Below are 288,358 nucleotides of genomic sequence, written 5' to 3'. Positions count from 1 at the left end.
ACTTTATATGTGCAGGGTCTATTCTGGGTCCACATTACAATATCCAGATCATGTGATGTGATAAATCAACAATGCGATTCGTCGTTGAACCCACTAACACCCGCCCTCCACACACACACACACACACACACAGCAATATACCCCCCCCGCCCACAAAAAAAAGCCAAAACAAAACAAAAAAAACAAAAACAGAGCTCTTATGTAACTGTTGTTGTTACGAGAATACCCAGAAAAACAAACTTTGCCTACGACAGTGTCTGCTGGAGATAACAAGGGCATCTATTGAGAATTAATCCTTGGTTGAGATTTAAACAGCATACAGATTCCAGAGGAAACCAAAGACTTTGGCATAATCCGCAGGTGTTACAGGGATATTATATTCTGACATAAACTCTTCATGAGTAAAAAGAAGACCATCCCTATTGAACAACTGATTTACCAATACAATATTATTGTGAAACCAATATTCCAAAAAAAAGAGATTTGTGTTTGAATAAGATGTCCTTGTTAGTCCATATAAAGTAGTTATGAGGTGAAAAATTATGTTTGTAGATGAGACACCATGATAAGAAAGCCTGGCATTTCAGCAGGCAGCTCTGCCCTACCGATCTCAGAACAGCACGCACTGACAATTAAAGGTAATGTACCTACTCATATGTCTATAGGGATTACGGCAATAGGCGAATTTGCCAAAATGTCGAACTATCCCTTTAAGCAAATGATGCATAAAACTCCAGCATTGCTAGGGGATGCAACTATGTCATGGTGGGTGTATTGATCAAGACCCAAGGAAGCGCAGCGTCAAATGTAAAGTTGCTTAGATAAGTTGTTCTCGAGGATGCTACAAACAGCAATATCAAAGACCAACCAATCCGCCTGTAACAAACAGGTATGTTCTGTGCGGGCACTGCACTAGTCTTAAAGGGCCAGTGTGTAATATTTGGCATGGTTTATTGTCAATCTGAATCTGAATCTGAATCTTCTACCCATTAATATGTTTATATAAGTGTATAATGGCTATAAAATAAAATTTGTTTGGTTGTCGTAGCCTTATAATTATGCTTTTTATATGTATATATATATATATACATATATATAAATATATATAGCAAGGGTCTTGCTTTAGAGAGGTCGCCATCTTGCACCGCCATGTATATACGGCAGACCGAGCAGACAATCCAGCCAGCCAGAGTATAAATGAACCAACAAAGACAGCCGAAGGAAGGAAGAAGGAGGAGGATTTATAAAGTTATAAAGTTTGCGAATGGACCACACTTACCACGCAACAGGAGAGAATGAACCCGACCCGTCATCTGCAAGGAAAAGAAGACGCAACTTCACTCCTTGTAATGCACTCTCTGCAGCGCTTTTCCTCCTGATGATATATCTCCCCAGTGATGGTAGCAGTAGCACCGAATCCCATTCTGCATTCAGTCTCTCTTCTCGCCCACTCAGGATCAAACACATGGAGTTCCTCATCTGTATGCTCCGGCTCAAACAGGTATGGCTCTGGGTCTGTGTCCGCTACAAGAAACTCTCCAAAATCATGTTCAAAGTCGTCCATTGCAGCTACTATAATCCGGAGATGTCGCTAGGCTAAATAAACAGCTGAGCTCTGTTTACAGGCTACGCTGTCAGTCAGTGTGCGGGCTGGAGATTGAGCAGAGAGGGGAGGGGGGTCCCCACTCAGTATGGTAAACGAGTATGTGTGTATGAAGTGTGTCACGCTAGAAGAATCAGAGCTTGGGAGTCTTTTACCCCCTGGAGTGTTACCGGAGTTTTTGGAGTGCTCAAATAAATGGGCCTTTTTCCTGAACGCTCCTCTGGTCTCCTGCTCGTGAGGGATTCATTACAATATCGTAACATGGTTAAGATTTCTAAATAAATATTCACCTCATCGCTAGATAGACCTACTCCTGAAAAACTTGTGCGCAAGGCTTTTTGTCCCTACAAGGCCACCATCATTTACCCGGCGGGAGGGGTGAGCGAGTGAGCCCTGCAATCTAGAATTTGACCGCTGATGTCACTGTTTTCAACCCATTTTACACACTGGCCCTTTAAGAAATACATCAACATCGGAAGACAATGCACTTCATGATTTTTGTCAGATGCCAGAATCCAGTACTACACTGTGGTGGAGGATGTGGAAGTTGGTTGACTTTCATGCGAGAGACTGGACTTTGTGTCCTGTTACAGACCTGCAATTAAGTTTAAGTCATTTTTATTAACTTTCACTACAACTGTTCCCTTGCCTCAACAAGGTGTTTTAGTTCCTAACCCTAATCATACCTTAACCTCCTTTATTTGCCATAACTATGATGATTCTATAGTTGTCATGCACAGATATTGTAGGAGTAGAGAATTCCATTCTTGCTCAAACATAATGCCTCAGGTCCTTTATGTGACATAACAGCTAAATGTTGATGTTTGTTGCCTGGGCATATAAATTTACCATTGAAAATTGTTGCAGTGTGGACAGTGCATGGTGGCTGTATTTGCTTTGGATGACTGAAATAGGACTAGTACTACTTCTTGTTATAATCCCTGAATAACCTGGAAAGTAGAATGATGAGGGGAAATAATTTGTGTTTTGCTCCCAGATCCCATGACCACTTGTTATGGATGATAGACATTCTGTATTTCTGAAAGCCAAGAGGAATTGCACAGAAAGCCCTGCATTTATGGAGTGGTATTCTAAATTAAATATATTGATAAATGGCTGTCACACAGTGTGGTAGGTCAAAGTCAATGGATTGTACATGAGCAAAGCTGACTGTGGTAGGTTGACTGTAAACACGCAAAAGAGGTTTTGCCTTTTCAGCGTAACAGTGTGGTAGGTCATGTGGGACTGAGGGCAGCAGAAAAGGACCACACAGACTCCCAAAGCACTGCTGATCACAATGTTATGACAAGGCATGGATCCATAAGTCAAAAGCTTTTCTTTAAGTCTCATTTCACACCTGCTACTGTAGATCAACACCATTAATTGTTTCATTCATTGTACAGAATGTGATAGGGATAGACAATACTGAAAAAGTGGCAATATTATTATTTTTAGGGAAACAAACTGCCATCCAAGAATAAGCTGAATAATTTCACTGAGCACGTATGCTTTTTTTTAAAACTTTTGTAGCTCTGTTTGTAAAGAATTAATGAAAAGCATTGTCCTTGGTTTGTGTGTAGCCAGAACAGGTAATGTCAGTCAGTCCAACACCTTGGTCCAGACTAAAATATCTCAACAAATATGAAATGCTTTGTCATGATTTTTTTGTAGACATTCATGTTCCCTAGATGATGATGATATTTGATTTTTGATATATGATATTTTTCTCCATATGCCACAATGAGGTTGACATTTGTGTTTCTGAATGACATACCTCAACAATTATCCAGTGGTTTGGTATGAAATTCTGCTCAAAACTTCATGTCCCTGGCTTTCATTATGAATTTTAATACAGTAATGTTGGTGATAATCAGGTCAAAGTTTTGATTTGTCTAATACTTTGGTTTGGTTTTGGTCAAAGCTCACTCTGAACAAAAAGCACAAAGTAAAGAACCTTGGTGTTATCTTTGACTATGACCTGTGTTTTGAACCCCAGTTAAGAAACATTGCCAAAAAATGCATTTTTCCATCTTAGAGATATTACCCGTATGCACCCTCTTTTGCTTACTGTATGAATTGTGCTATATAAATAAACTTATTATATGTGTGTTTAGTGCTGATTAGCACATGTTAGCATCTTAACACAATGAACTGAGATGGTGAATGTGGGAATGTTAGCATTGTCAATTTCTGAAACAAAAACTAATCACAACAGCAAAAATCTGTGAAACACAGAGAACATGTGAACTACATAGCCTACCATAAGATGAAAAATCAGTTGTAGAACTTTAATAATTCATAGAATGTATCATGGTGGGCCTAATATCCTTTGCAGTGTATAAGTACTCGATGTCATTGCTGAGATGGTATACTGTATCATTTGGCTGTAGTATGTACTGCCTTGACTGTAACTTGTTTGGGTCCCAGGTGAAGAATTAACTTGCATTAATGTCAGTTCCAAACCCAAATGGCAGTGAAACTTTTGAGGTTTCTAAAAGTAGATCTTTGTACTTTAGTGGAGCCAGCTTTGTGGTATCTAGGTCTCATCCTGCCCCACAGGTCCAAATGGATATAACAAAGAATTCAATAAACAGTACTGCTGGGTGACCAGTGTGGTAGTTGCTAAGAACAGACCACACAGAGGATGAACCCGCTGATAAATTACAGGTACTTACTGTGACGAGCTGCGGATTTTCAAGTCACAGGCGGTCTCAGGCTATGCCACCCTTTTAGTGCGCATCTGTGTGCAGTGGCCCTGTGTGATATTTTTGGTTGTGTGACTCACCCTCAACACTACAGCAGAACTGGGTGCTCTGGCTTGACTGTTAATTACATAAATAGTCCTGTTTCAGCCACAACTTTGTGCCTGATGATGGATACAGGCATCAGGACCTTTCTACGGTGGAAAATAATATGCTGTGTATGAGGCAGTATGTACCAAAACAGTGTTTACTGCTTTTTAAGGGAGCTGTTTGCTGTTTGTCTCATTCATTACATTGATGATTCAGTGTCTGAGCCAGGGTTGTCTGGCTCACGGCTCTCAACATAGAGGTCGCAAAGCTGGCTAACAGCTAATGGTGCTAATGGCACAAACTGTGCTAACAGCAGTAACAGTGCTGACAGAGCTGATAGTGTTAACCTGGAGGGGATCCAGAGGGTGGGCGTCACACTTCCATGATGAAGCCGACCCGCCGTCATAGGTGAGGACCATAGACTGTATATGTTGATGTTTTGGGACGTCATGTCAAATAACATCTCTTACATGCATTGTGTCTTTTCAAAATACACTTTCTTTTTCACAGGAACTGTACAGTTTCCGTGGTTAGAATAAAATAAAACATGATGGTTTGGCTCAACATTCATATAATAAGCGAACACTGTGCTCCTGCGTGAAAGTCAGGTGTTTGTTGGACCCATCCACCTCCACCCATCACGCCCGCCCTATAGGGACTTTCCAGCTCCTTAGATTACCTTGTTTTCTGGCTCCATTTCAAAATGTCATAAACTGATGCTGCCTGGCAGCATATCATACTGCTGTGAAAGGATAGCTTTTCTTGTCAGTGTCAGAAATCACTGACCAAGTGGCAGTATTTGACAACTTTTGAGGTGAGAATGGGTTGGCGCAGTAGTACACCTGCCCAAAAAGCACACCAACTGGCACACACAGCTGTCAATCATGATGTGAATCAACCTATTTACAGCAGCAAATAACTAATTAAAATCAAAACTAAATAGAAACATGAACTCTTGAACATGAATCAATATGATAAGAACTACCTAAAATGACAAAAACCAAATATTCATTTAACGTTTGATCATTTAGTCTCGCTAACACAGCCTGTACTGCAACTAGCCACCAGGTGGTGATTGAGATATTTTGGCATCACTTCTGTCATGTTGTACATCATTGTATACAGTCTATGGTTGGAATGGCGTCAGCATTGACCACGGTATGAGTGCAGTGCAAGGGGTTGGACATTAACTAGCCAGTGGGATACACACACAGGGACTCAAATGCCCTGGTGGCCACCACAACAACCCTCAAAGAACCTCACAATACAAACACACATACGAATGGCGTCATTATCTGCCCAGGATGCCATTACTCCATCATATCTTTACATAACAAATAGTGGTTTGCTGCTATATCAATGCTCAGAATGTTGGATCCAGCTCCTTTAAATCCATATGATTTATTGATTCAGTCAGGAAAAAGTTTTTGAATGTAAAATATCTTTATTCGACCTTCTCAAAATGTGTTTCAATAACAGAAATTGTCATCATGGTGAGTTTGAATACTATTCACAAATAGGAATTAATTAGACATTATAATTTTCAAAATCAAAATCAGCATGTCATCATAATTCATGAAAAGCAACAAGCCTCTTTCAGACTCTGTCCACTTGTCCACGATCAAGCAACTTTATAAATAGACTTTTATACATTTTTGGGTGTTGACATTTCAACAAGCAGTCATCCATTAGTGAGTCAAAATTGAATCTGAGATGTTAAGTCGGATGTGACAGAACAACAATCATCATACATCATACCAAAAAATACATAGAAAGTAAACCATAACAGAAAGGAAAGATTCTGTAGTTAACACATAAAACAAAGACCTCATCAGAAGTACTTGACAAATATCAGTATATCATTCTTTTGTTATACAAAACAAAAACATATTCCTTTTTTTTCATGTTAAAACATGATAGTTGATGGTATTTTGGCAACATCTGCATTTCAGGAGTTAACAGAAAGTCAACTATTATCATAACATAAGTCACTGGACAGTATTCGTCTTTGCCCCCGACCCGTCCCACCCCCAACATTATGTCTTTATACATGATATTGCATGATAAAAACCATGATGAAATCATTGACATGTCAATGACATATACATAGTCAACAAACACTTTGTTTGCTGCTAGAGATTGGAAATGACTTCTCATCGACTCTGTGTCCTTTTTATTAGCTATCATTCTTTTTCACGTCTTTATATGATTCAACATTGAGGTGAATTCAGCTTTGGAGTCCAATCAAACTGAAAGTAAAGGAAAATTAAGTGCTGTTTTTTTTTTTATTTCTACATATAAAAATGTTTCCCAGAATCAAGTTAAATAACTGGGAAAAAAAATATTCTTAATTATTTTAGTTTGGATTGTTCCGACTTGAAACTGAATTGACCTCAAATCCGCAGTAAAACCCATCTAGCTTCAGAGCTCAGTCCCAGTATGTAGTCTTTAGTAGAAAAAAACTACAGTGTCACTACTTGTTTTGCTGGTTCTGCACCACATCTGAATTAAATCAAGAGTTCTTAGAGGCACCTGGAGTGGTACAAATATGTGCTCATCAGGGTTAAGGTATTGTCAGTTCCTTGTTAAGGTATTTTTCAGTTCATCGTCAAGTCCTCAGGAACGGAGTACCCGGAGAGGAGACCAGACCAATGATCACACAGGTAATGATGCTTGGAAGCCTGACGTGACCTCTTTAGGCCTCAGGGCTTGTTTTCTTTGTTATTTCCTTTTTTTTCTCGTAGATTTGTCATAAAATATGTCCTGGGCCCGTAAAAGAATTCCCAAATGAGAGATGCACACTATAGATGTCTAAATCACAATACATACTATATGAGAGACATTACCGCCATTTATACCATTAGATATAAAAAAAATCACCATGCTGATATCTCAGCAAGTGCACTGATTTTCTCAAATGATCATGTACATATCAAAACATATTTCTTGCAATACCAAATGGATGAGGTCTGTAGATACCGTTTTAATTGTTTCTTTTTTTTTTCTTTTTTTTTCAAATGCTTGCACGGTTAATTCAAGGTTAAAGTGAAAGAAACTTTTCTTGAATGAGGGCCCACCACTCCTACCCTAAGATGGTTGATAGATGTAGGCTAAGGTCTGTGCAGAGCCTGCATGGACAGCATCATTAGATTCAGCATAAGGGCTGTTTTCATATTGTCTTAAAGGCCCAGCTTGGAAAACCAGAGTACTAGTACTACTGTACCAAAATGTTTAAAACTGAAACTTTACTAACAAGGGGTGCTGCAGGGTAATGCGTCATTTAGCCGATGACCATATCACAAGAGCATCCACTAAAAATGCTTTAGCCCGACTTGTTTGTGTTTGTTGATCATTTCCATTAATGAGCCTTTAATACAGTACTGTGTACAGCTTCCTGAGAGTTAGCTAGCTACCGTTCTGAAAAACACACTACACATCTAGCTATCTGCTCATTATATGTATACAGAGTAGGGATGCACCGATAACCAATACCCTACTGAGCCAATATCTGGCGGAAATGAGATACCTTACTGTATATTAACCCATAACATGTGTTTTACGTGTAAAGTCAAATTCTCACGATGTTGTAACAACTTTATTGTTTTGTAAAAGTGTTGTCTGATATTTTAGGATGAATACTCGTGTTAAAAGTGCATCCCTAACAAAATGCAACATGGATTACACCTAAATATAATGTAGTAAAATCAATTTCCATTGTGACGTTGCCCGTTAGATAAACTGCAGCTGTCTCACAGATCACCTTGTGTGGTTGAATTGCTCGGTGAAATGGATTCAATTACTTCTCAGGGTTTATAGTATGATCGTGTGCGCCCCCCTCCCATCCCCCAGCAACTGGGCAAAGCATGCCAATTTCTCATATGAAAACAATTAAGTGTGTGCTTTTATTACACAACTAATTTCATTCTCATGACGTCTCAACCCGGGTTCAGTTACAGTATGTCAGCCTGAAGTGCTGCTCTGAGAGGGATAAGAGCCCCATGGTCCTCTGGATTACAGCAGCCTACACTACAGTAATGTGCAACTGCAGCTTGTCACATTAGAATCTTACTGATATCGTGACAATCAGTGTCACTGATGCAGACATATCCGGTGGCTACAGCCTACAGAGGCCGTAACTGGGCTCATGGGTACAATGGTGAGTCACAGACCTCATTCTGGCAGCGCCATTAAACTGAGTACAGAATGCCTTTGCAGGTATTTTCATATTTATGGAGCAGGTGCCAATTTTTTTGTTCAAAGTAGCACATGATCGAATGATTTAAACCAGGAACCCAACACCACAGTATCTCCCTGGTAATCACATGAGTTGTCCTATTAGGTGTGTCAAGCCAATCACTTCTGGGTTGTCTTGTTTGGAACGTCTTGTACAAATTACAACTTTTATGTTGCTGGTGTAGCAGTGATATCTGTGTCAAATGTGTCAGCAAATAATTAATGCCACAGACGTTTTGATCACAACCAATGACACTGGTGGCTTTGTCTAGAGTGCTACATCAAGGTACATTGTTGTTGGAGCAACAATGATCTGGTTGGTATCAGTGTCATGTCACAATGCTACATAAAAAAATACTCGTCTTTATATATATATATATATCTATATATATATATATATATATAGATATATATATATATATATTCTGACATTATTTATTATTTTGTGTTATTATTTTATTACTGTAACGCATGGTGGTTATTTTATAAGTTGATTCCAGTATTAATAGACTTAGTGGGCCTCATGCAAGAATCATCAATCAAAATCAAAAACTGCAGTTCCTCTAATGGCCACTTGGGGCTGGCACCAAAAGTGAGTCAATCCCCATAGACCCCCATGTAAAAATGTCCAACTTTACAGCAGAAATAAACATGTTTACAGCCTGGTACAGATAAAGAGTTATAGCTTATTTCCCCATTCAGAACAACTGCAGGGGTTGTACTTTCATATAACTCACCCATTAAATGTTATTAAGGCTTAAAGCTTCAGATAATTAAGGGCATGGCCACTTTGAGTGACAGGTGGGTGCCATCCGTTGACAACTTGCCTCTGTGGCAACAACGTTTCTCAAGTAATGTGACCATGGCATAACCCGAGATTCACAGAGTAAAGGCTTAAGGTAGCTGGTACTACTTCAGAGTGTTCTCAGTTCATGAAAAAAAATTGTAACATTTTGGTTGCCTTAAAAAAATTGTTCAGCATTTGGTTACTTAAAGGTTCTCTAAGGAGTTGGATATTATGTTTTTCCTGTAAACACGTTTTATTTTTTAAAGTTTAAGCTTGTTTTTCACTGGGAAAAATAAGCATTAGCATTAGTATTAGTATTATCACAGTTATCCATAGATGTAAATAGCCATAGCTGTAAGTGCTAACTTAGCTAGCAGCTAGCATTAGGGTTATCGCCATCCTCTAGTCCAAATATGGTTACTTCTGTCTCCAAAACAACATGGAGACGACCAAAATGCCAAACTCGAGCCTTCAAAACAGGAGTCCACAAACTATTTTAGACAGTCTATGGTTTGGACCTGTTGTACCAGTCATGAACAGTTAGGCTACCCTACGTTTCCTCACAGGGAGGAAAAAATGAATGAATTTCAAGTTCAAATTCATTACCGAAATCAGCTGAAAGTAAAATAAATATTCTGTTTAGCTTGCCAGTTTAATGAGAGGATGGACAACTTTATATCTTCCTTTTTGTTTTTTCTTGATTTATGATTCTTTGACACATTTTTACATGGCACCTTCTACAGTTCTGTAGTAGCTCACTCTGTTAGCTGCCACAGGGTCTTTTACGAAGGTCCACGTCCAGAGGAGCATCCTCTGTTGCACACATCGTTGTGACATCTTCTATTATATAATAATCTTCTTATAAAATCTCTTGTCACATTGCCTTGATTGCCTCCCTCCAAGTCAGTGACTGCTTTTCTTTAGCAAGCCGTTATTTTCGCAGCTAACTTTATGCCAAACCATTCTCACATTCTGAAATCTTTTTACTCTTTGGTAACATTTTTGATAGGGTTGAGTTCTCTGATGAAACGAACATCCGAAATGGAGTATCATCTGAGTATATATACCAATATCAGTATTTGTGATGAAGGAAAATTCTAAAATTACTCTTGTGATCAAAAATAATGTGAAGCTCAGTTCTGAGGCTGTTCGGGAAACTGATTTTTCTTTTTTTTTTTATATATATATATATATATATAAATACAAGAACTTCTGGGCCCGTATTCACGAAGATCCTCAGAGTCCTCTCAGAGAGCTCCTAACTTAGCCTAATCATAGAACTTAGACTATATTAAGAAATGTGTAATCGTGAAAATAATTTTATGCCATGATGATGAAACTCAGCAAAATTAAATTAATTGTTACACAGCTTCAAAATGTTTCAACGTACCTCATTCACATGCCGATTATTATATTTACAATAATGTTTACTTGCCATGCTGGTAATTTTAGTACTTAATCTATTTGATATTAATGGTGGACACAGACTCAGCTGTCAGCAATTACTGTGATTGCTGGCCTCCTTGTAAAAAGCGGTTTGATTTGGCAGAATGACCAAAACAACGAATGAAATGGAGAAAAAAAAGAACGAGAAAGCCGAACTGGACAGAAGAGCAGTGCCTGCTGTTGGCACAGCTCATGGAGGAGAACAAAGGAGTTTTAAGAGGGAAATTCGGTCCCGGGATCACGGCACAAGGGAAGAGGCAAACTTGGGAGAGCATTGCCCGACAAATCAATGCGTTGTTCACTCTCCTTTCACGCATAAGCGATGAGTGTGAGAAGCGCTGGTACGTGCTGCAATCCAAAGCGGGCATTATTGCGTTACTACGCTGGGTGGGAAAAGTAAGCTCATCCCTGATGAGGTCAACCACAAACATTATCCCTGCATAATCAAGCCGGTAACGTCTTATTAAATCACTGTCGTTCAATATACGGAGAATATCTCTCCTTCCTCTCTGTCTTTCTGCCATCTTCTCTGTTTAAGACACTCTTAGGCTTCTTAAAAGTCCTCCCCCCTCCTCTTAACTGTTTTTAACCTTAGGAGCTCTCTTAAGGCCTAAGATGCTTTGTGAATAACTCGTATCTTACCAAGGGAAAATTCTAAGAAAAATCTTAGAATTCGAGGAATTCTGAGATTTTTCTTAGAATGACGTCACTAAGAGCTACTTTTAGTCTTAGGATTCTTTGTGAATACGGGCCCTGATCAACTCCTATTAATTTCATGGGTCTAACAAACACTGACTTTCACCCGAGAGAGTGGTGTTCGCGTCCCATTTAATACTAAAGCCAAACCCTGTTCTTTTTTCCTAAACCTCCTGCCTAAACCCAACCATGTGCTTTTGTTGCCTAAACATTATGTAGACTGTATGTAAATGTTAAATTTCCTGTGAAAACCGAAGCGTATCTTGAAAGAAGAGAACTCGACATGGTGTCACAGAATGTCAACAACCAATGCACCCAGGGTACCTTGCACGGCGTACATGGACGTGGAAAGTCCACGACCAAGCACGTCAATAAGTAACGAGGTCGCAGTGAGAATGTGTTGCAAGCATGCACCTCCATATGAACAGGTGACGCTCATCAGGTTGAAATTTAGTTTGCTGAATCCGATGTGGAACACTCATATGACAAACTTCTAACAAACTTGTTAAATTGTTCTTGCATGAGACCCAATATACACTGTAGTTTAATTTGGCTACTTTTAAGCTACTTTATCAGGGGGGTGTGGTGGTGCTTTTGGAGGACTAGTATTTCTAAAATCCTAGCTACGGCCCTGCCTGTGCTGACATAAAACATTTTACATGGTTTCAAGGATTAAATGGTGGGACACCAAGTCACAGTATATTCTGCTGACTAATACCCATGTTACAGAGGCAGCATTTTGAGGCAATTTAGTACTCTTTAAGGACTTTTGTCTTCACTTTGGGGGTTATTTGATGTGATTTTGTTCCACTTATGATTCCTATGACTACAAGCATTGTTGCTTATTCAAAGAGGCAAATAAGTGACATCACCTTAAGACAATGCAGCACTTGGGGCTTCCCTCTGAGAGAAGGCCGACTCATACAGCCATATTCACACAGTCTTAAGACATCTGTAGAGTAAACTGATCACTGTATGCTGGAACCACAATCTGGAGTAAACTGCACACTGGTGAAAAGGTGTTACAAAGGAGAGAACTCAGACGGAAAAAAAAAGTGATTTCTAAGTCTGACTTGGACAGCTGCAATTCAGTTCAGCAATTAAACCTTTCACTATATATTATAGGGTGAGATACTACAGTAAAAGGCTTGTTTTGAGGCCGTGTTAAAGCAGGGGAGGCGTCTGTTTTTTTCTGTGTCAAAAAACTGTCATAGACAATCAGTTGGATTCACAGTCCCCTGCTTTTCTGTGGAATATCCAGCTAAGATATCAATTTTATTCCCATCTGTGTAATCCCACCAAATCAGTAGTGAGGAGTCATATAAACACAATGGATTTGCACATACTCCGATGCTCTTCTGGCACAAGGAACACTGAAACCAAGGGTAGAAATACTATACTCAAATGCATTAGAGTCAGATGAGGTTTTGTTGTCGGCTGTTTTTGTCAGCAGTAATGTTATTTACATTGTTAAGTATGTACAGTAGAGAATCTCCCAGAGATGTTAGGTTCTGTAAAGCTGCAATGGGGTACTCCTTTAAAACTCCTCACTTTTGAAAGTCCTTAGATGAAGAGCCATATACTGTAAGTCAGTGTTGAAGTGTTCTGAATGTTTAATAATGGACTTGCTGTTGTATTGCGAGTCTCGACTCTGTCATTGTACCAGGAGTATCGATAATCTGCTTTCCGAAGCTATGAATGCACACAACACACAAACTCAAAGTCATTAAATAGCAAGGTTTGAAATAAATCATCGTGAAATCATAGATGGAATTTATGGTTCTTCATCTTAAGGATTGAGTTTCACACACAAATCAAGACTTTAAATACAGTAAATCTTTTTTTTTTCATCATAAAGGTATTCGTTGAGAAAGTCGAGTGTTAAATGCACTGTACAACCTTGTATACTTTTTTTTTTCAAAATATAGTTTATCCCAGTGTGTTTTGTTGTTTTTTTTTATCTTACAGAATCCTGTACACTTGGTGTCTGCATTAAGATTGGATGATATCCTGATCATTGGAGAGAAGAGAAGAAGAGAGCAGAGGGGGAGAAGAGAGGAGAGGAAAGGAAACAGACAGAGAAGAGAAGAGAAGAGGAGAGAAGTTGTCCAGTGCCATTGTTGCCCTCAGTGAAGACGCTGCACTCCGTACCTTGGCTCTCTTCTGTCCCGCACCTCAATCTGAAGAAAAAAACACAGGGGATTCTTATTATACTGATCTAGAGACTCAGAAATGAAACATCATGAATGAACATATAGGTAAGACTTACAGGAAAAATCCACCAATGTTACACATTATAGGGCTGTACTACTCAGTGAAAACAGCAATATAAGGTTTTCTGTGGCTCTCGTCTCAGAAAATATCCCAAGTGATGTCATCCTGACATTACAAGGGTTATCTTAGCTGTAGGATCTGGTGTATTTGGAACATGACCTACACTACAGACTATCTCAACCTTTAGTGCATCACTTTTGACCTTTCTTCTTTAATTATGTGTCTTGCAAGTCCCTCAAAAGGAAATGTAATAGTTAATCTATGAAGCAGTGGCTCCAAAAGTGACCCAACAGCACCCTGAGGGGCCTTGAGGATAGGTGAAGGTTGCCACAAGATTTGTTTCAGTTTTTTCCACTGTACATCTTAATGACATTTAATCTCATCTAACAACATGGTGATATTTACATTCACAAACTTTTAATATTACATTTTCATACATTTAAAAAAGAAAGAAATAGGCCACATCAAAATCATGATATAGAAAATGCTGGGTAACATATGATTATGGTGCAGCTAGGACGTGGTGGTTAGCCATTGTTAAGATCATCCCTTTTGTGTTGAGAAGTGGTGGTGACATAAGGGTTGGTTCAGATGAAAAATGGGATCTTAGGCAATGTAATGGGTGGTATAACCATGAGGTCAGAGTACATAATTACAGTGGGTCTAGAACATTTTTGCATAACAGAGCATCAAAGGGGCAAAGCCTAGGCTACTACCAAAAGTCTAAGCTAGATTTTAACATTGGTGGGGACACATAGGCAGTAAGAGGTCTGGGGATCCTCCATGATTTTGACAATAAAAACTTCATTTCCTGCATTCAGGTGAATTTTAATGCACTGTGTTCAGCATGTTTTCGTTTGGGAAAGTAACCTTTTTAGACATGCATGTGACACCTTTTTAAGTCGGTGACACATTAATTCATTTTAATTAATTTATAAACCACTGGGACTGGTTGCACGAAACACCTTATTTTTTTCTCCCTAAGTATGACACTTAAGGCTTAATTTCACCTTAGCTGAGGGACTTACACAGTTGCACAGAATCCCTGAAAAGGTTTCCTTAGTTAATAGAAAAAAGTTAACTCAGTTATGGTGTTGAAAGAGGGTTTTTTTTTTTTTAGTTTCCATGGAGACTGTTTGTTTGCCTGGACTCAGGCTTGTGATGCCTGGTATCATCTCACAAATTTGGCTTATAGTTATGGCAGAAGAAAAGAAGACAAGAATACCATACTGGTCAGAGAAGTACAGGATTATACTTCTGGAGGAATACAATCATAGAAAGCACAGACCACAAAGTAAATTTGATCCAAATACCAGAAAAAAAAGAAAACAATTGTAGGAAGAAATTACAACAAACATTAATTTTGTCAAATCTATACTGTAAACTCAAAAGCATATCCACCTGGTTCTCCTGGTTACAGAACACTCTTCTTCACATTTATCACCATAAACTCCGTCATGCTGCAGTTAAGATGGAATCAGAGGTACCTTAAGTTTTTTTTTAATTCTGCCGTGGTTGCTCAGGTCTTTGTGCAACGGTCTAGGGAATCCTTAAATATATCACCAAGACAAGGAGAAAAGCATATACACTCAAGTGAACACTTCAAGGAAACCTTAAAGAGAAGACTTAAGAGTGTTTTGTGCAACTGATTTTATCTTGAGGAAACCTTAAATGAGACTTAAAAGCAAATCTTAACTTAAGGTGTTTTGTGCAACCAGCCCCTAGATTTTAATAATAGCTCATATGTGTTGTCATGTTCACAGTGAGAGAATGAAAAGCACATTTGTTGCTTCTACATTTACAGTGGATTATATGTTTTCTTATTATGCAAATAAACCTTTCTAGAAGGGTCCCCATTTGTTGGTTACCATTTAATGATGAAAGCTATTTTTTTGAGAATTTTAGCAAATTATGCTTTTGATAACGATGAGGCCAAAAAAACATTTCAAAACTGATGGGGACGTGTGCCCAGTGTAAATGACATTTACACTGGTTGTTATAGTAACACAATGTGCTAAGTCCAACTGTGCTGAAAACTTTTTTTTTTGTAGATAGTGTAAGCTGGCTTTTTTTTCACCTCATTTGCACGAATAACTATGAAATACAACAATGCCAGGCAGGTTTCAGAGACAATGGTAGACAAAACAAAGACACTGAATACTTCAGGCTGTTGTCATGCACTGTTCATACATATATCTAAGAAAAGTTATGCACCAGAACTCGTATAGTTCACTAGTCATGAGCCAGTAATTTGCATATAACCCATGTAATTGTGAAAACTACAATAAATGCGCTGATAGGATTAAAGAAGGAAGCAGTATGAGGAGCCTAAGTCCACATGAGGGGGTAGTTTATTGTGGTAGATGGGTCAAACGACATAGGATTCTCCCCCCCAGGAAACTGGTGTTTGTGTCCTGTGTGATACCAATTTAACTTTGAGTTATTTCAAGGTATGTTGTCACCATGTTTCCTTGCCTAAACCTAACCTTCCTAACTCATAGTATGTAAATTTAAGTACGTAACATGGCTACACCAGTCGATGATTCTTTTCCTACACCTAACCTACACAACTTTACATTAAGAATGTAACTTTAAGTTAAGTAAGTAAAGTGACGACACCATTCTTTTGGCGCTAATTCTTAAGACATCATATGAACTGTTGTATGAGGATATGTTGAATACTTTAACTGACTGGTATAGACGAAAAATAGAATTCATGCATAAAGTCATTTGTGGGTGTTTATTTTATTTTTATTTTGTAAAACTTAAACTAAATTTAATTTTAAACTGAGAGAAATAAATGTAATTTTAATTAATCTTAATTTTGATTTAATGTTTAGTTTTAATTCATTATTTATCTGCACAGCAATGTAAAACATCTAACTCTGAGTAAGCCTTAATTATTTCATAACTGATTATAGATCATTACATCATATGTTAATTATGCGGGGTGCATATGGATGCCATAAAAAGAATAAATCACAGATATTACTGTCTCTCAGCAATAAATGACCATCCAGTCGGCTGGGTTCACAATCTGTGGGACTGTTGATGAATACCAGCAGGACACCCTCCTTGACCACCACTTTGCTTGGTGAAAAGTTAATGAAGCTTCACACAGGCACATGTGAATGTTTTCCTCAAATATAATGCACACGAAAAGTATAAAGGAAAAGTCAACTTACCCTTGACACAGCAAAATCTGCAAGGACAAAAGAGAACAAAAGTGTTGGCATAGACACAATGAAGCAAGAGCAGAAAAAGTGCATATTTGTGTAAAACAGGAATCTGCTTATGTAAGTATAAGTTAAGCATTTAGGTCATCACTTAGTGGTGAAAAAGAACATTCATATCTGACCTATGTCCAGCCAAAGTCCACATAATTCAGTCATTTCATTTCTTTTTCACAGGTGATTTATTTTTTCATGACAACATATGTAGAAATCCAGTAAACTTTCTTACTGATCTAATCCTGAGTTACTTTTCCCCTTTGTTACTTACATGAGCAACACATGCTTTCATGCAATGTCCATAGGGTGTCACACAGTTTTGTTTTATCCGTTAATATAAAGAAGCTAAAGGGACATTCATTTCTATGACAGAAACGTGAGCAAAGCATTAGGTGCATTAAATGTGTAAAATCGCTGAGACTATCAATGAGGTTAATCAGATAAGAACAGAAAGACACGCCCCCGCTCTGGAATATCTCCAGTTACCATGGAAACCATCATGGAGATAGACCGTCGGAGAACCGAGACATCTTATGTCACTTTTCTCTCTCTCTTTATCTCCCCGTCTCTTCCTCACACTCCTCCTCTCTCCTTTACTCCATCCCGCTCTCTATCTGTCTGTATATCTCTCAGTCTACTATGTCTTATGTCACACATCTCTCTCTATCTCTTTCACCCTCGCTCTGTTTCTCTTTGTGTTGTTGCACATTGAGCTCATGGAGTCAAATCAAACATAAACCTTATGTAAGGAGACTTTTTATTGTTTTGCATTGTCTCTTGCCCCTCCACTACCTTCTTCTTCCATCCCTTTCCTCCTCTCCCTCTCTTTTCATACGGCTGAAACAATTGCAATTCAAGTGTCCTGATGCAACATCATGCAAACTGTCAGAAACCCTCTGGAGGACGTTCTCCCACTCTTGAATACAGCACTGCAAGCAATTTGGCTGGAGTTACTGAGGTCAGGTTGGAGTGGAGTCATTTTTCAACTGGGCAAATCTTGTTCATGTTAATGGCCTCACAGTTAAAGCCTAAAAATAAAAGCTGGAGGAAGGTTGACTGTCTAATCTACCTTTAGGGACATTGTGTTACTGTATAACACACTGTGCTCTCCTGTTTTATTTTCTGTTTCATTTATATTCTTATTCAGGTTTATGATTATGTGTTTTTACAGACTATGAATTGGGTAAAAGCAGCTCATAGATAGTAGTGCAAAAAGTTGTTATCTTTTGATTGATCATATTAGATCTATTCTTTCAGTTTCATCATATATCCATCAGAACAACAACAACAGCCATGAAAAGTGACATCCAGGCTTTCTGTGCAGGGGGCTGTGAGTGATACTCTGTATCTCAAGAGTTTGGAAGGTGGTGTCTTTAGAGCCGTAAAAAGTGTTGTTGTGTGCTCTAGTATCATGAGTTCTTTCTAATTAAAGCCATAGTTGGTAATCCTGTTCAGAAACACTTCTTGTTATACTGGGTGAAATGGTCCTTCCATCCTGAGAGTAGTCAATACATAATGTGTTCAGAAAAAGGAACGAAAAAAATCCTGTGGCAGCTGCAGGCCTGTAAAAACTCTGACCAATCCCTGCCATTCGGTGCGAATGGAAAGAACCAATCTGATGCCTTCATGTCTCGTCCTGCCCGAGCCCATCTCCGTCCCTCCCTCCCTCCTCCCTGCATGCACTCATCACATGTCACCGTTGCCAGAAATATTCAGCACACTCCTCAGCAGTAATACCGAGTTAGCAGGAGTTTGCTGCACAATGGCAGAGAAAATGCAGCCAAAAGTACCACTTCCAGGGTTACTTGTAACAGCTCGCCCCGCTAAACAGGCTGAGAAAGGAAAGTCGGAGGCAGAAAAGGCTGCGACGACAAAGGCTTTGGATAAAGTGAGAGGACAAACCAGACATCAACAGCAGTCCAGCTTTTGAACGGTGGAGACAACTGAGGTAGCTGAAGGGCCTGAAAAGTGATGCGGAGGTTGCTGTCTTTCTGTTGGACAGGTAATTATTTGTTTGCTTTGGGGGGATTTGTTATTTTTACTCGGCTCTCTGCTCTGCTGACTGCAGGATGCGCGTTCAGGCATGTCTGGGCTGTGGCTTTGGACGGAGCACTGACAGGAGGGGGAGCAGGGGGTGGAGCTTAGAGGAGGTGCCGCTTTCAAATCTTGCTAGCTCTTCAACATTACCAACTATGGCTTTAATGTGAAGGAAATTGCCCTCTCTAAAGAAGTGACGGACTCGATGTGAGGAATCGATTTTCGTTAATGCCTGCAGCATGGAGAGAAGACCCAAGCGTTCTCTGCCAGCCTTCAGAATGCACAGACTTTTATACCAAACTGAAGCTCTGACCCCAGTTTGCACCCACCAGCTGCACTCGTAAAGAAGAATGCCCCCCCATATAACAGGTTTATCAATACAGGAAACCTCCCCCTACCAAATGAAAGGTCATGGGTTCAAGATTTAGAGAAGTGCCCCCCCAATAAAGATTCCTGAATAATCCCCACATTAGCCAGTGGTTTTGCCTGGCCTAGCTCTCCATCCCTGTCCACAGCCATGTGCTCTGCTCTCACCTGCTACCTCAAACCCTCCAGTACATGTTGTTTTTAGACTTTTTTTGCAAGTCCTGAGGCCCTAACTGTGAAGCAGGATTTAGAGTTAGCGAGATAACTTCTGGGTTAACTCTGGGTTTTAAGTACTATGAAGCTGGTTCTCTTTTTCCTGGAATAAATCACTATGGCAACTTACGCTGAACAGCTAACCTGCTCCAGAGCAGGTTATGTTTAGGATGTAAGATCACAGCCTGTCACCATCCCGACCTCTGACCAATTACTGAAGAAAAAAGAGGACCCTATACCATATATTGTTATAGGTCAGTAGAATCACTTCACGGTTTCAGGGCTATGGACAAACTATAAGGAAAAGATATGAATAAGCCTATCTATCTATCTATCTATCTATCTATCTATCTATCTATCTATCTATCTATCTATCTATCTCCTGGGAACTGGCTTCAGGCCTCAGGTTACCTGACAGCCTCACCCATCTGTTCCAGCTTTCCTCATCAGCCCTGCAGCTGTTCCCTGTGGCCTTCCTCACCTACCTCCTCACCTGTACTTCCTTCCTTTGTCCACTTCCTTTGTTTCCTTATAAGATCTCCATAGTTGTAATGTGGTTTTCCGTTATTTGTTACCTGTCTGCCAGATTCCTGCCTGCTGGACCTGCTGCCCAGGTTGGACTCTTGCTGCTTTTCTATCAGCAAGAACCTATATATATACCCTCACTTCCATAAAAACACATTGAGATATTCCAGCCGTCTCGACTCTGCATTTGGGTCCTTCCTTTGTTGCCACTCTCCCCCATTCCCAAGACACCCTGTTCTAAGCTTCAAACATTACCATAGCCGGCCAGGGTACTCTATCTTCCAACTTGTCAAATACAGCCGCTTGGTCAGTGGCCCTGCCTATAGGTTTACAACTAACTATATATTTACATGACAAGTAAATGTTGCCCAAATCCATTGTTTTGCTCTCTTTGCTCTAATGTAACACTAATATAATTTTTCATAGTGTAGACAATCTGATCCAATCCAATCAGATCAGGGCCACTTTCATGCAGGGTCTTAAATCCACTACATATCCAATAACTGGGCATGAGATCCCTATGGGAACAGTCATATCGGAATTCATTTGTATTTTTTACCTCCATGGTTTTTCCACGTCATAATTCACCCAGGTTTATTGTTACACTAACGGCTGGACATGTCCCGAACTATTGCTAAAAAAGTACTTGCTTTTGTCACAACAAAAATTGCTAGATATATCCCTAACCCTCGTAAAAACAAATCTCTGCCGGTCTGCTGCTGTCTACTGCTTGGCAGCCATCTGGCCTAGATGTCATGCCATCCATCATCCCCTCCTCCTTATGAGAAACTCAGCTCATATAGGCCTACATGTAATCTGAGCTACATATGAAACAATCAAATGCAGCATATCCCTGGTTTTGCAGAAACATACGATGCCGACATGTTATTATGGCAACTAGGTTGATCTCCTGCATGGCTCATCTGCTGGTGATGATGCTGATTTTTCCTTCACTAACCTTTGTTGTCTGTCTGCAAATCATCAAGATAGAAATCTGTCTGCCGGTTGCCCAGGACGAAGGCCAGGAAGGAGAGGATGAGGGCGTCCAGGATGCCCATGATGGCCAGCATATAGGCCCAGCGTACAGAGCAATCACCCAGGGAATATTTCCCCGTCTGCTCCCCGCACATGTCCCGGATCACCTCGGCGTCCCATCCGTCGGGGAAGATCATGCAACCCAGCACCAGGCACACTCCTGCAGGAGGTCACAGAAGAGGAGAGAAGCAAGGTTAAAGTCAGAATTGCGATTGGGAGCATGAGCTAATATTGTAACTGACAACTTCGGACCACCGTTTTTATTGTCTCTCTTGCATGACATAAATAGTTTTCCAATCATCACTAAAGTGCATATGAATTTTCACCAGATTATGCAATTTGCAAATATGCTATTTGCTCAGTTGGAGAATAAAAGTGGTGCAGTGTCAATCCAGTGCACTCAAGCAGGACTACACCTATGCCAATCAGTGTTTCACAGGTATGATGAAGAACGGAGACATCATCTTTCATAGCAGGTTGCAGTGTCACAAATTTAGTGGCTTTCTCACTAGATTTGGTGACTTTTGAGAGTTTAGTGCCTCTAGTGTCTTTTTTTAGTTTCTTTTTGGGCAGTGCTCTCATGTGGCTGTGTCTCTCTGGACTGACTGTGTTCAGTCTGGGGAAGGCAGCAGAGCTATCAGACAACCAATCATCAGCCAGACAAAAACATGAATAAGCTGTGAATGTGTGTACATAACCACCAATCAATGATTACCATTGTTTGTCCCAGTAACTTCTCCTTTGTTTTTGATGTAAATTATTTAACTTGACTACCTTGATTTAACTTATTTTTTCCCCAAAAATACACAGAGTTTTTAAGAGTTTATAGAAAAATATTGAGTAACAGAGTATATAAAATAAATAAAAGATAGAGGTAGATTAGGTTCTTATTGATGAGATGAGCATATCTTGAAAATGTAGTCAGTTAAATTTAGTATGAGTCTTTTTTTAGTTTCTGTATACATTATGAAAAAACATGAATTATGACATCACAGATATGCTAATTAGCATACAAGGTTATACAACAACATCTACTGACTTTTCGATCAGGCTTTAGCTACTTTCCTTTGGGAATAGGGAGAAACTAAACTGACTCACTGAGTGCACCTACCCAGTTGACCTGATTTGCTCTAAGACTCATCCCTACTCTGCCTCTGATTGGCTATACTGTTCCAGGTGTTTGCTAAACACTAACGTTAGCCTTGCTAAGATGCTAACTGGTGCTACAAACTAGAAAGGCTCAGGAACAGAGCAACTCAACCTGGCAGCTCATGTTTTTGTTCCCATGCTCCGAAGATAGGCTACCCAGTCCAAACAACAGTAAGTCTTTACAATTTTTATAAACTATTTTATCATTACATTCACTTCTGATAATCTATTAAGCTATAAATCAACTGTGTAATTTCAAATATTGGTCATTTTCAATATGTTTTTGGAGTTGAGAAGCTCCACAAACTAGTATGACAGCATGCTAGCACCTGCAGGGGTTGCTAGCTAGCTTTCTCAAGAGACCCATAGACGCACCTGCAGATTAGCATTAACTTACTTCCAGTATCCTGGGAACAAAAATGTAACCACCATGGCTAAGTCGCTCTCCTCCCAGGTCTGTCTACCTCTTACCATTAACATTAGCGTTTGGTGTAACGGCATGTTAGTGCCTGAAGCATTTGAGCACCTGCAGGGGTTGCTTGCTAGCCAGCTGTGCTGTTACACAGGCAGCTGTAAGCTGACTGGAGCTTTCTCAAGAGACTGTTTTTGTGGACGCACACACTGGGTTCGCATTAACTTTATTCCAATATCCAGGGGGGGAAACAGTAAGCTACCATGGCTATTTCGCTCTCTCCTAGACCTGTCTACATCTTAGCATCAACATTAGCATTTAGAAAACACCTGGAAGAACATAGCCAATCAGTTACAGAGTAGGAGTCTTCCTGCAAGGCATACTGGGTAGGCATGCCCAGTGAGTCAGTTTAGTCTCTACCATTGGAAATGTTGGAAACAATATCAATATATTTCCTTAATGATTTAAGTGAACATCTCCTAGTAACCACAAGCACAGCTTCTGTGTCAAATAGTAATGATCCAGGTAGGATATCACTTGCTACACACTGATTAGGGGAAAAATGCGTATGAATTCCAACATCTCTTCAGGTGTTGAGGGGTTAACAGTGAGACAGTAGAAAGATGGAATACATGCACTGTATAGATTATTCCCCTGAAGATAATTGCATATGCGACAGAATTTAAAACATACAGATCACAGCAGAACCTGCATGCACTCACACCCATAAACACACATACCTGCAGACACATACTGTACAGTACAAAGCCCTCTAGGGAAATGCTTACATGCAATTCCAACACTGCAACAAAAAATGGTAATCTATACTTTACACCTTTGCTCATTCATCAAAGTGAGCATCACTGGGGAGCTGATTGTGCCGTATTCCTTGCTCACCAGCACTGTTTAAATAGCATTCAGCCTGCGCCTGAGGGGATGTAAGTAAAGCAGCGGGCTCCACTGGGAGATAGGGAACATACATGGCAGACGTCACATTGGATCTTCATTGCAGACCAGACATGTCTTTTCCACGGGCAACATCACTTGTGATACACATGAAAAGTCAGACAGATTTGGCTGAGTTGGTGATTATTACGCTTCAGTCCAATAAATGTTCAAAAGATTCAATGTCTGGAACTCCATTGGTGAGCATTTGTAAATATGTTAAGTGCCATGTGTGTCATATGTGTACTTTAGGATGCTGGGCAGCAACCAAAAACAGAAGCTGCCGTGTGGAATGAGGCGTACACTAACACAGAGGGATCACTGACTGAATTGTGAAACAGAGGATTATAGCATCGGGGTTTTTAGTAAATTCTGCTGCTAAACATATGAAGCTGAATGTTTCCGGGTGGCATCCAAGCCTCAGAGGTCAACAAGTTTAGACATAGTACTGATACATTACTCCTGAGTCCTCTATGTTGTTCATACCAAGATTTTAAAAAACATTGTCATTAGTCGATGCAAAGTCCAACTGAAATGACAGAGGATAAGATACATCTGAAATGCTCTTTTAGAGTGGGTGGGCCTGTGGATGTGTTTGCTTGATAGTTGAGCCTGCAGGCACACTGAGACACAATATAAACCAACTCATGCTGGTAACTGAAGCTTACAAGCTAAGGACAAGCACCATTTTGTATGACATTTACAGACGTTTTTAGGGGTTCAGTTAACTAAATAACTATCACTCCTGCAAACTGATTTTAGCAGCACGCTTTTTTGACTAAAAGTGTTCTTTTGGTAGTTTGTTCAGCATGTCAGGGGGCAGCACCTAGTGCTGGAGAGTGTCAAGGATCTGGACCTCTAAATATATCGAACTTTAAAGTTTTTAGCTTTCCCAGTATTAGCAACAATGTGCCGCTGGAGATTCGTATGGCCTAACCATCTCAGTGGTGAGCAAATACATCTACAGGAAAACATGTACAGTCTCCACCTGCACTGCTTAAAGCAAGCTAAAGGGAGGGAAGATTAGTACACTGTTTAAGATTGCAGTGCTTTAATTCCGATTGCTGGCAGTTAACTTGTTTAACATATAAACACAGAGTAGGTGCGGGAAAGTGTTAGACTGTGATGCAGCAACTATGCCCTGGAAGCAGTAAATACCCAGTCAGTTCTCATTCCCAGGTTGTCAAATACCAACCCTTTTTACACCCCTCGGCATCTGATAGCGATGCACAGGGCACCCTTGAGCGTATCTATGTAATGCACAACTGAAACACATGGTTAATGTGAAATAGTCATGGGTAGGTATGCAAAAAGACTACCTAGTACGGTTTAGAACTGGGTTAAAATAAGTATGTTATGTATCGTAACATGACATAAATGTCGTAAGATGACATTTGTGTCATATGAGTGATGTCAATGCATGAAGTCCGTATAAAAATTATACAACATTACACTAAAACAATGGTGACTTTTGGTTTCACTGGGGATGCAGGTACTTAAGGTGCGTTGCGTTGCATTAAAACAACATTGACTTTTGATTTGACGAGACACAAAGAGCAGTCTCATGGGTGAAAGTCCAGTGTTGTTGACCCATCTGGCTCCCCTCCCTCCTGCCCTATGAGGATTGTCTCTCTCTTTATACTATGTCAGTTGCTCTCAGTGTCAAGTATTGCTAAGAATGTTTTTTACATTGGAGTTAGCTGAAAGCCCTGTGCATCTCATAAAGATGCCAAAGGGGACCTTTGGTGTCCATATCACACACAGAGGGGCGTGACAAAGCATTGGTAACTACCAATGAAGTGTAATTGCTCTGGGTGTTTGTTTGTGGGGGGTTTTTGCAAGCACTGGCAGGACAACACATTTGTCCACTTTTGTACATGAGGAGACATTAATGTGAGTTCAAACTCTGTGACTCTGTGTGTTGTTGTTTCATCAGCATTGAAAAACAGGTACTACACGTAAATCTAAGTGAAGTTATTTGCTTGGCTATGTGCAAGGCCTGTCTCCTAGATATACGATCATATACAACTAATTTGAAACAGCAAATACTGAGCAGATTGTTTTCTATTAACCTTCTGAAGAAATGTTGCTAATTAATGTACCTGGCAAATGATACTGAACATATCCACAAAATGTTAAACTGCAAAACATTCAGTTGTTTCTCTGCCAAATTAGGCACATTGACTTGTGAATACAGGATTATTTTCATTTTTTTTTTTTATCTTTTTACTAACATTTAAGCAAAATTACGATCTTTCCCTAACTTTAACCAAAGTACTTTTGTTGCCCAAACCTAAGACAGGAGTTTGAATGTGAACCCGACGTTCTAGTGCCAAGATCTTGCACTTTGTACACCCACCAACCTCCCCAACCACCTCTTTCTAAAGCCTGTGTGGTACAACATAAATGTAGTGTTTAGAAACATTGTCTGCAAACATAATGCAGGCAGTGATTACATTGCCATAACAACATAATTAGGAAAGCAGTTCAGGAACATACAATGTAATTTCTAGGAGACAGGGATGCAGGGGGTGAATGTTGTATGACAAAGGTCCTGGGCAAGAAATTCCATTTTTATTTAATATTACAGGTCTGGACGCCTCAATCTTTTTATTTATTTATTTTTCTGAAAAGAGAACACAGGTCTTTTAAAGAGCAGGCCTATGTGCTGTGGCAGAAAATAAACGTGCAATTTTAATTTTATCTGGCCTTTAAAAAGAACAAATTTCAACAAAGTGCAGAACGGCAGGAAAATGTTTTGCTTGTGGGGTCTGAACGTGAAGGATCTGAGTGTATTAAAGTGAAGTCCATTAGTCATATGCCCTGTCACATTAGTGATTCCCTCTGAAGACCCCGTGTTTCACCCACTATCCATCCATCATGAGAAAACGGTGGGCGGTGAACTCATGGCAACAGATAAGGGAGGATATCAGATTACTCACCACCTCTCAGTGTAAAGCAGAACACCATGCAAATATGAGGAGTCTTATTTCAGGCTGGGACGTACACCATTTGAAAATGTGACCGCTCCTCTGACAAAATGATTGCAAGCGTAATGAGAGAATGTAATGAGAAAGAATATAATGACGATAATACAGTAAGTAATGAGAGAATAGACGAGCAATGGAAGCAATCATCGTGGGAAATCATCATGTTATTAGCTTCTTTTATGACCTTTATACAAGATATTAACATAGATGAGAGATGATAAAATCATTAAGCAAGTCATGAGTGTCAGGTAACATGTATTATGGATTTTTGATGAATGTTCCCCCATCTGGCATGAAACTCATCCAAAGTTATTGAATGTGGGCTCTGTGAAAATGTGCATGCACAAGAATCCTGATGTGCAAAATACTCATTAACCAATCATTTTCCTTTGTAGTAAATGTTAAAACTCCTGTTTGGTTTTGTTTTTTTAACAATACACTATATGTGGTTGATGAACACCTATTTGTTCACTGGCCCAAAGCACATGAGGAGTTATCATGTGTTTGTGCTGTGAGCGAATGAAATTACATTTTCTGAATCAAATCACATTTTGGCATGAAATTAAACCTGACTATGAGGTATCATTTCATGTGATGGATAATAATCAGGTTTAATTTTTGTTGCTCTGGCCATTCGATTGCTTGAGACTTACAAAATTGCACTCAACAAAGTCATTGCTGAGATCTTGGCTCTGATTCAGAGCTGAAAATACGACAATAGAATACATTTGGGTATGAAAAAGAAAAAACACATTCTGTGGGTCCACAAAATCAGTCTCCCATTCATTGTCTATTGAGCAGCTCCAGACTTGATACTTGATGACCTCATAAGTTTGAGACTTACTTCTGGTTTCTGGCATTAAGAGAGTGTAGCTTATGTTCACAAACATTTGAATGAATTTTCCTTGGACATAGAAATAACGTATTTGAATTCTTAATTTAGGTAGTCTTCCCCTCTAACGCCAGATTTCCACTGGATGCGTGTATGTTGCGGAACGGCAGCGCTGGTTATCCGCTGTGTGCTCCGCCGTCCGTCAATACCCACCGGCTGCGTTTGCTGTGAGTTGTGGTGCAGCTCCGCCGCAAGACATCTCAGTGCACTGTCATGATTAATATCTCCTCGTCCATGGTGTTCACGGGGTGAAATGACATCTGAAAACCTCTGACCTGTTGACTTCAGGCCTGCCTCTGCCCATTATGTAGTTTTTAAGGTGTAGTGCAGGGAAATATGATACGCCGTGAACACTGTGTATTTTATTTTGAAAATTAACCGGATGTTTTATTGTGTTTCTGTGCACGACTTCCTGCCCCGCACAATCTGCTCTGTGCTGAATTGCTGCATTGTGCTCCGGCGTCCAGCAAAAATAGAAGTCCTGCGTATCTGTTGCGGAGGGCTCCGGAGTGCCGGAGCTGAGACGGAGCCAGAACACAGCACAGCCGCAACCAGTGGAAACACACACATTGACTAGAATGGAATCCTATCGGCACACAACCAACACGCATCTGGTGGAAATTGGCCTTACGGCTGTTTCTTCCTGCTATCTCAGAACATTCATTTTTTCCCCCCCACTGTTACGAACTCTTCTCACAACAGGAGATTAGATCAGTTAATCAATATGTCTGACATGCAAAGCAATGTTGAGATTTGGAAAGTGTGTAAGTCATCTTTCATGCAAACCCTACTGTTACTCATAACACACTTCTTTCCATAGATCCATTTACATGTGTCTTTAAAGAACTGAAATTCCAGAGTCAGAAGGAAAACATGCAATATCGTATTTTGTACATTCACAAAACATGAAGAAAATATTTTTTCCTTTGCCATTACAAACCCACATCCTGACCGGTTATACAATAGCAACCCGGTCTCACTCCGAAGTCATCGAACACAGGCGCTTGGTCAATGACTTCTGGCATGAGACACAGATGAAAAAAGCCATTCTTTCATGCCGGCATGGTAACGTGGCCGATAGCCGTTATTGTTCAACAGCGCCCAGTGGCTTCAGGGGAAATGCTATCGGACTGCAGCGTAACTTAAGGGGGTGAAAGTCCAAGTAGGGCGGACGGGAGGGGTAGTGGATGGGTCCTACAACCACCTACTTTCACCCAGGAGGCTGGTGTTTGCTTCCCGTAAGACTGTAAGCCAAACCCTGTTCTTTTTCCCTAAACCCAACTCATGCTTTTGTTGCCTAAACCCAACCATGATCTTGTGTTGGCTAAATGTAACCACGTGCATTTGTTGTAGAAGGAAAAAGCAGTGTTGTACCAAGGTAGTGCATTTATTTTGAAAGAGACTGTGTGTAAACAAGACATTTTCTGTGAAAACAGAATCGTATTTCGAAATCAGACAATGCATATAACAGGCTGAAGTTGACACAGCGTCCCAGCACGTCAACAACCAACACACCCAGGGTACCTTGCACAGCATATGCCAGTGTGGAAAGTCCATGACCAAATGTCGATATGTGACGTGGTCGGAGTGAAAATGTGTTGACCATGGACTGTATATTAGAGATGGACAACATAAAAGCTTCCTGAATGCGAAGGCAAGCTGGCACCCTCCATGTTAGTGGATGAGACGTAGGCCACACTAAAATCTCCAAGTACTGTACATGTCAAATAAAACTTTTCCCAAAGATGGTTTCTGTCATTTTAGGTAGGTCTTATGATGCTGATGTTTCAAGTGTCAAGTGTGGTTTTAACTAGTAATTTAATGTAAAAATGCTGCTGCTTGCGATTGGTCGGATAGGTGGATGGGTGGGAACTCAATACCGGCAGAGATCTTCAGTGCAGACTCTGGCTCTAAATGATATCACCAGGATGTATCCAGGATATTTTGGCTTCATTTTTGCACACTGGGGGTAAGTTAAGATGTGTTGTCCATCTTTGTATACACTCTATGGATTATACCAAGTTTACACTACCCAATATTAGCCAGATTTTCCACTCACCAACACTTTTTGGAGATCGCCCCAGATCAGACGCAAATCAGTGCTTGCTCCCCTTAGCACCCAGCAAGCCAAATGACGTCTGGTTAACGTCGTGTTGGCGTCATTTGGTGACGTTCCGGACTAGTCTAAAACACGGCCAAATAGGCAATGTTTTAGACATCATTTCCAGGACATCCTCACCAAGATGTCACCAAGACGTACAATTTATGTCATCGAGAGGATGTCTTGGTGACCACGTCCTGGAAATGACGTCCAAATGTCCCCCTATAGAGGAAATCGTCTTGTCGTTTACAAATACTTAGGGGTAGAAAACCAGCAGAGTTTAGCACTATATATATAGCTCACATATTTCACGTCACTATATCACCGTTTAGACTAATCTGATGTTTGTAAAGTCTATAAACACAATGATTGAACAAACATTACTATTTCTGTGTGCACGTTTTGTAATTAATAACATGGTTATTGTAGATTAGCTGGGCTAACCGTTAGCTGTTAGCTGTCTGTTAGTGTCTGTAATGACTCATTAACTCAATGAACGGTCCGTGAAAAAAATATTTTTTCCAGTGGATGTCTTAGTTACAACATGATTGTGCTAACTGGAGTAGTTTCATGTCGTATCCGACGATGAGAGGCTTTTAACAGATGACGTCCTGATGTTAGCTTTGCTGCTGCTGTTAGCTGTCAGCTGCAGCCACTGATGCTTTCTAGACATTGTGATTTCCCAAAACTGAATAAATACCACACATAGCAACACACATAGCTCAATCATGTTGTAACTAAGACATCCGCTGGAAAAAATAAATATATAATATAAATAAATTAATTAATACATATATATATATAATAGAGATAGGGTGATAGTCTCTGATGTGACTGGTCATGATATGACTCGATCACGACCCCACTGGGCTTTCTCGGACTTCTACTGGTCCATCCGTGCGCAAGTAATTGGTTGTGATAGGGTCATATTCTGGGCCTGATCGGACTAGTTGTGATTTGACGTAATCACGACCCAATCAGGCTCTCTTGGACACATCCAGGTCCGTCCGTGTTTGCTGGGCAATGATTGCTAGGTGTGAATTTTCAGACAAGTGAGATATTCGCCAATGCGTCACAGATGTCCTAGAGATTAGGTCAGATATCTGGACCTGTCTGCACGTCCAAATCCTGTAGCATGAAATTTGTTGTTGTTGTTGTTGTTGTTGACAGCAGCTAAGACCTACAGCCAATGAATGGGCAAGATACATAGTGAGAAACCTGTAGGTGCCATTAGATCTAAAGGTACAGGTCAACAATATAGAGTTTTCACTTGGCTGATTCAAACAATTTTGTTCAGTTAAATGCATCATAGTCACTGACTGTGTTATTTATTAATTTTTCCTTAGTCTAAGTGATCAATACATATGACAGTAAGTGGACACGTGATCATTCAAATGCACCAAAGTACATCAATATACCAATAAGCAAATGTATTGACATAAATAAAGCTGTGACGTTATTGATTGATTCAGACTGTCTTCAGTTCAGTGGCTGGCTCACATGGTTGCTAGCTTAACCTGTCACATTCGGTTTAGTACAAAACAAGACTACTAATATAAGCAATGTCTATTTGTAATTTTTTTCTGTGGCTTTAACTATTATTTTTAGGGAGCACTTAAACAGGCAGCAACAACAGCACTCTCAGACATCAGTGAAAGGAGCTCCACTGCTAAATCTACCAATTCAGTGTGGTTGGTTCAGTTTGTAGGTTCGTGGTAAACTATACATGTATGATACACACATGTACTGAACACATCCAGTCGACTTTTCTGAAACATAGTCTTGTATTAACAGAGATTCAACAATTCATTCATACCAAGAGTATATATGTAGCATATAGTAGAAAACCCCTATCTTTGTGTACTGCAGGGCAGTATGACAGTAATGACCATTTGACATGCTCTCCCTGTGCCCTCTCCTCTATCTGCCCTTCTTCTCCATCCTCAACTCAAGCATTTAAGTGGGCACAAGAGGGCTAAAAATAACCCCCACCTTCCTACAACCCAAGAAAAGCCCTTTGAAGTTGTTGGGGTTTTTCCTCTTCCTTCCTCCCCTCCGCTCTCTCAAGACACTGCATTCTGAGCTTGGAGGGGAGGAACTTCAAAGGAGCCAAGAGGAGGGATCGAACAGAGAGGGAGGATGGGAGGCAGCGAAGAGACACGGAGAGAGCTGAAGAATGAAAGGGAAAAACGAGCTGTACGAAGAAGGAGAAAGAAAGCAAGATGGCTACTGCTGCTCCACTCCATTATGTCATCTTTCTCATCTCAGTTCATCACTCCCTGTCATTTCTTTTCATCGCAGCGTTCACAGCCCGTCAGCTGTTAGAAACAAGGCATCAAAGCAGATCAAACTAATGAAAACATTTGGACATACGCCGCCAGGACACGTTTGTGATCCAACTAGGTAAAATTACTGTGAACCAATTTATTTATAGTGCCCTAAAGTTATTTATAGACTTATTACATAACAGTTTTGTCAGACTTTCTTATCTACATGTCCACACAAATCTTTTTCTTCATTCTAGACAAACAGCCAAAAATGATTACATAAGGGCTCTAAAAATACCATCAGCGTGCTATATATAAGTGTGAAGTATTTTCGATGGGAGCAGATCCAGGCCCCACAGTATTCCTCCTGAGCAGCTCAACTCAGTGTGAGCTGTGTACACGAAGACTGTGACGTCATCCGACACTGTGTCATGTGCTATGACTAAGTTACTTTATGAGAGGATTCAGTCTGTGCACCGTAGTGCAATAACAAACACACACTCACACATCGACACACCACTTCCTCTCAAATGCAGACTGATGCATCAAATATCCAATCATGAGAGACAAGCATCTGTATTGTCACCCCAATGCTGCTGCTGTTCATGCCAGTGTGAAAAACGGTTTACTAAGGCAAAAATAAAGTGGTGACATCATCATTGTTTTTTTTGTTTTTTTTAACGGAGTCATAAACTGTGTCCAGAATCACTATGACAAAAATTCATGCAATGGACTCTGCATTTGACCAGAAATCCCACAATAGTTGATGAACAGGTGCAGTCTGTTCTCATGCACAGTACATAGTCCTACTAAAACTAATGCACCAGAATTCATATATAACCCACACAATCATGAGGCAGTAATTTGCGAATAACCCATGTAATTGGTAGGCTGAGATCACGTCAATAATATGCTGGAGGGAACAAAGAGGAAAGCAGTATAAAGAGGGAAAATTCATATACAGAGGCAGGTTGAGGTAGTGGATGGGTCAGACATACACAGGAGGCTAGTGTTCAGAACCGTGAAACTAAATAAAGTTGTCACCATGTTTCTTTTCCTATACCTCACCTATATGTAACTATTTTTACTAAACCTCACCCATGTAATTTTATGTTGAGTGTATAACTTTATGATGAATACATAACATAATGATGCCGAACTATGTTTCTTTCCTAAACCTAACCTACGAAACTTTACGTTAAGTGCATAACTTTATGTTCGGTGCATTATGTGATGATGCCTGACTGTTTCTGATGTAAGCCTAACCAATGTAACTTTATGTTAAGTACATAACTTTATATAAAGTACACGTGTTGATGCCCAACTGTTTCTTTCCTAAACCTAGCCTACATAACTTTACATTAAGTACATAAAGTAATGATGTCCTACCGTTTCTTTCCTAAACCTAGCCTACATAACTTTACATTAAGTACATAAAGTAATGATGTCCTACCGTTTCTTTCCTAAACCTAACCTATGGAACTATACATTAAGTAGGTAATTTGATGATGCCTAACTGTTTCTTTCCTAAACCTAATCTGTGTAACTTTATGTTAAGTATGTAACTTTACGTTAAGTACATAACGTTCCTATGCTTAACCTACGTAACCACTTTTACTAAACCTAACTTATGTAACTTTATGTTAAGTATGTAACTTTGCATTAAGCATGTAATGTGATGATGCCCAATTATGTTTCTTTCCTAAACCTAACTTACGTAACTTTACTTGCCCAAATGTGACCTATGTCACTTTACGTTAAGTATGTAACTTTATGTTTCGTGCATAACATGAAGCTGCTCAACTATGTTTCTTCCCTAAACCTAACCTAAATAACTTCACTTACCCAAACCTAACCTACATAACATTACATTAAGTATGTAACTTTACGATAAGTACGTAATTTGATGATGCCTAAATGTTTCTTTCCAAAACCTAACCAACGTAACTTTATTTTTTTGTACCAGTTTTGGCAGAGAGACACAAAGACGAACACCATCATCATGTCGATAGTGCCGTCAGATCAGACAATCACTATGTATTGCTCTGGAGGGCAGTTGCAAACAACGCATTTGTTGTTCAGTTTGGAGGACTGGTAATATTAGACGCCATTCGGTACTGCTGATACGACGCTGTCGCAGCAAAACCAGTGAGAGTGCTGAATTGGGCAATGGTGATGGTTTAAACCATGTTTAGGTTCGTTTCACCTGCGAGTTTCCTGATAATGTAGCATTAAAGGTTCAGTGTAAGGTTTATAAAGATTTACTGTAGCAGTGAGGGTTGCACATTGAAACCACATTGAAACTTGTCCTAGTTAGAATTCTTTTACTGTCATTGTTCAGGAGGTTTCAAATATATATATGTGTGTATATATATATATTTGAAATATATATATATATATATATATATATATATAAAAAGTTTGGACACACCTTCTCATTCAATGCGTTTTCTTTATTTTCATGACTATTTACATTGTAGATTCTCACTGAAGGCATCAAAACTATGAATGAACACATGTGGAGTTATGTACTTAACAAAAAAAGGTGAAATAACTGAAAACATGTTTTATATTCTAGTTTCTTCAAAATAGCCACCCTTTGCTCTGATTACTGCTTTGCACACTCTTGGCATTCTCTCCATGAGCTTCAAGAGGTAGTCACCTGAAATGGTTTCCACTTCACAGGTGTGCCTTATCAGGGTTAATTAGTGGAATTTCTTGCTTTATCAATGGGGTTGGGACCATCAGTTGTGTTGTGCAGAAGTCAGGTTAATACACAGCCGACAGCCCTATTGGACAACTATTAAAATTCATATTATGGCAAGAACCAATCAGCTAACTAAAGAAAAACGAGTGGCCATCATTACTTTAAGAAATGAAGGTCAGTCAGTCCGGAAAATTGCAAAAACTTTAAATGTGTCCCCAAGTGGAGTCGCAAAAACCATCAAGCGCTACAACGAAACTGGCACACATGAGGACCGACCCAGGAAAGGAAGACCAAGAGTCACCTCTGCTTCTGAGGATAAGTTCATCCGAGTCACCAGCCTCAGAAATCGCAAGTTAACAGCAGCTCAGATCAGAGACCAGATGAATGCCACACAGAGTTCTAGCAGCAGACCCATCTCTAGAACAACTGTTAAGAGGAGACTGCGCGAATCAGGCCTTCATGGTCAAATAGCTGCTAGGAAACCACTGCTAAGGAGAGGCAACAAGCAGAAGAGATTTGTTTGGGCCAAGAAACACAAGGAATGGACATTAGACCAGTGGAAATCTGTGCTTTGGCCTGATGAGTCCAAATTTGAGATCTTTGGTTCCAACCGTGTCTTTGTGAGACGCAGAAAAGGTGAACGGATGGATTCCACATGCCTGGTTCCCACTGTGAAGCATGGAGGAGGAGGTGTGATGGTGTGGGGGTGTTTTGCTGGTGACACTGTTGGGGATTTATTCAAAATTGAAGGCACACTGAACCAGCATGGCTACCACAGCATCCTGCAGCGACATGCCATCCCATCCGGTTTGCGTTTAGTTGGACGATCATTTATTTTTCAACAGGACAATGACCCCAAACACACCTCCAGGCTGTGTAAGGGCTATTTGACCAAGAAGGAGAGTGATGGAGTGCTGCGGCAGATGACCTGGCCTCCACAGTCACTGGACCTGAACCCAATCGAGATGGTTTGGGGTGAGCTGGACCGCAGAGTGAAGGCAAAGGGGCCAACAAGTGCTAAACACCTCTGGGAACTCCTTCAAGACTGTTGGAAAACCATTTCAGGTGACTACCTCTTGAAGCTCATGGAGAGAATGCCAAGAGTGTGCAAAGCAGTAATCAGAGCAAAGGGTGGCTATTTTGAAGAAACTAGAATATAAAACATGTTTTCAGTTATTTCACCTTTTTTTGTTAAGTACATAACTCCACATGTGTTCATTCATAGTTTTGATGCCTTCAGTGAGAATCTACAATGTAAATAGTCAGAAAATAAAGAAAACGCATTGAATGAGAAGGTGTGTCCAAACTTTTGGCCTGTACTGTACATATATATATATATATATATATATATATTTACACACATGGTGTTATATTATAACTCCTTAACAACAAGGTACTGTTGGCTTCCTTGTGGAAGCAGTTTGAAGTCCAACACAGAGCAGCGGAGTGGAAAGGTGTGAACATGACTTCATTAAGAGATCACCATGTCCAGTCTATAATGTAATAAAGCTGTCTGAGGTCTGCCCTTCCCTCTGCTACTGTGTCTAGACCTTGGCCTGCTGTCCTCCATCTATCTAATGGACGGCCTCCTCGCTGATATACAGAGCTTTTATTGGAGTTGGGATCAAGCCTGTTGTGTGTGTGTGTGTGTGTGTGAGTGAGGGTGTGTGAGTGAGGGTGTGTATATTGCTGAGGGGACACTTTACAAGATGTTGCTGCCACCAGGGTTCACTGGCCCACTTGGCATGAAGCTTTCACTCTTTTTTCCCTCTTTCATTCCATCTTTGAACTCTTTCACTCCTACTATCTACTGTAAATCATCCCTGTGGGTTTTTTGTTACATATTTGTCATTTATCGATTACAGCGGATTAATGTAACATCTCGTTTTATATTCATGAGTGTACAAATTATACCAAATTGCTGACCTTACCTACTTTGTTAAAGGTAATGCCTCTACCAAAATCATTTCTGGGGTGTTAAAACCCAGCATCCCCTTCTCCCCTTGCTTTTTCTCTTCCTTTATCTTTCCCTCACTCATCCCCATGTCCTTCAGCAGCTGAGGAGGAAGTTGCTGGCACAAGTCCCAAATCTGGAAAGAGATTGGCAGGCGTACAGAGTCTCCACATATCCATATAATGTGTCATCTCACAAGTTCAAGCATCGTTTTTCATTGAGCCACGTGAAGCAGTTTTGTGATATACTGAGGGATCACTGAGCGGCAATTCATTGCTCTGGCAATTCATCTAGGTCACAATTAGAGGAGGAGTATCACTATGAACCATCTCTGATACTGAAACTACATTTTATTTAACTGTACCACAGTGGATCATATAGTTACAGCATTGAAAATAAAATATCTACAGCGACATTCTGGAAACAATGTTCAAGTTTTCCTGGATAATCAACTCAATCACCAGAATAAATGTCGGCCACATGGTTTACCACAAACCATGGATACGTTATGCTTAAACATTATTATTAATTAGGTAGCAGATACATTCAAACTTTAATGTTTGTTTGTGTTTCAACAAGGCTGTGGTTAACGTATGGTTGGGTTTAGTCACAAAACACTTCAGAAAAGATCATGTTTTGTCTTAAAGCACCTGGATATGGTGGCACAATCCTGGCTGAAAACACAACGATGTCTCTGAAATAATGTTTTCATGTCACTATCCCAACAGGAAATGTAGTGATGTCTTGGTATAAAAAAACCAGCCACTTTTGGTGACACTATCCCTGAAAGAAACACTGATGTTTGGGTTAAAAACAACCGCTTTCCCTGTAGAAACTCAGTGTTGGGTTGCTAAAAAACACACCCACATTTGGTGGCAAAAAAGCCACTGAGAATACAGCAATGACTCGCTAAAAAGCAACCAAACAGTGGCCAGCATTTGTCTGCAGCTTGGCAAGCATCAGGTGTCATGCCGTCATCCCCTCCACCACCCAAGAAAAAATTCAGCTTATACACCACATCACCCTAGAAGCATTCATATATGTATAACATATCGTTGACATATTGATGTCATACTGTTACCCACGGCAACAACAAGCATGGCTGAAAGAGAAATTATTACAGACTCCACGGAGGTTCCAAAAAGAAGAGCAGCTTCAGTAGTGTGGAATAAACTGTGGCGTCCTGAATTTTTTACGAACTCTTGTAGTGACTTACCGCTCAGAGGGAACTCATTCAGTGGCTCCTCCGGCAGCAGCACAGCCTATCTCCCTCTCCTCTCTCACCATGCTGACACGGGCATCGTGAAGTGATTTTGTCATAAACTTTTGGTAATGTAAACCTATGTGAGGCTTGTGGCTTGACAGAAAACTACATATATGTGAATGTGCGACAGTTATTATAGCAGGACAGTTACAGCGAATATTTGAAGGCAAACTGTAAAACTATATCACTTTTTTTGTTGCAATTCTATTTTTCTTAAATGAATAATAAAATATTATGTTTACTAACTTGTCATACTGTCAAGAATATCATTATCGCAAAAACACTGTTAAATACTGTGATATCATTTTAGGGCCATATCCCCCAACCCTAACGAGGACACACTGACAGGTTCTAGCCCCACAGAATCAATCAAGAAAACAAATTTGCCGGCATGCCCAGTCACTGCAGATTGCTTTACAAAAAACATCAGTAAAACACCACAAATATCAACATAAATAGCTATTTCACTTGATTACCTCATTAAAAGAAAAATGCATTCAAATGGCTCCTGGTCAGTGGAACAAAAGGAGGGAACCACTGAATTAATGGCTCCGCACACTACATGCACGAGTGAAAAACACCCTGATCATAATGTGATCATGATGAAACCCTCGGCTGCAAATCATCATTGTCATCTTCAAAAGAATAAAGCTTGTTTAACAGTCTCCAAGCCTAATATGAAACCTCATACACTGAAAGAGAATGAACAATATATATCCCTTTGAAATATGTTATTCAGTAAAGATAGCATATTAATGAGAAGCATGGATGATGCATGGAAGAGAAATTTCCCCTCATACTTATACATCTTATCAACATGCTTTAGGGGCTTTCTCTCTCCTTCTACTGCTTTCTTTCTCTCTCTTGCACACACACACTGTGACAATGCTGAGAAGGGTCAAAGGAATCCATTATTCAGCTGTCAGGATATTTTTAGAAACACCCTGGTGACTTTGGAATTATTTATTAAGCGCTTGATAATTAAAACATGTACGTTTGGTTGGGAAAAGCCGGCCAGAAATCTCGGAGAGAGAGGGAGCGAGAAAAAGAGAGGGAGAGGCAGGGATATCCCTCGGGGAACCTCTTCTTTCTGTCTCTCTCTCTGTAGTTCTATATTTAACTCTACCAATGCAGCATCTATTTAGCTCCTGCTGGAAACACATGCATGTGGGCGCATTTATCGACATACCGCACTGCCACACATATGAAGCTGCACACATGGACAAAAACAGGAAAACACACAGTCTTTACGCATTTACTAGTGCAGAAAAAAACCATAAACACACCACAGTGGCTCCAGAGAGGAGAGAGAAAACACTCTCATTAATAATTCAACTCTCACACCATCATATACGCGTTTACTCGCTGTCTTACATGCTCACGTGAACAGACGCATGTGTGGCCACGCACACACTTGGGCTAATACACACTCGCACATTGGAGCAGAAGCTCACACAAGCTCATTCACTCGCTGGGTTTCACTCACTCTCATTCTGTCTCTCACACACATGCTCTCTTTTAATGGCTCTGCCGCTTCCCTGTTGCAGTAAGAAATACTCTATACTTCACACTGCCTGTGAGAACAAAAATGCCTCAAGAAAGTATGGTCTGTGTGTGCATGTTTGAAAAAGTGAAAGAATAGACAATGACAAGATTTGTAATTTTTCACACCATGTTTGTCATTTTCAGAAATAAGACGTTCATAAGGTTTATTTTGGAAGGTATAAACACATTTGGATGGCTATAATAAAGTTGCAGCTGATGATTATAAGACCTTGTTAAATGGTTAATAAGTACTGTGTAGTGCATCTAGAAAAACTGCAACTTTAAAATGGCAACCTGAATGTTTATAGAAGCACTACACAGTATTTACTAACCATTAAATAAGGTATTGTAATAATCAGGTACAACCTATGTTTACAGATGATTTACAAACCTAATATTATATATCAACAAATACTTTATATATTATATAAATATTAAACTGTTTAAATACCACAAGTTATAAGATTACTAATGGTTAGCAACCATTATTTAATATCATCTAATTGTTTGTTAATAGTAAAATAACTATAAACTTGGCATGTCAGTGTAGTGCAGTGAGAATATTTTAGATTGGTTACACATGTCTGTCTATTGGTTAATTTTGCTACTGTTCAGTTTGCTGCACTGTGCACCAACCATCTCTGGTAGGGGCTATGTGTCAGTGCTGGGGATTTGGGGATTCCTGCTGGTAAGAACCTGGTCTCATTTCAAAGTCGTCAAATACTGGCACTTGGGCAGTGACTTCCACGGCAGACACCTACAACAAAAGCCATCCTTTCATGTCAGCATGATATGCAGCTGAGCACCGTCAGTGTTTAACAGCTGGACAACAACGTAACTTCAGGGGGCAAAAAGGTTGAGTAGGGTGGGAGGGGTGGTGGATCATTAAAACAATCACAGACTTTTGCCCTGCAGGTCGGTGTTCACTTCCCTGTTAGTAAAGCCAAACCCTGCTATTTTTTTTGTTTGTAAACCAAACTATTTGTTTTTGTTGCCTGAACTTAACCATGTGCGAATGGGAACTGCCCATTAGTTCGACAGCCCATTGGTCCAACATCCCATTGTTCCCACCATATTAAACCCATTGTTCTGAAGTCCGTTCCGAAATCATCATGATGCCCTGTGGTTAAGGTCTGGTTAGGTTTAGGCAGAAAAACCACTTGGTTCGGGTCAGGAAAAGATCATGGTGTGGGTTAAAATGAAAAAGAAAGTGACAAACACATAAGCTGTGAGCCTGCTCCGCCTCAAGCCGGTCGCGGCGCACCATACGCCCGCCGCGAGCCGTTCAGCATCGCGGACAGTCGGACTAATGGGATGTCGAACCAATGGGCTGTCGAACCAATGACATGGACCCTGTGCGAATGTTGTTGAAGGAAAAAAAAAAGTTGATTCTCAGTGTTGTACCAATGTTGTGCATTTATTTTGAAAGAGCCTGTCTGCTAACTACATTTCCTGTAACAAAATGGAAGTGTATTTTGAAAAGACACAATGCATGTAACAGGCAGAAGTTGACACAGTGTCTCAGAATGTCAACACCAGACACACCCAGGCAGCCAGAATGTGTTGCCAGTAACGCTGTCCGGTACCAACAGCGTTGCTCCAGAAACATTGTGCCCACCCTCCAGTTTCCCCCATGTCACCCTAGTGAGTACAGAGCTTAATTTTGAGCTGCAAACCCCCTTTAGCATTGTTAACTGTGTTATCACTGTGAGCACTGTTTGCACAGTTGGCAGTGTCAACAAGGCTAATGGTGCTAAAATAGTTACAAATGCTAAAGGGGTTTTGTCTCTGGAGCAATGCCTTCCTAGCACTGGGATGATGCTACCAGCAATAATCGCAGAATGAGCAGCACAGCTAGCTGGCTCCCACCCAACCCGAGTGGTGCACAATGCAGACCGGCTGAGGCAAACATTCGGTAACCAGTGTAGACCAAAGGTGGGCAGTGAACATTATGTTTCCATATGTTGACGTGGCTAGACAGCTGTTTGTCAACAAAGGCAAAAACAAAAAACAAACAAAACAAAAATTTCACCACCTCTAAATGTATATTGCTTCAAAATGTGGTGCTAAATCTTGCTGAGTCAATGGGGCGCCAGACTGAAAGGAAAGGCCTCTTGTATTTCACATCACTTTTTTTTTTTCTTAAAAAAGCCCTAACATTAGTTAAAGTTTAATTTACTATCTATTTACCATTTCTCAATGATAGTTATATTAAAGTGTTACTGTGATGTCCTATTTTGTTGTTTGGTCTGCAAACTAAACAACAGAGCTCTAGGCAATTAGCTGGCCATGAAGTTTTGGAATATTTATGAATGGAATAATACACCTGCCCAGCATGCATTGGAATCCAGTTCATATTGGACCATTTCACACTTCAGCATTTTTATCCAGTGCCAACATTCTGTGCCCATGCAGGAAGTAGTGTGCTCTGTATCACAACCCAACTCAAAGGCTGTGACAAAGCAGGGAGACAACACAAGCTGGCTGCTACAAGAAGTAATTTATTTACAAAGAACATAAGCCAACGTGTAGAAATCAGTCCAATGGTAATGTAGAGCATGTATGGTGTGGCAGTGAATGTGGGTAACCAAACACAAGAGAGACGAAGCAAATGTGTCTTTGTGCCTAGATAGAAACAAACTACAACATGTTGGAGGTATTTGTAGAGCAGAGCATACCAGGCCCAGGCGTATCTCATACAGCTAATGACTATTTAGCACCTGCAAAACACAACTACAAAAAGAGACAAGGAAACCAATATTGTCAATGTCGCTGGTGAGGGTCTGTTGCCCAAGTCTTTGTGGAGTGTCAGACACATTGGCAATAGTTAGCTCTTAGTGGTGGCTATTTGGCCAGTTCAGCATGTTAAATCAGCTGTGGAGCCTGTTGATGAAAGATATCCCTCTGATTGGTAGTTAAGCTCAGTGCACGGGAAGAGAAGCTGTTTGTAATTGTTTGTGTTATTGTTCAGTAGCGCTGGGTAAATATCCTTAGGTCTTTCAACATTGTGCTGTGTTGTTCATGAGATAACTGGCTAACTAGCATCTTCAATCTGTCCTGCTGGTCTTCTGACTTTCCCTTTTTGAATGATAGATACAGACTGCCGCCACCTGCTGTTATGGAGGGTTATTCCCTCTAACGCAGGTGCAGAACGTCCGTCCTAGCTGGCTGTTGGCTGTAGTCTTTGTAGGTGTTTAGGTGACCCAACAGTCACCAGTAGTTCTTTGATGTTGGTTTGGTGTGTCTGGGTCTCTATGTAGTGAGGTGGAAGGTAAGGGTGTGAAGGTCAGGGACATGGATAGGCGTGTGACTGGAGGACACTGGAGTTTGCATCCTGTGACAGACCTACAATTAATGTAATGATTGATGAATTAATAATGATTTTTCCTGGACCTCAACCACCTTAACCATATATCTGAAGATCATTTCAAGGTGTCGTTTGGTTCCCTAGCAAACAACAACATTGTTCTACTATGACTTCTGGTCCAGTCACTACTGCATAAACGGCATAAGAGATGCTGAGCTTCAGTCCTCCTGAGCTGACATACAGACTGTGGGAAATGGCAAAGTCAGTTTTAACGACTTGCTGGTAGGTTGTTCGCTTCGACAAGGTACAAACTTGATGTCAGAAATAAAAGTCTACCATTTCCCTAAAGAAACTAACAGCAGTTAATAAGTGAAAGGAATGGACACCGCTGGGAAACTGCAGGGTCTATAACACTCTTTTCATTACTAATACATGTCGCACTTTTTTGGAAAATAAAAATGACCAGACAGACACACAGCACACACAAGCACAACTGCTCAACTGAAGGCTTGAATAAACCACTGATGTTGGGGAACGATCATTAGCTTGAACCAGCTTACTTACAGGAAATGTAATGAGTGCTAGAGACATCAGGGTTTTCTGATGGTGTCCACTTCTTTGTTTTAACCGCTGCAATCCACACTTTGCACTGGTTTGTTTCTTTCGGGAAGCAGTAGACTTTTATTTTTGTCATCAAGTTTGTACCGGCCATGTTGAAGAGAACAACTTTCTATTGAGCAGCAGGGTCCTGAAACTAATTTTCCAATTTCCTAAAGTGTGTAGGCTATTGCAGCTCAAGAGGACTAAAGTTCAACATTTCCTGTGCTGTCTTTGTGCAGTAGCAGCTGGACTGGAAGTTCAAGTGGAACAACAATGTCATTTCCTAGCAACAGAGAGATGGTCTATATCTGCAGACACAGTAGGCAGTGAGAGTTTTCAAAATGTTGGCAAAAAAGGCATAATTTGGGTTTTGCAGAATCTTCCTGCTGCTATACTTAGTCAGAATACTAAGTCAAAATGGCATGTTGGTGTGCACACCAATCAATCAATCAGTCAATCAATCAATCAATTTATTTGTCACATGAAATCACAAGAACATGATGTCAGTGAAATAAGCACCTCAAGAGTACCTGCATCTACGACCCTCTCACAATGCAAACCGTAAGCATGTACAGTAAGTTTCACTCCTCAAGAAGAGGAGAGGGTGCAGCTAAGTGTCAGCTGATTTTTAGTTTGGCATTTCTTGGAGACAGAGCTGCTCTGGGGGCATCAAGCCTATATAGTATCTAGCAATGTGGCGTATGGATGTGAATGTTAATGTAAATGTGCTCTGAATATGATAAGTTTACATTTTTTCCACTAGAGTTTTGCTCTTCTCTCTGGCTTGTGTCAGTCATGAACAAAGTGTGGATTCCCAGATGAGGAATGATCATCTACTTAAGGCGACACAAAATAGTTATCAATAATCATGAATTCATGATGCATTCCTAGTAACAGCTCAGCACGAAAATAATCTTATGTCACTTGATGCAACAGAAATATAGTAATAGGTAATAATAAGAGCACTATAAGGCATGATTAGTTATATTAAGTGTTATTTAACAGGTGATTCAGAGTTAATCACAGACATTAAGCAAAGTGTTACTATGCTGCTGATTCACAGATATGTTGCCGCTTACTAACTAGGAATCGGTTCCTAAAGGTTCCGTATGTGACAGTAATAGCATTAATAGCGCAGCAAACCACTGTTTGCTATGTAAAATATAGTGGAGTAATGGTTTCCTGAGCAGAGCATGAAGTCATGCTACCTCTACGTGTGTTTTAATACGAGCTTCTGTGTGGTTTGTTGTGGTAAGCTGGTCTGGCCACACATGCACATTAGTGCATGTGTGTATCCCACTGGCTAGCTCATCGCCGCTGCTCTGCACTGTGCTCATACATTACCACTCATATTGGGTGATTGTCGCGGAAGCGTAGCACCCATACTCTGGTTCCCCCTGGTTAACACTGTTAGCTTTGTCAGCACTGTTGCCTTTGTTTAGCACTGCTTTTGGAGTTAGCACCGATAGCTTTTAGCCATGGTTCTTATAGTTTGCTGTGCTGGATTGACACCTCATGGCATACAACATTATCTTTAATGTATCATGTCAAATAATAACGTGTAGGAGGGAATTTCTGATATTTTCTATCATATAAATATAATAAATATAGGGACGAAAATCCGTGCGTCCTGTCCAGTCTCAGATAACAGGGAAACGATTTGTCTGTAGTCTGCAGCAGCCACATATGAACAGAGAAGGCAGAATATTTATTAAAACACCCATGTCAGGATTACCACACCCTGCCCCATGTCACTGGCCTTTACTAAAAGCTTAGGACCAAGAAGAGAGGCCATGCAAAGCAATAATCCACACAATAATCTGCCAAACGGCAACAACGTCAATATCCCTACAGTGTCAAGGAGTGTGCGCGTAACAGTTTAGACAAGATTTTACTCTGTAAAACTAACAACAAAAACTACTATCCTCACTGTCAGCAATTAGGAATCAGTTTATCCCCTGCTCTAAGATTTACAGAGCAGTTTGCAACCAAATATCCACCACACTAAACTAGTTTCAAACACTGAAACACACACACACACACACACACACACACACACACACACACACACACACACACACACACACACACACACAGTGTCTCAGTGACCCCTGGTTCAACTTCAAGATGCTAAATTGTTCAGTTACCTCAAACAACAAAATACTACAGCTTCATGTCCAGTTGTAGATGTTACATACTTACAAACCTGCCAATGACTTTGAAGAACACACGACATGCAAAAAGCTTGGCGGTCTTAAAGCTTCGATGCCTGATTTTTTTTTTTCTGAATTACCAAATCCACCTAGGATGGCAAAATGAAGGTCAGGGGGCCTTTCTTGGGATACCAGACAGACAGCAATGTAGGAACATCACAATGCCACCAGAGTAGATGGGTGCATAGCCCATTGCATGATTTGTTTTTTAAAAAATATATAGTTTATGCTTTCAGAATACAATCATAAAATTTGTCAAAAAGATAAATAAAATCTATGGGAAAAAAGGAAAGTAGTGTAGCTTGGTAACAGCTAATCAAACTGCATAACAGGCTATTTGCCACAGGGCAATAACATTAATTCATTCATTAATTCATTTTCCGTAACAGCTTATCCTCTTGAGGGTCGCGGGGGGCTGGAGCCTATCCCAGCTGACATTGGGTGAGAGGCAGGGTACACCCTGGACAGGTCACCAGACCATCACAGGGCTGACACATAGAGACAAACAACCATTCACACTCACATTCACACCTATGAGCAATTTAGAGTCACCAATTAACCTGCATGTCTTTGGACTGTGGGAGGAAGCTGGAGTACCTGGAGAAAACCGACGCTGACACGGGGAGAACATGCAAACTCCACACAGAAGAGCTCCCCCCACCCTGGGTTTGAACCAGGGACCCTCTTGCTGTGAGGCGACAGTGCTAACCACTGCTCCACTGTGTCGTCAATAACTATAAAAATAACATAACTTCCATGATGTTACCGTTTGGTTTGTGGACTCCTGTTTTTGAAGCCTTGGTTTTGGCATTTCGGCCATTGCCATGTTGGTCTTTGGAACCAGAAGTGACAATTTTTGAAAGAAAGGTTGAAGCTGTGGTGGAGTGAGCGGTAGATCTAAATCAGAAGCCGAGGACACTATGGGCAGAGAGCATGTCACTCAAAGCAACCCGCCCTTAAATATGCGTAACTTTAAGCCCTAATAAAATGTGAAGAGGTGAAAATTAAAGCCTTGAACAGTTGTCATGAATGTTGAAATTGGCTACAGAGAACAAAATTGTTTTTTGCACTAGGCTGTAATATTGGGTGTTTCAAAATAGGGGTCTATGTGGACAGACTTCTGGCTTCTGGAACCAGCCTCAAGTGGCCGTTCAAAGAACTGCAGTTTTTGGTGCTTCTGTGTTGGCTTCATTTCTCAGCCCTAGAGGTTGCACTAATCAATATTTTTATATTGGCTAATGATTAAATTACTATGTTGGCTATAATATGAAAAGTGTCGCTCAAAACACGAATATTTTGCCTGCAGTACACCTAAGTACATCTATAAGTGCTACAGAACCTTGATGCCTCTTTTAGCTTTTTAACTGGTCTTGTGACCCACAACTCTGCTCTTATCAAGCCTGTTTGCTGTAAAAACTCTAATGAACCTATAGTAACAACCTGCCCTGCACCAAACAACAGACAAATTAAACAACCAGTTGCTTAACATAACAGAACATTTATCAGAAAAGAGCCAGATATTCTCCTCAGAGATTGGTAGAGACCAAAAACAGAGCTAAAAGAGGGTGAATATTAGACATACATTTGTCAGGTGGCCAAAAACATGATTACCAGTAAACGCTAATTTTGCTTTGTGTATGTTGTATGTTTGCTTACATGTTAACTGCACCAACTTTATAAGGTGATGTGTCCTCAGCTTGTTCTGCAACCACTTAGTGGCCCAAAAATAAATTACAGAACATTTTTATAATATGATGTAAAACATACTATCACATCCTTTTAGCAGTAGATGGTTTTTCATTCATGCTTTCTATTCCTGCAACACTATCTCCATCTTTTTTCTATCTTGCTCTCACACACACACACACACACACACACACACACACACACTGAGACCGAACAGTCACTGACAGGTCGTTTCTCCCAGGACAGCTCCTCCCCTGTGCCACGGCCCATGTCCTGCTTAGTTCTGTTTAATATTGCAACAGACAGGGAAAGACGTGGAGGAGAGATGGAGGCATGAGCTAATGGAGGACAAAGAGAGTCATCAAGCTGGCCTATGGGCTACTGAGCTTTCCTTTGGTACCTCATTTGTCTCTGCTGGAGGGATGGAAGAAAATGATACAAAGTGAAGACAGGATAGATAGGAGAATAAGAGGGCAGAGGAGAACATAAAGAAACAAGACAGACTTCTATGTGGGAAGGTAGAAATTCATTTTCTCGCACTAAATTCATCTTTGTTCAGAAAAGGTGAATTAAAACTAAAGCTCTAGCAGTTTTCCCAGGAGCCTTTTCCACTGAATTAATCTAAATCCAAGCAAAGGTGCGAGCAGCGAAGCTCCTCGCAGACCTCGGGTGCTTTTGGGAAATCTAGCCCTCCTCTTGTTCTTTTCATGTGTGGAAAAACTGCTGCTTAGTCTAGATTCTGAGTGTAAAATGAGCCCATTAGTCTCTTTCCCATCGAGGTGTGACATAACTTGGGGACAATAGGAGGGTCACCTGTTAGCAGGCTGCCACTTTTAGCCACATTTGATTTGTCCCTTAGCCCACTGGCCCCATTACTGTCAACTACCAAATGTACATTTAACATTTGTTTGTCCACTTTTTAACCTACTTATTTAAACTGTTCATCATTTCATTGGTAGCTATGGTTGCTGCTTTGTCCCTGTTGTCCTGGGGCCTGCATCAGAAACCAAGTTTAACTTTGTCTGTCACTCTTTGAGCTACCTGGCTTCGCTGAGCCTAACATCGGTGATCCTGGCTAGCTAGTGTCATCAAGCTGTTTATCATCTGGGTCAGAAAATATACAAATTATTACAAGGACCATTCTCCAGACTCTCTCCTGGAAGGCATCCATAGTGTTGCTTTCATTTATACACACACACACACACACACACACACACACACACACACACACACAAAAGACAGAAATCAAAAAAATGATAAAGGACACCATGAGACAGAAGTTCAAACCCTCCTCAGTTAGTGAGCCAGCTTTGTGACACCAGAAAACCTGAGTTAAGACCATAAGGGGATAACCCACAAATCTTGCCTCGTGATACAGGCCCCTGCTGCAGGGTTTCGCAATCAATTCCCCTTGAATTTCTAACAGCAATGCAGGAGCAGTGCAGCATGCGTGTATGCATTTCTGCTGGTGCTTTAGTTTTCTTTTGCAGACTCTACCTTGGCTTGGGTTTGCTTCGCTGGTGTCCCACAGCTACCCAGGTCGGTCAGTATTGTGGCTTTTAGGCCTTTTGGTAAATACAGTCAGTATTTACCGCCAGGAGTTATGACTGGCATCTTAAAGTCCTTTTTCAAGTGCATTAACCTTATTGGCCAACTTTGGCCCATTTTCAGTGTGTACAAGCCAAGACACACTGTGTCACTCTGCTCTGCCAAGAGGTCGGCATCCCTGTGTTTTGGCATTGGTTCCATTTTTTTCTTCTCATCTTTTATTTGACCTTTACTAAACCAATAAGTCCCATTAGTTCACCACAGAAATGATTTTTTGGCGTGATTGTTGCAGCGTCTCTCCAACTGGAGAAACCACTCACTGAGAATTCTGTGGCCCGGTCTCCTAAAGAAAATGTTGGCATTGTACATTTCTGCAAAGCACTGCATGTTCCATGCATATCAAATCAATGTTTCCAAAGTGATATAGTGTATGAACTGTCATCTAGCGGTGAAGGGGATGGTGGATGGCGTGACACCTAGGGCAGACGCCTGCCAAGCTGCAGACCACTGTTTCAGACCATCAGACAACAAAACTGGTTGTGTTTTAGTGAGTTACTGTTGTGTTTCCATGCAGTTTTTCTTTACCAAGAGAGATTTTAAGCCATAACATGAAGTTTTTCTCACCATAACCAAGTGTTGTTTGTGCTTAAACCTAACCAAAGGGTTGTTGAAATGTAAAGTTTCAGTGCATCCACCGCATAACAATATCACATGTAATGCATCCATGGTTTGCAGAAACATACAATGCCATAATTTTCCCGCGATTGGGTTGAACTCTAGCACGTAGCTCCGACAGTAAGATCCTCGTCCTATGTGGATGTTCAGACATCACCTTCTTGTTGCAGTAGCATGCAAGCAGACCATCATGATCAGGATGCAAACTGCTCCCTAATTGACACTTTTGGTCCATTTAGCCAAATCTAGGTCGCCATCGGTTCAAATTGGCCCTTACTGTATCTGCTTCGGTATGTGTTACTATGCAGTGCCAGGAGACCTGCTGCTACACCCAGCAGGGCAGAGTGGATGATTAAATGATCATCTCCAAGGTGGTGAGCAGCATCAGGCTGTCTGCCAACCAAGCCCATTAGACAACTTACCTCCGCCACGCATCGTACGCATCCACTGGAAGGACAGCAAAACCTTGTGAAGTCTCACAAACTCTGACATGCACTCGCAAATCAGAGGAAATGTGGATGTAAATTGGTAAATTAAAGTGGTGTATCTTATTAGACTCAGGACTGAGCTATGTGGGGTGCCAAAATATCCAAATTAAAAAGACATGCTGTTATTTTTCTGCAGTGTTACTTTTGAAGAAAAGAAGACTGAGAATGAGATTAAGTTATATAGTTGCTAGATGTTTCCCATGCTAGATGTTTTTTTTCTTTGCTTACAGAGATTTTGTTGAACACCTTGACAATCTGGAATCCAAATGTGACTTTCTGTGATTTTAAATGATCTATATCTATATCTATATGTGAACCATAGATAAACTGTCGTGCGGAGATGGACCTCCAACCTTTATAGCCAGATGATGAGTGGGGTGATGGGGATGAAAGAGTATTGATAACTGAAAGGAGCTGACATGATTCAATTAAGTTGTCACATTCACTGTAATTTCATGGATCAATGCAACATTCCTCATCACATATGCTTCATCCTCATTTTCATCATCATGTTTATTTTTTTCCTCCAATTCATCAGTGGGAGAGGCAGTGCTGCAGTGGTGAGGTTCAAGACTACTCGACTACTACTTCTTTCTTCTACTTTATGCTTCCACTCTTCTACATTTCATTGTGCTTTTGAATCTGAGAAGTAACTAGCTGGCACATAAATGTAGGCAAATTATAGAGCGATACATTTGAACATAAAAATGATATGATAAAGTTATGAAATACAACTCACTGTTTTCTTTTTTGTTTGTTTTGTTTTTGTGTGTGGGTGGCAGTAGCTTGGTCCATGTGGATGGTTGGGTCACCGCTTCAAGTCCAGCATGGACCAAGTATAAAGTGTGGAATGGGCTGGTGGACACTGCTGAGGTGCCCTTGAGCAAGATACCAAACCCATAATTGCTAGGGAAGTGTCTCACCGTGAACTGCAAACTGCATGTCTATGGTTACTGGGTGTGTATTCCCGGCCTGTGTGTGTGTGTGTGTGTGTGGATTAACATGGAGTGAAAAAATTTGAATATCCCCTCAGGGATTAATAAAGAAATTCCTTTTCTTCTAGTTGGGGGCTTTCCTTACTCCTTACTCCCCCATGCCGGGGGCCTGACCCTGATTTGAGAATCACTGGAGTAAACAACCTATGTGCATATAAAGTAGCTAATCAACCACCTACAATAGTCAAATGCCGCTTACACACTGATGTAGCAGCATTTACAATTCAACAATGCCATTACGTTTGATACTTTAAGCACATTGTGATGATATACTTCTGTACTTTGACTGAAGGAGGATAGGAAATTCGGGATTTTCATTTGTAACAGGGAGGCATTTACTTAAAGGGACAGTTCACCCCCATATCTAAGGCGTATTTTTCCTCTTAACTGTAGTACTTGTCAATCTAGATTGTTTTGGCGTGAGTTGCTGTGAGCAGTTTCATGTAGGAACTGTTTTCTATTTTCTTTCTACCAAACTACACCTGCCAACCGTATCACTGCCCAGAAGGAAGCGTGCATCTACTCATGGATGAGAGGCTCGTGCTTGTGAGAGCATGAGATGTAAACAGTAATGGCGTCCTCTTCCGCTGTAACGTTAGCCAGCTCAGTGGTGCTAGGTGAGCTGGCAGCAGATGCACACGCCCTTCCGTGTAGTGATACAGTTCACAGGTGTAGTTCAGTGAAGAAAATAGTTCCTACAAGAAACTACCCACAACGAAGTCTGTGGATTTTCTTGAGTAACCAGGTCATAATTTCTAGAAAGAGACATTGCTGTTGAGTTTTTCAAATGTATTTTTTGGCACTTTGAGCACCACAAGCTGAGTGCCATCTAGTTCCATTATATTGGAGAGAAGGCAGACATCTCTACAGGTGATATCTCCAACACTCTGCAACTCACACCAAAACAATCTAGGCTGATAAATAGCACTACAGATAAGAGCTGAAATATATATTTTTCATTCGGGGTGAACTGTCCCTTTAAGTAACGGATCTGAATTATTCCTCCACCTCTTTTTTTTACCAGTGTCTTGCTTGATTAATGGTTTGTGGAAGGAGACCTGGGTTCAATTCCTGTTAAGTCATGAAGATTTAGATAAAGAGAGCAAAATCTGTACCTCTGCTATTCTGTCTGATTCGTGCTGATTGTAGAGCACCGAGCCCTTTCAACACACTCGGCAGAACAGAGGACAGAGTGGGCAGATGAGGATGAGGGAAAGAACAATACAGAAGGAAAAAAGTGCTGATCTCTCTCTCTCTCTCTCTCTCTCTCCCTCTGTCTCTCTTCCTTTCTCCCTTCCTCTCATTCAGTGTGCTGACTGTTTCTGTACAGAAAACTGACTCCCACGCTATTCTGCCTGGCCTATTTATCACATTGATCAGCTTATAAAGAAGTCGGATATACACAGGAGGCTCACTAGAAATGTGCGTATAAGAGAGATCATGATTGTTTTTTTCTTTTTTGCACCTTCTGAGAGATGGGTGCTGCTCTCGCTACTCAAAGGTTAAGTCCTGCTGACACGGTCCTTTTACTCACTTGGCCTCGTGACATCTAATCACCATTGCTTAAACTGTTATTTTAGCCTTTTTTCTCAAACGAATTACAATATTTTGTTGCAAAAAACATGAGTTCCAGCACTGAAGATCAGTAGAAATAAATCAGACCAAGATTCATAATGTTCCTGTGTGAGCTATTCAGAATAATCGGTCGATATAGGCATCATTTTTAAACTGTTAAAAAAGTTGAGAATGTGAAGCTGAAATAATTAGTCGATTAATCAGTTTGTTGAGCGTCAACAATCTGCAACTATTTTCAGTACTGATTCATCAGAGGGATCCCTCCTCAGTTGCTCTTCCTGAGGTTTCTACCATTTTTTCCCCCCTGCGTTAAAGGGTTTTTCTTGGGGAGTTTTTCCTTATCCGCTGTGAGGGTCCTAAGGACAGAGGGATGTTATATGCTGTAAAGCCCTGTGAGGCAACTTGTGATTTGTGATATTGGGCTTTATAAATAAAACTGATTGAGTGATTGATCACTTAAGTGATTTTTCAAGCAAAAATGGCCAAAAAAAAAATTGATAAAAACTCCTCAAATGTCAATATTTGGTGGTTTTCTCCAATGTTGGACACAAAACTTGTGATTTTGCTATTTGATGATATTCTCTACGTCCCAAACGATCAATTGGTTATTCAAAAATATTATTTGTATAATAACTGATAATGAAATAAATGTTAGTTTCACTCTACAGGACATGAAATGAAACCTATATTTGACATACAGTATATTTCATTTAAGTTACAAGCCATTCCCTATACTGTCAGATTGGTGTCATTAAAGTGCTCACAAGATCTCATATTTCTAATACAACACCACCTCCACAACGGTCTTGGCTCTGGCACCTGCACAAACCGAAAGTGAACCACCAAAGCGACCGTGTGTAAATGTTGCAGACCCTCCTTTCGCCATTACTGAAGCTATTCCGTTGTCCGTGAAGGTAGCACTGTAATCTACCCACAAGAGCAGGAGACAAAACAGTAATCCAATCGACCTGGAATCATCTCTCAAAATAGCGGTACGGCCCGATGTAAGCCCGCACACCACATCACATCACACCACATCACACCACATCACACCGCAGCGTATCTATACGATGATCTGAAATGGATGAATGAATGACATTTGCATTTCATCAGCATAAAGCTATGACCCAGCTGCTTGCTGCTGTCTTTGGAGATGCGGTGTATCCTCGGAATATCAATGGTAGAACAGCCAGGGGAGCTCCGGGGCCTGTTATTGCTTCTAGTGCGTGAATAATCGCTAAATGTATTCCTGCTGTCTCAGTCCTGCTGTTGCCGGACTGGAGACTGCACAACATCCTAATTAACTGTAACAGAACATGGCCTGTGCCCTGTAGACTACAGCGTGTTGATTTAAGCCAAGTAATAGACAGTGAAACGGCCTCATAAACACATTTCATCTTATTCCTACAGCCCAGAAGTCACGTGATGTGGTATTTCTATGAGAACGTGAGCCAGTGGTGCTCAGCATACTGACCTCAGGTGTCCGTAATGATGTTTGATGATGTCACTATAGTAGCCTCCATGTGGAAATGTGCAGTTTTGCACTTTTCTGTGGCATTTTTTAGGATTTTGAAATGTATCTTATTCATTATACCTTCTAGAGACCAAGGCTGAAACAATATGCGGTAAAGCAGGGGGTGTAAAGATGGATACACTGCATGACTGACCATCAGAAGGCTCCATCAAATAAAATACTGTAGCCTCATTGGTGATATAGCACCAACGCTCCTGCCTGCAACCTGCAAGCTGGCTAATCGTGCAATTAAAGCAGACGGGTCAGATGAGCTTTGGGTGGGTTTGGCCTGGGCCTTTCTGCATCTGCATGCCTGAAAAGACAAAACACAGTCCCTGCTGTAGTAATGTAAAGAGTGCTTACCGCACAGCAGCTGCATCCAGGCGCAGGTCTTGTAAACGGTGGAGGTGTTGCAGAAGAAGAAGAGCGCCATGCAGGCGATGCAGCTGAGGATCAGCACCATGGACAGCAGCACGAACACCGAGGCCGCCTTGAAGGCTCCGGACGGGATGGAGCTGAAGTCGGAGAAGCTGCCCACGCAGGTGAGCTCCCGGCTGGGCGACGGCCCGCTGCCCACGCAGTAGTGGAAGAGGCCGAAGTAGCCGGCCTGCGGCGTGTTGACGCTGTCGCCGATCCAGTAGGGCTGGATGAACACCACCACGTTGACGATGGCGAAGCAGATGGTGAAGATGGCCCACAGCACCCCGATGGCTCGGGAGTTGCGCATATAATTGTCATGGTAGATCTTGGAGGCTTCTTGGGAAGGCAACATGTTTGGTCGTTTTTTTTTCTCCTTATATCTCTCTTTCCACCCCCGTCCTCCCCCTCTTTAGACTCTTACAAGAAAATATGTAAATCTTTATAAAAGCCCAGACAGCTCGACAACCCCTCACTACACAGATATTTTTTATTTTTTCCTTGATATGAAAGCTTTCCTGCGCTCCTGCTTTGACTCTTTCTTATGTGGCTGTTAAAGGCTGTTAAATGGGCCTACATAACCACACGATAAAAATGTAACCTGCAAATATATGTATGGTTTCACAAGACTAAACATTGTAAAAGTGAATGAGGGGAAATGCTACATTAAAGCAATACAAAATCATAGCCTACCTACACCACTAATGAATAATTTACCAAGACCAGTGATTCAACATTGCTGTCTAAGGCTCGTTTCCTTGGGGCTACACCATGAATGATTAAAAAAATCCATCAAAACAGGATTTTCTTTATTTCACAGTGGTCGGGTGGAGGGGGGGGTTAAAGCTGTGTTTCATCCTCATCCATCAGTCCAGAGCTATCTTCAGGATGTCCTTTATTACCATCCGTGAGATGAGATGCGTCTTGTTGCCTGTAAGCGCCAGCGGTGGACCCCGTTTTTACCTTCCGAGGCATCCGTGGGGTGCTCCCCTTTCCTCTGCTCGCCTTCAGTGTCCACGCAGCATGTGGAAATCGAACAGAATGAAAGAAAAAAATAAACCGAGAACGGGTTTTCAACACGAGCCCTCTGTCAAATTTCAACAGTCCTTTCTCGTAAATCCGACATCCTCCACCGCCTCGACTCCATTATCATCATGGTTTTTGTCGTAGCCTTTATCCAGTATGTCTCCTCTCTCTCTCTCTCTCTCTCTCTCTCTCTCTCTCTCTCTCTCTCTCTCTCCCTGTCCTCCTCCTCCCGTTTCTCTGCGCGCCCCCCGGAAGATGCTGATGTTGTACTGATGACAGCGATGGGGCGCGCTCTCGTGCGCGGGCGCAGCAGCAGCAGCAGCATCAGGGGGAAATTTGCATCAAAGCGCGTCTCCGCTCGTGTTCACCTTGAATTAGAAATTAGACCAACAAATATTCCCTCACGTTTTTATCAACAATGAGCGTTTGGATGTGAAGGACCTCTCACAGAGACACGGCACGAGATGATGCGCCCTTGTTTGACTCAGGGAGCTCAGTGTGGGAAGATGTGTGTCACTGTGTGAGATGGAGAGAGTGGATGGAGTCCTTCCTGAACTCAAAATACTCCAGTCCTGTTGCATGGCTGCTATACTGTAATTAGTGAATGCAAAGATGCTAAGCTGTGGTAAGAATAACCTCTGACAGTTAGGGGAGGGTGGGGGAGGGGGGGGTCAATGCAGCATAGAATCGCGATATTTTTGTGTGGAAATGTCTTATCGCCTCCCAGTGCCAACTATCAATATTTTTTTTATATGGATGATTAAGAGTATAAATACAACATAAACTTTAGTTTTCCTACTTGAATAATGTAATCAATTGCTTTTTCAGTCCACTACATACATTTTGCTGCAAAAAAAAAAATGACTGACGTGAGATAAACACATCAAGAAGTTTGACAGTTGAAAAACAACACATTCTCAATCCAACCTCGTCACATATTGACGTTTTGGTCATGGACTTTTCCACGTCCACATATGACGCCGGAGGTACCCTGGGTGTGTTGGTTGTTGACGTTATGGGACACCCATCCACCTGAGTTTTCATCCTTGTCCCACTGCGTTCCCCCTATCACCGCTGGGCGCAGTTAAACTGCAATGGCTATCAGCTGCGTATCATGACGACGTTAAGGATGCCTTTTTTTGTTGGTTTCTGATGCCACAAGTCACTGCCCAAGTGCCAGATTGTGATGACTTTGGAGTGAGACCAAGCTCAAAACAGGTAATAATTGCAATATATCGCAATATATTTTATCACAATACTCAGCATATCACAACATGTTTAAAATCACAATAATATTGTATCGTGACTTTAATATCGTGATAATATCGTATCGTGGAGCCTCTGGTGATTCCCACCCCTACTGTCAGTGTCATATTAATATATAGTAATATTATTGGATTATTATTATTATTGATGTATTAATATTAAAGTAGCATTTTCACGTTAGCTTATACCTGTTGGAGGTGAAGTTAATACTTTATATACTGGTTGTAGATTCATCCACAACAATACAACTGGTTGTATGGTTTGTATGTAAAGCTAATCTGGAAAGTAACTAGTACCCACACCTGTCAGATAAATGTAATGCAGTACCAGCCCAGTCAGAAAATGTTTGCATTGTTTCCTTTATGTTTCTGCAAACCACAAATATATTACATTTGTATGTTTCATACATATCATATCAACATTTCTAAAGTGACATGGTATATGAACTGACTTTGTGGTTCGTCAGTGGAGGGAGTGTCACCAAGGCAAGACACCTACCAAGCTGCAAACCACTGTTCAAGACCAACAAGCAGCCAAACCAGTTGTTTTTAATGTGTAATTGCCGTGTTTTCAGCTGCTGTTTAGCCAACAAACACAAATGTTTTTTAGCAGCCCGTCACCGTGTTTCCACCGGGGATAGTGTCAAGAAAAGTGGTTGTTCTCTACAGAGATATCGCTGTGTTTCCTGACACGATTATGCCACCAAAACTGGGTATTTTAAGCCAAAACATGCTCTTTTTCTAACCACAACCAAGTGTTTTTAATTGTGCCTAATCCTAACCACACCTTAACTACAGTGCTGTTGAAACATTAGGTTTCAACGTATCTACATAATAATGTACAAAAGTAATGTGATTTGCAGAAACATACATTGCCAAGATATATATTCTGACATTAGGTTGGCAGTAGAAAGGAGAGAAGTAACGCCTGCACACTTACTCTATGACACAAAAAATTATTCAAGACATTTTGGTCCTACTTGGATCTTTGCTAGTGCAAAATGTTTGAAAAGTTGAAACCACAACAATATATTTACATAATGTTTTAAGATAAAGATTTGTAAGTAAGGCTAAGACTGAGGAAAATTAAATTATCTGTGGCTTATGGTCTAAAGTGAATGCGCAGGTGCAGTAAGGGTGTATCCAACTCACAAAGTAAGGTGCAAGGAGCAAAGGGGTTGTATTAAGTTCCTTCATTAATCGAAGGTGTAATTTGAGTGTAACATGAGGACAGCAGATCTGTCAGATCTCTGCTCTCTGCTATGTTCACATTTTAGAGAATGTAATTAATATTTTCCTTATCAATGATGTACTAGTCCATACCCATTGAATGCACAGTTGCCCACGTACAGTTTCACATGGTGTGTGTTTGGGATACAGGTCTTAGGAAACTGTAGATTAAATAGTCAAATGAACCCATTAAGAAGAGCAATGTATTCAGACAGAGGATTGCTTTATTGGAAGTACAGTAGTACCATTGCCAATAGTGGGATAGTTAGTGGGCTAAAACTGTACATTACTAGTTGAGGTAGCACGTTGAAAGGCAGATAGTTAAAGTGATTAAAAAAACATTGGGCCACAGGGGGAGCCACAGCGATCGGTCGCATTTTAGCCATTTTTAAGCATTTTCTGTTGTTATAGCGCCACCCAGTTGCCAATTAGAGTTAAATTTCTCCAGTCACCTTGAGGCGTCCTGTCCTACATATCTACCAAGTTTAGTAAAAATCGATATGGCGGTTAGGCCTAGATAAGACATTAGCTCTCTAGCGCCCCCATTTTGTTTGATGGGGTCAATAATGGAGGAGTCCCCTCAGATTATGTGTGGTCATATGCCTACAAAGCTGCGTGGTGATCGGTGAAACCCTTGAGATGTTATACACCTTTATGTGATGAGCCACGCCCTCCGCAATATTCATTGCCTTATAGAAGCTCACTGTGAGTAAGTTTTCCAACTTTTGCCAAGAGGGAACTTTAGATATTGGGCCCTAGATTATGTTCACCGAGTTTCATGCAGATTGGTCAAACTTCCTAGGAAGAGATCAATTTGAAGTGTTTTTCAAAACATTCAAAATGGCAGAAAATCTATATAACCCGGAAGTTATGGGCCCCCCTTTGGCCAATTGATGTAATATTGCTTCATTCGCATCCTCCCATGACCCTCTACCACTGTGCCAAATTTCACATGGATTCATTATATAGTAAGATTATTTCACCTACCTGCAGCCTGGCATCCCTGTGTGTGTAACAAGCAGAGTGTACGTGTGTTGAGAAATGCCCATGTAGGTGCATCTTATTATCTGAATATTGTGCCCTTTAAATAGCAGGCAAATACTGTGCCATTCTGACTTTAGACCAGGTTGTTGTTGGTTAGTAGCGCAATCGCTTTTTGCTGCCTCAAACAATGCCACTGACCACATCCCATTTTAAGACCTACACGCCCATGCAGACATGGATGGACACAGGGACATACTTACACTCATGGGCACTGGCTGGGAAACTGCGTCGGTCAAAAACTAGCAATACTACTTGTGCTGCGCTGTGTGCAGTGTAAGATAGGGCCCCAGTAGTCCGGACACATACTAGCATCAGCATGCTAAGATACAAGCTAACAGGCTGATGTTGAGCAGCTATAATGTTTACCAGGTTCACAATCTCACAATCTTGTTGGCATGCTAACATTTGCTAATAAGCAATAAACAAATACTAAAGCTGAGGCTGATAGGAATGTCATCAGATTTGCAGATGATTAGTCATAAACCAAAGCTGTCCAGATTTTTACTAGATGAAAAATGTAACAGTTTGGCAATGTTATTAAAATTCATTCTGGTACATATATGTCAGAGCCAAATGTCTTGGCAATCTATACTATAGTAATTGAGACATTTCAATAAAAACTACAAACACTAACTTTGTGGTGGCACTAGAAGAAAAAGCAGGGGATTAAAGTTGATGAAAGTCATGCTGCCCGCCCACTTGTTCAAAAGATTAATCTGGATCAGACTCGTACTGATTTGGATATCCCATGTTTTGCTTTCCAGGATCAGCTAATCCATCTTTTGTGGCAGTTTTTCAGAGCAACATTGGACTGAATCAGAATAATCCAGATACAAACTTTTCAAGTTTGCCAAATCCAGATAACCAATGCTCTAAATGGGACTACATATCACAGTGTAAACTGCTAGCTGTGTATAGGATAACATCCAGCATCCAGTCACTTAAAGCGTTTTCATTCAAAGAGACAGAAAACAGCATGGTGAACACACACACACACACACACACACACACACACACACACACACACACACACACACACACCATTTATGCTGTGGTAACCCTTTCACCTTGCCAGCTCATAAAACAAGCTGACATAAATAAATTCACCAGCGTGGTTTCAAGTCTGCCAACAAACATATTGCAGTTACCACCACTTGCCATAGGTGTCCCCAAAGAGAATGAAATGGTAATGGTTGAGACTGTAACTTCAAATATTTTTAGTTTAATGTTGACAGCTATTTGGGGGATTATTTTATGTGGACATCCTATTAAAAAGTTCTGAACAACACATACTGAAGGTTTGATCCAGACGAAAACCGTATCATGCAATCGAATCTGATTTTAGAATCCTGTTTTTCTTTTGAGCAAGCCATTAGGTTGCTGATCTGATTACAACTGGACCCTGGGAACCATGAATGTCTACATCAAATTTTGCTGCCAATCCACCTGTGAGACACAATACATGAAAACTGACCTGTGATGGTAGAGGAAAAGTCAAGGAATCACCAAAGTCAGTATAGTTCATCCTCTGAGCCCTGTTGATCAGAAGTAGTCTTATCAGATTTCAGCTATCTGATCATGTCAAATATTGAAAATGGGTTGTTCAAAAGCAAAGAAAGGGTTCTGAAATCAGACGAAATAACATAATCCAGTCTTGGTTTTGATCTGGTTCAAACCTTCAGCTTGTGTTGTTTTTAGGTAGACTGGGATACCTTTGATAAAAAAAAGTGTATTCAAGAAACTTTTAAAATGGTCAAATATATATACATTCATTTATATTTATCATTTTATATTTAACCATTACAGTGATAAAGGAGATCAAGTAGCAATTAGGCCACCTATTAGGCCTTTCTGTACATTTAAGTTAAAAAAAAAAAAAAATCCCCATAAAATAAAACCCAAATACATTGATACAAATGCATCTCCCATGTGGTTTTCTGTCTGCTCAAATAAAAACACCTAAAGTGACTATGTGCTGTCTGTTCTATCTCTTGATCTATACATAGCTAGTAGTTTACCTTGTGTCCCATTTAGAGCACTTATTATCTGAATTTGGTAAACTTTTGTAAAGGTAAAGTTTGTATATGGATCAGGGTGATCCAGTCCAATGCTGCTTTAAAAATGACACAAAAGTAAACTGGATTAGCTGTCCTGGGTAGCAAAACACAGTATTCTCAAATCTGGATTATTCTGACCCAGATTAAACGTTTTGAACAACTGGCTATTGGCAAACACAACAGAATATCTTCGACTGTAAAATTACAGCTCTGTAGCCGAGTGCATTACAGTGCTCACTTCCTGTGTGTTCTGTATTCGGCAGACCTTTTTCCTTCAGGGCCAGATGTTGCCTGAACTATTGAAGCCTTCATTCTCTGTCCATTAAAAGCTCTGTTACTCACTCTGGGGAGAAACGCATCTGCCCTCAAGCTAGTGCATTCATGGAAAACTAGGCCAAGACACTGGTCTGTGAGAGAGTGCACGTTAACATACAAAGACTGTTGTATATGATGACCACTATGGGGCCCAAATTTGGTCTTCAAGCAAGTTGGTTTTGAGTTTGACAAAATAAACAGGCAGCAGAGATCGTAGAGGATCCAAAGCACATCCTTTCATAAGTCCTTGACAGTTCATTCAGAAATCTAGTTAATAATGCATAAGCTATATTCTTTATGTCGTATCTTCTGGCCGAGCTGTTCGCCCTGAACACGCGTAGCACATCTGGGTGCTGTCTAAACAAACATGTATTTTTGCCCTCTACTTTCACAGCACTGAGACTATCTTTCTTCATCCCGAGGCCTCCTGTCATCTGCTAGCAGCAGCAGGGGAGTTGACAAGCTTTGTGTGTGTGTGTGTGTGTGTGTGTGTGTGTGTACTTTCACATGTACATGTAGGGTGTGGGGATTTATGTGTGCCAGTGTTGAGCCTGAGCGTGCGTGTGTGTGTGTATGTGTGTGTGTGTGTGTGTGCTAAAATTGGCAGAGTGAGAGCAAAAAGGTACAGCGTGGCTGCTGAAGTGAGGACATGTCAGTGGAAGAAAATAGACTTGTACACAGCGAGGGGACGCCTCCTGAGGAATGAGAGGTGTTTTCAGAGAGACAGCGAGAGAAAAGAAAACAGGATGTGGGAGCTTTGTGTGTGAACGTTTGCATGAGTGCGTTCAAAGACAGGCGGTGCCAGCTGATTTGAGGACATGTCAGCCTCATGCAGCTCATGAGAGGAAGAGGTGCATATGTGTGTTTGTCCACATGTGAGATTCCCCTCGTTACCTCATTATATCAATCATTTATTACACATTTCTAGATCTTGCATACTGTGTATTTCACGCTCAGTATTTGCATGCATGTTTCCAATTCAGCAGACAGTGCTGCGTGGTTGTTCACATGAGCTTGTCTTAGGTCGCCATCTGTTGGTATATCAGTGAACTGCAATGTGTAAAGGAAAAAGTCCACAGTTGTTTCCCAATAATGATCCATGTGAGATGCTAACTGTCCACAGTGCAGTTATATGGAGCTACATTAGGGTCAAATGTTTTGTACTTCAAAAAATAAAATTTGAAACTGAAAATTCATGTGTTGATCTTGAATTTTGAAAAATACAACAATGTATTCAAAATAAAAATAAGTGTATGAAACGTTTTTTTCAGGTTAAATATAATTTTGATTCACTTTGGTAATTCTTTTGAATGAATAATTTATTTTCACTTTTCACTTCCATATATATTTTAACATTTGAGGTCTTATTTTTTTCAGTTGCATGTTTTATCTTTTCAGATTCAAATCTTATTTTTTCACTTTCAGATCTTTTTTTTTCAGTTTCAAATCTGTTTTTTGAGTTTCAGACTTTTGACCCTGATGTGGCGTGGGGGGCGTGGCATCAACTGAGAGGGGTGTGGAATCATGAGTGACAGTGCCTTCAGGGAACGTAGGAACTAAAAAAATTCTGACTCAACACTTACATACAGCATATTCACGTGACTGGCAGTGTAAAAATTGATGCCAGTGACAAACTTCCATTTAGAAATCTGTTTTAGACAGTACTGAGCACCAATTGCGGTATAAGAGCGATAAATTATGCCAGATTTTGCAGATCAACAGCCGCATTTTAAGTGCTGATATGTCTCATTTCCACATAGCACTGTGAACGCAGCGTAGTGTCCATTTTGCTTGCGATGATGGCGTCTGGTCGGTCAGGTCAATCTGCTGGAGCCCAAGCATCCAGCACACAGGTGAGAAATGTTAACTAAGTTTTGGGAAATCATAACAAGTATTAAAGGCGCTGTATGTAAGAATGTGGCCAAAACGGTTACTGCACTCAAATTCAAAATACTGCCGCGAGTCGTGTCCGCCCCCCCTCCCCTACAGATTCGAGGTTGCTGGAGAGCGGCACGCTGGAGACTGATTTGTCTGAAGATCAAGGATGTGTCGCTGCGTCCTTGATCTTCGGTTTTCCAGCGGACCGTTCGAGCAAGTCCGGCTTCTCTGCTGCTAACACTGCTGCCGGGATACAGCTGAGGAGACTGCTAATGCTATGTACTGGGACACTGCTAATGCTGCTTGCTGTGCTGCTGTAGCTCAGTCGTAACTGTAACTGATGCTGAGACTCTACTGACTGCGTTACTGGTAGACGGTGGTGGGTGGCGCAACAGGCCAAAACACAAATTCAAAACATAAACATGATTTGCGGACCGTAAAATATTTTTTTAAATGTGAATATTCTGGCTGTACTATTGTTGTCGGTGAGATCGGTATGTTATATGAACATTATTCCTTAGTCTCTGTGACATATTAGGAGGATTTTACGACTATTTGCTTTAGATTTCTTACATATAGCTTCTTTAAGGTGTCGTTTTTGTGACAACATACTTTTTCACAGCTCCATCATCACGGCCCTGTTGATGCTTCCACATCCAGACGTGTCCCCTGGATGAAACCTTTGAGCTTGGGGAAAAGGAAACAATCCTAAAACACCTCCCTACTCATCTGGTGCCACAAAAATCACCTGGAGCCAGGTCAAAAAATTTTTGCCTCCAATTTCACAATCACAGTCTAAGTTCGGGCTCTGTTGGAAGTGGTAGAGGGAAAAAGGGGAGAGCTTCTTCTTTGTCTTCATTTAGGTTTTATGGCAGGTGGCAATCAGCATTAAGGTACATTACCACCACCTACTATGTGGGAGTTGGGACCAGAGTTATTTATCCAAAATGTTCTCTTCTTTAGGGCATCCTCTAGCTGTTCTCACTGCGCCTGCCTCTTGTATTGCATACAAGTGTCATCCTGTATTGCCAGTGTCCCAACTGTGGAGAAGAGCTTCAGCTGGTGGTTTAAAAATCTTCTTGCACTGGTCCAATCTGGTGACAGCAATGTCTTCAAACAGCCCAATCAGCAAACACCACCTGCTTTGTAATGTCTAATCACACTCAACCACATGCACACACTCTGAGGGGAGAAGAGAGAACACTTGACAGATTACTGCACACTAGTACAAGCACATCAATACCAAAAACTAATGACCTGGGTCATAACACAGGCGAAAGTCCTGCACTCAAAATCCTACTTAAGTAAAAGTACAAGCACCAAGCATCAAAATATACTTAAATTACCAAGGTACAAGCAGGGGTGTGATGTAACAATAATAATCACAGTATTAATCACAGTTGTGAGTGACTCAACTTGCCACCTCAGAAATACACTTGTGCACCTGTGTTCACATGTTAGAACACACACTATGAACACGTTAAAATACAAATGCTGTCGTCTGTTATATAGGTCCTTAAGAAGGCAAACCAATATCTGTCTTGTGAAATAGTCAGTAGCAATCTACAACAAAATGATATGTTATTCATTCATCTTCTAACCGCTTCATCCTCTTGAGGGTCGCGGGGGGGCTGGAGCCTATCCCAGCTACATCGGGCGAGAGGCAGGGTACACCCTGGACAGGTCGCCAGACTATCGCAGGGCTGACACATAGAGAGAAACAACCATTCACGCTCACATTCACACCTATGGACAATTTAGAGTCTCCAATTAACCTAGTCCCCAATCTGCATGTCTTTGGACTGTGGAGAGAGCCGGAGTGCCCGGAGAGAACCCACGCTGACACGGGGAGAACATGCAAACTCCGCACAGAAGGGCTCCCACGCCCGGGATCGAACCGGCAACCCTCTTGCTGTGAGGCGAGAGTGCTAACCACCACACCACCATGCCGCCCTAAATGATATGTTAGTTTTACATAAACTAAATAAACTATAAATTAACTATTTTAAAAATCCATTTAAAGAATTTTTTTTTGTTATTTTTATCACATAAAGATTTGCAGTTATGATTGGTAATATGTATGTTGACATTGTTCAGCATCAAGTCTGTGTTTGATCATGTGACAATACTATTAAATATACGATAGCTGTTTCAACGCTCTCTTTATCAGTCAGTGGGAGGGAGTACTTGCCTTGACAGACAAACTTGTTGACAATCAAAAAACAAACGAACATAGTACCACTGCAAAAGCTCAGCAATGTATTGCTGTGGATGCCAGAACTTTGGTATTCCTATGCATAAGTGCAATTGCTGCACACACTGTATTACACAGCCACTGTATTAATCTCTGCTGTCTGCTGTGGTGCTGAGAAAGATAATAAAAACATGTTTAAGAAACTTGAATTATACTTTTCTGAACACCAGGATGTGTTGCAAAATTCTTCAACAAAAAACAGAGAATTAATATTATGCAGATGTTTATGTTTTGGAGCCAGCCTCAGGTGGTCATTTGATGAACTCCAGTTTTTGGTATTTTGGCATTGGCTTCATTTTCAGCCTCGGAGGTTGCCACTTGGTTTCCATTAGCTTTGAATGAGCCCCTTAGACGGATATACTCTCTCTTAAAAGCCAGACTCCATTGACAAAAACAGTAATTTTACCTTGCTGGTCTACCGCTGCCTGGATCTGCTAGTTTGTTTGTGTTATTTTGTGACTTTGCCATATCTGAACTAACCCTTTAAAACACCAAAGTCACACAATAACACAAGCAAACTTTTGATCAAGGTAGTGGTGGACCAGTAGTGAGGTAAAATTTCTGTTTTTGGAAAACAAGGCTGGCTTTTTACTTTCAGTTCAGTTCCACATCAGAAAGGAAAGTATTGAGAATACGACTGGATGAATGAAACTTATGATTATACTGCATGAGTTGTGTGAGAATTTGAAAATGGATGTTCTAGTTTGTCTGTTGTTAAACATGGACCCCTATGACTTCAGTTCATCAAGGATTTTCTTTGTTTTTTGATTCTTCTTTCACTGTGGAGGCATGCCAGAAAATCAAAGTTTAATTCACAAATTCAACATAACATGGAGTGAGTAACTGATATAAAAATGATCACGTGGAGGGTGAAGTATTCCTTTATCCCCTGCTAGTAGGGAGGAGGGACAAATAGTTTGTGGGTTTAATTATGTTGAGGTGATTAATCTTCACAGTCACTCACACTACTTTAAAACTGCCTGTACTTTAACATCAAAACATGGCTTTCCTATAGCCACAATAAACCATAAACTTAAACTAGTAAACTGATTTGCATAAAGGAATGGACAGTTTTAGATTCCTGCACACTGCTATGGTAAAAATGCTTGCTTTGATATGTTCATGCTTACTGTCTTGTATTTAAATGTGTTTTCCTGTTCATGATTGTCCTGCCGTATGAGAAGATACACATGAATGTGTTAACAAAACATTTTAAATGCCAATATTTAAGGTCAAAACAATTTCCATACAAAACAGTTGAGTTGCAATGTCATGTACTGAACACTAGAAGGAAGCATTTAATCAAACCTGGTACAGTTATAGTACACACTGCTCTTCATTGCTATTGACTCTTCCCCCTTTATACAGCCACAACCATCGTGTTATGACTCGCTGCTCTTCATAATCATTCACAGTTGTTCTCATAACTCTACGCCTGAAAGCTAATGGACTCAAATCATTTACAAAGCATTATTTTCCAGCAATCATTAAATTACCAAGATTTGCTGTGTCAGTGTTTTGACTTCTTTGTTTGCAGTGAAGAATGCTGACATGTGGACCACACTGTGAAGCAAGATCATCAAAATTCACATCACACTCTGACCCCTCAACCCTGAAACAATAACTGAGAATCAACCATGAGTATATTGCCTCCTTTGTGGCTTAGACTGAGATGGTTGTCTCACAGCTTCAATATTTATTTTACGCTCTGTTTCAGATGGTTTATTGAAGTCAAAGTGTGGTGAGCTGTTGTTCCAGTTGTCTCTTCTGCAGAATGCTGGTCCAGCTGATCACAGGCTGCATATTGGCAGCGGCTGTGCTGAGTTTGGGCCATTCGGACACAAGCCTTGTGAATCAAATATGCTGTCACATCATCAAAGATATTTCAGACTGTGACTTGAGCCGGGAATTGGAAATGGTAACATGTTGCAAGGCTAGACACATTCAGAAACACAGTCATCATCTACCCTTTCAGACGAAACATTTTTGAGGAGCACCACATGGTTCATTTTGGGGCTTCTGCCATTATTCCTGGATATGCACTCAGGGACTTCTTTTGACTTTCATTACTTTTTAGATTCTACAGCAACTTTCATCACTTCCCCAGCTCCCTTTAGACTGAGTCACACAGTCATATATTATGTGTTTCTGCTTGCTTTGCTGTAATCAGTTTGTGCTTGTGTAGGGATCAGCTTGTGTGTAGTAAGGAGATTTGTACGTTTGAACCATGAAGTACCTCATTTAGCATATTCAGACTGGCTTATCACATCCTAATCAGTGAGACTTGTGAATGTGGCAGGACCAAGACATGCCGCTGTTTACAAGAGTGCTATATGCAGGTCTGTATAGTCTGAAAAATCTGTAAAGTATTTACATAAAACACTTATTATCTATTACAATTATATTGCATAGAGATATGGTAAAAAGGAAACATATGCAAACCCTGTATCCTACAAATGAGAGCCATTTGAATACAAGCTTTTCTTCAGGCTACTTGGGCTTCATAAAAATAAACATAAACATAAACATAAACATTGCATTATGTATAATCTATAATATATAAATATTCAGCCCATTCTCATTCTGAACTCATCAAAACCTCCACATTGTCAGTGGTTTTGGTGTAAGAGACTGACATGGAGAGGCACGTTTTGATATACACCATGTGCGTCAGTTTCACAGACAGCAGGCGAACAATCCAGCTTGTCAAATACCACCTCTTTGTCAGTGGACGCTGGCCTCAGACACAGATGCAGAAAGAGACCCTTCACTGACGTATGGTACGCCCCGGTCAGCAAAAGTTGTAACACTGCTCTCAAGTAATAAAAAGAGTGACAAGGTCCCTATAGGGCAGGTGGGAGGAGTGGTTGATGGGTTCAACAAACTGCGGACTTTCACCCAGGAGCCAGCTGTTTGGTTTCTGTGAGAATGTTAAGCCAAACCATCTTTTTTTCTTAACCTAATCATGTGCTTTTGTTGCATTAACCTAAGGAGAACAACATAAAAACAAAGTGTTATGAAGTGATGCTTATGTTGTAAGTTTATTTTGAAAATGATTTTATGCATCTAACAAGCAGATACTGTGCATTTCCTGTGGAAACAGAAGTGTATTTTGAAAAGACACAATGCAAGTAACAAGCTTAAAGCCCCATTATGTAGAAATCCAGTTCTGTGTGCTTTAGCGGCCACTAAAGGCCACTAGAACAAGTACAAGCGCAACACCACTGTTGTAAAACACACAGAGCGCTGTTGCCGGCTGAGACATCACCTCCCACTCAGAAACACAGTGTATTTGTTTGCAACCTGAGACTTACGAAGCTCTAAATACAAAGAGGAGCAATGTCGACCGACAAGGTACAGTAATATTACCAGATTTTGGCACAAATATGGATTTCCTAGCATTTTTAGCCTGTTATTAGCATAATGTTTGCATGTGGAGCATGTTAGTATGTAAACAAAATGTTGGCTTGATGTCTGAATGGGGTTATGGTTGAAACAATAACGTTTTGGTAACTATATATAGTGACTGTGACTACACAGGATAACAGAGCCAACAAAAACAATGTGTGACAAATTATAAAAGGCATGAAAACGAGCATATAACTCACCTCTCAATCAGCAACATAGCCATCTCGGCGTCGGACTTGCAGCCCTCTTTTTCCATTAGCTCTCTCCAACGTGAAAAAGCCGGTCCTATATTAACTCTGGTTTTGTTCCGTGCTCAGTCACTCTCTCTTTTTTTATTCCTGGCCTTCTCCGACATCGTCCTCTTGCGTCTCTTAGCCTCAGCTATCTTTCTAAACACTAACTAGCCGGGCTAGCCGGCTTTTCTTTATCCAAAAGCTCCATGTGTGCCATAAAGCAGAACGTACTTCTCACGAGAGAGCCGCGTCCCGGTGCCAAAAGTTACATAGTCTAAATGCAGGCCACCGGGGCCGCTCTGTGGGAATGGGAGAGGTGCCATTCTCTCTGTAATAATCCAGCACACCAATAGATAGACTTTGAAACTAATATTTTAAGGTGAAAATACTACATAGTAACTGAAATGCGATCTGTGAACATCTTAACCAGATGCTGCAGGGTACATAGCATGTCATATGTTGACATATATGTCCACTGATAAAGCAGCAGTATTTGATGAGTTGGGAGAGCGTGTTGAAATTATTTAGAAATTTTAACATATAAAAAAATGACATGCTACCGAAACACTTCAAATTGGTCTGCAAAGAGAGAGCATGTATTACAAGGAAAATGTGTAACATCATTTGGGTCTAGACTGAAAAATCACTACAACTGTCAGATGGGTGGCCAGTTTGTATAGATATTTATGGTCCCCAGATTGTGTATCTTTCTGGCTTGGTGATCCCCTGACTTTTACTTTAATGCTACCATGATGTTTACATTAATAGTAAAAGTGAAATGTCTCCAGAAATATTGGATCAATTGCCATGAAATTTTGTCCAGATTGCCACATTCCGCTCAGGATGAATTGTAATAACTTTGGTGAGCCCTTGACTTTTCATCTGGTACCACCACTGGGTCAAAATTTGAATTTGTCCAACACTTAGTTTAGGTCACATTGATTAAACTACAAAAGTAATGAGACTCTTATCAGCCTCAGCTGTACTTTGTGTGCTAAGTAACTCAACTAAGATGGTGTACACTGTAAACGTTATATCTGTTAAACGTCAGCATGTTAGCATTGTGACTGTGAGCACAATAAGTTGCTAAATTTAGCATTTGGTTCAATTTACCACTGTCTCTAAGTAAAGCCTCACAGAACTGTTAGCATTGCTGTGTGACTCTCAGATTTAGTCTTTCTTCTGGCCCTCTAATTTTAAATAATACTCACACAATGTTATAGACGCTTACATAAATATTGGTGGTATATCCCAAAATGCTTTGTGGACATGATTAATCAATTTAATTTGTTACTCTGTTCATGATATGTATAACATACAAGTGTGCAGAAGTGTATCAATAAGTGCATGCATGTATGCGTATATATTTAAATATTTGTTCATGAATTGTTCAATTTTTGGTTCTGTACGCCATAGAGGAAATTTATCTTAGTACAACTAAGGTACACACAAAACCATAACACAATACACAACTAAAAACATATACAGTAGACAAGATACAATAGTGAAAATGGGCAGGAAGCCTAAAAAGTTCTATAAATAATAAGAAGCACATCCTATAAAAGAATAAGCGTTCCCTGATTCAGCTATTATGTGTTTATTTATCATTTTTATGATTGTATTATTGGTATTATTTTTATTATAATTCAGTATTTTAACCAAAATAAATATTAATTCATCCATAAATAATAGTTATTCGGCCTATTAAACACACATTTAAAGCACTTACAGGCCTGTTACTGAGTCAAAATGTGGTATACATTTTACTATATATTATTTTTATTTATCTAGGTTGGGACAGATTGTTCACAAATATTTCTTGCTTTTACTCGACAAATAATGGGGGCCAAAACTTTCTGATTACCTTGACTCAGTATTTATTACCGCTTCTCCCTGAGAGGGTTTCAGAGCGCAGTGACCTCAGGTGGGACAGCAGATGAAATGAGGAATGAAAAAGGAAGTGAAAATATGTGAAGAACATCAACAAATTAGAAATCTTTTTTCTTTTTTGCTGGAGGCTCTCATGATTTGTCTGGCGTCTGCTTTGCTCTGCAGTGAAATGGAAACTAAACAGGATTTCTCCTCCTTGAATAATTAGCTGCCACTCCACACACGGACACACAAACGCACACTCTGCTGACCGCTTTATCGTCTGACCACTTTATTTATAGATCATCCCGAGACGGGAGAGTGGAAAATGGCTAAATAACAAGCCTTTCTTCTATATCTTCTCGGTCTTCTCTTTCATTCTCGCTCTCTCTTGCACGCACACATTTTCTTTATCCAGCTCCTGTTCTGCGTCTATCCTCCCTCCATTTCTGGCTCACTCCTCATTTCTCTCGCTGCTATTCTTCTCAGCCCATGAAAAATTTCAATTTCTGCCTGATCAGCTGCAAAATTGAGTAGATCTGCACGCACACACACAGACACATAGCTGCGTATAACGTCTATTTGTCATTATTGTTGTGTGACAAGGCCAAGGAAGAACTGAGACAGTCACGGTCACTGTCCATCACCTCTGAACCAGCTTAGGGATGAATCTGCTTTAAACGCATAAAGATTAAACCTGTGTTTTACAAGAGATGGAGCTGCATCACCTTTAGTCTATACTAAATGTTAACATTGCCTTTGAATGCCTTCTTCCTATTGTTCTTGTAACATATTTACACACTCCTCTTCTCTTTTGTCTGATTCTCGAAGACCTTTGCAGCTTTGTTTTCCAAAAATACAATATTTCAAAACACAGCTATTTTTGCAGAAGCTTTGAAATGTAATTCTGGTGATTAGGTCACAGTGGGAGGCTTTAAAGAGTGTGTCATGATGCTTTCAAGAGAGTTGATTAATAGGAAATTACAGAGGAGCCCCTCCAGATTTAGAAGCGCAGACATCTCATCAAAAGATGACAGCTTGTTTCTTCTGTTAAGCTAATTGACCATGGGCGTGTGAGCCCGACTGTTCGATTACCTGCTCCGCTGAATATATGCAGTATATGATGTAACCGCCCATGTCTGCTGTTACAAGGTGAGCGATAAGTACAGCCTGGGTGGGTGTTAGACACGAATGGGGTAAGAAGGAGAGCATGTGTTAGGGTGGGATGGTGTTTCCTGTACAGGGTTTCCACAGGTGAATTTTAAGTGAGTGTAGGCTTTTACTGCTTCGGTTTCTAGGTGTGCAATAAGTCAGGCTGTTGTTCCCAGGCTTATTTCATATATCCACTGGAAATGTGCTGTGCAAAGGTTCATTGCCATAGCCAGATTAAACTGCCCCGGGGTAAAAAATAGCAGTAAGGCCCCTTGTGACCCCTGATCTCCACCCGGCACTCTTTATTTATTGCTCTGTCACTTCCAACTTCCCATTAAGTACATACAGTGCGCACAGCAGATTATACTCTTCATGGCAGATTCATCGTATGTCCACAGATACAGACACCAACCAGTACACCTAAAATAGATTAAAAACCCAGCTTTGTTAACATGTAATGATTTCATTAAAGGTCCAGTGTGTAGGATTTAGGGGGGTATCATATAATGAGTATGCTTTCTTTAGTGTATAATCACCTGATTATAAGAATCGTTGTGTTTTCGTCAACTTAGAATGAGTTACTCATATCTGCATAGGGAGCAGGTCCTCATTTATGAAGACTGCCATGTTGCACCACCATGTTTCTACAGTAGCCTAGAATGGACAAACCAAACACTGGCTCCAGATCGGGCCATTTGCATTTTTGACTTTTTGCACTTTTGCATTTTTTGCATTTTCACATCTGCAACAAGCAACATTCGAGTGACACTGGCTTGTAAACATGAAACTGCTTTATTCAGTGTTTTTGTCACAGTTTTGCATTTCTGGTCACCTCGGGTCTCATTTATAAAACAACACATAGGATCCATATTAAAAATGTACATAAAGCCAAAAGCCAAAAACGGCATCCACCAAAAAATAAACAACAATTTATACAATCAGGGTTCCACCTCACCATCTGCGCCGCCAATTCTCGTCTCCAAAATGTTCGTAAGCATGGGTCAGATTTTCTTCCATCAAGTCTTTTTTATAGATAGCAACTTTTGCGCGGGGCCTTGTTTTCTGTTCTTTTCTGCATGAACAGTCATTCAGCCCTCAGTCAGTAATTTTCCACTCATCCCACCTCTACACCACTCCTACTTGCCAACCAGTCACCTGTCTATACCTTTCCTGCCTCTGCCTGTCCACCACGCCCACCTCATCAAGTCAACTCAGTTCACCTGTTCCTCATTACTCTCAGCCAGTACACCTCAGCCTCTCTGTGACTCATTGCCAGATTGTTGTTTGCCACTCATGTTAGACTGTCCAGCACTTTAATCCAGACTGATATCCAGTTGCCAACCCTGCTTGCCTCTGACCTGCCTGCTTTGTTTGATTCCCGGTAAACACCTCAGCCCTCTGTCCCTGACCACAAGACCTGCTTCTGTGTCCTTTGTTCCTGTTTGCCTGTGGCTTCTTGGCTTTTTCATCCTACAGCGTGAATGTTCCAGTCTGCTTACCCGTGGTTTTCTGTGGCCCAGAGATTTGCACCATGTCACCAAATTCGCCATTGTGCATGCGTCCTTAATACTCACCTGCTGGCTTCTCGACACTCTGCCAGGCCTCAAACTGCCTTCTGTTTTGACTGTGTATTTTCCTGGTTCTGGATTTTCTGCCTTCCTGCCTGCTCCTCCACAGTGCAGTTGCCTGCTGTTAAACTGAACTGTTTGTTGCTGGGCTAGTGCCCCTGCTCACTCGCCTGCCTTTTGGCTTGGTTCTGCCAAACCAGTTGCGCTGCCAAAGACTTTGTGGAGAGACTTTGCTGGAGTGTTGAACTGTGTTGTGTGCTGTTAATTTGGCCTGCTCTGTACCTGCTGACCTGGCACAGTAAAAGTCATGACAAGCTGTTCCTGATTGTCAGTGTGTTGCAACTGGGTCCAAACACCACAGTTTTTAACGATTTAAATCACCAGTTCCGTTTGTTTTGGAAAGGGGTAGACCTCTGCATATGATTCAGCTCATGGTAAATAACCCCCGAAATGAAAAAGGAGAGCACAGGCAGCATGTAGTGGGTGTGTCGCTGTTTCTGAGATGCCAAACAAGGCCAGAGACACATTGATTTCTAATGTGAAACTGTTTTATTCAGTGTTTTTACTGATTTTAATCACATGGTCCATTTGTTTTGGAGAAGAAGAGCCCTCTTGGCTTATGGTAAAAACCTTCTGAACAATGAACACTGAAGGAATTCTAGCCAGGAGAAGTTTCATTTGGTTGCAATCGGAAATTCTGATGCCACTAAATCCTTCAAAATCTTACATGTTTCACCTTTAAACCAACCATATCATCAGAAAAGAACACTGACACTGGGTTATTACGGGGAAAAATGTGGTTGTTGACAATAAACTATGGTTATAGTTAGGAGATGGTCGAAGATCCATTTAATAAAATGTAAAAGGTAACTGAAGGTCTATAACAGGATGCAAACTCTTGCATGAAACTCAGCCACACTGCAGAAGCTTTGATTCAGTCAGGAACACTCCACCCTGGCTCCACACATAAGCTGCCTCCTTGATTAGCAATATATTCTCATTCCAGACTCATCACATATTGATGTTTGGTCATGGACCTTCAATGTCTACATACAACTTGAAAGGTACCCTGGGTGCATTGGTTGTTGACGATCTGGGAAACCATGTCAAGTTCTGCCTGTTACATGCATTGTCTTCTTTCCAAATTTTTTTTTTTCCTCCAACAACTGACGCACATGGTTGGGTTTAGGCAACAAAAGCACATGGTTAGGTTTAGGACAAAAGTACAGGGTTTGGCTTTATAATCTCACACGATGCGAACACCACTCTCCCAGGTGAAAGTTGGTGTTTGTTGGACCCATCCGACACCACTCCCACCTGCCCTACTCGAACTTTTGCTGTTTTCCCCTGACACAGCAGAGCACTGTTAGACAATAAAGGTGACTGGCCGACGTTAAGGGACAGCTATTTTCGTCAGTGTCTGATGCCACAAGTCACTGCCCAAGTGCTGGATTTCGACAACTTTGGAGTGAGACTGGGATTAGATACGCAGCATGCTAAACCAAAACATGGAGCGCAATGCAGAAAACTGCCACAGGTATACAACAATGGGCTCAAAGCAAGAGATCAACACAATTTTGACCTTTGAGCTATGTTAGGATTCTGAATTAGAGAGGTGGAGGCTGGGTGGTGGAGGAAAGGCTTTGCCCCTTGCAGCAGTGTGTGCCTGTTTTAGCAAGGGTCCATGAGTAGGAGGCCATATTTAAATGGACCACCCTGCTGTGAGAATGGGCTGTGATTGGTGTGTGACTGATTAGAGACAATGATTTAGTCAGCTGATTAAAGCCGGCCGTATGACTTCAGTGTCCTTTATGAACTACCACGATGCTACCCTAACTTTCAGATAGAGGTACAATGAAGGCGTGAACATTTCCAGGCACCTTATTGTTAGCTCCACTAGATTTGTCCTAAATTTAGCCATAATTATGTCTATTTTGCAAGTGTTGGTGGTGTTTTTTGTGGCTGGTGTTGGACGGTGATGGCATGTGGTTGTGAGTCACCCGATGGGATGTGGAAATCAACCCACCAGTCTGTAGCTCTCCTCCTGCCAACTTCTGCTAGCTAGCCAGGTTGAGGTTTTCAAATGTAAACATCAGTAAATGTCCAGGAAAAGATGGAGAAGATGGGCACCAACTGAACTAGCATCCTGCTAGCCATTGTACAGGTGTGGGATAATGAACTGGACAATCTCTGTGCAGCATCAGTTTCCAAAATGATATCAGTAACTTATATTATATTATATATTATTTCATATTATTTATAAAAAATAAGCCTGGCTAAATCCTGGACAGTGTTATTCAACCATATGACTCTTCTTCTATGGCGATCTGACAGAGCAGAGGACTCTGGCCAAAGAAGGGGGTGAGTCATGGGCTTTATGGTGAGTAAAGACTGTAGTGGCAATGGGAATGATAGCCTTGTCCTGAATCATTGCCAAACGCCGTTCAGAGGCGGCTACAGTGACCATCTTGATGAGGTCAAGATATGAAAACAAACTATGACTATTACACAAGCTCCCAGTGATGCAAGAGATGGAGCCAATCAGAGTCTGGAGCCTGTTCCAAGACACCCCCATCATCACCAATAAAATCAATTAATTCACTGAGAAGCAGAAGCATCAGAACCACAGTTAAATCATTCCACAACAAGGATTACCAGAACCATCAGGAAACATGGAAAATTATAAAGCAGCAGCCAACAATGTAAGAAGAGGCAGAAAAGGTCTAAATTAAAATGCACAGGTTGAAGAAGCTGACAGGATCACTTTTCACTTGAGATGTACCACGTATGATTTGATGTGACAAATAAAGTGCACTACTTCCTGTTTTGTTATTCATCACTGACAGTGGGCATAAATCACAAGGTGCAGAACATATGGATGTATTTCACTGGGACACCTAGCTGCATTAAACACAACTTGTAAATATGCACCAATATAAATGAAAAGAATAAAGATCTCAAAAAAAGTAAATCCTGACACAGTGTCTGGAAGTAAGACAAAGCCTAATTCTGTCTTCTATAAATTACTTTAAAATGCTACAACAGCAAATTGTTTTTTAAGAGAAATGTATTGCCAAAATATCTACTCTCGCAATACAGTCTGCTCATAACAACTATTATTAATGTTTCTTGTGGTTATGTTTAGGCAATCACAGCACTTGGTTACAATTAAGAAAAGATCATGGGCTTCAACAGTGGCTGAAACAATGATCTTCCCCTGACCTTAACCAAAGTCCTTCTGATGCCTAAGCCTAGAGGCACATTTTGAAGTCAGGATGTGAACCCTGGTCTCTTACGTACTTTTGTGATACTGAATCATAGCTCTTTCTTCAATCAAAGTCATGTTGCCTCTGAACCTAATCGGGGGACGGGACACAAAACACAAGACATGCCGCCAGAACTTTCCCCAGAACATTGGTGTTTGGAACCATGTGAACTCTGAATCATTTTTAGGTACATCCTCACAATGTTTCTTTTCCTGAACCTAACGGGTCCATGCCATTGGTTCAACAGCCCATTGGTTCGACATCCCATTAGTCCGACTGTCCGTATGGTGCGCCGCGACTGGCTTGAGGCGGAGCAGGCTCACGGCTTATGTGTTTGCCACTTTCTTTTTCATTTTAACCCACACCATGATCTTTTCCTGACCCTAACCAAGTGGTTTTTGCGCCTAAACCTAACCAGACCTTAACCACAGGGCATCATGATGATTTCGGAACGGACTTCGGAACAATGGGTTTAATATGGTCGGAACAATGGGATGTCGAACCAATGGGCTGTCGAACCAATGGGCAGTTCCCAACCTAACCACAGTAACTTTACTTGCATAAACCAAACCTCCATAACTTTAGGTTAAATATGTTATGTCATTTGTGGGGTACAAACGTGTAAGATATCCTATGAACAAATCTTTGTGTGCATTTTCGTAGGATATCCCATGTATGAGGATATGTTGCTGTGGTGCATGGGGTGTGGCATAAACAATAGCAACTCCCACCTGTGGATTTATCATCTAATACATTTGAAATTCTGTTGAAGCAATAAGAACTGCTCACATGTTGTAGGCTGACTTTATATATGTTTGCCTGATTGTCTCTGCTCTCTTTGACTCTGATAAAGACACAGTGGTGTTGAAACGTATGTTTGCGCTATTAAAAGCTGTAAACTGATCAGTGTACTCCAGTACTTTATTTTCCCTTTGAAACATTTCCCCCATTTGCAAAACCATCTTGTGATGGGATCACTCCAGCCGTGATACAGTGATCCAACTTGAAACAAATGTGGGCCAGGGGTGTAAAGTGAAGGGTCGATTGGTCCCTTCCCTGCTTCCTACCTCCCTACTTTCAGGCCACTTGCTCAAAACACAACCATCTTCAAACTCGGCCTTCATTGTGATCCCAACAACAGACCTTCTGTGACTGCATTTTACACTGTTGTGACACTACCGTGGTGACAATATCTGTCCACAGACAGGCAGAGAGACAGACACATAACCACCTGCCATAGAACTCAAAACAGCTTCTGTGGAAGTTCCTGCTACGATGTCTCCAGGGCCACATTTTGCCATTGAGACACACACATACACTACATTACATTACATTTTTTATAAATAATGATAATGAAAATCAGAAATATGGAATACAAGCAGGATAAAAAAGCCCATGTGTTCATATTTATTTGAAATATTTTCCAACAATGGCAGTATTTTCCCAGTGTTGTGACATATTGGTATGGCTACTCTGTGTCCATCTCACACTTTGGCGGAAGTTAACAACCTTTGGTGAAAGAAAATGTCACCAAAGGGCAGTTGGTTTTCAGAGCTGCACACCAACTCTTCCAGAAAAGAGCTGCTTGTGCTTCATGAACACAGAGGATGCATTATATACCGTATGATCCACTACATTGTACAGCGGGTCTGAAGACAATATCTGGAAGTAAACAAACCTGATTTACACCCTGAGATAAAGATAAATAAGGTATATATTTAGGTATAGTTTTTACCTGCACACACACTCTCTCTCTGTTTATATATGAATCCAGGGATTGCAGTTATATCTCATATGTCCAAAATATAATAAGTTATTTGATTTATTGTCCAAAAGTTGGTGGAGCAGTAAGGAATGCCTTATCTTGCCATCACCAGTCAGACATAAATGTGAGACGATTTGGAGCTGAGCAGCAGCTTACTAAAAATATCTTTCCTTGGGATGTTTTGCATGAACATCCTTGTGTAAGTGCAGTGAAATGTGTAGTTCTTATTTTTCAAGACATATTCAGAGTAATATTCATGAAATATGTTTCCTACATATGAGGAAAGATGGGCTTTTGATATTCGCTATAATAAATTACAAATATATGTGACACTCAGGCACTTTACCACGAGCAGTAAAAGTGGTAGGTTTACTTTTCTCCCTGAGGAGAAAGGGCTTCATTTGTTAGGCGACTTCAGCAAGACTGAGGACGAGGTCCATTTCATGTTTTATTGCTCATTATGTGACAATTTCAGAGCTATTTTTTTAAAGTAAAATATTCATTTCTAGTGACTTGCTCTGTTTGGGTAATAATAAAAAACTTGAGATGTGTGTTATGAAGGTAATATTTTTCTGTGGTGGATTTTATTTGTCGACCTTGGGTTAGAGGACACAATTCTTTGTTTTTAATGTAATGTTCTGTGTAAGAAGTTTTGTCCTTGTCTGACACATGTTTCAGCACCACTAATTGCAGTCTTCTACATGAACACGCTAGCTTTTCAGAGCATAAAACCTCCTCTTTAACCCAAAGACAAACTTGGTATCTTGACATGTATATTAAGAACTGGAGAATATTTTGTCGCAAACTATATTCCCAACCTATCTTCATATTGCACACTTTATTAAGTATATGTTAAAATAATAGCTGTAATAAAAGGGTGACCATGCAGACCAGAGATTTTCACCTCCAGAATCACTCTTTCCTTGTGTCATATCTTATCATCATTTTCCTGTGAGTCACTGGAGGCTCAAAATGAAATATTGTTCACATTCTCTAAAGCTGCTCTCTGTATATTACTGTCAATGTTACTCATAAATTATCATCATTCTAACACTGGCCTCCACTGCACATTTTATTGGCAATGCATCAGCAGCAACACTTTATAATAAGGATATACATACTCTTAGGTAATGCTGAGCTAAAACATGAGTCATTGTGATTTAATGCATGAATTCAACTGCAGGGTGTATCATGAGTTCCTGTTGCTCGCCATTAACAAATGATCAATGGTCATTGATTTGTAATCCCAGTATATATAACCACCTATTTATACAGCTAAACACCAATAACATATGTTATATATGTTTAGGTTAATACTGAAATACAAGCTTTTTGGCCAATATGGTGAATGTAAGCCTTGGAAAATATTTGATGAACAGTGGCGTTAATAGATGAGTAACAGGTGAGTACATGCAAGGGAATTAATCACACACACACACACACACACACACACACACACACACACACACACACACACACACACGCACAGTGGGAGGGAAAGAGAGACAGAAAGCACCGTGCTGTTACCGGTGCCTCCGGTTGGCTGCGCTCTCCTCCTCCTCCTCCTCCTCTTCCTCAGCACCGGACAGACACCGGGAGCGCACCGTGAACGCATGAAGGATGAATGAACTTTAAATCTGCCTCACAACTTTCGCTGCCTCTCCCTCCCTCTCCTCGTTTCTCCCTCTCTGTCTCTGTCAGCCCGTTTCTCTCGGCTCTCCCTCCTCCGCTGCTGCTCCACAAGCCAAACATCACAAGATCTTCGACAATGGATTTACTGCTATCACGATCCTATTGTGACTGATCAGAGCTTTTTTCCGTCTTCTTCTTCTTCTTTTTCTTTCTCCGCGGATGCTCATTAGTGCCGTTAGTCGAGATGATGGCATCAATAGGGGATTTCGATCCGCTCAACACCAGAGTCCCTGCAACTAAAATAGAAGTTACCGTTTCGTGCAGGTAAGGTCAAACTCTCCTACACATGCCTGCAGATGTTTCAACCCAGATAAAAAATCAGCATCAGGTAGATCAGTCTAATTAGGGATTCAGATTTACAAGCAAGCATCAAAGTGATAGAAGTTAATTAGATGTGTTTTTCCTCTATCTATCTATCTATCTATCTATCATGACCTTTTACTCTCTGATGCCCTTTGCTCTCAGCTAAATATTAAATCCAATCAGCTGCCTACAATATGCATCAAAGCAATTTAAAATCCCTTTGAATCTCTTGATTTTCTGCAACATGTCCTGCCAGTGGTTATCAGATATGCATGGTTGATTATTAATGTTGCAGGCATATTGTCACACATCAGGTGAGAGATTGCCCGCGTGATGCAATTTCATAAATGTTACACAAAATGTGGAAATAATGTCAGTAGTCACAGTAATAATCCTCTTAAAATACATTTTGATTTTAAAACCCAAAACAAAGCAGCATTCCTGAATTTCCTCTTTGGTGGCAGGCTGCCTCGGCTGAACGGTCGGCTGCTCTGCTTACCGACTGGCCGGCTGACTAACTGACAGAGCAGTTAAGACTCAGTCAGGGTTTTGCAGACCGTCAACCTGCCTGCCTGGCCGTGTGCTGACTGGCTCTCCAATCTACTCCTGAATAATGAATGGCTGCTGCTCCTGTATGGTCCCTCCTGAGATCAGCCAGACTTGAAGTGGCCAGACACCTGAGATAGACAGCCCCAACCTGGGAGAGGGAGTTGGCTCAGATTGGAGGATAGATGGAGTTTTTGTGTGTGTGTGAATGTGTGTGTGTGTTTCCATTTGGCCCCGAAAGATTTAAAAGCAGCTTGAATTACATGTCAGGCGTGTTACGCATTATTCAAACCTGGTATTGCACAACACTGTATTGTAAATTCATGGCATTTTTTCCATCTCTTAAATTATTTTGTAAGATCTTAAGTTACATAATGACAAATGCTACAGCCAGCAGCGGGTTATCTTAGCTTAATATAAAGACTGGAAGCAGGGGAAAGCACAAGCCTGTCTCCGTCCAAAGGTAACAAAATCTGCCTAACAGCACCTTTACAGCTCATTAATTATCATTAACACTAACATTAATCCCTTCTTCATCTTCCTCTTCCTGAGGATCTTCATCAGCCTTTGACTAGTAACCTAGTGTACATTATTTTTACTTGGCTTACTGTGCGTGCATTTTGAGGAAAGGGTTGGCAGCATGGTATTTTTAGTTTCACTGAATAACTTAGGGAGCAATTTAAATCTGCCCATGACCTAACTTTTGGGGGCTTAGCTGAGACTTCTAGAAACACCCGGGGGAGGGAAAAACAAAAGAGATAAAAATGGAATTCAGGAAATGTTAATGAGTGAATACATTGTCTCAAAACAATTAAGAAAGGGCTGGAAGGATCCATTTTTACCTGCACTTTTGCTGTTTCCACAGGAGTCTGCTGGATGTGGATACATTCTCCAAGTCAGATCCTGGTATGTATGCAGTCTTCAAATGTCTGGCATTGATAGACCATGGTTTGATATGTTGATTATAATTTCTTTAGAGAATAAACTATTTATGCCCAGTTTAGGTACTGCGTGGAATATTGACTCTGTATTTACAGTTTGCAATTTTTTTAAATGATGGAGGATATGCTTTCTAGTTCGGTTTGTTTGTCCAACCTTGCCTTATTCCAAGGGTGTCAAAAATGCTGCTTGGGCAGTGGCACCTCTGCATCAGATACAGATGAACAATGCACCCTTTAACGTCTGTTTGAGACACAACAGACTTAAAACCAACTCGTACGTAAACCCATCTGTCATTATTAGACATTAAGAGCAATGGACGTTGTATAAAGATTACGAGAGTGGGTCCAGCAGGCACAGGACTTTGATCCAGGAGACCGGTGTTTGTGTCCCATGAGAAGTTCACTTACAAAGGCTATGCCAATGGAGTTATAGACTGCAGTTAGTTTATTACGTATAATGGATGATGGGGATGAGGGTCGAGGGAAGTAGGGATGAGAATCAAGGGATGTGGGATGAAGGGATGAGAGTCAAAGGGGTAGAGGGATGAGGGGAAGTAGAGACAGAGTTGGAAGGAAGGTAGGGGGAAATGATCACAGAAATTAGGGTCACGGACAGTCTACTATGGACAGAGCCCTATGGTGATTCCCTTATTCTGTGGAGAGAGAGACAAGAGAGAGATAACAACAAAAAGAAAAACAAAGAAAAGGGGTTTTGGGGGGGAGGGATGTGAGAATGGAGTCAAAGGAGAGGTAAACAGATATGGTGTGCTTAAATACTTTTGGTGCAGAAATGGATTTTAGTTATAAAACGTCCCTTATTTTGTCACGTGAATCGACCAATATGATTTACTTCTACCACAAATCTTTTTCTAACCCCAACCAAGCAGTTTTGTTGCCTCAATCCAACTGACTTGAACTTAGTCAAGATACAATGCAATTCAGTCGTTATAACAATGCTGGGGGCTTCAGCCTAAGCATCAAAATATGACGAGTAGGGATGAGATTACATTGGTTTGTCTGTTTGTTCGCAGGATTTTGAAAACTCTACTGGCTTTTCATGAATTTTCATGAAAATTGGTGGAAGGGTGTAGCACGGGCCAAGGAGGAACCCATGAAATTTTAAAGTGGATCCAAGTCACAGGGTGGATTAACATTTTTTTTCTCACTTTTGTTAGCAATGCAAGATAGGGCATTTGGCCTTGATGGAGGTCTGTCCTCTCCAAGTGCCCTCCTGGCTTCTGCATGTTGTGTGTATGCCAGCATTCTACCTTACAGCAAGGAAAAACAGTAAGAAATAATGAATGGTGGTCCTCCTCTGGCTCTGGCACTGGTAAATAACCCAGAAGGTCAGAGCTATCGACGGGTGACAACTCTGCGGATAAAACACAAGAGTGAGAAGGGAGAAAAAAGAGCAAGGACAAGACTAAAGAGGAATCGAAAAGTCAAGGTTGAAGAAAGGTCTGGGTGTGAGGCTGGTTGAGTTTCAGTGTGTTCTGTAGTCAAAAACTGACAGGGGAAGGAATTTAGGGAGGGAGGATATCAGAGCTGGACAATGCAGGAGTTAAAAAGAATGCCTCTGAAACAGTATAAACCCACTCTATAGCCTGTGGCCATTCACATCTTGTATACTGTCTCAATAAAGATACAAGGCTGGTTGTGTTATTTGGGTATTTAGTGAAGGATATTGCTCTGATGCAGGACTCTGCGCTCTGCAGGTGTCTGAGCTGTGTGTGATCTTGAAATAATTAGTTTTTTTTTTCAACCTAAAATCCAGCAAACAAATAAAAAGACCAGAATTATGTTTTCATGGAAACCAGAAACAAGCATCAATTTGGAAATGTGAACTAAGACATCAACAGTGTCAGAACCTGCAACCTGAATCCAAAGAAATACCTGAAATGATCACAAACTCTTAACACTGCATTACATGGTGGTAGCAAATAATGTGTAAAAATTGCATGCTGGGCCCCCCGCAAACAATGGCAATGGAAAGTCAATTAGGATCCTTTGTCATAGTAGAAACACAAATTCACTGGTACAATGGCATCACGAAGTGGGCAGTGGTTATTGTTACGACCCAGTAGGTGGTATAAAGAGCCAGAAAGTCAGCATAGAGAGGCAGGCTATTCTCATGCACTCTTCGTTTGAATACCTACGAAAACATGCATTTTTGTAAGATACCATACAAACTGTTGTATGAGGATGTGCTGAAGGAGGAGTGAAGGATGGTGAATTGATTAAATAAATACAGGACTTTGACCCAGGAGAACACCGTTTGTGTACCTTGTGAAACTCAAAGCCAACGTTAACTTATTTTGACTTTATTTACTTTACATAGTTAGGTTATGTAACTTAGGCTACTTACGTCACTTTACGACTTACTTACAACCCATACGTGACAAACTTAGTCTTTTTTTTTATAACAGTGAACAAACCAAACTGTGCCATCATCATGTGTTGCAGTGTTAAGAGTTCATGGTCATTTTACATATTTCTGTGTGATCACATTGGAAAAAAGGGATAATCATCATTAATCCATTACAATCATGGAACATACAAATTGAAGGGTATCATCCATATCGCACCAGGGCCACTTGCCAACTCAGTTTCATATGTGGTGAAATTAAACACATTATATATGTCAGAAAATAATTGTTGAAAACATGAGAAAAGTGAGAACTGTGTAGTACTGAATTGTGGAGTTAGAAATGTTTTTCACCATTTTTGTGTACCAGGTTTTTTGGGCTACCGGCTTAGCTCCCGAGTGTCTGTTGTTACGCTGTGGCTCAATCTGGTGAGGGGCTTGTGTGCTGTACTACTGATTTAGCTGTTAACAACTGTCTATTGCTGCGTGGCGACTAGTTATTCGGTTCAGGGTGTGTTTATGTCACTGTGCTATTGGCTTGACTACCAATGAGTGTCCGTCATCTTTCAGTGGCTCGATCTTCTTTTTTCTTCTTTTTTCTTCACAATTTTGAAATCTAATTTTATACACTTGGCAATATTTTAATCATTCAAATTTGGCTGGGTGGTTTATAACACATTTTCTGTGGTGTGGCAAACTCATTACATATATTTATTTTTGCTTTCCCTGGACTTTAAACAGCAATTTTTTCATCTCAGCTTCACAAGGCTAGGATTTTTTACATCCTGACAAGCTTAAAAGGAATTTTAATATAAGGAGAGGATAAAAAAATCACTGGAACTTAAAGTTACTTGAAGAATAGAACTTGAAGATACTGGATGGACATCAATGGACAATGGAACTGCATTCTTTGGTCTTTATGTATACTCCACCAGCAGGATAGCTCTCTATCACTGTCATGTTTTTTGTGTAATGCTTGATGCTGGGATGTGAATAGTCGGCTGATGCTGTTGATGTTTCAAGGCCAGTCATCTCTCTGCAGGAAGTACTCTAGTTGTCACTCAATAACTCCTAAGAAGTGTCACGGCGAAGCTCTCAAATATTCATTTTAATTTAAAAGCACAAAATCTTTCCTAGTCAAGAAAATAATGGAATAAAGCGTGCGGAGCAGAGGAAGGCAGCTGAAAGACGAAAAGGACTGGACGGCATTGAATAAACACAAAAAGAGCATGGTACAGACTATGGAAGTGTTAGAGAGGGAAAGTGAGACGGAGGATGTTAGTGCGGTGCTGCAGTCATTTACCAATCAAACTGAACTGCGGTTTACAAGGAATCAACTGACGCACTTCTCAAGACTTCTTATGTGGAAGAACTGCCTCAGCTCCAGCTATGTTTAAATGTATAAGAAAATAATCATTTTTAGCTTCACAGATGTCTCTGAACACAGTGATCACAGTGAAAAGTGTGGCAGACAAGGCTATAGAAGAATGCCAAGAAAGAGCTTTAGTTGGAAATGTGATGACAACAAGACTGAGTGCATTTGTCTCTCTGAAAAGACTACAAAAAGCCAAAGAGCCCTATAAAGAAAATTACAGGGAGTGCATCTTCTCTTCACCTGGCAATCCAAAATGCTCTGTTCCAAGTTTTAGCTGTTTATCCCTTTTGCCCTCCTGACCCTAAAGCTTTCTACCTTTTAACAACTAAAAGTCCAGCAGCCTCTAAACACAAAAGCAGTGTGTTACCTTTGAGAGTCCAACTTTCCCAGACAAATGTTACCTCCAAATCAGCCAGACGGCTTTTCAATGAGTTACACAAATCACAGCTGGAGAGCACAGCTGTCTGACTCCTCACCAAGGCCGGTCTCAAGGCTCAGGTGATGATGCTTGTGACTGGCTGCAGATGTGAGGGCTGCCTTCAGAGCTACTGGGCTCCAACCAGTACAGACAGGGAGAAGTGGTGCATGAGCCTTGCCCTCACTTCAGGCAATGGAAGCCAGTATGGTGAATAGTGTTTGGAGTTGCCTGTTGCTATATAATCTGCAGCTGGAAGACGTTATAAAAGAGACACTATTAACTGAACCGAAGTAACACAGACAGCACAGGCAAGAGGAAAGGTAGAGATTCAATATCCAAAGCTTTTATTTTTCATTTTTTAGAACAAGTTGGACTATATTATAAAATTTGTTTGTTTTCTATCTTTGTGGTTGAAATCCATTGAAAAAATGACCGCACAATAAGTTTGACGTGAAACATATGCGTATATCTGCACCTCAAGTATGCAATGGTAATACAATATTTGTACACTACATTAGGCTGTGCAATAGGTGCAATGGATGGGGTGCTTGCCAAAGGTGTTGAATGCGCTAAGTCGTGTCAAACAGCAAACTCCCGAGCTGAAAAATGAAGCTAATGCAGAAATGGCAAAAACTGCAGTTCCACAAACGGCCACTTGAGGCTGGCTCCAGTCAGTTCCCATAGACCCCCATGTACAGCAGAAATAAACATGTTTACAGCCTGGTACAAGAAACAGTTTTGGTCTCCATAGCTAATTTTAACATTTTAAATTTTCATGACAACTGTAAGGGTGATGAATTTTTACATAACTCAACCTTCAGCATTTTTTTAAGGCTTACAGTTACGCATATTTAAGGGAGGAGCCACTTGAGTGACAGGCGTCCACCCCTTGCTCCTCCACAGCTCCACCCTCTCATCCAAATTTGGTCACTTCGGCGCAAAAAAACAAAACAAAATGGTAACAGCCGAAATGCCAAACTTGAGGCTTCAAAATGGGAGTCCACAAAACAGTGGGTGATGTCACAGCGGCTGTGTCTATTATTTTATGCAGTCTATGAGTCCAGTACTGCTCAAGAATTACGGTCAAACTGGGCATTTTTCATTTCTCACCCTAATGTTTTCAGAAACATGTAGCTGTAACATGAGGAAGTTGGTGGGCGATGCTTCTTTTTGCCTTGTGGTGGGCAGGTCATAAACTTTTTTCATTTTTCAGCTAAACACTACACTAAAATATGTTTCTGAAAGCAATTGAGGTGAGGAATAGGCAATTCAGTGACAGAATAGTGATAAATATTTGATCAGCACTGTCTAGTTTGACGGATTATGAGCAGTGATTGACAGATTTTACAGCTGTTCTCTCTAAAATGGCCTGTGATTGGTTAAAGTCTCCTGTTACACGTTTAGATTTCCAAAAGCCTGTAAAAAAAAAAAAGTCAAGAGGAAGTGCAAAAGTCTAGTGCTCTTGCTTGAATTACAATATTCTTAAAAGTTATTTTGGGCATTTGTACCCATCAACACCAGCTTTAAGGTAGTACTTAATTATTACTACTATTAGCATTCCAGTGGTTGCTCTTCACTCTGTGATCTGAGCCAAGATAATATACAGTGAGCCAATATGGCAAAGGCAGCCACAACCTTGGCCTCTCTCTCAGACTTTCACATTAATAATTTGTGAAAAAAATGCATCCTTCCTTCTTTTAAGTCAGACCACTGGGGTTGGCACAGCTGAGGCACCAACACCAAAGGCTCCAAAAAAAAAAAGAAAGAAAGAAAGAAAAAATGCTAAGTCACCTTGATGCTGAACCTGGCTCAACTTCTGCTGCTTGGCCACCCACAGGTAATTGTGAACACCAAATGGAAGTCATACAAAGAGGTGACCATATCAGGATAACAGGGCATGGTAGAAAATAGACAAAGCAGAGCTTTTAATGGGGGCTAAACTTGTGTCATTCCTATATCAAACTCTGCCGGGGGTTTGACAACTCTGAGATTTCATACAGTACAGTCATATAAAGTGCGTCATTTTGCAGCACTTGCCATCTGATCTAACTGGCTCTAACAAGCGCACAGTAGCTCTCAAGGCGAGGCCATCACTGGGAGCTGAAATGACTGACAGGCTTAACAACCTGCTATCTGACTACATGTTCACTAATGTCCTGGAAACTGCAGTAACTGCTCTGCAACAGACCATTTATCCCTAACGCCTTTGTCTGAACTAACATCTCTGAACACCGTCATAATCGTAACACTTCCTGTCCATATCGCAGAATGTTGAGAGCTGTTATTGTATCCACTTAGCAGAGAGTTACTTGGACATGTGTCTGAATACACTTGTCCAAGTTGTTTTCATAAGTTGGACCACAAAACCTTAAACTTTGGTAAACTGACATGTTTACGGCCGCAGCTGCTCCCTGCTGTTTGCGCTCAGCCTTTACGAGTGCCGAGTCTCAGCTGTTGGATATTTGGCAGCAAAGTTACATGGGAGCAAATGCCATGGCAGTAATGTGACTGCAGTTTATGACAGGAAGGAAGTAATTAACAGTGTGGGTGCCGTACAGGAGAGGGAAGATTGATCTAATCAATCAGTCCTTCTTTTTCCACTTCTCATGTAGACCATTTAATCAAATTATACATGCTTAATCAGAGCCACTTGTACGGCAGGAATTACTGTAGACTGTAAAATGCTAAATATAGTGCCTTCAGAGGACAGGGAGAGCAAAAAATACACAATATAAAATCAGGCCAAAAAAGAATTTCATGTGGATATCATTCAGAGCTAACAGATATCACTCAGTAAATAGGTCAGCTGTACATTACAACCCTGAGTTAGTTGACGGGAGTAACGTGAAACTAGACGAGCAACATAAGGAGTCCATTTTATTTTAAGCTTTTATTGTCATATGTACATGATTAAATGTGACTTCAGGGAGAGCCCTGACCAAAATAACAAGCAAACCAGCCTGGAGTAGAAGTAAAATCTCAATACAATCCTAGAAGGCTGCTTAGAGAGTGCAGATATCTGCCATGGGGCCAAAAGTCCATTCTTCTATGATGTGCAAATTTGCAAGGGCAGTCACTATATATGTCTGAATAGATTTCTAAGACTAATAGAAGAAGTTTTGTTAAGAAGCTACAAATTATATTCAGCCACAAAATATGCCTTAAAGGCTTGTAAACAAATGGAAGTACAGAGAGTTGTTGCCTAGAGATGATTCCCCGTCTCATCTTGCATTGGTGTGAATGGACAGGATTTCAACACGATGCAGAACAACACATAGCCCGTAGCTGCCTGCTTCAACTCGTCGTGAATCTTTGGTCTGAACTGGGCTTGAGTGTTCGTGTTGTTAGCCTGCCACTGGTGAATTGAGTCATGAACGTCTCTTTTGGTTCACTAATTCCAATAATTATTAGAGACTCTAAGTCAAACTTTAACCTGGCTGGTTTGCAGAATTGTACATGCACCATACAGAAGCAGGAAGTTGAATTGGATGGAAACGAATGAACTCACTCCTCTTAAAGAGTTGTTAAAAAAGGGTTTGTTCGTGAATCTAAAGTCACTACGTGGTAGACTGATTGTCAGTTTTGGAGACACGGTGTTTATTATGCTGTGAATAAATGCTTGCTGGTATACTTTGAACAGAGAAGATGGTCCAAATTCCCATAAAAACACATGACCGGCATCAGTTTGAAAAAGAAAAATATATATATTGTAAACTATTGAAGGTGATGTCACACTGATTTGATCATCACATCTACTTGTTGTATAATCATAGATTAAAATCAAATCATTTTAAATGTGTCCGTGTTTGCAAGCAGCTGAAGCTACCAATGACACACCTGCCAGTTTATCAGTGAACTGTCATCTCCATGGAGATGACGAACAATAATTTTCTCGTGGCCATGCAAAATTATTTAATTCCCACACTTTATTAAATCATGGCCAAGACTTAATGATCCTGTTTCTACACATTATTAATTCATAGCCACCAGGCGGGCTCTGTAAATAACAGAACAAGATTGTTTAAACTTCTGTTTGTGCTCCACAGGGTTACAATGTGTTAAAAGTATCCACTGAAGCATGTGATGTGTGTGCAGATCAGCTGCTCAATCAGTGAGAGTGAAAACAGGTGTGCATCATTATGTCCTCTCAGCACTGAGTGACTGAGCTTTCTCAAGTTGTGTGAAGAAGAGTCAAACTGCTAAAATGGCTGGAACAAGACTGGATTTTGATTAAAGTATTTAAACTTACCAACTTTTCTTTCAAGCTTTCAATGATACCTCACAGTCTCATTCAGCACGGTCTACTGCTGAGCTCAAGAGTCAACTCTCACACTCAAGGCCACACTTAAAGAGAGAAACTGAGCTCCTGAGAGGTACGCTGCAGGTTAAGAGAGAGTAATGCCTACCATAGACTAGAAGACTTTGAAAAGACTTTAGAAAATCTAAAGTCTGACACCTTCTGACATCTTAAGACAATGTGAGCTTTTAGTCACACACAACTCACGTATTTTGCAAAGACTGGAGATCTTTCAGAGTCACTGTTTGCAAAAGGATAACTTGATTACTTTTGTCTAGGTTAATTGGTGGGATAGGCTCCCCATGATGTGTCCGTGAGGAGTGAATGGTTGTTTGTCCCTTTACAAAACAGTTCTGTGATAGTTCATGTAATTGTCCAGGGTCCAGGGTGTACCCTGCCATCTGACATATTAAGAAATATTAATGTGTCCACAAGTACACATAGCTCTAGAAACAAAAGATGAAAGGGCTCATATTTCGACAGTACACTTGTCAATTAGAAATCAAAATAATAATTAGGGTGGGAATCTAAAGAGGCCCCACGATACGATATTATCATGATACATCACAATACAATATTATTGTGATTTATTACTTTTTTTCAACTGCCAATTATGTACCCAAAGGAAAACTTTGTCAACATCAACAGTTTCATCAAATAAAAGTTTTCATTTCATTTTTATTGCAGAAAAATGTATCTAGTGGACTGAAAAAGCAACTGGTTATATCATTCTAGTAGTTGACCAAAAGTTTAATTTGTTTTTGTAATATGAATAATTTATATAATAAAAAATCAATACGGGCGGCACGGTGGTGTGGTGGTTATCACTGTCGCCTCACAGCAAGAGGGTTGCCGGTTCGATCCTGTGTGTGGAGTTTGCATGTTCTCCCTGTGTCAGCGTGGGTTCTCTCCGGGCACTCCAGCTTCCTCCCACAGTCCAAAGACATGCAGATTGGGGACTAGGTTAATTGATAACTCTAAATTGTCCGTAGGTGTGAATGTGAGCGTGAATGGTTGTTTGTCTCTATGTGTCAGCCCTGCGATGGTCTGGCGACCTGTCCAGGGTGTACCCTGCCTCTCGCCCGATGTCAGCTGGGATAGGCTCCAGCCCCCCCATGACCCTCAAGAGGATGAAGCAGTTAGAAGATGAATGAAAAAATCAATACTTGGTGTCTGTGTAACTATACGATATTGCCACACAAAAGTATTGTGATACTATGCTGTATGGATTTGTAGCCCCACCCCTAATTATATTGGATTTTGTCACCTCAACTCTCTACCATCCTCAGTTGGTTAGCTGGGCTATTATAGTGGGAGGAGACTGTGGGAATGAGATGTGAACCATTTAAAAAATGAAGTTTTCCCACTAAAATAAGTGCTCAGACACGTGCTGAACTAAACAGCGACTCTTATTCACTCCATAACTCCAGCGGTTTCTCCTCCTTTTCCACGGTGTACACAATATCAGCCCGATTTTAGCCCGACACAGCATCGTACGGTGTCAGCCCAGATTGTGAAGGACAAGTAGTGTGATAAGTGATAATGCATTGTTTCATCTCATGTAGTGTTTCATAGTAGACGACAACTGACGCAGCGTCTGGGATACCTCACAACTTTTTGTCATTCACGACATCCCATCATAGCCATCAATCTGACCAGTACACAGAGTATGATCTGCTGCCATGGACACCTGTATGACAACAACACCCCAACCTTTTTAATATTTCCTCTAGGGATGTTACCACGACAGAGTAAAAGGGGAAAATGATGGTGTGAAACAGCAGAAGCACTTTATCAACCCGCTGAGTACTGCCATTTGCATCAGGCTAGCACAAAATGTTATTTCTTCATAATGGAGGATGTAAAGTAATAAAATTTAAAAACAGTAGCATGGCTTTTTCTCACCACAACTGCAGAGGCTCCCAGCTTCATTTTCAACAGACTAAATTATAAACAGGCATTTATTTATTATTCTCTGTCTTTTTCTATTTTTACTTCTTATCTGCTCCCGTTGCCTTGATAAAGTCAATACATCGCACCATCATTTCAAATTCAACACTTTCTGTATCTGTATAAAATTAAAAGCCCCTTATAATTTTGGTTGAGAGAATCCCTTCATTCAGGCTTTTATTGTGAAACATTTGCAGGAAGTTGCTGTGGAGGATTCAGTGACTTGCACTGTTTGCATGCGGTGCTTCAAATGTAGCTCCTGCCATCTGCTGGCACTTACGTTACTACAGTAACATTTTGGCTGGCACATAAACAGACACAGTGACTGAAATAATAGTAATTATAATAAAAATAGGACAGGAATAACCTGATGGCATCACACAGACAACCAAGGACAGTTGGAGTGGACCATCGCGTAGTGTGTCATGTCTGTGGGCCAAGGCATGGCATGATTTTATGACTCCACAATCGTGTAATCTGGCAAAGTGACAGTCAGAACAAACAGTAATGTTGAGTAGTGTGAACCAGGCATAAGAGAACCGAGACTTGTTCATGTTCTTGCCTCTTGAGAGTCCCCACCAATGAGTTCCATCTACCCAGTTTCCTGCTTCTTGTTTGGTGCTGGAGAGAGCGCAGCTATTCTTCACTATTTGCATGAGCCAAGGCTTTAAACCTAAGATAATAAACATGTTTGATTTGGTCAGAATGTCAAGACGAGAAAAAGACTGACTTATTACAGCTTAGACTGGGTTTAATGACCACCTTATACCAAATGATTAAGATCATGGCAGCACGCACCAACTGAGATAAAACTCTCAGGATTTTTTATTCGACATTGGAAATTTGTCTTCGACAGCGAAATTGCTTGAAAAGTTGTTTAGTGTGAGGCCAGCATTTGTCAAAAAGCCTGCAAAGGCATCTGACACTGTGATGATTAGAGTGCATATTATAATGTGAGATTCTCAGGGATCAAAGTCAGTGATCAATGACAGATCCACAGTGCAGAGACCATGAGAGAGATAACAACACCGACATGAAAGATGGAGGCACATGATTGCACATTTGGGACACATACAAAAATAGAAAGAAGGAGCAAATTAGAGGCAGAACCTAAAATCTTCTTCTCTTTGATGGCACTTCATATCAGATGGTACTTTACGGTCCCCAGTTAGATATCTTTACTTTCATTTCAGTGCAGTATTGAATCACTGTTTTGTTTCTCACACCTGGGGTAGTCAGAGCTGTACCTTGGCCGTGATTAGATTTTCTTCAAGAATGCGATGGGAAAATTGATATCAAGTTTTTTTTCTTCTACTGTGTTCCCCTCTTCAGAGTTTTAGTCATCAATCCTTTTGAACTAAAGGTGTGTGTGTGTGGTGCGTCTGCTGTAGCATGCACTTGTGTGTTGCGGCTCTGTACAAGAATGTGCCAAGATACCTCAGCAAAGACTCTGAAGCACTCCTCCTTATCTAATTTATTGATGACTCAGTGTTTGTCCTTGGGGATGTTGTATCACGTTGCCTGGTCATTGTGTAAATTAAATTTATTTCTCTTACTCCACCATCAAATTACCTGAAGCCTCCATATCCAACCCACACACGGAGGATGTATAACTTTGCGATCGATGTGTGTCTGAAGTGAAGAACTAGGAAGCAGCTTGCAGTGATTTCGTATTGATGTTTTAGATGGACACAATGAGAAATGGCGGAGATATTTCCAGTTCAGTGCTCTTCCTCTTTGCCAGCAATAAAGCTTTTCACTTTTCTTATTCGTTTGACCTTCATTTTTGTTCTTGGTCACATTGGAAGTCCTATTTTTTACACTTTTGACATTGGCAGTTGTCTTTTTATGTGAACTCCAGGCATGCAGTATAGGGTTACAGTGCTAATATTTGCTCTTGGTATCATTTTTTAAACTCTTATCTCAGTCATGGACACTCGTCTGTTCTCTAACAGTCTGTGTCCAGATTTTTGTCTCTTATCATTTTTTTTTTTTTTTTTTTTGCCTTTACTGCTCAACTTTGCCAAATAAGCCATTGTCAGTTTTTCAAAGACAAATGGTCTATTTAAGCTGCAATAATCAATATTTATATCAACAAGGGTTCAAAGCACTACATGTAATATGAAAGAGGTATCCTCTTGTAGTTAGACACCCACTGAGATTTATCACCAACTGTGCAGAGTTTTCTGTTCATTGTTTTGGTTTTATGGCCGACAACTTTGTCCCACCACTATCATCAGTCTAATTTCCCACACACCCATGACATTTTGCCCTGGTTTTAGCATCTCAGGCAACATAGAGGACTCACCGTATTCATAGAGGTTGTTGGGACTATATAGTCTGAAAGGAAAACTGCAGAAGCGATTGTTTTTTTGGGCCAGTCCCAGTCAAATTGTCATCTCCCATTCCCTTTCAAAACTAGGTCTGCCTGCACCTGGCGTATTTTACATGAGGGATTCGGCAAATTGGAGAAGTGAGCATTTTTTTGTTGAGAGTTATGCGGTAAAATGCAGTGATGTCACTGCAGCAAATATTGTTGGACATTTAAACGGCAAACTTGACAGAGGAAATGCAACAAAACTTTTTTGCCTCTGAGACAGTCAGTAAAGTTATGCTGCTCCTTGTGTGTAAATGTGCACAGCAACTCTCTTAGCGGGTGATCACACAGAAATGAGACGCAGACGCTTCAAAGACGCTTGAAACACTGGAAGCGCTTATTCAATGCACGCTAGCTACTGGCATCTGACGCTCAAAAAGTTGAAAATATTTTAACTTTTCAGCGTCTACGCGCGTCTAAAAAGAAGCATCTAAAAAGACGCCAGAAAAATGCCAGTCTAAAAAGATGCTTGAACGCCGGTCAGATGCGCCGTATCATAGGAAAACAATGGTTTTACTGGCGTCGCATTTCTGGCGTTTCATCTCGGTGTGATCGCTCCCTTAGAAGGGAGTCAGACAGCAGATGTGCAGCTCTGCTCTGATCTCTGCTATGTTCACATTTTAGAGAATGTATTTTCCTTATTAATGATTCATTTCACCCAACCACAACCCATCAGTACGCCCCTGTGTGTATAACAATGGCGTGCATATCCATTGTGAACCCGCCTAGGATAGCAAGATGTGTAGGCACATCATACTATCTGAATAATACACCCTTTAAATAGCAGGAAAATACTGCGGTATTCTGACTTTACACCAGGTTTTTGTTGGTCAGTGGCACAATCATTATCTGCTGCCTAAAAATAGTAAACCAACAATGCGCCTGATCACACCTCATTTGAAGATCTACATGTCCATGGGCACACAAACGGGTGAAAGTATATTTTCAACTAACACAACACTGGCATTGGCTTTGAAAATGACAATGACAGTTGCGTTGTGCTACTTTGCACCAGGTGAAAAATATGTCCCTTAAACAAGCAACATTAATCAAAGAGGCTAGGCAGGTTTTAAGATGAAAATACAAACTTTATCCAGAATTATTACAGTAGTTAAATGCGATTTTAGGTAGTGCATAAATCTTTTTTGATATGTAATTGCTTTACATAGCATTTTTATCAATGATTCTATTACTGTAAAAAGCATGATAATCAATTTCATCATGTTACTGCTAGATTACTGGTTAAAATTTATATAAATGCAGGCAACAATATTTACTATTTTGTTTTTGATTGAAGGACCTCAGACTTTATTGTGCCCCTTACTTCTGAAACCAAACTTACCCCCTTTTCGGCCAGCATTTGTTTTCAATAAAAAAGCTCTGATAAACCTGCACTGCACCAAACAATAGACAAACACGGTGAGCAACTGGCTTGTGAACACAGTGGAGAATTTAACAGCTAAAGAGCCAGATATTTCCCTCAGGAGTTGAGACCAAAACAGAGCTTAAAGGGGAGTGAATATTGGACTTACATTTGCCAAAAGCACAACTCCGGAAGAATGCTAATGTTGCTCTGTGACTGCAGGATGGTAAAATGTCTGTTAACACATCATAAAGCTGAACTTTATAACTTGACTAAGTAGGTCTTGGCAACAGCCTTGGCATCAACGTGTAGTATAATAATCGAGTCAATCAATCAGTGGTTGATTTTACACTGATATTTTGTTCACTGATTATTGAAGTTATGTAAGCCCTTTTGGAAAGTACTCATGCATGCTGTGTACCAATTTGCGCTGTCAGTCAGCGTTTTAGAGTAGGTGTCACTTTTTTAAATGATGGATGTTTCATTTTGGAACAAAGCTCTTTTCATACAAGATGCTCTGCCTTGCTGCTAGCCAGCTGGATACTTATGCTGGCCCCTTTGTCTTATTCGGTCCAGTCTTGACTGGGTTTCTAACATATTCCAGGCATGCGTGACCTCGACCACACTGATGTCGCCCTTGGAGAGATGCAAACAGCTCTCATGCATTTCCCCGAGCGAGTAAAATTCCTCTCTATTTGAACTGAACTAGCTAAGAAGAATTGAAATCACTGAAGAGATTATGGGTTGGAATGAGGGAAAAAAGGAGTACTGTCATTTGGTCAGAGACAAACTCATCTGCACGATACATTCCTTTGGACCCAGATTAAAATAATGGAATTCATGAGATATTTTTCATCTCATTCCCAAGAGCTATAACTGTACCTCTTTGTTTTGCTGTCATAGAAGTGACCCTTTGCACTTCAAAAGGCGTAATTTCCGCCTCCAATTCCTATTCAAATGTGATATTATACTGATATTGTTCCTGTTCTAAAGTAATAAGAAAATCACTGATGACACTGGCTCATTAAAACGGAAAGTTTAAGAGAGAACACTCTCACTCTCTCAAAAATCCAGGCAGTCATTTTTAGCTGCCTCATGTTCTCACTGTGCAGCTCCTGAAGCCACACACTACTTACACTTGTATTTCTATCCACCACCATCTAAACCGCTATCAGGCTCCCATATGAAACATCCCACTTCTCTTATGTAACATCATTTGCCAGTGGAGTGCTGACAGTTTCCATCCACACACATGAGTGTTTCACTCCATTAGAAATCTGTAGGAGAGACGGCCTTCCCCACTCCCACCAGTCCAGGAGTATTTAAAATGAGATACAATTATGTGTATTGAATCAATTATAATTTGTCTTATCTCATTGGGGAAGTTAGTGAGTCTATTAAATTTTATGCACTATGTGATCATCCTTTACATTCATTTTGTTGTATCTGCTTTGGGATGATTCTGACTCACAGGCAGGTAGGAGTTAATGTTTCGTTATAGCACAGCAGGTGTGGTTTTAGTTGGGAGTTTTGTTCCCTGTCCTGTTATAAAAATCTGTTTTAGTGCCTGCTGTGGTTTGAAAATGACTCATCTGGAAGACTATATTCTGATGTATAAACTATATGATTTAGGCTGCTTTGATGTGATTCAGAATCAAGTCGTTTTTATTACTTTTCCAGTACTGCTGCAATTTTCTCTCTATGCGGGTAGTCACTGTAAGTATTTGAGTAAAAACTGTCTTCAGAAATTCTGCTTCACATCTTCCAGTTTTCACACAGACATAAGAAATAATGGAGGGCAGGAAGTTTTATTTCATAAGTTTCCTCATCCATTGTTAACACATGATGTTGACAAGTTCCACTCGCAGAAGCAGGTCAATTATAATTCAATAAAGGCTCAGTGGCAGAGGTGAACAGAGGCAAGGCTTGAGTCATACCATCCAAATAAAGGTCACTGGTCTCTAATTACCCCCAAGGTCTCCTGATGAGATCTGAAGAAAGAGTGAGCAACCCCCACTGAGTCAAATGTTCACAGTCGTCCATCTCACACCCACAGCATTTAATGGCCGTATTCATTTTCCACCTTGTCCCCTTAGAAATTACATTTGTATGTTAGTTAACTGCTTTCTGATTTACGTTGTTGTGGCAACATAATCCCTGCCTGGATATGTTAAGACACGAGGTTTCAGTCAGGTAACAAAACACTTCATGTACCCTATCGGCTTTGGAAGGAGGATGGCAGTGTACAAAGTGTAGGACTGAGAGACCAGAAGCTCAGGTTCCTGTCCAGCCTGTCTTAGGTTAAGCACGTTGGTTAAGTTTAGGGAAAGATCGATTTTTCGGTTAAATGTTGATAATAAAAAAACAATGCTTTGGTCAGTACAAGTGGATGGTGTATTGTAAGATTACCAGTTTTGGCGGAAAGCAACTGAAATACATTGTTTGTCAACATTTGACTGATTTTATTGATACTCTTTCAATATCAACATTTTTGTGACTTATCAGGTATGTTAAATAGTGACATTTCCTTACTACATTAATGGAAAACGTAACTTGCCTTGAAAATGTATTTGTTGTTTACAAGTAGTTATATATAAATGTAATTCCTAGATGACAGGGCTGCATCCCTTCTGGGTCAAGGATGTGCTGTGTAGATTAAGATGGACGACACGTCTCCTTTTACCCCCACTTTACTGAAGTGAAGCTGAAATATCCCACATACGGCTGCTATTATCCTGCTCTGGTGGCATTGCTGGTATCAAGTTTCCTGCCCATACACCCGTCCAACCAATCGCAAGCAAAAGCAGTGTGATTATAAGCTACCTCAAATGACAGAAACCATCTTTAGGAAAAGTTAATTTGATGTATACTTTGAGTTTTTAGTTTGGCCCATGTCCCAACCAGTAACATGGAGAGGGCAGGACTAATGACCCATACTGCAGCCAGCCACCAGGGGGCGATCGAGATGTTTCAGCTCCACTTTTGGGTAGCTGTTATGCTGTCTATCTTTGTATACAGTCTATGGTTCATACGCACGACAAAGCAACATTCAGCTGTTACATGTTTAGCTTTTACTGCCCATTATGAACAGAGATATGTAGACTTTAAGGAGCAACGTAACACCCTGTTTAAGCTTAAACACGGCCCCTTTACAAATAAATAGATGATGATAAATAACTGAATAGATTAAATGTATGAAATAAAACCGGGTGCTGCAGTATGCTTTTGCTGGTTGCTTTTTGGCAGTAATGATGTCTGTGTGTTAAAAACAAAGATGGACCAAGAGGCGATTAGCCTAACTAGCATCAAGACTAGACAAAATTACATTCCTGTTTGTATAGAGAATAAACAAACAAAACACACAGTGTTACTGAGCTTTAGAGATGTTGATATGCAGATTTTTTTTACCTTTGGACAAAGCCAGGATTTCTGTTTGCCCTATTACCAATCTTTATGCTAAGCTAGGCTAACTGTCTACAGCTCTATACTTTAAAAGGTTAGCCGACTTTGCCTATTTTCAACCAGCTTTGTATCATAACAATGTGGGTAGTATGTGTAAATGAACTATAGTAAACTTCCCTTCATCTTACCAGCACCATGATCTCCTTGCTCATCTCCCAGTGCATGCGTTTCGACTTATCCAGTGAATTTTTGCTGGCTTTAGGGTTGTTGCCTTAATGACAGATTGTACTAATGCATTTTCGTATTCCTTATGCATGGGCACAAAAAATATAGACACTGTTAAAGAAAGAGACCTGTACTGCCCCTTTCTCTTAAACTCAAATCAAACTATAAAATTAAGCAGTGCAGATGAAATATAAACCAAGATTATGTTACTGTATTGCCCATTTCTTGCCTATAATGTCGTCAGAAGCTTATTTTAGTGCACTGTTTGGCTGTAATATGAGAATTTGTGAACAGGAAGTGGGAGCTATACTTATTCATACTCTTTATTGTAATGAATTGTAAATAAAGGCTGAAAAAACTGAGATCAAATAGTAAAACTAAGCAGCGCTGATCAAATATGAACCTTTTTACCTATTTTACCTTACAGTTTAACTGTAATTCAAGATCCTTCGAGGATGTTCGTTACCAGCCGGCCAACATATTGTGTCCTGCGGAGGAAAAGCAAAACTCACATTACATCACCCACCAGCAGGAACATTTACTGGTCAGGTGTGGTGCAGTGCATTTTGGTAATTGTAGGTTTTCTACTTCTTCAGCAGAAGCAATTGCTACAACCCTTTTCTTCTGTTTTCTCTGGTCATGTGGCACCAATTTCAAAAGTATTTTTGTCTTTCTACTGCATAGAGAGCCTAGTTTTATGAGAAAGACGATATTTCTAGTAGTGAAATACTTCTTAAACTCACACCCATGAGAATGGTATTGCTCCTCTTTCTAGGTCTTGCAACAAAAGCAGAAATATTGCCCTTATCCATGTTTTAACTCAACAATGGATCCACACAGAATTACGTCTTGACTCTACACTTTGTTTTCTGCAAATAAACATCCACACCTAACACAAGAACTTGAACAAGAATAAGGATCGGGTTGATTTTTGCCACTGCAGCTTAACTTTGTGATTTAGGCTCCTAAGAGGGCTGAATTTCCACAGAAAAAAACCCTGTGCAGTGCAGGCTATCTCCCTATATTGGCTCCCAGCTGAGCAGCTTTGTCATAGCTGCTCCACTGAGGTTCAAGAATTGGTCTCCAAAGGTATGGGGCTGTCCCACCTTATCCCTCTCTTGGCAGCAGATCAATAGATTAGCGGGGATGTGTGCCCAACCTGCTTCCTCCAAATTGGTGTGTGAAAGGTGTATCTGTGAGGGATTTCTGCCAGCCAAGCCCTTCTTCTCCAGCTGAAATCTGCCTCCACCTGACAGTGGATTTCTACTCTGCTTTATTTCCCAAACAGTCATCTATCCAGCTCATCTCTTTACCTTCATCTTCTCTTCTTTTATGCCTCCTTTATCTATTTCTCTATTCTGTCTCCCACCCAACTTCTCTATCATTCCTGTTTCGCCTTCCCTCGCTGTCCTTCACTTTGATATTCCATTTTGTCCTCCTTCAGTCCTCCTTTTCCAGCTCCACCACCCCACACTCCTGCCACCTGACCACCTCTCTGTTTCACCTCACAGTGAGCAGCTTGTGCCCCCAGCCTGCAAGTAAGCCTGTGGTATCCTGTCTATGTCTGCCTACTCTCTGATTATATTCTCCTGCAGTGCAAATCCAAGAGGCAGGCAGCAAGAAATCCCCAGTTGGAAAAAAAAAGCCTTTACACAAGTGACTGTTGCTGTCAGCTCGCTTGGCATTAGCCAGATGAGTCCGAAAGTACCCTGTGCCATTTTCAATTAGGCTCAACACACTGACGGGACGGACATTTTAATATAGAAGGGATTGAAATGTCTCTCAGTGTACTTGAACATATGTATATTCTGAAGATTACCTCTTCTTTTTTATGTCTCGGAACAATTTTTCAAGGATAAATTTGATGGGGACAAAGTCCATTGCTGGGAAATATTTTCTGTCAAGGACATGCACACATAGTGGTGTAAGTGGTTCGAGCCACTACCCCATTGTCTTCTCTCACTAAAGTGCCCTGTGGAAGTGCCAAAACACAGCAGTTCCTCTAATGGCCACTTGAAGCTGGCTGCAAAAGTGAGTCAGTCTCCAAATGGCCAACTTAACAGCAGAAATAAACATATACACAATCTGGTACAAAAACAGGTTATGGTCTCTATAGCTATTTTCCCTGTTCATGACACCTGTTTGGGGGAAAATGTTTATGTAATTTACCGGTTTAAATTTGTCCAAATATGGTCACCTCGGTCACTTCTGGCTCCAAAAACCACGATAGCTACAGCCAAATTGTGAAATTCAAGGCTTCAAAACAGGAATCCACAAACCAGTGGGTGACATCACGGTGGCGTTGTTTGTAATTTCTATACAGTCCATGTCAGTATGTATGTTAAACAGTCTGGACCAAATCAATAAATATAAATTATCAGATGACTGGGGATCAGGGCAACCAAAAAGTTGCCAGTGGTCATCTGCTTGTCACAACACAGTGAATACTTATTAGAAGAAACCAAAAAAATTAATGATAGGCTAAAGCTAGCTAGGTATCAGAGGTAGGAGCGAGTCATTATTTTGCAAATCACAAGCAATTTTACAAAAAATATTACAAATTTACAAAAACAATCGACCCTTTTTAAAACTTGATTTATTATAACAGGTTTGTTAAAAAGTTACTTAGCCCTTAAGCTAATGTTAGCTAAGCATTAGCTTGCCAACTATGTTAATATTACCCTTTACTTACAGTTCTTTGTGTAATTTCAAATGTCGAACAAGGTAGAAAAATGTTGCATCTCTCTCAGTAATTTCTGATCTGTATTGCATAATCTACTGCAACTTATTTATAGTTGACCAGTACATAATTTTTGTATGTTCGAATTAAATTAATTTTGGTATCAGTTTTTCAAAGTGGTGCACAGGTATGTACAATAGTTTTTCTTGGTTCTCTCCTGCAACTTGATCAGAAGTTGTTTGTGTGGTTCAAACAAAATGGATCTGGGTAATTAAGTGTCAAGGGGGAATAAATAGTTTTAATGTTAGTTGATTCGATAGCACACCTTTTAAGTAATGGGGGAAGTTATCAAGTATTTTTAAATCAAAAGGCTCAAGTCCAAGTGAAGTCACAAGTCACTGGGGTCTTTTTTTGAGTTTGTTTAAGTCATCAGATTTGCGACTTGAGTTCACCTCGATTCCAAGACATGAGACTTGAATACGTACCTCTGCTAGGTATATTTGTATGTCCTTATCCAACAGTGACCAAAGTCATAAAAGACACACATCTTTAGGACAGTATTTTCTTCTTTTGTGGTCTAATTTCTAGTCTTATGTAATAATGATAATGAATATTAGAATAGCATCCTTTTGCATGAAATTGCATTGCTGGCATATATATATATATATATATATCAATTGTACATGGCCACATAGTAATGTTTATATTGGAAATCCTTACAAGCTTTAGGTGTAATACATTCTAAGCAATTATTTTCCACTGCTTTCCTTCTAATATGGAGCTTTATGATCTTTCCCGTGCAAGTAAGCTATGTAATTGAATAATACCTGAAAGCAAGTTGGCAGTTTTGCAGATTATATAATGTTGCATATTACAGTGCTCCATTTAAAGAGATGACAGAGAGACAGAGCTGTAGGCAGCAAAAGAAAGTCATGAAAATATGTTTGTCTCAGCCATTCTCATTCCCAGGTTGTCAAATATTGATGCTTTGCCATGCCTTTCACAGTGTGATATCAACGCTGAAGGCAGCCTTTGGTATCATTATGGGACACACCAGGCTTTCAACTAACTGGAATATAAACCCATCCCCTGCAATACCTGATGCCAAGAGCAACTAGCGTAGTATAAGGAACAAGAAAATCAGTATAGGGTTGGAGGGAGGGAAGGCTGATGGGTCAAACAAAACTGGACTTTCACCCAGGAGACCACAGTTCACGTCCCTTGTGAAATCAAATCACTGTTGTTTTAACATAACATTACATACCTATGTCGTCACGCACTCACTCACACGACGTATTTACATCACTACACAACACATAATGAACATACTTATTTAAACCTAAAACATGATCTTTAGCTTTAGCTTTGTTGCCTAAACCTAACCATGACTGTTTCACAACATTAACCACATGTGACGAATTCAATGTTAATATTTCAGCTATGCCTCACGTAAAAATGCTAAAAGAAGCTAAAAAGAATGTGTCGCTGTCAGTCCCCAAGAGATGTGACAAAACATCAAAGGTATTTGATGACCTTGGAATGAGAACAGGTAGGTTTGTCTCCATATCTTTACTAAAAGCAGTATGCAGTTGCAGGTGCATTCAGGAGGAGGCATGGGGACAATGCAGCGGAGTGGGGATGCCCTTTTTTTAAAAAAAAAAATTGTCCTCACTGCACTTCATAATGTCTGTGCACACCTCTGTGTGCAGGAGATCTTTCTTTTTTCTGTGCCACTGCAGACTCTCCTCACTGTATACTGTTAAGATGTGGATCCACATAAGAACTTAATATGATTTGTGCCCAATTTCGATTTGTTCATGTTCAGAGTCACCTGGGTACTCATCCTGCAGCCAGACTATTGTCGGGAGTTGTAGTTGGAGTAGGGATCGGAGAGACAACGAATTGCCTGATGATTTGGCTGTTGTGTGGCTGACCAGATGGGCTCTTTCCTTTCTCAGTCACTTTCCATAAAGCAGGCAATCAGTCAGGTTCGTAGGACACAGCCGACACTGATGTAGCCTCAACGCGGATTAGTCTGAGCCCGCTGTCGGGCTATGGCGCTGTTACACTGCAACCTTGGGGAAACATCAAGGTCCTGTGACTTTGATGTCTGATAAAGAGACATACTCTCTACATTATTTCACTAGTTGGGCCAAAGAGAGCATTACGGTATGACCTTAATACAAGCACATTTAATCCCAGGAGTGTGTTTGCCTTTATTGTCTTCTCTTCTGTAATCTAATTGAAGGCTAACATGCTATTCACAAAGTGATTACCTTGTAATACCCTTTTAAGCAGACTTGTATGCTTCCCGTATGGCTAACAATCTGACAATGAAAAGATTGTTTTCTTCTAAAGACGCAATGCCCAAAAGGTTTGCTGCTTGCTGCCCTTTCTCTATTATCTCCCCTCTGTTAATTGCTCATTAGGAGGGAAAATGTGGTTTTAATTGTCTGACGGTCGAGACAGTCTGAAGTTCATTAGAGCTAATGTCCAAACTTCACAAAGGCACACAGTGGCTTATGGTGCCCGTCTAGACACAAACAACAACACTCGGCCAATTATTAATACATCCCATAAGAGCCTTTAGTGAATGTTTGTGTGTTTATGCAAAAACTTATATGTTTGATCCTAACATGACAACATGATGAATTTGTTGGTTATAATTGCCCTGCCTCTGCCTTATTGCATATTTTTGCAGTTGTACTCACAAAATGTTCTCCCCAGAAGACAAATGTAAGGTTTGGTAAACAAACCTCAGTAGGTAAAGCACAAATAATGGCTTGTCAGGGGACCCATACTTTTACTTATAAGCACTGGGGCTACTTTTATTTTAACAGTACTAGGAGTCCATTGCCATGCTAATGACTTTGTGAGGCTGTAATGTTCATTGTAAAGAGGATGGTGTCAGAATAACAAAAAAAAAATGCCAGGTATAAATACTGTACAAATAATGACAAATGGGTTGCTAGAAAGAGAAGATGCTCAAGTCACATGCATCTTGAATAAGTCTTAAGAACAAAGTCCTTGGTTTTGTTATTTGTTACATGAAATGTGTTGGTTCTATTTATCTAAATTTTATAATTTATCTAATCATCTATTTACCATTTAATATCAATTAATATTTGTTTACACAAACAGTTACACAGTTTAGTGTGTTGGTATGTTATAATGGAAAGTTACATTCAATACAAAGTACATTTGAGGCTGTTGGGTGTGCCACTAATTTTCAAGGTCCATTTATCGATCCAACCATTTTCTTCTGTTTATCTGAGGCAGTCATGGTGGTAGCAGGCTAAGCAAGGTAGTCCAGTTGTCCCTCTCACTAGCAGCATTCTCCAACTCCTAGGATATTCCGTGGTGTTCCCGGGCCAGATGAGATATATAATCTATCCAGCATGTTCTGGTTCTACCCAGGGTCTTTAAAGGCATTTAGTAATAAATTCAAATGTTGGACGGTCGTCTAAGTCTTAGGATTCATCTTCTGGGGAACATGAAGAACTGTACCAAAATCAAATGCCGGTCTGTCATGTAGATTTGGAGATATTTCACTGGACACATGCTGATGGTGCTAGATGAAAACTAATGGGATGAAGGTTGTCATAGGTTCACCCTCTGGACACTGTGAATATCTTTACTCCTTACTTCTTTGCAGCATTTCACTCTGAACCAAAAAGGTCAGCCTCTTCGTGGAGTGGGAGGAAAAGTCAAGGGATCACCAAAGTCTGTAGGATTCATCCTCTAGGGACAGCGAATGTCATAACAAAATTCAATGGCAATCCGATATTTGTTGATTTTAGTCTGCACCCAAATGGTGGTTAAAGAAGAACAGAAGAACATAATATGTACGTGCCTTTAAAAAACTATTGTTGAAATCACTGTTGAAAAATAATTCTGTGTTATGATGTGACAAGGCTATGGTGAAGGTTTGGTTCGGTTTAGGCACAAAGATTATTTGATTCGGATTCAGCCCAGTTGCCAGAAGAAACTGTTGCCATTTTATGTTTTTGCAAACCACGAATACTTTACATTGCATGTTTATTGTATTAATGTTTGTCAAATGCTGTGGTATAGAAGCCTACTTGGGATGGTGGATGGCTTGTCACCGAGGCGTGACACCTGCCAAGCTGCAGACCACTGCTTGAGCCCCAGAAAAACAAAACCAGTTGTGATTTAGTGACAAAAAACAGTTACTTTTTACTGAGACATCACAGCTTTTACAGCTGACATGGGCACATAAAAAGCGGTTGTGTTCAACTAAGACATTGTTGCTTTTCTAGCCGAGATAGTGGCACAAATGCCATTTTTATCAAAACATTGCTGCTTCTCCTGCCAGGATTGTGCCCCCCAAACCGAGTATTTTAAGCCAGAACATGATGTTTTCCCAACCACAATCAAGTTGTTTTTGTGCCTTAACTTAACTAACATTAATGTAGGTTTAGGGGAAAATCAAAATAAAAAAGAAACCGTTAAAGTTATGGGACCCTCATCATCATTAGAGTTGTACCAATACCAATACCGGTAATGGAAATGCCTCTGATACTGCCTAAAATGCGTTATCGGCGAGTACAGCCTATGACCAATCCGATACCATGAAATGCCTCACATTATTACGCATACACACGCTACAGGCAAACAACACGGAAACAGAGTTTAAAAAGCATTTTACTGTAGCCTTTAAAATGTCTTTTTTACTAGATTGTGTGGCTGCACTTTAACCTGTGTCTCGATCTGTGTCAACACTGGATAATAATAATAATAAAAAAAAGTTTTATGGCATTCATTCTATTATTATGTATCTATTTCTTAATATTTTACATAGAGTTTTAGGAGTTGAGACATACAACAATTCATATCCCATCCATTTTTATTTTACACGCTGGATTGGTACTCGGTATCAGCAGGTACCTAAGGTTCAGGGATCGGAATCGGTATCAGGAAGGAAAAAGTGGTATTGGTACATCTCTAATCATCATACTAGGGAACAATCTTGCTCATGGTTAAGAGACACCAACGGTGACTGTTGTAGGAAACAAGAAATGAACAGTGCTGTGTCATGTTAAAGTTTGGCATTTGTCTATAATAACTTCACTTGATAACTTTCACTCTTTTACTAGGACTGCTAGGGGGCTTTGTCGCCTGGAACACATGTTGTTTTGGGACACTTTGCGAAATGACTTATTCTGTCGTTTCCCTTCAGAGGACAGTTAGCAATGAGACCCAGGCAATATGTTTCATTTGGTCCTAAGAATAATGTCTTATACACAGTAATTCTGCCCTTTTCTAATCATAAATATTGATAGCCAGGGAGAGGCCTGGCTGAAGGTGGTGACAGCATATCTCCAAGGCAGGAAATGCAGAGATTTATTACTCTTATATTGTTATGCAGGTATACCTGGCAGAAAAGTGAGAAGGAGCCTAAGAAAAATATGTTAATAGAGAGAGTATTTTTTCATTATCCCTATGTTCAAATATACTCCTGTTTTGCCATATTTAGAGTGAGTGTATCTATTAAAGATGAAATATACCTCAAGTCCCTTGACTGTCCTGAGTCTCTAATTCTGACAATGAGATTTAATGGCTTTTATTTAGGAATTATTGACTTTGCTTCTAGCTATGCAGGATTTAATGAAAATGGATTTGAGTCACATAGATTTTCTCACCTGAGTGTTTTAATATCTATTTGTTGCTGCAAGTGCTGATATGTAAAAGACTTTGGGCTGAAATTGAATAGCTTCTTCCCTTTTTCTTGTTTTCCTCATGCTTTCCCTTTGGCTTCTTCTCCTCGTCTGTCCCCTCCAGTGGTCGTGTTGTATTTGCAGGCCGTGGGAACCAAAGAATGGAGAGAGGTAAGTTAAGCAACCTTTTGCTCTTCAATATAAGTATCCAATATTTGTGTCTACCTGTCTGCCAGATATGTGTTTTTCTTTTTGGAATGCTAAATTATTAACTTCAAGAGTTTTCTTTGATGCTGGTAACTTTGAGTTAGAAATAAGAGCAGGGGTTATTATGAGTCCAGAGGCAACCCACTGCAAATCCTGAAAACATTGTTGTAGAAAATTGAAAGCGTCAACCTCTTCACTTACCCACAGAAGTGTAACCGCTGTCTGAAATGGACTCAGGTGGGGGAAAAAAAACTTCATATACCTGACCCAATCTGATGAATTAATAGTACAGGTTAAGGAATAAATAAATAAAAAGGATCTCATTATATCAGGTTTCAGATGTAAGACAAAAGAAATTCATATCATGAGTCAGGGCTGGGAGAAAGAGAAGGGAGATTCCTTTTCGGTCTCATCAAATATGCACCATCTGCTCCTCACGACTTCTTGCTGTCTCGCCCTCTGTCACTTTTTTTAAGGTGGGGTTATGTGACTTTCCATTCATTACCGCTTCTTTGAATTTCTTCCCTTTTTCATTTTTTTGCATCTCCCCGCCACACAGACACATTTTCGTGTCATCTCTTAGCCCTATTTCCCCCTCATCTTATTTGCCTATGACATTCTGTCCTTAGTCGGTGTATTTACACATTTGCAAATTCAAAGTCAACACTGAGGTGTCAGTGAGGGCTTTGCCTCCACTGATCCCCTCACTTCAAGACGCCTCACACCGTTTTTTTATTGTGTGTGACAGTGCTTAATCAAAAACACGGCATGAATTGCACTGTAATCAGTAGAGTAAACATCTTGCTGTCAGCCATACACGCCATGTGCAGATTATTGTGCTTGCACAGAAACCTGACAAATCCTTTGTTTTCTTTTGACATAATTTTTTTTGCATTGTGGCAATACTTGAATTTGTAAATGAAATTTTGTCCTCTGAGGGAGACATTGTGCATTTGCATTCTTTTTCAGCAAGCGAAAAAAAAACATATCTGCAAGTAGCATTTGGTCTGACATATCACAATATCCTGAAGGCGTACAGTAGCATGATGTCTCCAACTAGTCCATCTTCAACCCTCCATTGTGGAGTGTTTCTTTTTCTTTCTGTTTTTGTGGTATGTGTAAGACTGTTATTATGTTGTGCTTCTTTTTTTGTTTGTTTGCTGTTTCTGCTGCATCAGGCTGTGGACCAAATTGTTTTCTGATCACAGGAGGTTCCATTTTCCCAGCCAATGCACATGATCCTCCACTTACAGGCTCCCACAAATCATCTGTGGTTGCTCATGGATGACTCCAGACTGTACATGCTCTAAAACCAGAATAAATGACCTGGTTGCATCAGCATTTAAAAATGTATGAAGTTAATTCAGTTTAATGGAATCAGTTTAACTAGTCCAAACCCATTGAATGCACAGTTGCCCACATACAGTTTCACATGGTGTGTGTTTGGGATACAGGTCATAGGAAATTGCAGATAAAATAGTCAACTGAACCCATTAGGAAGAGCAATGTATTCAGACAGAGTTTTTGAAAAACGTGGGACAGACAGAATGACACACTGACAGTTTCCGTGATTATGTACAGCATACCATACCATGACTTAGTCATACCAAAAATTAGAAAAAAACCCCAAAACATTTGGCCACATGGGGAGCCACAGTGATCGGTTGCATTTTAGCCATTTTTAAGCATTTTTCTGTTGTTATAGCGCCACCCAGTTGCCAATTAGAGTTAAATTTCTCCAGTCACCTTGAGGCATCCTGTTCTACATATCTACCAAGTTTAGTAAAAATCGATATGGTGGTTAGGCCTAGATAAGAAATTAGCTCTCTAGTGCCCCCATTTTGTTTGATGGGGTCAATAATGGAGGAGTCCCCTCAGATTATGTGTGGTCATATGCCTACAAAGTTGCGTGGTGATCGGTGAAACCCTTGAGATGTTATACACCTTTATGTGATGAGCCACGCCCTCCGCAATATTCATTGCCTTATAGAAGCTCAGTTTTAGTAAGTTTTCCAACTTTTGCCAAGAGGGAACTTTAGATATTGGTCCCTAGATTATGTTCACCGAGTTTCATGCAGATCGGTCAAACTTCCTAGGAAGAGATTGATTTGAAGTGTTTTTCAAAAAATTCAAAATGGTGGAAAATCTATATAACCGGAAGTTATGGGTTCTTGAGGCAAATTTGTTCCTCATGAGGAGAGGCATCTCTGTGCAAAGTTTCATGTCTCTACGACATACGGGGCACGAGATATGCCCATTCAAAGTTTGCAATTTCAGTCGGTTGCTATAGCGCCCCCCTTTGGCCAATTGATGTAATATTGTTTCATTCGCATCCTCCCATGACCCTCTACCACTGTACCAAATTTCACATGGATTGACCAAGTCAGTGAGGAGAAAAACGTGGAACAGACACACAGACAGAGTTTTCGTCATTATATAGTAAGATATGTTTAATGGAATACTGATCAGTCCATTTGCCTGCTGAGGTGAAGTAAATATGAGCAAGTTCAACTTTGGTGAACTATGACACACAGATTTGCAGCAGTGACCAAAAGCAAACTATCTCGATATTGCTGAACTTTGAGAGAGCATAGAGCTGTAGAGTCCAATTTTGGGAAGCTATTGCAGCTTATTAGCTCTCTCAACATCAACTTCTATTTAACCTCCACTATTGGAGTATAAAATGCTTCACAAAACAAAATAATTTGCACACATTTCTGAGACAAGAGTCATTGGTACAAATATGTCTTTTGGGGAAACTTTAAACTGTTGCTAAGTGACAAGTCCACTGTTAGTTAGCATGCTTTATTTAAATGAACAGTTTACCATCCCCACAACAAAATGCCAGGAGAGAGTAAATAGCACAGCACAAAGATGAAAGGAAGAAGCTCTGGGAGCTTTTATGGCTGAGTTAGCATATTCAGGCTGGCTACCATGTTAACAGTTATCTCACCAATCTCAGAAGCCATTACCTATCGGCCTGATGAAAATCAGGCTCTCGGGGCCTTAAAGGTAATCAGGTGTAGCTAGTGGATATCCGAGCCAAGACGTCCTCCTGTCTGCATATAAACATGGATACATTTTTAAAAAGCTAATATAAAGCTAACTCATCGTCAGTTGATAGCTGGGTTCTGATATTGCATTTCAGTCAATGCGTTCCACCTCTTTACACTGATGTTCACCAAACTTGATCGGTCAATACTATTCAGGCTACACACAAAAATCAGAACACTTTGGATACCAAAATCTTGTCCCGTCACCTACAGATTATGCACACAGAATCTGTTTATAGAGATTATTAGCTCATCAGTTGCAGAAGTTCACAAACCTATCTTGTGGGTAGTCCCCATGTCACCAGGCTTCTAGAACAAAATATTTGGCAAATGGATGCTTTTTGCTGTGGCACAGTCTGGTGTGACCAGGTCTGATAATTTTGTTAATTTTATTTTGTACTCTTTTTGCTTATTTAGTCACAATGACTGTTTAATAGTTAGAGAAAAAAGTCAAATAAAAGTAAAATATCAAAATTATTAGCTGTATCTCTCATAAGCCTTTCATATTATTCTGAGTTTGAATACATCTCAATCTGGGTTCTTTTCAAGAATCTGAGTCTGCTCTATCAAGGTCATGCTGCATAACACATAGGTGGGTTCAGTGAAGGTCACTCATTCTGCAGCGTTGAACATAGATGACCCACTCACCTCAAGTTTTGAAAGCCAATAGTAAATTGCTATCCAATTATTATACTATACAAAATGAATATTATGGGGTTGGCTGTGCTATTGGAGTTTTACTGTAATACCCCACAAAGAAGCCACAAGACCCACCAGACCTGCAGATTTCCTCTGCTACAAATCTCTGTAAAACCTCAACAATGAACCAGTTCAAAAATGCTTTCTGCTCATGTAGCTATTGTACTGTGGTCTGCATGAACTCCATTTCATTTATCTGAACACAATGAATGCAAATCTTTTACAAGTCAACACACAACAACTGTGCGCATATGCACATGAGAAACAATCTTAAACACAAATTCTTCTTTTGTGCACTGCATTGTTCCTCTTCTGCTCAGAGGTTTACTTAAAGGGGAGGCTTTTCCTTATTTTCTGTCATATATTCGCAGAAGTGGGGACTCAAATTACATGACTGGAACTCGAGTCAGACCTGAGTCACAAATTTGATGACTTCAGATTTCTAAAAATCACAGAGACTTGCAACTCGACTTGGACTTAAACAATGACGTGTGACTTCGGACTTGAAAGTACTTGCTACCTTTCCTCAAGTCCAAGGATTAAAAGGTATGTTATTTAAAAAGTGTGGCACATTTTAATTAATTTCCTGAAATGTGTTTCTCCTAATGTAATTGGCAGCAGTGCTCCGACGCTGCCAAATGATTAGCGCTGCTGTTACAATACATAAAAATCTCCCTATATGCAATTAACTTGCTATCTCTACTTAAGCAGCCAGAGTGGGTGACGAGCAAGGATTATTAATTAAACACCCACAGAGGGTGCTCTGATCAATTGGCTGCTGATTGTATTCATCCTAAATAGTTTGAAGGCCAATCAGAAGAGCTGTTCAGATGACAAAACACATAAAACAATTTTTCTACACAACGCTACAATAGCTTCAGTGGTCTGGCAGATATGACTAACTATTACACTGAACATTCACTCTCACATTCATGGTTTACTGCTAACCTGACGTCCAGCTCACCTGCCTCTCCTGAGTACAGACATACCGTCTCTCATTCCTCGCTCACCACACACACACACACACACACACACACACACACACAAACACACACCTCACGGAAGTTTTTTTTCCTCCAACAACTTCACCCCACACTCCATTAATTCACCAGCAAACTGCCCGATTCCCAGGCTGTCCATCCTCTCCACACATGCCGAATGGCAATGGTCCTGGAGCATTGCTAATCTTGGCTATTAGTTGCAAGAGGCATCTCTTAGTTTAGTTTTGGCCAAATTTTGTCTTAAATCTCAAACTGAGTAATTTTGGGGTACTTTTCTAATTCCAATGTCTGAATATTCTTAGGAATTTAAAGTTATTTGCTATTTAAAAGGGTGTACTTGCATTAATATGTAATTTTATTCTAATATTATCAGTGGCATAAAATGGTCACAAAATTACAGTAACACTGTTTGTTGCAATTATTCCTGGACATACTAAAGTAGTTATCGTTACATGCCTAGTTTTAATGTCATCACTCAAAAACCTCCCTAACTATTTGGATACAGTTTTCATGCAGGTAACTTAAAGCAACCTGTGTTCTACTTGTTAATAGTCAATCAGTTGTTTTACAAATAATGTTAGACTCACAATACTGATTGAAGACTAGATGTCAAATGTTACATCTGCCCCCATGTGCAGGGGTGATTGTTACAGCATATGGTTTACAGAAAGCGTTTATCAAATGTAGTTTGACATCTTTAGCTGAGTATAAATATGTGTCTGAAGCCTTCCTGGTGTCAGGAGACTTTATCCCGCTAAATATCTTCCGGCATTGCAAAACAAAACTTGGGCACTTCAGCTCTGCTACTGGAAAGATCCAAGTGGAAACACTGTCCTGAATCTACTAGTGTTAACATTACATTTTTCTAAATTTTATTTTGACATAAAACATAAAACCTGCAACAACATCCAGTATTACTTTATAGGAAGAATAGTCCTACAGAAAATGAAATAAAAAATTACATTTTTCCAATATAAGATGAGTTTACAACAAGACAAGAGAAAAACACACAACATTCCTTTTTTTGTGTGGCTAAATGTGCTATATGCTATGAAAGTGCAATGTCAGTACTACTTTTTTTGAATAAGTTCAGTCACACTTGTTTTAACGAAGAATAACTAATTTTCAAAAGCATTCATGATATTTGTAAATGTGTTTTATTACTCTGTTGTTAAAATGGCATTACATTTGATGAAGCAAACGTTATGACTTGTTTAGGACCCAAAACGTAGCACTCAGCTTTTGACTTGTTAGCTTTAACTTGGGACTCGACTTGGGACTTGAGTGCAAAGACTTAAGACTTGTGATCTGCAAGACAGTGACTTGGTCCCACCTCTGTTTATGGGATAATGTACGGTAAGCAGGACCCTTGAATTATTGCTGTACATTAACTTGTTTATAACACTGCTACTTAGTCAAGATATCAATTATTTAACACAAAATATAGATTTTTATTAAATTTAAAAATGATTATTTTACTTCCACTAAGCATCTTTGATCAGAACTGCATCCATAGCAACGGTCGGTTATTTATAGCTCTGGTTTGCTCTTCAGAAATACTGTAGTAATCAACTAATCAAAACTGAGTATTCATCAAAGCCTTGTAATGAATAATGTAATAATAACGGATGTTTGTATTTAAGGTGGCTAAAGTTTCAGAAAATGGGATAAATGTATGTAAAGCAAAATCCTCAGGATTCAAACTATTCTTAAGTTTTCAAATAAGTTGACGTCAGCTCATGTAAGATGTCTATATGATCCTTTGCTTCAGGCATGCTATTGCGAGCATTTGCATTAAGTAGCCTACACTAGTAATGTCAGGGAAACATGCAACCTTAGTTTCCGATGTTGTTAATTTCTCACCAATATCAGAGCAGATTCCTGTTGGAACATGTCTGGTTGTGATGATTTTGATTTAGAGGCTTTTCACCTTAGAAAGCTATATAGCTGTTATGACGGTGCAGAGACGCTGAAAGCCCAGATACAGAAGATAATTGCTGAGCAGTCGGGGCACTCTGGGCATTTTTGGGAACGGGCTCAAAGACACAGGTACTAAAACTCAGTTTCAGACAGAAGATGACAACAGGTGTTCAGCACAGTCTGTATGAGGAAAATAAAGGGCTCTAGTTTCGCAGACTGGGCGAGGCGGGGGCACAACGCACCTGCGCTTCGCCAACTGGGTGTGGCCAGAGGGATTTTGCAAGTTTGGCACACCGTGCGCCTGGCGCAGCTACTCCTCTTTCCCACCTCCGTCCCTCCTACCGGTGCAAGTTGGAAAGAGGGAGGAGAGAAGGCGTGGAGTGGGTTTTACACACATCACACCAATCAAATGAGCCCCTCTCCTCGCCCTTAAATGCGCCACGCGAAGACATAATGTTCGCCATGGCAGAAGAGAGCAGCAGCGTCAGACGGCCAAACTTCTCCCAGGAGGAAACTGATGTTTTGGTCCGGGAGGTCCAAGCTTGCAGTGTCCGAATATACGGAACTGCGAGCAGACCTCCACGGGCTGATGATGCAAAGGTAGCCTGGGAGGAGGTCACCACAATTGTAAATCAATGATGCGTTTCTCTCGTGCGCGCACGCTCTCTCTTTCTCTCTCGCAGTCTCACTCTGTTTCTTTTCTTTTGGCTTTTCTAAGATGACAGATGCTGAATATATACTCCCTATCTGATGCTGTGGCTGTTTGTGGTTGGCTGAGAGGGATGTAAACTCAGTTTGCAGCTGTGTTAATCAAATCAGGTTGGGTTTCCATTACGCATGCCAAACGTGCCAAACGGTGCCAATCCCCTTTGATCTGACATCAGATGTGACGGGACAGTCGATATAGAGATACATTTATGTGCTGATTGCAGATAGTTGCATTGAATAGTGTTTTTTTGGGTATTTATTGCATTGTTAATGTGCCTGATATTCTGGAAACCTGCCTGTGAGGTTTTGGTGACGTGTGCGCACTGTCCGCCGGTCAGCCAAACTTCGGCTTACACCGGCTGAACTCCGCCTGCGCTGACAGTAGACCTGGTTTCAGCTGGCGAGCTTTTAGCGCACCTTCAACGAAGTCTTTTGGCACGAAACTGTCACTGTGCCAAGCTGGATATGTCAACACCTCCCCCTGCTGCGCCGCCACACCCATCTCAGCGCACCTCTGTCTGCCAAACTACCAAACTGAGCGCGGGTTTGGTAGTTGTGCTGCTCGAAACTAGCTCTGTGCGGGATTCGCCACCCTGCGTTGTGCCGGGAAACTAGAGCCCAAAGTGTTTTTGTTTTTTACATTAAAGCATGTAAACATGTTCCAGCAGAAATCAAAAATACAAATATGAACCTGAAAATGTTCTTAATAGGTCCCCTTTAAAAACAGTAAACGAAAGGGGAAGGTTAGAGATAGTTAAAAGAAGTACATGGTATCTGTAACGGACCCATTACATAATCTTACGTACAGCCTAGCTTGGCCCATGACCGATACTTGTCTTCCCAACTGCTCTGCTTACTCTGGGACAATGAAAAATATCTCCACCAGTTAAAAAGCAATTCCCTAACCTTCACGCATGCCCCAGCACCTATTAACCAATCACGCCTGAGTGAGATTATAAACCAAAGGCCTCCAGCCCTCAAAATAGAACAATACAAGGAAATGTCATGGGATTTTCCCATTGGGTCGATACGCCAGGTAGGTTCTGAGGTCCACTACACTCCCCTGCGTAGCCTTGGTAATGGCTAGGCTGGGGACGCAGTTGATAGCATGGATTATGTGCACTGGGCACTAAAGACATGAATCGAGGTATTGTGACTGTGGTGAAGCAGTGCCAAGATCAATAGCTCATTACATGGTGCTGTCGGGCCAAGCCACGGAGGCGAGGCTGGGAGTCCACCGAGGGGATTACCGATGTGATTGTCGGGGTGATGGAGAGAAGGCCTGGCCCAGGAGGGAGGCTGGACGTGGGACTCTGTGGGCTCGCAGGTTAGAGAGGTGATTCGACTGTAGCTCTAATATGGCTGTCTGATTTCTCAGGGGACACACAATTCAGCACATAGCACAATGAATTTCAGTGTCATACAGTGTGGTGATATTTTTGCACAGGAGATTTGGATTTATGGATTCCAGTCTTGTATTAAATGTTGGAAGGGTAATACGTGTTGCTGCTGAATCTCATGAATTTTATTCACGTCTTAATGTGGTGTATTTTTCTTTATGTGGGCTTAATAGCATGTATTGACTCTTAAATCAATGTTGCTATTATGACCGATTATCACTTTTTTTTTTCTCTTTTTGTAGTTTGGCAGGACAGAGGTAATCGATAACACTCGGAATCCAGATTTCGTCAGGAAGTTTGTCCTGGATTTCTTCTTTGAAGAGAAACAAAATCTAAGGTTTGATGTGTAAGTAGCCTGACATTTTTTATGAATAAATCTGAATTTATTTAATTGTAAACTTGGATATATTCTTAAATGTAAATGCCTCAGAGTTACCAACCAAAAAAATAGCTGTGTCTTTGATTACATTTGAATGATTTCTCTCTGCAGGTCATCAGTTTAGTGAAAGCTAATTTTGCCCGATTAGGATAAATGAACAGGCTAATCAATGCTAAGATTAAATGGTGGGATGTCCAATCATGAAAGGAGATTTAAAAAGAAAAAAAGGTCACTTGCCAAGGTTGCTTGATAGCCCCACTGATTACATTAGTGTCTGTATACCCACTTGGCGATTCTGTTCAGTTCACCTACCTGTTATCCTTAATCAATAACAGGGAAAGAGCACTTACATGCCTCTGTAGCTTTAATCAAGCCACAGGAATGTGCTTGTATTGCTCAGTGAGATCTGTAGGACAGAAGCTTACAGTTTGAACATGAAAATGGAACAGGAATGTTGTTTGTGATGATAGTATTATGTTGGTGTTGTACATCATTTAAACCTCAAGAGCATCCCTCCTGCTTTGCAAGGTAATTTCATATTTTCAATACCCAAATAACAAGCTTTGTGAAACAACCCAGATATGAGGCTACAGTAGCCTAGAATTTCAAGATAACAGCACTTTCAGATATTCTTTTATTCCTGGCTCTTTCAAGTCAAATAGCCTAGTTTCTAAAAGATAAAAATGGGGAAAGGTTTATGATTAATAATGCCAGGCAGGTTTAAAAGATGTATCGAGAGTTGGACGAGAGGATGGAAACAACTCTCATGTCTGTGATTATGGAGCTAGAGCTTGGAGTTGAATAGCTTAGCTAAGCATATAGAGTAGAAGTAGAGGGAACTAGCTGGCTCACCCAAGTCCAAAACATGTCTAACATCATGATTAAGATACGCATTAATATGTTATCTATCTAGTTTATTTCATCCGTACACAAACCAAAATCTCAATTGACATGTTGTCATTTTATGGGTATTTAAAGTGCTGAAACTGTCTCTCTTTGTCTGAGATAAAGAGAGAATATTTCCCTGATTGTTTGTTAAAGTGTTCCTTATACAGTGGTGGAAAAAAGTTTTCGGACACCCTTAAAATTTTACACAGTCTCAAATATTATCATGAAATATTTGTGGAAAAATCTGTTTTGTGTTTCAAAAGGTGTGGCTGCATTAGACAGATACAAACAAATACAAATTCTATTTTTTTTGTTTATTGTTTACAAGAAAAACTAACAAAACTAAATTCTTGACAGTTTCAATATGTCAGTTCTCAACATTGTCGGTATCAAAGTCAACAAATAACAGAGAATGTGTTCAAAACTGAACTAAAAATAAATAAACCATCACATCATCAAATTAATATTTAGTAGTCCTGCCATTGGCACGTAGTAGAACTCTAATCCTGGCTGGCATGTTCCCCACGAGCCTTTCACACTGTTGAGGGGTAATCTTGTCCCATTCTTCTTGAATTACTGCTTTTAATTCTTCTAAATTCTTTGGTTTATGCTTTGAAACAGACCTTTTGATAATCCATCACAGATTTTCAATGGGGCTCATGTCCGGGGATTGAGCTGGCCACTCTAAGACCTGGATACTGTGCTCCTGCAGCCAAGTTCTACTGGCCTTGGATGTGTGGCAAGGGGCATTATCTTGTTGAAACATCCAGTTTTTACCTCGACGGAACAGTGCGTGCGCAGAAGGGAGCATGTGGGTTTCGAGAATAGTACAATACTTGGTAGAGTTCAATGTGCCATCACAGACAGTGAGATGACCAACACCAGCAGCACTCATGCATCCCCAAACCATGATACTGCCTCCACCATGCTTGACAGTAGGTACTGTACATGCTGGAGATAATGCTTCGCCTGGCCTTCTGCGTACTCTCACATTAGTAGGAGGAAGATAAAGCTGGAAACTGGACTCATCTGACCACAAAATCTTCTTCCAATTCCTGGCTGTCCAGTTCTTGTGTGCCTGGGCCCAACGGCCGGGCTAACCTCTGTCTCTCATTGATCAGGGGCTTCTTGATAGCCTTGTAGGACCTTAAGCCATGATCTAAAAGTCGGCCACGTACAGTGCGGGTGGAACACTGGACACCAGTTTGGTTTGACCACTGCTGCTGAAGCTCCTGTGATGTCATTCAGCGGTTTTGCCTGCACATGCGGATCAGGATGCGGTCATTTCTTACTGAAGAAACCCTTGGACGCCCAGATCTTGGTTTGTCTTCCAAGCTGTTGGTTCGTCTGTATTTCTGCAGAGTGTATCCAACTGCTGAAGGACTGCATCTGCACTTCCTGGCTATCTGGCGGCAGCTGTACCCTTCCTGGCTGAGAATCTTTATCTTCAGGAGTGTTTCCTGCGTTAGGTTCCTTGTTTTAGCCATTTTTGTGTCTGAAGAACTTTCAAATGTGCTGGCTTTATGTAAACACGAAGCTTGGCAACAAAAATTGTGTCTTTTAAAAAAAGAACGACCTTCATCACTGGTACCAAAATGACCCAATACTCAAAATTTCTTATGTATTTTTATGGAACCAATCAATTTTAAGTTTTTAATGGCTTTTTTAGGATTTATTTAGTATTTTGGCTGTGACTGTACTAAAAGAAATTGCACTTGAAGACCTAAGAGTGATTCTTAATGCAATATTTCACAAATGCATGGGGTGTCCGAAAACTTTTTTCCACCACTGTATCATTTTTGGAAGAGCAAGAACAGCCTATGGTGTGAAGGTGGCAAATGGACCTGCATTTGTAGGCTATAGCGCCTTTCTAGTCACCCAACCACTCAAGCACTTTTTATACTATGAGTCACATTCACCCATTCACACACACATTCATACACTGGTGGCCGAGACTACCATACTACATGGTGCCCCCACCACTAGTTTTTAACACACTCACACACCAATGGGAGCATCATCGGGAGCAATTTGGGGTCCAGTATCTTGCTCAAAGATACTTGGACATGGAGACTGGAGGAGCCGGGGATCGGACCAATGATCCTCCTTGGTGGACGACCCACTCTACCTCTGAGCCACAGCCACCCCATTATCGGTATTCAGGCTACTGAACGTCAACAGCTAGCTTCGCCTAATGATGGCACAGAGGTGCATACGGTAGCACTCCAAAACTCACATTGAATTCCTAAAACTCTTGATCAACCTCCAGTTGACCTATGGCTAAGCCACGCCCCCCTCAACTCACTCGGACAAAATATCAACAGTGACCGGCGCTATGGCAGGTGTCACAGAACACGGCATTTCGCAGGAGGCAATTGATGATTTTTGGGGACATAACGATCAGATGTCATTGATAAGTAACCAAAAGGGCCTAAACTACGCATTGGAGGGATATACTCATCATTTTATTGTTAAGAAGGTCGATGAAAAGCTTAAATTACAAGCCAAAATTTACAGGTCACAGTGTACGCTTGTGAACAGCATCTCGTTGCCGTCGCCATCAAAGACAACAGGTTAAAGTACCACTGAAGTTAAGGTTTTTGGCTCAGAATACGAGAAAAGGATAACAGCCATTTTACCGTCTTTACCAAGAGTGTCTCTCCGTTAGTTTGGTGCTACAGTATTTACACTGAATCATTCAGCATAACGTTTGCCAACCTTTGTTATCTCTGCGATTACAGATAAGTTAATGAAGCTAAGCTCCAAAAGTTAACGTTAGCTTAACTAGAGCCCTTTGGACAACAGCTAACAAAGATGTACGATCACCAAAGTACAAAACTAGAACAAAATAGGCGAATGAACTCCCAGCAAACAAGGTGACATGATGAACAACGCAGCTAGGAGCTAACATTAGGCTAACTTTAGCTAACGTTAGCTAGAGATGTTAAAGATAACTTTATATTTCTTTCCAGCAAAATGACAATATGTTGCCTCAAACACGATGTTGACTTACCTTAGAACAGATGTAGACATCACTGTTAATCTTATTCACGTTGAGTTGATGTTGTGGTCTAACGTTACCACACAACTTTATCCAAAGGAGACACTTTTCTTGGTTGAGATGTGGTTTAAAGGGTAAAAAATACACCTCGTCACCCAGCCTCTCAGGATACCTGAGGTGTCGGAGTTGCATGTACCCCATGCACACCGTTTGACCATTTTTAAACTTCAAATCTCAGAAAAAGCTCCTAAAACCAAACAAAACTTACTTTTTGTAATGCATTTCAATAAACGTCCAGGTAGAGAGTGTCCAAGTGTATGGGAATGGCTATACGCACTGTGTTTGACTCATCGCATTTGAGGGCGGGACTTAGCCATAGGTCAATTCAAACCAAACACAGGTGATTACTGAATGTAGCCTTATCAGCTAGCTAACTGGGAAACTAAATACAGTTTAGTTGTTGACATTCAACAACTAAGTCAGCAATTACACTGACCCCCCAGTTGATGAGGCAACTTGTTCTCATTCCAGTTCATCAAAAACCAATGCTTTAGTCTGGCACCGCAAGTCACTGTCTCAGTGCCAGATTTCGATAACATCGGAGTGAGACTGGGTTGGAGATGCACCCTTAAACATCTGTATGTGATGCACAGCTGCCTCCTGGGTGCCAGACCCTGAAACACATGGTTAAAGTTGTCAAAATGAAATTAAAACAAAAACAAAAAAACATCAAGTTTTGAGTTAAAAGAAGTATGTAACATGACGTAAATACATCACATGACAGATATACAAAATGGATAGATGAAAGTTACATAATATCATATCAAAACAGCATTGACATGAGTAACGTTACGTTAAAACAGCAATGACTTTTGGTTTCACATAGGACACAAACGACAGTCTCCTAGGTGTAAATCTATGTTTGATTGACACCTCCCCCACATCTCCCTCTCACCACACACAGACATTCTTGTTCTTTATACAATGTCTCTCAGCGTCAAGTATTGGAGCGGATGGAAGTTAGTGTCATAGAGACACCAAAGGGTGTCACACACTGAGGGGCATAACAAAGTGTGAGTATTTGATGACCTGAGAATGAGAGCAGGTTGGTATAGGTAATATAGCATTACTAAGATTAGCAATTGCAATATAATTGCAGAATCTTTACTCAGTTATGTGCTGCTGCCCAACACAAAAATGAAGCAAGAACATTGTTGCTTTCCAAAACTATAACATTGGATCATGTGTAACTGCACTAAATCCCTTTAAATGCATCACACGTTCTTGAAATCTTATCACCTATATTTGTTTCTTGTAGGTACAATGTGGACTCCAGAAGCTGTAACATTTCCAAACATGTAAGTACAGTATGTCGAACTCTAATGACAGTTTTGGCTCAGCGCTGACAACTTCCATCAGCCCTCAAATGTCTCGCACTGTATTCGGCATTACTCACACTGTTAAAGCTAATTTACAGTGAATGAGGTCAGCAGCCAATGATGAATCAGCATGAATAAATCTATTTAGTATACTCTTAATCCGTCTTGAGACTAACTCTGTTTTTTCCCTCCTAACAAATCAACTCGTGGGAGAGCAGAAGGTGAGCGGCTAATATGCAGTTATCCTCATGAGTCCTGTTATTATGATATCCTTCAATCATTTCACTCTTTATTTTCCAATTTATTTCACTGTCCCCAGAAGAGACTTGTAATTTTTCTGTTTCATCCACTTTGATTTTATTGTATTTTCCTCCCATTCTTTTATCTCATTTCATCAAGGACAAACACCAACAGCTCTCACCAGGAAAGCTTCCCACGTAGTCTGTGTTCTTCATTTTTTCCGTCTGCATTTTATCATTCGCTCAGGTAAAGCAACTTTCAGAACTCGACTTCAAAGTGAAAGCAGCTGTTGTTGTTTGAGACAGTACACTACAGCAGATTGTGCACGTCAGGACATTTACAAGAGCTACACACATATTCAGTTTGTGGTACGCACACCTACACTTGCTCGCCCACGCATGACAAACATCAACACATAGTGCTCTGCCCTTGTTGCTGTGCAGCAGTTTTATTGTGTCGTGTCATCGCTCTGCTTTTTTATGTTGCCATATGTTATTCTCTGTAGTGTGGTTGGTTGTAAACTCCAAACTCTGTGGTTCAATGAAAACGCTGATTGAAGGGGAAAACTCTTTCTTTTATACCATGAGGACGTTTGCCTTATGCACAGTGTGGAGCTTTTAAGAATAATCAGTCAACAAGCGCCTGAATAATGCACCCCACCAGGACTTCTCGGGCTTGACCTAGTTGGGTTAATGCATGCTTATGTAATAGGTGGAATTAAACCTTAAATTTAATGTTTAATTTAAAGTGACACTTCAGAAAGATGAGATTAAACTGTAATGGAACTTTAATAACTTTAATATCTCTAATACTATCCGTATTGATTTTATAGTCTTTCATAATTGCTATTGAGCCTATTATCTTCAGCGGTAACCCTGTTTATGAAAGCACACGAGGTCCAGAAATGTGTAGAGTAATTAGTTTAATGTTGAGTTATTTTAATGAGGTGGCTCCCCTGTGCTAACTTATGAACTCATATGTTGAAAAAGGTTAAGAGCTCCTCAAATACACGGGAATCTGTAATGAACTGAGCACACTGTGGTTTCTCAGAGATGAGTTAAATTAAAAATTGTACCATGGCTGTATCAAGCAGGACGTTATTAAAGGAAAGGTTCCCATTTTTTTTCAAGTTTGTCTCAATAGTATTTTACCTATATGAACATTGACACAGGTTTGACTTGCTGTAATTGTTCCTTCTGTCCATACTAGCCATCAAGAAATCCTTTGAATAAGTGATTTCAATATTTGTGATGGGAGACAAAATCATCAAGTATACTGTACTATAACTATATAACAATAACTCTAATGATAATAATAAGTGTAACAATAACTTTAACTACATAACAATAACTATAACTGTGACAACAGCAATAACTTTAACAGTATAACAATAGCTATAACAACAATAACTAATGATAACGATAGCTGACAATATAATAACAACTTTAACGTTGATAACTCTGATGATAACTATAACAATAATATGATAACTATATCAATGATAACTATAACAGTGATGACTGTATTGAGAGCTAACTGTAACAGTAACTATAGTGATATCAACACAACTAGAAAAAATGATAACTGTAACAATAAGGAAAACTACAACTGTAACAACAATACTACAACAATAATGATAACTTTAACTATATAACTATTACTAAACTCATGATAACTGTGACAATGATTACTGTAAGTATAACTGTAACAATAACTATAACGATATAATGCTAGCTATAACAATAGCTGGAAAGCGTTGCTGGGGAGAGGGACGTCTGGGGTGCTTTGCTTGGCCTGCTGCCCCCGCGACCCGGCCCGGAATAAGCAGATGAAAATGGAAATAGATATAACAATAGCCCCTTTTCCACCAACAATTCCTGGAACGTTTATTACCAGGAATTTGTTTACTTGGGTAAAAGAATTCCTGGTAATCTGTGTGGTTTGCTTTTCCACTGCACCTCAAAGTTCTGGAAAATTAATTCAAATTAGCGTGATGACGTTGATGATTTGGTGTGTGTCCTGTATTTGGCTCTGCCAGCTTGTCTGGTTACGTGCTGGTAGAGAGTTGGGGCTGTTTGTCTCAGTCAGCAGCTAAGTTTAAAAGTATTTTAAGATAAGTGTTAAACTAAGTTAGTCTACATACAGACAGCTGTCATTTGAGCTTATTAGTAACAATTCGCTGTCAGCCGAACTAGCGTGCTGTCCTTGTGTAAGACATAACGTTAGTGATGGTGGATGGAGCATACTGAATATTACTGTCTACATATTTACAAGTTCATGCTTGCTGAACACATGTATTGATAAAGTATTGGCTTCTTACTCGCTAAGGTTTAATGTCACTTACAGTAACGAGTGTAGCTGCCGTCAACTCGAGTAATTTTTGAGTTATTTTCACTTTGTTTTCACCACGGCCGCTCGGCTGTTCAACGGTTACCATGTCGCATCGATGTGTGTGTAGAGGAGATCAGCGCCGGCACAAAAGAGCCGATACTGTTAGCACTTATCAATACTACGGCGTTTGATAATTTAGCTCTGGGGCTAATTTAGTACCGGGTTTCGGTATCCATCCTAAATCAAAACAGAAACAAAGTGGATCTTGTAGAAATTAAATAAAGCTTGCAGCAGCTGCCCATACCAGGAAGTGCAGAATGCTGCATATGTGTTCCACCAATCAGCGTTCTTCGGCAAACAGCCCCACCCCTCAAGAATTCCAGGTAATCTGTCTGGGTAATTTCAGTGGAAACTCATGGAGGTTTTTCAAAATTCCAGGTAATTGATAAAAGTTCTTGTGGTGGAAAAGGGGCTAATAATGATAACTGTAACAATAGCAATAAATATAACAATATAACGATACGATAACAATGTAACTATAAAGATAATGAGAACTGTATTACAATAACTAAAACAATAATGAAAACTATAACAATAACTATAACTGTAACAATAACTACAATCATAACTGTAACAACAACGATTATGATGTGAGCATCCACAGTGATGAACATTCTGTAAACAGTGGTGCCAAGCATACGCTGTGTGTTCTAGCTGTGTCGGCAGGATTTTGACTGGCTGTTAGTGTTTCTCAAAGTTCACATGGTTCTCAGCACCCATCTCCTTTGTTTTGTGACCCATTCACCACCTCACCCTGCCTCCTGAAGGGGCTGCTTCTGTATTTACACCCGTCAGCACATTATGCATGGTTATGCACAAATTACTGGCTTATCATTATGTAGGATATTTAGGAATTTTGGTGCATTGCTTTCGTAGGAAAATGTACAAACAGTGCATAGGAACGGTATGGTGCACAGGATTTCCAATCATACTACAACTGAGGTTCTGTGTCAGTCTGACATTTGACCCATGTGCATTTCCCAATCCATACTCCATTCCAGTGCCATCTGCCAGGATAATCAATAAGAAGATGCATGCAAAAATGGTACCTCATGAATGTCAAGAAGAGCTCCTGTGTTCTTATTCTTTGAATAAGCATCACCAGTAACTGGAGCATGCATCATCAGAATGCTTGCTACATGTACAGTCTAGGCTGCACACAGAGGTCCCCATAGGGTTCCTGTGCAGGGAAAGTCTGAATTAGCCATTAAGTGTTGAGGAAATCCTCATTATTTGTCTAACACAGATGGCTGAATCAGCCTTGGGTAAAGGACTAAGGATTATGTCCTTAATCACTTACATTAAAAAACCTTAAGGATGCTTCGAGAGCCATTATGAACAGAAGGAATGATTGCAGCAACCCAAAGCTCTTATCTACCTTATCTGCAGGTTGTATTTATGGTACTTCTGTGTTGGCTGGACTACATCTTGGCCCTGTAATGCTATCAATCCTCTCTCTTCTATCTCTTACCTCACTAAGGACTTTCTGGGCCAGACCTTCTGTACCCTTGGAGAAATTATCGGCTCCACAGGAGGGAGGCTGGAGAGAGTCCTCTCGTAAGTCCCACAACATCCTAAAATCTGTCATTGTATCAATGAGAAATGTCTGCCCTCTTTTTTTTGTTCAGGTTTTTGAATCATATTCATGATGTAAATTATGCACATAAATAATTTCTTGAGACCAAACAAAATGAGAATGAAATGAGTCCCCCTCCGACTCTCGTTCCATATTTATTGATGGCTGCTGTGGAAAACAACACTTTATGAGTCATCATACTAATGCAATGTGTATAGATTCACCAAGTTTAAACAGCCTCATCTATTACTCATCTATTATATTGTTGGATCAGAGTGTGAGAGGTTATATCAGCCTGCTGCATCATTGCACACTGAGCTGTTGTTGCTGAAGTGATATTGAGTTGTTTATACGTCAAACAAAAGTGACTGAAGCCTTTAACAGTAGGGTTTCTTGTGTTTTCTGCTTGGTTATGTGTGAATAGTAGAAATCAATGTTTTTACACAGTAAAAGGAGCAATATGCATTCATCGTGAGGACAAAAATTCTACTTTGCACCCATCTCTGCAGTGTTAGATAACACACTGTATTATGAGGAGTGAAAGGAATGCTGGGAGACAGAGTGAGATGTGAGGTCAGAGAAGTCACAAGCCAGATTTGAACCCATTTAATTGCAAAGACAAGGTATCCCCCCCATCTCTGCCTATCCACTGTGGAGCTCATTATACAGGGTGCAGGGAAACAATTCTCCACAGTAACACTCGTAGAGCAGCATATGTATCAGAAGCTGTGTGCAAAGGCAGCATGTTTGCTTGCATGACTAAAATAAAACATGATTTGATTGGTTCTTTTTTCTCTTTAGTTCATAGCTCCATCACTGCAGCAAATGAAAACTGATTCAAATCATTCCTGATCCCCCTTCTGTCAGGAGGAGGAACTTTATCAAAAGCACTTTCTTGAAGGGAAATTTAAACTTAAAGTTACAAAAGCATGCATGCACTTCGACTGGTTCAAGAAGAGACTTTAATTTACTCTGGGTATGCCTTGGGTAGGCAGTGTAGGCTCATTTTACAGGAATAGTAACAGGAAATGCTGATGTGTTTTATGGCTTTATGAACTCAATGACAAACTATTTCCTCATGCTGTGTATTGAATGGTGAATGTACTAATTTGTAAGAGACTGAAGGTTGTACTCTCCAAATGCTGGGGCAAAAATAATCTAATTGGCTGAGTAAAATTTTAATTTATAGCATCAAAGAGAAATGGAATAATGAGCAAGAGCAACACAGGAAAGTAGATGGTATTTTGAAAGGCTCTGTTAGTCAGTAGCTTCATACTGGCAAGTGTACTTGTCTGTTTACCTTGACAGTTTCAGCTGCAGCTCTGCCTTCCTCTGAAGTGCTCCAGTTGATGTTGAGATGTATGCTGTCAGGTGGTCACCCCTACCTGTGACACTTCTGGGGAGAGCAAAAGCTAAATATGTCAAGGAAAATATACATGTAAGCTATTCTGAGTAGGAAAAGCCCAGTTGCAAGAAGAAAATGTTGGTATTGTATGTGTCTGCACGGCACAAATATGTAACACCTGTATGTTTCCTATGTATTGCATTATTTCTAAAGTGACGTAATACATGAGCTGACATTGTCATTTGGAGCTGGTAGGGATGGTAGATGGTTTTTCACTCAGATGAGACGCATTTCAGGCTACAGATGACCACTGTTTAAGACCAACAAACAACAAAAACAAGTAATCACTGTGTTTCCAGCTGCTTTTTAGGCACCAAATGTGAGTCATTTTTAGCCACCCACTTTTACCAGGATGGCACTGCATTTCCTGTTGGAACAGCAAAAAACTTTTTTCTTTTTTTTGCGCAGTTTGCCTTTAATGGACAGGACAGCCAAGTGTGAAAGGGGGAGAAAGACAGGGGATGACATGCAGCAAAGGGCCACAGGCTGGACTTGAACCCGGGCCGCTGCGGCAACAGCCTTGTACATGGGGTGCCTGCTCTATCCACTAAGCCACCAACACCCCAACCTTCTTTGTTTTTAAATTTTCCCAGACATTGGTGCATTTCCTGCCTTTTGTTACTTCATCACTGGGTATTTTAGGCCAAGACATAATCTTTTCCTTATCATTACCCTGTGGTTTTTGTGCCAAACCTAATCACACGTTAACTGCAGCCTTGTTGAAACAAAAAGAAACTTAATGTTTTAACGAATGTGCTACATTAACAATCCACTACATTAATAATGTACAACTTTAATGAACTGCAGTTTGCAGAATTGTACAATGCCAATATTTTCCTGGTGATTGGGTTGGTAAGAAAAAACTCACTAAATATGTGAGTTAGGATACCTTGTGTTCCCGTGTAAGGCTGTAACAACTCACTATCTCCTTGATAACTTTTGTCAGTAAAATATTAGTGTAGTGAAAAACACATCACTTTCCCAGAATGCAAAGCATTGATTCAAATGTCTGTTTTTGTCCAATTAACAATCCAAAACCCAAAGATATTCAATGTATAATGGCATAAAAAAAGAGAAAAGCAGAGAGTGCACACATTCTGGCAAGCTGTGTTTGGCATATTTGCTTGAAAAGGGACTTAAAACAATTAATAATCACAATTATCAGCTACCAATTACATTTCTGTCAATCCATTAATTAATTAATTGACTAATAGGTTCAGCTCTACTCACTTCAAACTGAAATAAAAGTTCTCAATATTGATTCATTTTCACTTATTTATGTTAGCCTAGCTGACCCACTAGCTTGCCTTAACTTCGCTAACTTATACCGGAGTCTTGAATATCATGGTAGAATCACATTAATTTTTGAAACAACATACAGCTAGTAGCTTGGTGAGCCTGTACTTAGGCGCAGGGGTGCGTTTATCCAAATGCTAACTTCAATATGCTAATATGCTCACAATGACAGTGCTAGCATGCTGGTGTTTACCATGTTCACCTTTATTGTTTAAAGTGTTAGCATGCTGACATTTGCTCATTAGTACTAAACACAAAGTACAGCTGTTAAATTTCCTAGTTTTTCAGGTATTTGGTCATAAACCAAAGTATTGGACAAATTAACATTTTTGCAAGATGATGGTGCTGGATAAAATGTTATAACAGTTCATCCTGTGGGGGACAATTAATGAGTTAAATTTTTTTTTTTTTTTTTTAAATCATCGAGACATTTTACTCAAAACAGTAAGTGGCAACCTGGCACTTAAGTAAAACTCTGTCATTAGGAGAACAAGTCATTAGGATTTATACTCTGGGTACCATGAATATGCGTCCAGATTTTTATTGCCAACCAAATAGTTGTTGGAATATTTCAGTCTTGGCCAATGTGGTGGACCGACTAACCAACAGCATGGCTAAAAATATTTTTTGAAGTTATCCTTTAACTCAAGGTCCACTTACTAGCTTTTTTGAGAGCTTTCAGCCACATCTCACTGCTAGCCTCAGCACAGGCCATTGCTCACTTGTCAGCTGTCTCTGTTTTCACAAAACCAAAGTTCTATACTTCATTAGACATTAGACAAATGTAAAATAACTACTTTTACTTCTTTCAGGGACATTTTCTTTTGCTAATGCCACAGCACGCTGCCTGCTGTGTGCTGACTGGATGGGGGTGACTACAGAATATAGCAATCATTTTTTATTAGTGTGTAGTGAATGAAAGGAGTGTTCAGTGAAATCTAAGTCCTATGTTATTTGAGGTCTTGTCCTCTGTGCTGAATGTTATTAAAGGGCTGAAATTACTGAGAGCTACTTCCTGTCTGTCGTTCCGCGTTACATGTTAAAATATTAATTGATTTGAAGAAACAGACATGTTAATCACAGCTTATTTTCTGTACCAACTTCGGGTTGAATAAATATCTGTTTCTGTCGCATCATTTGTGCTTTCCAAAATAACGTATTCAGACTTGGTCCCTAATGACAACTGACCAAACTACGTCCACTGAGTCAGGCCATAGGGAGCATCTTATCTAATGATGAAAACTCTGTGTGTGTGTGTGTGTGTGTGTGTGTCTGTTCCACGTTTTATCTCCTCACTGACTCAATCCATGTGAAATTTGGCACAGTGGTAGAGGGTCATGGGAGGATGCGAATGAAGCAATATTACATCAATTGGCCAAAGGGGGGCGATATAGCAATCGATTGAAATTGCAAACTTTGAATGGGCATATCTCATGCCCCGTATGTCGTAGAGACATTGCACAGAGATGCCTCTCCTCATGAGGAACACATTTGCCTCAAGAACCCATAACTTCCGGTTATATAGATTTTCCGCCATTTTGAATTTTTTGAAAAACACTTCCGAGAACCGTCACCTTATCGTGGTGGAGGAGTTTGAGTGCCCTAATGACCCTAGGAGCTATGCTGTCGGGGGCATTTTGCCCCTGGTAGGGTTTCCCATGGCAGATTGGTTCTGGGCGAAGGGTCAGACGAAGAACGGTTCAAAAGACCCTTCATGATGGTTATGATCAAGGACAAGTGTACCCGGCCCGGAGGGTTACCGGGGCCCCGCCCTGGAGCCAGGCCTGGGGTTGGAGTCCGTGGGCGAGCGCCTGGTGGTCGGGCCTTCGCCCATGGGGTCCGGCCGGGCCCAGCCCGAACTGGCTACATGGGTTCGTCCCCCTGCAGGCCCACCACCCGTAGAGGGATCCAGAAGGGTTCGGTGCAATGTGGATTGGGCGGCAGACCAAGGCGGGGGCCTTGGCGGTCCGATCCTCGGTTACAGAAGTTGGCTCTTGGGACATGGAATGTCACCTCTCTGGCGGGGAAGGAGCCGGAGCTTGTGGAAGAGGCTGAGCGTTACCGGCTAGATATAGTCGGCCTCACCTCGACACATAGTTCGGCTCTGGAACCCTAGTCCTTGAGAGGGTTGGACTCTCTCCTTCGCTGGAGTTGCTCCGGGTGAGAGGCGGAGGGCCGGGGTGGGCTTTCTGATAGCCCCCAGACTCTCCGCCTGTACGTTGGGGTTTACCCCAGTAGACGAAAGGGTTGCTTCCCTGCGCCTTCAGGTCGGGGAACGGGTCCTGACTGTTGTCTGTGCTTATGCACCGAACAACAGTTCAGAGTACCCACCCTTTTTGGAATCCCTGGGACGGGTGCTGGACAGTGCCCCAACCGGGGACTCCATTGTTCTGCTGGGGGACTTCAACGCTCATGTGGGCAATGCGATCTGAACCCGAGTGGTGTTCAGTTTTTGGACTTCTGTGCGGGTCACAGTTTGGCCATAACTAACACCATGTTCAAACATAATTATGTCCATCGGTGCACGTGGCACCAGGACAGCCTAGGTCGCACATCAATGTGACTTTGTAGTCGTATCATTTGACCTGCGACCATATGTTCTGGACACTCGGGTGAAGAGAGGAGCAGAGCTGTCAACTGATCACCACCTGGTGGTGAGTTGGATCAGATGGTGGGGGAAGACGCTGCGCAGACCTGGCAGGCCCAAACGAACAGTGAGGGTCTGCTGGGAACGCCTGGCGGAAGAACCTGTCCAGATGATCTTCAACTCCCACCTCCGGGAGAGCTTCAACCACGTCCCGAGGGCGGAGGGGGACACTGAGTCCGAATGGGCCTTGTTCCACTCTGCCATTGTTGAGGCGGCGGTTGCGAGCTGTGGCCGCAAGGCCGCTGGTGCCAGTCGCGGGAGCCATCAGGCTGAAGAAGGAGGCCCACAGGGCATGGTTGGTCTGTGGGTCTCCGGAAGCAGCTGACGGGTACCGGCGGGCCAAGCGGAGCGCGGCGGCGGCAGTCGTGGAGGCAAAAACTCGGGCGTGGGAGGAGTTCGGTGAGGCCATGGAGGAAGACTATCGATCGGCTCCAAAGAGGTTCTGGCAAACCGTCCGGCGCCTCAGGGGAAGGCGGCAACTTGCTCACACTGTTTACAGTGGAGGCGGAGAGCTGCTGACGTCAACTGGGGACATTGTCGGGCGGTGGAAGGAATACTTTGAGGAGCTCCTCAATCCCACCAACACGTATTCCAGTGAGGAAACAGAGACGGGGGTCTCAGGGGCGGGTCATCCAATTTCTGGGGCAGAAGTCACCGAGGTGGTGAAACAACTCCGAGGCGGCGGAGCCCCGGGGGTGGATGAGATTCGTCCCGGATATCTCAAGGCTCTGGATGTTGTAGGGCTGTCTTGGCTGACACGCCTCTGCAACATTGCGTGGACATCGGGGGCAGTGCCTCTGGAGTGGCAGACCGGTGGTGGTCCCCATTTTCAAGAAAGGGGACCAGAGGGTGTGTTCCAGCTACAGGGGGATCACACTCCTCAGCCTACCCGGTAAGGTCTACTCCAGGGTGCTGGAGAAGAGGGTCCGGTCGATAGTTGAACCTCGGATCGAGGAGGAGCAATGTGGTTTTCGTCCCGGACGCGGAACCGTGGACCAGCTCTTTACCCTCGCCAGGGTGCTGGAGGGGGCCCAACCAGTCCACATGTGTTTTGTGGATTTGGAGAAGGCTTACGACCGTGTCCCCAGGGGCATCCTGTGGGGGGTGCTCCGGGAGTATGGGGTGGGTGGCCCCTTGCTAAGGGCCATCCAGTCCCTGTACCGAAGGAGCATGAGTCTGGTTCGCGTGGCTGGCAGTAAGTCGGACCTGTTCCCGGTGAGGGTTGGACTCCGCCAGGGCTGCCCTTTGTCACCGGTTCTGTTCATAACTTTTATGGACAGAATTTCTAGGCGCAGCCGAGTGGTGGAGGATGTTAGGTTCGGTGATGGGAGAATCTCGTCCCTGCTTTTTGCGGATGACGTGGTCCTCCTAGCTCCATCGAACAGTGACCTCCAGCTCTCACTGGGGCAGTTCGCAGCCGAGTGTGAAGCGGCTGGGATGAGAATCAGCACCTCCAAGTCCGAGGCCATGGTCCTCAGCCGGAAAAGGGTGGATTGCCCACTCCAGGTCAGGGGGGAGGTCCTTCCTCAGGTGGAGGAGTTTAAGTATCTCGGGATCTTGTTCACGAGTGAGGGTAGGATGGAGTGGGAGATTGACAGGCGGATTGGGGCAGCGTCAGCAGTGATGCGGGCGCTTAACCGGTCCGTTGTGGTGAAAAGGGAGCTTGGCCAGAAAGCAAAGCTCTCGATTTACCGGTCGATCTTCGTTCCAACCCTCACCTATGGTCACGAGCTCTGGGTAGTGACCGAAAGAATGAGATCGCGAATACAAGCGGCCGAAATGAGTTTCCTCCGCAGGGTGGCTGGGCTCAGCCTTAGGGATAGGGTGAGGAGCTCAGACATTCGGGAGGGACTCGGAGTAGAGCCGCTGCTCCTCCACATCGAGAGGAGCCAGTTGAGGTGGTTCGGGCATCTGGTAAGGATGCCTTCCGGACGCCTCCCTTGGGAGGTGTTTCGGGCATGTCCAACCGGGAGGAGACCTCGGGGCCGCCCCAGGACACGCTGGAGGGACTACATCACCCGGCTGGCCTGGGAACGCCTCGGGGTTCCCGCGGAAGAGCTGATGGAAGTGGCTGGGGAGAGGACTGTCTGGGCTTCCTTGCTGAGGCTGCTGCCCCCGGGACCCGGACCCGGATAAGCGGAGGACGACGACGACCACCACTTCAAATCAATCTCTTCCTAGGAAGTTTGACCGATCTGCATGAAACTCAGTGAACATAATCTAGGGCCCAATATCTAAAGTTCCCTCTTGGCAAAAGTTGGAAAACTTTCTAAAACTGAGCTTCTATAAGGCAATGAATATTGCGGAGGGCGTGGCTCATCACATAAAGGTGTATAACATCTCAAGGGTTTCACCGATCACCACGCAACTTTGTAGGCATATGACCACACATAATCTGAGGGGACCCCTCCATTATTGACCCCATCAAACAAAATGGGGGCACTAGAGCGCTAATTTCTTATCTAGGCCTAACCGCCATATCGATTTTAACTAAACTTGGTAGATATGTAGAACAGGACGCCTCAAGGTGACTGGAGAAATTTAACTCTAATTGGCAACTGGGTGGCGCTATAACAACAGGAAAATGCTTTAAAATGGCTGATATGCGACCGATCGCTGTGGCTCCCCCTGTGGCCCAATGTTGTTGTTTTTTTCTAATTTTGGGTATGACTACCTTGGTATGGTATGCTGTACTCAATGAGTGTGGACTAGTTTGAAAGATCAGAAAAAACTTAGTTAGTGCGCCTTGACTGAAGGTTTGTTTTACTCCTACAAATACTGTTTCCAAGGTCATGAGTTAAGTTTCAAACTTGAATCATTTGCATTTTATATTTTATTCATAATTTTTCTAGTTGCTATCCAAGTTTGCCAGTCACTTAATTCGAACTCCCTAAAGCGTCTTTGGCGTTGTTCAAGGAGGTTTAGCTCAACCAACAGCAATAGCCCTGCTTACTTGTATAATTAAAACTCCAATCTGTCAATAGCAAGTCCGTCTGGGTTTGTTGGGTTTTGTGACTGGAATGGTAGTACAGTAAATGACTCATTGCCATTGGCTTCAGCTGGACTTGGTGATGAGTCCAGTCGGCTGGGGGCCAGTTCGTGGCCCCTGCAGCTGTCCCCTGCCAGTGGCACTATTGACATGTTTTAGAGAGCTTATCATGCTCAGACAGACCAAACAATCAGCGGGTTATGGTCCGACGGTCCAAATGCCTCAGGGCTGGGTGAGTGAGGGGAGAAGAGAAAAACACAAAGGGAGCGGAGAGAGAGGGGACAGCAATAAAGTATTTTACATTTTGGCATCATTGAAATGTAAAGTGAAAATGATGCCAGTGTCTGTAGACACATACACGACAGATACAAAAATAGCCTTTAAACCTGGCATCAAAATGATGAAGAAATCAATGTTGGGTGACATCCAAGCCAAAACTCAGGGAAGGAACTCAGTTCCTTTTTTAAGCCTTCAATATGTCTTCTTTTAACCCTGCACACTGCCAAACACATACAAATGTTGGCAACATAGACGAGATTTATAGATGTATGCCCCCCCCATTTTAATTGAATGGACTTTTAAAGACTGGGACAATTACTCACACTCATCACAAACCTGCCATAAGTTCCATGTGATTAATCATCTTTTCACCGTATCCATTAAATGGAATTCACCTTGAGGAGAGAAATGAGAAAAGTGACCTGAGTAAAAGGTTACATACAATAAGACCTCTGTCTGAAGGGTTTTCATAATGACTCATGCTGTGATTAATGGGGGACAATGAAGCTTAAAGACACTGACAAGGGGGATTCTCCAACAGCGTACAGATAACAGCCCAATCTATCCATCAATTCACTGTATGCCTGTGGGAAAAGACTTGGCAGCATGCTGGAATTAAAACTTACAACATTTTAATGTGCAAGTCAACATTGGAAAACATGTGACAGGATGTACCAACCTTATAAATCATATTTGCTCTTTTTTTTCTTTATTTTTGTCCTCAAAATCAATGTGGTGCAAAAGTCAGCTGTTTCACCCTGTCAGTTTTCTACGTCTGCTGCTCTCATAGTTGGTGGTGTAGATGAAAATTACAGATCTACAGCGTAGAGACACCTCAGGGAGAGAACAAAGTGGTGTGACATTCCCCAAGCTATTGCTTTACGAATTAAAGAGCCATTAAGCGAAATCTGAATTTTATTAAGTTTAAGTATTCTTTGTTTCCTCTCAGTGGAGTTGTGTAGTGCCTTCAGATATTTGTCATCAGAGGTAAGATATAGACAGCCACAAGTTGACATTTTCTTCTCATCAGACCGTAAAAAAGCAAACACACCAACTGCTGCGTTAAAAATATAGCTTATTAGATGCAAAATGCTTCCCTATGTTTACCAGCCAGTGGCTTACTCTGTGCCATTTGGCGCTGGGCAGGTAGCATACTCTGGGGTTATCAGAGCACCTTTACTGAAAACAGCTGCTGCTGTGGCTGTAAACAGCACTGATGACTGCAGTGAGAGTGAATCAAAACGTTTTTTTCTTTTTTTATCCTACAATGGTGAAGGCATGACCACCCTACTCTGCCTCACTCTGCCTCTGACTGGCTTACCCAGACATTCTTACTCTAACAATAACCAAACTTACTCTTCATGCCTTCACTATAGACTGTATAAAATAATGGATGTAGCCACCATGACCTCGCCCTTTGGTTTGTGAACTCCTGTTTTGAAGACCTTGAGTCTGACTTTTGGCTGTTGTCATCTTGAATTTTTATAGCCAGAAGTAACCATATTTGGATGAGAGTGTTGATCTCACCACATACTTGAACTTACCATTCGCACCTATTGGAGAAACTGAACATCTGACTTTTTAGACTTTTTTTTTTTTTCAGTACACAACTAAACACAAAACAAGACTTTTTTAGATGATCAAAACATCATGATTATCTTTCATGAAAATAGCAACAGCTACAGTTACACCTATACCCTTTAAATCTAGGGTACATTACCTAAACAGTGTTGTTGCTGTGGTAATGACTTGTCAACGGATGACATCCATCTGTGCCTCAAAGCAGCTGCTCTCTTAATCATGCATAACTTTAAGCCTTGATAACATTTAAATGGGTGAGTTATTTGAAAATTCTGCCCCTTAAAAGAATACTCCGACGATTTGGGAGTTATGCCCTTTCTCTATCATTTTCATATTGAGACAACATGATCAATATCTCTTTTGTGTCTGTCAGTTGTTAATTTAGCCTAGCAATATCTCCGGACTATAGCAGCTGCAATGGACGACTTTGAATGCGATTTTCTTGTAGCGGACACAGACCCAGAGCCATACCTGTTTGAGCCGGAGCATACAGATGAGAAACTCCCAGGTGTTGGATGCTGAGCGGGCGAGAAGAGACGCTGAATCCTCCGAGGCAGCGGAACAGCAAGGGGCCGAGGGGAGACAGAGGTCAGGGGAGGATTGGTGGTGTAGCTGCGGGGCTTGCCAACCTATGCCTATGGAGGTGGAATCATTTTGCTGCACAGAATGGGACTCGGTGCTACCATCGTTGGGGAGATATATCATCAGGAGGAAAACCGCTGCAGAGAGTGCATCACAAGGAGTGAAAACTTTGCAGCAATCACTAATCCTGGCGTGACTGAAACATTTTTTCATGTTCCTAAGATAAACTGGAAAAAACGCCCCAGGCCTGCAGGAGCTGATGGACAGCTTTCAGTCGAGTGAGTAAAATCGTCCATGTCATCTCTTCGTTTGGTTTTAGTGACCTAGCGTACCTGTCCCAGAGCCAGCTGCAGCTGTTGCTCACCGGTGTATCCCTCAGCGCTGGGCGTAAACACACTATAGTTCATGTATCAAACCTCTTCTAAAACGACTAAAATGGACTCTCATTTTTCAAATTAATGTTTAAACTTGTTTTTTTTTTTAAATGCACGTCCAGAAATGCCAGCTTCAGGGTTTCTGTAACGTTTATTTGTTCACTTTTACGAGTAGGCTACTGACCCCCTATAGACTTCAATTGTATTCACTAAGCTAAGCCGCAATGCTAACCACTGAGACCCAGCCACTGGACGTACAGACACAAAAAAGATATCGATCATGTTGTCTCAATGTGAAAATGATAGAGAAAGGGCATAACTCCCAAATCGTCAGAGTATTCCTTTAACAGTTGTCATGAACAGGGACAGTCGCTATTAAGACCAAAACCATTTTGTACCAGGTTGTAAACATGTTTATTTCTGCTGTAAAGCTGGGCATTTTAACATAGGAGTCATTGGACACTGACCAGGCCCCCAGGAAAGCTGCTCAACCTTAAAGCAAATTTTTTCCTGGAGGCCACTTGTGGTATTGCAGTGAAAAAAATCCCTTGCAACCAAGAAACATTTTCCCCATTGACCACCACTGTAAAAGAAACGTCTATAAAACTGTTGACAGGACACCTCAAATGGTAAACAAGGTCAATAATGGGTCTTTTTATCCTGACTTTTTATCCTGATATTTGTAGAACTTTACTCAAGCTGAGAAGAGTGATTTAAAAATCATCATCATCACGTCATCACAATGTCAAGTCTATGAGCAAAGCGGGAACTCGCAGGCAGGGCCAGTGGAAGAAACACTGGCAAGCAACTCCATTGGAATCAATAGGCGCCTATATCTGATTATTATTTAAATCAATGGAGACTGACCTGCCTTTGGAGCCAGCCTCAAGTGGCCAATTGAGGACCTGCAATTTTTGGTACTCCCACATTGGCTTTACTTTTAATTCCCTGAGGTTGCAGTTCGAACCTAACCAACCCAACCAAACAATACAGAAACAATACAGTAGCAGACGTTTGTAGTTTAACTACATTTCTCAGTAGCTTGGTGGTAGCGTCACTGTTTTCTGAATCAAGTAACTTCTCAGTAGTTAAGCTCTTTTATTGATCCCTTAGCGTGGTAGCGTCCACGCAAGCTACATTTCCAAAATCATTTCTGAAGCTCAAACAAGGCAGGGATTTCTGTTATGGACTGAAATAAAACTGTCACCGCTACCACACAGAGTCACTTCCGCATGAACCTGACGGGGGACAGCCCTCCATTCCGAAACCCCACTGTTCCGAAACCCCGCCATTCCGAACGACCCCACTCTGAAATTAATTTTCAAGTCCATATCGAGTTTCCTGCATCAAACACTGCGGCCCGCTCTCAGGCCACACTCACACAATTCTGAAACTTGTTGTACTACAAAGGTTCAAATGAACGTTCAACTTATTGGTTTTTTATTGAAAATATGTCACTGCCTTCATTTATTAGGCCTATGTATAATTTCACTAGCAGCAAATACAGTTAAAGGAGACGCTTGTCAAGTCTTTTTACGCGCGTCGTCCGTGGTGCTGAAATCCCCGCTGCAGCCGCCGCTCTCTGCTGACAGTAGACCGGGGGAGAAAAAAAAACATTTCTTTGCTCTGTGCTTTCAGAAAATAACCAGGGTTAGGGTAAGAAAGACCAACGGTCTGTACAGCAGTCCCACTGTGTTTGCCAGGGCATATCAGGCTGTGTGATTATGTGCAAAGTTTGGTTTAACGCATTGGAGCAATTTCATACAATCTTGGACATTTAACGTGATAAACTAATTTCACTTCAACATGGTCATTTGCTTAGAGGATTCAGCTGAAGCATAATGAGTGTTATATGTCATTAAGATGAAGTATTTGCTTGTTTTGTGGTTAATTATGCACATAATCCATTTGACCCCATCATGAATGGGATTTTTATTCGTTCCTGCAGACAGAGGCAAAAGGATCAATGCGCAGCCTCCGTTTCCTTTGCATCCGTCTCGTTCATTCAAACTTTGTAAACACGGTTGGGATTTGTAGGGGACATACGTGTGTATGCTGCTCACTATAAAATGTGTTTACTAAAATGTGTTTACTAGCATCATTTCTAGTCAAAACAAATCTCTTTACACTTAAAAAATACTTGTTTCAAGCAAATTTTCACTTGAAATAAGTATGAAAATCTGCCCATGGAGCAAGTTTTTTTTTTTTTTTGCTTGCAATAAGAAAAAAAAACTTGCTCCATGGACAGATTTTTTTTCTACTTATTTCAAGTGAAAATTTTCCAGAAACAAGTGAAAATTGTCTAAAAAAAAGTTACTTTTTAGGTGATGAGTCTTATTTCAAATGTAACGAGATTTTTTTTGACTAGAAATAAATATTCTTGGTAAGATTTTGAGTTTTTGCAGTGTACATACACATACATACACGCATGTACGTTTTTGACCATGTTGTGACTATTTGAAGCAGGTCTTCATTCTTGCTGTTGTGGTTTGAGTCGTGTTGGGAGTTAGTGCAGCTCACTGTTCAATAAACAATTGAACTTAACTTTTTTACCTGCCAGTCTGTTTGACTGACAATTTTATTGATCAGTAAGATAACACTGACTTGGTACAAAGTTGGTTCAATTTAGTAAAAAGCTTGGATGTAGTTGCACTAGTTACCTTCATTTTGCTGTAGCTTAGCTTGCTACATTTCTGAGGGTGATAACTTTTATGTAGTGAAGCTTCATTTAATATTAGAGTAACTAGTAGCTTAGCTCACTACACTTTCCAAGTAGCTTGCCCAACACTGCATTGTACATAGTCATTTCATCCTTTGGTTATGTAAAAATATCAATAAGTGCAGCTTTAATATTATACCCACACTCAAACATAAAGACATAAAGAGAGAAAGAAATCTTAATACACCCTGGCACATTCTGTACCAGCGTTGCACTGTTCTGAAATGTACAATGACAAATATCAAAATGAAGCTGACATTTTATTTCCCATAATCCCAACAAAATGCCTTTTTTCCTCTTTATCTCAAATGTTCTCTGCCATGCATACAAAAATCCTAAAATACCCGAGACAAAAATACCTGGTGGCCTCAATTCCCTTTAAAGAGAAACGTTTTGAATTTAAAAAGCAGCCCAAACAAGCCAAACAATACAGCAGAGATACACAACTGTCACATTATTCCCTAATGATCCCTCGATACACCTTGTGTCCGTGGCTTTGTCACAAAAATACTTACTTCCCCTCCGCGCCCCCTCCTCCCTCCTCAGCAAGCAGTTTGGCTCTTGACGGCCTGAAAGATTTAGCGAGCAGCAAAATGAAAGGAACCAAAAGGAACGGCAATACAAGGAGTGTTTCGGGAAAAGGCTAAAAATGAAAAGGGAAACAACACAATGAGAGACCAACAGAGCGCAATCACTATTCCTCCCATATGGTCAGTGTCTCTGATGGCTGCCTGCAGGGAATAGACAGCTGTCTGGAGCTTCTGATAGATCAGACACAGCAAAGCCCGGGGGGAGAAACAAGGGAAGATGAAGGGAGAAAGGGAGGTAAAGGGGAGATAAAAAAGTGAAAGAGAGGTATGTGAAGGGTGACAGACAACTCTGTAGACAAAGGGAAGAGGGGGAATGGAATGGAGACGAAGAAAGGGAAAGCACTTCACCAGAAGGAAAAGAAATATGTGGAGGAGATTGAGAAGGTGAAAAAGATAGAAGAGAGGAGAGGGTGATGAAGTTGGGAAAAGGGAGGTGGTGCGATACAAAAAGGAAGATGGATGCAGGGGAGGACAAATTTCCTGAGAGAGACAGAAAAAGACAGATTTGTGTTTACTTTCCAAACTGCAGAGTCCTACAATATGTGCTGTCATTTAGAAGACTCTGCACTTGTGGAGCAAGCTGTGAGAGACTCTCTTACACACACACACACACACACACACACACGCACACACGCACACACACAGACAACTTAAATACAAGAAGCTTGGACAAAGACAACACAGACCCTGTGTATATAAAAAACTTGGGTTATTGATTTTTCCTGCATTTGCTTTCTTCAAACACACACACACACACACACACACACACGCACAAAGCGTCCGAAACATATATGGTTCTGGTAGCCTCCTCATGTTTGTGGGTGTATGTTTTTATAGGTCAACAGTTTTAGAAATGGGCTTCATGCTGCGTGGCGAACTAAGCACTCCTTTCCACTTACCTGTGTGTTGCTATGGTAACCGAGGGGGGCTATTAGCCGAGGCGGTAAAAGTATAACAATGATCCAAAATACACCCTTTTGAAAAATAAATGGGGAGCTCAGCGGGATGTATTATATAGCCACCCATACGACCGCATGGCATTTTTAAACTTGAACTGATGTTAGTCAAGAGGCACATAACCCGTCACACACACACACACACACACACACACTGTAAAAATACTATTGTAATATTATGTATGAATTCATCTATATTGGAAACAAAGCAGCACAGAACATGTTAAAAATTTTACCTTTACCACATCATCAACACTTACAGTTGACAAGCAAGCAGCACCCAGACAAATCACCCATTTGTAAATGTAATGTGAAAAAAAATGAGGCTGATCTATTAACAATCCCACATGCTGCCAGTCGCCCAGATGTAGATTGATGAGGTGGATGGTGGACTAAATAAGCTGTCCTCAGGGATGGTTGCTGGGTGTGTGACGGCAGACCAGCCTGTGTCATGAAATTATACCTGTCTGGATTTCGCTGCGAGACATTGGTCAGTCTGTCGGCGCAGTGTGTCAGAGGCCAGTGTGTATAATTGGGGGCAGTTGGTGGGATGCCTTCTGCTCTGTGGCTGTTGTCATATAGAGAAAGACCAGCACACACACACATATAGTTACACAAACTTTTGGCAAAGAAAAAAAAATTGTCAGCCACACACAAAATCAGATATTTTCTGCTCTGTGAGAGGTAACAAACAGTGGCAGATTGCAGGCAGTGTTATGTTACTGAGCCAGAGGAGGCATCTGCAGATGTCGTCTTATCCTGTTGCCACACACTACAATACAGACAGGTTGGAACACATTGTTAGAAAGTGGCTTCTGCTGTATGTAGCCATGACAGAATTCCTAGATTTGCTTTGGTCAAGCCAATTATTTAATTGAAGAGATGTCCACTGCATTGTATTATAGCACTATTTGTGGTTGGACGATATAATGATGTATACTATTGTCAGAAATGTTGCCATATGTCATGTGGGTGAATGAGGCTATGAGTCAGTGTTACAAATTAGTCAGTCCACCACTTTGGCCCAGACTATTGGTTGAATATTATTGAAATGTGGTACAGATAATCATGATGAACCCTAATGACTTTGGTGATGATTGGATTTTTCCAGTTGCACCAGCATGTCAACGTTATCAAGAAAAATATCTCAAAATGTACATGATGGATTGGCAAGACATTAGGTACAGGCGTTCAGACTCCCCAGAGGATGAATTCCAATATCTTTAGATGATCTGACTTTGCCTTAAGTGCAACGATGAGGTTGACATTTGCATTTACCAGTGAAATGTTTTGACAGCTTTTAAATGGATTGCTATTCAATTTAATACTGACATTCATGTTTCCCTCAGGATGAATTATAATAACTTTGGTGATACTTTGACCTTTCCTCCAGCACCATCATCAGGTCAAAACTGAATTTCGTCAGTGCTTGTTTATGATCAAAGACCTGCAGAACTATTGACATTCTCATTGTTTTCAATTAATAAGCAAGCTAATAAGCAAATGTTAGTATGCCAACACACTAAACTAAGATTAGTTAGCATTTAGGGTGCTTAAGTACAGCCACATAGAGCCACTAGCATGACTGCAGATGCTTAGTCTCTTTTTATGATTTTTGCATCAAGGGGATACCTTGATTTGTCAGGCATTCAGTTTGCTGGTTTAGTCAAAAACAGATGTTCCTATGTGATTATTTTATCCAGAAAATTGTTTTCCAGAAATGTCATGGCTTCAGTGCTACTGCCATTACAAGTTACGTGCACTGTGATATCCATATTGCTCACTCCGGGGCAATTATTTGTTAATCTTGCTAAATTAAGTTACTTTTGTCAACTTTTCTGACAGTGCACCAATTAAACACCAGCACAGCTGAAGAGTGTTAACATCTCTGTCCAGAAGCAAAAACCTTCTTCTAGGTCTTTTAATTTAAGAAATCCCTAGATCAGGCATCTCCAAAGTCTGGCCCGGGGGCCAACTGTGGCCCACAGACCAATTTTAATCAGCCCTCAGTTTGACTTTCAAAATATACCATATGTGGCCCTTTACACAATAATGGTTAATCGGGCAAGATCACTTCCCATTTTTAGCCTTCACCTCACATATAGGACTATCATACAGTTTGTAGACAGGCATTGTGTAGTAATTGTTCAATAAAAGATGAAAATGGTTGCTCACTTTTTTTTCTTTTTTTTTTTTTTTTAACCCATTTGATGCGAGAATCAGTTGGCCCCCAGGTATTTTCATGTTGTTATATCTGGCCCCCCATTCAAAAATGTTTGGACACCCCTGCCCTAGATGAAAAATCAAATGGACAAAACCCCATACGGACGGAGCAAAATAATCATAGGTATTACCAGATCCACATTTTGAGTCCTGATTGGTGTGAGTGAGCTTCCTTTACCTCCTCCCCAAACAAGCCCAGGCCAATTAAAAGATACCCCAAGGTCTTTCCAGTCAGCTGGCCTGGTACACTTTCCTTTCTGCCAGGAGGCATCCCTATAGGTGGCCAAGAACCTCATCTGTCTCCCCATAAGGTGTTAATGGTGAGGTGAGTCACACTGCTGAGAACCCTCATCCCGGCTGCTTGCATCCACAGTGTCATTCCTTTGGTCATGGGCCAACGCTTTGAATGAATAGAATAAATACAGTCAGACAAGAATGCCCAGGATTGTCCAAATTTGTGTGCAGTTACCTTCATTTGAACAACCTGTGTCATGCCTCTCAACAGCTGGCTGTTCGCTTTGAGTTTTAGTTTAGCTGTTGGGAACAACTACAAATGCTTACCTTCTGGCATGGTTGCATACGTTGTATAAACTGGTTTCATTTTGAGCCTTCAGCTGTAAACATCAGAGTTCAGGGGTGAATGAATCCAAAATTACAGCATCATACCCAAATAGCAGCACCATTAACACCAAACACAGACCTTGGTATTCTAGTGGTATCCATAAATATCACAAACAGGAGAGGTGATAAGGCACTTCCCTTGTCAGACCTACACTAAATGTGCTTGAATCAAAAAAGAAAGTTCTATGTGGTTTATTTTCAACAGCGATCTCTGCATTCTTCACTCTTGCAGCAGTTCTTACAGACTATTCATGGTTGCACATTCTCCAGAATACCAAACACATGTAGAAATTAAATTCCCAGGACACCTTAAAAGGTCTGGTATGGAACTTTATACTTTTAAGGGTACCAACTGTATTACGTCTACGTACTACCAGGTACCAATTCACGTTAATCAACAGTGCCAAATTTCGGTACCTGAGGTGCCACGAAGCACCCCAAAGCTAGGCAGCTGAAACAATCTTGTAGCGCCAAACTGCAGTAAACGTTTCGGAATCTAGTCTATTTTCTTTGTCTTTTATTTGTGAAAAAGCCCAGTATCATTGCTGTTTGTGATTGTGTTTTTTAAATTACCTACATATTCCACATGTTTTTTAGTCAGAGAGTAAGGGAGACAAGCAGACACACACAAGAAGACAGACAGAGACAGATAAGCTCTACATGTGATTAGAAAAGAGCAGAGTATAATCACTTGTTTATTAGTGCAGAGTACAGAGAAAGAGGGAAAGAGTGGGACTATGTCACAGCAGCTTGTTTGAAAATTACATCTTTGGTTTTCACAAAGATGGTAAAGTACCAAAGAAAACGAAAAAAGGAACCATTTGGTACTGGTACTGAATTCAAGGTACCAGTGCCACCCAACCCTAACCCTTTGATTATCTGTGACAGGGTAAAAAGTAGGTCCACAGGTGGAGGTTTATATTGTGAAGCCAGGTGCTCTTGTTACGAATCTGGTCAAACTGAATTAGCTAGGTCAGCAGTACTCACATACAAGCTTCAGAGGTCCATTTGCAAACCTTTCACGGTGTCACAGATTCAGAGAGGGTGCATTAAATGACTGATATTCTAAAACTATGTGCACAAAACACATTTCTGTATCAGTGAGACAAGTGACATCTTAATTGTGTAACCACGTTAGCTCACCAAAGCTGTGACAGCCAGGCAGGGACGCTGATATGTTTATTAGTGAGGTCCCGGGGTAAAGTTTTTCACTTGTATTTGATAATGCTGATTGTCTGCTGCTGTCATTCATTTTACAATGATCACACTGGATCATAGACTATACAAAAAAGTGGACATAACTACAGAGGTGACTGCCATTTTAAAGCCTAAAGTTCAGCATTTTGGCTGTCTCCGTCTTGGTTTTTTTGGAGCCAGAAGTGACCATATTTGGAAAAGAGGGTGGGGATGTCAAGAACCAAGGGGTAAATCTGACTCACATACTTTAGTGACCCCGCCCTTAAATGTGCATAACTTTGGGCCTTAATAAAACGTAAATGGGTAAAAATTTTTTACCCCTGTACAGTCATGGATGTTGAAATTAGCAATAGAGAGCAAAACATTTCTTTTTTGTACCAGGCTGTGAGCATGTTTCCGCTGTAAAGTTGGGCATTTTAACATGGGGGGTTCTTTGGGGATTTATTAAGTTTTGGAGCCAGCTTCATTTGGCCATTCGATGAACTGCACTTTTTGGTACTTCTGCATTGGCTTCATTTTTCAGCCGTGAAGGTTGCCACTTGCACTGGCAAGCTCTGCGGGAGCTCGGGGGACAAAATTATTAAAACCAGGCGTCTGGTGTCATTGTGGTGTTTTACCATTCTTTACAGTGGCCTCTGTTTGATTTGAAATGAAGCTGGTGTTGTGCTTTCCCCAGGTAAACTGAACAGGTATTTCTCAGAGTCAACCTTTATTTGCATTTGCCAGTTTGGACACACCCTTCACTTTCATAATTTGAGCATCTACCTCCCATTGTGTGTGTGTGTGTGTGTGTGTGTGTGTGTGTGTGTGTGTGTGTGTGTGTGCTAACATAATAGTGTAGAAATGTGTCAGTGGCAGTGATCTGGTCGACTTGCTTTGAAATTTTTGCTTTGGGTGTACATTAAATTTTAGTTTGGTGTGGATCCAGACCAAAGCCCTTTTAAGCTGAGCTGGATTTCAAGCTTAAATAGCTTTGCTTGCTTACAGCTATCTACCATAGACACTACTCAGCAAACCTACTGATCTTTAAAGGTCATGAATTTCATGGTCACACATGTACTGTCTGTTTGATTTAGATAATTGTGTTGTTGTCTGTTGCCTTTAGGTTTGCCAGATACCCAATAAAAAAGTCAGTGAGATTCATTTTTCAACATCGGAGTAGTTTAGAGTCTATATTGCAAACAAAAATTCCAATCAGGACAATGAAACTCATGCTCAATCGCTCTCTCTTTTTCCCTCCCCCTCACATACACACACAGAACTAACACACACAACGGTGTCGTCATTGTCTGTCCCCTGTGGTCTGCGTCCCACAGAACCGTCACCTGCCATCTGGTGTGGCGGTTCAGGTCTCATCTGGCCCGCTCTGCCGTGACAGGCACGAAGACAAAACACTTCTGCCGCTGCTGCTGCTCTTCTTCTGTTGGGAACGTTAAACCTTATCAACCTGAAAATCAAATATGTGACATTTAATCTTGCCCCTACTGCAAATGTGATTTAAAAGGTATAGCTATCCTTGTCCGTGTCGAATTGCCAGACTTCCAAGGTTCCTCAGCAAATACCACCCTGATCTAACGATTCTTGCTGTGTTTGTAAATGTGTACAGAAAATGTATACAAAAGGAAACCATTCTTTGTTTTATTACTTCCAGTGTTCTACTGAAAAAATAGACTTCCTTTCCACAGCAGATGAATCAGCACAGAGATTTACAAATGTGTATCCTCCAACTGGCAGGAATTAGTTGTTACTTTATCTTGTAAACCAAAGATACAGTATGTTTGCAATTGGCTCTGTTTGAGCAAGAAAATTAGCTTAGAGCTACTTTCATACTTGCCAGCTTTGAGCATCTTGGCAAATAATGTGACAATGTTGTTCTGTAACAGTCACTGATTCAGACAACACCTCCATTCTGTTAGCAACACCACTTGTTGAGACAAGAATGGATTTGGTCCAGAAAAATACATTTTTTGGATAAGATCATCAGAGGTGTCAATGAAAGAGAGCTCACACGCTGATGATGTCATACATTTGGCTGTTTTATTTAGAAAAATCTTGCATCATTTGATTTAATTATTTGTTAATGTCATCGTTTGCTCAGGTGTGTGTGGCGGTGGTTCAGTCATTTTTCTGCTTTTGAAATACAGTGTTATCTAAGGAGGCTCTGAGGCTCAGTGCACTGCAAATTAGGAAAACACATCCAAATAGATAGAACTCAAGTAAATAAACAAAAAGCTTCACCAACTTATCAACACATGAAAAGCCTGATCTCACAGAAGTGAAATGACCACGACGTCTGAACATCATTACGTGTTGCTGGCACATAATGTCTTAAAATTACATGCCGGGACCAGGGGAACTTTGCCAGTGGAAGGTCGGTAGCATCCTTTGTTGTGGTGGACACACAAGTTTGCTGGTTTAACAACCTCACATAATGGGCAGTGGATAATGTTACACGACGTGCATCCTGTACATAACAAATAACATAACACTCTTTTTCTAAACCTAAGAAGTAGTTCTGATGCCTAAACCCAGTTGTGCCACCACCATGTAATTTCAACACAATATGTGCCACCACCATGAAAAGCGGTGTTAAGAGGTTGTGGTCATTACATGTATTTTTGAGAGATCAAGTCGGAAAAAGGGCTGCAGAAAGGTGACATCACAACAAAAACTGTTTCCTGTGGAAACTAAAGTGATTCACGGGGCTGGAACATACTTGTTGTTGCTGTTTTTGGATTGTGAAGTTTTTGAAGTCGGCCAACTGTAATTGTGATCGCATAATTTAGATATTATGATAACAAGCAAAAGGCTAAAACTAGGTTAACAGCTGATAACTGTAATCATATTGGAATTATTCCACTACAATATTAAAATAAACCAAGAAAAACAAATTTGGGCCATTTTCCAACACCGGTGATGGATAGCTGACTTCATTGCCTTCATAATCCCAGCCTATCCCAGCTGACAATGGGCAAGAGGCGGGGTACACCCTGGACAGGTCGCCAGACTATCGCAGGGCCAACATATAGAGACGCTCACATTCACACCTACGGTCAATTTAGAGGCATCAGTAACACTAACCTGCATGTCTTTGGACTGTGGGAGGAAGCTGGAGTACCCAGAGAAAACCCACACTAACACGGGGAGAACATGCAAACTCCGCACAGAAGGGCTCCCCCACCCTGGGTTCGAACCAGAGACCCTCTTGCTGTGAGCAACAGTGCTAACCAGTGCTCTTTCTAAATGCTATGCACGTGTCATCAAATTGGTGTTTTCGTGTGTCGCCAAGCCAGCACAGATGTTTCCAAACTTGCTTGTGTATTTGCATGTGTTTTCTTAATTTGCAGTGTGTTGAGCCCTCAGGGCCACCGTAATTATGTTTACATTGTACTGGTTTTCTCTGTCTGCACAAATCAAAATACAGCTCAAATCAAAGCCATGAATAAACACCGAAATAATGGTGGGAGCAGTAATAGTGTCTTATTGCTAGGTAAAATAGCAATGATGATGAATTTCTAGGCCACGGCCACTTTCAGGGTAAAAACAATAATTGCAAATGAATTATTTAAGAACTTAGAGAACCTATATGTAAAATCATGGGCGACTTGTAAAGTAGATGCACCAATGTATTGAGAAGTCAATCAAAGAATTTGCGACTTCAAAATGCTTTAAAAATTGTATTGACCCCAATATGACACAACCCTTTTGGTTCAACATGTGTGCTGCACTTGTTGAAGATAAGAACACTTTTGCATCCTGCAGCACCATATTCCAAATCCGCTCCGGCTCTGATGCAGTTTTAATGTCCACTAGAACATTTTAGAAGCGAAGCGCCTGTTATTTATCAACCACATTCATAATTTGTTGTTTAGCTGACATATTTTGTTTTACAAGCATAGATGCACATTTGCAGCTCATTTAGACGTGGAAACATGGCTTGTCACTTTATTAAATATGACAACCTCTTGTTGCCTCTAACTTTCTAAGTCATCGCTCATTTTAAATGTCATGACAGCTGATCCCAGCTGCTGTCATTAAGCTGTATTTTTGTTTAATTTGTCTGACAATGTCCTGATCATTAAATAACGACTTTATCTGTGGCTCAGCAGCTCAGTAATGACTGCTGGTCAACAAAGTATTTATGAGCCACAATCAAATTTCATTCTTGTTCCATTATCTGACAACAGAAACAGAAAAATATGTAAGTAAAAACGATCATGTCATAAATCCTGCTGCAGTTATACACAGTGGTGTTCAGGAGGGAACCGAACGCAGGTTCTTTGTCACACCAGTTTTGTGGCGTTTGTGTGAATACAAAATCAGGAACAATGCAATGTAAGTTATGTCTTCTGTTTATGAAGTTCGTCTCAGCAGATATCCGGTGTGACAGGCAGAAGGTAATGTGGTCCCCTCTGTATACCAGTGATGTCAGATTCAGGTTAAGGTGATGTTTCCCCCCTCTTGGCTTCTCTGTCACAGCTTGTTCCTGCTCACATGTTTGGTCATGCCAAGGCATGCAATGCAACAGTGCTTACTGAACGAAGCTCCATGTGTGCTGACTGGTGTGCACCTAGATACGCACTGACATGCTCTGTGGACACAACTGACCACATTTAATTCACATGTGTTATGTGAGAGTGCTATCACACCGAACCTGTTTGGTTTGGGGTAGTGTGGTTAGTTTGGGCTGGTGTGAAAGCTGTCAATCAAACTGACCACGATTGAAAACCAACAGACCTACCACAGGATCTTTTGATAGCAGATATTATATTTTAGCATGATTTAAAAAGCTACTGTAAACCACAAATACATCCATCTGCTGATTGTGGAATCTGTTCAGGAATCTGTTATAGTTGGTCCGTAGTATAAGTCATGTATATTTATGCAAATCATTTGGTAACCATGGGAACACATATGCAGCGCAGGTATATTCCCTGATTAATAGGGTCAAAAGCTGTTAAACAAAACTGTTGTGCTTGTATCCGACTTTGTGTACTTTGTCACTTCATTAAGTCCATTAAAAAGTGTGTGATTGTGATTACACAGTAATGAGTTCAAAATCATTACTGTTCCAGACGCTTTTTCTTCCTGTCTCTACCTGTTAGTCATTATTCATTACATGAGTTTAATTACAGTTTAATAATAATAATAATGATAATGCTTATAATCATTTTTTTTCTTAATGAGCTCTTTGTGACACCACACAACATTTTAAAGTGCTGCAAACCTCTCTCAGTCACTGGAATTAGGTTTCCCCACATGGGTCTTGATGATGTAGGATGACAATCGCCAAAACTGTCCAATGAACAAGTTACCTGTCAGTCTGTATAACTTCATGTTTACTCATCTTGGTTAGTTTGTAAAATGTCAGCGTTAACAGGAAGCAGACCAGAACTAAAATGCAAAAATGTATCATTTTTCCCCTTGGTCCAAGACCAAATGAATCCAACTACACATGTGAAAGTACTCTTAGTTTTTGTTTTAAGTATTAGTGGTAGTACTACTGATAGTTTTCGGGATGTAATGTTCATGGTAGAGATGGGATTTATGGCTCTTTGAGGGGAGCCGGATCTTGGTGAACCGTTCCTTTCAAAGAGCCGTTCAAAAAACTGGCTCATTTGACTGATTTTTATATTTATTAAGTTTTAAGAAGCCAGCCTGGTGGTAACTCGTTTTATCTTGGAAATAATCACTGGGAGGTATGATGGGGTGAGATTTGGAACAAAATAATACAAAATTAGATATCCCACCAATATCTGAGTTTGAATTATTCTGAAATATTGATTATAACCTCATTTGACATGTGTGGACTAGATTTTAAAGTCTGATCTGGATTCATTGTAGATATTCCACAAGGTTGCGCCATATCACTCTGCTTTGACAGTGACATCACTATTTTGGATTTACCCTTTATACAAATTGTTTGTATGTGTGTAAAGCTACCATGACTCATGAAAAAAAAAAAAAAAAGAACAGTTCCCAGCTGCGACTCGGTTCCCATCATTCATGTTAACGAGCCGTTCAATAGAATCGGTTCGTTCGTGAACGTCACAACACTAGTTCATGGAGACTACACAGGTTATGTATCTTTACTTTCAGGACCAATTTTATATTTCATACCAAGTTGCCGTTCATTGAGGAGAGGAGGAAAATTCTTTTCTTAAATCTAAAGGATCATTGTGGATGATTTAGTTGCATACTAGTCCATACCCATTGGTAGCTTTGTCACCTTCTACCTATGCCAATCCTCAGTGCCTATGTGCAGTTTCACATAGATTGACCACGTCAGTGAGTAGAAAAACGTGGGACAGACAGAATGACTGACTGACAGAATGACACACTGACAGTTTCAGTGATTATGTACAGCATACCATACCATGACTTAGTCATACCAAAAATTAGAAGAAAAAACAAACATTTGGCCACAGGGGGAGCCACGGCGATCGGTCGCATTTTAGCCATTTTTAAGCATTTTCTGTTGTTATAGCGCCACCCAGTTGCCAATTAGAGTTAAATTTCTCCAGTCACCTTGAGGCGTCCTGTTCTACATATCTACCAAGTTTAGTAAAAATTGATATGGCGGTTAGGCCTAGATAAGAAATTAGCTCTCTCAATAATGGAGGAGTCCTCTCAGATTATGTGTGGTCATATGCCTACAAAGTTGCGTGGTGATCGGTGAAACCCTTGAGATGTTATACACCTTTATGTGATGAGCCACGCCCTCCGCAATATTCATTGCCTTATAGAAGCTCAGTTTTAGTAAGTTTTCCAACTTTTGCCAAGAGGGAACTTTAGTTATTGGTCCCTAGATTATATTCACTGAGTTTCATGCAGATCGGTCAAACTTCCTAGGAAGAGATCGATTTGAAGTGTTCTTCAAAAAATTCAAAATGGCGGAAAATCTATATAACTGGAAGTTATGGGTTCTTGAGGCAAATTTGTTCCTCATGAGGAGAGGCATCTCTGTGCACAGTTTTGTGTCTCTATGACATACGGAGCGTGAGATATGCCCATTCAAAGTTTTCGGTTGCTATAGCGCCCCCCTTTGGCCAACTGATGTAATATTGCTTCATTCGCATCCTCCCATGACCCTCTACCACTGTACCAAATTTCACATAGATTGACCAAGTCAGTGAGGAGAAAAACGTGGAACAGACACACAGACAGACACACACAGAGACTGAGTTTTCATCATTATATAGTAAGATATGGGCAGAAATGGTAGCTCATAGTCACCTGAAACTAAGTATTGTTGTGTTTTGGTTGCCTTAGAATGAGCTGTTTGTATCTGCATACAGAGCGCGTCCTTTTCCAGAGATGTTGTTTCTATAGTAGCCCAGAATGGACAAACCAAACACTGGCTCTATGGGGCTGTTTGCCTTTTTAGTGTCAGCCAGTAGGAGTTTCAGTTGGTGGCAATCTTCAAGCCCATCACTAGATGCCACTAAAGCCTACACACTAGACCTTTAAACTGAGTAACATATGTATAAAACTTAAGTTGCACATCTAAAAAAGAAAAACAAATCATTATTAATAATACAGGATTTATTGCAAACCCAGATGCATTTTACATTTGATAATTAAGTGATGTTAAAAACTGATCAACGGTAATTTTAGATATGTAGCAATGTGCTAACAAAAGCAATGAAGAAGAAGAAGACTGCTAGCTTGAAAACACTGATGGAAAAAACCTTATATCTGAAATATTTCACAGGTCATTTTCACAAACATTTTATGGGGAAGGTTGAACAGGAACATTTATAAGTGAGTAACACTGAATGAGAACATATCTATTTACAACCACTGGAAACATTTAAGGTTCAGGACTTTAGAGTGAAGGAGGGAAAGCATACAATTTGATAATGAGGATACAGTGTTTATACGCTCTGACAAAGAGTTTATCGTCAGATCCAGGGAGACCTCGGAAGAAGAGGGCAACAAACAGATAGGTTAACTGATCTGAGAGTAATAGAGATAGAAGGAATTGCACTGATGGAAGAAAATGCATAAGAAATGAGTTTGGTGGTTAGGGGCTAAGCACAGGGAGAATGTGGAATAAACTGATTTAAAGGGGAAATCCAATGTGAGCTGACCTTCCCAGTTGATCTTTAGCTAAAGCTTCATTAGCGGGAGTGGTTGTAGCAGTAAGTTCATCCATCCATCCATCCATCCATTTTTATAACTTGAAGCAGGAGGTGTTCGCTGAATATTAAAAGGAAGAAATTAGCTATACACCTGTACACTGGCTTCCTGTTTAAAATTCTGCTGGTTGCTCTTAAAGGTGCAGTGTATAAGATATGGCCAGAATTTTAGTGTATGTTATTGGAGCCAATGCAAACAGCATAGAGAAAGTTATCACCAAAACAAACAGCTAATTTCTTTAAGCAAGACTCAAATCGTACTTACAAATCACATCATCACACAAACTGTGTGTGCATTCCAGAACAATATGGGTGCATGACAGCCACGCATCCTAAACAATTAAACTTAATAAGCCTACAAAACACACACACACACACACACACACAGATCACAATGCGCATACAGCCAGCATTAGCAGCATATGCATATTAATGACCATCTTCCCAAATAAACCTTGACTTTCACAACAGCAGCAGCAGTGGCCAGAATAACATCAGTAATGTGGCACGGCAGCCGTTTACTTTAAAAACTCTGATGATAAAAAGTAACTTGACAATGAAATCCTGGAGCTGAAAAGACCTTGGTTTCTCCAAAATAGATGGAGTTCAGGGGTCACTGTATGGGACTCACTATTGTCATGCATACACCATGTCCAATGGGTGGTTAAGGTGGGGTGTGAGGTATATTAAATTAATTTAAGGTAGAGGTGGGAGATACCATACAGGACTAAGTAGTAGTATGTAGGAAAAAAATCTGATCTGATCAATCCAAGGAAGTGCAGTGTCAAATGCAAGCTTCTGAGATCTACGATTGAGATTGGGTAATGTGTTGAGAGGAGGCTCCAATTAACTGTTACACCACTGAATGGCATGCTGGGTACAACTTGCTCTCTGTCACTCTCTACAGTACATTCAAGAGCAGATGAAGAAGGAGAGGCCTGAGATGTTATATTGAAGCAAAGTCAAATATTGCAAGCATCAGCGATGTAACTCTTGGAACGAACGCTTTTGTTCCTTGAAATAGCCTTTTCTCAAATAACTAGCTTTCAGCAAATGACACTAGCACTACTAGGGGATGCAACTACGTCATGCCAGGTATATTTGTCAGCACCCAAGGAAGCACATTGTCAAGTGTGAAGTTGTTTGTATGAGTGGTTCTCGAGGAAGCTGCAAGCAACAATAACAGCGGCCAAGCAATCAGCCCCTTCCGAACAGGCACATTTTGAACAGGCACTGCACTAGCACATATACAGTACATAATAATGTTAATAGTGCAAAGAAATATACATCGAATGGGTGAATACATGTACTGTACTTAGGTCTGTCACAATAATTACATGATCAATCTATGGTACAATATATGGATATGACCTTGGTCATTTTGCTGACCTTGATTTTCCCAATTGCGTTTACATGCGTGTTCATTTACATACAAATGGCACCAACAGGCAGCCAACATGATGCCAACACCAGGGATTTCTTGACCGCAGTAAGACTTGGGCACACCTGGGACTTATTACCTTTTTCCCTTCCATCCCCACAACACATTCTCACTCTGACCTTGTCACATATCGATGTTTGGTCATGGATTTACCAAGTCAAGATAGGACATGCAAGATACCCTGGGTGTGTTGGATGTTGACGTTCTGGGACACTGTGTCAACTTCAGCCTGTTACATGCATTGTCTGTTTTCAAAGTACACTTCTGTTTTCACAGGGAATGCACAGTCTGCATACAGTCTCTTTAAAAATAAATGCACTACATCGGTACAACACCGCAAATTGACATTTTTTTCCTTCAACAACATACGCACATGGTTACATTTAGCCAACACATGCACAACGCACAAAAACAACAGGGCTTGGCTTTATAATCATACTGGAAGTAACAACAGTAAGTAGCAGCCTCCTAGGTGAAAGTCAGTGGTTGTTGGACCCATCCACCAACCCTTCCTCCTGCCCTACACGGACTTCCGCCACCTTAACGTTTGTTGTTGTCCCATCATGTTTCCCCTGACTGGTCCATATCATGCCGATGTGAAAGGATGGCTTTTTTTGTTGGTGTCCCACGCCAGAAGTCACTGACCAAACGTTGGTATTCAACAACTACAGAGTGAGACTGGGCTTAATTGCGCGATTAAAAAAACTTAAAAGATGACACAGTGTAGCCTACTGGTAGCCTGCAGCTGCACTTTTGGAGTGGAACAAGCACAGTCTTAATAGCAGTTAGCTTTACAACCCCTGGCAATGAGCCAAAAAGTCTGTCACATGTAGTTATACCCTCTAACAACTTCATCCTCCACTAACCGCCTGGCTTCCAGGTCGTCCATCCCCGGAAGCCAACTGCAGTGTTCCTGGAGTTTTGCTAAGCTTGTCTATTAGTTGTAAGAGTCATCACTTGTTCTGTTGTTGTTGTTGTTGGCCATTTTGTATTAAGTCTCAAACTAAGTAATTTTTTTGCATATATTACCAGACTTTTTTATTTTAATATCAGAATATTCTTAAGAATTAAAAGCTTATCATCATATCCATCATATAAAATTATCACGAAATGACAATAATATTATTTATTGCATTTCTATGTCAATATATCATCCAACAAAAGTAGCTATTGTGACAGCCCTGCAGGTACTTTATACGTGTATACGTGTCTGTATACAGTGTTTAACAGCATGTAGGATTTCTAAAGACTTTGACAGTGCATGATGATATGTACATGTTAAAAACGGTGTGAACTTTATCTGTAAAAATATAATCTCTAATGGAAGCACGTGGCTGTTTGACTGTCTGACGGACTGGAAGTGTTCATCAGTGTGATGGCCTGAGGGAAGAAAAAAGAATCAGGCTGGTTTGTTTTTAAACTTGGTGAGGAGATTCTGAATGCTGCAAGACATGCATCCACAAGCAAGCTGAGAAAATAATCTCTGACGCTTAATCACTGAAATCACATTCTGCATTGTTTGGTCAGAATGAAAAATTTGCACACTGAGCCTTCCATGTTTGATCATGCCTGAGTCAGAGAGCCCGGCCCGAGCCAGAAAAAATGATTGTTGGGTAGATTCCCAGAAAACAAGAGGCCAATACGCCCATGCATGGCACACTGTGAACTTTTCAAATGATAGCTGAGACCCCAAGGTTAACCAGTGTTCTGTCAAGAGACTGTTCTTTATTTCACTTCATTAATAGCAGATGGCAGCTCAGCCTGTTGTGTTTCCTGTGAGCTGTTTATGAAATAGCTCACAGCTGCCTCACTTTCATGGTATTTTGCATAGGTATTGTGGGAGAGTTATGCAAAAAAAAAAATCCAAAGCAATACACATAAACTAGGTGTTTGCTTTCACATTATTCAAGCTTACAGCAATATAAGCACATCTTGAAAACAGCTCTATCACAAGCCTGAAATGCATCAAATGATGAGAAACAAAACAGTCATAAAATTTTGAATATGTATTAGGGGAACATTATTATTCTGTAGTCAGTGAGCAGTCAAGCCTTGGACAGCTACTCCAGAGTCCAGGCAGTTCTTGTGTCCAGTGGGCTGGCTGGCGGGCGTGCAGTTGGACACACTGTGTAGATAAATTCATAAATAATTCTCTCACTGTAGCTGCCTTTTACAGCTGGCAGGCAGCGTGAGCAAGAGAATCCATCGACTTTCAAACTATACGTCATGGAAGACGAGGTTAGCGTGACCAGCGGACGTTCTTTCTTCCCTCTCTTCCTCTCTCCTCCATGACCTTAAAGAAATTTAACTTACACGGTTACTTCTTTTTCATTTCTCTCTTATCCCTCTGTCAGTCTCTTCATTCCTTCTCTTTCTTTAGTATCAAAGCAAACTAAGTCTGTGTCAGTGGTGCTTTGATGGGGCTGTTATTTTGCATTCTGCTTTATCGTGACACTGAACTGGGACACAGCTGAAATATTCAGGGTCAGTGAACAGCAGCTCTGCCTCCTGGCTTTGCCTCAGGCTCCTCGTTTCCAAAAAGTTGAATTTGGTCACCACTGCGGCACAAGGCGCCAGATGAAAATGAAACAAAATGACTCCTCAAAAAAGCCCAAGAAGTGCAGCTATAAAAGAGAATAATTACTTATAATGAAAACTACAAAAGCCGAGGACTTTCATTCATTCTTACTTTAATAATCATAATATTTAAATCAAGCTGAACTGTATGAGTCGACATTTGGATGGCGTCTTCCGTACCATTGGTTATTGTGTTCAAGTGTGCCGTGTCCATAAACTCGTAAGAAGTATTTACATTTTACACATATACACACATACTTGTGCACTTATGTGTGTTTAAGATGGAAGAGAAGTCTGGATATCAATCCCAAACACACTGTGACCGTGCCATACAATTTGACTTGGCTGTCACTGGAGCTGTCAGCTGTGGAAACAATGGATGTCTCCCAATATATTTTTCGAAATCACAAATGCTTATAGTTTTTCTGTGTGGTTTGAGCTTAAAGAGAAGATTTGGAATTTTGAAGTGGGGTTGTATGAAGTACTTATGCATAGTCAGTGTATTACCTACAGTAGATGACAGTCAGCACGCTCACAGTTTGAAGAAGCAGGCAGAAGTACAAGCACAGAAGCTATGCTTTATTCTGCTGTGGCCACAAAATGGATTTTAGCCAACTAAAGCAATCAGTTTAAGTTTAAGCTATATTTAGATTATTTGCACCACTTCAGACAGCGATTTTCAATGGGGAACTGAATCCATTATTCATCTATGCTCTCATCAAAGCCTCCAGGCTCATGTGACAAAAATAGTAATTTAATCTCCCAGAACATAGGAGTTACTGGTCTGCAGCTGCACTCATCGGTAACTTTGTGTTATTGTTTTTGGGAAAGTGTAAGTAAGTAAGTAAATAATGACGTAAGGCAGTAAGAAAGTAAGTAAATAAGTACAGATGAATTGTTAGTCTTCACAATCCCCCTTTTTTACACACACAGCCAGCATTACGTCTCAGGGCCAGTTTTTATTCCCAGTCTGCCTCTCTTGAGGGCTGGATTCCAAATCACTCTGCAAATCGAGGTAAGTAGTGTGTGTATGCGCTCCCGACAACAACTGGGCATGCTCCTGATGAGTCGCGGATGTTGTCCTGGGGGATCTCCTCCTAGACCTGGATCAGGGCATCAGTGAGCTCCTGGGCCCAGTATTTCAAAGTGATCTGATAGGATTATCCTGGCCGGATTGGATTAAATCCTGATCTGATCTGAAAACTGGGTATTTCAACACAGATCAAGAGGATCCTGATCCTGAGGATCAGGATTCAGTTCTGGTAATCCAATCCTCCCTTTAATCCAGATAAAGGCTGCATTTGGGTATTTCAAAAGTTAAGGCAGAGATCTGGATCAATGTGATACCAAATTTCAGGATTATTTGGATCCCACCTCAGAGGTGGATTTGACAAAGCCTCAGCTCCACTTCTCCTAGATATTGATACTCAAGATGTTCATTGCACTTAATCTAAATTAGTGTTTTAGTTGTAAGTAATTTCAAGCATAGAAAAATATTGTTTGGCCATACTTCCTGAAACTGCTGTAAATAAGAGTAACAAATACAGACCTATTTCTCAACGTCTAGTTTCACCTAACATTGTAACCTGTTTGTACCAAAACATCCAACATATGTTTGTGGTCAGACAAAGGCAAGGAAATGCAGTGCAAAGCAAATTTATTTGTATATTACATTTTCTTTACATCGAGTGCAAGAAACAACACAGGGATTAACATAATAAGCACATGGCAATTCAAACAAAGTACTAAAAAAGCAATTAGAAACAAATGATGTGTGCATTTGCATTTTTCCAATGTTACATCACATGTTTGAGGGGGGAAAAGTAATAGCTCAACTATGTCCTGAAAAAACATTACTGTAAGTCTCAATTTAAATCACATTTAAGCACTTTCAATGTATATTTTCATGCTTCTGATTTAATGAAAATACATTTTACTTAATTCAGATAAGCTTGAAAATGCACCTTTAAAATGCCTGGGAAGTGCTTGACTGTGATTTTATAACATGCAGCAATGTATTTCAGGAAGTGTTTGTGTGTACAAACTGATTATTTTCCTTCATCAAATCAGATGCTATAGTGCTATATGTTTAGTGGGAGCCTTCTACAAAAGGGGATACATGTCCAGGGATTTCCAGCACTCGACCTGTTGTCTTCATTAGCAGTGGCATTGCTGAGTGGTCCATGGGTGTGAGTGTATTCTGAAAGTAGAAGTAGAGTGTGTATGAGCATATCTTTGTCATTGTCAGGAATCCACAATAGTCAGAGAAATTGTTTAAGTAACGGTACAGAAAAGCATATCATCAGCATTACTGTAGCATACCCAAACTCAATCCTCTGACACTTCTGAATGAACCGCATCATTCATAGCCTACTAGTACTGTGTATTTTTCCAATACTGCAGCAGTCTGCTCTGCACACAAAAATAAAAAGGTCTGCTGTGTTGGCAATAACATAACGTTAAACTCGGAACAGGTTGCTGTTTAAAGAGTTGATATATGATGTACTTCTGATTAATTACCTTTTAAATTAAACCGTAGACCGCAAAATACATCAACAAAGCCAGCTACCTCGCTAGCCTGCTAGCTACTTAACATGCAAGTCAATGGAGCCGCGTTAGCTACCGTTAGCATGACCTCGGCTCAATTAGAGATCGGTACGCCCACATTTTAAGTAGGTGACAATTCAAATAGCTGGCTCACATCAGATGGTGGGTGGCCTTTGTATGGCCTTAAAAACGCTACACATTAGACAACGGTATACTTACATTTTGATGCGAAAGCTGTGCTACCAACTGCTCCTTTCGTGAAGTACTCCGCCGTGGAGACAGAGCACAGCGGGTCGTAATCTGAAAGCCACGCCCCCAACGGGGAAACATTTCAGATCCGGGGGCGGAGTCGTGAGATTTGGAAATCCGTATCCAGACAGATTGGGATCAAAGTGATCCACCCTGCCAATGTTTTGAAATACCCAGATAAAGTCAGCAGGATCACCTTGATCCCTGACTGAGAAAAGGAGGATTTCATTATCTGGATTATTCTGATCCGGATTACAAGTTTTGAAATACTGGGCCCTGGACAGTCTGTGTTGGTACTTGGTGTCAGGTGCACCGATACATAATGTTTCATAGGTGCATTTGGATTTAGGTCAGGGGAACAAGGGGATGGTCAATGGCATCATTGTCTTTATCATGCAGAAACTGCCTACACACTCTGGCCACATGAGGCCGGGCATTGTCCTGCACCAGGAGGAACCCAGGGCCCTCTGCACCAGTGTAAAGCCGGACAGTCTCTCTGAGGATTTCATCCCGGTACCTAACAGCAGTCAAGGTACCATTGGCTATGACATGGAGGTCTGTGTGACCCTCCAAGGATATGCCTCCCCACACCATCACTGACCCACCCCCAAACCAGCCATGCTGGATGATGATACAGGCAGCTTAACATTCACCACTGCGTCTCCAGACTCTTTCACACCTGTCATATGTGCCCAGACTGAACCTGCTCTCATCTGTGAAGAGAACAGGGTGACAATAGTGGACCTGCCAATTCTGGTGTTCTCTGGCGAATGTCAGTCAAGCAGCACGGTGCTGGGCTGTGTGCACAGGTCCCAGAGGATGTTGGGCCCTCATGCCACCCTCAGGGAGACAGTTTGGTCAGAAACATGCACAGAAATGTCCACAAGGGCTGGACTACCTGTGCAACCTGATTAGGCTGCAGGTACCGCCTCATGCTACCAGTAGTGACAAGGACACTAGCAGAAGACAAAACTAGAGAAGAATCAGTCAGGAAAGATAAGGAGAGCGCAACTGTCTGTGGCCACCACGTGTAAAACCACTCCCTTTTTGGGGGTTGTCTTGCTTTTGCCTCTCCATTGCACCTGTTGTCACTTTCATTTGCACCTAAGTACAGTAGATGAGACTGACATCACTTGTGCTTCCTATATGGACAGATTGATATCCCTGATGTTTACCTGACATGTTATACTGTGACCATTCTTTTCATCCTTATGTGTCATTTCTTCTTCTTCTCTCTGTCTCTGTCTCTCTCTCTCTCTCTCTCTCTCTCTCTCTCTCTCTCTCTCTCTCTCATCCCCCATGCTTCCCCTCCTCCTTTCTTCAACCTCATCTTTCTTTTCAGCAAAGTTTGATGAAGCAGCAGCCAAGCTTGGCCCTTTTGTGACTCAATTGTCACAGAGTTACCCCTCATTTTTCTTTTCTCATTCTCAATCTGTTCCTCTGTTCCTCTTTTCCTTTTCACTCAGTCTACTCTGCAGATATCCACTCTGGTTTTTTTTGTCCAATTTCTCCCTCTTTTGTGATGGTTCAGTGAATTGTTCCTTCACCGCAGTTAGTTCAGTCTCAAGTCTTCAAATTTATTGTAAGTTTAAATGGGAGTGAAACAAAAGAAAAGGAAAAACAGACTTTAGCTACAAGCTTTGACCTCTAATACATTGTAGAAAAGAAAGGACTCAGGGTGTGATGGTTTTTTTTTTTTTACAAATCAAATACCAACTGCTACCCTGAAAAACATTCAGGCTTTAACATATTCCTCTATTAGATCCCTAATTTTACTTGAGATTATATCCTGTTGATGATTAAAACTAACTGCTTTCCTTTGTCTTTCACTCAGCCTCTAATAGAGGTCAAACTCAGCTTGAATCACTTGAATAAATATTTGATTGCTTTAATTGTTTCCTTAATGTGTCATTTAAAGTACCCTGTGGAGTTTTTCACCTTTTCACGTCATTATAAAGATTTTGTAGTGTTTTGTTTGTTTCTCCTGCACAAGGACGCACAAGCACACACACTAGCACACAGACGAAACAAACACATTCCTGCTGAAGGTTTAATGCAACAGGCCTTTCACAGCAGACATTCTACCTTGTCTAATTAGGAGAACACAGATGTTACTGATGACATTAACAATGGCTCTGTATAATGCAAGCATCGTAATAAGCCCAACAGAGTGGGTCAATTTCCACTGACTTCCAAAACAACTTATATGACAAACAGTCATAGTTTTAACACATCTCATGGTCGTGAATCATTGTTCTGCTCCAAAATTGCATGGCTGGGTTTAGGAAGACATCATGGTTTGGTTTTAAATAAGTACTTTTGTGGCTATTGTAACCTGATGTATATCATGAGACACAAGTCAAATACAAAACATCACATATGTCACTAGCATAGCATGCTACACACACTGGCATACTTGGCGATGTTGTTGTTAAAAAACATTAACCTCAACTTTGGCAGGTGAAAACAAGTCTCCTGGGTGACAGTCCTGTGTTTGTTTGACCACCACCACTCTCTCCCTTTAGGTGCTTCTGTGATATTTGTACAACATTATGTGGGCTTTGTCGCTTTTTATGCTACCTCATGCCACTTTCTCCTCTATGCCTCTAAAAATTACTTCAGCCTCTACAGGGCGCCACCTTACAATAAAGGAAGTATGTGTCATAATAAGCTGCTTGCACAGTCAACCTATGCGGTAATTTTTTTCAGCGAGAGCCCGTTGAGTAACCCATGACACTGTTTTTTTACAGATTTACAATCTTGACCTAAAAAATCAAAATTGAAACAGCAGAAATCTGAAAAACAAAAACTTAAACATTGCTGTTATAAAAATTATGATCACGCTGTGTATGTATGCTGTGTACCGGTCAGTAAGATACTGTTACTTAAACACCACAACGTCAGCAGATTCCTCAGCTCTGTATCTGTAAGGAAGGACAGGGAGGCTCGGATCGGAGACAAGTCAACGACAGGCCATTTTGGATGGCCAGACAGACAGGGTATTGTTCCATCAGAGGGACCAAAGATGATTGTGACGTTATCTACAAGTGTGTACTTGATAGAAACATCCGAGCTTCCCTGCCCACTTGTGCTGTATATTAGCTGATAGCAAATGCTCCTCCAGCGAGCCTTTTTCTCTGTAACCTCACCTTGTGTGTTGCACTGTGAAACGCTCCTTCTTGTACAAGAAAATAAAACTTTGTTAAACTTTGATACTTCGGCTCCGATCTCTGTTGCTTTAAAAGTCATTATGAAGAAATTCTTTTGACAATTGCATTTTTTTTGTTTTCCTCTTGGCTAAGGTAGAAAAGCTGGTGAATCAATAAAAACAAGGTGCAACTAAGGTCAGTGAAAACAGGCAAAGTGAAGTAATAGTGACTCATATGAAGCATGTGACTAAAACACCACTTAAGAGACAAAAAAGGCTATAAAACATCAGATCTGTGTGGAGTAATGAGACTGCAAATTCCTCGAATGAACATGAAGCAGACATGAATGTGATGTTTCCAACACAATTCCCACATGATTTCCATTTGTTTGCGGTTCGACTGACTCTTTTGATTACAACATGTTCTTCATCTGCCGTGGTTTAATGGCACCCAAGTGGGGAATTACCACCACCACTAACTCTTTATGTTGATGTGCCCAACCCCAAATATTCCCATAAGAGCAGAGGATGGAAGCGTGCATTAATTCTTTTCTTTCATCAGATTTTCTGGAAATGTGTTCACCATTTGCACTAAATTTGAATAGAAACTGGCTCGTGGGCCTGAATGCAAAATACCAGGAACCTGGAACTAAAGCTGTTAAATGGAATTCAACTATCATTATTTTTTTTATTATCATTATTATTCACACCTGTGCTTTTTCTGCAGTGACATGTCAAATGTCTCCTGTGAAAAACATCTATTCCACTGATTGATAGTGGGTGGCTGTAATGTGCCAAGAAATCTGGGAGCATTCCAGGAAAGACAGAGAAGAAGAAAAACCTCCAGTTAGCACATAGGGATGCAGACAGTGCAGGATTTCTAAGAGTAAAGTGGCTTTTTTAAAGATTTTATGAAGAAGAAAATGCATTTGACATTTTCGGCTTGAAGGACACACACTATCTGATGAGAAATAATTGCAAACTTAACTTTGCTTAAAAATATATACATATTTTTGCAACTTTTGATCAAAACAAGAAAAAAAACCAATCTTCATCTTCTTTCAAAAGTGTGTGTGTGTGTGTGTGTGTGTGTGTGGGTGTGTGGGTGGGTGGGTGGGTGCACTTGTATTCATGGTATACCAAGACATTTTTATGATAACACACCTTCAGTATCAGGACACTTGGAAAAATGAGGACATTTTTGATGTCCTCATTTTTGCACAAAGAAGACAAAGACTGATTTTATAGTTTTTCTCTACAGCGTTCTACACCCTCCCAACATGCTCCCAGACCAAAAATCTCCAATGTCCTGAAACATCACAATTTTATGAAAACAGCGTGTAAAGTGTGTTTAGCGTTTTTGCTCATTTTCGGTTACGCCAACTAGTGGCCAGTTTTGGAACTTAACACACTTTAACACACTTTCAGTGACGTCACTTTGCACGTCCTCATATGTCACTTTGTTCAGACAAACTAACACATTTGAAGCAGGTTTTATCATTACTGCAAAACACAAATTCCATATAATTAGAGTCAAATAAAAACATTCTCAATTTGTGTGTGTGTGTGTGTGTGTGTGTGTGTGTGTGTGTGTGTGTGTGCATGTGTGCATGTGTGCATGTGCGCATGTTCAATTCATTGTACTCAGAAATTTTAAAGCTACAGTCCACGGCAAACAGAAGTTGCTTGCTGTCGTCAGTGTTGCTCCTTTACCATCTATGCCAGTCAGAAACTATCAAATCAAATAAATAAAGGCCCATCTGTGGGAGCAGATCAGCCAGATGTTGTGCTTTTATTACTGTACGTGCAGTGTGGCGACTTCCTTGCTAGATTTAGCGATTATTCACACCCTCCTAACGACTTTATTTCTAAAAAGCCACTAGCTACAAATTTTGTGATGACTCAGACCATCAGGGAAAAAGCAAGAAATATATTTAAATATATTATATTGTACTGTGTTGGTATTGTTACCAACACTGTGTATGCATGGTTAGCTTGTTGTTAGCTGTGTGGCCAGTTCTCTGTAAAAGTAGCGTTAGGATAGCTGCCTAGCAAATGTTAATGTCAAGATATTGTTGTCAAATAAACAAAACCCACACACAGAAGGTCAGTTAAAAAGTACTAGGAGCACCTTTTTGATATGATGCGCTGGTCAAAGTGCTCCTCAGTGCCCTGCCCCCGCTTTTCTGCCAAAGAAAAACACTATGGAAACACTAATATTACTGAATCCATCTACTGACTTTATGACTCTTGCTGCCATGGTGGCCGCTGTGCACCATGTATTTGCTTTAAAATCATTACTTTATGTACTAAATATCCTATTTCAGTCAGCACACTCCCTGTCTCAGCTTTTGGTTTGATATTGTGGACTGGAGGAATAAATCGTTAAGGGTGGTGCCCCTCCATTGTTATCACCTCTGAGGGCCCCTAAGCAAGGCACTTCAGCTCCAACTGCTCCAGTAGAGCTCCTCAGTGGCCAAATTAGATTGTTGTAATGGGTAGCTGCCAGCATTTGTACTCGGAGCAATTACCCTGGTAAAAAGTGACTTATTAAATAACTATTGCTTTACAAGCTGATATTATGGCAGGTGAGATATTTAATTCTTATTTTATGGCAGCAGTTTAAGGAGCATACACTAAAATCACTTTGAATACACTGTGTTAGTGTATATAACAGACCCTATATGTGCTTTGGAGGGTGTGTCCAAAATGTGCTAACAGCAGGAACCTGAATTGAATTGGTGTGCCTTTTTCTTACAGTTAAATGTGAATGTTTAGTAAAAAAAAAAAAAGAATGCTTAGAATTAAATTGACACTTAGTCAAAAAGGCCCCAATTTTCATAAAAGTAAGTGCAGAACTACAAATGTGAGCTCTTTATTTCATAAATATGACAATCTGCATGTCTGGCTGTCACCTATCACAATAACTGCGTCAGCCTGAAGCCATGAATGACATCTGCTTTTCAACTGTATTATTTATGTCGTGCAACACAATTACCCTCTTTCTCAATCTTTCTCAATCTTTCCCTCTGTCTCTCTCTCTCAGTGGGATTCCAGGGAAGAAGTGTGGAGTCATTATCTTTACTGCAGAGGAGCTCAGTAACTGCAGGGTCAGTACACACACACACACACACGCACACAACCTAAGTGTTGCTGGCATATTTTCTTATCGCCTGCATTCTGTCTTTGCCCCGATACTGTTGTTGTAATACCTTGCAATCCTTTCCACCCCAACACATAAACACCTCCACACACAGCCATGCACGAATACACAGAAAATATTTAATGAGGGGCCAATCTTTCAAAAATCATAATGATGAAATATAACAAATTAAACCAGTAAATAACCCTCCCCTAAACACACACATGCACACACCCCCAAGTTAATTGTATTCAGTGTTCAGCGCTGATAAATGCTCGATGCTGTGTTACCCAGACTCTCTAAATATGTGTAAAATTAACTGTCAAGATGGTTTCCTGCTATAAAATAAGTGATTTTTCTCCTCCAATTTTGCCATTCCCCAGCCACGATAATATATTACTACCAACCAGGCAGTCAGATACTAACACAGTTTCCCTCTGTGTGTGTGTGTGTGTGTGTGTGTGTGTGTGTGTGTGTGTGTGTGTGTGTGTGGTGTGTGTGTGCTCGCTCCAGAGACCATTATGTGAACAGGCTTCTCCTAGTTGTGTTTACCATCGTTACTCTAGGAGGTTTTACTCTTGACAAGATCCAAATGCTCTTCGGAACTTATGATAAGTGTGTGTGTGTGTGTGTGTGTGTGTGTGTGTGTGTGTGTGTGCGTGTGTGTATGTATGGACTGATAACCCCTATCTGCCAATGACAGACTTAGGTTTGACATGTTGTCATCCTACTGGAGGCAATGACTAAAGGGCCTCATTAAGAGCAATCTACTGCGTCCATCCATCCATCCGTCTATCCGTCCGTCCATCCATCCATCCATCCATCCATCTATAGCCCAGTTGCCAGAAGAAAATGTCAGCATTGTCATCTCTGCCAACCGCAGATACATTTACTTTGTACATTTCATACTTTCCATATCAACGTTTCTACAGTGACATAGTTTATGAGCTGACTTTGTCACCTGGAAGTGGAGGGGATGGTGGATGGCATGACAACCAGGCTAGACTCCTGCCAAGCTGCAGACCCCTGCAGGCTACTGTTTGAAACCACCAAACAACAGAACCCATTTTCTTGGCTTTAAAGCCATTACACCTCTTTAGCAGCTTTATAGCCACCAGACATTGGTGGTTTTTTTTAGATTGCTGAGACATTGCTGACATTCCAGCAGGGACTGTGCCCTCTACAGTATTTAATAATGTACAAATGTAATCTATCTGTGGTTTGCAGAGATGTGCAGTGCCAGCATCCAGCCATTCATCCATTCATCCATTCATCTATCCATCCACATCCCAGTCACCAGACAAACGTTTTGGCATTCTACATTTCTGCAAACCACAGATACGTTTCATTTGTACGTTTCATACTTATCATATCAATGTGTCTACACTCACCGGCCACTTTATTAGGTACACCTGTTCAACTGCTTGTTAATGCAAACACCTAATCAACCAATAACGTAGTACCAACTCAATGCATTTAGGCATATAGACATGGTTAAGACAACCTGCTGAAGTTCAAACTGAGCGTCAGAATGGGGAAGAAAGGTGATTTAAGTGACTTTGAATGTGGCATGGATGTTTAAATGAGTATTTCAGAAACTGCTGATCTACTGGGATTTTCACACACAACCATCTCTAGGGTTTACAGAGGATGGTCTGAAGAAGAAAAAACACCCAGTGAGCAGCAGTTCTCTGGGTGAAAATGCCTTGTTGATGCCAGAGGTCAGAGGAGAATGACCAGAGTGGTTCAAGATGATAGAAAGGCAACAGGAACTCAAATAACCACTTGTTATAACCAAGGTATGCAGAAGACCATCTCTGAACCAACAACATGTTTGCCTGGTCTGATGAGTCTTGATTTCTGCTGCGACATTCAGATGGTGGGGTTAGAATATTATGTAAACAACATGAAAGCATGGATCCATCCTGCCTTGTATCAACGGTTCAGGCTGGTGGTGGTGATATAATTGGCCACTTTGGACCCCTTAGCACCAACTGAGCATCATTTAAACACCACAGCCTACCTGAGTTTTGTTGCTGACTGTGTCCATCCCTTTATGACCACAGTGCACCCATCTTCTGATGGCTACTTCCAACAGGATAACGCACCATGTCACAAAGCTCAGATCATCTCAAACTGGTTTCTTGAACATGACAATGAGTTCACTGTACTCCAATGGCCTCCACAGTCACCAGATCTCTATCCAATAGAGCACCTTTGGGATGTGGTGGAACGGGTGATTTGCATCACAGATGTGCAGCCGACAAATCTGCAGCAACCGTGTGATTCTATCATGTCAATATGGACCAAAACAGGAATATTTCCTTGTTGACTCTATGCCACGGAGAATTAAGGCAGTTCTGAAGGCAGGAGGAAGTCCAACCCAGTACTGGCAAGGTGTACCTAATAAAGTGGCCAGTGAGTGTAAAGTAACGTAGTATATGAGCTGACTTTGATATCAGGTGTCTTTTACCACGACAATGCTGGGTATCCATCCATCAACCCTCTCATGGCCATCTCACCACAGAAGCCAGAATAACATCGTTTCTCATTAACTGCAGTAACTATCCATTTATATGTATGAAGCCATTCCCTCTCTGACTATATTTCAAACAGCACATAATAAAATCACAATCTCCCACCAGTAAACTCTGCAATTTAAAAGAAACGCTGGATTGCAATCACTGTAATCTATGTATGCATTGCTTATCAAGTCGTTCCGACCGTTGGTGTTTGGGATCCTGATCCACATTTGCGTTGCCAATATGCACGAGCTTTTACACTGCCAATTACTTTGCATTCAGAGGGATGCTCAGTTCCACGATTGTTGTGGCCATGTCCTGTGAAAACCTAGTGCCTCCATCGCCAAGAAATGAGTTCCCCGAGAAAACAAATTGCTGACTTAGAAATGAAATTGCATCAGAATGACTGTATTGATGTTCAGCTAAAACTGCTCATCTTCTCTCACAGGATATTGCTACCATGCAGTTGTGTGCCAACAAGCTGGACAAAAAAGACTTCTTTGGCAAATCCGACCCCTTCTTGGTTTTCTACAGGAGTAATGAGGACGGAACGTGAGTTTGAGCATTTTACCACCCACTTTAATTCCCAGGAGATGATAGCAATATGTAAAACATTTCATGGATGGCTTGTAGGATGTAAACAAATACAAATAAATGATTCAGATATAAATAGATAATGTGCTCTGAACAGACATGAACAGAGTCAATGCTCCACAGTTGTTACATCAGACATTGAAGCCTGAATTAAGGGCAGTCTTAAAGGCAAATGCAAAATGGGAGAGCCTTTGACATTTTTGGGAAAAAAATCTGTTTTTTCAGGCACTTCAAACCACCATCCGATCCTCCTGCCATTGTTTATACACTCTCCAGTTTTAGGATTTGATTTGCGATGTGGCCAAATGTGAGTCTGATAATGGTTTCTTATTGTTAAAGTCTCTCATTTACCATCACTTACTTTTTTATCTTTTAAAGGAGAGGTTCAAATACAAATCATGCATTTAAATCTAAAGCGTGTTTTTCTATCTGACGTTTAGATCCCAAAAGGAAATTCCAAGCTGCAACCTTAAAATGTACCATCTAACAATGCCATTTGTCCCTGAAAACTTTATGTCCAAATGTAACAAAGAACAGTGCATCATGACCACCAAGGAGGTCATGTTTTTCATCAGGGTTGTTTGTTTGCTGGTTTGTTTTTCAGTTAGGTTTGTTTGTTCATTTGTCAGCAGGATTATGGAACAACAATTGGCTTGGTCGAAGGATGTAGTGTGGGCCTAGGGAGAAGCCATTAAATTCTGGAGTGGATCAGAACAAGACAGATACACATGTTTTTGTTTGTTTTTTCACTTTTGTCAACATAGCACAATAGGGCATTTGGCCTTGGTGGAGGTCTGCGCTCTCCAAGTGCCCTTCTAGTTTATTTTAAGATTTGAATCGTATGAGGATGGCTGTTGCTACAAGCCATTTCAGGCACTCATTCCAAAGTGGGTAAAATGCAGCATGAAGGTACTGTATAAAATAATAGATTTAGCCACTGTGACGTCTCCCATTGGTTTATGGACTCCTGTTTGGCCGTTGCTCTCTTGGATTTTTGAAGCCAGAAGTGACCATATTTAGACAAGAGGGTGGAGCTAGTGCTCACGCTAGCTGTTAGCTCGGTTAGCACAGTGCAGCTACATTAACTGTGATAATGCCAATCTTAATTTTTTGCCAGCAAAAACAGGCTTGAATCCTTAAAATCAAATGTACTTTCAGGGAAAAACTAAACATATGACTCCTTAGGGGTCTTTCAGTTCAACCAAACACTGGACAAGACATGGATTAGCTGACTATAACAATACAATGTCATTTAAATGAATTGAAAACACACTGAAATAGCGACAGCTATGGCTGCAACTTTACTCTGTGAATCTGGGGTTACGCTATGGATACATTACCAGTGCTGTCCCTGTGATAGTGATTTGTCAATGGACAGCACCCACCTGTCACTCAAAATTCCCACAACTTTAAATATGCTTAATTTTAAGCCTTAATCATATTTAAATGGGTGAGTTATATAAAAACTAATCCCCACATACAGTGGTCATGAACTGGAAAATTAGCAATAGGGACCAAAACCATTTTTTGTACCGGGCTGTAAACATGTTATTTCTGATGTAAAGTTAGACATTTTAACATGGGGGTCTATGGAGACTGACTTTTTTTTTTTTTTTTTTTGAGCCAGCCCCCAGTGGCCATTTAAGAAACTGCAGTTTTTGGCACTTCCACAATGGCTTCATTTTTTCAGCCCCAAAGCAGGGGCAACGTAGTAGTGGGACTGATTACACAGTGCCCCAATGGGAGGGGGGGTCCTCGAAAAACCTGCAATGAAACGTGTGTTTGCAATTTTTTTTATTCTTAAGGACTTTGTGATACAGCTAAATTAAAACTTGCTGAATACGTCAACTGAAAGACTGAACTTTTCTATAAAAAACAACTGAAGCTCTCTGAGGGCCCCTCTCAACCCGCAAAAGGTGCAAAATGGTTTAGTCTGCCCCTGCACTAGGATTTGTGTCTGAATACAGTTAACGCTGAGTGAATGGCTGTTTCTGATTAACTTTGTAGAAACAAAATTCAAAATCTGCGTGAAAGAAACATGGATCAAGACAGGAAAGGTGGGGGGCCACAGAGAAAGGTTATGCATAGGACCACAAAATCTGATGCTACGCCCTTGCTTGGAGGTTGCTTCTTTGGTACAGCTGGTCAAAGCACTGCAGATTGGTAATACTCAGTGGAAAGCAGCTGCTCCAGTAACTTTATATGTGAGTGTAAAGTTGGTTGTTGCCTAAGTCTCTAAACAGTATATTGCACAAAGAAAAGAAGCGTACTCGGAGGTGAAAACCACATGTGTTTATACAGACAATATCAACTTTCACATCTAGTTTTCACTTGATTTCTATACAAATCAACTTTTTTGTATGATCAGTCATACCCCACCAACTCCTGAGGCTTATCTCAACCTTAAAGATTATTACCTCTTTCCACTGTTTTGCCTTGGAGAGATTTTCGTAGCAATTTTCAAAAACTCAATCTGCAATTCTGCCATGTCCCCCAGATATACTTAAACAGATATAAAAAGAACACAACAACCTGCAAAAGCATTTTGTGGCGTTGCAGAGGAAGCTGCTGATAAGTGATGTGGGATTATTTTCACAGGTACAATGTGAGCAATATGACTGTGCTCTCTCTTTAGTGGCCATGTGTCTGTTATTTTACTGGCAGGTTTACCATCTGCCACAAGACAGAGGTGATCAAGAACACACTGAACCCGGTGTGGCAGTCCTTCACCATCCCTGTTAGAGCTCTCTGCAACGGTGACTACGACAGGTCAGAAAATGCTTTTCACAACTCTATTTAGTGTCATTGTGAGATATTTATGTTCTGTTTAGAAGCAACATGTATGAAACAGCATAATAAACACAGCGAAGATGGTACCTGATTTCATTGCTGTTTACTACTGTGTCCTACAACACACGTCACTTTCTATGGTTGACTGAAGCAGGTGCATTGCTGAAATGCAACTACGGTGGAATTTATATATCTGCGTCGAATCAACGCCTTAGGCTCTGTGTCACGGTAGAGCCTATGCTATACCCTACGCCTTAGCCCGACGTGCACCTCACCAGAAATGTAACTACGCGTCACTGCGATGCAGACCTCCTGTCTATTTTTGCAAGCTGAAACCATTTCCCTCAGTGAAAACAAAACATTTTATTTACTTTAATTTCAGAGATAAGAAACAAAAAATTGTGAAGACGATAAAGTCATCACAAAATCACATTTTTAGCCTTGTGTGCGATTTATCTTGTATTCATATGAGCAGAAGTAAGTCTCAGCTCTTGCTAGGCTTCTTTATACATATAAAATCCCATAGGCTTGTGCTAATAACATTAGCATCTTATATTTGTTTGGAAAAAGTGTTTGATATAAGAAAGTTGTTTGTCAGTGAACCTTGTAAGCTATAATTTTGTAATGTTACCTTTGTTAAATGTTGCTGTTGTCCCTGGCTTCATATGAGTAGAAGAAATGTTCGCTAGCTGCTAGGCTAATTTATACAATGTAAAATGCCATCGGCTTGTGCTAAAAACATTACCATGTTATATTTGTGGGGAAAATTGTTCAGCAAGAAACAAATGCTTTGTCTATAAACCCTGCAAGTTATAGTGAAGTCAATTTGTGTATTTGTTTTTGAAATTGTCTCTGTTAAGACATGTTTAATGTATGTTTTGGGTGTGTTTTTGAATCAACTATACTTTACAGCACTTCTGTAAACCTCTGCCGCCGACTAGTGTTTTGGAGGTGTAACTGCAGAGTGACAGACACAACACCGCAAAGTATAAATGCTCACAACGGCGTAGGCCATGTGTGTAGGCTATAGCGTAGGGTCTGCCGCACAAGTATAAATTCCGCTTAAGTAGCCTTCATTTACTCAAGTATAGTACTTAAGTATAATGTTATGCTCTACTTCTACTTCTCTATATTTCAGAGGCAAATATTGTACTTTTTATTGCGCTTTTATTTTACAGCTTAAGTTCCTTTGCAAATTTAGATTATTGATACAAAATATGAATACACTAATTGATTATAATATATTGTATTATCAAAGGTAAAGCGGCCAATTAAGTAATAGAATAATTAAACTTAGCTCCACTCTTGCCAGCTGCAACATTAAAGTGATTTACATATGAATGCGTCAATAGTTAAAATTCAATAAACTATGTGATTCTGAAATAGGCTATACTGAGTACTGTACTTTTACTTACAGTATGTATGATTTTGAATGCAGGATGTTTAACAGAGTATATTTATAGTGCAGTATTGCTATGTTAACTCAGTGGAAAGATCTGAATACTTCTTCCACCACCACTTCTATGGGAACACTTAAGGCACTGGCAGACTCTCATGTGGATGACATCACCTGTTGCTGGGGCGGTCAGAATAATGCCAGCAGTCGGTCATGTTGTCCTAGGGACCAGCACTGGTGTTATTGAGACTGACTCAGTTGTCACACAGCACTCTGTTATGCATTCAGAGTCAGGTTGGACTGTGCTGTGCAGCTGTGATAGCCACTTGCTACCAGATACAGTGTGCATACATACAGGAGTGCATACAGTGCCGCTTTTGCAAAAGTAGGAGCAATTATCCTCTATTTCTCCTTGTGACATTTTAAAAAGTTTTTGTGACTTATCATCCCTTTAGACTAAGGTTATCTGCATAAGGAACTTTTAGATAAAAACTCCTCTTTAGGCTTTTTTCCTCATAAGATTAAAAAGAGACAAAAAAGGAATAATCATTTGATATCTTGTTAAAGGATAAGGCTGACATTATCACATTTAAATTCCATGAACAGACCAAAATACACCACATTAGTCCTGCTCTCAGTGCTCTTTTTTGCAACCTATCTACAGGCAAAAGCCATCGAGGGTGCAGTACAAAATAAAGACAAAATAATTTATTGTCAATTTGTCATTAGATTTAGTTTGTACGATATATATATTCAAGATAATACGGGGGCCAGGGGGAATCTGCTTAGGTCGCCAAGTGTGCTAGGTCCAGCACTGCTTATCTACCCTGTCTCTTACACTCAACCCCAAGTCCATTTGTTACTATCAATAGGCAGAGGGTGCACTCCGAGTGGAGTTTACACTGTATTGCATTTACTGGGGACTATTTTATTATCTATTTGGTGCACTAGTAAGTATTTGGTGTATTTACGATGGTGTGTCAGAGAAATGAACAACTGCAACTCAAGCTGCAGATACACAGACTACACTTGTTAGTAGGAGCAGTTCATGTGCAGGCAGTGCATGTACAGTAGCATCAGTAGATGTATCATTATTATGTTAGGTTCAGACAAGACATGGGGTGAATTCTGTATGCAAATTTATACCTTGCATGCAAAATCAATGGAAGGATGCAAGTGGATGCAGATAAACCAAAATTCACCCAATATGGCATGAACTGAGGCGTCTCTGCAAGTTGGTAATGTTTTACTTTGAGTGAAAAATGTGAGAGATTGGAGGAAAAAGCTGTACTCGCTTTTCTCTCCTGCATGTGGATTTGATGATTTTCACTGGCTGAAAGCAGTAAACACAGAATGGTCTTGTAATTCAGAGTTCACATAAGGACCTGTACTTACTGCGCCACTAATCCTCTTCAGCCTGACACTGTTGAATCGGGGAATGTGTAATTGCACTGTTCGCAGTGTGATGGAGTGAAAAGACATTTCTTTTAATTCAGTAGAACTTCAGGTTCTCTTTTTTTCCGGTAAAGAGACCTTCAGAAATAAGATATTCTTTGTCTATTTCAGGACTGTGAAGGTAGATGTCTATGACTGGGACCGAGATGGAAGGTAAACTCATCTGTAGATAACCACTCATTGTGGCCCCATGATTCACATTAATGTCTCTCAAATGTCAGAAGAAAATGAAATGTCTTGTGTACATTCTGTGGTTGGAAATTTGAAGTGTTTTAGTGTGCTACAAAACAACTTAATGTGCAGCAAGGACAGAGATAGAGCAGATACTGGGAGATTGACAGAGACAAAAATGGAGAAACATATGTGGATGGAGACAAAGACATGGCAATTTCTCTCTGATTATAAAATCGGTGTTCATGCCTGCCTGTCTTCGTGGGTGTTTGTCTGCAGCCATGACTTCATTGGTGAGTTCACCACCAGCTACAGAGAGCTGTCTCGGGGGCAGAACCAGTTCAATGTCTATGAGGTGAGACGTGACATGGGTTTGTTTTGTTGTTTCCTACCATCTTTGTCATAATATGTAAATCTTGAAACTCCTGTTTAGATGATTTTGATATTTTGACCCTGGCTGGCCAGCTCTCCAAAGGCTGAAAACCTCAACCCTCTATAACCCTCTCAAAGACAACTACAGCCTTTTAGAAAGTGAAGTAGTAATAGGTGATAAAACAGGTGCTCTTAAAGTTAAAGGCTGAAAATATTTTGGAGAGCTAATTCTTTCCCCTGACATCAAAATTATGCAACCTTCAGAGGAATGGATGGTTTCACAAACAGAAGCATAGATGGATAAATAAAATCACAAGTATAGAAGGTCCTTTCATGTTCAGTTTTTAATGTTTTGGTTTCTTTTGTTGTTTTGATACAAGATACGTAAGTAATTGAAATGTTGAATTAGATTGAACACACCAGATACAGAGATCTGTGACTTAAAACAATGCAGGCCAGGGGCGTAAAGATAAAATAAAAACATGAACATCTATTAGAATATGCCCATAAAATAATGGACGCAGCTACCATGACATAACCCACTGGTTTGTGGACTCCTGTATTGAATCCTTGAGTTCTGCATTTTGATTGTCACCATCCTTCTGTTCTGGAGCCAGAAGTGACCATATCTGGGCGAGAGGCTAGAGCTTTGTAGGAGCAAGGGGTACATCTGACTGTGAAGTAAGCTATCAGCAGACAGCCTGTCACTCAAAGCTGATAGCTATTTTAGATTTAGTCTTAGTCTTCAGACAAAAATGAGACAGTCCAGATTTGGGTGCAGTCCTGCGGGAATCAAATGAGAAGTCTGGCAGCCTGTGTCTGCTTGCTCTGCTGCTGTTCAGCGGTGAACAAGCAGAGCCACTAACAGCCACTGCTGTAACTAACAAACTCCAAGAATCCATTCATTCCACCATCCACAGTCAGACACACATGACTGCTTATTTACTGCTGAATTACAGCTCACAACTCATACCAATGACTGACGCTGCTCCAGTGTGAGTGTTTTTGCTGGCTAGTGAAACATCCTGGTGCAGACTATTTAGCCTACTGGAGTTAACCAGCCTGTCGCTCATGCGGCATTTGAAGATAATTACAGGCTATCCAATAGTCCACCACTAATTTTTTTGTCATGTCTCATTTCGTCAAAAATGAAACAAAGATTTCGTCTTAGTTTTTATAATCAAAATCTATTTTTAGCTCGTCATCATCTGGTTTTTATCATGGAAAATAGGGCGTTGACGACAATTTTTAATCATAGTTTTCATCAATGAAATTAACACGGACTCAAAGTAGCCTGCCCTGAATTATGTGTAACTTTATGCCTTAATAGAATATTAACAGGTCAGTTATGTAAAATTTCTCAATTGGCACATACAGATGTCAGTTATGACATCAAACCACCCTTTACAGCATCACATAACTACTTGAAACCAAACTTAAACATTTATGACCTATACTGCAGCTAGCCACCAGGGGGCGATCAAGATGTTTAGGCTTTACTTTAAGTTCACAAGTCAATGGAGACACCAAGTGTATATAGACATGGCAAATACAATGTACCCTCACAATATAATATAAGTGTCATTCTTACCAAAATTAAACTGCTAAAAACAAAATCATTAACTGACAATACCTTTTTATTAGATGTGCTGGGAATAAAAACCCATGAATGTCCACATCTTATTACAATCTGCTCAACAGAGTAATAATTTGACCAAGGCAAACCAATTATTAATAAAATTGCAGCACACTGAATAAAATAATCATTAAAGTCTGTAATAATGAACTGGTCTAAAGGAGGAGAGAAAGTTTATTGATGTAATGACCATAGACGAATGGATGGACGGATGGATTAATCTCTTCACCTATCATTTTTATCTGCTTTACAGCTATTTATGCACAGTTAAATACAATATCACTTTCAATTTCTGGCTCTCCACCACTATCAGGAATCTGTTGAATTATTCATGTTCATTATTGAACATCATTCCAGGGTATGAAGTGGTTTTACAAGTACCCTCTCAATACCTAACTTGCTTTCCCCCTTATCCCCTGCAGGTTTTAAATCCCAAGAAGAAAGGCAAAAAGAAGAAATACATCAATTCTGGAACTGTGAGTACACCCACCTCTCCCATATCCTCTGTATTGGTATTTTATGTTTTATATATTTATATAGGTATCATCACCTCTTACATCTGCTTTTCTCTCACCGACTGAGACTGGCCACCTGTTTTTCTTTTTCCTTCCCGTCTACCTGGCCCCGGTCCCTTTTCCACCCTCCTCCTCTGTTTATCACCCTGCATGTGTGACTGTACGTGTGTGTGCGTGTGTGTGTGTGTTCGCCAGGTAACTCTGCTGTCCTTCAAAGTGGAGTCCGAGCATACCTTTGTGGATTTCATCCGAGGAGGGTGAGTGGAATAATAATTAGCCCTCTCTCTCAGTGAGTGTCAATAGCCACCATTTTGGCTGTCTGCTTTTTGAGTGTGAGTGTGTAGTTATCTAGAAAATACTCAATTGAATTCCACAAAAGCTCTTCTGTGAGCTCCACACTGAATGCATATCGGCTGTGAAGGGGTGAAGTTACTGGGGGAATTTCGCGATGGTAAATCTCGTTGGTAAATACCTAATTTATTCAGTTCATTCACTTTTAATTACTGGTTCCATTTGTTTTACCTAATTAGGCCTTCAAGATGGTGGAGGGAATATTGTCCTGCCATACTAATTAGTCAGTGAACCAGTAAACTGATTATATTGAACTTAATGCTGTTGGTGTGTATGTGTGCTGGACATGAAGTGTGTTTTGTTTTCCTTTTTCCCTCTTTGATTCCCATTTTCTTTGCAACAGAACACAACTGAACTTCACAGTGGCAATTGACTTCACAGCGTCCAATGGTAAGTCACTTACTGGTGTGTTTCAGACACATGCCTTTGTCTCGCATGTGTTTTCATTCACTGAAGTGTGTGCGTGTGTTGCATAACTCCTCACTGGCTCCCTGCCAGTGCATCAAAACACAGTTAGACCAGATGTCATCTCTCAACTAGTACAGACAATATTACATAAAACGAGGCCTTTGCAGCCTGCAGAATGCACCTAGGATCTCCCAGAAATGAATCAGTTGTCTTCTATAACCAATCATCACTGTTTAGCATTTGGGGATAAAGGTTAATCATTATTAAAATAAGTGCTTCAATTGTCGTTTTTACATTTCTGTTTGATAAGAATAACAAAAAACAAGATATATCTTAATAAGTAAGCTTCAGGGGGGTTTACAGGTGTAGTTTTGAGCTTAATTGGGCACCAGCGGGAGAGTTTCCTTGCTTCCAGGCTTTTTACTAAACCAAACTAATCGTCTGTTGGCTCTAGCTTTATATTAGTATCAGCCTACTTCTTTAGCTCCAGGTAAAAAAAGCTAATGAGCATATTTTTCTCTTCCTCAAATTATTTCTTTTTCAGCAAATAAATTGCCAGATTTTTATTTTGTAGTGTTTATGTTTACCTGCCCAAGCACTGCAAATGTAATGTGGCTTGTAGCTTAATCTGGGATTAATCTCATATTAATTGTTTTTTGTACATGATCCCTCTCATATCAAATGATTAATGTATTCAACAGCTATGACCACATTAAAAGAAACCTCAAAATCTGTATAAGATGTTAGTTAGTTCAGTTGTACAGCCCAACAAGTCCACTGTTTTAAACTAGCTTACTAGAAAGTTAAGTGTTTTTTACGCAGTCAGTTACAGTGTCTACAGTGTCTACGTCTACAGTGTGGTGTGCCGCAAGGTAACTAGTTGGGCCCACTCAAGTTTTCCGTTTTTTCAAAATCAAACACATTTTGAGACAATCTGGTATTTATTGTATCAAGATGATAATGGGCTACATTGTTTATGTTGCAGTCAGTGGTAGTCCTACACTCTGGGGGGTACATTTATCGGGTCTGCCTCTCCTGACAGTGCTCCCCTGGCTGCAGTGATTTGGATGTTGTAAGGAAATCAATGGTCTGAAAGATCCAAATGTAGTTTGCTGATGCAAAATACCACCAACTGAAAAGAAGCTTGAATAAGATAATTTAGTGAAACAATTTAACAGCTGTTGGTGAGTTTGCAAAGCAGTGGCATTTAACAAAATACCTGTCTGCCTATGTAGTACAATTGGATCTTGCTGAGGAAATTATTAAATGCCAGTCCAGAACAATGGCATGGAGGTAAGCAATTCAACTGAATATTGTTTTAATTGTTGCTCAAGAGACGAAGAACTCATGATTGCCAGACAGGGTGTAACCCATCGTCACTCCACTTTGTAAGTGTGCCCTCAAATTATATCAGTTGCTGTGAAAAAAAGTAAAATAAAATAAAAGCCTGTATTTTTCTCTGTCTGAAACTATTAAAATGACAACTAGAGTTCTGTTTTTTCAATTTATCACAGACAGGAAAGAGGGTTTTTTTTTTTTTCAAATGTAACACTTCACTATGAAAAGCACTTGTCCCTTTTCCCCTCTGCAATATAACATGACCTTTCTTCATTTTTCATGGCAGATACACTGGCTATCAGCGCACTGCTGTCTTGAATAGATTGTTACATTTAGGCTCTTATTTTCACATGATGGGAAGTGCAGTCGACCATGCAAGGTGCACAGGGCGTGGTGAATGTGAATGTGTGGTATTTTCATGGCCAGAGGCGCGGGGTACACCTGCAGCGCAGTTGGAAGCTAGATGGGATTAGGAGGAATACATTAGCTGGCATCTATCCTGGCTAATCAAATCATCCACCTCCTTTCATTCCCTTTAAAGCAGGGCACTTGTTTCATTATGGAGGAGACACTCCAGACCTGCTTATCCCAAGGGGAGAAGTCAGAGCTGGCATTTAGTCATATTGGGCTGTGTTAACATGTGTGCAATAATTCTAATTGTGTAAGACATTTGCATGATTGCGTAAACTGATAACTCCCCATAATAATCCTGTTTACATGACTCTTTGATTTTATTTCCTTCCCTTCAAGTATCAGATTTGACTGTTAAAGCCATGATTCCAAATGTAGTTCATCAAAGCCATAGCTTGTCACTATTGCAATTTAAATGCAAATGCTAGACACTAGTTTTGTGAAAACCTGTTTGAAAGAAGGATATGAAGCATGTGTATTTTCTTAGCATGAATCATCTCCTGTGCGCAGCTGGTGACACGCTTCACTTTGTATTTCATAGCTGAAACAACACAGAGAGAAGGAATGAGACTTTCTATAGTTTACTTCATGGTGTTGCGTGTGTGTGTGTGTGTGTGTGTGTGTGTGTGTGTGTGTGTGTGTGTGTGTTCCAAGGTAACCCCTCCCAGCCCACTTCCCTCCACTATATGAGCCCCTACCAGATGAATGCATATGCCATGGCCCTGAAAGCAGTGGGTGAGATTATCCAGGACTACGACAGTGACAAGCTCTTTCCTGCCTATGGTTTCGGAGCTAAGCTGCCCCCTGATGGCAAAATCTCCCACGGCTTCCCGCTGGTAAGACACACATGTGAAACATGTGAATTCACACATACAAAGCACACACAGTCCACCCGTGGCAGGGTGTGGTTTGGACCAGGAGTCGTCGCTGCGACAACAGCTGGTCTTGCAAGTTGAGAAGCTGGCTCATCTGCCTGCCAGTGGGAATCTCCCAGCATCTCCTCCACTTCCTCCTTGCATCCTCCTGAGGGATCAGGACAGTTAGAAACCTCTGGTAGCTAAGTTGAAGTGAGGCCAACTCTGACTTTGAGTCACTAGTATGGCCTCTGCTGCTTTGATATTGACCTTTAGTTGTAAAACTCTCATAATTCCCTGTAATTTATGAAAGGGCGATACTAAATCACACAAATGTCTTTTTAAAAACTCATTTAAACTTTATTACTTTAATATTATAGCTTCAATGAGTCTCTGTCAGTACCCTCTAGACTTCACATTGCTTTTTACACCAACTACATGAAAAACTTTGAACTTTCATGAACTTTCTGTACTTGTGTAAACTTGCATGAGAAACAGACTAACATTGCCCTCCGCAAGCTTACAGAGACAAACCCTATAGAACCCATGGAACCCATAGATAGAAAGTCAAAGATTCAAATCATCCATCTGAGACACATCAGTGAATTGCACAATGTCTTTAAATTGAGCAGCATTCTTTCTTTATTTTTTTTGTCAGTCAGTGTGCATTGTACTTCAGGGGACGTTTTGATTCCCAGATGTAGTTGCAGAGTGGGCGCTCCTCACTTTCAAGCAGCTGAGTGAGGTCTGCAACTGTCTGAGTCAGACAGAGGCAGCTGCCTGTATGAAGAGAGGCTTTGCCAGGTCAGGCTCCGAGATAAAGTAATCTACTGGTCTCTGCTTAGAAGTAGTGAATTTACAGCTCACAGCAACTAAATATGATATAGCGTCTGGCTTTTGTTTAATATCTTCCGTCGTCATAAAATGTTGCTGCTATAAACTATATAAAATAATTGCAAAGCTACCGTGACGTCACCCAGCTGATTTGTGTACTGCCGTTTTGAAGCCCTGAGTTCAGCATTTCTACTGTTGCCATCTTTGTTTTATGGAGCCAGAAGTGACCATATTTGGACCAGAAGGTAGAGCTGTGGAGGAGGTGGATCTGACTCATAGACTGTAGCTGTGCCTCGCAGACAGCCTGTCAATCAAGTCACCTCACCCATAATTATGCGTAACTTTTTAGTAAAATGTAAACAGTAAAGTTATATAAAATTAACCCCCCTAAAGTTGACATGAGTGTTGACATTAGCTATAGTCACCAAAAATGTTTTTTGTACCTGGTTGTGAACATGTTTATTTCTGCTGTAATGATGGGTATTTTAACATGGAAGTCTCTGGGGATTGACTCACTTTTGGAGCCAGCCTCAAGTGGCCATGAGAGGAACTGCAGTTTTTGGCACTTCCACGTTGGCTTCATTTCTCAGCCTTGGAGGTTGCCACTTGGTTGTTCCACATTTCCAAGCTGTTGTTAGCATAGTTAGCATTAGCTTGGAGGGCTTTCTTGTTTTTTTTACTATATTACATGAATGTCACTGTCACCCTGAACATCTCACCAAACCCTGTTACGGAAAAAATGAAACAAATAGTCAAATATCTGTACTGAACAGCCAAATCCAGTTCAACTGACATACTTTTGATATTGTTCCTACTGTGGGTCTGAGAAGAGACACATTTAATTAGGAGTAGCCTCTTGAGTCTCCTGTTCTCTTTTCTGGTGTTGACTACCCGTTGTATCACACCAACACTATTTCCCTGTACTCAGTGTTTAGGATAATGGTACATTAATTGCAGATAGACTGCATATCATCATGGCTAATAGCAGCATATTTAAGATGTATATTTATCTTTAATTGTAAGAACTATGTTGAATATGTAAACAGTTACGTGATCTGAATGGATTGATGTTCCTTGTTTATTGCACTGCCCTGTTAATTATACTAATGGATGTGTGGATGTACACTGTGTTTTTCATTATTGTGCTGTATGCTGTCTGTTGCAGAGTGGTGATGCTGAGAATCCAAACTGTGTTGGCATAGAGGGGGTTCTGGAGGCCTATTTTCAAAGCCTGAGGACAGTGCAGCTTTATGGACCCACCAACTTTGCACCTGTTATCAACAAAGTGGCAAAGTAAGTTTAAAAGTGTGCGTGTTTGTTAGTCCTGAGGTACAACCATACCTTTTAGACTAAGGGTATAATTATAACATTCTATTTTCGTCAAGCAGACCTGAGAGATTTTTATTTATTTTTTGTATTTATAGGCCTTGATCAAAGGTTATTAGTGACATGACTCAGAGAAATCTTTTCCACCAGATTAGAGATTTTGTTTTATTTATAAATGGTAACAGTGGGGGGCAAGACAACATGTGTAGGATTAAGTATGTTACAGCATCCCGTCAGCTAATAATCAGTTTTTATGCCTCTAAGTGTGGCATCAGAAAAAAACAATATTTCACGGAAAAGGGGCTTGATTTAGGATTTGTGTTATTTGTATATTTAATTTCACATTTAAAAACCCAAAGCTAATTTTGTGTGTCAGACAAACTGTCAAAATACATCTGCCAACTACTGACTGCTTGCTGCTGACATTTCCCTTGTGTGGTTAGAAATTCTGGTTTCAAGGGAATTTTCTGTGAGACTAGTTGAAAAAAAAAATAGTTGAAAGTGTGGGGCTTTGACACAGTATCTCATTTTTCCAAAATATATGTAGAAAACTTTAATCTATATACACAGTACTTACAGTGATTTACAGTAGTGTACATAATCATTCAATGGAAAAAGCCCCAGATTTGTTGGAAAGACAGAATTATAGTTTTATATAGTTTTTGTAAAGTTTTGTTCCTTAAATTTGTTTTCAGTATTTCTGAATATAAATTGTGGAAAAATACTTTTTACAACCTTAAATTGTTCTGAAGTGATGTGCTAAGTGATTATCACCACAGACTTTTGAAGTTTTATGGACACCTATAACATGTTTCTTGTATTTTAGGTTTGTGGAAGTGTTAGTATAAAAAAAAAAAGTTGAATTGACAAAATGACAAATCAGACAGAAATCGTATCATTTATATCATAGTTTACAATACTCACATATATCACAATAAAATGGGATCGACGCATCACTTGCCCCAACCCATACGAGCACACAGGTTGTTTGTTTCTACCTTCTAATAAGGCCCACAGGAGCGTTACCTGAATATGCACCCGTAACAGCAGGAGATCAACACATCCTCAAACCTAAATGACAGAATAGGTTGAATATGAACTTTAGCAGTTACAGTTCTAACATGTAACGTATTAGGCTTCAGCAACAAAACTACTTGCTTAGGTTTAGAAAAAAGATCATGGTTTGGGTAAAAATAAATAAGCCAGCACTTATGAAGTAACTTAATTTATGTAGGTAGGTTTAATGACGTGTCACATGAAGTTATTTAGCTGCTTATAATAACTCCATACTGACTTTTGGGTTCACGAGAGACACAAACAGCTGTCTCCTGGGTCAAAGTCCTATGTTTTTTGACCCATCCATCCACTCCGACCTCCTCCGTTCATGAATTTTGTCCCTCTTTAAACTACATCACCTGACATCCTCGTCAACCCATATAATAATATACTAGCAGCTACCACCTAACAATAAATGTAAATATCTGTGTAATACGCTGCTTGTACAAACAACCTGTGTGGTTGTATTTTGGAGGAAGACTACCTCGTTCTGAGAGGTATAAAAAGAGAGCTTGACTAAATAAACAGTTATGTATTTCATAAAATTTGTAAATCATTTCAGGCTATAGTACAAAAATGCATTATTTTGCCAAACTGAGAACAGACTCTGAGGACACCAAAGTTTTTGATCTTTATGACCTGGGCTGATAGCAGTTTGCAAAAGGAGAACAAGTTTTACAATGGTAGACAGGGGGTTGCAAAGAATGGCCATTAAAGAAAAAGTAAATATAACTCTTCCTCTCTGTTTTTAGTGAGGTCCATAGTTAACACATAAATTACAATGATGAGTTCATAATGATCATGAACGCATCACTGTAATTTAAAGACTTGAGTCATGTCTATGCTTTAACATAAAGCACAGACATGACTCAAGCCTACAGTGTTAAGTCTACGCAGGGGTAAGTGCAATCCATACATCTATGAGGTGTCACCATGATCCAGATCAGATAAAAATGTGGACTAAAGAAGATTTTTTTTAGTTGTAAAGGAAAAGCATTTCTTAAAAATGAATTAAACACCTAATTAGGTAAGGTTTTCAAAGTAAGTATGGAAAGTTCATTTGTCATTCAGCCCTATTCCAAGATATCTGTATGAAGAGACCTTTGCTACCTTCATTTCTAGCTGTGGAAGAGTAATGTTTTATAGCATTTGTACAAAATTTGCATGGCATTCTGAAAGTCAACAATTTAGACATGGGGCAACTGTATAAATTATGGCATCATCTGCATACATTTGAATATATACTGTTCCTTCCTTTATTATTTATGAAAATGGAAACAGAGCAGGTGCTGTTTTAGAACACTGTGGTACAGCTTCTGTGATCTTTAGGACTTATAGTTTACAATAATCAACATTAACACAGTGTTCTTTCTGCTGCTGTTATAGTACTGTGTCCTGACCTAAAACCAGATTGTGCATCATTGCGAATATATTTTTTCTATCAGAAACCTTTTCGATGATCTCTTTTATTTTTGCACCTTAAAGCTAAGACCTTTGGTAAATGACATTTTAAAAGATTAATATAGGGTTAATAAAAAAGAGATTTGCTGCCACAGGTAATTCCATGTTCGTGTTGTTGAAAAACATGGATTAACCTGGTTGCTAGACCAGAACCGTGTTGGACATTTTAGCCTACGTGTCACTGCACTGAATTATCAGTTCTGGTTTTTTCATCCCACCACAGACACCACTGTGTCAAGCTGCAAGAGGCATTGAGGTGGCATAAATCGCCCACTGAAAAAAAAGAAAAAAAAAAGGCACAGGAAGACATAGGTGCTATGACACACGCAGGTCCATCCTAACATAAGGGTTTAAATCCCATGCACATACACATATACTGCGCACACACACACACACACACACACACACACATAGACTCACTGATCAATGACGTGTTCAGCCAGGTGGAACAGCTAAGTCATTGGTATTGGATTCTATCTAGTTGCAATATACACAAACAGCAGGTGAAGGACACACGTACAGACACACACACACACACACACACACACACTTACGTGTTGAGACACTGCCAAATATCAGCTCTGGCTTTATATGTTGCCAGATGAGTTTGGAGATGTGGATATATTCATTTGTTTTTCTCATCGAACCTTGTGTTTGAAAGGGAATGAAGAGCAGTGGGAAAACAAGAAGCAGGGTCACGCGGTTTTCTTCATGCCGTGTTTTTTTTTGGTGCTTGTTATTTTTGAAGGGTCTCTCTGTTGCTGAAGGTTGTGATTTTAGGTAGTAAACAACTCTGTGGTCTGCTGTGGAAACAGCATCCTAGAACAAAGGGGTTGCTATGGTGGGTGGAAGGACATCAAATCCATTTTAACTGATTTGTTTATATTACATTTAATCCCAGAGATACCAAAGTTGAATATGCACTTTTGGGCATTTATAATGGCTTTCACGTTTTATTTACATTCTACATTATTCTGTGATTCAATATTAATGTTGGGAAACATGAATATTTGAAATTCTTACATGTTTATCTGCCTATATATATAAAGAAACATGTGAAGCTATTGTTTCACATGTAAAAAAAAAAAATGTAATCACATATGCACTGCATTTACATGTGAATTGCAGAATAGCTCATTAATCCTAGTGTTGCGGGACAACATTATAAGTGTTATTAGAACAGTTAAACTACTTCAGGTAACTATTTTGGCCGGGGTTGCTGGACTTTAAACGCTACGTATGCAAAAATAGCAGGACAGAGCAGCTGATATTACTCTAAACTCTGATAACCTGTAGTGCAAATACTGCAGTGCTAGTAGGGTATGGTGAGATGCTGTCTCTGATGTGCTCCTTGGCATTGGAAGTAACAAGTTACTATTGTTGGTAGCAAGCTGGTGGCATTTAAAGCTTATGTTACAGCAGATAAGAACAATTTTTAATCCACTCAATTTTGCTCTTGCGTTTTTGGTTTCCCAAAGGAAAAAAATGAGGAAAAAAACGCTAAACTCTTTATATATCAATTGTCATACTTACTTGAGCCCTTATGCACACTGCATCAGCATGTGAGGAAAGCTTGGCAGGGGCCCTTTAGGGAGTTCCTCCAGTGGAGAAAACGTGATGCAGGGCCCTTACAGTGGAGAAAATGCGATGCAGGGTCCTCTCGGGAGTTCTTCCAGCGGAGATAATGTGATGTAGGCCTCTCTTGGGAGTTCTACCAGTGGAGAAAACATGACACAGGACCCTGTTTAGTGCTCTACCAGTGGAGAAAACATGACAGTGCTTTTTTGGTTGCCCTCCCAATGAAGTAAACACAACACAGTGCCAGATAGGCTGCACTACATGCTAGATAACTGCCCTACATACGCCACCACATGTTGTGAAGTAAGTTGCATGCATGATGTTGTGGTCAGTCTTCAGTTATTGGCTGATTTTCCCAAAGTCATTTGTAATCCAGCATCTAGAGACCATGCAAGTGACCTAATATGGCAAACATATTGTCATGAAGCTCAAAGGGTCAGATAAATAAGTTACTGTATACATTTGATTCGACCCTGTGCTGCAATCCTGAGCCATCACAGACTATGGAATAATGTGAGAGACCAACAGGCAGGTGTGCTTCATGTTTTCATTAGTAGTTTGTTATTCAGGTGCACGGGCAGAATGTTAGCTCTAACCCTGCTACATTTTTGTGTGTGTGTGTGTGTGTGTGTGTGTGTATGTGTGTGTCTCTGTGTCTGTGTATGTGCACGTTCCCCAGCTGTGCAGCAGAGATTACAGATGGCTCTCAGTACTTTGTCCTACTGATGATCACAGATGGAGTGATATCTGACATGGTCCAGACCAAAGAGGCTGTGGTCAATGTGAGTCAACAAACACACACACACACACACACACACACACGCACACACACACACACACACACACACACACGTACGCGAGACTGATGGATAGCAGTGCTGTTCCCTCACTTACTCTCCTGTTACTGATGTTCATCTCAGCCTCATGTTTTCCTTTGTGTGGGCGGCCCAAAGCTCCATTATATTTCTCAAGAATAATGCTTTCTATGATGTTTGGATAAAACAGCTTGATGTGTCCCAGCATTCTGTGATAAGCAAATAAGTACAAATACCAAGCAAAAATTCTCTCTTTAAGATTCAAGTTAAGGGAAGGAAAATTAATTTTTGCTCTAATTGTGACTGATCTTACAATTGTGGAGAGGTCAGCAGTTGTTTCAACAACCTGTCAAATTCATTTCTGAGAGGTGTCTGATCCAGTTAAGTCAGTTCTGAGTGATTTCTCTTGTGACAGACAGTGTTGAATATTAAATGCAAGTTATTTTTTTTTATTTTCTCCCTCCTAATTATCTTACATGTGTAAAAGTGCAAAACAGGTGAAGTCCTAGATATTTGCTTTAAATCCTCCAGGTGCACAACTTTTGAGTTTGCGTCAAGGAGAGTTGAGGTTTGGGAAATAAAGGTAATTGCTGTGAGTGTAGGATAGTGTGTCAGGTTAATAGACTTACCTTTCAGGTTAAAAATAATGAATAACAAGTTTGAGTTAACACCTAATTTATTTTTTGGAAGAGAATGCTCACTACACCAAAATAATTGACTTTTAATGAAAGCCTTATAGAAGCCTTAATGCACCATTAGGAGTTAATTAATCAACTGACCTAAATGTTATTTTTCTTTCCTTTTGTCTCCTTTTACAGGCAGCATCACTCCCCCTGTCCATAATCATTGTAGGTGTTGGACCTGCTGAGTTTGATGGTGAGTGTTCCATTTTAGTAACAGAGTTGCCTTTTAAAGGGACATTGTGTAACATTTTCAGTTGTTTATTGGCAAAAATCGATATCTGCATTCATAAATATGCCATCATTGGTGTACTATTACCTCCACCAATAATCTGACTTATTCTCGTAAAAGAAGAATTTCGGATTTGTTTGTACATTGTGCGGGTAAGTCGTCTGGGGGGTTCCATAATGTTTCACCATCTTGAGAATACATCCGCCAGCAAGGGACATACAGCCCCGTCTTCGGCGTTTTCGTTGAGAGCCAGGCTAGCGCTGCGTGACTGAGAAGCCGAAGGAGAGGAGTAAGAGGCGCTTCGCTACTACCCCAGCAAATTTGAAACAAAGTCCCACTCTTTCAGCATAATGCAGGATCATGCATATCCAGCATCACGGGAGACGGAATCCTCATTGCCAAGAAAGCGCAAAAGGGAATAGAAAAGGCAAAGTGACCGGCGAATTCAAAAAATGAGGGTCAACATCGGGGTAGCCTTTCCCAGGTGGAGAGAGCTGCTGAAGGAGAAAGGAAATGCAATCACAGCTAACAGCGCTAACAGGGGCTAACAGCTGTTAGCAACCTGCTCCGCTAATAGTGCTAACAGCAGCACTGGCCGATAACAGCTGTTAGTCACTGTTAGCGCTGTTAGCTGTAATTGCATTATCTTTCTCCTTCAGCAGCTCGCTCCACCCGGGAAAGGCTACCCCAATACTGGCCACTAACAGCTCTTAGCGGCGCAGTAATGCGAGGGGAGGGATGAGGTGTGTGAGGTTGAGCCACTTGTCAGTTGTCAAAAGACAAGACGTGATTGGTTTGTTTCGATTTACACACACCTGTGTAGGAGCCTGAATGAATACTCCATGTAGTATCGGATGACATGGTTTCATCAGTGTTATCATAGCTTTTTGGTACACAGCGGCTACAGTTGTTGCAATAGGTGTTTGAAACAGTGAGGCGCTAGAGTGCACTATCCGTTTGAATGCAATATATGATTTCAGAGTTAGATGGGAGAAATTCCTACACACTGTGGCTTTAAACAAAAATGTGACTATTTCATCAGATTTCTTCACATATCAAATGTTAATTTACATTCTTATCATAAAGACACTGAACACTTACAGCTGTATCTATAGTGTTTACATTGTAAAATTAAGAAAGGAAGGACTTGTACAATATCTACAATACACTGTGGACATCAGGTGAAGAAGCATTTATTACTCAGCTGATACCCAAAGTCCAAAGGCAAACTACAGGCCATTAAAGTGTTCGATTTTAATGGTACATATCCAGAAACATTATAGTCAAAATCACCTGTCTATGACTAACATCCATTGTTTTTTTAAAACCAGTGCATTTTAAATTTTACTATGTCTATATCTATCTATATTAATGGTTTCTAATCAAACCTGTTTTTTCAGGGTTCAAGGTTTTTTCACGTTTTACGGATGTAATATTTATCTTTATGGCCAAAAGCAAAGATGTATTACATTATTTGTTTTGCATGTTATCAACAGCCTGATTTTGTATTCTTTTTCAGTGGGAAAATCCATGAAATGTTCAGTATGCACCATGTGTTTGCATGATGTGGAGGATTTACATTAAAAACTCACTTTAATAAAGGAAGATATTCCTTCTTGGTAGATCCAGGGCTTAACGTTAGCCACCGCCCAGATTCTTTTCAGCCCCTTTGGCGCGAGCATATATGCACAAGGAATACACAGTATGTAGATTGATGCACATAATGCATTGCAAAATTCACAAGCACTTGTTAGCAGCATGCCCTGAGGTTAGCTTTTAAGCAGCCTTGAGATGCAAAAGCAGAATGCAATAAAATGTTACTGAAGCAGTTGCCATTTACATTGGCATATAGCCAAGGAGGAACAAATTGAAACACTCCTCCTGATGTACAAGTTTTGATTTCTTTATTATTCTTTATTTTGAGTTTTTAACTTCAAAGCATGAGAGATGCTTTTCAGTTGTATAGCCTGATGTGATCTGCTGCCTTTTGGGAAGTGTTTGTGTTTGAAATTATTCTTGTTTTATAATGCGAATAGTTTACCAAAGTTGCCTTTGATCCAAGCAAGAGGACTTTGTCTGTCTTTGACATTTGCACAACGGTATTTTCAAAATAAATGAAAGGAAACATGTCCTTATGTATTATATATATATTTAAATAGCTTTACACACAACCTTATTAGAACTGAATATTCGATGACTGTAGTGTTAGAATTATAAGGAGTCTTGATTTTGGTGTGTAAAGTAGTCATTTACATTTAAAAGGGCTGAAATTCTGTTCTTTGAGTAAACTGCAGCATATAGTCAACTTTAATCAAATAACACTTCATAACTGATATTAGGTAATTGACTGTTAGCTCAGCTCCGCCCCTGTCAGTTAATAGTTGTAGTACTTAGTAGTTGTATTTGGTAGTTGATGACTGAGTCACCTACCTGCCTGTCAAACAGCATCAAACCATGAACCTTTTCAAGTGTAGACTGAGTCCCATAGGGATTAGCTGTGAAGTCCAGCAGTTGGTGGCCGGTGGCTGCTTGCTCCACTGCCGTTCAGTGGCTAACGAAACATCCTGGTGCCAACTGTTTACTGGAGTTTACCAGCCTGTCACTTATTCAGCATTTGAAGATAATTGCAAACACAGCTGTTCTTGGCTTTTATTGTCCGATATTCCAGCATGAACACTTTTGTCCTGTCTCGTCAACGAAAATGAAGCATAGATTACGTCTCAGTTTTTATTATCAAGATCTATTTTTAGTTCATCATCGTTTTGTTTTTGTCATGAAAAAAAGGTCATTGACAAAAAAAAGAAAAATTGTCATTGTCATTTCTGTCAATGAAATGAACACTGATTTTATGGATTTGGGAAGCCGCTCTAAAACAACTGTCCTGGCACTTTTCTAGTCCTTCTCAGCCTGTTCAGCTATTGATTAGCTCCCGCTACCACAAATCTCTCCCCAAGTTTAGCTGACCCATGAACTGCTCCTGACACTTCCATGTCACATTATAAGTTAGTTGTTGGCTAAGTTAGTTAAATTAGTTAAATTAGCACATTTTAAACATCTGTTTCCCCATATATATTCTGATAGACACCCTATTATATGCTGTTCAAAATCTAAAACAAATGTTATATACCAAGGGTTATGATAAAATAGCCAACTATTTGACTGTTGTTCCACTCCTTGTCAATAGGGGGTGCTGCAGCACCCTCAGCACCCACTTCTCCATGGCCATGCTTAACCCATCAAGATAGAAGAAGATAGAAGATAGAAGAAAGAAGACACTGGTGTTTAGGGAGAGGTTTAGGCAATAATTCAGTTGAAGGTTTCCTGTTCCTTACAAAAATGCTGAATGTTGGTTCTCACATAGTTAATACAGGGACTGTTACTGTTTGTGGACTCCTATTTTGAAGCGTCGAGTCTGGCATTATGGCTGTCACCATCTTGGTTTTTTGCAGCCATAAGTGACTATGGGTGTTTCTCAAAGTCAAGGAAATCCGTCTGTTTGAGGATCCTTCCTTGACTTTGAGAAACACCCTCTGTTTGGGCTGGATCTGTCACTCAAAGCAGCCCGCCCTTAACTATGTGCAACTTTAAGCCTTAATAAAATGTAAACAGCTAAATTATGTTAAAAATAACTCTCAGCACAGTGGTTATGAATGTTAAAATGAGCTATAGAGACCAAAACAATTTTATGTTTCAGGCTGTAAACATGTTTATTTCTGCTGTAAAGTTGGGCATTTTACTATGGGGGTCCATGGACATTGACTGGCTTCTGGAGCAAGTCTCAAGTGGCCTCAAGTGAACTGCAGTTTTTGGGACCTCCATGCTGGCTTCATTTCTCAGCCCCGGAGGCTACCACTTGGGACCTTAACAAGATATTGCACTATAGTGCCACTAGTGGTCAAATTCTACACTGTCTGCCTTTCAGTAAGGCATTTAGGTGAGCATTATTTCACAACAGGAAGCAAAGGCCTTGTGCACTGAACACATCTGAAATGTTAACTTAATTAATCTAACATCCTTGACACTGTAAAGACACAAATATGTGATGTGTTTTTTGAAACTCTGACCTTGGCTTTTACCTGACTTGATGGAACTCTTTCAAGCAAACAGGAAGCCACTACAGCAGCTGTGTCATAATTGGTTCTTCATATAAACCAGTACGCTGCTCCACCTCCTGGGGAAGCTGGGCCAAAAGTCAATGGAGTCAAGTGTGCAGTCATTTAACAGTCCACAGATCAATGACTTTAAAGTGGGGACTGTGTGTGTGTATGTGTGCAGTCTGTTGGTGCTCAGCAGGGTGTAACGACTTAACGCCTCATCATTGAGTTGGATGGCCCATCATTTTCTACTTGTTTAAGCAGCTGAATGGTGGGTTTGATAGGGAAAGCGCTCAGGCATGTTTGGGGGTCACAAGGTCAAACTGGCTCAGTAGCACCTCAGAGTGTGTGCTCAGTGTGTGTGTGTGTGTGTGTGTCTACACTTTACTGCCAGGCCTAATTGCCTCTGTTATTTGCTCTTTTAGTCTCTGTGTACTCCATTTCTGAACATGGTTATTTTTTAATCTCTAGTTTGTCACTGTCAGTACTATGCTGTCATTTCTGGTGTTTATCCTCTAATGCATTCTGGTTCCATGTGTGCCTGTGTGCTGATTTGACCTCACGTTGTGCTCAGCCACCTTTTCAGTGGCAGCACCACACATCCAGGCTGTTTTGTACCTTTGCCAGAGCGACTCCAGATGCAGGATACACACTGTTGTGCAGGTCTGTTTTTGAAGACCTCTCAGAATGACATCTCCACCAGAGCGCAATTTTAGAGCAAGCACCTCTATGTCTGGCCACAGTTGCAATGGCTCTGTGAAAGTACTCCTGCAGCTACACCTTTAAGCTATTGACCTCTCTCCATGTGTGGCTAAAGTTATTTTCTTTTTCTGACGTGCAGTGTAATTGCACATCATTTTTGCTTCAGAAATAGCACCTAAGGTGCACAAAGTGTTCTAACCATTCTCCTCTGAATACCTGTTCCTACTCCCCATGCTGTGTTCCACTTGGGCAATTACATTATGAAAATACAAAAGAGCATCCCGTTCCTTTTTTAATTCTCCCTGGGTGGCTCCAGTATTGAGTCACTCTCTCTCTGTCGTTTTCTCTCCTTTTAGCTATGGAGGAGCTGGATGGAGATGAGGTGAGAGTGTCCTCCAGAGGACGTCTTGCTGAGAGAGACATTGTACAGGTACTCATCATAATTCTGGTTAATGTCGCAGGTTGAACTTGAGCATGTTTCTGTCAACAGCAGCTGCATGGGGGAATTTTCCCTGAAGGGGGATGGCTTACAGTCATAACACACACTCAAACACACACTGGGAACTGCCTCATAAAATATACAATACCCATCGACAGTGGGTCACGGAACAAGCTCAGTGTCTTGATCAAGGGTTCAGTACCGTGACTCTGACTTTACCCTACACACAACTTAAAATCTATCCATTAATATAAAATCAAATGGTCAGTTTTAACCCATTCAATCCCACAGTCTTCTAAGATATGTTCCTACATACTCCTACATGAATGAGGCAGCATCAGAACAGAATATATATTTGTGTCTGTGGTGTAGGATTTAGTGTCATCTAGTGGTGAGGTTGCAGATTGCAACCAACTGAAATTTCTCCCGTGTGCCAAGTGTGTAGAAGAACTATGGTTGCTGAACCGAAAATGCTATTGGCTCTATTTAGAGCCAGTGTTTGGTTTGTCCATTCTGAGCTACTGTAGAACAACATGTCAGACTCCATGGCAGAAACCTGTTTGGTATGTACTGTAGAAGTAAACGGCTCATTTTAAGGTAATAAAAACTCAATGATGTTTATGTACATGTGATAAAACACCAATGTTAACAAAGTAATGAATATTATATTTATTTTCTGCCGGTATATCCCCCTTAATTATACACACTGGACCTTTAATTCAGTGTAAATGTTCGTAGAAAAGGCTGTTACAACTGACCAGAGCTGACTGAAAGTGTTACAGTGTGTGTTGTTTGTCATTACTGGAGTGTGGTCCTCCACTACAATAAGCCTCTGGGTGATGGCATAGAATTGTAATAAATAAGATTTGCAGTTCTGATGTGAATTTTTTTTCTCCCACACCTACAGTGGCCTCCAGTGCAAAGTCACATATTTCTCTTACTTCCCAAGAAAATTAGGCTACATCCACAGTAATACATTTTTGTTTTAGATGCTTAACTATTGCTAGGTGTACGCCTAGCATACGCACTACTCCGCTGTTTTGGAAGCCCTTAAACAGAGACCTTTTGAAATTGCTGCTGATCCTGTTTTAGTTTGGAAACTCAAGGGTCGTTTTTTAGTCTGGACGGAAACAGAGACTTTTCAACAAAATGACACAAGCACAGATGTTCACTTCGCAGTGGGTCTTATTAGTCATATGAAAATGTCATTCTGCCCAGTTTACTGTGTACTGCCATGTTGCTGTGACATTATGTATGTCGGCAAACTTGAGCGAGATGGATTTTACCCCGGACTTCCAACTTGAGTGACTGTTCCATTGCACTTTTTCAAGTTGCAGGTCGTTTTTCCCGAGTTCTGAGTACATTGGATTTCAGCTTTATTGCTGAAATTGTGCTAAAATTCTCATGCACTGCGATCGTTTTCATTTTATAACGCTGTTTAAAATAAGAATGCATTGGTGTGGATGTGGCCTTAGTGTTGTCACACCACCTCCAAAATTGCTTTTGAGAGAGGGTGAATATTTTTAGCATGCAAGAGGATATGAACATTTGTCATTTTCAGCATTTGAATGAGCAACCAATGAACAATGTAACAAGAACACCACCATGTAATCTCCGAAGAGTGACCCACAAGCCATGGTGCCAAGATAAAAGCCAGGGAACAAAAGAGGAATAACTGGCTTATCTTATCTTGTGGCACCATGGCACTGTGGATAAATGGTCCTGTAATTTTTCCTCTTGGCTCAAAGAGGATGTGAACCTGACTCAAAGTCAATCTAAATGAATGGAGAGAAATCATTTATAGGACAGGGAAATAGATTTATATACCAATACAGGGCCGGTATTGTACTTCTTAATACGATGCACAACATGGGCCACATTTTATTCTTTGAAATAATTTATTAATACTAGCTCCTTCCAAAATTATACCTACAAAAATGCTTTGTATCTGACTTATTTGCATTGCAAATTAAAACACCCTGCATGTTCTAATTGTAAAAAGGTCAACACTTTTACCAGCTATGTGACAACAGAGTACAAAACTGATAACATGCAGCTTTAGTAATGTCATCTACCTTCTTGCCTGTTTCAAATGTGGCATCTAATATGTAGCAAAAACAAGGATAATAATAATCAGAATCCATGAACATCCAAGTGCTGTCTGCCATGCTGATCCTAAGTCAGCTGTTGCAAGACTCTACACACTACTACACAGGATTTGGCATTCTGTAGCATTGACATAATGATTCCTGATGGTCATGGTGGAAATGTGGATCAAAGCTTACTCCAGTGTGAATTCAGATATATGTCTTCTACTTCCTCTTTCTACCAGTATGTGTGTGGGAATGCGTCAGTGCTAGAGTTATATTGGTACGTTTGTAATGACTTGACCTCCTGGCAATTGGCTTCATGTGAGCTCAATCAAGCCCTGATGACTGACTGGGTGCACCTGTAGAGTAACCCACATATAGGGTGACTCATCATGCTTGTCTCATTTTGCACCGAGCAAAGTCGACAACTGACTGAAATGTTTGTACTTTTGCACAGTTTTTCACTGTCTGTACTGCCTCAGTATGTAAATCAAAGCATTTAAAAATCCAGACTCTTGAATCTCTTGAACACCCCTTGCTGCACTATACTTTTTCCTGGTCACCGCAGCAAAAAAGACTAGAGCACTCTTGTAAGGCACATCTCAACCCTTGTGAAACATTGTATCTAACTGATTGCATACTGTAGGTGAGAAACCTCCTGTTGTGCCTCTTTGATGACTCCATCTTCACTTCAAATTGAACCCAGCACATTTACAGCTGCTGTCATGTCATTACTAAATTGATGACACTACTCAAATCTCTTCACCACACACTGATAGTAATTATTCCTAAAATTAAAATTATTAAGGCTAAAAAAAAAAAGTGCTTTCATTGCCTGAAAAAAAGGGTTTACTGGTCACTACAAAACTGGGAAGACATTTCCTCACTGAGTCTGCCCTCAAAGACACTTCATCCATCATTACTTTTAAAGTCAACAAGAGAGAGCAGCTCTTTTTTTAAATTGTTTAGCAATGAGTTTTATAAGAGGGAGCAGTAACCCCATCAGGGACTGATAAAACCAGATCTGGCAACAGAAAATAGTAATTTCAGAAAGCCCGATATGAGAACACAAATACAAAGAAAACACAGTGGCCTCTGATAACCATGTACTTCAGAATTTTTTGGGGAGTAGCGGAGAAGACTGGCCAGTCAGCTGGCAGAGCATAGGGTGCAATGATAAATGAGCGCTTACAATGATAAATGTACAGTGTAGTGCCTAGATGTTGAAAGGAGGCGTGTGAGTATATTATATAAGATAGCAAAAATGTAATTCCAGTAAAGTGGCAGTGGCTATTTACTGGATGAGAGAGAGGAAGAACGCACACCAAGTGTAGGCTTGAGTGGTGTGATGAGATTATCGCTCAACATGGTATTGGTTGGCTACTGTAATGGTCCTCAAATGCTCATGACAACAGAACATTATTCAATTATGCAATGCCTTGGGGTGTTTATCAGTACTCAATACCTTTTAAGGCACTAAATGAAATAACCCAGGACAAAGTAGTATAAAAAAAGTCTTCAGTCAAACGATATCTGCATTCGATCCTTTGTGCACCGGGGGTCTGGTGAGGTCAAGAAGTGTGTCTGAAGGAGTTAGAGGATCAGCGTGCTGAGATGCCACGAAAACGTTGAAAATTATGGCTACCCTAAAATTCTAATTAAAAATGTATCCCCTTGAAATGCAGAGTTCCTTTTACTAACTAGGTGTGGCTACACGTTTTTGAAAAGAAATACTGGTCTCAATTAGACGTCCAAGTTTGGTTGCCATTGCCGAGTTTGTTGTCAAGTTCTTGGGATTTAAAACATCTTAAAGCTCACAAAATCATTGGCTACCTGCTTGACTTAACGTTAGTTAGCTGCTTAGCTGCACACATACAAATATAGAGGTTTAAACTGTTGTCAGTATGGAGATACTACACACATCGTTAGCTTGAACTGAAACCATGAGCACTAAAGAATACAGGAATAAATACAGATTTACCAGCATGGATAACAAGAAAGACAACAAAGGTGGTGACAGCTTACCTCTGAGGCAGTAATATGTGAATGAGCTGGTTTCATCTGTGTGTTAAAGGTCCTGTATGTGATAGTCAAAGGCTTATTATATCAGCAAACAACTGTTTGCTATGTAAAGACGTAGTGTAGTCACATTTCGTCTGTGTGTGTTGTAATCCAAGCTTCTCTGTGCTTGACGGTGACGCAGCTCATGCACATTAGTGAAGTGTGTCTCATTTCTGTCCAGATTTCTATGTGTCCATGTTAATATTCTTTAAGTCTGTTAGGGTCCACCAATCAAAGTATCAAAACAAGCTTTCATAAAAATGAATCCAAGCTGTGGATATTGTTTTAAAAGGATAAAGAGAAGTGTTGTGTTGCTAAGCAGGGTGCCATAAACAGAGCATCATAACTCTCTCTCTCTCTCTCTGATGTACTATCTCTTGGAGCTAGATCGAATGAGAAAATAATATTCATACTGGTTTGAATAAACAATTTGATAGTGTTTTTGCATCCTTGCTGAGCAAGTGTTTTTGTGCAAAATGAATTAAAGGACTGTTCCATAGATGCCTGTCCCAAATATACACTGGCCGAGTTCAGTGATTGAAGCAAATAATTAATTACAGTTTTATGGTATATAACACGCTACTCCATTCACATAAAGGTTATCAAATCAAGTACTTTATTGGTATTGGTATCGCTTTAAGGGTACTGGTGTTGTGATTCTTGAAACAACACCCATCTTAAACTGAGCCTGTTATGAATTTTGCACTATATTTATTCTCTTTCTCTTGTTTTCTCTTTGCTTCACAGCATTGCTATAGCGTTAAATAAAAGAAGTAACAACACGCAAGCATACGTGTGAAGCTGTATGTTATTACCCATGTCGCCATACCTTTAACTCCAGCAGGCAAAATGTCCACTTTCATTAGCAAAAAGAACACAAATGTGTCTATTTGGCGATTCTTTGGTTTTAAACCAAATGAATAAGGAGAACCAGAGAACGTATAAGTGATGTGTGATAAACAAGTCAGGACTAAAGATGAAAACACCACTCCTCCCCTCGTGCTTCCATCTAAACACTCAACATCCAACAGAATACACAAGTCTGCCACCATGTCCATCCACAAAGAGCAGTCGGACCAAACATCCTACCACGGTGAGCAATCAGTGCTCAGTCATTGGGGTGATGAAAGCACAGGTGTGAAGGAAGATAGCTGCACACTCATAGGGATGATGCAAAAAACAAACAAACAAAAAGAAATTACCAACATTCAACATATCAGTCCTCTTTAGATTACTGGATCCAACGCACTACAATTGTGCTACTACCTTTCTTCACAGAATTGTCTATTTACTGCAAAAGAATCATCCATTTCTAATTCCAACATTAATATCATATTTCATGACAGTAATCCTCAGTGTATTCTGATAAAAGCTTTGACTTAATTACTGTGTTTGCTGCTTTCAATGAGCACAGAAAGAGTTTTGTAAAACATCCATGCATTATGCATTACAATGAAGACATAAAATATGCTTGACCCAGCAAGGTTAATAAGTGGATCATTTATGCTTTCATCCAATATTGCTATCATATTTTCACAGTCCTGTCCCTCCACTTAGTTATTCTAACAACAGTAATTATATTTGCATGCTCACAGTAATCCTTTTAACCTTATTAATGACAATAATTCAAACAGGATGTTTACACTTGTAGTTAAAAAGAACAAAGGTTACTCACTTTGCATTTTCATGCATTCTTACTGTTATTGATTCGGTATGATGACTGCCTTCACTGCAGTGACATCGCTGACATTATTTTATTCCTGTTATAAAGTCATTTCTCCCCTTGACTTCCACTTAGGTACCATAAACTGGACATTTGTCTTAAATATAAACTTGACTTGTACTCAGCGTCTACCTGCTAAGTGCCAGTTACAAAGCTTTATTTAAAGAACTGTGCATTTACCTGTGAGCAGTTTGTGCAGGTGGAGACATGTGTCTGATTGCAGTCATGGCCAAAATACATATATGTTATTACTGTGAAGTATTTCTTGATTGCAGTTGCAGTATCGACATCTAAATTTACATGTACAGAGTTTTAATACCTCCTTTCTTAAGTGTGTTGCAAAAGACAGAGTTAAAAGGTCCACTGTGTAGGATTTAGTAGCATCTATTGGCAGAAATGGTATATAATATGCATAACTATGTTTTCATTAGTTTGTAGTCACCTGAAAGTAAGAATCATTGTGTTTGCCTTACCTTGGAATGTTTTTTTTTTTTAAATTTAATTTTATATACTTTATTAATCCCCCCGAGGGGAATTTCAATTTTTTCACTCTTTGGTCATTAACACACAGGTCCGAAAGACACACACATGCACAAAGTGGAGAGATGTCAGAGTGAGGGGGCTGCCTTGGTCAGGCGCCCTGAGCGGTTGGGGGGGGGTTCGGTGCCTCAAAGCACATGGTTAAGTTCAGAAGAAAAAAAACATAGTTTGCTCTACCTTCAAATGGGAAATGAACACCACTCTCCCTGCCTGTTAGTTGCAGCCCTTGAAATAAAGATTTAATAATCATCTATTATGCACAAAGAAAGAAAAAATATGTACAGATTAATACTTACGTTAATGCCCCAACGTCAAGTTGTCAAAGGTATTTTTTATAAAAATAAATATTATATATAATAGGCTGTTCAATCATTTCACCTTTTTGGTGCCATGCCACCTGCTTGGATGAGCTTGTGAACATCCAGCATAACTCTTTTCACAAAGCATGCAAGCAAATTACAAAAAAGTGACAACATAGTGTGCAGTCATTCTATGGCAGCGCACTGTCAGACATTATAAAGCAGGCAGCACAAATTGCAAATAAAAGATGAAAGTGATGGGAAAATGATTGAGGGGGTTCAGTGTTAGAGGGGGGCCCAAGCGTCCCTCATGCTGACGGTGGTCATAAATTAAAGCTTCGAAGGCAAGGTGAGTTCCAAAATCTATCACTAATGCATCCGCTGAGAGATCAGAAAACACTTTTCTCCCCTGATGTCATTACTTTCAACTGCTCTCTCTCACACACCAGGTGCCAAACATCATGCAAGCATTTTGAATGATTGTTCCAAAACAGTCCTGAATGAAGCCATTGTGAACATTGACACAAAGCTTTCAGTCTTTAAAGGAGCTGACATTCAGAGGAGATCTATGATTCAGAGTCTGATTCAGGTTGTTTGCACACGGTTCTAAACTTGGAGGTGGCTGAGCTGGCCAAGTAGGTATAGCTGTGGCTGGAGCAGGTATGTGACCCACCCACAATACCTACACCTTCGCCCCTCTGTCCACAAACAGAAGCCCTAAAGAGAATGCTAAGATAGCATTTCGCTAGCTGTCCAGTGTTAGGTTAAAAGACAGGTGGTTTAGGTTAGGGTTAGGGTTATATCTTGTGACTTAAAAGGTGAGTCACACCTTTATGTACAATGAATCATAAAAGGGGTTATTGCTATGGTTGGCTTCATATTTGCTCACTACAGCATTGCATTGTAGCAGGGTTTATATAACTGTTGACATGGTGGGTTCGTCTTGTATTGATAGTGGGCAGTTTGTAGGTGCTTGTCGTGTAGGCCTCAAACAAAATGCGGCTGCAGTTTAACTAACGCGGGCTGGCTAGCTAATGGTGCTAACAGTGTTAACAGCGCTAATGACAGCAACAGTGCTGACAGAACTAACAATGTTAGCCTGGGGGAACACTGTAGGGTAAGCATTTTGTTCTGCGATGATGTTGTGGGTTGGGATGGTGTCATCAGCGAAAACAGCTTGATGAACGCAGTGCAGAATGGCAGCGATTGGCTAGCCAGTGGGACATATACACAAGGTCTTCACTACCATGCATATACTGCCACACTGTCTACCACAACAAAGAATAGAGTAGCTTGGATTGCAACACACACAGAGGGAATGTGACTTTCTTCTCTGTTCAGGATGCCATTACTTACATCTTTACATGGCAAACAGTTGTTTGCTGTTATAAGACTCTGAATGTCACACGCAGGACCTGTTACACACAGAAGCCAGCAATGTATTTCATGTCTGAAAAGGGGGCTTTTTGAAATATTATGAGAACAAAGTCTAGATTTATCCGTCATTTATGATGCCTCCAAAGAGATGTTATCAGTGTTTTTGAAACAGGGACCTTCTCTATATTTGAAGTATGTTAAAAAAAACTAAACTAATATTTACCCTGCTTCCAGTTTGTCCCATTCAGAGACTACATCGACAGATCTGGAAACCAGGTTCTCAGCATGGCCCGGCTGGCTAAAGATGTCCTCGCTGAGATCCCCGACCAGCTGCTGTCTTTTATGAAGAGCCGAGGAATTGAACCGCGACCGCCCCTCTCCTCCTCGCCGCTACCGGCGTTACACCGGCATGTCTGACCCCGACACCGCCACGGCCCCTCGCATCTGCCTTTCCATCCTGACTCTCTCTCTATCTCTCTCTTCCCCCCTCTGCTTATCTACGCTCGCCTCCCGTACAGTCATTTGTCACTTTAAAAGGAGAAGAAGGATCAACCCGTGACTTGCCCTCTTCCTCTCTTATCACCGGTGAAGCCAAACACGCACATCAAGCCAACACAGCGGGCGCTCATCCCCGACTGACCTGCTGCTGTTCTTCATCTTTTCTTCTCTAACTCACCCTGTTATATAGATTTTCTTTTCATTGACTGTATGAACGAGCAGTGAGACTGAGCCATAGCTGTCCCTCTCCTCCCCACTGAGTACCATCCACAGCTCAACTTTTTGAATTTGTCTGCTAATTCCCCTCACCAGACACATTTTTGCACAAAAACTTTTTACTTTCGTCCTTGTGCTCAGCAAGTGTTGACACCAGTCACATTTGGCAGCAGTCCCAGAAAGTGCAAGACACTCAATTAAATTGAAGCTAGTCCCCGATGGAAGTAGAACTCTTGATGAGCAATATACGCCAGCTTGTATCAGGTGCTTTGGGGATATTTTTGGCCAAGCCTCCACTGTAATCCATTGGAGTAATTGGTCACCATGAAGACAGGTGTTTGTGATTTATCCTTTACCATCGTCATTATCATTAAGCTGTGACTAATCTCTTTAAACTCAAATAGAGGTTGCCCAACAATTAGTTCAATCCAGGGGTGTTCAAACTGTGAGAGGCACCTCCCCAGAGAGTGTGGGAGAGTTGAAAGGGGTGAGGACATGGGGCAAAGAGACAGGTGCAAGACGGTGTTCTTAACGCAGTAATTGTAGTTTTGCCCATTGATTTGTCTGCTTATTATCACGGTCAGCAGTTAGAGTTGCAACAGGGACTGTGAGCATTCAGCTCATGGAGGCAATTACTCTTCTTTAAAGGTCCCATTTTGTAAAAAATCTGATGCCCATGTCTTTTTCATTATAAAGTAGGTATAGGTGCTGTATAAGTATTGTGAAAGTGTCAAAATGTTCAATCCACAGAGAAATGCACAGTCTGTATTCTTAAAGTGTACCTTTAAATGAGCTGGCAGGACGTGAAGTTGTGATGTCACAACTATAGTTTATAGACCATTTTAAACTTGACAACATAAACATTCTGAATGGGTCCTTTTATATTTGCTGTTGGAATGTTTGTTGCAGTAGCTGACAAGGAAACTGTAAAAGAAGGAAAATCAAATACATACCTGCTGATGTACGTGCGGCACAGTGACGATCTGTGATCTGTTTAATTGAAGTCTGGTCAGTGATAACAGGTCAGAAATGCGTCATTTGATCTAGGGCTGTAGTCAACCAAAGAAAATCTTGATCTAATCTCTAATCTCTGACTAAAGTCGCACATAATCTTCAACTAATCGATTAGTCGCGGGGAAAAAAAATCTGCACGTTATTTTTACGTCTGTCTACGTGTGTCTGTCACTCTGTAGTTACACCTCCAAAACACTAGTTGGCGGTGGAGGACTGTGTTAAGTGCTGTAAAGTTTAGTTCAAATCAAACTTTATTTATACAGTTGATTCAAAACACACATTAAACCTGGCTTAATAGAGACAATTTCAAACACAAGTACGTAAATTGGCTTCACTATAAATCGCAGAACTGACAGACAAACACTTGTCTTTATCTGGACACATTTCCCCCACCAATACAACATGCTAACGTTATTAGCACAAGTCTATGGCATTTTACATTGTATAAATTAGCCTAGCGTCTCACAATCTTTTCCTCTTCTCATACGAAACCAGGGACAACAGCAACATTAATCAAAGGTAATGGCACATAATTTGGCTCCATTACAACTCACAGCATTCACCGACAAAACAACTGTCTTATACGAAACACGTTTTCCAAGTAAATACAACATGCTAATGTTATTAGCGCCAGCCTATAGCATTTTACATGATATACATTAGCCTAGCAATGAGCGGAGATTTCCGCTGCTCATATGAAGCCAGGATAAATCCCGAAGTATAAATCCCTGAAGGATAAATCACACACACAACTTAAAATACTATTTTAGTGGAGACTTTACTGTCTTCACAATTTATTGCTTCTTATCTGTGAAATACAAGTCAATACAAGCTTTGTTTCAACTGAGGGAAAAGGTGAGGGTGGGCGAGTCCAACTTTCTGTCAACAATGTAACTTAGCCTGTCCCCCCACCGCAAGAAATAATGGAGTAATCCTGGAAAGCTGCTGATGTAGCACTTTTCTCCTTATGAAAGTAACACAGCGATTATTCGACTATTGAGAATGTGGTCGGATGAGAGCATCGCGACCAAATAAACGACTAGTCGACCAGGAGACTACAGCCCTAGTTTGATTTATCATCATGTACTGGACCAAACAGGCTTGGGTGAGCTAACTTTATATGCAGCTGACAGAGAGAGCCATGATCTGTTTGGAGACCAGTAACCAGGAAAATAAACGCCTTAGATACAAGACGTCAGTCGACATCACATAATGTGTGTTTTTTTTATTTTGAAAGAGCATTTTGCAGTCAAAGGTGAATAGTGGGACTTTACATGCCTGCCCCATTAACTTCAGGACAAGTCTGGCACCCTTCCTTCTTTTATAGGTTCCTTGGTAGCTGACAGGAGGTAAACAGGGACCAAAGCTGTTACTGTGGCAACAGAAAAGCAATGAAACGTTCTACAAAGGCAGAAAGTGCAGCCACCATGGCGTCACAGTCACCAAGAACGCAGATGTAGAAGACCCTGAAATGCTGACCGAGACTTTTTCTGGCGGGGAAAAAAAATGGAGTGTTTCGGACAGAGGGTGATACAGGTACAGAGTATGGGACCTTTAAACACTTGATTGCGTCAACCATCATACTGCTTCTCTGAGTCATTCAAATCTAAACACACAGACATGATACACATATATTTAGATGCAGTGTGACCTGCACTTTGTGTGGATATTATTATCGTCATGTCCATCACAAGAAAATAAATAGATAAACAAATCTGCTTAGTAATCATAGAAAAACTTGCCCCTGCAAAACTTGCCTGAGAATCATCACATTTTGAAGTTTTCTTCAATAACAGAGTACTCCAGTGATAGCTGTCTGTGCATCCATGGGTATATTGCAAATAGAAACTGCTAATAGCTGATTCTGCGTACTTTTAATAGGGTGACTTTGTCAAAATGTGAACAAATATAACCGAAAAATGTGGCTTAAATTGTAGCCAACAGCGGACTGACAACATTATACTTCTGGGACCTCATTACAGAAAAATACCTTAACTGCTTGTCCTATCTTTACTTGAGTTTCAAAGATAGCTTTAGAAATCCAAACTATAACTTTAAATTTGATTCTTCATACGGCACTCGTCCTGTCATGTATACAATGTACACAAGACTGTATCTTTTATTAGAATGTACCGGTAGGCAACTCGAGATGGATAACCGGCTCTCTCTTGTCACCTCTGCCAGAGCTCTATGCCTCCTTTTCGGCGTTCAAATTCAAAATGAATCGTCCTGGCAGCTGATATATGTCATCACACAGTTTGAGTAGCTTTTCAATAATTATATTTCTGTGTTGATGTTGCTCCCCATCTTCATTGTCATTGCCATAGAGACTTAACAACAGTGCTGCTGTTATTCTGAATGTAGGACAGGGCCCATGCTTTCCTTATTTGAGATTCCTAACTTGAGAAATCTCTACACTGAGACAGTTCTGTAATAGCTGAAGTCCTGTTCTAAGATAAGATAGGATTTCTTTGTTGATGCTGTCAGGAAACATGTTTCTGTAATACCAAAACTCCTAAATGTCATCCTAAACTGAGATAAGATACTCAAGACGTTTCTGTAATGAGGCCCCTGGTTTACAACCACCAAATTATAGGAACTGTAGTTCTAAAAATTAGGGCCTGATTATCCCCTAAATGAAAGTAAGACACAGAGACTATTTTAAAATGTAGGCAAGGCTGGTAGGGTGCAGTCGTCTTAATTCTGTTTAAGGGCCCACAGTGGAAACTCCTGGTTTAATCCAACCAGATGAATTAGTCCAGGAGGAGCATTCAAAGAGACTCTTTGAGTCTCTGATGTGGACGTCATACAGAGGGTAGCAGACAACTGGGGTTCCGGTCACATGTTCATTATTACCAGTAACAGACCTTCACTCAGACACATAGGTACAGAGACAAACACACACACACACACACACACACACACACACACACACCTCTGTCTGCCACACCACACCCACCCTCTCCTTGCTCAGCGTGTGCTGAGGCTGGGTGCAGATTCCTCTCCTGCTGTTAGAGAAATGCCAGTCTCTCCGGCTGCCCTGCAGAGAGGAGGAGGAGGAGGAGGAGGAGGAGGAAGGAAGGAAGGAAGGAAAGAAAGAAGAAAGACAGAGAGAGGAGGTGGGAGTAAAGTGTAAAGAGATCCTAAAGAAAATGTAGGATGGTGAGGAAGAAATGGAAAGAAAAATAAATGAAAGACTAGGCCATAAGAGTAAGGAGGAACAATCCAGAGATTAGTATGTTTGATGTCAACAGGGAAAGAAAAATGGGAGAAAGCAGATGGTGGCAGATGAGAAGCTGAATGGGAGATAGTAACAAGAGGAAGACTATGGCTCAGTCTTTACTTTGAGTTTTTCACTGTCTGATAAGTCTTTGTGTGCACTTTTTTTTTTTTTTTTGGAGAAAGAAATCTCAATCAATTACAAATGCACATTCTCCGAAAAGCAATATACCTGAGTCCCAGTGAAATGTTTTCCTTATGCATGTCCCTCCCTCTCCCCTGCCATGACTTGACATTTTATTCTGAGGCAGACTGGAGTTGTGTACAAAGTGGGCAAAGTCTGCCACCTAGTGTTCATCATTTGTATAGCAGGGTATCTTTATTATGCATGACTACTGTACATTCCTATACTCGCACAGTGCAGACGCATGCCCTGATGCAGCTGTCCTTACAAACATAAGTGACTGTAAGCGCAGTGAATTCAGGCATCATTAAGAACTACACACTCCAACACACGTATGTTCTCACATGAAATGTGACGGTCACTTTTTGAAGATTTGTTAATGTCAGTGTGATGATGGTGGCTTAGAGGGGTGTTTACGCTGTTCTATGTGTCGTGTAAGTATATTGATTTTCATAATCTTGTACAATAATTACTTCAATCGTCAGGTTTTTGCATGTTGAGGAATAAATGCCTTCCAGTGTTCAAGTGGTCCTTGTCATTGCAACTGATTGTCAAAAAAAAAAAGAGAGAAGTATATCTCGGAATAATATGCATTTTTCTCGTGTCACTGTATATTTTCATTAGTAGATTTCAGAACTGACTTGCTTTGTGCAGTGTCTTGCAGAAACCTGGTGTATTCAGTAAGTGAAACTTGTGAATTTCCCCATTGAGAGACATGTATTTTTGATATTTTGCAATGATATGGAATGCTCGCAGGGTCATACAAAATAGACACGTTAGGTTTCTGCACGACACCAGTGGGATCAAAAACTATTCTGATGGCACTCAAAGCCTGTAGTGTGATTTTTGTACAACAAGAGCATTTTTGTCCGTCTCTTAACTTTGTCTTATGGCTGTATGACTATGTGTTTATTCAGTGCACTGATCATAGTGTTTACGAAATGATCATTTTCATTGTATATACAGTATGACGAAATATGTTCCCCACTTGTTTGCTGACGGTAGAGCTACAAAAGCCTTTTACATTTGTGTCTCCAATAATAAATCTATATTGTACGTTGACGTTTTTATGAATGTCCAATAAGAAGAATGTAGAAGTTTGAGCTAGAAACCCCTTAACTGTTTTGACACAATATTGTTTTGATGAGGTTTGACTCCATTTGTGTTTACTCATATCTTTTGAGGATGATGAACTGCATCACAGTAATACCAAACATAAAGCGACACAATCTGAACATTGTATGTTGTTGTTTGTCCGCAGGAAGATGATTTAAGGTGGTAAGTTGATTCTAATCCTGGTTGTGATTCATTCTGTAACACTACACAGAGTGCTGAGCCTCCTCCCATGAAAATGAGCTCTGCCTTTAAATGGTTGATTCAGTAAACAGATTAAAGTACTTGAATACACAGAACTATACAAAATGTTTGCCTCATACCTGATTTACAGCACTCGTGGGTTCGTCACTATCCCCTGTATCTGTTTCATCTTGTGTTGAAAATAAATACAGTACCTGACGGAGAGTTGTGATATAAATGTAAATGCAATACCAAGTCTGAAGTTGTAGCAGTGGCTTTATCTGTCTGTGCCAGCGGGAGCAATATAAGCAGTAATGTGGTGGAAACATCCAACACCTTCATAACACTTTTTTTTATGTTTGTTGTGAATTCACAGGGGGAAAAAGTCGAGGTTATAGCGAGGTAAAAACTATTAAAGAAAAAGATGGTTTACAGGGTTTCGCAATGTACTACATCACAAGCTGCTAACATTTCCAAGTTCCTGGATGTTCTGAGAGGTTTTTTTATTCATTGGAGGGTCATTACTAACAAGAGCTACTGTTTAACTAACATCATTCTATTGGTTGAATGAGTGGGAAGCCAGTCAGGTAAGGACAGAGTGAAGGAAGGGTAAATAAAATACAGAATAATACAATATGTGGCAAGCTAGAAGTACTGCCTCGGTTGTATGCCTCCGCCAACCAGTCAAGTCGCAGTTTACACCCAGGTCTGTCTAGACTCATATGTAGCTGTGACAAGAAACATAGTCTTGCCTGACCAGCCTGCCTTACTTCCGAACGGGAGTCTGGGGACATTCGTCTTTCGTTTTGTAATAGAAATAGGGATATCCAGACCACGTGACGGCGTTTCCATATGTACGGCACGTGTGTTACATGTAAGAGACGTTGCAGCTCTGCAATATAGCTGAATCAAATGAAATCATATCCATTTTAATCTCTTCTTTAAAACATGGATGCTTCATACACATCTTCAACCTGGCAGCACAGAAGATCTATACATCAACACAGTTTTAAGGTGGGCACCCAAGATTAGTGTCATCAATTCAGTGTCTGACTAAATGTCTCCCCTTTCGTTCCTGACTTATGGGATTGAATAATAACAAGAAATGTGTTTTTGCAGAACATTATGATGTCACAGTGAAGTTGACCTTTGACATTTTGGATATAAAATGCCACTCCATCATTTTGTCCCTTTAGTGTGAAAATTTTCATTATGAGCGTATGAATTCTTGCATTAGGGCCAAAAATGGGTTTTTGTAGGGCACAGTGACCTTTGACAACCTCAGTGGATGTTTGTGCCAAATAAGAGGAAATTCATGGCGTTCTTAAGATATCATGTTCACAAAGATGGGACGGACAGGAAAACAAACAACCCAAAAATACAATGCCTCCAGCTACAACTTTTGAGGCTAAACAGGGTGTCATTTCATCCCAAAACACTGGGCATTAATCTGATGCTGTAATGGTCTGGGTGGACTGAAGTGCCCAGCTGATGTTTGTTGCCTCTGTCTCAGTTCATCCCACAGGTGGTGGATAGGGTTTAGAGGTTCCGCTTTGTGCAGGCTAGTAAAGTTCTGTCATATCAGACTGGGGCAGAACATGTCTCTATGTTGCACAGGGGCATTGTCCTTTTTGAACAGGAAAGAGACTTTCCTAAACGTTTGCCTAAGTTGGTAGCACACTATTAATAGTCTAAAAAACTGTATGCTATAGCTCTAAGGTCTGGACAGGGGTTAACACATGCATTTGTGTAAATCATCACAAAGGAACACAGTGGGATAAACTAACTTGTCTTAGTGCCTTGAGCAGGAAATGCCAGACCTGCTCTGCCCCTCCTCAAGTACTACATTTTCTCCCACAACACTGTTTTGGCTAATCTGGGCTAAGTAGCTAGCATCAGTAAATCAACGTCTGGCAGTGAAAAAGACGATGCTGATGGTTACTGAGATGTTGACATTAACAATCTCTCTTACCTTACTGGAATTTGGAGCTGGAGCAAGTCCCTGCTTTGGGATTACTGGCCTTTGTGAGCATTTATACAAGAGTTACTCAGATTAAACCTGCATTCACTGATTTTTTGGGCACTTGGAGCAGTGGGAACAGGCTGTAGACATACCATAGACATGTTATCACATTTTAGTTAGTAGTAAATGTGTTAACAAAGAGTTGATTCTTTAAACATCCAGCAAACACAAAGCAACATTAGCTTTCAAATGAAGGTGTGTGTAAGTCTAATGTTCTTTCACATTTCTGCTTTGCTTCCGTCTCCACCAGCTTCTGGGAAAAATATGTTGCTCTTCAGCTGCTTAATGCTCCATCATGCTCACTAGCTATTTGCTTACTTTGGCAGGCAGGGTCCAATGAGAAGCTTCTCACTATAAACAGATACCTGTGTCTGAAAACAAAGTCAATGAGAGCAGAAAGAGTGAACCAAAACAGTCAAGTTTTGGGGTGTAAGACCAAAACATAGAGTTGATTGGAGTTGAAAGACGGAGAAATACTCTCTGCAGCTGAGGGAAATGTAGAATTGGATAAGGCATGTCCAGGCCACTCTCATTCCCAGGTCATCAAATACTGACACTTTGCTCTGAGACACACCGGGCATTCAGCTAACTCTAATTCAAACCCATCTGCAGTAATACTTGAAAGTGAGAGCAAGTGATGTAGTATAAGAGGGAGAAAATCGGCATAGGATGGAAAACCGGGCTCTCACCCAGAAGACTTCAGTTTGTGTCCAATGTAAGTTATACGTACAGTCATCATGCAGTAACTATTACTTAATTTAAATACTCATTTAAACCCAAAACATATCTTTTTTCTTAACCTAACCAAGTAGTTTTCTTGCCTTAACATAACCATGACCGTTTCACAACATCAACCATTTGTTTCAATGTGTTTCAGCTCTGCGTCACGCATATAAGTTAAAGGGTGCCTTGTGCATCACTATCTGATGCTGAAGGGTGTGACAACGTGCCAGTATTTGATGGCCTGGGAATGAGAACAATTAGGTTTGTCACTACAAGTAAAACCTTTTACAGAACACAGTCATGTGACCACTGTTGATATAAAAATACTGATGATAGCAGTTGTAAAAATCAATCCAAGCCAAATCACAAAATATATACTGTTTAGATGTGGTATAGTTTTGATTTGATGCTCAAATGGTGGAGGGATTTTGCTTGTGACAATCAAGAGAGATGCCTCAAAGTAGCACAATGTCTTGCTTACCATAGATAATCCATAGACTTCATTGTTTTCTTTGAGAACTACGGAAAATGTTCACAATAAGGTCTGTCTGTCCTTGAGTGCACCAACAAGGACAGTTTTCATAATAGTCCCTACTCACATTACTGTGATAATGACATGATAATGACAGTAATGACATTGACAATATTGACAGTGATGGATTACCAATCATATTTGACATTTTTGCAAGTTGGTCTTCAGGTCATGTTGAATTATATTAAAAAACAATGGCTGTCTAGAGGGTAGGAAACAAATAAAACTTTTATTTAGTTTGGAAAATGCTTTGTAATACAGTACTTATGTGTATGTGTTTGAATACATGTTCAAGCATGCACAACAACATGCAACATGCACAGAACATTGCTGAACAGACTGTTTATTATTGTCTAAGTATGCTGATATGTAGACACTAGCAAAGGGGAGAAAAAGTGACTAAACAGATCCCTGCAATCGCTCAGAGGAACAGTCGGTGCTGAACATGCTGTTACGACCCATTAAACATAATGACTTAAAGAGGCAGAGGAGTAGCTCTGCCTGGATGTAAACATGCTATTAAAGAAGGTGTTTTGAAGCAGGCAGGAGTCAAACACAGACAGGAGGACGGTTCATTCAGACAGAAGCAGCTCAGGAAGTGAAGGACCGCATTGTAGAAACTTTCAACGCTGTCAAATGAGGCAAAAGGACTGATCTGCCATTCATGTAGGTGCACTCACCAAAAATGATTTCATTTTCGTACACCCAGCAGCACATCACTCTCTTGCTGCTCTGGACAACAACAAGCTGATCCTGATGTCATTACAACAACCTTTTTTTTTTCTTTCTAAACGTAATTTTTTATGAGTGTGTGGAAAGAAACAAGGAACAACATCTGGCAAAAACGTGTGTTTTTTAAAGGGACTTGAACAAACCCGGTTTTGTGGGACTTTGGGTAATAGGTCAGAGAGGCTTAGCTCAGGGAAACTTTGGGCAAACAGAACTGAACGTTTGAAAAAAAAAAGGAAGAAAAAAAGAGGCACCCTTGAAGTTTGCTGCAAGTTGCTTGAGGGCTACTGGACTTGGACAGGCAACTGTGAGATTGTGCGCAACACTTTAAAAAAACTGCTTTAACTCCTGTTCCCCAGCAAATGATACTGAAAGTTTTGTGCATGTTCCAAAGTGGTTTCCTCAAACATTTACTGGAACCAAGTTTAAATATTGCTTTGTAAGGCTATATCATCAGTTACGAGAATATAGAATAAATATGATTAACTCAAAGTGACAGATTCCACTATACACGCTGCAAATTAATGCTGAGTAAATAATCAAGGAGACGTAACTGTGTCAAATTTTAAAAGACTCAATAAAAGTAGCAGTAGTATTACCAATAACAACAATGTAGCCTTTCTGTTTTTCCACTTACCTCATCGCTGAGCTGCTTTATAAAACAGCTTTTTGTTGTTGTTATGCTGTCACAGCTGCGAGGTGCTGTGGACGGAGTTAAACCAAAGAGAAACATGGCCAAAGTCTGCACAATCATACGCTCTGTACATCCATGTAATGTCTCTCTTGAGGGCTTGAGTCAAATCCTATTAAAGGAAAAGTTCAGAACATTTTATGAAATACGCTTATTATATTTATGCTGTGTATGATGCTACAGACAGCAGCTGGTTAGCTTAGGTTAGCATAAAGACTGGAAGCAGGGGGAAACAGCTTGCCTGGTTTTGTTTAAATTTAAAAAGATCCACCATCACTTCTTCTATATGTCACATTCAGAGGAACTAGTCCATACCCATTGAGTGCACGGTTGCCCATGTACAGTTTCACACGGTGTGTGTTTGGGATACAGGTCATAGGAAATTGCAGATTAAATAGTCAACTGAAGTGGGCTAAAACTGTACATTAGTAGTTGAGGTAGTACGTTGAAAGGCTGATAGTTAAAGTGTTTATATGTTGTATTGACTTAAAAGTGGGGCGCACTGGTAGTTCACATGGGAAAGGTGCGGCTAGCCCTTGTTGCAGCAGCACACCATACCTGTTCTACATATCTATCAAGTTTAGTAAAAATTCATATGGCGGTTAGGCCTACATAGGAAATTAGCTCTCTAGTGCCCCCATTTTGTTTGATGGGGTCAATAATGGAGGGGTCCCCTCAGATTATGTGTGGTCATATGCCTACAAAGCTGCGTGGTGATGGGTGAAACCCTTGAGATGTTATACACCTTTATGTGATGAGCCATGCCCTCCGCAATATTCATTGCCTTATAGAAGCTCAGTTTTAGTAAGTTTTCCAACTTTTGCCAAGAGGGAACTTTAGATATTGGGCCCTAGATTATGTTCACTGAGTTTCATGCAGATCGGTCAAACTTCCTAGGAAGAGATCGATTTTAAGTGTTTTTCAAAAAATTCAAAATGCTGTTAAATCTATATAACTGGAAGTTATGGGTTCTTGAGGCAAATTTGTTCCTCATGAGGAGAGGCATCTCTGTGCAAAGTTTCATGTCTCTACGACATACGGGGCATGAGATATGCCCATTCAAAGTTTGCAATTTCAATCGGTTGCTATAGCGCCCCCCTCTGGCCAATTGATGTACTATTGCTTCATTCGCATCCTCCCATGACCCTCTACCACTGTGCCAAATTTCACATGGATTGACCAAGTCAGTGAGGAGAAAAACGTGGAACAGACACACACACAGACAGAGTTTTCGTCACTATATAGTAAGATAAGATATAGAAGCAAACCACTTGCTATGTAAAGAATAATGGCATCCTTAGCAGAGAATGAGGTCATGCTACCTCTGTTAGTGCATGTGTGTAAACCTGCCAGCCAAATGTCGCCACTTTGCAGTGCATCTATACGGTGGTTACCACGGATATCAGAACGGCACTGTCAAGAAAGCGTAGTGCCAAACCTCCAGTTAGCACGATTAGCTACTAGGGGTGTAAATCACCAGCTTCATCATGATACGATAATATATCGATTTGTTCGGATGACGATACAATGTTTGCCGATATCACAAAGTCTGTCACGATACGATTTTGATTCGATTCGATTCAGGAGCCTGCAATTGATATGACGCAATATCATATGCCCATCTAACACAATCATTTACATCAGCTCACAAAAACAACTAGAATATGATTTGACCATTTTATTTCTGAGCTGTGTTTGTTGTTTGAGCGGAGGCGCGCTTGCCCAGAAATGGTGACACAGACGTGCTATGTGAATTTCAAAATAAATGTGTATCTTTAAGATGACGATATGGATCGATGTTTTCATTTTGCATCGATATAATCGGATCGTTAATCAATTAATCGATGTATCGATGTGGATTGATGTATCATTACACCCCTATTAGCTACTAGCCACCAGCTCCGCCACCTCCATGTTGAGAACCATTGCTGGACAACTCATGCATTCTGAACTTCACACAGAGATACTTTATTTTATCCAAAAACTGAGAAAAGAAAAAAATGTACCTCACCAAGAAATTAAACTTCAACTTGTCTCAACACTTTGATTTTTGTACATTCCATCAAGATGTAATGTGTTAATTATTGGGTTTAAGAGGTACTGGTGACTGGATTTTGCTACCTTTGAACAACTGTTTCTCCAGTGTCATGCCATTGTTCCGATGTCTCATAATCCCAAAGCTCCAATAGTCTCAAAAATGTCTCATTGGGCTGAAAAGTCATTTGCGTGATAGTGCTGTATTTCTAAAACAAACCCACATTTCTCCGAGGGGCCATTTCTCTGAAAAAAGGCTAAACGCTCTACCAAACAGAACCACATGGCCAATTACTATACTAGCAATCTCACTCCTGATACCTAAACCTATCCAACACAACCAAGGAGGCCAAAAGTACCAGGGATTCAGTCTGAAGATGTCATTCTGCATAATTAGCCATGTGCTTCTAAGAAACAGCCTCTGGAAGCAATGCATGTTTGTTTTTCAAGACACTGATGACAGAGTAATGAGCTTTCAGTCCACTCACACATTTTTCAGACTACTGGGGCTCTGGTATTATAAGCCCTGGTAACAATGGGCAGTCCCTGTTTCTACCTCATTCCAGTCTTTCCTTGTCTGGGGCAGCTATGTTTCAGGAGGTAGAGCAGTTCGTCCACAAACCAGAGATCAGTAGTTCAATCCCCGGCTCCTCCAGTCCTCATGTCGGAGTTTCCTTGGGCAAGATACTGAATATCTAACTGCCCATGATGGCTGTTCTATCGGTGTGTGAGTGCAGGTGATTGGTTACTGAGTAACAGGTGGCACCATGTATGGTAGCCTCAGCTATGTGTGTGTGAATGGCTGAATGTGACCCATAGAGTAAAAGCACTTTGAGCGGTTGGAAGACTAAAAAAGCGCAATACATGTGCAGTCCATTTACCATTTATCTAACTCTCAGCAAGAAAGCCATAAATGCACATCCAAAAAGTGGAAGTTTTCTTTTCATCGTCTACATTTTAATATTATAAATTGTATACCATTAAAGACGATGCATTGATTAACAGTTTGTGGTAGGCCTATGACACAGAATGACAAATTAAGCTGCCACTGCACCTTGTTGCTATAAAGGTATTCACTTACTGTAATGTGAGCTGGTAGTTTGGATAAGATCATCCACTAACTGGCTGGTATGCTGCCACCAGCTGCAATTATGCTAACAGCATATTTGGATACCACTGCATCTTACATATTGTACTTTTCTCTGTTCAGTTAATTCCCTTAAACCTCCTCACAACTGATTATCTCAATGTGAGCAGGCAGCCTAATGTTTGACAATACATTTCTTCCTCATCACATAATCTCTTGGTCTCTTCCCGTCATTGAAATCTGCGAATAGGCAGAGACATAACTTAAAGCCATTAAATCATGAGTTGGCCACCGTCGTGTACATACTGAGGTAAACCGTTTTTAGCTCAGAACAGAACAGAGGAGGAAGGGGATATATAATACCCCTGTTTTGGAGTATGAATAAAGGCAAAGCTTTGTTCTCTGTGTCTGTAAACGGTTTGGATTAGGACTACAGATCCAGGACTTGGAGGCATAATATTCTCTGCGGAGCATGGCAATAGCCATGACAGCAATGCTAAACACTGCAGCCTCTGTCCTGAAACAGCAGTATCTGGGACCTGGGTAGGTTTGGAAAACAATGGTGGTGATGACTGAAGTTATTTATTACTTTTTACAGCGTAGTAGATCCTAGCAGCAAAAGGTCATGCTTTTAAAGGTATAATACTTAACGTTAAAGACCAAGTGACACAATGAATCCTCTCAGCTCATGGCTTCTCAGGGAGAGCAGTCGACTGTCAAATTGTATTTACTGTTGTCAGCTGTATGCAATGTTACTGACTTTGAATCTTGTTAGCACAATGTTAGCTTTCTTGCTAATAGCTGGGCCAAAGGGTTCTATGAGCTCAGCAGACAAGAGATATCTCCCTTTGCTAAGTCATGTCTGAGGTTCGTCCTATAAACTGGAGTAGTGAATAAGGTTTCCATTGCATAAGAATCTCACAGGGAGGTAATGACTGTTCCAGGTATTAGGTAAGCCCTCAGGTGTTACCAGGGTTTATGAAAAAACTTTACATTTGATTGCAAAAAACATACAAATTTAAATGACTACTCTTGCTTCGTATTTCTTTGGTAAATGACCATGGTATAAGTGAAATAAAAAACTGATAGCGGACAACTGTTGGGCATTGTCCTTTACTTAATTCTTGACAAGAAAGCAAATAAGCAAATTCCCCAACAAGATGAACTTCTGCTTTTAAGATCTGTGGTGAAGAAACTGTTGGCATTGTACATTTCTGCACACCACAACTACATTACACTCATACGTTTCATACAAATCATATCAGCATTTGTTATATGACATAGTAAATGAACTGACTTTGTCACTAGGAGGCATAGGAGATGGTGGACGGATTGGCACCTAGGTGGATCACCTGCCAAGCTGCAGATCATTTAAGACCTCTGTTCAAAACCAATAAGCAACAAAAATGGTTGTTTTTAAGCGACCCATTACTGATTTCCCACCAGGAATAGTGCCACAAAAAGCGGTTGTGTATTTTACTGGGACATCACTGCATTTCCTGCCAGGATAGTGCCTTGAAAAGCAGGTATTTCAAGCCAAAATACAGTTTTTTCCTGACCATAAACAATTGGTTTTTCTTTCTAAACCTAAGCACAACTTAACCACGATGTTGTTGAAATGTAAATAAATGTAAAATTTCAATGCTACATAATTATGAACAAATAGAACTCGTGGTTTGCAGAAAGGTACAATGCCAACATTTGTTCTGGCGATTGGGTTAGGTTTTATTAAATGCAATATTTCACTAATTTAACTGAAAACAACAAGTTCCTGCCGCCTATTGGCTACCCGTACCTATAGTACATTACTCCACCTCATTAATAAACCCTTGACTGAGAAATGCAGTCAAATGAAAGCCAAACAAGACCATCTTTTATGCACCTGATCCTCTTGGCCACCAGCCAGTAGAAAGCATTAGCAGAGACAACAAAGCAGGGACATTAATCTCACAGCAGGCATTATGGGGATTTTGCATATTTTGGTGCCATCCGTGGGTTTGGGTCTGAGTAAACTGCCTTTCTTCCATATTTGCATCAGGTTTATATCAGACACCCACTCACAGAGAGAGGGTTGAGACTTCTCTGTTAGATCCTATAAAGGGAATATCTGGTTTCAGATATCAGGTTGAATAGTGACTAACCTATTTACACAGGCCTTATATTGTTAAATATTCACTAAAAAAAATCCACAACAGGAGGAAAATCTGCTTTGGGAGATGAAACAATCAACAACATGAAAAAAATCCCAGTATCAGAAATATTTCAGAAAACTGTGTGTGTGTACAAGTAAGTAGGCAGATCTCCACCAGTAAAAGCTTGACCCCTCGGGTTTGTTGACGACAGAATTGGCTCACGACCTTGAAAGGCAGGCGATGCACTCTGGCCTGGCCGTGTTTTTATAGGTTAAACAAATGAAAAGGGAAGAAGAGTAAATAAGTGCAGGATGTATGGACATCCAGTGACAGAGCAAAGCAGCTACGCTGACAAAAAACAGTTAAAAACACAGAATAAATGTTGTGTGGAACTGTGAACCCTGTCACATATCATGTGCGTCATTATGTCTGAAGTCTCGGTTCATTAACCTGTCTCTCTCACTTTCTCTCTCGCTCTTTAATCTTGAAACATACCTGGACTTCTGACCAACGTGTCATGTGTTGCTTCACTCAACGTCCACTGCCATCTGCACCAAGAGCCAAATGTTACCGTAACACTCAACCATAATAATGCACATATCTTCCACTTTTAGTGTATTCAATTGTCATTTTATTTGTGTGTTAAACTCACAGTTGACATAGTCTGATATCATGGAAAGATATTAGAAAATAATCCTGATAAAAAGTAGAGTTCAATGGATACTTGATTTTGGAGTCAGATACCAACAGCATGCAGCATTCCTTACAGTGCTCTACTATAGCTGCTAGTGTTTTAGCAACATATCATGTATTTAGCCATCAATCATGTAATTACAAGGTTCCTATTTAGGAGAGTCAGCTGGAAGATTATCCAACCAACTCATTAATTATTGTAAATTAGCTAGCCAAATAAAATTGATCAAATCTGTCATCTTAATCTGCGGTTTTACTCCCAACTTTGCAAATACCGACGCTTGGTCAGTGGCCCTCCATGTTAGCTAACAATGCTACGTCTCTCATACCCCCTTTCCACCAAAATTAGCATGTGTATGCAGGTTTTTTAACCAGCTGTAAACCTGCGAAAAATAGGCAATAGACTCATTTCCTATTGCCAGTAGACCAGAGTCTTGTACACGGCTCTGCAGCAGAGTGTGTGTGTGTGTGTGTGTGTGTGTGTGTGTGTGTGTGTGCGTGTTTGTGTTTTGTTGTGTCATGTTCCACGTCCCGGACAGGCCAAAAAACAGATAGTAAACAGTAGAAAGCAGCATGGAGGCCTGTAAAAACTTTTCAGTGGTTTCTTCTTTCTCTTTCAAACTTGGTACAGACTGATTAAGATGGATGTTTGAGCGCTGCATGGGCAGAGACGAACAATATTTTGTAGTAGCTCATCATTGCATCTTGCATGTAAATGGGCTAAACTTAGCACGTTAACCTGGATGTTTCCATGTATGCTGATTGGAGCCGGAGCCGATAAACACTTGTGACTTCGGTAAGGTCATTTGATCTGAATTTGAATGCCGATTGTAACCAGATGTTTTGCGGGTGTTAGTGGTTATTTTGTTCAGCGGGGTCTTATGCGCCACTGACCAAGCATCAGTATTTGATGAGTTGGGAGTGAGAATGTGTTGGTAAATGAGAAGTCTGTTCTTGTGTGCCTTTCTCTGAAATCAAGGAACTATTGTTCCAAAAATAACAAGAACTTTGAGTGGTAAATCTGCCATCGTTATTAATGTACGCTGCTTATGTGTTATGCTGGAATGGAGAGCACGACAGGGTCAGTTTCTATGTCTCTGGCATCTAATTGGGATGACTCCTGGATGCCTCCCTGCGCAGGTATAGACACATCTTATTTAGAGGAGACCACAGGGCATAACACTCTGGCTGGATATCCCATTTGGCCTTGGAACACCTCGAGATCCCCCAGGGGGAGCTGGATGTGTGGAGAAGGATGTCTGGGCTACTTTTGTTAGGCCTGCTGCCACTGAATCTCAGACCTGGCTCAGCAGTTGCAGCAATTACAGTTGCATAAAAATAGCACTGAAATATCTTGAGACTTATCAGTCAACATGCACTGTATACAGATAATGATGTATCTGTAATGAGCCAGGCTGTCAGGCTGTAATCTAAAGTGAGCAGCTTTATGCGTTGCAAAGTTGAAACGCACAAACAAGAGTCAGTATCAACAAAGGTTATTTGCTGCACTGCGGCTCTGTATGAATTACACTATACCCTTAAATGCGAATCAGTATGTAGGCAAAAGGCAAGGACACTTAATCCATTAAATAGGATGAGACTTGCCAGTGTAACTAAAAGCCAACTAAGCTGTCTAAGAAGTGCATTAGACACAAGAGGGTTGTTTGTGTTGGTGGCAGCGGTGGTGATGGCTGGGGGTGGAAGGGTTGAGGTTCTTCGCAGCTTTATTAAAAAAAAAAACTTGTTGCGTAATTCTCGGAGGGAATCTTTGTTCCCAACAACAAGCTGGGTTTTTACAAACATTTCACGTTGCTGTTGGTACTGTGAGTGTCTCAGGAGAGTGTCTGAAAATAGATGTGTGTACATGTGTGTGTTGGGTACTTGAGAAAAACAGCAACTTTAGGCAAAGGGTGAAGTGTCCTGTAATAAATGTAATCTCTCACAAAAAACACTTTTCCTGGAAATGTATTTTTAGCATCTCCGAGGAGGTCACAGATGGATCAGTGTTCTCTCCACTGCTGTGCCACCGACCTGATCATCTCGCAGCCACTGACACATAAAATAAAGCCTGATTCAGATTCGTACAGTGTCGGCTGAAGGGAAATAATCAGCTCTTACACGGTAGTGTAAATTCATCCACAGACCTGCTCCAGTCACCCAGTGAACTGCTTCAGCTTACTGTTTACATGGTAGGGTTTAAAGCTGCAGGGGTCTGGGTCAGCTGGCTGCTGGTTACAGATTGAAAGGGGTAAACAAAACTGTGTGTAATCTTAAATCTCCGCTCAAGGATCACAACAAAGTCGCAGTTGCCAATATCACCAACTGGACTTGACCAGGGGTGGGTGATAACCATGGGTGGATCATGAGAAAATGGGTCCCTGGGTACAGATTTGCAAAGGTCCCCACCACCTTTCTTACATATGAGCAAGACTTTGTGGTATTTCTACATCTCTGTATAGTCATTATGCATTTTTGTTGCAGTTTTGTGTCTCTTTGTGGTTGTTTTGTGTGTTTTTGTAATCATTTTGTAATCACTGTGGTCATTTTTAGTCTTGTTGAGGTAATTTTGTGCAGGTGAAGGGTACGGGGCCCCTGATACTTGAGTCAGTATTTGAAAAGTTGGGAGCCTGTGCCTGGTAGGCCAATTCAGTAATCCATCACCATCCATGGTGGTAAAGCGTTACATGTAATACAGGTGAGTAACATTTTTGTACTGTACTTCTACTTTTTATTCTAGTGTACTTTTGAGCCAGTAATCTACTTTTTAATTCACCACATTTGCCATCTACACCTTTGCTACAACTAGTCTGCTCTTAATACAGTATTAGGTTTTGGGGAGGATGCAACATTCAGAGTACCTCTTCTGCTGAGGCCAAGTTCCAGCTGCCTGGAAGACAAAGAAGCACCACCTGTCTTTTGACCATGATGTGATGACGAAAGAGCAAAACCCAGAACAAGAAGTAGCTTCCAGCAACAATCCCTGACCACATCTGGTCACAGTGTTCATACCAAAATTTAAACCAGACAACAGTCACATGATGAAGTGCTTGGTGTGCCTCCCAAAAAACACTGAGATATTCACATTCAAAAACTCCCTTTCTAACTACTTCAAGTACATTGAAATAAGTTGGACCAGACTGTTCCCATGCTCTGTTTGTACATTTTCCAACAAAAAGTATTGCACCAAAATTCATACATATCCTACGTAATCATGAGCCAATAATTTGTGTATAATCCATGTACTTGGGAGGGCTGCAATCACGTGGCCAATGCACTGATTTGAATAAGGGAGGAAGCGGACCCCATAAGGAGGCAGGTTGGGGAGGTTGATGAGTCACAAGCACTTCCACCAGGCCTCTTCTCAGGGGACCGATCTTTGGAGCTGTGTGACCTTTGAGTAAACCTCACTTTAAGGTATGTCCTTACTGTGTTTCTTTTCTTAGATCTAACCACAGTACCTTTACCAGCCTGAACCTGACCTACAGTACATAACCTAACGTTAAGTAAATAACATCATTTGTGGGGCGCTAATTTGTAGGATATCATATGAACCATTGTAAAGGGGTACGCTGCATTGCACCATAGACTGTATGTAAAGAAGGGTAACATGTCTCCATTTACCCCCACTTTACAGAAGAGAAGCTAAACTATTCTGGATACAGCCGCTGCCATCTGCCAGAATCTGCAACAGTAGCAATCTATGTGGCATCAAGTTTCCCCCCATACATCCATCTGACCAATCTGGGGCAGCACCACTGAATGCGAGCCCACCGACTGGCTCAAACAGTTGTCAATCATGCTGTAAAAACGCAGCTTTATTGCAATAAATAACTAATTAAAACAAAGCTTAGAAGAAAAATTAACACTTGAACATACAGCAGCCTGATAAAAACCGCCTTAAATGACGGAAACCATCTTTGGAAAAGTTAATTTGATGTGTACTTTGAGTTTTTAGTTTGGCCCATGTCCCATCTGGTAACATTGAGAGGACGGGCTTTGCAATATATACTGCAGCCAGCTACCAGGGGGCGATCAAGGTGTTTCAGTTGCACTTTTGGGGAGCTGTCATGTCATCTGTCTTTATCTACACTGCAGATGAAAATGTAGTTAGCTAGCTTACATTAGCAGTGTTAATGTAATGTTAGCTTTGGATGTTATGATAATGACATTAATGACTGATCTACTTCATTAAAGAGTTGTATCAACAAGTGCTGTTTTGTTCATTATTTTTGCACTGACCTGCAGATACTGAACTATTGAATTAAGATGTCACTTGCACTTTGAGTAATTTATTAACCATGTACTTGTTTACTGTTACTCAAATGATCATTATCACTTTTACTTTGCTTTAGATTTTCAATACTACAACCATAACTGCATTTGGTGCTCCATGTTCTTGATAACCACCTTGTCCAAAATGGATAAGAAACTCATACTTCACCCATAACCCCTTTCAAGTGCTTCTTGGTCAGAGTGCCAGCTTTTTTAAGGATATCATCTGTAATCGTTACAAGCTTGAAAAATGCACCCAAGATGCACACGTTTTCCCCATTTCACTTTTGGCACACTGCAAGCATTACCAGAGGAAATAAATCAATTTGACTCATTAGGTCCATCTGGTGCTTGCGTAATATGCACACGAGTAGGTGTTTTGTGAGTTTGAATAGAGCAGCCGAAACCAATTAGTTTGTGGGGCAGAGAAAAGAACCTCTGTGGACTTCATTAGACTCTGTTGGTCAGTAATCCCACTGAACCCTGCATTCCCTCAAATATAACATCAAATTAGACTTAAAATATATATCTTGGGACCTAAAATCAGTCATAGGGATAGCTTCTGTGGAGCCTAGCCTAACAAGATACCAGGACTTCCTCATATATTTAACAAGCTCACTACTGATGTGAACGAAGATGTAATCTGTGTGGGAAAACAGACAAGTGTTGACTGGATGCAGTGAATAGCAGCTGCCCTGCTTCTCTTTAAACACGTTGTATCCAGCAGCCTAAAAGGAAAGACCTCTGTGTGATTCCAGGTCAGTATCAACTGAGAGAGGCTGGACATTTTTCTAAATGAGCTGTGGTCCATTTCATCTGTGAGTAAAGCAAATGTATTGAGAAGGAGAACATTTAAACTCAAACTGTTATCATAGACAAAATCACATGAGGTGTTCACTGTATGTAGCAGCAGTGGTAGGAATCACACAAGTAAAGGCCCTTTTTCCCAGCAGACATTTTGACTTGTCAAAGCAGGAAACACACAGGTGTTACTAATTACATAAATGATGGCTCTGCTCCAATAAACGTCCCAGTAAGCTAAAACAGTGCGACAGTGTAATGAGAATTGCTTGTTGGACAGTCAAACGATATTGGAAACCCCATGCTCATGCATATTTCTGACATCCAACAATCAGGTAAGAAGTAAGCTGGGTTTGGACTTCTCTCTCAAGCTCTCCTTTTTCATTTGTTACACAACTATTCCAACAAGTCCCCCAACCTGTATGACCAGATAAACTGTATTTTCCTACATTCTAATATGACCCACAGTAGTGTTTCCTAAATTAGCACCCCTACCGAAAAGTTTGTATACGACAGTCAAAATGGTCACAGTGACATATACTACGACATACTACTATGTTATGTTATTAAAATAACTTTACGTTGACTTTTGGTTTCACATAGAACATGAACATTGGTCTCCTTGATGAAAGTCCTGTTTTTGTTTGATCCATCAACCTCCCCTCCCTCCCACCTTAAGCAAACTTTGTCGCTCATGAAGGCCTAAATACATGGGGCACAGAGATGACGTGGTTGCTTAGCTCAGCTATTTACTGATGAACTGGATAGTTTTTATTGTATTTGTAACACCAAGGACCATGCTGGAAATAAGTATTTTACTTTAGCATGTCATCCTTTGGATTACTGTCTTACCGTCTTCCAGAAATCAATCAAACAATCAATCATTGCCTCTGGTAGGATGAGTTGTTCATTTTAATTAATTTTAAAATAGATTGGACTTGTTTTTTTAGACAATTTTGTGTAGTTTTTAACAGTTGGAGGGCTGTGTACATGCTCTGCTGCAGGCATGCTACAGCAGATGTATCGCACCTTGGCCATGCCCAGTGTATTTATACCACGATGCCTGTCCAAAGACATAAAAGTTGGGGATAGGTTAATTGGTGACTCTAAATTGTCTGTAGGTGTGAATGTGAGTGTGAATGGTTGTCTGTCTCACTCTCTACATGTCAGCCCGGTGATAGTCTGGCAACCTGCCCAGGGTGTACCATGCCTCTCGCCTAATGTCAGCTGGGATAGGCTCCAGCCCCCCGTGACCCTTAAAAGGATAAGCAGTTAGAAAATGGATAGATGGATGGAACTGCTGCTTTTACAAACTCCCCCCAAAAGTCCCCAGGAACAGTGCCAGGCTTTGCAGCCAGTTTGAAATAGTGGCCTAAGTGTGGGTAACAACTTCCGCGTTTATCATGTGATGCCATGGGGCCTAGAAGACTTTTCTCCATAGGCTTAACATTGTGAAAGAGATGCCTGTAAATCAGTGGATACATGTTTTTTCATAGCATTAGAACTCCAGTCGTGACATGATTTATTATAAGTATTCAATTAATTTGGCCGGTACATTTGAAAGTCAAGATGAACCACATGATTAATTTATCTTATCTCCATTTACATTAACAGTGGGCTAACCCAGAAGGTATCTGCCCAGCTGGCAGAAGTCTCTAGCGCACTTGCTCTATGGGCCCTTTTTTGGCTTCATGCACCACTGAACCACTTTCATAGAAATGAACGAAGCCCTACTGTATTTGGCTCTATTTATAAATCCATGGCACAACACATTGTGTAAATTACAGTTTTGATTTTAAGATGACCCTGAGTCAGTATGTACGATACTAGGCCTACTCAGAGAAGTACTTGTGGATACAGTCTTTGTAGCTATTGTATCATACAGTTGTTGTAGAAGTAGCAGTAATTACTGTTAGTGGTAGCATTAGCAGAACTGCAAATGTAGTAGTAGTAGTAGTAGTAGTTGCAGTACCAGTATTAGTAGTTATTTATACTAGACTAACTGTCAGGGTAGTTGTTGTTGCAGCAGTAGTCTTTGTGGTCTTAGCAACACTAACGGTAGTAGTAGGACTACAGTAGGCCAAGTAGTAGCAGGACAATGGTGCATTCCAGTTCCCAGTCAGAAATTCAACTGGAATGCCCCCTGATGTCAGATTTGTTGTCTCAAAAAGTTGGAGAAACCTTGCCAACCCCAACGTTGAAATCCAAGATGGCTGCTCCGCACATCAACAGTGGTGAAAGCTGTTGTAAAACACTGCTTATTAGTACTTCTGTCCCATACACACAGTACTGTCCAACTTCCATCTGTGAACATGTTGCTACAATGTTTGTTAGTGCAAAATGCCATGTGGCATTGTTATCAACTGGTTTTGCAAACAACAGCTTGGTTTTCTGACTTGTTGTACTGGAATGAGGTCAACTCAAGTGTAACGTCACTCCCAGCTCAGACTTCCAAGGAAAATGGAAAGCAACATAATCAGCTGAAGCACCAGCACCACCAGCAGTAACAGCAGCAGCAGTATCAGTAGCAGTAGCAGTAACAATAGTAGTAGCAGAGTTCTATGCAAAACAAACCTCCTCAGTGTGTGACACTATGTATCCTTTTACACAGCATAATAGCCACTGACCCTCTACTGTATACAAGTACACACTGAAACACTCCTGATGTTTACAAGCAGGCTGAGAGTGGATCATTTATCCAAACACACTGAAAGGTAATCTAACCTACGCAGGCAAATCTAATTAGGTTGGAGCCAGCAAAGTTACTTCAGCCCGGCGGAGGTGTTTATATGAGGTCTGCTCAGCTGGAGTGAAAGCAAAACTTCTATTACTGATGTTATTAGGCAGCATGTAAACACACTCACTTACCTACTCAATGGCTCCCTCATTCACTCAGTCACCCAGCCACCTATTCAGCCACGGCCATCTGAAATGGGCAAAAAGCTCAGTGTGCTTTCCAGGCAGCAGAAGACTAACTGAACTAAAAGGCTGAGATGTGTACCTTTATTTTTTTCTTATGTATTTTTGGCAATTTAAGTATCATAAGCTATGTTAGTCCACAGAAATTAACAAACACATTTTAAGGTGCAAATTCTTTATTCCTATATGACATTATTGAATGATGTAACATCTGAAAATAACTAAAATTACACATATAACACACTCACTGGAGGCACATTATACCAGTAGCAAAATGTAAATACAGACAAAACAATGAAAAGAGCTGCATGACCTATCCAAGTCCTCTATAGTTATTAAAAGGGTATGATGAAAGCGATTTTATGATCTGGTCTCACTCACACCACACACACACACGCACACGCACACACGCACACACACACACACACACCCTCCCTCCATTGACGCCAGACCCTGATCCGGCCTCTCTCTACCGAGAGCCAATTGCGGCGCGCCGAGCAGGCGAGCCTTCATGAGCCGACCCCCCTAATTTGACTGATATAACATGCCCAGCTCCGATCATGTGATGCTTAAGCGAACTACCAGCCCTCTGGAGGGTGAGAGAGAGAGAGAGAGAGAGAGAGAGAGAGTGCGTGTATGTGCGTGTATGTGTGTGTGTGTGTGTGTGAAGGAGGGAGAGAGAGAGAGAGAGAGAGAGAGAGAGAGAGAGAGAGAGAGAGAGAGAGAGAGAGAGTGGAGGCGTACAGCTATGCAAAGACCGTGTCGTGGACCTACATTGCCATTACGCACCATTACGCACTGACAGCTACTTTCAAGCGGAGAGCGCACGTCGCCGAGGAGCGGAGTTTTGGATTCCACACATATACAAGTGAGTCAAAGTAGTGTGACTGCTGTGATTTAAAAGTGTTTGTGTCACTGTGCGTGCTTGCTTTCTGTCTCGTGGAGTGCGGTGGGAAGCATGCTGCTGAGTGAATGGAGAGGAATTCGGTATCTTTACTCCTTCTGCGCACTTGTAGCGACACTGTGTTACCAACCTTATCTGTATCATGGTAAACTAATATCAGGACTTAATTTTTCTGTGATCGTATCAGCTGTCACAGTGTTAAGCATGTCGAGTTAACCCCCATGACAGACTGTTCCTGCAGCGTGGTGGAGACCAGGAGCGCATCATGCTGTCAAAGCCTCTTTGATGTTTCACGGCGGCAGGGTTACCATAGGACAAGTGACTTAAGACTTGGACTGGAAGCCAAGGTGTTGCCAAACTCTCTTTCCAAACTTTTTCCCATGAGGTGTCAGCCAAGCGCAGCAACAGCCGACACCGGCCCCTCCGATGCCATATGAGATATCACAGAGGCAACCGTTTCTGTCGAATTTTGGCGTTAAATCACATTACATAACTCACTGAAGGTGGGGAACAACATCAGCGAGTCCTCACAAGAACAGTTGTTTATGTCGTCCTGTGACTGTGTACATCCAAGTAAATGAAGTTATAAGACCAATAATAATCAGTGAGTGTAGTAATGAATATTTCTCTGGACCAGCTGTGAGGACCTCTGGAGGTGTCCGAGCTTCACTTTGGAAACAGGCAGCTTTTTATCTTTACAGAAGAGGGCGCACAATCATTTTGTTTGCAGTCTCCCTTTTTATTGTTGTTCATGCAGTGCACATGCAGCCTTTTAAGGTCTTCAAAGGGATATTATCGTCATATTTAATCATCATAAGCTACTCTGTGCGTCTAAGGCCATTTGAATTTTAATCCATGTAAATGTAGATGCGGTGCATTGTTTGTGGGCTGTTTGCTGGATAAAAATAGACACTAAATCCTTTACTCATCATCCCATTGAAATCTGCTGATCTTTGCCTGGATGCCTGTGATAAAATATCACCCTTTTAACCACTGCATTTACCTTTCTGTTTGAATTGTGTATGGCTGTGTATGTCTCTAAAAGGTATGCAGCATTGCAATTATTTTTATTTTCTATCAGGTTAGGCTGTAACAAGGACCTCTAGGGGGAACTAAATGGAAACACACCATTAAGTGACAGCAGAACCATGTGGCTTTAATGTTAGAAGTGGTGAGAAATGGGAACCCCTGATTCCACATGGTCAGCTTGAAGTCTGAGCCAGCAGCTGCAGCGTCCACACACACACACACACACACACACACACACAGAGAGTCTTCAAATTCCACTTCCTTCACACGTGGTTGATTTTCCTTTTGAAGTGCCATCAGCTGCAGACCTCTTAAACCAACAGCAGGTAGTGCATAGAGACCAAATCATAATCATAAATTTAGGCCTTTCTGCTGGTTTACTTATTCTGACTCAGTTTAAACTTGAGGTATGGCAGGTGAAACATTAACCCCAGGTTAGACTGGCCTGAATAAGTGGTACTGTGCTGTCATGCTGGTGTTTTAGAAATGATTTCATCCCACAAACCTGCTAAGTGTAAAGTTAGATTGAATTAAAACCAGCACAGTCAGAGCAGGTGGTCAGTGCCTTTTTATATACAACGACAATGTAGTTTTGCTGGTTAGCCGTCCAATCTTAACACAAATTTCTGTCACTGTCATGACTGATGAACTGATTCATTTGTCTTTTGCAGGAAGAAGACAGAAGTTTTTCATCCAGTGGAATAGACTGATCTTCAGAGCCCAGCTGCCATTCATCCGCACAGGAATGGTGGATCACTTGCCGCTTGGTGAGGAGACCTTCCTGTATTACAGCGGCTCCCCGGGGTCTGACTACAACTGCCTCTGTCACCACACAAACGGTGGCACGTTGTCAGGCATCATGGTAACTGAAGCATGCATCTATGATCACCACCACCCCTATCAAGGGATGACGCTCTCCTCTTCCCCTCACCTCTCTGAGGATGACCTCAGTGACTCCTCCAGCCCTCGTTCCTCCCTCTGCTCCAGCCCTGAGTCCTCGTCGCCGACGTTACGGCACGTTCTCGGCTCCAGCTATGAAAGCAGGAGCAGCAGGAGCAGTAGTGGGAGCTGTAGTTCCTCAGGAGGAGAGAGTCAAGACAGCTTGCTGGACCTCCTCCTCTCGCAGGCCTCCCTCACCACCTCATTAAGCTCTAACGCCAGCAGCAGCTCTCATTCTTCTCCTCTATCATCCTCTCTATTGCTCTCCTCCCCAGCCTCTTCTTCATCCTCATCTGCCCCTCTTTTACCCATGGGCCTGGCCTGGGAGTCCAAGAGAGAGCAGCGGCTGAGTCTCCAGCAGCACGCCAAAGAGGACTGTTACGAGTTCCCGGTCTTCCTGGATGACCTGCAGGATCCTGCGGCGCTCCTCTTTCAGCCAACACTGGAAGAGATTGAGGAGTTCCTGGAGGAGAACATGACAGTGGCAATGGAGAAAGAAGAGGAGGGGAGTGATGAGGCAATGTCACCAATGTCAGAGGATGCTGAGGCAAAATGTTCAAGGACATTAGCAGGGGAACCCGTATCAGTGTCACAGAACTCAGATCAGACTGTGCCAGTGGCCCATTCTCCACTCTCCTCCTGCACAGAGACCAAATATACACCATGTGCATCTGACATGGATAGCTCACCATCAGCAGCGGATGTTAGTTGTGCAGCTAGCTCTAGTTCTACTAGTAGTGTTGATGGGATCAAACAGGAGGATTGTGGTTCGCCGCCAGCTTCATCAGAAGGTACCAGTGCCTCCACTGTGCCAGTCATCCTACAAATCCAGCCCATACAGATCAAACAAGAGCCCAACCCTAGTGCCATATCAGATGCTGTCACCCAGCAAACCCAACCCCCAAAAACCCAATCCCAGCCAACCCAGGCCCCGTCGGATATCAAAATCGCCCAACTCCTGGTCAACATCCAGGGGCAGACTTTTGCCTTAGTACCGCAGCTGCTTTCCCCGACAAACATTACTGGCTCGAGCAAAAATGGAACCACCGTTTCCCCCAAATTTGTCCGGATCGCACCAGTGCCCATTGCCGCTAAACCCATCGGGCTTGGGGAAGGCGGGTTAGGCGCAAGTTCAACTACAGGGGTCCTTGCTGGAGGTCAGAGGTACCAGAAGAATGCGGTAGCAGACCTCATTAAAATGCACAAGTGCTCGTTTCCTGGCTGTAATAAGATGTACACCAAGAGCAGCCACCTTAAAGCCCATCTGAGGAGGCACACGGGGGAGAAGCCCTTCGCTTGCACGTGGCCCGGCTGTGGATGGAGGTGAGCAGAACTGTGTGTGTTTTTTTTGAAAAATCTAATTCAAGTAATGAATGTGCTGACGAGAGCATTCATTGACTGGAGAGATAAATCAGAGCTTTATCAGAACACTCTTGCCTCAGACTTGAACACATTGTAATCTGGAAGTGATCAAAGGTTGGATGAGGAAAAGGATATGATAGATTGATGGGTGGATAAGACGTACAGTGCATATAAAGTGTTAATGTATATATAATGCACTCGCAGTGTGAAGTATGTTTATCTACACTACAGAGATTACAGTAACCAGGGTTATCAACTTCCGAACTCATATACAGACACCTGAAGATAGCTGTAGATAACTGACTTTTCCTTTGTGTGTAGACTTTAATGAGATAAGTTCGTCGTTTAAAAAACGACAATGGAGGTGCTTATTTTTGTGGCTGTTACAGATATAAGAAGAAACTGTAACACTGTCTGCCTTTCTGAGGGCTGAAACATGTTGGTTTTCATCCTTTTCATAGAAACAGAAAATAGTCATAAGTCCTTCACATTATTGCAAAGAGTGTCTTTGATGTCACCACGTAGTTTAAGAGAACCAATGAATTGTTTTACAGGAGAGAAAAAGGTTTCATGGGCACAAAAATATGTGTAAAACATCCAATGAGAGGGTTCAGAAGGCCCAGTTTAGATAGGTAGTTTATGGATGGAGGGGGAAAGGGGTCATCTTGAGGGAAACTACATTCAAGTCTATTCAAGAACATTACACTTTGTACATGCTGGCTGTGCCCCCACTATCTGTGTGTTTTTGTACCATGGCTCAAGTTGTAGATTAGATAGAACGCTTTTTGAAGTTTTCTGCAGGCAGACTTTGCCCCCTGCTAGTTATTCCACTTGTTTGCTTACTGTCTGCAACCACTCGACACACACACATGCACACATGCACACACGCATTCATGCATCAGAGATATAGAGATAAATTAAGTTTCACTTCAGTCATTTTGTCTTGGCACCCAGAATTAGTTTTTAATCAATGCTACATTTTAAAGACTTCTTGGCTTCTTCAGACTGGTGTAATTTTCTCTTCTGTCCTTTAATCATTGCTCTCATCTACGTAAGAAAATCCTGATTTAAACTCTTCTGTCCAAAGTACAAATGCCTCTACACATAAGAGTTACTGCCTAAGGGGCACACAGTCTTGCTGGTGTGTGTGTCTGCTTGTGTCCATGTCTTTCCACACATGGATGGAGGCTGGGTTAAGTTAGGGCAAGCATTATGGTTAAGGTTCCATTATGGTAAGGATGTGAGTTCAAGGGTGATGTTAGAATTTGTAATACCTTTAGGTGAGGAAAGTAATGCAAATGTGCTATAGTGCATGAGAAAGAGTGAATCAGCAGATAGTTCACGCTTTATCAATCTCCCCTGCAACGCCGCACTCCTTGAGGGTTTTAAGTGGCTGCAGGTGGAGCACAGCGCCCTCACGATCTGTCACTTTTTTCACCAAGTGCATTATTTCTGGGCTTACATCCAAGTATTTGTAAGCATGTTACATAAAAAGTTATTCTGGAAAAAAAGCTCAATGTCATTAGACGCCTATACATTGTTTAAAGGAATACTCTATTACCAAGATGATTATCTATATATCAGTCACTCATCCCATATTTTGTTGAGTTTGTGAGGAAGACATTGTTTTTTCTTGCATGCCTCCATGGTGAATGGAAAATCCAATAACTGCAAAAAAAATTGATGAATGGAAGTAAATGGGGGCCGTGTTAAATAACAGTAAACACATCTGTTTACAAACAGTCGAATAACCTGTGCATCATAGTCCCAGTCTCATTTATCCAATCATATGCTCAGTGCTCCCCAAACATGTGCATTTTTGCTATTATCTCCTACAATTTAAAACACTCCCACATAAAAGTCTCACAAACTGACAACTAGCACTTGCATTTAAACTCTTTTTGTGCATTCCATGAAATCACAACTTCCAGTTTATTCACTGGCCTGGAAGTGACAGGTGCGGGTGAGTGACATCAGAACAACCGGCCATTGAACAAGCTTTCAATGGAATGCAACAGCAGAGTTTAAAGGTACATGCTTGGTAAGGTATGCTACTTGTCCCTCATGATCTATGAGCCACTAGCCAGCAGCTAGCAAGGCTATGTTTTTAGCATCTGGCAGCAACTTGGCATACATACATACATAATACAGAAATAAAAAAAATAATGATGATTAATAAAAAAAGATGTAGTGATTAAGTTCCGATCAGTCCGTAAAAGCTTCTTGCACAAGATGCCCAATTCTCCATTACAATTATTTACTACATGTTTCCTTTGGGTATGCAAACCCATTATAATATGCAATAACTAAGATCAGTGTATATGATGGAATAAAGACATGTGGGCTTTTACAGCCAAAATTTATCTCTGGGTTGAGCATGTTCCCCGACCCCCCTTGCTGGCTACTTTCTCCAACTGGCAGGCAAATCCATGGCCTTTTGAAAAGCCCTGCATCTTATATCACCACAAAGTAGGCTATCTCTGACATCTTCCATTTGTGTGTTGCTTGTGTGTGTACATGGTAATTTCTTCTTTTTGTGAAGCGCCCTTCACTCCATTCTTTCTTTTACCACCAAACACATTTCAGGCATAGAAATTCTCCTTACTTTAAGCCCATTATGTAGCCAACACCAAAGCTACATTCAACAAACATGCCGAGTCTTTAGTACCCCAGTCAGTCAGAGTAATGCAGTGTAATGCAGCAACACTTTTTTGTTGCAGGTGACATGATGCCGTTTTATGAACTTGAGGGTGTAGCACCAAATGTGAGGCCCTATGCATAAGTGGTCCCTGAGGGCCCCCCACCCTTCCTGTCTTGATCTATGTCTCTCTCATGCACCTTATGAGAATTTTTCATGATGATGTACGTTGGTGCTCCAGCAGGATTAGCAGTCACTCACTTGGCTCTTTCTCCATTTAGACCCAGCTGGCCACCAGCATTGTTAGACACTGATATTTTATTGGTTTTAAGTTGTGTTGTCAAGTAACCAAATTCCAAGGTGCTTCAAAGATTTTATGCCAACGTTCTCTTGACATAGAATAACAATATTAAGTGGGGAGAAATAGGGACCAACACCCAACATCTGCAAAACGTCATGATGTTAACATACATGCATACAGACATACACACATATACGTAGTACAGGGGTGGACTAAACCATTTTGCACCTTTAAGGGGTGGAAGGGGCCTCAGAGAGTTTACACAATTGTTTTCAACAAAGTTCAGTCTTTTATCTGATTTATTTGGCTTATTTTAATTTAGTTATGGTACTTATTACTTAGAAATAAAAAACACTGGAAAAATTTTTTTCCAGGCTTTTCACAGGCCCCCCTCCCACTGGGGCCCTGGGTAATCAGTCTCACTTTCCCCCCTACTGTGACAGCCCTGTTGAGAGCCATGCATTTCTTTACATGAACTAAAACATTATGCCCCCTGTCCTCTCCAAATACACTTCTACCGTGTTTACATGACAGCAGAAATATACTGTGTTCTACAGTTGCCCTTTCCTCGCTCTGCTCCCTCTGGGCCAAGAAGTCAGGCAACTCTTACCCTCTGTAACCTTAGAACAGATCCATGTGTTTGCCCCCTCTGAAGTGGAGAGAAGAGGTATTTCATTGGCTGGACTCCTTTATAGAACACAGTGGAAGTTATATTTCTTCCTTTGCCAAACTTTTTAAAGCTTTCTGGATGTTCTTCCCTCTCTTTCTTTGGCTGTAGTTTATGGTTACGGTCATGAAGTTCTGGATGCACCGTCAAAGTCACATGTAAACGCTTATAGGAACATATGCAGGCAACATACACAGGGGCACGCTGTATTTTCAGCTCGGACCTGCATGGAGACTCTCGTGTGAGGTTTGGACGGCTGGGCTCAAACCCAAACAGTTTGCTGTAATAACACTGTGACGTGTGTGTACTCAGCAGCTGTCATCAGGGCACTGGCTTGTTGTCCTTGTCAGCTGATGCATTCATCGTTACAACAAAACAGTGTTGTTGGGTAGTGACGGAGCTGTGACAGATTGATTCAGCATCAGATTTGGACACTGTGAGCTCGCCTCATATGTAAAGATAAAGTACTTATTTACAGTCAGTCAATTATGAGATGTTACTGACTGGGGAACAGCGAGACTGGGGTCATCCAGAAACCGAGCTAGAAAGCTAAAGAACAAATTGAAGAACTGAATCCAACTTCTCTGCTTTAAGAAAATCCATCTGGAGAACCAGTCAAAAGAGGTTTTATGGTCGCTTGTATATAGCTTTGCAAACTTATGTCACTGATTAGTGCTGTCATGCATTAATGTGATTTCCCTTCCAGCTTAAACAGAGTTGAAAGTGAGCCACTCATAAACACAGTGACAAGAGACATGAAGAGCTTTGAGCTGACAGGATAAACAAAACAAGAAGAGACAAAGATGACAGATAAAACTCCGTACAGTACATTTGCTTGCCAATATCTCTGTTACTGTAATTTTCCAGGTGTGTAACCAGCCTGACAGCCCCACCTTCACTGTTTTCACTATGCTCCATCGGCTGCAGAGCAGAGTTTAGGAACAAGCCAGAACAAAGCCTGCGTATGTGTTTCCCACAGCGCCCACACTAATATGTATACTATGTGTCGTGCTACAGCCACGCCAAGCTGCCCCAAGGACTTAAGCTGCTAGTAAAAAACACACTCAAGCGATCAACAGAGGTGCCCTCCCCCCAGGGAGTTATGAACGTGGAGACCTTGTCCACCATCTCTAGAGTATAAGGAGCTGGGAAACTTTAGGAAGTTACATTAGCAGGGGGAGGAATAAAGAAATAGAGGAAGAGTTATAGCAATAGAAGCATGAGAGAGACAGGTGGTGAGGGTGTGAGAGAGAACTGGCATACCATCAGGTCTTTCAAAAAAAAAAAAAAAGATGTGGATTTGAAGAACAATCAGTCTGTCTATTTGCATAAATCCTAAACGCATGTCGTGTTGAAAGATCCCTCCGTTGGTGCAGTATGTTATAGTTGGGCCCCAGCCCAGTTTGAGTCAGTAGAATAGCTGTACATGGTTTCTATCATGCCCCAGCTTGAAGCTGATATAATAAACCGCTTTAGGGTGTAATGTGTGCATGCGCGTCACACACAGATTACCATAAAGAACAAATGTGTAGTCACATAAAGTACAGAGCATAAAAAGGCTGATGTGGTTTCAGATCTGTATCTTAATAACCACATGCCTCTTGGTGTAGATTAGGAAACCCGTCTAATCCCTTTAACATCTGTAAAAACTCTCATGACAGGCAAGCCAACACAAAGTCATTTTGTCTGGAGGCTTTATCACTTGTGGAAAGCATTTGTTTTTGTCAAAGCTGAATTAATCAATTTAGATTTAGATTTATTATTAGAATTGATCAAGTGACTATGAATGTAAAACGGGTCACTTGAAGTGGCGAACCCAAAGAGAATTATCATTTAACTGCAGTTCCCCTCAGCTGTATGGAGCATTAAAGGGACAGTTCACTACAAAATCTAAGTACATATTTTTTCCTCTTACCTGTAATGCTATTTATCAGCCTAGATTGTTTTGGTGTGAGTTGCCAAGAGTTGGAGATATCGGTCATAGAGATGTCTGCTTTCTCTCTAACATAATGGAACTAGATGGCACTCGGCTTGTGGTGCCAACAAAATACATTTGAAGAACTCAACAGAAATGTCTCTTTCCAAAAATCATAATCCAGTTACTCAAGATAATACACAGACCTTGTTGTGAGCAGTTCCATGTAGGAACTATTTTCTTTCCACCAAACTACACCCTCCAACCGTGTCACTGTGCTGAAGGAAGCATGCACCTACTACTAGCTCACCTAGCACCACTGAGCAAGCTACTGTTACAGCTCAGCCAAGGGGGACGCTATTGATGTTTACATTTCGCTGTGATATGGCTGCCAGATGTTGTTCAGTAGGAAGAAAATAGTTCTTCAGTGAAACTGCTCACAACAAGGTAACTTTGGTGATCACTTAACTTTTCATCTGGCATCATCAGCAGGTTGTAATTTGTAACAAAAAATTGGTGTGTATTTTGTATTTTGTTTGTTAGCATTCTCACATAGAAAACTAACATGAACACAGGAAATATTAGACCTGCTTAGCATCAGCAGGTTAGCATGCTGGTATTAGCATTTAACTCAAAGCACCACTGTGTTTAAGTGCAGTCTCTTAGGCTGCTTGGCATGGCTGTAGACTCAAAGTCTTGTTTTCACATAGTACTGCAGAAATGAGTCCTAAAACCCAGAAATGAGTTAGCATTTTTGCTCTCCTGGTTCCTGGTTCGAAGACAGTAGGTTTTTTGAATGGGTGAAATAGGGTCTGTGTTTGACACAAACTTAACTTTCACATTCTGTTCTACAACATAATATGCATCAGTAAACACCCCAGTTGTGAACTTTGAAGCTTTGAAGGAGGAGAGGCAGGTGCTAACAAATGGCTAAATGAAACTATAGAAAATCACCACAAACATGTCTTTACAGCCTTGTTGTGGTAGCGACACCAGGTCATGTAACTATAGTGTAGCTTGTTCATAGCATGTTAGCTTTTTACTTCTGGTGACTACATTTACACCTCAAAAGTCATAAAAGTGGTTTTCGTTTATGAAGGTTATCTTGCTGAACGATGTGTCAGTATCGTAAACTTTTGAATGCCCCAGAGCTTAATTTCTGCAACAATCCAAAATCCAATGGGATAATTCCATAGAAGTTTTTGACAAGGGAACCAAGGCGAAACTAATTTCCCTGTCGGCCCACAAAAAACGGTCATGCCTGCAGCACTCTGGTGACTAATTATCTGTACTTCAAGTATTAGAAGCCACTGTGATAAAACACAACCTGAAAGTATGAAAGGCAAATAGGTGCAGGGACTATAAACGAATATATTCAAGTCTAATTGTGACAGTCATTGGAATAAAGGCAGATATTCTCTAGTTATCTGACTATAGCCCAAGCCAACACTCAGATAAAAAAGAATTCATTGCCAAACAATTAACCAAATGAGTCATCAAGTCTGAGTGTTTGTTTTGAGTTTCTAAGCCTTTAAGATTCCACAGTTTAGCTTTATAATCTCTGTCAGTTATCTTCCTTTTATTGGACCATTAAAATGATGAATAGGCCGGTTGTGTAATCCATGTGTAGAGTGGAAATGGTTTGAAATAACTGTGAGTGACGTCTTTATATCTCTGTGAATTATCACCTTCATGCCTTCGGCCTGCTGCTGCTGCTGCTGCTGCTGCTACTGGAAGTAAATCCATGGTACAGATTAATTTGATCTTACCAGCTTTAATAATATATACAGATAGACACACAGATATACGCACACTCATATACATCCACTTAACCCTTCACTGCCATGATATCCAACCTTATTGAAGCCCATAGAGACGAGAGCAGAGCAGGCCAGGAATAGACTTGGCTGAGATTTGCAGCGCTCATGTGTTGAGCTAAATATGGGACGGCTCTTTACCTTCACGGAGAAGAGGCAGGGCAATGCACATGTACTGTATAGCGTCACACCTCTCAGATTACCCTCATATAAAACAGCTTGACTTGGCTTTTATGTTATTTTGCCGTTTGAAGCATGACTGTGTCCGTTATTTTTATACAGGAAGTGCTCTATACAGTCAGGTTAATTTACGCAAAGAGGTCGAAATGAGAGTAAAATTGTTAATTTTTTGTAGCATTGAGTGACTGACAACTGTGATTAGGGAATGAAACACAAAACTTGGAAGAAACAACTGGGAAGTTATTTTTTTAAGAGATGCTTAACGTTAAGAAAAAAAAAAGTTTAATTCCATAAATCACATCCTGGTTTTCCTTCTGACAGGTTCTCCCGGTCCGACGAGCTGTCCCGACACCGCCGCTCCCACTCGGGAGTGAAACCATACCAGTGCATCGTCTGCGAGAAGAAGTTTGCCCGCAGCGATCACCTGTCGAAACACCTCAAAGTCCACCGCTTTCCACGAAGCAGCAGGACAGGACGCTCTGCAAACTGACTCTGCTGACCCCACTCTGACAGACTGACGCTCAGAGGAGAGAGGGGTGGGGTGGGGGGCAGCAGGGGGGCTGCGTTTCTGTATGTGTGTGTGTGTACTTGTGTGTGACGAAAGACAGAGGAGGGAGAGGGGGGTGAAAGTCCAAACACCTTTTAAAGGAGTCTGTGCAGGACCCTTGAGCTCGTGTGTGTTTATGTTCAAATATGTACGCGTGACGTACATTCATGGTACTGTTATAATTTATTGGGTGGCGAGGAAAAGACTGTAAAAACTAAACTAAAACAGAAAACTGTTACTTGACACACCCTCACAGGTGGAATAAGCTTCTTGTATATTACAACTTTTTTTTTGTCTCACTCAAATCTTTTAGCTAATCTAATCTGAAGACAGATTTGCTACTCAGAGTATTTTTACACTTTGAGGTGTGTGTTATTGTTATTGCTGGAATCAAAAGCCTTATATAAATGAAAATGCATTACTAAGGGGTCTGCTACTATTTAAAAACCCCATTTTTTTACCTTCCTGGAGCCAAGTAATAGCAAAAATGCATCGCTTAATGGCTTGAATTTAATTTGTTGCCCAACAGCAAGAGCTTACTGGACACTGGGAACTACTGGGGCCTTGGTTTAATTCTTCCTCGATAGACGGCAGAGTAAATGATGCATCAACATTCCTGTAGCTTTGATTACGTGTCTTTGTTGCCTTTGAGTCCCCGTTACAGGAAGAGGAAAAAACACTGTAGTTACCACAAATACAAGAACAATGCTCATGTTCTTGTTAAATTACGGCTCACGAACAAAAATCATGTCACTGTGTAATTTGCACTGGCACACATGAAATTTCTGGTTTTCTGCCCACACGACACAAGTACTTTATGTAGTTGTGTTGTGGTTTGGCTTGACTCACTGCTCTTTAAAACTTTTTTGGTCTCATCAGGTTGAAAGACCATTTAGCAGAATGTTTAATGGCCTGTTTGGATCAAACAAATTGGTTTGCAGCTACATCCACTGATTATCCTTCAAATTTTTTAAGCCAAGGTTGAAAATTATTTACAGAATCATACCTATATCATAACATGTGTTTTCTGGTGTTGTGATGCCATATCATTACTTCATGTCACTTTACTGACTTCATGCCACTGCTGTCAAGAAATACGAAAAAATAATAGAAGACGATAACTTCACATTGCTGAGAGGCACAAGGAAAGGATGTTGCATGCTGCTCTTGAACGCATCGTATTTCTCTTCTCCTCTCCTGCCAAATCAAGTCTGTTTTCCATTCTTTTCTCCATAGATCAATTTCAATACAAACTAATTTTACATCTCAAATGAAATGAAATTATTTACATATCAAATTTAAGCAGGATTTCTTTTCTTTCCATTTGTTGAGAATGGAATAAAACAAAGAATATAACATAAATACAGGAGAGGCACAGAGTCATAGCTAACATTGCAGCCCGGTCTCATAGAAATATGACAAATGGACACAAAGTCTTAACAGCGCATGACATATTTGGTGATATGAAATAATATGCTGGCAACACAAAAACAATTCTATTGTAAAATCGTTGAGGATATTTTGTAATGGTGGACACACAAATTAAGAATAAAGAGCAAACATGGACTTTCAACCAGGAGACTACCGTTTGTGTCCCATGTGCAACCAGAAGTCAACATAGTTACATGACTTTATGGACTAATGTAACTGTACTTTACATAGGTACTTTACATAACTATGCAAAGCACATAAGTTTATGTAACTTACGTCCCATACAAAATTATTTTAACCATAACCCTAATCTTATCCTTAAGGTAACCAGCTGGGTTTTTTTTCTCTTGGTAGTAGTCTTGGGTCTTCCTAGCAAAGCTAGTTGTGGATTCCAAATCCAAAAGGGAAAAGTCTCAGGGGAAAAATAGAATTTAATGGTGCTTAGGCAAATTCATTTGCTTTTTTTTTTTTTCTTTTTTGGCCAAAAATGGCGACCCCTGACCTAAACCAAACTGCGACTGATCATAATGGACTTTGAATTAGCATTGTTTTCGTGTCGCCAGCACATCATTTTAACATGTTTCGTGTCCACCACCATGTAATGCATTGTTAAGAGGTACATTTCATCTTTGTCTGTGAGGCTGTGTTAAACATTAGCCACCATAAGCTAGCACTCATAGCAGACCAAGTAAGGCTGTAGCAGTCAAATGCCCAAGTGTGTTGAATTTAAAAAGGGACTGTTGTACTGCTTTTAAATTAAGCTTTCAGTTTAGAAAAGAATGACTATGCTATGTCTTCTTTCAAAAGTTACATAGACTTGCTTTAATTTAAGGACTATATTGGAGCTTTCTTAAAGGGGCATCAAGTCAATGGCTCTCTGTTTTCTCACACTGAAGCCTGTTTTCTTGCCAAATCAAGTTTTCTTTTTCCTTTCCCTTCTACAAATGAATTTCATAAAATGAAAAATGAATCGATCTGCATATTAAATGTAACTGGATTTCTTGTTGCCCATTTGTTGAGACTGGAATTATGGGCCGTTACAGCATCAAATAACAAATTTAGAGGAAATCTTTATGAATCCTTTTCAGTTTCTCTGGTCTTATTACGTGTTACAGCATATTCGTCAAAGGTAAATAGAAAATTGAAGAGCATTTAAAAGACACATTAAAATCTCTCCCTGGTCTTGAACATATCAAATCTCTTGCCATGAAATGAGATGCCTTTGTCTTGTACTGTAGGGGAACAGTGACCGTTTTGCTTTTTTTGTCATATCACATTTACCTGTATAGATTGCTTTAGTGTGTGTCAATCTGCATCTCAGTTGAATTAAACCAAATGTGTGATGGGAGGGATGCAAAATGCCTGCTGCACAGAGTTCAGACGTGATCTCCTGTGCCATAAAGTTGAGGATCAATTGATAACATTCAGTACTGAAACTGTTTAAAGAAAGAAATGTCAGAGTTTGAACTGGAATCAATGTTTTTTGGAAGTGTTTGATTTGCTGAAACAAGTGTTCAGTACGCAGCAGCGGAACGAGATGCCATATGGGGGAAGTGTATTATCGATGTCAGGCATTCCTTCCATACAATCAGAAGAAACGCTTTTCTGAATGGGCGTCATTCGTGAGCCCATGAATGTATGTAAATACTGTATATGCATTTGAAAGGAGTACTGAAATATTCTTCTAGTGATTTCTGTGATTGTGAAAGATTTTTTAAAGAATATGTAAAGAAAGAGTACATAACGTGATAATTCAAATATACAGTGAAAAATGTGGCAACTTACTTTTTTGTCAGGTTTTTACACAACACATTAAAAGGCTCATGAAATGTTTCATAATACCTTCACAGACATTTTCTCGACTTGCACAGCCACTTCGTCAGGTGCAAATTGCAATACAGCTGCAAGTATTGTGAAACATGTGATGAGTAGTGTGCTCTGTAAAGACTTTACAAAGAAAGAGTTGCTTAAAATGTTATATTTTTGCTTTTGTTCTTACGTAAAACACATTTACAATAAAAATCCCAAAACCAAAGACTTGTTTTCTGTTGTTGTTGTTGTTGTTGTTGTTGTATTATTATTGTAGTATCCCTTAGTCTCTTTTTTTACATCAGTGTCCTGATTCTTCCTTCACTTCAGCAGAACTCAGTTATTCTAGTTGGCTCAGGAAACATGTTCAATTCAAGCCAGGCCTGGGCAAGATTAATCTGCAATAAAAATGAACAGCAATTAGATGTTGATTAGATGTTAACATAAAAGACGACATGAAAGGCAACTGCTATCACTTTTCTCTACAAACCACATCAAGCACTCCAGACCACCAAAATACATTAATACATTTATTAAAATGAACAGTGGCCACAGCTGCCATACGTGACAATTCTGGGATAACAGTAAGTGCTAAAATGTTGCGGAACAATAGCACAAGTAAAGATGAGTCACAAAGTCAGCAAACTGACTTAGTAGCAGAGCATCTGTCTTAAGTCAACAGTAGCCACCATAAACTACTGGTCATAACAACCCAGTCACCAGATTAAATGTTGGCATTGTACATTTCTGCAAATCAGGGATATGTAATATTTGTACGTTAGTATGTGAGAAATATGCTAATATGCTAAAGCTTCACCTTTCTTCACAAAAAATAACTTCACTCACTGGGCCGACTGCTGGCAACTTTTAAGGTGGAACATTTACTCATAATGTTACTGAATGCATGAGCTGACTGACAACATAAATCCATCAACACACCTTTAATTTCAACATGACAACTCTGACCATTTCATTAGTTTTTATTGTCTCTTTTGGATGACATACACTTTTAGTAATGAGTAGAACTGAAAGTGTTGAAAAATAACGGCAACACTAAACCCCTACACTTACCTGACAAGGACTAAATGCAGAAACCTGTTGCGGTGGAAACACTAAATGGACCTAGGGTTAGAGCTTAGATTCTCTGCCCGAGCCCGAACCCAACCTTAATTTCTCGCCACTATCCTCGGGCTAGGACAGGTCGGGCTCTTCATAATAGACCTAGGCTATGGAACCAACTACTTATCACAGCTGGGGGGGGGGGGGGGGGCACTGGCCACGCATATGTGATTTGTCAACAGTGACAACGTGTGTGTCATCTTCGTTGAGTGTACCAAGTGCAGCACGATGCTGGTATATGACAGCAAAAAGACAGGGACCTTGACACTTAAGAGGCACATGACGAAGGTTTGCCATGGATAGAAAGAAGAGAGTCAGCCACGTTCGTATCCTTAAAAAAATGTTGGGTTTAAACCAGGCTTGGACAGAACATGCACGGGCTTGGGTGGGGTCGGACTGGATTTTTTGGGCCCGATCTAAGCTCTACCTAGGGTCTAGGGACCATGTCTGAGGGGTCACTTTTGTTTCCAAAGGTACTATACCAAATGCCTTTGGTGGAAACTGGGCTTTTGTTGGTCTCACAAAGTAGTCTACAGTCTTCTCACCAAGGTGTCAGTCCATCCACCATACCCTCCACCTCCTGAAGACAAAGTCAGCTCATATTCAAGTAATCAGAACTACGGCACTTTAGAAACATTGATATGATACGCAAGAAATCTACAAATGTACCATATGAATGGTTTTCAGAAACATAGTATGCCAACACTTTCTTTTGGCGACTGAAATGGGTCACATCAGACCAGGTTTAGCCACGTGTATTGAATTGAGCAAAGAAGAATGAATGTACTGTCCTTACTTTCCAAAGTTGCATAGACTGGCTTAATGTGAATATATTTAACCTCTCTGTTTACTCCGATTGGAACTAAATAACTGTGAAAGATCTCTTGCACTACATACAGTGACTACAACTACAGTAAGTGCTACAAATAATAATATCAAGATTTCACAATGGATACAGTAAACTCTGTAATTAGAGGATCAACAGAAACCACAAGGATATGAACCTGTGATCTACTGCCTGACACTTACACAACTAAGCCACAGCACCACTGTGAGAATCTACTGACTGTGTTGTCAGTGGTGAACACTGCCTGTAAAATGAGTCCCCCTCACATCCTATAAAATTAGATGTTTTAATGATTATGTTGTGAATACACCACTGATATGACAGCATACATTACCCAGAAACACACAGTGTATATAACAGCACTGGCAAGAGCACAGCCCCGAACATTAAGTAAATCCCAGTGATGTAACATGTCTGGCTCTAGACAGTCCACTTCTATCTCCTGTGTAAATAGGCAACTGTTTGCTTAAATTTGAGCCACGCCAACTTTATAATGTAATAATGATGTGTCTGTAATCACTCCCTATTTAGTGAAAGTGCACTATATTTACCCTCCTTCATTTTATTTGAGTGTTTATGCACTATGTAATGCCGTCACGAAAGAAAAAAAAAGTTGTTTTCGTGGCATGTACACTACGTTCTGCTTACAATCCCACAATGCAAAGTGTTGCATTTTATAGATGCAGAAACTGACGTTGTGTAACTCTACACCTGCCAGTGATGACGCAAATATTGCAGCGTTAAGTTACTATGGAACTGAGATATTACCTTCACTTGGCTTTTAATATAAAGCCGTCTGTCACTTACATCATAAAAGTAGAAATGTTTTTCATTATCTTTTCTGGTATGTATTTTAAAGGTCAAAATAAAAGGTCCGTCTACTTTTTTTCCACATATAGCTCAGGGGGGGAGAGAAACAGTCTTTCCCGTAAGGTTGCATAAGGAACATAAAGCTGGGAAACGTGAGAAATGTCGATGTAAGATTTGTACCACATGGCAAATTTGCATGGAAATTACACCCCCATTTTTTTGCTCTCCGCTCATCCAGACTCTTTCATTTTCTTCCCACCATTACTCCCCCTCCTTCACAACACTTTAAAGAATGTTTTCTGCCTCTGAGCGTGTTTGCTGAGTCATTGTGTAAAAAGCACAGAGGTAGCAGCTAAGAAAGAGGTAGCAGCTAACAGCCGTAGCAAGCTGTGTGTGTGTCTGTGCAGTGCCTGTTGTGGGTATAGATCATGTTGATTTATGAGTGAGTGCAGCCTCAGAGGCATTCTGGGATGCAACAGGAGGATTTAATTCAACACATCTGGATCTGAACTGCACTCTGTTGGCTGCTCGTCTGCAGGTTTAGCATCGATGCTTCTTTTTTCTGTTGATGTCTGTGGGTCTTTTTCTGAGAGACAAAAAAACCTCAGGTTACTTATGTTACTAGAAACCAATTACCTACAACAGGCGTACTTAAACACTGCCATACTGAGCATGTATGAATATACAACAGCAGACTCAAATTAGTCTCATACCACGCTGGCAACTTAAAAGAATACTAACCTCCCAGATGACCCATTGTGTATCAATTACTCACCCTGTGTGACGTTGAATTCATAAGGAAAACTTTGTTTTTCTCTCATGCTTCTAGTGAACAAAGAATCCAGAAACTGAGAAAGTAAAGGAGGGTCCACGTTTAACGACAGCGAAACTAAATCAAAACATCCATTTAAAAATGCTCACACAAGTCGTGCAGTAAAATCCAAGTCTCAGTTATCCAGCTGTATGCTCAGTACTTACCAAGCACATGGATTTTCACCAAAACCTTACTATTCGAAACAAAAAACACAGGCAAGAAATGTGTTTGGGAAACACTGATCCTACAACAGGATAAATGAGATTTGGGTTACACCTATAGTGATTATAAGTCAGACAGTTACTGGAGATATACATAAATAAACCAGTTATTTAGTTTCCTGCTGTTTGTTGTTCAAGCCAGAGTTGCATTTCTAGAGAGAAACAAGGAGGCTACTTGTGGTTTAGTCTCAGCCACTTTCATTAACCCCTACACTTGTTTACAGCAAACAAGCACTGATTAACAATTTGAAATGTATTGATGGTTTAAAAAAAAAGGCAGATTTTCATAGATGTTGTCACTCTGTGGTTTACATCAGTGGTTCCCATCTGGTCCAGCCACAGGGTCCAGATTTCTCTTTAGTCGTTTGTTCCAGTAGCACACAGTTTAATATATTCAGCGTCATACTTGCATTTGAACATGTTGTCAAGGGGAACGGCCCATTGGTCCGACATCCCATTGTTCCGACCATATTAAACCTATTGTTCCGAAGTCCGTTCCGAAATCATCATGATGCCCTGTGGTTAAGGTCTGGTTAGGTTTAGGCACAAAAACCACTTGGTTAGGGTCAGGAAAAGATCATGGTGTGGGTTAAAATGAAAAAGAAAGTGACAAACACATAAGCTGTGAGCCTGCTCCGCCTCAAGCCTTTCCCAGCTGACCCAGAGCCGGTCGCGGTGCACCATCAAGGCAGAAATACGCCCGCCGGGAGCCGTTCAGCACCGCGGACTGTCGAACTAATGGGCTGTCGAACCAATGACATGGACCCGTTGTCAAGCTAGTTTGTTGTCTCTGTCAAGGCACTTGGAAATAAAAGCTCTGTGACAGAAATTCACTGTACTTCAAAATAAGGTGTGCTTTTTTTACAAACTTGATACATCCGAGAGTCACGTGCAGTCCATATAGAAAGGACCCACGACCCACCACTGTTTAAAGGGACCCACTGTTTTATATTATGTTATCTGATTTGCAATTAATATGTACAATTCCTGTCATGCACACAGGATGTGTAACTTGGAGTCAGTGAGTTAGCTTCAGGCTACATCAGAACTGCCTTTAGTTTAAAGTTGCTTACATTTTGGCTAACCAGTCATGGATTGCAATACTGTGGTAGCCACTAGCAGTTGCTGTCTGTGCAGTAACTGGGTATGTACAAGCAACTTGATACCGAAGAAAAAGTCTACTACTACTACTATTGTATGTGTGTCAGATAAACAGTTACCCTGTTTCTGGCTTCATAAGTGAGGTTGGCCACTTGTTGCATTCAAATCATGGTAACAGATTTGAAATTTGAGCAATGAAAAAATGATCTGAGCTGTATGAATCTGTCCTCATACTGAACTTTAAACTTCAGGTCTGCTGCAGGTTAAAGTTAAACCTCAGCTGCAGCAGTTTACTTGATTTGCACAGGACATAGACACTGTGTCCAGACTAATCTGCAGGTGCAGTTTAAAGGTCCAGTGTGTTGGATTGATGGGCATCTATTGGCAGAAATGGAATATATATATGTCAACACCTATGTTTTCATTAGTGTATAATCACCTGAAATTAGGAATAGTTGTGTTTTCATTACCTTAGAGTGAGCTCTTTGTCTTCATACGGAAAAGGTCCTCTTTCTCAGAGTCCGCCATGTTGTTTATAGTAGTCCAAAACGGACAAACAAAACACGGGTTCTAAATAGGGCTATTCACATTTTTGTGTCGGCCACCGTAGTTCTACACGCTTGGTACACAGGTGAAGCTTCAGTTGGTTGCAATCTGCAGCCTCACCGCTAGATGGCACTAAATCCTACACACTCAACCTTTAAACTACAGCTTCTGAGGGCACAGCGATTGGGTTTAAGTGATCATGTGATTTACAGGAGACAACACAGGTTTACACCTGTCTCAAACATTAAACCACAGCTAAACTAATGACAGCAACAGCCCCAGTACATTTCTGAAATTCCAGCTGTAGGTTTATGACATCTGTGTGTTCTGGTTGCATTAACATAATGGGATTTTTGATGCACGTTGCTAATCAGATGCTGAGGATTAACCTACTGTATGCTCAAAAAAACTGGCAAAGACTGGTGAACATAACTAGTAGCTTTACATTCAGATATCCCTCAGGATTTAATGACTCAAATGGGATGATAATGTGGCTCTGAGTCTAACTGAGCTAACATGTTAGCTTTAAAGACATGTATCAGCTGGGGAGGATGTCAGGGCTTTGTATATGTCAGCTTGACCTTGTGATATTCTGCGTCCTAGTGGCCAAACACTGAATAATGCAGCTTTAACATCTGATGGTTTATGAGCAATGATAAACTGTCATTTTGTCCTCTGAATGGCTTCAACATTGCCCCTTTTTTACATCAAATGTTAGCTTGGTAATCTGTGTTAAGAATGCCTTGAATAGACATTTTTTGACGACATAAAATTTATTTCTTTATCCATTATTTTTAAATATAAATAAACAGAGTCCTCCAAAGTTGCTGGGTGACCAACAGCTGTGTGTACTCTTCACGCTGTGTGTCAATGTATTTGAGGGAGCAGGAGAAACAGACACTGTACACAAATCTGAAGGTCAGACGCCAGTTACCCTGCAGCAAACTACAACAGACCATGTGCTGATTTGACATGTGGGATCTGATGATAACTGTTATGTAACTGCTTACAACTCTCAGCCAAGTTCAGACCCAGTGTGTGAATGAATGCTCATGTATGTGTTTGAGAGAGAAAGGAGTAACATGCGAATGACAGAACAAAAGGGAACACATGTAACAAGAGCGTTGCAACAGCGGTGAAATCTCACTGTCAGACTCTGTCAGCAAAAGACAGAAAAGTGTGTGTGTGTGTGTGTGTGTGTGTGTGTGTGTGTGTGACCCTCACAGCCTGCCTGTACTTTCTCACATGGCAACAGTTGAGGTTTTCATTTGAGACAATTATAACTTTGTTACATGTGCTGTCTGTACTACGAGCAGCATTTAAAAGTAAAAGGCAGGTTGGACGTATATATTGTTCCGATATACATCATTCCAAAAGCTGTATTTTTGTTTTCTGTGTGTTGTTTAATGGATCCTGCCATTATGTTCTATATGGATGGTTCTGAGACAGGCAAGTCTTCTATTCGATTCAACATAATTATTTTCCCATTATCCCCCTCACTGTTATGTTTCATGAACACCTCACATGCTCAAAATTGCATGGTTGTGGTCCATTGAATGTGCTTGAATACATATTTTTGGCCATGACAGCAGTATTGATTTACGAATACAATTTATTAAGTTGGTAGGTTGCTCTACCACATAGGTCCAGATTATAACATCATAACAACTATTGAATGAACTGTCAATTTTACACAGGCATTCATGGTCTCCATAGGATGTATTCTGCTGACTTTAGTGATCCCCAGACTTGTCTTTAGTGCCAGTACTGGGTTTGTCAATTCATCCAACTGGTTTCTGATTAAATACCTGTAAAACCTAAGACATGATAAGATAAATTTATTGAGTCAACTGATGGGAAATTTGGTTGCCTCAGCAGTACACTGTGTGGGTCAAAGTTTGAACTTTTGTTGTGAAATATTACAACATCTACTGGACTGGCACAACTGGCATGGGTTCTAGAGGATGAATCCTACTTTTGTGATCCCATTCTTTTCTTGTTGCACTATGGTTTGTGGCTTTGGGTGAAGGGCCTTTAAAACTGGTTGGATTGCCATGAAACTGTCCTGTTCAATAATCAAGTTTCAACATTAATTTACCCCATTAGGGTCAGTTGTTACAATTTTGATGACACCTTTTCATCTAGCCCTATCATCAGGTTGTAATTTGTCTGCTTTGTTTTATGACCAAATACCAAGTCTTAGCTTTGTTTTGTTTACTTTCTGTTTTATGTTCAGTCCTAATTAGCATATGTTAGTATGCTAACAGGCTAAACCATGCATGTATAAAAACAACTGGATACAACCTTTAAAGGGGAGCGTATCTATGTTTCCCGGGTTCTATGTTTCCCGGGTTCTATGTTCCCCACTTAACCCTGCAAAAAAGGTTTTATGTCCCCCGCTTACACAAAAAAGGTTCTATGTTTCCTGCTCAACCAAGCGGGAAACATAGAACCCTTTTTGGTTGAGCGGGGGACATAGAACCCGGGAAACATAGGGATGACCCCCGACAAGGGAGCATGTAACACACATCAAGTGCCACCCTTAGCACACAGTGGATGTGTTGCACTGCAGCTTGTCAACAGATGACCACGCATAGTTATTACTACTTTTACTGAAGGATCTGTACTTCTTCCACCTCTGCGTTAGCTTAAAACCATGTGTGGAGAGCCCCTGATTAAACTTGATTTCTCACCTGAAGAGCCGATCTCCAGAGTTATGACTCACTAGGCAATATCATTTTGGCCATTGACTTTATAATGACGAGATCGTGGGTAATTTAGCTTGGGATATTTCTCGACCTCGAGTCGCTCATCATCCATTCTTCACCACACACGAGACATAAACAGCAACAGAGTTCTCTTTATGCATCCATGGTGAGGAGAGGAGTAGAGCTGCCACAGGAGCAGAGAAGAAGAGTTGCTACGGGAGCTGGTATGTACAAGCTGAGAACGAGTGGGGAAAAATCCATTTAATTCTTGGGGAACCAAGGCTGGAACCAGCTGGCGTATCCAGGAGTGCTGACGCTTGTCTAGCAGGTGTTATTTGGCCTTTAGCCCTCCACTAACTTAAAAGGGGATGAAATAATTAAATCTTTCGACTCTAAGACTATGGGAAATATCTTTTTTGGCCACGTGGCACCACATGACCACTTAACTAAGTTGGTGAACATGGTAAACATTATATCTGCCTAACATCAGCATGTTAGCATTGTCATTGTGAGCATGTAAGCCTACTGATACTATTGATGTTTGCATTTATCTTAAAGCACAGCTAAATATGGCTTTAATTCTACACAACAGATCTGTTTAAATTCCACTTCATACATAATTTCCCGCATTAATTGACTGAGGTTGCCACCCTATATTTTTTATTTACATTTCAAGAATGTAACAGATTTATATGGTGTTATAGTAAGTGTAAAATGCACGTAAAGTGAATTACAGGAAGTGGTTAGGAGCCTAGAAACGTAGTGTTGACAGTCAAAGGAAATGTAACATCTGTTTTAGTATTTTTTTTTACACATTGGATTTTTTCACCTAAAGCATGTCAGATATATGCATTTCATGATGGAAAAAATAATTCAAGGCAGTAGAAAAAAGTGTTTTTTACGTATGTCGGCTGGGTCTCAGGCACACAGTGTTCTTTTCCTCTGATTGTCTAGGCAGCTGGTGCACATATATAGCCATATAGGTTGCTGATATGGGTCTCTAAGGTCCAGCGAAATGCCAGCACAGTTCATTTCATTAGACTGCAACAATGGGACTGGTACTTCATTTACACACAGGGGCGCAAGCAGGAGAAACCCTCTAATACACACATAGATGAAGAAACACTCTCAACAGACACAAAACTCACCAGGTTGCACGTTGTACAGCAGGCATAGGAAATGTGTAGGTTGGTAAGTATTTACATACTATACAGGCACACACACATACACACTCACGTGGAGGAATACTCCTGTATGTCCACAATGGGAAGCTAACCAGGCAACTGAGAGCCAAATTTATGACAGCAGGAGGTGATGGAGTCCACTCTCCAGCAATTTGGCTATTCATGTGTTTGAAAGAGCCCACATGTCTTACATAATTCCCACAGGACACTACGTAATGAGTGGACACAAAGAACCTTCCTGAGGATGGAACCTCTGTAGCTGACAGGAATCTTGCTGTGGCATTTTCATGACTGACTTCAACTCTGCAGCTCCCTTTTTCTGCGGTATCTTTGCTTTGCCTGTGTATTGTCATATGTGTCACAGTCTCTTATAGGTTTATTAGCAGCAGCTAGCGCTCAGTGTAAAAAGAGACACTCATCATCATTTGCACTGGAGAAAAGCTTCACTGCACACAAGTTTGGGCTGTGATCCCAAGTGAGCCAATTTAGCACCAAGCCGGTCACAGCTTATCACAGATTATGTGCTTGTTTATGTACAAAATGATCTCAATCAAAAACATGCCTCTGTGTTACAGCATTACACTTCATGCAGTTAAGACATGGAAAATTGCCTTAGGGGAATGCTTAAGTGATTATCAGGAGCCACATAACCATCAGCCCTCAGTAAAAGTTTTGGCTTGCTTATCTGAAAAAAGTTTCCATTGAGACTAGTAGCAATCATACTTCAATAAAAACTGTTGAGAGCAAGGTCTATGGATTAATAACAGGCCACTGTGTTTGATCAGATGTGTGCAATTAAAAAAAAACAACTCAATTACAAGTAGAAGTTCTGCACTGAAGTACAGTAGTACTGCCAGCAAACTATGCAGTAGAATCCCTCATGTTAGCATTATATCTTATTACTTATTGTAATATAACAGGCAGTATTTTAATGCTCAAGCTGGTTGAGAGGAAATTAATTAAATGATTAGTGTAAATAGTTTGGGTAGTGTAGTAGTATAACTAATTACAAATAAAATGTCAGTAATAATATTACAGTTACCCCAAAACCAAATAACGTCTTACATTGTTACTTTTGTTATCACATCACTACTGGTGTGAAATACAACATCAGATCAGTAGACTTGTTCTGGGGATTGTCGCACTCTGCAGACACACCAGCATGAAGCAGCAAGCTAGTTTTGAAGATGAGAACACTTACTGGAAATATGTTACTTTAATTTTGTTGTGAGGAAAGTAGACAAGAACAATGTTGCTCCAGGTAGTCGTGCTAAAACATTTTCCACTGCAAAACACGTCCCCAAACCTTCGGTCTGACGCACTATGACTGACAGCACAACAATGTGAAGATCCAGGAAATACACCCCACCAAAGGTGAGCCCGCCTTGGCCATGGACATCAGCTGTTGCCCGAAATTAGCTAAACAACCAAACTGGATTTTAATTGTGGGCAGCTACAGGCTACAAAGAAGTAATGAAGCCTGTGGCTGGATATATTGTGAATGAAATGTTGCTCTACAAGTGATTCTCCGTTTTCCAGGCAAAACCTTGGGAAAATATCAGTCACAGATAACAGAAGACCCCCAGGTAACAACAAACAAAAAAATATTTGCATAGTATCTAGCCTTAGCTACACATTCCGGTGATTAGCCTGACATTCACACAGAGACACACATCTGAATTTTGAAGAGATATGCAATTGCCAATTTTATGGGGTGTAACAGGAAAAAAAAAACACAGCAAAATGACAGAAGGTACAGAAGGAGCCAAGGTTTAACATTAATGCTTGTACAGAGCAAGTAAACTCTGTGTTCAGGCAAGTGTAATGCCCAGTGGTGTAGTGGCACACTGTCACAGTGTGGCAATCCTGGTCACCTGCTCTTTTCTACATGCACAGTCACTCAGCACCTTAGTCAGTTATTTTCCACTTATCCCATCTCTCTGCTACTCCTACTTTCCAACCAATCACCAGATACTTTTCCCACTCCTACTTGTCCACCATGCCCACCTCATCAAGCCAACTCAGTTCACCTGTTCCTCATTACTCTCAGCCAGTACATATACCCCGGCCTCTCAGTTACTAGTTGCCATATTCTTTTGGCCATTCATGCAAGATGCTTCAGCACTTTATTCTGGACTGAATTCCCATTGCCAACCCCATCTGCCTCTGACCTGCCTGCTTTGTATGATTCCTGATAAATGCCTCAGCCTTCTGTCCCTGACCACGAGACGTGCTTCTGCATCCTTGTTTCCTGTTTGCCAGTGGCCACTTGGTGTTAACATCTGACAACGCTACAGTGTGACTTTTCCAGTCAGCTTACCTGTACTTTCCTATGGTCCAGGGATTTTCACCATGTTGCCACACTCGCCATTGTGTGTGCATCCTGTGAGTACCAGGGTTGACAATGTCATACTTGACACAATGTTACTGATGTTCAGTATCTCTGGACCAGTACATGTGAGAGACTTACTTATTTTAGAAGAAGAAGTTAATGCTAACTGTGGTGCTGTTCCAACTAAAGACTGGAAATAAAGATGGACAACATGTCTTCACTTACCCCCACTGTACAAAAATGAAGCCAAAATATTCCGGTTACGGCCGCTGCTATCTTGCTATGATGACGTCATTTGGAGCCAGGGTCTGCGGAGTAGCAATCTCTATCAGCATCAAGTCCACCACCCACCCCCACCCCCCTTTCTTTTTTACATCAAATTACTTGTTATCTCTTGAAGGAAAAAGGAAAAGTTTATTTGACATGTACTTGGAGTTTTCAGTTTGGCCCATGTCCCATCCACTAACATGGAGTTTATGACTTATACCGCAGCCAGGCATCAGGGAGCAATTGAGATGTTTTGGCTTCACTTTTGGGGAGCTGTCATGTTGTCCATCCTTATATACAGTCTATGGTTCTAAAAAGGGCCCCGCTGTGATCCTGTTATTTTCAGGATTGTAATCCAGCCTTGAACTGCAGTGTCTTTTTGGAGATTTTGTAAACATAATAAATCACGATAAATCTGACACAAAATGTCTTCTGTAATAATGCATTGGACTTCTTTTCTTCTCCTTTTCCATTTTGTTCCCCCTTTCATCCCTGCTTATTCCCTTTTCTATGCCACCATTCTTCTGCAGCAGCACGCTACAAAAAACTTTGCAAGAGCATGTTTCTGACTTGCTGATCCAACATTACCTCTACATGAGGTAGCTGAGCATGGGGACAATCTGTCACTGAGATGATTGACACAAACCTACTGTGAGAGAGATGAAGTCAGTGAAACCTGCAGTTCAAAGTAGTTGAAAAGGAGTGTGGTATGCAAAGGAGTGGACTGTCAGTGTTTAAGCATTCATCACCCTCAGGCAGCATGCCAAGCCCTCAACTCACCTTGCAGACGAGCTCTCCTCCTTCACTTTCTCTGCCCTCTCCATTTGTTTCATATGTAATTAATCTCTCTAAAACAGTATTTAGACCATCATGTCACTCAAACCTAAAAACCCATGCAGACTGATGAATTTAGCAGCTCTTTTAGTCAGGGTGACCCACACACACAGACAAACACCCACCCACTGAATGGTAGGCTAATCTCCTGGATACATCACTGCCTCCATGCAATATCCAATTTTCAGTTACAACAGCTGTGACCATTTTTCGTCTCAACTTCTTTCTTTATATTTTTCTTCCCTTCCTTTTCCTATCCGTCCACAATAACATATGTTTTACATTTGACTGGTGACTTACAACGAAGGCAGAGAGGAAAAATCAATCATTTTTCTTCTTCCCTTCTTTTCCCATTTCTCTGCCTCTCTCTCTTCCCGTTTGTTCTGCTTCATTAAAATCACCTCTTGCTGTCTAGAGTTGTTGGGCAGAGGGCCAGAGAGGCCAGGCACTCATGAGGTTGGGATTGGAGCGTGACCGCCAGATACAGACTTTCAAAGCATTTAGAGCTGGTGTGACGTACTGCGGTGGCATCACAGGGGAGCATAAATTGCAGTTTTACTTTAAGCTAATGAAAGCTAGCCCAAAGCTAATTACCTGATTAGCAGCCGTGAATTTAAATACCATATGAAATGCTTTAACTTACACCTACAATAAGATATGTTTGCTACTTGGGGACAACATTGACATATTGGGCTCTAGTTTCCCGGCGCAGTGCAGAGTGGAGCAGGGTGGCAAACCCCGCGCAGAGCTAGTTTCGAGCAGCGCAATCCAGGGCGCGATCAGTTTGGTAGTTTGGCAGACTGAGGTGCGCTGAGATGGGTGTGGCAGCGCAGCAGGGGGAGGTGTCGACAGATCCAGCTTGGCGCAGTGACAGTTTCGTGCCAAAAGGTTTCACCGAAGGTGCGCTAAAAGCTCGCCATCTGAAACCAGGTCTACTGTCAGCGCAGGCGGAGCGCAGCTGGTGTAAGCCGAAGTTTGGCTGACCGGCGGACAGTGCGCACACGTCACCAAAACCTCACAGGCAGGTTTCCAGAATATCAGGCACATTAACGATGCAATAAATACCCACAAAAACACTATTCAATGCAACTATCTGCAATTAGCACATAAATGTATCTCTATATCGACTGTCCCGTCACATCTGATGTCAGATCAAAGGGGATTGGCACCGTTTGGCACGCGTAATGGAAACCCAACCTGATTTGATTAACACAGCTGCAAACTAATGAGTTCATATCCCTCTCAGCCAACCACAAACAGCCACAGCATCAGATAGAGAGTATATATTCAGCATCTGTCATCTTAGAAAAGTCAAAAGAAAAGAAACAGAGTGAGACTGCGAGAGAGAAAGAGAGAGCGCGCGCACACGAGAGAAACGCAACATTGATTTACAATTGTGGTGACCTCCTCCCAGGCTACCTTTGCATCATCAGCCCATGGAGGTCTGCTATCCGTATATTCGGACACTGCGAGCTTGGACCTCCCGGACCAAAACATCAGTTTCCTCCTGGGAGATGTTTGGCCGTCTGACGCTGCTGCTCTCTTCTGCCATGGCCAATTGAGTAAACTCTCATTACGCCTTCACGTGGCGCATTTAAGGGCGAGGAGAGGGGCTCATTTGATTGGTGTGATGCGTGTAAAACCCACTCCACGCCTTCTCTCCTCCCTCTTTCCAACTTGCGCAGGTAGGAGGGACAGAGGTGGGAAAGAGAAGTAGCTGCGCCAGGCGCACAGTGTGCCAAACTTGTAAAATCCACCTGGCCACACCCAGTTGGCGAGGCGCAGGTGCACTGCGCCCCCGCCTTGCCTAGTCTACTAAACTACAGCCCAATATCTCTTGAGCCAATATGGTGACTTTGGCTATGTAACCATCCAGCAGATACAGAGTAGCATTAGCATTCTCCTGTCATGTTTCTGGTGACACACCTGACAGAAATACCTGCGCTCCAAAATATTAACAAACTTCAGCAGCTGACTCTGTGAAAAGTCACCCTGAGTGACCCTTTTGACATAGAAGTTTCAAAATGTTGTTGACTTCCCCTGCGCACACAACAGCCGTTAGCTTGAATCCACAGCTGGTTCGCTGGATCCAAATGCTTACCTAGAGTCATGGCGAAAAAAAGTATCTGCCATTAAAACATTTCAAAGCATGCCCGCAGCACTGTCCATCTCATGTTCCACAGTCATATTTTTGCCAGTGTAGAGCTTCTGTTTTTTGCTAGCATCTAGCCCCTTTAACCTGTCTTGCACACAGTGGTGTATGTAACAAAGTAGTAATACTTTGGGAGTTTCTGGATTTTACTTGATTTTCTATATTTCTATCATCTTTCACTTCTACTCCACTACATTTCTTAGATAAAATGTAGAATTCCAATACATTTCCCTTTAGCATTTTTGTTACTTTGTCACAACGAAATAAAATCAGCAAATCAGTTGTCCAAGCTTGCCAACTGGCAAGCGCAACAAGTGCTCTCAAAGTCGTTGTTAAGTTTGGATTTCCAGTTAGGCCCAGGCTGCACATCAGATTAGATGCTACATTGCTAGTGACTACATTCCACTTGTTGATGAGACCAACTGTGTAATGTAAGAAGAAAATGGCATCCCACACAGAGAGGGTGAGTAATGATTCAAAGAGATTTGTGACAGGTAACTGTGCAGTGACTCTACTTCAGCGTGTCAGCCCAGGACAGTCAGAGTTTTTTTTTAAATCCTTTAGATTGTGAAGAAGACATCAGTACGCTCCATTGTGAAGATGTTGTATGTGTTAAGAAGGAAAATAGTTCATAATCCTCAGAATATTGATCGCTTGCTTTTTTTATACCAGTATCATTGTTGGGCTCGTAACTCCAAAAATGTAATGCATTACTTGTTACTCTTTTCAAAAGTAATAATATTATTTTACTTATTTCTCTCTGCCAACAGTGATTTATCACACTCGTTATATAACTTTTTCGTTACACCCCATAAAACTCGTACTTGCAAATCTCCCCAAAATTCCGATGTGAATCTGTGTGGGTATATGAGACCCTAAAAAAGAGGGTGGATCACAGGGAGTACAACCAGCTTTGCCTCCATAATGGCCATTTACAGGCATATTTTTAGGATGACTCAGGGGCAGTTTGACAACCTGCTGTCTATCGTCAGGCTGTATAGCTCTGGGTATCCAGCAACTGCTACCACCAGTTTCTCCTCCATTGTTTACCAACTGTAAACTTGTTGTTTACCACCACAGAAGGCCTGTCTCTCAAATCATCTGATTGGACAATGGGAAAAAAGTAGAGTTGGCGTGGGGCGTTCCGCTCTGACTTAAAGTTTATTCAACTTGGGGACTTCAGAGTGCTCCAGCAAAAACGGCAGGCACCTCGAGTGCAAAAACCGTGAGGTGCGTCGCACGCAAAACCACAAGCAAGAAGCTTCATTTTCATTGAAAACCATTACAAAAATCTGCCTCCAGCTGCTTAAATGCTTTCAGTGTGATCGCACCTAACTCTGTGAAGGTTATCTGTCAAAAATGATTAATAGCCTTGTGCTGTAGAAATGTCAAAAACCTTTTTTTTTTTGTCAACTCACTTTTCGGAGATTTCGCTTTTGTTTGAAAAGAATGAATAGCTAAATTGTTATTCCTTTCACAGCTTCAAATCACCGGACATTCTTGCTTTCATTTTTGTTCTATGGAAAGGTGAAAACCATACACCTTCAGACAGTTAACCTCTCAGTTTACTGTGTGGTAATTTCACACTGAGCAAGGAAAGAAGCTGTTAAAGGGACTCTTGGAGGAGTTTAGTCCATTAGTCACAAATACTGATATCATTATCTGTGTCTCCAGTAGTCTCTTCTGGCGAACACATAACAGGCTGTGATGTAAAGTGTCAATGTGAGCACTAGCTTCATCATGTGTTTATCTAATGAGTCATACCCCCTGAGGGTAGGCCACGATGACCAAAATCTATCCACAACAGAAACTGCAAAGACACACATTGAGCTGCCTGAGAGCAGTGTGTGTGTGTCTGGAGGTGGGAGTTCAGTCAGTGAAAGTTTTCGTGTGTCTGTGAGTGCATATATGTCTGTGTGTCTGCCAGCAGGCCTGTATAATATTATCAGTTCTTGTGTCTCTGTCACTGGCAGAGCAGAAATCCTCACCTCCAGTGTGAACCCCTTTCAAAACATTGCGTATGTGTTTGCTATAATTAAGTTTCAAATAGCACTTTAACGCTGACACCTTTTAATGCGTTTCTGATCCAGTGTGTGATTTAGTTTCTCTCTGTTGCTTTTCCACTTATTATTGCCTCTGTAAAGTGATTAAATCTTCCAAAGCAGCCCACATAAAAGCAGTTTCTCGTTCAGCAGTTTCAAATGTTTTGACATGTAGATATTATAGTCAGTGTGGGATACAAGAATGGCAATAGTGAGGGAAAGAAAAAGAAAATGATACTGTCGACCTTCAAGCAGCCCAGTAGGAATTATAGTCATACTGGACGGCAGCTTTCAGTTTAAGGCCAATACAACGTGTGCTCTTATCATAGACGCTATAAAAATGATGGACATAGCCACTGTGACGTCACTCATTGGGTTGTGGACTGTTTTAAAGCCTCAAGTTTGACATTTAAGCTGTTGCCATCTTGGATTTTTGGAGCAAGAAGTGACCAGATTTGGATGAGAGTGTGGAGCTATCTGCAGACAGCCTGTCACACATAACTTTAAGCCTGGGTGAGTCATAAAAAAAAATTACCCTCTGAACATTTGTAACAAAGTTGAAAATTAGCCATAGGGATCAGAACAATTTGTTTGTACCAGGCTGTAAACATGTTTATTTCTGCTGAATAGCTGGCCATTTTAACATGGGGGTCTATGCGCAATGACTTGCTTTTGGAGCCAGCCTCAAGTGGCCATAAGAGGAACTGCAGTTTTTTGCACTTCTGTGTTGGCTAATTTTTCAGCCTTAGAGGTTGCCGTTTGACCCTTGTTTACTGAAACAAAAGCAAAAGTGAAGGTGTGAAGGTTGGGGTGTTGTATACGCACATATAAACCGAATCACCGTGACTTTGAGCGAACAACAACAACAACAACAACAGGCAGTGTCGGGGGTAAAGCGCTACAAAAGTAACGTGTCAAAGTAATATATCACTTTTTAGCAATAACAAAGTAATATAATGCTTTACCAACAGGATTTTGGGTAATATCAATGTCACCTAACGTGTTACCACCTGAAATAAACTGTTGATTACTTTAATTTTTCATTCATCCATATCACTCCACTTCCACCAGTGTACCACCAGGAAAAAACACCCCCCAAGGGTTGTTGTGTGTTGTCATGTCATTTGTGTTACCTTATAGAAGGATGCCAGTGATCGTGTGCGTTATTATGTGCACTGTGTTTACGTCCATACATACACCATATTCTGTTTTGCTTTTGCACCCTAAAGCTGCCTGAAAGCAGCGGGGATAAGGAGCTGCCCTCTGGTTTGGTTTTAACTTGTCTCAGTGATCGACATGGATGATATTAGTATATCCTGGATGTGTTTCTATCCACATCCCATACAACTGCAGAGCAACGCCGGTACACAGTCCTATTCTGATACACAGCTCTCTCTGCGGTGCTGCTGTAGCAGACCGTGCACTGTGAACCGGGAAGTGGTTCTTCTGTGCTCGTCATAGTGAGTTGATTGCACGCCATGCCGTTTATTGTGCTTACCTCAATATTTGTTTATTATGTTTCATATCACTGGCCCACAAATATTGATCCATATCTCATAATTATGAGACTTTGATCCCCAGCCTGACCCTCCCTGTGTCCAAGGCTGTTCATTTATTTTAATTGGCTATAGGCTATTTAAATGTTCTACATTATCACACTATTATTTATACAGGCAGGGGATTTTAATACAAAGTAGTAACCACTGTATGTGAATGCACGAATGGGTCAGAACTGTGCAGCACTGGATTTGAAATGAACTGTAATAAACTGGAGCTTCTGCGCTTTGATTACCTGCTGTGAGACAACATGACCCTCATCCATTTCTTCTGAGGTCAATTTGGTGAAAGTAACGCAAAACTAGTGTAATAAATACCTTCTTACTCTACACAGAAAGTAATAGTGTAAAGTAACATTACTTTCAAATGAAGGTAACTAGTAATGTGTAATATATTACATTTTTTGAGTAATTTGGCCAACACTGCTTACAGGTAGACAACTTTCAATTGATTTCAACTTGTTGATTTCTGTAGTCATTCTCAGCTGTAACTTTCAAGATAAATAGTTTAACACTGGTGCAACTTATCTGACACTTCTGTTGTGCTAATTTAATGTACTTTGCTGCTTTGCTATCATATTTAATAAACCAGATTTACCGGCATAGAAGCTATGCAATGTTCTGCTGCAGACAGGGCTGCAGCAAAATGTATTTTAGTTGCCTAAAAAATCAATATCAGTGTAAGTGCATGCTATATTTGAATATTTGCTCTGCTTTACTTTACACACTAACCAATCGAAGCCATGGTACGAGTGATTTTTTTGGTGGCTTCTAAGGTCGCTAAAAACTGATTGAGGCAGCATTTGCTCAGTGCCCACACCTTATTGTAAATAATTACTGTGATTCAGTGTTATATGTCCAGCCTTCACTCAAGAGACCAGTCAGGTCACCTTAAGTTGCCTAACCTTGATGATACCAAAGTTACCAGAGATTTTGAAGAAATAAATTATCTTAACCTTTTTTCCCAGTGGATGTTAAAATGCATTGGCATTGGAAGTAATCTAGAATTTGGAGAATTTGTCCAATACTTCTACCAATAGTGTTGCACCAGCCCAGCATCTATAAGAATTCTATCCATATCGGATGAGTCCGCATCTTTCATTATTACGTCCAATGCAATGTTCAGTGCCAAGGCAAGTTGTGTCCTCTTGACAGACCTTCAACCTATATGGCGTCAGTATGTTAGCTTCCAGTAGTGTTTCTGGCTTGTCTACTTGTGCTGTAGAAGAAGCACTTTAATCAACCTGCTGCACTCGTTTTTCTTTCACCTCAGTCCTATAGGGCTTATTGTGTCAATTGTACAATATAATTCCTCTGATGCGTCATAAATGTATCATGAACAGACCAAAGGGAAGGCTGTATCACTTTAATAAACTCTTTGGAGGAACAAACAAGAATGTTTTGAAGAAATGAGTTATGCCTGCAGGCCATTGATATGGAAGTGTAATTAAACCCATGACGCATGAAAAAGAATCTTAGGCATCATGTAAGAGGAAGCCTGGTCCTGTTGCTAGAGGTCATGCCTTTAAATTTGGATTTCCAAGAAAAGAAAGAAGCAAAGAGCAAGAGAAAAATATGTTTCTGTGTGTTTTAGTCACAGTCAACAAAACTAAAACTTCCACCATGGAGTGTTTTCTCAGACCTCTGAGTAAATTGATTTACATATTTTCAAAGTGTCACTACTGTTAAAGCACCAGTGTGGCCCACCCCTGCAATCTTTCTGACGAAGGTACTGAGCATCTATCCATTTATTTAACTTTCTGAAACAAGCACAAAGACTTCACACAGCAATTTTCCAGGTCTGTGGAAGCAAAGTGGGCAGGATCTGATCTTTCTTTAGAGCTCTTATTTCATATTTCTCATACAATTAGTTATTCCACTTTTTATATATATAACCAAGTGCAATTCCACAAATGCCTTTAATGTGAGACTGTCCATTTATTTAGATGCTTTCAAACCAAGCAGCAACCTCTGAGGCTAAAAATAAAACCAATGTGGAAGTGCCAAACACTGCAGTTCCTTGAATGGCCACTTGGGGTGCAGAATAAATCCCCATAGACCTCATGTTAAAATGCCAAACTTTACAGCAGAAATAAACATGCCTGGTACAGAAAACAGTTTTGTTCTCTATAGCTAATCTTAACATTAATGACAACTGTACAGGGGTGAATGTAAGGGCCAAAATGCTGAACTCGAGGCTTCAAAACGGCAGTCCACAAACCAGTGGGTGCCCAGTGCATTATTTATACAGTCTATTCAAACACAGCCACTGGGAACAGCTATACGCACTTTTGTTGTTAGTTTGGACTTCTTTGGATGATACTTTGTACAAACTAATCCATTAAAAGTACCTGTCAGAGTTTATAGTGACTTGCCCCATTTGTGACCTCAGTGCTCTGTACCTTAATAATGTTACCATAGGAGAAAAGTCAAAACATCAATTCTTTTACCTGTTGTTTAACAGTGGGTTGCATCCTCAAAGATTTTTGTGATGTCAAGGGATGTCCCCACAACAATTAAACATTTGTCTGTAAAACACTTAAACATTTCAGAAAATAGTGCAGGGTTGTGCATGAACATGCCAAATGAACGGTAAACTGATCTCATCCATTTGCGAGAACGAGTTAACAATGGTGGTATGGTGGTGTTGTGACAAAGACTGTTTCCCTGTCGATATGTGTTTCTCCATATCTTAATCTGAACCAAACCTTTCCATTTACACATCACTGAGAGGGTGCTACATATATTAACAGCAAGGAAACACTATCAGATGGGAAACAGACTTCAACCATAGTCTGTAAAAATTGGACGTAGCCACCGTGACGTCACCCATTGCTTTGTGGGCTGCTGTTTTGAAGCCTCTAGTTCGTCATTTTGGCTGTAGCCATCGTGAATTTCTGGAACCAGACATGCAAATATTTGGAGAAAAGGGTGGAACTATGGATGAGCGAGGGGTGGAGCCAGAGGACACTGAGCAAGCCCACCTACACTGGCAGCCTGACTGAACATTGCACCTGGTTTTGCCGTGCTAAATCGCCGCTAACAAAGTTAGCTTTTATAAATCAAGGTAAACTTTAGAGGGAAGTATTAAAGTAATCTTAGTGATGTTAGCTAATTACATACATGTCTACATCAGAGCATGTGAGCAGAGTGGAGCGAGTGAAAAGTTCCCCTCCTCGCTCGCAGACCTGTCACTTTGCGCCGCTCATCCCCTCTGCCTGGTTCTGCACATTCTTCGCTCCGCTCCATCATAAATTTTATCCCGCTCCACTCACTCACCACTCCGCTCAAAAAAACTGCATTGTACTACCCTAACCTGTAATCTTCTATTCACAAATAAAAAAATGGGTTCTGCCCATTTTTCCGACAGCCCATTGGTCCACAACATCCCATTGGTCCAACCATATTAAACCCATTGTTCCGAAGTCCGTTCCGAAATCATCATGATGCCCTGTGGTTAAGGTCTGGTTAGGTTTAGGCACAAAAACCACTTGGTTAGGGTCAGGAAAAGATCATGGTGTGGGTTAAAATGAAAAAGAAAGTGGCAAACACATAAGCTGTGAGCCTGCTTTGCCTCAAGCCTTTCCCAGCTGACCCAGAGCCGGTCGCGGCGCACCATCAAGGCAGAAATACGCCCGCCGGGAGCCGTTCAGCAACGCAGAGAGCTCCCCACACAACCCCGACCCCAGAGTTAATAACAGGAGGTTATGGTGTTTCATTCTCTCCTCTCTATGACACTTGTATCTCGACCAGTAGCCTACTTTTGTTGCGTTGCTGATCCTCTATGGCACACAAATACAGTAATAATCACATATTGGAACAACGGGACGTCTGACTAATGAGAGGTCGGAAAAATGCTACGGCACCAGTAAAACATGAGCTTGGTTGGTAGATTCTCCGGGGAAGCCCTCTCCCCGCAGTTAGGGACTGTTCTACACGGTACCACTGGCAGGGTGGAAATATGTCAAAGTGTAGAGGAGACGGACCAGGTTAAGCAGCCGACCTCCAGGGAAGCCCTCTCGTTTCTCCCCGCAGTTAGGGACCGTTCTCCAAGGTACCGCTGCTTCTCTTCTCAGTTTCTTTTCTTAAGTACACAGTAAACTCCATAGTTTTGAAAGAAAACAGTGTGGGTGTGCGCAGGTGCAAAGATGCATTCTGGGTGGGGCATGAGCAACCGGAGCGAAATTGGAGCGAGAGATAAGGCTCCACTCCACCTTTAAAAAAAAAATAGCCACTCCTCGCTCAACACAAAATCCTCCCACTCCCCACTCCCTGCTCCGCTCACATGCTCTGGTCTACACTGGCAATTACATATAAGAGAAGTAACGTTAACCTTGTAATGTTATTGTAGCGTTAGCTGAAGTTAACGTTAGCATGTGTAAGTAAATGTTAAAGTGTGTGGTGTGTGCTCAGCATAGCTGCAATAATGCGGTGGCTAACACATTAGGTGTCTTGGTGTGCTGTTTGTTCAAAAGCTTGCAGATGAAATTGAGTTTATTTAACTCAGTTAGCGTTAAACCATAAAAACTGTTATTGATTAATGTGTAGTGTTCTCCCAGTTAAACAGAGTAACATTACAGTTCAATGTTTAGTGAGTGTGTGTTAATATTAATGTCTGGTTTCAGGTCAGTGTTTGCAGGCTATTTTCCGCATGCAGGTCCAGTTCCTTTCAGTGTTGATGGCAGCTATCAAAAATATCTGTTGGAATGATTCTTTCTTTTTCTTTCAGCAAAGGTAGCAACACCGAGAGCTGCATCATTTTATGTTCACCCACACAAAGCCACAGAAGTGAGTAACACCGGCATGGCTAGTGCAACTGGAAATTCAGACAACACAGCTTGATTCCAACAAAAAAAAAAGAAGTCACATTTTTATACAAATTGTGCCCGCCAGGTCTGAAAAAACAAGTCCAAATGTCAGCCACAACAGCAACAAATTTGAAACCGCAGTTTGAAGTCTTGAGAAATATCTGCAAAATGAAAGAAATTAATATAAGCTAGTTAATTTTTAGGACTGGGAACTTAGTTCAGACTTGAAAATGTCAACTATAAACATGAACTGCTTCATTTTCTATGTCTGTAATATCCATGAGGAGAGGAGATGATATGGGAAGAGCAGGAGCCAGAGAGAGAAAGAGACAAAGGAAGTTGTGTTTAGGAAAAGTACGAAATCTGAGTTGTTTGGGGGTTGTAGGGAGGGTTAATTTTGTCAGCATGTACCTGCAGTGTCTCAAGCAGCCACAGTGAGAGCAAGGACCCCTAACCTCAACACACACACACTCACTCTTATGTAATCATGTATATGTGTACGTGTGTGCTTATGTGTGGCTTGGCATAGTCCTGCACATGGGAGCCATATAAAAAGCAATACATTCACCGCCCTCCCACCCTTACCACCTTTTACCACACGTTATTTACGGCTACAGAGGAGCGCTGCGGCTACATTATACTTATTTACACTCACTCTAACAGCACTTTAAGAAAAGAAGCCATGAATTCGAGGCACACACACACACACACACTTTTGAAAGGCACAGGAGAGCGCTGTAAAAACGAGAGCAGGGGAAACATAACACACTTGTGCCGAGCGCTCTCATTCCGACTTGCCCTCAGGTCTTGTGAATGTAAGGAATTCACAGCGAGGGGTGGGGGGGGGAAGCTGTTTGCTCGCGCTGCGTCTGCTGTTGTGCAGATGGAGAGATGTGTGACACACATTCAATCACACACGTGCACCCAGCAGGCGGCTTTTTAACCAAACTCACACTACACAGGAACATAGACACTTATGGTTTTGTAAGTTAACGCACAAAAAAAAAAAAACCCACAACAAATAATGCACAAATATGCAGAAGCACACACACTTACACACAACCGGAGACCTTTTAAGAAAACCCATTAGCGCTTTCATCATCTGGTTCTGCCTAGCATGTTGTAACACAAACTAAGGTCTCCTCAAGAGTCACACACTGCAAGTACAGTTTTGTCTTATGAGGGATTTGTCAGAACAAAATTTGTCATTTTCAATAACAACATGGCACCTGCATGATTTGTGATTAGTCAGGGTAGGGTCGGGGTGTGGAGAGGCAAATCACAGATCCTTATCAGTTTTTGTTATCCAATCTAAGATGAGTCACTTTGTCAGTTACTTGAATGTTTCTGTTCAACTGAGTTAACCTAACTTTGTCCAAAGTGAACTCACTTTACCTTTGTGGTCGCAACAACAATGGCAACCCACTGAAAGTGCTTTGCCATGTTCTCCTGTTTTTATATGACATGATGCTATTCACTTCTTGAGGCATTATAGCCAACAGTAGTAGTGTAGCCACATCTATTGTTTTCTATGCAACATCACACACAACAGCAGCATGTTGTTGATGCACATTAATTCTCCGGAAAACTTTCACCAAATTTGCTTCATGGCCCTACACAACAGTGTACTCAATCCCCTAGTCTCTATATACAGACTCTACATTCAGTGAATGTAGAGTCTGTAGGCAAACCCCGGAAATCTTGCCTCCAGAAGAAGAGCGGAAGAGCCCTGGTTTCCAGTTGTAGGCTGTTTGTAGTTCGCGTGATATTGACCAATCACGTTTGAGCTGGCTGCAGTTGTTGCCAGGTTAAACGGTCCGTGCGGTGAACTAACGAAGCGGAACATAATTGGCGTCACTGCAAACTCTGAATCCATCGCAATGGTTCAGCATATTTACTTACATATAAACGGAAGTCGGAAACTCGCCTCCTCTGCCCAAATCAAACCGAAATGCCAAAAAATTGGGGGTCTGCCCCCAGAGGCTGTATCACCGTCTGCCGGAAGTCAGATGCCGAATACAGCCAATGGGTTCCGAGAATGCTCAATCCCAAGCCCGAGTGGACCCTATGATTTGGACCAGGCAGGTGTAGACAAATATTTACAAATGATGTTCAGCAAAACAACTGTCTTATATTAAACACGTTCCAAACAAATATAACATGCTAACATTATTAGCACAAGTCTATGGCATTTAACATTCTATAAATTAGCCCAGTGGCTAGGGGAGATTTCCTCGACTGATATGAAGCCAGGATAAATCACACACAAGTCTTAAAATGCTATTTTGTGGAGGCTTTATTATCTTCACAATTTGTTGTTTCTTATCTGTCGAAGAAAAGCTTTGTTTCCACTGAGGGAAATGGTTTCAGCTTACAAAAACAGACAGGAGGTCTCTGTCGCAGTGACATGTAGTTACATTTCTGGGGAGGTACACGTCAAGCCACAGAGTAGGTTATGGTGTAGGCTCCACGTCAATGCTGAACCTACGCAACAGGTACAGTGTCAGTTAGATGTAGAAGTATAAATCCCACTTACTGGTGTGCAACAGGCATCAGTAAATGGCGTGAGGAGGTACAGTACAGTCAGCAGAGTTTAACTGAAGACAATCTCAAGTTCACAGTGAGAAGGAGAAAAGGGTTTCGAAAAAGAAAACGTGGCTGGAGGGTCACATGGCAGATCAGGAATAACAAACACTTTAAATCTTGGTTTGAAACCAAAAGACATCTTTTTTCGCTTTTACATTCCCACTTGAATTTTCAAAAAATATGTTTGTTTTTATTCCTTTCAACCACATTAAAGACATAAAACACTAAATCTAAACTTCAATACCAGATTTCACTCCCAATCAACCAGTTTACCACGAGACACATAAAACTTACCCACATAGCTTCTCCACTGACAGTTAATGAGACATTGATCTTACAGACCCAGAGACAGCAGATGAGTTTCACACACCTCTGGCTCTAACTTGTTTACACTGGAGTGACACTAAAGGGATAGTTTGGATTTCTTTAAGAGGGGTTGTATGGGGTACTTATCCATGGTCAGTGTGTTATACACAGCAGATGTCTGTCGGCACGGCCCCAGTTTGGAGAAGCATCAGAAGTGCCTACACAAAAGCTGAACAATGCACTGTTGCGGACAGGGGGCAGCAGCAAAATATATTTTTAGCCACTAAAGGAATCCCACCTAAAAAAATCAATATCACTTTATGTGTACATTATATTAAGAGTATTTTCAATCTTTACCTCAGCCCATCAGACAGCCCCTTCTGATGGGGGAAGCTGTTAACGAGTTCTGCTCACCATCTGTGCTCCTGTCAAAACCACCAGACTCCAATCACAAAAACAGTAATTTTGGCTAACTGATCATGGGAGGTGCTGGTCTACCACTGTCTTGATCAGTAAGTTTGGGTTGACTTTGGTGAATCTGAACTAACCACTTTAAAAGCCAAAGTCACAAAAAATACAAACAAAATAACTGATTGAGGCAGCGGTACACCAGCACTTCCTGCATTGTGCAATCTTAAAATCACTGTTTTTCTTAATGGAGTCTGGCTTTGAAGCGATATAACGGCTTCAGTTCCACGTCACAGATCGCTGTCTGACGGAGAGGTAAAGCTATGAAAATATTCTAAATTCTAAATGAAAATATTCTAAATGATTTTTTAGGTGGCTAAAATACCTTGTGTTGTTGAACCCTCCACAGCAGTACGGTGCGTAGCTTTCCAGCTGACCCCAGCCTGCTTCTCCAAACAGTCGTGCCGAATGACATCTACTGTAGAATTATGGATAAGTACCTCATACAACCCCACTAAACAAATCAGAACTATCCCTTTGAGACCAATTTGATTCAAAATCTCAAATAAACTCCCCATACACTGGCAGTGGCGCAGCACTAAAAGTTGCTGCCAATATAGTTTTGACAGTTCTGCTTTAATGTGGCTTAAGGTAAGCAAATACAGCATCAGAGGTTGGCGTGGTTACGCAGTCTGTGTATAACACTACATTCCTAGCAGCTCCAGGTATGCTTTTCTTTAGCTGACCTCTGATGTCCGTTCAAGAGTGAGAGACAGAGAGAAGATAATCATCCTTCAGGGATAAATGAAGTTTTGCAAAATCTGTTTTTTGGGGTACGTTTTCCCTTCAACTTCCTGGCATACTTGTTTCCATGAGTGCTGGCTTGTGTTCACTGAGTTCACCGAGTGTGGTGGAAAATAAAGTCAAAACACAAGCCTCTTTCATAGAACACCTTGGGAAGTTTACTTTTCCTGTGTGTGTGTGTGTGTGTGTGTGTGTGTGTGTGTGTGTGGGACAAAGAGAGAAAGCTGTGTCTTCATGTATGTGTGGTGGTGGTGGGTGAAATTCTCAGTAGGCAGTATGCAGTATATTTATACACACACATACACATACACACGTGGGGGGGTTAAAGGAAGGGAGCGTTTTTACCTAATAAATCTCATCTGGTCGACTTTGTTCCACTACTCAAATTACCTCCCGGTCGTTTACTGTAACTCAGTGGAGTTACAAAGAAATTTAGCAAGGTTTCCTGAACAGCTTGGTTCCACGGGATTTTAGAAATGTCAGGAATCACAGGACAACTCAGACCCTGTGTCTTTATTTAGACACCAGAAATGCTGGCACCGTAGTAAACGCAGCCTGCGTAACAGCCAGTGTGTGAAGAAGATACAAAAGCAAAAAAAATGTTATTACTTTTTTTGCTCCATTTATTGCTCCACAGTGCATGACTCCAGATTTACTCCACAGCACAGAGCTCTACACAGCGGATCGTCTCGAGCTGGTGCTTACAATGAATCCCTCTGATGCAGTGTGCCGAATTCAGCAAAGGACTGAGAGATAAAAGAAATGGGAAATGTTAAATGGTTTGCTGCTATGAAATGTAATGTTCTGGCTCCAAATAATGCCTGTGGGCCACAGCATGAGGCTAATTGAAGAGTTTAATGGGAACTGTCTTACCTCATTGGTACTCTCTCTTCCTCTCTCTGTGAAAACATTGTGAAAACCACTTTTGGTGATTTTTTTATGTCTTAACTTTGAAGGGAGGATTACATGCTTCCCTACAGATTCAAAGGAATACATGACAAGTGCTGGCGTTTTGTGGTTCCTGATTAAGGAGCATGACAGAGGAGACACATGCAGTATGCTGCCAAAGCAGAAAAGCACATCGACTTGTCTGATATTATACATGTCAACAGATAATCCATAGTTATTACAAGTTTGCTCACTTTTTGTAAAGAGACGTGAGAAACAACCTCGGGGCAACAACAACAACAACAGCATGTGGTGAGTGAGTCATACTGATGAGCAGGGGCAAGCTGCCTCTGACATCTAACATCTCATCAAAACAAACATCAAAGACGTGATCTTAAGGCCAAAACACACCGGCGGCGTACGACGCGCGTCAAAACAGCCGTCCCCATTATTTTCTATTTACAAACCCACACAGGCGGCGGCTCGACGCACCGCGTCACGGCACTTTACGCTATTTTCCTATTGTTCCAGCGTCGCCGCCCTTGAAAAAGTGCTATTTTGTACTTCCCAGCCTAGCGGACTGGAGTGTGCAATAGAAATCCGGTTGACGCCCCGCAGCGCAACGCTTTTTGTGTGTGTTGGAGGCGGCACTTGACTCGCGTCAATGACGCCGCCAGTGTGTTTTGGCCTTAAGAGAGCTTCTTTCATACTTTTAATTGCTCGCATTGATATCTTTTTTCAGTCTGTCAGTCATGTAATACATAAAAATCTAACCACTGTAAATTAGTCATTGCATGTCTGTTGTTATGGAGAAGATTACTCACACAGCTCACTACAGCAACACTTATTTTTGCAAAGGCATGTCTCCAGTCTCGCAAAACTCTTCATGTTTTCATGCTGCATAGGCATATTGACACAGCTTAGGCCTCTTTTTTTGACTACTCAACCCAATGAAGTGAAACCAGTCAAAACTTCAATAGTCTCTTTAACACTGCGCCTGGGTAGGAGCGAGACCACACCCATAGAACTAAAGACAGATTTGTAAGGAGACTCTTGCGGTTGGTTGTGTCCCATGAGTGGACAGGCCATAATTGAGGTGTTTATTGGTAGTCATTTGGCCCAAATGGAGAAGAATTATTTAAAATTGCAATAATGAAGGTCATTATTTGGATCTCACATTCAGTCAGTTCTCATAACCCATCAGGAGGCCACAGGCTGGCTGGACACATACACATACAGTAGTAATCTAAATATACCAAGTAGGTAAGAATTCATGGGCACACAAATTCCCTGACACAAAAGCACACTGTGATGGTGGCAGGTAAATAAAGGCTTCCGTGTTTACTGCACAGTGTCAAGATTTAAAGTGATTTAATGAGAAATTGAGTTACCTGAAGGAGCTTGAGTTTTTTCTTACCCCTCACCAGTGACTTTACTCAGAGACAGATAACTTTTATATATTAATTGCTGTAAGATCAAAATAGTTGTGTTCAGGACTCTGTGAATCCATCAATCCGCATCAGATTTTGGGCACTTACCAGGATTCAGGCTTAGCAAGGTAGCCCAGACATCCTTTTACCCATCGCATCCTCCAGCTCTTCCTGGGAGATCTTGATGCATTCACACACTGATCATTTCTCACATTCATCTACAGCCATACCATCAGCAGCACATTGTTAAAAAGAAAGGGACTGGATAATGGTTGACACTGATTGCATTCATGCAGCTACAGACCTAAGCAAGACATGTTTTCATGATTTTCTGCAAATTCAAAAGTATGAGTGGTATCTTTTTTTTTTTCTTTTTTTTTTTAAATGACAGTAAAGGCAACAAATGCAAGTGGCTGTGTTTCCCAAAGGCCAAGTCACCTACCTAACCAGGGACTGTCCAAATGTACACTAGCACTATCCACAAAATGCAGGAGCAATGTTGGCCCAGTTTAGTCAGATAACATTTAGTACAATTTTATTTTTTATGTTGCCTCATGAATCAATTCAGAGGCCTGTTGTAGGAAATAAGTTGGGCAAAAATAGATGGAACTATTAACTAATACAACAACAGATTGCCAAAGCATCTTGTGTCAGGGCCATAGACTGTATAAAATGATGGACGTAGCCACAGTGAAGTCACCCACTGGTTTTGTAAACTGGCATGCGGCCATTACTATTTTGGATTTTTGGAGCCAGAGGTGACTGTTTGAACGAGAGAGTGGAGCTGGTTAACTGCGATGATGCTAATGCAAATTTATGTAAAAAAAAAAAAAAAAAAAAAAAAAACCACAGTCTTAAAACATTAAATGAAAAGTTCTTACCAGATAAACAAAATATCTGACTCTTTAGAGGGTCTTTTACTACAACTTAACTTTTACAACTTTTTTAGGTGGCCAGAATGTTACAATTAACGTTCATGAACTGAAAACACACTGAAATAGCAACAGCTACACCTACACTCTGTAAATCTGGGGTTACGCCACTGTTAGCTGACCTAACCAACGTTGTTGCTGTGGTAGCTTGTCAAACGGTACCACCTACCAATTACTTATCGCAGCCACATCCTTATGTATAACTTAACATAACATTTAAATGGGTGAGTCATATAAAAATGTTGTCATGCAGAAGGAAATTAGCTACAAAGACCAAAACTGTTTTTTGTACCAGGCCGTAAACATGGTTGTATGGGATTCTATGAGGACTGACTCACTTTTGGAGCCAGACACAAGTGGCCATAAGAGGAACTGCAGTTTTTGCACTGGCTTCATTTTTCTGCCCCAGAGGTTACTGCTCGGTCAGGGCTAATCTCGGTCTCGGCTAGGCTTGGTCCAAGCTTCATCTTGCAGAAATTGATGGGCTTAAATTATTAAGTATCAGCAGCTGAATAGAACAGAATAGAATAGAATAGAATAGATACTTTATTGTCTGAACCAAATGGTACCAGAAATTCCCCTTTGACAGGGCTCAACATAACATTTACACGTGCAAGACATTACTGACTCAGCTATTCCATCAGGTCACTGAAAGCATGTCACAGTCAACACAACCCAGTCTCATTCCAAAGTCATCGAATAGCGGTGTTTGGGCAGTGACACCAGGCATCACAGACAGATGAAAAAAAGCTACCTTTTTACATCGACATGATATCCGGCCGGTTATTGTGTAACAGTGCCCGGTGGCGCCAGGGGGAAATGTGGCAGGACAACAACGTAAGTTAAGGGGGTGACCCGATTATGGTGGGTGGGAAGGTTGGGTTATGGGTCCAACGACCACCAACTTTTACCCAGGAGGCCGACGTTCGCTTCTCATATGAATGTAGAGCCAAACCCTGCTATTTCTGTCTAAACCTAACAATGTGCTTTTGTTGACTAAACCCAACCACGTGCATGTGTTGGCTAAATGTTACCATGTGCTTTTGTTGTTGAAGGAAATAAACAATTTAGTTGTACTGACGTAATGTGTATATTTTGAAAGAGACTGTATGTATAGTTGTATTTTGAAAACACACAGTGGAAGTAACAGGCTGAAGTTGGCAAGCGTGTCAGAATGACACCAACCAACGCACCCAGGGTACCTTGCACGTCATATGTCAATGTGGAAAGTCCATGACCAAGTGTCAATATGTGACAAGGTCAGGATGAGAATGAATTGGTCAACAAGGCTTTTTTTGTGATACAAAGAGTCTCTGGATCCCCTTCACTTTCTGCTTGGAGGACAACCAAGATGATTTACAACATTTTTAATAAACTCTTGAGGTAAACAATTAAATTATCAGTGCTGTTCATGTTATTTCATCTGGATCCCATTGTTACAGCCACACATCTTGAGGACCAGATGGATCCGTCAGATCCAAGAGACCAGAGAATCCTTAAACTTACAAACTTGAACCAACTATACCTACTTTGTAGTAAAGCATTTTTAAGAGGTAAAAACACTAATTAACATAATCCTTTAGTGACACATTTTTCAGAAAAAAAATTGTATTTGGTAATGTTCTTATAATTCTGTAAATGAGTAAAATGGTCCGCTGTTAATAAAAAAAAAAGTTCTTTTTCATTTGACGTAACTGTTGGCTCATGCCAGACCCAAGGGTCTAATTCTAGCAGCGAGCAGTGACCATCAAGCAGTGTGTGTATGTATGCGTGTGTGTGTTGGTGTGGGTGTCAGCTAGATGATGATGACCTGACAGAGCGCGGGCCAAGATACTGACAGTCATCTGATAAAGCATGCGTGTGTGTGTGTGTGTGTGTGTGTGTGTGTGTGTGTGTGTGTGTGTGTGTGCGCGTGTGGTCCGGCTGGCAGGCTCAGCAGTGTTTCCACCAGGTCAGTGACACTGTCATCCAGCCAGGAACAAAGCAGGACTCGGGCCAGGCCGGGGGAGATACAGCCAATTACTGATGAAACAAAAGAAAACTCATTCTCATTGCCATTTGAAAAGCCTGCCAATATACACAGTGAACATATTAATCATATTTAAATATGGAAGAGGAAATGTCATGAACGTTCATATCCTTTCATCACTTTTCAGACCACATCCCACAGCAACTGAGTTCATTTCGTCTTATCTTACTGTATCTTTATATATACTGTATATATAAAATTAGAGGATAGAAAGAACTTTATTCATCCCCAAAGGGGAATTCAACATATCACTTTCTCTCAATGAATGTGATTTCTTCATGCTTAATGTAATATTATCACATCTTATCCCTGTAAATCTTATGTTAACTATCTCAAACAACCATTCCTCTTGCCTTATCACTCTACCAAACTGAGTCGTATGTCATCTCATTTTAATCAAAATAAACTGCATTTACAGCGTATTGTCATCTTCTTACATCTAATCTCCATTTTTTTTTGTCTTAACTCATCACATTGAATAATTTCTTCAGTCTTCTTTGTTAAAATATTATCTTATTTCATCTCATTTCATGTCATTTTGACAGACTACCCTGCGGGACCCCCCCCCCCCCAAAAAAAAGATGTATATGTCATCTGTGCAAGCATCATATATATGTTTATTGTTAGGTGGCGACCTCTGGTAGCCATAGTAATTATGATGGAAGCAAAAAAGGACATCAGGTGAGGTATTTAAAGAGCATCAAAACCTTCATAGAGGCCAGGTCGGGCTAGGACAGATGGGTCAAACAAACTCACGACTTCGACTCAGGAGATCACTGTCTTAGTCCGGTTTGTGAAACCAAAAGTCAACATTGACAAAGTTTTCATATAAGTTACGACTGATTTGTTGCCTGAGAAGGATTGCCCCCCTTCCCACTCCCCTGCCGCTCAGCTTTCACATTAGCAATGTTGTCCAGTATCCAAGTTGCGACATCATCTATGCAACATTTTTGTTGTGCTACAGTGTGGAAAAGGGTGCCACAGAGAGACACTGCTGCTCCAGGGACCATCCTCAGCGAAGACAACATGAACACATGTCTGTCTGCAGCAGGCTACGCTGCCATCTGATATATCGACATCGGTATTAGATTGAGACTGTTTTATAAAAGGTAAAAACCGGTGGACTTGAGTTTCCACTGGTGTACCATGTCTAGATACGGTACACAGTTTTTACACTAGTCAACAAACTTGACTTTGGGTTCAGGTGTCGTTGGATCTGATGTAAAAGATCCCTTATTTCAAGTTATGGACTTGCTGGTAGAAAAGATTTCCACACACTTACATCAATGCTTTTCTACCAGTTTGGACTTATTGATGTTTCCAGTATCTTGCCAAGACCAAGCTGGGTGGAGTGGTGGTTGTTCTGCGTCAAGTTACATACTTACGTCATGTACTAGACGTAAATGGCCGTATTTTAACCCAAACCATGATCTTTTTTCCAAACTTAACCGAGTAGTTTTGGTGCCTAACTGCAACCATTTCACAACCTTACCACGTGTTTACAATAGCAACCATTAGTAGTGCATGTCCCATTTGCTGATGCTCTCCAACGGTCATGTAAGTTGTTGTGGGAGTCTTTGACAAATGACCTGTTCTGTTATTTAGGTATGAGGGCATGTTGCATTTCCCAGAACCATGAAGACAACCATAGTATTATCAAAAAGCACATTCTCTGTTCCATCATCAATATTTTCTTTTCCATTTTTGTATTATTTATCAAAGGTTATATACATGTTACACTGGAACGAAACAGTAAATCACATACTGTAATAGATTTGGCAACCAGGGCTGACGCTTGTGGAAATAGCTTTCCTAAGAGATAATTGAGCTATTATTCTTGGCCTAGAGTCCTCTCTGAGTTTTGGATATGTGTGTATAGATCCTTCTTCAACATGTGAAGTCACATGTTCTGCCCGTATGTACCGAGTACCTCACTGAATCTACAGTTGTAGTTCAACAGTATCATTTAACTAAGATAGTGCTTGTGTACCAAAGTTTAAAACCCTCATAAAAGCGCGTTCTTGAAGATGAAACATTCTCAGCATAGTGAACACTAAATATGTGCATGTCTCACAGCAGGTTTAGAGGAATGAGAGAGTAAATAGGTTGCAGCACTTTTACACAGAGGCTTTGTGGCTTTGGGTCCATTATCATAGGTTTTTATTACAACAGTGGAGACACTCGGGTCTACTGTAAAACTCAAAAGTATACTCTTTTATGATTAGTGTCAAGTCTTTATTTTCCAAGTGGTATATTGCAGAGACGAGCATGTGGGAGGATCTACTAATAGCATAATGTAACAATAATTCAGGAGAGCAAAAAAATTCAATGTGTTTTACATACAGCTGACATGGATTATAGTGTTCTACAGTCAAAGAATTGCTCAATGCAGCATTATGCATCAACATGCCCAGCAATTTAGTTATCAGTACCGCAATCTACTCCACTGCGGTGTACTTATTTGACTAGATGCACACACACACACACTGTACATGACATTATCTCCAACAGTGTTGTTGCACCTAAACTGCGCAGCACACAGCACAAGGTGTGTGACAAAGCAAGTTGTAGTCGGTTTTGGATATGTGGAAGACATTGTGTGTGTGTGTGTGTGTGTGTGTGTGTGTGTGTGTGTGTGTGTGCAGGGTTATGGCCATATCAATAGTCCAGCATTCACAGAGTGTGTCGCCGACATCCTGCCGTGTCCATAAATCCCCCGAACAGGATTTGGACTCTATTCTTTGCTTCAGGTTAATAGTTGACTTTTTCGGTTTACAGCAGAGGGCCTCCCAGGTTGATTTTAATAGACTGAATTTGACGTTCGGCCAAACAGCTCCACCCTGCAGTTAAAATGCCATAACACACATATACACACAATGGCCCGAAGAAAGATGTGCAGTTTTGTGTTGATGATGTTATTGCTGAACTGGGACGGTGCCTGATCCCAAATGTCATTACAGTTTACTGACTACCTGCAATATATTATTTCAACCACTGAAATTAGCAATGATAAACATAAACATTTGAATGTCATTGTCATTATCAGCTCAAGTGCATCACACATTACAAATACATTTTATGAATTATTTTTTCTTCTTGTGTACATGTGCAATTTCCCTCTAGATGGATTTATTTTACCTGTTACACCTTACTCAGGATCACATGGACTTGTTCCACTAACTGCTGTAGGAGTGTTGAGGTCAGTCAGTTAGTTTCAGTGATGGAGGAAGTATTAAGACGCTGTCCTACAAATACATTAAAGAAATACCTGTGTCATCCATAAGAGGTCCTATATACAGTATTCCACTTAAGTAAACGTAAACAAGTATTACCTTTCAACGTATCCTCACATACCTTGCGTACGCAACAGTTTGCGTGATATCCTACGAATTAGTGCCCCATGAATGATGCTACATCTTTAGCGTTAAGTTACATAATCTATGTTAAGTAACAGAGGTTAGGTTTAGGAAAGTAAAATTACTGAGGTTAGGGTAAGGAAAAGAAATACAGTGACGACTCAAAGTTCACATGGTTTCTGAGGAAAGTCCTGTTTTGTGAGCCATCCACCAGCCCAACTTGTCTTCTAAGCAGAACGCTCGGGACTGCTGTCTTCTTAGCTTAATCATCAGTTCATTAGTCACTTGATTCCAGCTTTCCAAAACACAACCACTATGCATGAATTATGGCTCATCATTTTGTTGGACATGTATGAATTTTGGTGAATAACTTTTCATAGGAAAACAGAAGAACAGAGTCAGGCGAGACTACTGCAAAGAATGGTTTATTAAGACATGAATTGACTTGATATAGTGTGAACAAAAGGTAAAGCAGGATTTCTGAGGAGTGTACTGGAAGGACTCGAAGGGGCTGGAGCTTGTCCCAGCTGACACTGGCAGAGTACACCCTGGACAGGTCGCCAGACTATCACAGGGCTGACACATAGAGACGGACACCCATTCACACTCACATTCACACCTACGGGCAATTTAGAGTCACCAATTAACCTAACCTGCATGTCTTTGGACTGTGGGAGGAAGCTGGAGTACCTGGTGAAAACCTACGCTGACATGGGGAGAACATGCAGAACATGCATATAGAAGGGCTCCCCCACCCCAAGGTTCAAATCGTACACAGAGAGATTGTAGTGCACAGAGAGGCAGTCAGAGCTACAGGCTACAATGAGGCTAAAAACAGAGTTCAAATAACATTTTTCCAAACAACTTTTTATGTCGGGGCTTTAGGACACAAGGATCACTACGGATGAGCAGTATGGAGATACTTTGTGGTTTCAATTATGTGTTTTTGGACGTTTGAATCTGGGGCACAGTAAGCCTCCATTAGGTTGAGTTGTGTTGCTACCTCCTCTCCCCTTGGACCTCCGCAAGTGTTGTGAGGACTCTAAAACTTCACCTGAGCCTTCCTTGGCATATGGGTGAGTAGATAATGGCTGAATTTTATTTTTGGGTGCACTATCCCTTTAATATGGTCGCCCTGGTTGCATTTATATGTTTTTAATTATATGTTATTCAGGCACTAGGAGCCTGAATAACATACAATTCTGTATTCTTAGTCATGTTCTCCTGAGGATGAATGTTGTCGTTGGGGGGTCCAAATTTCCCATTGACAAATACTTTGGGTTCAAGACAAGGTATCTCAAAAATAATGGCTGGATTTCAGTATAAATTGCTTATGCAGCCCCAAGGGACACAAGCCAGTGTTCTCATTGGGCCGGTCCCAAGCCCTGATAAATGCAGAGGGTTGTGTCAGGAAGGGCATCCGACGTAAAACCCATGCCAAATCAAACATGCGGGATGTAAATACATTAGTTACATGACGTCACATTAAAACAACATTGACTTTTGGTTTCAAACGGGACACAAACTGATCTCCTGAGTGAAAGTCTGGGTTTTGTTTGCCAATCCATTCTGCACAGACTTTCTCGCACTTTATACAACATCATTTGCTCTGGACATCAAGTATTGCCGCGGATGCGTTTACACTGGAGTTAGGAGAAACCCCGGAGCAGTCAGTCAGTATTTGACACCTGGGAATGAGAACAGGCCCTCACAGAATGATGTCTCTTAACTTCTGAGACACATTTCCTCTTTTGCCACCCTCAAGCCAAAGGGTTCATTTTACACATCTGAGCACATTCTCTCACAGGCACAAACCCTCTTAATTTTTACTAACCATGTAAACTGCTACTTTACAGCCACCCACAGAACAAACAACTGATTGTAAGGCAGCGAAATGTCAAGCTGCAAATCCTAGGAACACTGCAGTACATTGAACTGAATCACTAGCTACATAAACGTCCAGGCAACTACACATCCAGCCCAAATCAAAGTGCTGACTGGGACTGATTACAAAGTCATCACCTCCGTGTTCTAAACAGAGTTTGGGCTCAGTTGCAGCAGCGCACAAGGCCAGCGATTCCAGTCATTAAAAATAAAGCAACAGTAAATTACATCCTGACTGGCTGCCATAACAGCAACACACATTTTTTTGATTTCTGCTTTTCATACAGAGATCCTGCCATTATTATACCGTATACATTCAGCATCTGGTTTCCATTTGTGTTGTGTGGAGAAGATGGTGATTGTGGTTCCTGTCAGCCGAGCTTTTTCCTCCTTTGTTTCTGTATTTTCTATGGTTTCTATTCAATGCTTTATTGCAGTGTGTGTGTGTGTGTGTGTGTGTGTGTGTGTGTGTGTGTGTGTGAGAAACCAGAGGAAGAAGAATGACAACACTGTAATGCCTCTATCCTCTGCTGGCATCCACCACAGAGAAGAAGAAAAAAGCTGAGGAAACTGTGGATACTTCATTCAGCAAAGAACAAAAGATACTTTCCTTATTAGTTTTCTCAGCTTTTCTGTCTTGATCTGCTGAAGTGCTACTCCTGCCATATAAACAATCAAACAAACATTCAAATGTGCACGCACACTGTATGTTAAGATCTTAACACATCTGAGAAAGAAAGCGAACAAATACCAAGGCAAGACATGAAATTAAGAAAATAAGTGAAATTAGACTGATTTACTAACATAGATTGATATTTTTGTTTCTTATGTAATTCTGCTACCTTTGATAACTATTTTTTTTTTAGCCTAAACTGTGTACCAGAGGAAGCAGGGAAAGATCATAGTCCAACAGATGATCCCATCTGGCAAGCCTCGGATTATGAGGGCAGTCTGGCTGATTTCAACATTCACCAATATCTGTTACAGTTTAACAGATGTGCAGTCTGGTTACACACACGCCACACTTGCCACACACACACACACACACACACACACACACACACACACACACACGCTGAAGTGTCCATTTACTGGAACCTGCATGAACACTATATGATGGTGTGTTTCTTTAGAGCTGAGGCTGCTCTTGACAGGGAGCATTAAAATGTTATGAGTTATTTTTATTACTTCGTGTTCTTCAAACCAAATGACAGCCTTCAAATGAGTTCCCACCAAACACATTATGGATTGAACATACCCGCTCACATCTGAACTGCAGACATCAATATTTGTTTAAGTGGCTATATAGCAGACTGTCCACCAGCATTGGTCACGCGTTCACAAAACCTGTAAAAGACTGGTGTTTAGTTCAGCCCTGTCCTTCAGAAATGATGTTTCCTTGCATTGTCACTGGGATTGATTTTGTTGTTATTATAATTTGAGCATTTTTTATGTCTTTTTTAGACACTAGCTGTAAGAGAGGTGACAGTAAATGAGGGGACAGTTTGTCTCACAAGGGATGCTGAAGTTCTTGGCTATGTTTCCAGACTACAGATTTTTCTGTGTTTTTATATCATTTCCAAGGGAGTCCTCTAGACACAAATACAAAACAAAAGCATACAGACTAAACTGCATTACACAACAAACAAATACACACTACAATACACAGATACTCACTTACCATCTCCCACCTACACCCCCTGCCCTCAGCTGTTGTACAAGAAAAATTACAATTGGATACCGTGACCTCGAATAGTTACATAACAGTTTTCAATGGGACAACTTAAAAACATTAGCATTAGAATTGTTTTGAGATGTAAAGCAGCGGAAAGAGGTAACAGATCTCAAGAAAAGAGGATGATTATTCCAATTAGATGGAGCTTTGTACTGGAATGACCTTCGTCCAACTTTTCTAAAAATCCTGGGGACAAAGAAAAAAAGGGATGTTGCATGTCTAAGTGGATATGAGGAAATACATGGAGTCAAAAACTGTTTCAAATAGGAGGGGAAACTGAAATGAACACATCTGATAATGAATTGAACCCATTGAAATTGCCTTCTAGAATATCAACTGTGAAATTATTCTTTTTCTGACCTAACATTTAAAACAATTAATTGATCAATAAAGTGAACATGCTGCAGGACTTCTTATTCAGTACAAGTTTGTTATTATGAAACCAATTTTGTACCAAATTAAAATCAAACTGTAAAGAATCCTAGATTTGTGATATACTGGAGTTGGAAATGTCACTAACATTAGCATACAAATGGGTGTGACAGTTTGAACATACATAAGGTAAGTCATTAATAAAAAATAGAAAAAAGAAGTGGACCCAAGGTGGATCCTTGTGGAAATAAATTTTGTGATTGTTCTTCATACTGTGCTATGCATCATTCAAACTATATAACCTTGTGCATGTGGTGTGAAAACAGTGTAAGGAAAATGGTCAAGGTGAATTAAACAACAGACAGTCTGTCTGTATAACACCAGAGACCAAGGTTTGTGTCTTGTCTCCAGTCTCTTTGACTTTCCTCATTTCAACCAAGTAGTGTGTCTTTGTCCTACTAAAGGAGGATAATGGGCTAATTAATACCGTGAAACCGTTACTCTGTGCTTTGTTGTTTTCCCTTAACAAATGAGATTATCTCTGGCTCCTGATTACACAACTAAAGAGCCAATCTGCTGCCAGTTTGTCATATCAACATTGTTTGTCTAGACATGGTTTACCCACGACGCTTTCTGGCATTAATTGTTCTAAAAGATGTTTCGAAATGCAGTCCATTGGTTACTGTGTTTCCCTTGTCAGGGTTTCATCAATCATTCATCAGCTCTGTATTTTGTAACAGACGCCATAAATGCAACACCACGGCACAGGGAGTGGGAATGAGAGACAGAGCCATTACTCTCAGTTTTACTTGATTTTGTTGTTCTCAAAAGGCACTGTATCATCTGTGCTGAAATCTGAAAATGAGACTTCTGAACATCTATGACTTGTCTGAAGGGTAAACAGACTTGTATTGTGGCTGGGGAGGAATGGATGGAGGAGGGGGCATATGAATAAACTAAAGAAACAGCACAGAAAAAAAACATGTTCAGAGTGAGTGCTCATAAAGAGGAGCTTTCATAAAACTGCTGAGGAAACCCTTTTATAAGACTGGCTACTGCTCTTTTCTAGTCTTTGTGTTTTGCTGCGTCTCATCATAGTTTTTTTTTTTTTTTTTTTGGGTCGGAAATGCTTTGGGCAGTGATGGCATCTGCAGAATGTCCTGCAGGCCACGAGTGCCAGGAATCCCATGCCGCTTAAGACAAAGCAAGGTCAGTAAATATCCCTGAGACCTGCAGGAATGAAAAAAGAAATGAAACTGAAAATGTATTTTGACAAGTGTGCTCACAAATACTACAGTGGGTTTCTGCTTCTTGGAGGTTAGCACCATTCTTCTGTTGACTGACTTGACATACTGCCTCGTCTACTAAATGTACATGATGTTGGTTGGATGATGGAACTGCATCTGAAACACCCTCTCAACACACCTTCCCAATGCCAATCAATCAGTAACTAATCAGTCAACCATTTATTTGTCACATGAGGTCTTACATGGTACAACTCGAGTGAAATACGATCCTGTCAGCTTCTTCAACTTGTGCATTGTAATTTACTCCTTTTTTTTGCCTCTTCTTACATTGTAGGCTGCTGCTTTATAATTGTCTATGTTTTCAGACTGGCTCCAGTGTGTCTGTTTATGGCATCCCGGATGGTTCCGGTAATCCATGGTTTCTGGTTGTGCTGTGATTTAACTGTAGTTCTGGATACAGTTGCTTTAGTTGTTTTTCATGTTAAATCCACCACAGACTCAGTGAATCCACTGAAGTCACTGGTGACATCAATAATAGTCTCTTGGAACATGCGCCAGACTCTGATTGGCTCCATCTCTCCCATCCCCAGGGCATGCATCATAGTTTGATTACATATCCTGATCCCAACAAGGTGTCCGTGTGGTCACTACTTCCAAACGTGGTCTTCCACCTGTGGCGCAGGGTGAGTATGAATGGAGCAGCACCTCACATTCCCACACCAGTTCTCATTCACCATAAAGCACATGCCTCCTCACCTTCTCACACCAGAGTCCAGCCAGAAATTGATGCAGCAAGGAGGTCATCCTGTTTATTACCCAATGCTTATACAATGGCTTGCAGGATGCTAGTTCGGCTGTTGCCCATACTCTCTGTCTTTTCATAAACGTTTACTGCTGCTTACATTTGAAAATCTTGACCTAGCCAGCTAGCATGGTCACAGGAGAGAAGGGTTTACACACTGGTGAGCTGATTTTCTCATTCTGATGATTGAAGCCACACACATCCATGGTCCAACACCACCCACAGACAGCACCAGCGACTTGCAAACTAGACATAAGAGCATAAATGTAGCATAAACTTAGCAAAAATTTAGCAGAGCTTACAGTGAAAATTAGCTTTTTGTACTTCCAACCAAGTGCTACACTATAAATGCCTTCAAATTAAGTTTCAAATTTGTTTTGAGCATAGCCCAAACTTATACTCATTGTTGTCCAAAAACTATATGAAAACACACCAATGTGCTATAGAATTGCACTGGTTGACGTGTTCTTTCATTACTATGTACAAACACACTGTAGGTCATATCAACTCAACAAATAAACCATTGGGTTCTGTTTGAGTCACATTTCTGAAAAAAGATTTCGTCAACGTGATAATGTCACAAGCATGCAAGATGCAGTTATGAAACTTTACAGCTGTGTAGCTGAGATCAAAATTAAGGCCAAGTTTAAAGACGTGTTATCAGAGTAAGGGGGCTGGAAGCAAAACGGTAGGAAGTAGGAAAAGGCCCTCAACTTGGAGCTGTGGGCCACAGACACGCTGGGGAAGTCAAAAAGTATGGAGAGCTGAACTGGTAAAAGTCCCCAGAAAGAGATCACCTGACCCACCTGAGGAAAGGAGGATAAAACAACATTCTTGTCTGGAAAAGAACTGCCACCACTTTAGTTAATGAGAGGCTATGCTGCCTCCCTCCTTTTGTTCATTCTTTTGTACTGCAGCCACAACGTGTTTGTGCTGTAAGTTAATTTCAATCAGAAGACACAGGTCAATGAAGTAAAGGTAAATGTTTAATACAGATTACAGGTGTCCAGATTAACAGATAATTTGTGATGATTAAGATTTGACAGAAAGCCTTTTGACACGTAGACTGTTTTGTAGATGAGGGCTGCTTGTCATAAGCAGCAAGATCAGTCCCCTCATTGAGTCCAGACACTGGCAGTGGTGGTGGTGGCTGGTGACTCTGCTGAGACCAATGGGATGATGAAGCTGATAAGGCTGACGACTCTACGATAACTAGGTGGTAACTGGGAGGTGGAGGGTGCACACAACTGCAGCATGAATGAACTAAATGCGTAAAGAGAATCATATTGATAAGACTGCAGCAAGATGATAGGCTAACTACGAAGGTCTGTTGCTGTGCTATTGAACTGTGCTACAGCAAGAATTGACCTATGGCTAAGCCACGCCCACCTCCACTCACTCACTGTCAGCGTTCAGTGACCAGCGCTATGGCAGGTGTCACAGTTCACGGCATTTCGCAGGAGGCAATTGATGATTTCTGGGGACATAACGATCAGGTGTCATTGAGAATTAACCAAAAGGGCCTAAACTACGCATTGGAGGGATATA

At 40.8% G+C, this 288,358-nt stretch overlaps 3 protein-coding genes and 1 long non-coding RNA gene across 6 annotated transcripts in view; 2 read left to right on the top strand and 2 right to left on the bottom strand.

The window, feature by feature from the left end:
* The window catches only part of LOC125891463 (uncharacterized), a 7,458-nt gene extending 6,144 nt beyond the window's left edge, over positions 1 to 1,314 (bottom strand). The window contains exon 1 of the long non-coding RNA XR_007449642.1: positions 1,280 to 1,314. This is a non-coding gene — a long non-coding RNA (uncharacterized LOC125891463). The remainder of the gene's footprint in view (positions 1 to 1,279) is intronic.
* A 12,117-nt stretch (positions 1,315 to 13,431) lies between these two features.
* On the bottom strand, positions 13,432 to 55,663 carry LOC125891461 (LHFPL tetraspan subfamily member 4 protein-like). Its single transcript, XM_049580771.1, has 4 exons — positions 54,427 to 55,663; positions 21,161 to 21,397; positions 17,017 to 17,033; positions 13,432 to 13,737 (listed from the first exon to the last, which is right to left on the bottom strand). Exons 1-4 carry the CDS (start codon positions 54,833 to 54,835, stop codon positions 13,684 to 13,686), a joined length of 717 nt encoding a protein of 238 aa, XP_049436728.1. The 5' UTR covers positions 54,836 to 55,663; the 3' UTR covers positions 13,432 to 13,683.
* A 24,689-nt stretch (positions 55,664 to 80,352) lies between these two features.
* LOC125891451 (copine-9-like) lies at positions 80,353 to 210,726 on the top strand. 3 transcript variants are annotated; one of them, XM_049580757.1, is made up of 20 exons: positions 80,353 to 80,766; positions 82,217 to 82,257; positions 108,547 to 108,593; positions 117,653 to 117,756; positions 122,997 to 123,036; positions 127,169 to 127,245; positions 167,873 to 167,936; positions 170,939 to 171,042; positions 173,749 to 173,853; positions 176,837 to 176,878; positions 177,176 to 177,251; positions 179,327 to 179,380; positions 179,615 to 179,676; positions 180,114 to 180,160; positions 182,582 to 182,763; positions 184,781 to 184,908; positions 189,716 to 189,818; positions 190,670 to 190,727; positions 195,916 to 195,989; positions 204,323 to 210,726. In XM_049580757.1, exons 1-20 carry the CDS (start codon positions 80,687 to 80,689, stop codon positions 204,503 to 204,505), a joined length of 1,671 nt encoding a protein of 556 aa, XP_049436714.1. In that variant the 5' UTR covers positions 80,353 to 80,686; the 3' UTR covers positions 204,506 to 210,726. The 3 variants fall into 3 exon arrangements, with proteins under 3 accessions (XP_049436714.1, XP_049436713.1, XP_049436715.1); XM_049580756.1 differs by having other exon boundaries at positions 127,166 to 127,245; XM_049580758.1 differs by lacking the exons at positions 80,353 to 80,766; positions 82,217 to 82,257; positions 108,547 to 108,593; positions 117,653 to 117,756; positions 122,997 to 123,036 and adding an exon at positions 123,492 to 123,543.
* Positions 210,727 to 229,871: 19,145 nt separating this feature from the next.
* LOC125891450 (Krueppel-like factor 15) lies at positions 229,872 to 244,909 on the top strand. The gene is made up of 3 exons (XM_049580755.1): positions 229,872 to 230,019; positions 231,756 to 233,346; positions 241,225 to 244,909. Exons 2-3 carry the CDS (start codon positions 231,830 to 231,832, stop codon positions 241,391 to 241,393), a joined length of 1,686 nt encoding a protein of 561 aa, XP_049436712.1. The 5' UTR covers positions 229,872 to 230,019; positions 231,756 to 231,829; the 3' UTR covers positions 241,394 to 244,909.
* The last annotated feature ends 43,449 nt before the right edge of the window (positions 244,910 to 288,358 follow it).

Source organism: Epinephelus fuscoguttatus, linkage group LG7 (genome assembly GCF_011397635.1).
Source record: "Epinephelus fuscoguttatus linkage group LG7, E.fuscoguttatus.final_Chr_v1".
Classification (NCBI taxonomy): domain Eukaryota; kingdom Metazoa; phylum Chordata; class Actinopteri; order Perciformes; family Serranidae; genus Epinephelus; species Epinephelus fuscoguttatus.
The sequence above is the reverse complement of the archived record's forward strand: the minus strand, read 5'-3'. Positions and strand labels throughout refer to the sequence as shown.

Coding starts and splice junctions, on each gene's coding strand:
- LOC125891461 (XM_049580771.1), bottom strand. CDS start 54,835: ATGTTGCCTTCCCAAGAAGCCTCCAAGATCTACCATGACAATTATATG. Junction 21,398..54,426: donor CTGGATGCAGCTGCTGTGCG/GTAAGCACTCTT, acceptor GACCTCCTGCAG/GAGTGTGCCTGGTGCTGGGT.
- LOC125891451 (XM_049580756.1), top strand. CDS start 80,687: ATGATGGCATCAATAGGGGATTTCGATCCGCTCAACACCAGAGTCCCT. Junction 108,594..117,652: donor GAACCAAAGAATGGAGAGAG/GTAAGTTAAGCA, acceptor CTCTTTTTGTAG/TTTGGCAGGACAGAGGTAAT. Junction 182,764..184,780: donor TCTCCCACGGCTTCCCGCTG/GTAAGACACACA, acceptor TGTCTGTTGCAG/AGTGGTGATGCTGAGAATCC.
- LOC125891450 (XM_049580755.1), top strand. CDS start 231,830: ATGGTGGATCACTTGCCGCTTGGTGAGGAGACCTTCCTGTATTACAGC. Junction 233,347..241,224: donor TGGCCCGGCTGTGGATGGAG/GTGAGCAGAACT, acceptor TCCTTCTGACAG/GTTCTCCCGGTCCGACGAGC.